This window comes from Myotis yumanensis, unplaced genomic scaffold (assembly GCF_028538775.1).
Source record: "Myotis yumanensis isolate MYYU_CA2020_CCGP unplaced genomic scaffold, mMyoYum1.0.hap1 SCAF_7, whole genome shotgun sequence".
NCBI lineage: Eukaryota > Metazoa > Chordata > Mammalia > Chiroptera > Vespertilionidae > Myotis > Myotis yumanensis.
The window spans coordinates 42376947-42665304 of record NW_027223758.1 but is presented as its reverse complement, the minus strand read 5'-3'; the positions used below and the strand labels follow the sequence as shown (position 1 = coordinate 42665304).

The following is a 288358-nucleotide window of genomic DNA, read 5'->3' as shown; positions in this document are numbered from 1 at the left end:
GGGCGGCTGGCCCCAGCCATAGGAAGAGGAAAAGCATCAAGTGAAAGGTGAGAAAGAGTTGCGCCAAGCCTCCCAGTGCCCTTCAGAATAGAGGCCCGGCCCATCAGGGGCTGCCTTCACACCTGCTGCCGCCTCTGTCCCACTTTCCTTCCTCCCTCTTCACTTGTCCTCTGGCTTGTCCTCTTGAGAACAGTGTCCGTGACTTCTCTGTGACCACAGGGCCAGCCGTGTCCAGAGTATGGTGGGTGCTTAATGCAGGGCTACAATGTAATCAGATGGGGGTGGGTTGCTAAGCAGGGTCTCAGCTGTGTTGAGGCAGCAGTATAAGAGCTGACTTTCCAGGTCTTTAGCCCTCCAACTGGGGATACAGGATCCATCTGAAGACCTTGGCTGATATTCTGGGGGATGGAGTGGGACATCCTGAGAAGCAGGGGACGCGGGATGGGAACCCTCACCCAAGCCAGTGTTTCTCTTTTCTCGGGTTATCTGCAAACATCTCCTGTTTCTGGGGAAATCGAAGCCTCAGATATGTAGGTGAATACGTTGTGGGAAGGGGGCGGGGCACGTATTTTTTGTTCTTCCTCTCCCTTTCCCCCAAATCCCAGCCTTACGCACACTTGCCCTGCTTGGCTCATATACTGGTGACTCTTTTCTCAGCTCCCCTGGAGATGCTCCTCCCCACCCTTTCTCCCTATAAAGTCTCTAAAGTCATATCTACCCTCCATTTCCCTTCATAAAATAACACTGAAGCCACCAGTTTGTCCAAAGTTCTTTCTAGATACTCCTCTAAGCTAGACCAATCCTCTCCAAGAATTGTTTGTTTCTGAGGATGCTAACTGTAGTGAAACCCTAACTGCACCCTTTCTTGTGATTTTGTCAAATCAAGAATGGATGTTTCATTGTTAAGAGACCAGACTTCACTCTGGCATGCACTTTCCATATGTAAAGGGAAAAAAAGACTTGAACTCATTGAACCCATCTTAGGGTAATGTCAGAACCAGCTCCATAAAGTAAAAGTAGATATAATGAACTAGTATAATCATCAAAAGCCATTTGTAAGTAATATCAAAAATTCTAAATGAGTATCAATTAAATAAAAATAAAAATCTTATCAAGGCAGCAACTCAAATATACTTAGGATAAAACTAACTCACACTTTTCTAATAGTTATCGTCACCAGTTGTTCGTGGAAATGGCTGTGCCTTAGCATGCAGTGGTGCCAGTTACAGTGCTTAGCCTTAGCGTATTTGGTTTATATACATGTTTATAACAACGACAAAAGGTAGGTAAAGCACAGAAAGCCGGGGTGGGGGTGGGGGGGGGTGGCTACTGAGAGCTGAACCACACAGGGAGGAAGCAGAGTCAAAACGCAGTGTCAGGAGCGGCTGCCAACCAGCAGGTCACAGAAATGGGTGAGATCTGGGTTCTAAAGCCCCACGGTCTGATTCCAGGGTTAACTTCACTTTTTTGGAAACAGATACAACCACAGCCATAGGTGAGATACACAGGGACAAGTGTGGGACAAGGAGACCCAGAGGAAAGAGAGGAGGAAGAAAGAGACGAAAGGAGAAGGAAGAGGACGGATAATGCGAGTGGGGGTGACGGGTGGGGGTGAAAGAAGTAGGTGCGAGATGGCCGCGCCCCAGTTTTACTTGGGTGGGGGGGGGGGGGTAGCTGGCTGGGCTACAGCTCCACGCCGCTGTGCCGCCTTCCGCAGGTGTGGTTCCAGAACCGACGGGCCAAGTGGCGACGGCAGGAGAAGCTGGAGGTGTCGTCCATGAAGCTGCAGGACTCGCCCCTCCTCTCCTTCAGCCGCTCCCCGCCCTCGGCGGCTCTGGCGCCCCTCGGGGCGGGCCCGGGCGGCGGCGGCGGCGGGCCGGCGGGGGGCGCCCTGCAGCTGGAGTCGTGGCTCGGGCCGCCGTTGCCGGGCGGGGGCGCCACGGCGCTGCAGAGCCTGCCGGGCTTCGGGCTGCCGGCGCAGAGCCTGCCCGCCAGCTACACGCCGCCGCCGCCGCCGCCGCCCTTCCTGAACTCGCCGCCGCTGGGCCCCGGCCCGCAGCCCCTCGCGCCGCCGCCGCCCGCCTACCCCTGCGCGCCCGGCTTCGGGGACAAGTTCCCGCTGGACGAGGCGGACCCGCGCAACAGCAGCATCGCGGCGCTGCGCCTGAAGGCCAAGGAGCACATCCAGGCCATCGGGAAGCCGTGGCCGGCCCTCTAGGGGCGCGGGGACCAAACCGGGCGCCTGACCACCCTCCGGGAGCCGACCACGCACCGCAGGCGGGCGCCCCTTCCCCCTGGGACCCCGACTCGGCCACGCCTTCCCGTGCAGCCCGAAGCTGCAGCCGGGGTCTCGGGTGCGCGTCGGTTCCGGACTCACCGGAGGACTGACCCTCAGCCCGGCCGAGGCCCCTTAGCCACCCCAAACCCCCGGAGACCCCCAACCTCGCTGCTCGAGGGGGAGAAGCGAGCGGCCCGGCCCTGTCCGAGGCACCCAAAGCGCCTGACCTCCGCGGTTCCGGGCGGCGTGGCAACCCCAGAAAACGACAACGGGCAGGAAGGAGGGGGGCGGGACGGGGAAATAGAGTTTGAAGAATTGTTTGTATACATAGTTTCAAAGTATTTGAGAGAAAAATTAAAGATTTACTTGTTTTGGGTGGACTCTAGTTAAACGCCCTCGGGACTGCGGTGGTGGGAGGAGGGTGTGGGTGTGAATGGCGTGGGAGAGAGACTGTGCTGTGGGCCGGGGGTGGGTCACGGAAAGTAGGAGGGTGCGCGGAATCCGGGCCCCTGTGCTACCCTCCGGGTGCAGTGTGCTTCCGCGGACGCTGTGTCCCCGCCCTGGACAGTGTCCCCATTCCCAGCGCCTCGGCGTCGGGCCCAAAGGTGCTCCTTCCGGCGCTGAAGGGCGCGTGCGAATGCGTGGCGTTCGGGGTGTTGGGAGCCTAAGGCTCCGCTGCCTATGGCTACCCCGACAGCCCGGTTGAGACTGCTACTTGGAAGGAAGGACCCCTCAATAGGAAGCGTCTGCACCACCTTCCCAGGGTGAGAACTGAGCCCCTCCAAGCCCCTCGCGCCGCCGCCGCCCGCCTCCCTCTTTCCAGCGCGCCGCGGCCAAGGCCCCCTCAGATCATGGTCCAGGTCACCGGCCGGTGCCAGCCCTGGTACCCAGGGTCCATGACATGAATCCTCCGAATTCCGGGAGCGACTTTCCCTTCCCTGAGCCCTGCGCCCCTCCCCCAACTTGCCCCACCCCTCCCCCGCACCCCCTGCAGCGGTTCCGGTGAATCCCTGCGGGGAATTTGTCCCGGAGCGCTCTGTGCCCGACGGGAAGGCACGTCCTTGCGGGGCACTGCGGGCAGCATCTGCAGTTCTCTGGCACCCGCTCTGGGGTGGAGAAGGAATCCGGAGGTCCCCGGGGCTTCAGAAGCCCCCCCCCCCCCCCCCGGGTTCTCGAGGTAAAGGAGGGCCCGGGGGTCCCAGGCTGAGCGGCTGTGGTATCCGAAATTGACCCTGGAAGCTGGGCGGCCGGTCCTCTAGCTACGCTTACACCCCGAAAGGTGCTGCCAGAGCCTGAGCATCAACCGCCTACTGTCTGTCGGGGTTCGTTAGCACGTTAGTAAGCCATCCAGTCCCCCCGCCCCTTCCTAGTCAAAATGCAGCCCACCTCTCTGGGGAGGAGGGAACGATGGAATGAGATCACCTGAGTCTTTTATATAAATTGTCAATGACCCAGCGTGAAGCCCTACGCATCGTGGGCGGTTTCTCTGATCCCGCAGCATCCCTGCGCTGCGCTTGGCTTCCTAAAACCTCCTTGGAAGGATGACTGCTCCAGGCTTGGGATAGAGGGTGTCATTGCAGAATTCAGGCCTTGCCACGCCCGGTTCGAGAGGCTGTGGCATACACAGGGCTGTGTATCCTTGCCCTTCCTCTGGTGTCTTGCACATAGTAGGTTGGTCGGTAAGCATTTATTTAATCGGTTATTCCCCCCAAGATATAAGAAGGAATACCTGCGCTCTCGCTCAAAAGATGTTCCTTGGGGAAGTGGATGAAGTGGCCCAAGGGATATCAGCTCTTAGCAAGAAACAACAGGTAAACGCGATGAATGCATAGGTAAATTTCTTTCAGGTCGGCCTGTCCCCTTTCATTCTTTAACACCTAGGAATAATTTATTCAGAGAACCCTCATTATTCCTATCATAGTCCTGGGCCCACCCCCACATCAGCATCTTCTTCACTTTTCTTAGATTATTTCCACAATTGTTCATTGTGTTTCCTCTCTGCCATTTTTCTTTCTATTCTTTTTTAAAATATATTTTTTCTCGATTTCAGAGAGTAAAGGAGAGGGAGAGAGAGATGGAAACATCAGTGATGAGAGAGAATCATTGATTGGCTGCTTCCTGCACACCCCCTATGGGGGATCCAGCCCGCAACTTGGGCATGTGTCCGACCTGAAATGAAGCCATGACCTCCTGGTTCATAGGTGTGGCTCAACCACTGAGCAACACTGGCTGGGCTCTATTTTTTTTTCACCCACATTTCCCCACTATCTCGTTCTCTTCCTTTACTATTTAGTTCAGTTTGAGAGTGGATATTCTGCTAAACCATCTCTTTAGGTATCAACAATTTAAGCCATTTCAACTGGATTTCAGGGACAAGTCCTTAGGAAATGATAATAAAATTGCTAAAGGTTAATGATCACTGAAAACTGTGCCAACAGGCTTCTAAGCGGTTTACATCTATCTGTTGACTCATCGAAGATACAATTAGCCCTGTTGTATAAAGGAGGAAACTGAGGCCCAGAGAGGTTGCCCCAGTTAACAGCCTTGTAATCTTTGGAGCTGTAATAACCACAAGCTGGGGCCGCTCACCATCATAGCGCCCGCCCAGGAAACATTTGCTGAATAAATGCTCCTTATTTCAGTTCCCAAGAACAGCTCGTTAGGCCACCTGGAAACTGAGGTCCTGAGAGGTGGGAGCGAGCTGTGAGTGCTTTCCTGGGCCTCCTGGGGAGGGCTGGACCACACCCCTGCCTCAGCACCCCACCCGCAACCCCAGGGGCTGCGTGGCAGGGCAATCTAAAGTCGGAGGTTCTTGCTGCCGGCTGCAGCCGAACTGGTGCAGGTGAGCCTGGAAGCCAGTACTTAACTCAGACTGGAGGTGAGAATGGCTCGGGACAAGGAGCTTCAGAGCCCCAGACAACCCTGAAACGCGTGGGGCCGATACTCAAGCTCAGGGCGACAGAAATCACTCTGCAGAGGCGCTGGCTTCCAAAACTAGTCTGTGCTGGCTCTGATTTGGGGCGGGCACTCGGGACTCCGGGGAAAGGCCTCCCCAGCAAGCCCGCACCACTTGGGAAATGGTTGTTGAGTCTTCGTAATGAGCCTGAGGGTCCCCGGAAGGGGAACGAGAACCAGTAGCGAGTGGCCTTACGGGGTTCCGAGAGGAAAGACACTGCTGCTCCGCGCGCAGCGACCCAGATGGAGGCGGGCCTTGATCCAGGCCGACCCGGGGTCCCGTCCATCTTAGAGGGAGGCTTGGTGACCCTTTCCCAGAAGATGACGTCTGCTCTGGCCGCGGGAGGCCAGCAGGTGAGTCGGAAGAGCAGCTATTTTGGGCTCCTGGGAATCCTGTTGGGCGGGCCCAGGGAGGGGCTAGGAACGAGGGGACGCGCGGGGAAGGACGCCTGGAATTGGACCGCTGGCGAGAGACAGGCGGAGTCAGGCGCAGCCCTGGTCCCGCACCCCGACAGTCCGCCGCGCTCGCCCGGGACCCTCCGCTGACCCTGTGGTCCCCTGCTTGCGCGGAGCCGGCCACCCGGCTCCCGGCCTCCATCAGTGGAGCTTCAGGTTCGCGATTTCCCCCAGGAGGAGTCTCTTCCTGGACACCAGGTGTCTTGTCCGTAGTGCGCACCTCTCTCCCGCTCGCTGGTCTCCAGAGCCGCGGGGTCCAGGGCGGCCCAGCCCTCGGAGCTCTCTTCACCGGGGTCCCGGGGCCCCGCGCTGGGCTCCAGGCCCGTCCAAGCTGTTTATCCATCAGGGGTTTCCCGCTCTCGGAATCCCGTCTGCCCCCTGCGGGTCCGCGCTCCCACCTCTGCCGCCCTGAGGATGATCAGAGCTATTGTGGGTGACGGGAGGACTCGGGGAGTCTTTGGGAGAGACAGGCTTCCCCAGAGGTCAGCAAGTGGACTGGGCAGCCCCGCTGGGTGCAAGTGGAAGAGTTATCAAACCGGGGAAGACAGCCCCTGCCCGCCCCACCCCGCCCTAGTGAACCTAGAATCCCGCGAGTGGAGGGGGGGAACCCCGATCCTGACCTCTCACCGCCAGATTCATCGGTTAATTGAAAGTCTTTGCGAAGACCTCGGAGAACCCGCGTGAGGGAAGCGGGGACAGTAGGACTCCGCTTCTGGGGAGCCGGGTCCCTCCTGCGGGCATGTACGGTAGGGATGTCAGGGTGTGGTCCCAGCTGCCCCCAGGACTTTAGCATTTGAGGTGCTGTCTATGCCGCCCCCCTACACACACACACACACACACACACGCACACGCACACCTCCAACACACACACACACACACACACAAACACACACACACACACACATACACACGCACACACACACCTCCAGCCCCAGCCCCCAGTCCCAGGGCCAGGAAGCTGGCAGGAAAAGACTTTTGGGGAAGATAATAAGAATGAGAATTTGGCATTTCCTCTGCTCCGGAAGCCAGAGTCCGCCCCGCCCCGCCCGGGAGCTCGGCCTGCGTCCTAAACTGCCTGGGAAAGGGGCGCAGGTCCCTTCAAGAGCCCCAGGGCGCACTTAGTGCCAATGTCGTCTCCTTAATTGGGAGCTGGCTCTAATAATCTGACCTCGGTTTGTTAACTGCACAATAGAGGGCAGAGTTAATGACTCATTAGTGATTAATTTCTTAACTGCCTTAACTGCTCACTGCAAAAGCCCTTTCGTAAAACTGGATTAAATCATCTAGATCCTTGGCCACGTCTCACAGCCTATATAATTTTATTAACCAATGTAACCCCAATACATTCAATTAAAAAATTCCTTTAGAATCCCATAAACCTCGTGACATGAAACTACTGGGCAGGACAATATCATGACAGGCAGCTACGCTACCTGACTGGGTTATGTTGCCAGGGGCAGCTGCTACAGGACAAGCGGCTACTATTGCCAGAACCTTCCATACAAAGCTTTATCAGGACAGGCATCCACTGTTTCCAGAGGTACCACTATCGTGACAGGCACCTGCTATCACAAGTTGAATACATTATGGCGAGAGACAGCCAGCATCTCCAGGGGCAGATACAGAGGCCAGACTTTGTCAGGACGGGCGTGATAGGTAATAATAATAAGGGGCGAAATATAATACGGTCTCGAATGGGAAAAAAGCAACTGGTGATGGCACAATAAGATATACTTCTTGCTTCCTTCAGAAGAATGGGGTGTAGCCATTGTTTGCTGCTGCCCTCATACACTGCTGGTGGAAAGGGGACCCGGTGTGGTTGCTTTGGAAAGCAAATCTGGCCCTAGTTGGTTTGGCTCAGTGGATAGAGCGTTGGCCTGCAGACTGAAGCGTCCCAGGTTCAATTCCAGTCAAGGGCACATGCTCGGGTTGCAGTATGGGCGTGCAGGAGGCAGCCAATTAATGGTTCCCTCTCCTCATTTATGTTTCTATCTCTCCCTTCCTATCTGAAATCAATAAAAGTATATTTTTAAAAAGGGAAAGCAAATCTGGCAATACTTCAAACTATTAAATATGTAGTTACTATCAATTCTGGCCAAGAGAAATGAAAAGATGTCCACACAGAAACTTGAATGTGAATGTTTATACCATCATTTTTCATAATAGCCAAAAAATGTAAATAATCCAAATGTCCACCAACAGTTGAAGTAATAAACAAAATGTGGTATGGACACGTGGTGGAATATTATCTATAATAATAAAAGCATAATATGCTAATTATACTGGACATCCTTCCGGACAACCTTCCATACAAAGCCGGGGCTGGAAGGGAAGCCTGGGTCCCAGGTGCCAGAGGGAAGCTGGTGCCGGCAGCTGGGGGAAGGAAAGCCTACTCTTGCGCAAATTTCATGCATCCGGCCTCTAGTTTGGCCATACAAGGGACAAAGTACTGCTACATGCTACAACATGGGTGAATCTTGAAAACACTATGTTAAGTGGAAGACCACATACCATATAAATGGGAATTTATATGAAAGTCCAGGTAGGAAACCCATAAAGATGGAAAGTAGATTCATGGTGGCTTTGTTCTGGAGGAGGGGCAAGGGATGGGGGACACAAGGGGTGATAGGTAAAGAACATGGTATTTCTTCTGGAATTAATGGAAATTTCCCAAAATTGCCTATGATGATGGATGGATGGATGGTTACACTTATCTTTGACCCAACTAAATAAGTGTACTTTCAATGAGTAAATAATATGATATGTGAATCACATCTTAATAAAGCTGTTTAAAAACAAGTCTTCCCACAAACTCTTGCTGCTTCCACCCATTTCAAGTACTCGCATTGGAATAATTTTTCTAAATGCCATTTTCAAGTGTTGCTCTCTTGCCAGGTGAAACTTTGCCAAGTCAATAAAGATGTCATCAATTCAGCTAACATACATTGCATGCCTACAATCTTAGGCGATGATAAATACATGCACACACTCTTTCTGCCATTTCAAATCTCAACTCCTCTTTCTGCTTTCAAGGCTCATCTGCATGACTCACTCATTTCCTTCCCCATTGACCGTCTCAGAAATAGAGACCCTCTGCTCTACACAAATGACCTTGACAGTGGCTTGCTCTCCCCAGTTCCTCCTCTATATTATTGCTCAAGGTGGACAGCAACTTTTTATCCAAAATAACAGACGAGCCTAACACACCAGCTCTCCTGGAAAAGAGGCAATGGCTTAAATTCACACTGGAACTTGTTCCTGAGATTTCACCTAGATGAATACTATATGCCCTCTGTCTAGGTCGCTTTTTCTTCTTTCCTTGAAGTTTTCTATCCCTAGTTCAAAGTACATCTCCTTCCAGAAGCTCTCGTGGGTTTACATGCCTAGTCTTTTCTTACTTTTCCCAGATCACTCTGTGATTCCCTTCTTAATCCCTCCCCCTTCTCTTGCTCTTTTATAGAGCAAACAAGCCCACAGTAAATGTGACCGCCTGGCAGTCGACCAAAAGTCTGCTCAAGACTCAAGGGTTAGCCTGCTAAACTTTGGACTCAAACTCAAACAGCAGCTCTCCTGTCTTTTCTATACTTTGTTTCATTTAGGGTAAGGAGCACTCCTTTCAGATTACTATCATAGAGCGATGATTGGGTTCCTTGTCAGGAGATCACAGGATCCTCAGTTCTGTCATGGACTAGACATGTGGTCTCAGGCAAAATGGTCTCACTGGGGCAGAAATTCTTTGCCTGTAAGACCTAAGGGCTGGACCAGAGGACTTGCAATATCCTCTCAGTGCACAATGCTGATGCTCATTCAGTAACTTAGCTGAGGGTGCCACCTGATGGCTACCTTGAGAACTTCACCTGCCGGTTGTGCACTGGAAGTTTTCTAATAAAATGCCTCCTCCCAGAATCGCCAGAAATGAATGAGAAAGGCCTTTCCTCAGCCTAGTAACGCCCTTCTCTCTGAGTCCTCCCAAGTGCAGGGGCTTGATGCTGCTCATTGAGTGGAAAGTCTCCCCTTTTCCTTTCAGAGTCCCCCCCGCCGCGCCCCCCCCCCCCCCCCCCCCCCCACACACACACACAAACCAGGTCAACCAGCCAGGGGAATTTTTATATCATTAACCACCTCAGAGAAACCAGGGGGCCCAAAAAGCTTCTGCTTTTATGTTCTCATGCCCTTCCATCATTAAAGTTAGGCAGGAATTGCTTCTAAATTATGTACATGAATCAAACGTGATTTACCTAACCCCTTAAACCTTTCATGAAAAAATACTTGCATTTTAATAGAATGAGCCCTAAAGGATGGCAATTCTTAATTCAAAGTCTATTAATTAAAATAATTATACTAAGCATAGAGTTTTATATGCCTGGGCAGTAAAAATATGGTATCCTCTTCCTGGTATCCTTCCAAACACAGCAACTAGGTAATAAGTTTAGGCCTATCATTAGACATTATATACTACTAGTGCCCCGGTGCATGGATTCATGCACATTGAAAGGAAATTAATTAGAATGTGGCTGGCAGGGCAGGACTGGGCGAGATGGGCTGGACATGCCCTGGAGCCAACCTTCCGTGGTCCCTCCTCCACCAGCTGCATCTGGGGTGCTGTCACAGCTCAAAGGTCATCTGTGGAGTGAGCAGGGTCCCTCCAGCAGATGGGGTCCCTCAGACTGGCCTGCAGTGATCAGGCCGAAATCGGCTCTCCAACATCCCCCATGGGGTCCCAGATTTCGAGAGGGCAATTCTCGGGTGCCGCACCCAGAATTGGGCTCCCTCCTCTCCGGTTCAGGGTGCATCACCTCAGAACCACTCCTGCCAAGTCACTGCAGCTTGGCAGCTCCTGTGTTGAGCATCTGCCCCCTGGTGGTCAGTGTGCATCATAGCTACTGGTTGGAAAGTTGGAGGGTTGCTTAGCCTTTTATATATATAGATAAGATTTCCACTCAGGTTAGTTTCTAATACCTGGTATTTAATACCAAGGTACAAATGACTTAAATATCCTAGCATACCAGTCATCTAGAAATATTTACAATTTAAAGGTGTATTTCTGGAGATATAATGACCAACCCAAAGAATAAATATTGAAGAGTAGAATTTAGGTGTGTAAAAATCAGGTAGGGAGATGCTTTGAGGTTTAATGACCTTTATGGCCACCCTCCAATTAGTACAAGTGACCAAGATGCTGGTGATACTTAAGGCTCATGGGCAGGAAAGGATATTAGGAACTGCTCTAAGTTCCTAGACATTCACTGTCCAGGAATGGGTATTTGTAGGAGACCATGTGATATAGTAAAGTAGAACTTGCCTTTGAATTAAAATAATGGGTCTTATTTCTGTTTTTCCCATTTAGAGACCAGATGCCCCTGATCTTGTTCTTAAATTATATAACTGAAGTTACTAATCTGTATAATAGTGTGCATAATATCTATCTTAAGGGTTGCTTTGAAATACTAAGGAAGATGATCTATTCCCAGTTGTGTCTTCTGCTCATGCTAAAGTGGTATCTGCTCCTTGTGTTATAGGGAAAATCAAAGGCACATCTTTCCATCCTCTTTTTTAAAGATACCCATGGGGTAGTTCAAGGCTAAACATAGTTTTCTGAGACTGCACTTTCTCATTTCCTATCTTCTCTTACCAGATATTATGCAAAAGAAACAAAACTCTCAACCACTGTCAGTGATACTAGAAGATAGTGTAATTTGAAGATGAACAGAAAATGTGTAAGTGTGGCCCAAAATTGCTGAGATTGTCATGGAAGCTGTGTGGAACAACAGGAGTTCGGGGACTACTCCAGGAGACTCAAGAAAAAAAAAATTGACTCCAGATGGACTTTCTTTCAGGAACAGAGATTGTAGACAAGTCACTCTGAACAAAGAAGAATTCAGGGAATAGTATTCCTTCTTACCAAATTATTAGAGGATGAATTTCAGCCAATCGAGAGATGACTAAGGACAGTTCAGCAAGAAAACTGTGGCTGAACGCCATCTACAGAACAGAAGGGAAGCAACTGTGGGACTTTGTGTGACAACACAAAGTAAACATTATCTGTACCAATGGTATAGAAATGATGCAACCAACCAAAAGAAAATGAGAGAATGAAGTAAAGAGATAAGGACTAGAATCAATTTGCTGATTGCCATCTATGTAATAGCTCAAAGTCAAATAACTTCACTGATGAGTAAAAGAAGTGTAAGTGTACTTAATATACTACAAAGCTAAATACCAAAAAAAAAAAAAAAAGTAAGTGTACTCACTGATATTGGAGGACGGGTGAAGCAAAGGAAGAAGAGGAAACAATATTATCATTGTTCAGAGTAGGAAATGAATAGAGACTGCCTGTAGAAATAGATGTCCAAAGATACTATGTAAAGGTATACTTTTTCAAGGTAAACACTGAAACAAAACCACAAATCTTCCTAAATATCTGAAAACTATATACACACTGTGGCGGGGGGGGGGGGGGGGGGGGGGGGGTGGCGGAGAGAGACAAATAAAAAATCGGGTCACACAATTATAGACTTTAAGGAGTAAATCTTTACAAACAAAAGCAAAATGAGGCCCTAGCTGGTTTGGCTCAGTGGCTAGAGCATGCCTGGTTTGCAGGCTCGATCCCCAGTGGGGGGCATGCAGGAGGCAGCCGATCAATGATTCTCTCTCATCATTGATGTTTCTATCTCTCTCTCCCTCTCCCTTCCTCTCTAAAATCAAAAAAATATATATATTAAAATTAATTAATTAATTAAAACACAAAATGAGGATCTATAATGCTAAAAAGAGAAATTCACACAAAAAATATATTTTAAAAAATCTTGGTTGAGTTCTACTAGAAACTAAATCCATGTCACCCCAGCAACCATGTCACTGCCATGGCTTTCTTTCCTTGATTATGTTCTGGAAACCTCGGGCCTGCCCAGCAGTGCCAGAAATGAGGCAGGCTTGGGGCTACTCTAGTGATGCGTCCCAGCCACAACGGGAGTCTTATTGTCACCTGACTTGCTCGGATGCCTATAACACATTTCCTTTACATTCAAAGTAGTAAATTGCTCCTTGTTTAAGTGGCAAGTGATTGGGATTGCGTATTTTGGTTTTGGCAAACCCCACGTAAAGAAAGTCAGCCCACGTGGTCCAGAGGAGAGGGAATAAATCAAACATGGAGCCCAGTCTCTCAGCAAAGAGGCAAGAGTTAGGAGGGATGGCGGGAGGCCCCTCGCCCTCCACTGCCTCATCAGGGTCAAGATTGGACACAGACATTTTTTGGTATCTTCAAATATGACAAAGAGATATCTATCTATTATCTATCTTATCTATCTATCTATCTATCTATCTATCTCTATATCATCTCTCTGTCTCTAACATTTCACCTAACAGAATTATATAGGATCTCTTGAAGTCTTCATGCAAGTTCTATCTCTCAATATCATTATCCAGAGAACTGTAAATGTCTACTTTGTGATGTTAAAGACTCCAGGCAATGATTGGTTGGTTCTATGAGAACTATGCCCTCAGTCATCTCAGAAACATAATCAGGTGGAGCAGAGCGGAGAGAGGTCAAACTGGGGCTTGACCACACAGGCCCCAGGAGCTCATCAAGATTCTAGTAGGGCCTGCTGCTTGGCTTGTTTCAAGAGACAGTGGTCACTTCAGCAAACGAGTATCTTGGGAACAGATGGTCTGATCCCACACTCTGCACTAGATTCTATTCTGGCTCTGTTCACATAGTAAGAACTGCTCACCAGCAGCATTTCAGAGTGAATGGCATTGCCTAGCAATTTCACCTCTTTTTCAACAGTCTTCCTTCCTTAATCCAATGACCAGCAGGGAAGGGGTGAATCTTCAAAGTTGGCCAGGGAAGCAAATATTATGTGGCAAACACCCTTTTAAAACACTGCACACGCACACACAGAGGATCACAAGTGTGAGCAGGAATCTATACTAATAAAAGGGTAATATGCTAATTAGACAAGACATCTTCCGGACGGCCTTCTGGATATCCTTCTGGACAAAGCCATGGTGGCAGGGCTGAGGCAGAAGTGGTTAGGGGTGATCAACCTGGCAGGGAGAGTAGTTGGGGTGATCAGGCCAGCAGGGGAGAGCAGTTAGGGGGAGCAGGCCAGCAGGGGAGAGTACTTAGGGGGATCAGGCTGGCAGAGGAGAGCAGTTAGGGGGATCAGGCTGGCAGGCAGGTGAGCGGTTAGGAGCCAGTGGTCCCAGATTGCAAGAGGGATCCCAGATTGGAGAGGGTGCAGGCCAGGCTGAGGGACTGCCCTCCCTGTGCAAGAATTTTGTGCACCAAGCCTCTAGTTTCAATATATTGTCGAACAAACCATGGAGTAGTTCCCTTATCCCCGGCATATGTCACAGTTAAATGAGGATCACCAACTCAATGCCTAGAGTGGGCAGGCAGGTCATATAAACAAATAAAGCAGGCAGGGGCATCACTAGGGTATGGTGGGGACTGTGGCAAAGTGGAGAATGTGGGCCAAATCTACAGGGCACTGTCAGACACTGGTTGTCTTCAGGGAAAGTAGACCCAAGAGCAGGTCTTCTAACTTTGCAAAAACTTGCAACCTGGATTTGCATGTGAAATCTCTTGTTTTTTTTAAATGTCTGTGGCTAGTTCTAATTTTTAAAAAACTGTCCAGGCAAGCAGCACCTCTACAGGCAATATCTGACCAGCAGGCAGCCAATTCCTGACTACTAAGTAAATGGTTTTTCATGTTACTCATTTTTCTTGTTTCCCACATCCTCGGAAGTTAAGTGGGAAGAAAGGACTACACTCAGGCTTTATTTTAAATTAAAGTTCATGTCGGTTGTCCATGTGGCTGTCTATAGCTGAGGCATCTTAGGAAGTTGTTGGGCAGAGGAGAGCACAATTTGAAGCTCTCTATTTCCTTTTCACTTCTGTTTATTTCAGCAGTAGAGTCAGAGGAACAATTATGTTGTTACAGTAACAGCCACTTGTCTTGAAAGACTAAGAAAGGAGTAACGGATGAAAGAGGCCCAGACCAGAGAGAGGAGCAGCCTGCCAAAGGAAATCACAGCATCAGTGCTTCGAGCAAGAGAAACAGATAACTGCTTGCTCTTAAGGACTCATGGTCTTACAGCTATCAAAAGGACTTTACACGAGCATCTGAGAATGGATAAAACCTCACATGTTCACACTTAATAGCAGTGACTAATTTTTGAAATTGCTATACTGGATGAGGTCACAAGAAATGACTTTCATGCTGGTTGCAGTCACAGTTGGACATCCATCCCAAATCAATTTCACGCTCCTGCCTTACTCAGAGAGCCTTGATTTTGTTTAGGTTTCTGTCCTTTCTCCCACATGACTCATTGGTAAATCCTAATTGGTGAGGTCAGTGGTCCAGTTCCCTTTTGTTAGTGATAGGTTTGGGGCAAGCCTGTGACTCAGCTGCTCATTCAGGTGTGAGGGATTTAGAGGTTTCTGGGAAAGGACTCAGAGCTATTAATAAGGCGAAGCCTAAAAAGTGATGACCTCTTTGATTTGTTGCATGTTGTCTCGTCTGGATGTGACACCTAGAGCTTCGGCAGCCTTCTTGCGACCATGAGAGAAATCAGCCTAAGGACACACCTGTACCATGGTGGCAGAGTGGCAAGATGGAAACCCATCGTGCTTGAAGAAATAGTGGAGTCACCGAATTAAATTGAATGAAACGACCCTGAATCCCACCTCCCTCAGGATTTCTTGTATATGAGAGAGAAGGTATTTTAAATCTTTTACACCAATTTTACTAACAGCTAAGGTATAGGGCACTGGTCAGCAAACTCATTAGTCAACAGAGCCAAATATCAGCAGTACAACGATTGAAATTTCTTTTGAGAGCCAAATTTTCTAAACTTAAACTATATAGGTAGGTACATTGTTATTAACTTAATTAGGGTACTCCTAAAGCTTAGGAAGAGCCACACTCAAGGGGCCAAAGAGCCGCATGTGGCTCGCGAGCAGCAGTTTGCCGACCACGGGTACAGGGAGAACTAAAATTCAACAAAGGAAAACAACCCACTTCAAAAATGGGCAAATGACTTCAAAAAACATTTTTCCTAAAAGATATACAAATGACCATAAGCTAAGCCAGGAAAACATGGAGCCCCAGGAGGGGACACTATGAGTATTTCCAGTGCATGCAATGACCTCCATCCTGCTCTGGGAATGGCAATCATTCATCCTTGTGAGTTGCCCCAGAAGCGCTGTTTCATTGTCTATAAAGCAGCCAGTGGCTGAGAAGATGAATAATGCCAGCCCCATGTTTTACTTCCATTACTTCCTGCACATTAGAGCTGGGTAAAAATGCTCTGGAAAGATCAAATAGCCCCAGTAGGACCTGAAAGGTGGGCATTGTGGGGCTGGCAATTATACCACACGGCTTGAAATGCCTGCTTGGCGTGTCACTGAACCTCTGATCGTAAGCAGAGACTGCCAGATTACCCTGTAGCACTTAAGAAAAAAAGACTGTGCTTTTAAAGGAACAGATTTGAAGACAATATTGCTTCCTTCCCTTTTGGATTCTCCCTCCTTACTCTCCTGCTTTGCTGCAAGGATTTCTAAGTATTGTCACCTCTTAAAAACAATGTTCTGCTGTTGCTGTGTGCACACACCTGGCCATGCTTTCCCAGAATCCCCAGCTGGGTATTAACTGTTCTCTAGAATAGCACTGGGCAGAAATCAACGAGGAAAGTCTTTTGAGGGGCAGAAGGGAAAAAAGACATCTGTTATGTGGCTGACCAATCTTTTAAACACTATCTCTTTTTGCTAGGGTCCCATAATTTTAGTCCAATTATACCAAAGTAGAATCTTAAAAACTACATTTCCCAGCTTTCCTCACAGCTAGATACAGGCATGTGACCCAGGTTCCACCAATCAGATATAGACATTGAAGGCTGATTTGGAAGTAAGCCAAGGCTTTAGGGGTATAATACTGTGGGCAGAGATTATGACAGAGGCCTTGAAAGACAGTGCCAACTCAGGCAGTTGTGCGGAATGCGTTAGGGGGAGCAGTGTATGCAATTGCCATCTCATTAACCCAACCAGAGGTCTGGCTTTGAGCACTGCACCTGCAAATTGAGACTTGAGAACGTTTCCCTGGTCTTCCCTGACTACTATCCTCTCATAAAGTCCTTTTCCTACTTAACCCAAGGTGATCGATTCTGTTATCTGCAGCTAAAAATGACCTGACCCAGCAGACACACACAGATATGTAACAAGACTTCACTTGCCAACAAGGGTTCAAGAAAGCTCTTCAACTAAGAGATTCTAATCATGACCTGGGCTTGGTACAGAGGAGCTCTGTAAGGTTGGAAGGTTTGGGTGAGCTATTCCCGTCTCTGGGTCAAAACTCATAGAGAAAAAATGATTTCAGCTAAAACATAGGATCACATCTACTTTTAGGAGACAACCAAATGAGTGGTCGTCTAGATGGGGCTGTTCTAGGGCACTGCCTTCCTCTCCCCGCCGGAAGTGCCAACCATGCATGTCCTTTGGAAGGAGAATCCTTCTGACAGGGCTTACCTCTCCATCATTACCCACATGGGGTAACACCGCTCAGGACTGAGTTCTTGGGAAAGAGACCCAGGTGAGTCCCAGAAGTGAAAGGTGGTAAGATGCCGAAGCACATTTCACATATTTCCCCAGGTCTGGCTCTGTTGTGAATGAGCATGATTTTAAAATAAATTAAAAAGAACACACTACATCTTATGTGGTTCTTTGACAATCAAAACAGAGCAAGATAAATATCTTTACTGTTTCAAATATGATTTCCCTAAATGAAAGAAATCTGAGCATATGGCAAGAAGCTTGAAAATCTGTTATCATGAGAATGTCATGATAAAAGTGGGACTGGTGAGCATTATGAGCTGCCAGTCCATGTTCTCTGAAAATGGAAGGGAATCTCCTTAATTCATTTTCTCCAAGACCAAAAATGAAATTTTGAAGAAATGGTGCTTCTTAAATATACTGAAAGGGTTAAAATGAGGTAGTGTAAAAATCATTAAATAGTGTAAAAAAAAATCTGGTGACTTTGGATATTTGAATCCCAGTTCCATCTATGATGTGACCTTGAACAAGTCACTTGATCTCTCTAACCCCCTGTTTCCTTATCTATTGGATGACAATGTTTATTCTTGGCTTATCAAACTGCTCTAAGGAGAATATCAATAACCTTGGCAAAGTATCTGGTCCTGGTTAGGGCTAAAGAAATGGTAACCATTAAGTGGTGAATTGGGCCAGCCTCACCTTCAACTTAGTCCATCTGATGGTAATAACAGAGGATGAGCTTCTAGCAGTAGCCTCTGGAACAGTGGTTCTCAACCTTGGCTGCACATTAGAATCACCTGGGAATCTTTTTAAAATCCTGATTTCTGGGCCTCATCCTCTGGAAATTCTGTTTCTTTGTTACTAATGTTGTGGCCCCACCCCATAACAAAGAAACAGAATTTCCGGAGGATGAGGCCCAGAAATCAGGATTTTAAAAAGATTCCCAGGTGATTCTAATGTGCAGCCAAGGTTGAGAACCACTGCTCTAGAAAGTCTGTAAGTCACTGCAAGGATTCAGTAAGTGGCCTTCAGAAGGGAGAACTCAAAATTCAGCCTTCATCAGTGAGCACACAAGTTCATTATCAAGTTTTTTATTAATCTCTGCCACACTATCCTCTCATTAGGAATTGAAATAAATCTACCTGCCCTTTGGATGGTGTGTTTAAGCTTTTATTGTGAATGGTAACAGGTCAGAGACTGGAATGTAATTGACACAGAGGCTAAATTCCAAGAGCATTACTTGGAAGACTCTTTATGGACAATAATTTCACAGAAGACAAATTCAAACCAGAAGATGCTGCTTGAAAACCACGAATTTAGTCAAGGTTGAAAGATACAAGAATAGTTAAGTATTTTGCACAAAGGAAATCTGGTAGATGAGCCGGTAGAATTGATGCCTGTGGAATGCGTTCTCAAGGGTTCTGTTTTGCTTCTTTGAGAGAGGCCGTCATTGTCGGTTCAGCTGGGGGTTCCTTCCTTCACATTGAGAACCTGGAGCAGAGAGATCAGCACCATAAAAAAAACATTAGAAAGAGTTAAGCAAATGTAGTTAGTTATACTTGACGTAACTCCATTCCCAACAAACCATCAGCATCACGTGGAACTAGTTAGCAAGGCAAACTCCTAGGACCTAGGTCACCTTGACCGACGGAATTGGAACCGGTGGGGGTGAGGCCCAGCAATCTGTGCTTTCATGAGTCTCAGGTGTTCTGAGTGAGCATGTTAATGCTCCAAAACCATAGCTGTCCCAAGAGAGAAACAAACTTCCTCTCTTTTGGGAGCCACTATATTTTGGGGGTCTTTTTGTGATATCAACTTAACTTTCACTCTCATATATTTTGATTAATGTTAACAATTAAATGTATTATCCCCAGGAATTGTGACTAAATAGCAGCTGGTTAGGGGCACTATTAGGGAATGTGGAATCTTAATTCTTACTTGGCTTCTTTTGGCAATACCTCATTACATGAATCAATTTGTGAATTACACAGTTATATATCATAAACCCATGAATATACGTGGTAGCAGTGTGAGCAACTTGGGAAGACAAGCCTATATGGGTTTCTGCCAGTTCTCCATTTATTGTGCTTTGCTTGTTGTGGCTTCAGTTCAAATTAACTAAGACTGAAGAAGAATGAAAAGCTGTCATTTAAAAAACCCTTCTTTGTTCCCCTATAGCAGCCTTTACGCACTGAGGTGAGAAAACACTTTTCATCCAGACTAGAGCTTATTATGCTTTTCAAGAGCATAATTCTGGAAATTCGGGTTCTCTGGCATCCAGATCAGCCATTTGTTCCTAATAACAAAACTGATTTCCTCAGACCAGAAATTACCTGCTCTATGGCTCAATGCTTGGCCAGGTGTTAATGAGGCCAGGGCCTGGGGTTCAACTCCCACCCAAGCCAATTAGCTTTGCTCTCCTCCATGAGCCCAGGATGCACTATTAAGGGTCGCCAACCTGCCTGAAGATGCTGCTACCCACCTGGCATTATGAGCCACAGGTCATAAAAGGGGCCAGCTGAGGATGTGGGAAATAATCCATAGAAGTCCTCCCATTGGCGGAAAATATTGAATTTGAGTGGTTTAGCTCAGGGAGAGGAAGTAAAGCTACAAGGAAAAGAATTGTGTACCCCAGGAAGATTGAGGACCTAGAGGCAGGAGGGGTGTGAGGAGGACAACATTCCTCTGTTCCTTCATGGAAACTGTCAGGGCGGTCAGAGGATTTTTAGTTCTTTTTAGTTGCATGTTGCTTTCCCTATATTTGGAGCTTCCTTTGGAGCAGTTCACATATTAATAAGTAAAACTTTTCTATTCTCTATACTGATTTGATGGAATAATGGGAGCAGTCTCTTAAAAGTGAGGGCAAACGTGCAACATTTCCTTCCTTTCTATTACAGCTTTGGCAACGCATTCCTCAAGTCCCTCTCCTGTCCACCAAATAAGAGAGAAAAAAACCGTAAGGCTACAAAGAACAATGAACTGGATCTAAATCACAAGAGGAACCCAAAGGCCAACTTCAACCTTTACTGAAACTCAGGACAATCCACAACCACACGCAGGATTAGGGATTAGGCCCTGGAGTTGGCCAACCTAAACACTGTTTTATATTACAGAAACCATAGCATCAAAGTTCCATTCATTTTTGTAAGAAGGATATAGTTAAAAGAAAATTAAGTTTAACCTTGAAATGATTGGCCATAATTTCTGATAAAGTTCTGGAGCTTGTTTGCCATGATATGGTATCTACCTAGTAGATTCAGTGCACATTTGCACCAATCTTTTCTGAATTAAGTCAATATCCTTGTCATCAAAACCGAGGAAGATGCTCAGCATTTCTAACTACAGCTCTAGGGAAAGTTGGCAATAGGACTTGATGTCTTTTTACTAAAGTGGGAGAGGAGAGCATATGTGGATACTTATTAATTTTAAGACAAGTCCTTCAGCCTCTGAGAACTCCTGCTGCTAATTCTGGTAATGCCTAGCTAAGTTACTAAACTTCCTTCTAACATGGAGAGATATATGGATTTCTAATAGAAACAATTCTCTTGGCATGCCCTCTTTGTGAACAAGACAATTATAAGATGTTCTCAATTTTTATGACAGCATACTTTCATTGAGGCGGAATTTCCAAAGCCAAGGGAGCTCTAAGCTATGTGATCTATGCACATAAAAAACTGTTGATTTCGTTTTTCATATTATCAGGAAATATATTCAAAAGAATGGTAGCAATGTTTACAATAGCTAATTATTCAACTCGATGTGGACTGAAACAGGATAGGTTTTCTAAACTTGTAACAAGAACAAGGCATAAACAGATATAGTAGAAAAATAAGACCTGATTATATCAAGTTGACTTTTCAGATCATGTTGAATACTGGTAAATATTGCCCCCTTGAAGCAGTCACTCTCTGTGATGGGCCACTCAACCCATCCCATGCTACTGCCACTCAGAGACCTTATTGGAGCTATTCTTTGGTAATTGCCTTCAAGCTTACAGAATATTCTTCTGACTATGATGGGAAAGTTTCCATCCTTGAGGAAGGAGTTGAATTTTCATAACAATCCAAAGTTATGTAGAGCCTGGTTTTGGGGGGAAAGCAACTCAAAGTGGATATTGCTGTTTAATTCAAAAGTGAGGCACTACAGATGAATGCCATGACTGTGTGTATTTTATGAATGAGCTATGAAAGTAAGTCCATGTCAGTGTTTGTGAAATTATTTTAGAGGGTTTTGTAGTGGTGATTGGTATTACTCTTCAGACAAAAGAGAAGGCACTGCTGTTGGCCATCCATCCATGGGATGACCCACAAAATACTTGTCCAAGAAAAAGTCTGTCCAGCCAGAAGCTAAGAAGTCAGTCACTAATTGCTAGAGTCCTTAGAGCCCTCAGAGCCCTGTGATACACACACACACACACACACACACACACACACACACACACACGGGAAGCTGGTATCATACAGGTGTGGGCAAGAGAATTACTCGAGGCTTTATATGGAGTTGTTACTTATTTCTGTATTGGTTGACTTAATCCAGATTTTCTTTCTGAATAAAGGCTTCCAGAGACATTCTCTCTAAGTAGTTAATGCAACAAATGCATTTTTGTTTTGAGTTGAGCCTAAAAAATCCACAGTGGACCAAAGGGCAGTGAAGCACAGAGCTCCCTCCGGAGAATAAACTGAGGGTTGGCAAAGCCAGCCCGAGCCTCTGGAGAGGGACCATCAATCAAAGAATTGGCCACCAAGAAAAAGTGAAGGAGCCAGCTCCCCAAACTCTGTGACTAAAAGTCAGTGTTGTTTCTTATCAAAAAAGGGAGGAGCATGGCACTACTGTATCCTGCATCCTTCCTATGTAATATCAACATGAACAGTGCCTCAGCAGATGTCTGTCCTGGCGGCACACTGTCCAGGCAGACAGCACAGGCTCCTGTCCTGGTTTTACCAGTGAACAGCTGTATGACCATCTCAGTTTCCTCACGGAGACTCTACAATGAAGAGAAGAATAGAATTTTCCTGAATCTTCCTCCTAAGATTGCTGTGGGTATTAACAGATCAAATGGAGATCAACTGCTTCTCCCAGTACTTAGAGTATAGTGAACACTCAATAAAATTAGCTATTATTAATATTTCTAGTATTCCAATTATTTTTGCCTTTTATCATAAATTTAATTGAAGCTTCTTAACAGTTAATGAGAATCACTTCATTTTCAGCTGCTTCATCTTCTTCCTACACATTTTCTTCTCTCTTTTAACTCATTGACTGTCCTTGTATCTAACCAATGCCAGTTTGGTAGAATTGTTGTTCTCTGTCCTCCATAAAATCATATACAGCGCAAATCAGTTGCCCTTAGGTATGTTCAACAAGTTTTGAAATATTAGGATGAACCCTGAACTCAGTAATCTTGGAACAAAAATGAAGAAGTGTCATTTTGCATAAAAGGTCACAAATAAGAATGCTCTCTTCTAAAAACATCTATGAAGAGGCCCTTTCCCGTGTCCATCAAAAATACACCCTATCTGTAGACCCACAGGGATTTACTCAAAGATGGCCTCACTAGCAAAATATTCTGGTTGGGCCTGGCAGATTAAAAACATCCCATCCATGCACAGCTGCTAATACATACAATTCCTAGTAAAACCCCTAAACTGGAGTTTTGAAACCACAGCATTTTGATGTGCCAAGAGGAAAAACAATCTATTATGTTGAAAAGAAAAGATGGTGCGGCAGTTGTCTACTAATTTCCTTAGCGTGTATTGGTATTGGCCTAATGCAGTGGCTGTGAAGGCTTGCATTGTAAACAATTTTATTCTCCGCTCAACCTTTCCTCCTAACTCTCCCCAAACACCTCCCGCCCCTCACACCCTCTCCCTACTTCCCCAGTAGGTTCCTTATACCTTTGAGTCTTGAATACATCTGAAAAGTTGCTGCTATCCTCGGAATCGGAATCGGAATCCGGAGTAGACTGGAGAATACCCAGGAGCGCCCTGTGGAGGTGACTGGTGGCTTCCGGTCCCCTTTCCTTCCATGAGGCCTAGCAGAGTCCTTACAGCTTCTTCCCACAGGATGTGCTGCCGCAGCTGGTACTTCGGGCTCCCTCCCTCGTAAACATATGGGGACTCTCCTGTGCTCTTTTTCCCCATTAGGTGCCCTGTAAAAGACAAAACAAAAACCTGGAGCAATGAATGAATGAGGAATTTAAAAGGACCCCAATTATGTTTGTGCTTCTTGCTCTTAAATGCAGAATAAATAGCATTTTATTATTAGAGTTAGTTCATAGATGATTGGTTTTGCTTTCTATTCAAAATGAGAAGTGAACTGGACAGAATTCAGACCTGCAGCTCTGGAACCCAGGGTACGGTCCCAGCCCCTCTGCTAACGAGCTAGGTGACCTCTGCCAAGTCATCTAGCCTCCCCAGTCTTCAATTCCTCAAATATAAAATGAACAGGTTGGACTAAATGAAATATAGGGAACCTTCCATATCTAAAATTCTACCACCAATTCTGTGTGCGCTGAGTTCCATTCCCAACTGAATGGTGGAATTGAAACATCCTCCCCCGCCGATTTGAAATTGCTACTGCGAAGAAAAGTCTCGACGCTTTTCTTTGTGTGATTTTTAAAAAGGGGCGGGGGTGTTGTTTATCTCTTATCTGTAATACAAATGTACCAAAGGAATTTTTCATTTAAACTTTCTCAGAACTTAGCTGAGATTGAATCTAGGAAGCGTCACCTAGAAATTACAGTTTGTAAAGCATGTAATGAAAAACTGGTTGAAAACAAGCTCTGACCAACACTTCCCAGCCACATAATGCAGGATTTTCTCTTGGATGTCTAACGTGGTCAGCGAACGTCTATCAAAGGCTCCAGGGATGTACACGCGCCATGTAAATTAACAAAAGTTGCGGTGCAGAAGGCCAAATCACTAAAACCATGGAAATTCATGAATGCAAGTGGGGACAGCCATGGGGTCAAAGGAGACAGGGAATTCAAGGTCTGCATTCTGAGCACTTTAGCCCACTGTTTAAATATTCTCACATTATCTTATTTACTTTCGTCATTCGATTTTTCCCATCTCTCTATGATCAGCTTATATAGTATTTTCAAATGTCTAATATTAATAAAACTATCGTGCTTTTGATTTAAAGGTCACAGGTAAGAGCTCTGTGTGGCTCCAATGCTGACTGACATTAGAAGTATTTAAAGCAAACATCATGGGAATAATGTTGGACAGACCTCAGTCATACAAAATAGAAAGAACCTCTTCCCAGCATCTCTCTTCACCAAGAGGAGCCCTCACTATGACATCATTGTGTATTGCAGTGTGCTGTTTACATGATGTCTAACTGCAGGTCATTTCATGTGATCCACCCTGTAGTAAGTCTGATGAAAAAGAGACTTGCCAGTGGTCACACAGGTAAGCAAAGATTCTAGGATTAAAATCAGCTCACAAAAGGAGACATATGTACTACTATTTGTAATACTTTAAACAATAAAAAAAAAATCAGCTCACAGTCCAGACTCTACTATACTATACTGCTTCAAAGTCTTTGAACTTCCTAAGAATATAAGGCAGTGAGAAATCATTCTAGGGTCTGTGATAAGAATGAAGTCAGCAAAAGGCTTTCTAATATTATCTTTAAAATAGGAATCATATAGCCATATATCATGATTGATATTGTGACTCAGAAAATTAATTCTGTGAGTATTGGGGAGCCTTCAACTGAGGTTTCACTGCCCAGCAGTGTGAGCACTTGTCAAGTCACTTAAGACACGTCACACAATTTCAGGCCTCCCTATTGAGGACCCTGTCCCCACTAAAGGAATCCTGAGTGATCGGCTCCTCACTTGTCTGCTTGGTCAACCTGGTGCCCAGAGAGCCACTAAATAACCTTGCATTTAGCCAGAACAGTGATTATGTTGCACAACTTCCCAGGAAGTAGCAAGGCATTTGGCTCTATGTACATGGAGAAAATTGAATCATGATGATGGAAAAGCAGGATTAGAATCTGATGCTCCCAGTAATGCCCTCAGTCCCTCTTGCCTTCCATCACATCCTATCATCCTGTTAGCGTGCTGGAAAGGAGAAAGGCATTATTGCCCGTGAGACAGAGTGGGGCTGGAGATGTTTCCACAAGAACTGCATTTTTGTCAGGCCTGAATTATTTTGTGGACTTTTCTAAAAACCATCCGTGATGGATTTCACACATAGGATGTCCCTCAAAAAATGTATACACATGCTTTAAATAATTATAAAGGCAGTGTTTATTAAAATACATTTTATTTTCAAAATTGAGCTCTCAGCTGTTAAAGTATGTATACATTTTTGGGAGACATCCTGTAGATCCTTGGGACCTTTTCTTGAGTTTTTAATGTTTGCATATTTGAAAGGTGGGTAGTGTTCCGTCTCCCACTCCCAGATCCACAGACTGGTCATGAAGAAGAGGGTACTGCCCTAACCAGTTTGGCTCAGTGGATAGAGCATCGGCCTGCAGACTGAAGGGTCCCAGGTTCGATTCCGGTCAAGGGCATGTACCTTGGTTGTGGGCACATCCCCAGTAGGGGATGTGCAGGAGGCAGCTGATCGATGTTTCTCTCTCATCGATGTTTCTCTCTATCCCTCTCCCTTCCTCTCTGTAAAAATAATCAATAAAATATATTTTTTAAAAAAATAAATAAAAAAGAAGAGGGTACCATCTATAACATCACAGGGAAACACACATTCCCTGGGTCCTATTTCACTGGTGAGCTGGCACCTGTCCACCAAATAATCATCTCTATGGCAACATGGATGCTATGCCCACTTCCACCTCTTCTCCCATCATCTTTTGTTATCTGTTCATATCATAATAGTGGAGATCTCAGCATAGCCAAAAGACAGGCACTTGAAAAAAATAAAACCATGGCCAGGGGGGAAAAAGGCCTTTGTCTCACTTAAAAATACCACTAAAATAGCAGGTTTGAAACATAACTTTCTTGAACTCAAAACTTGAAGATTACTCAAACTCAGGAAACAACCCATTAAGACAAAGTGCTAAGTACTTCTAGGAGCTAGTGTCTCTGGACAGATACTTAAACTTTATTTCAGTTTCTGGAATAGTGTGACAATGTCAAGCCATTCTGTAGCTGAGCACAGGCGTTCAGACTCCCTCCTCCCTGATTGAGACCACAGGCATTTACTTAGGAGACTGGCAAGCTACATTCAAAACCGAACATCATTCGTGCTCGTGAAAGCTCACATTCCCTCCGAGAGCATGTCTACCTAAAGGTAACTTTTGCTCAACCACAATGTCATTTTAGACCCAAATGTGAGTTTCTCCTTCTCCTTTCTCTTTCCTTTTTCTTCCTCAACTCTGCACAGCCAGCCAAGGGAGAAAAAGGAAAAAGAGTGTGTCTGAGAGCAGTAAGAAAATTTAAGGTTGCCACTGGTCTGTATGCTTTTGGGTGAGGAATGCCCAAGCACCACCACAAAGGGTGATTAATGCCAGGCACCCTAACTCCCTGGAGGCAGATACACTCTGGAACGATGGCAATCAGGGTTGGCTTGCACCAGAAATAACATGGTTCTAGCTGCTCAGCTAACTCTCTTGTCCTCCTTTTGGCCTGTAAGGGTTACCTAATAATAAAGCCTTTTTAGGACAAAAAATATGGATGAGCAAAAAGAGGCTGGAAGTCTGGAAGTTTCATTTCACCTTCCCAGGCCACCAGATGGTGGCTGGCCTGGACACTGGCCACTAGCTCTAAGGTCCCAGGAGCCTTTTTAAGCATCAGTCCTAGGTTTGGCTTCCTTAACACCCAAGTGTCCTTTCTTGGTTGTTTTTGGTTTTGCTTTTCATCTTCGCTAGTCCCAGCCTTTCCTCTCCACACCAGACTTCTGGGTTCCCATACCCCTCAGAGACCACAAATGCTTTCACCCAGGCGACCAGCCTTGGGCAATGACTCAGCGACAATGCGAACTACTCTGCTGCAACCAGGAGCTGTCCGATTCTCTCACAGAAGCGGCCACAACACGGAAATGCGGAGGAAGTGGCAGTTCCAGCCTGACTTCTTTCCATGAAGTCATCCTGTCTTCACACAGAGAACCTGAGAGTTGTCTGATGTATACGAATTAGCAAGTATCTTTCCAACACACCCTCCCCTTCTCTACACAGATAACTAAGGAAATAGAAACAAACATATAAAAACACCACCATCACCATCACCACCACCACCGTCACCATCAGCTCCACCATAATCACCACCACCATCACCACCATCACCACATCACCATTACCATCACCACCACCATCACCATCACCACCATCATCACTACCAGCACCACCAGCACCACCCCACCACCACCCTTAAATCTCATTAGTGATGACCAGCCCTCGCCCCCCCCCCACCCTCCGCAGGAAATGTTGGGGTTGCTGTAGTTGGCTTTATGGGGAGGTTTCTGAGGAAGTTGGGTGCTTTGCATTTGCCAGAGGCTGTTTGACATGCCGAGATCCCCAGGGTGGCATTGGGTGAGCGCAAGATTTCAGAACCGCTACCTGCCTCCCAGTTCCTAGTCGCTGGGAGGCCTGGGGCCAGGATGAGCGAACCTCCAAGCCCATGCCTAGAGCGGCAGAAGGAAAGGAAAAGGAGCAAGGGGAGAGGGTGAGGTCGTCTAGGTCCAGGAGGCGGAGGAAAGCAGGGCTCAGGGTCAGCGCGGAGAGCAGGCGCGATTACCGGAGCGCAGGCTTCTGGATGGAAGGCGGGAGGGCTGGGCAGAGGGGCAGAGAAAAAACAATCGCTGCAGAGGCAGGAGGACTGAGAAAATTCAGAAGAGCCACAAAGGCGAGATTCAAGCACTGCTCGCTGAACAGGTTTAAAGCCCCCCACTTGCGGCTTTGAAGGGCGCAACGGCGCAGCCTGGGTTCACGCCGGGCTGGACCAGGGGTCCGAGGCGCTCTCGGGGACCCGGCTTCCTAAAGGTGTTCGGGGAGAGACGGTGCCGGGGAGAGGGGGTGTTGGGTAGGTGTGGAGAGAAGGGCATCTTCGCGTGGCGTTGGGTGCTTGGAGAGCTGCGCGCGGGTGCCTGGGGAAGAGGGAAGACCCAGGGGCCAGCCCTTGGCTGACGGTTGGCCAGGACGGGGAAGGATGGGGAGTTTGGGGAGAAAGGTCGGAGCAAACCCAGTCCCCCAAAGCCGGGACACAGAAACGCCGAGAGGGGGAGACAGCCCCCAGCGCTGACGGGTCCTGCCCGGGGCGCGCGCGCCGACACTCACCCACCGCCCAGTGGTTGCCGCGCGGGTACATCTTGGCCAGCGCGGTCTCTCCGGCCGCCCGCACCGGCGCGGCGGGGGCCCGGGGCGCCTGGCAGAGGAGCAGCGCCAGCAGGACGAGCGGCAGCTCGCGGCAGCGCATGGTCCCGACGGGCAGCTCCCGGGTGCGCTTTCCAAACCGAGGAGCGACCGCAGGACGAGGACCTCGGGGAGCTCCGCCGTCGTCCGCGCCGCTGCTGCCGCCTTCGCCGAGCCCCGACTTTATATGGGAGCCCGGTCGGGGGGGTCGGGGGCTCCTCCACCGCGGACCCGAGAGCTCTGACGTCTCCCTATAGCGAGCCCGGGCGCCTAGACAACCGTCCGTGAACACCATCCATCTTCCCGCGGGTAATGAAAAGCATGAGTGTACACTGTCCCTCTCCCTTTCCCTCGTGGTCCCGGCCGCCTTCCCCACGTGGGATTAATTCTTCTCATCCCCGACGCCTTCCTCCAACACAATGCGGAGAACTCCCTCCCCGGCCTTACCTGGATGCCTCCCTCCTTAGCTGCCTTCCGATCCTGCCAGAGGGAGCGGCGGCCCGTGCGGGAAGAATGAGCAAACAGGAAATACTGCTTTAGGTTCAACTTTGCTGGAAGGGGATTGGAACCGGGATTGCAAGGACTTCTGATGCTCAGACCTTTCCCACTCCGTGGACCGCCTCCCTCCCCGCAGTCCCAGCCCACAGACCTCCAGACCCTTGTCTCGCCTCCCCCTGCACCCCTTCTCACCACTACCAGCAGCAACACCCTCACCCCAGCTGGGTGTTCAGGGCGCCCCTGAGATGGAGGATGGGGCAGGAAGAATCTGCTCTGGGAACAGAGCTAACAATAGTTGTTCTACACACGCGGCCCCTTTCACAAGCATCCAGCTTCCAAATGCTAGATGAAGCTTTCGTGTTAATTTCCCAGGCTGTGTCTCCCAGAAAGCTCAAGCTGTCCCTAAAGTGCCATCCACACGCCTCTCCAGAGCTGCCCAGCTTTCCTCTGTTCCTTCTGTTCCCGGATGTGGAGAATGGTCCCAGGCCCACTCCCTGGGTTCTGGATGGCATGGGTGCAGTGGGAATGGGAACCACAGCAATGCCACAGTTAACAGAAACTGGCAGGGCGCTGTGGCCGCCTTCCCGCTGCCAGAGCTGGGGGTGTATTTGTGTTCCTGCAGGCCTCTTCCTCACCAGTTCTGGTGCATTGTCTTGCTGGTGGGTCCCTGGTATTGCATGTCAGTACTGGTGCTGAGACCAATTAAACTGGAATCGTACAATTTTCTCAGAATACCTGGTGATTCAATGCATTCTTAGATGATTACATGTGCACCTTACATGAGTGAACAGTCTTGGCCTCATTTTTTAAAATATGCTTTTATTGATTTCAGAGAGAGGAAGGGAGAGAAACACCAGTGATGAGTGAGAATCATTGTTTTTGCTGCCTCCTGCACACCCACTACTGGGAATCGAGCCCAAAATCCCCAGCACATACCCTGACCAGGAATTGAACCTCAACCACTGAGCCACACCAGCTGGGTCCTTGGCCTCATTAATTTGACCCAGCCACACAGGTTAGAGATTTCTCAACAGTTTATAGTAAATCCAGACTGTCCCATTCCACAGGGCACTGGGCAGGGCAGTGTTTCCTTAACAGAAGTGGGCAGGTGGGCACCTGAATGTCTCATTCATGTACAATGGCCCTTCTCCCAGATCCTCAGGCACACATTGTTTTGTGACTGATATTCTATGATTTGTGCTGTGTCTTTTTTGCTCAGTGATTCCCAGACATTTCAGCATGAAGGGCATTTTTTATTTCTCCCATGGAGTTCAGGTTGGACTTTTTTAAATTGAATCTACTAGAGGCCCGATGCACAAAATTCATGTGGGTAGGGGAGGAAGGGGAGTCCCTCAGCCCAGCCTGCGCCCTCTCACAATCCAGGACCCCTTGCTCCTAACCGCCTGCCTGCTTGCTCCTTACTACTTGGCTTGCTGCTCCTTAGTGCTGCCAGGGAGGTGGGAGAGGCTCCCACCACCACCGCTGCGCTGGCCAGTTGTGAGCCCGGCTTCTGGCTGAGTGGCGCTCCAGCTGTGGGAGTGCACTGACCACCAGGGGGCAGCTCCTGCGTTGAGCATCTGCCCCCTGGTGGTCAGTGAACATCATAGTGACCAGTCGTTCTGGTCGTTCCTTTGTAAGGGTCACTGGGCTTTTAATATATAGACTAGGGGCCCAGTGCACAAATCTGTGCACTTTCAAAAGAACTGTAGGCTGCGAGGCTGTGGTGGGCACAGGAGCGGGTCTTGGCCTATCCCCTGCGCCCCCTCCCAGCCCCTCCCACTGTGGCCCCTGGTCCCCTGTCTGCCAACAGCCCTGCTCCCACTGCCACCGCTCCCACACACTGATGGCGCTGGCCCTGCTCACACTCGCTGAAGGTGTGGAGTGATTGGGCCAGCACCACCAGCAGGTGCAAGCAGGGCAGATGCCATCAGTGGGTATGAGCAGTGGCTGCTGCCCTAATTGCCCCTCAGGAGCAGGGGGAGGTGGAGAAGCCCTCATGGGCAATCAAAATCGGCGCCAGGTGGCAGCAGCAGGTGCGAGCAGGGTCATCCCTGGCAGAAGGTGTGAGAGGCAGCTGCCGGCCCGATTGCCCCTCAGGAGCAGGGGGAGGTAGAGAAGCCCTGAGGGGCAATCAGGGCCAACAGCCACCACTCATACCCGCTGATGGTACTGAGCAATCAGGGCCGGCGCTGGGCACTGGCAGCAGGTATGAGCGGGACTGGCACCGGCAGCAGGTGCAAGCGCCAGGCAGGACCATAGTGTGTGCGAGCAAAGAATTTTCAGTAACCACCAGAGGCTTGCCCTGATGACAGCGACTAGCACCCTGCCTTGGTCTGGCACCCCTGCTCACCTGCTCCACCAACCCGCCATGGCTGACGCCTGCCATGTTCCGAGTGCACCCCCGGTGGTCATCGCACATCAAAGCAACCGGTTGTTAGGTTGTTCGGTTGTTCCATTGTTCAGTCTATTTGCATATTAGGGTTTTATATATAGAGATTGGGGTGACATTGATTAGAGGATGGATTTTTTACTGTGAAGCAGGCCATACTGTTTAGATTTCCCATTTTTGTTCATCAAAGACATAAGAAAACATCCTTCAGTTTCTACTTAGGTTGAAATAACCAGTATTACCACAGAGAGTTGATTTACATAATTGCAGCTTAAATCCATGAAACATTGCATTTTAGTTCATTTTTTCAGGCTTCATCAAGAGTACATGTATGTTTTCAGGGTGGCTTTTTAACATGTGGAAAATAATTTGCACATCTCTATCATTGCCTGAAAGGGATCCCAGGTTGGGAGTCGTTTTTGCTGTAACTGGTCATTTATATGCTGGTGCCTGGGGAGCTTTGAGGGCAGGTCTTGCTGCAGTGAGAGGCCCCAGGTCCAGGCCAGGGCAAAGAAGCAGGCTGAGAAGGGCAATTGGGGTGGGGGGAGACGACAGGTAGGCAGTGGTGTCCTGCACATGTGTGGTTCTAATTCTGCTTCTGCCATGAGGAGCTACTCTGTGACCTCAGGCCAGCCACTCAGCATCTACGAGCTACTTTTTATTCCAATGAATAAGAATAGAGAGCTATAATGAAGGCAAGCTAATTTTTGTCTTAGATTGTGAGTTTGAAGACGGCATAATTTTATTGATCAGTGCCTACCCTAATGCCACATGCTTTTTGAGGATAATCATACAAATACTAGCTGCCACTTAGTGAGCATCTATTATGCACTAGGCATGGCACATGGTTGAACCCACATTTGCTCGTGTACTCCTCACAGCTTCCCTGTGAAGATGTAATTCGTCCCATTCTATAAAGAGAAAACTGGGGCTCCGAAAGGTTGGAAAGCTCACCCGATGCCCAGATAGGAATAGGCAGAGCCCAGAGATGCCCTCGGATCCATCTGATTCTTGGGCTCTGGGTGTGGCAAATCTGGAGAAAATGAAGTTCTTTGTAGTTCCAGGAACTTTCTAGGGGTTGGTGCATTTCATCAGCCAGAAGGCATGAAAAGTATATTTAAAAGAATCAGGGATAATTTTTAGAGGCCTTTGGGTGAGATCTCACTGCGGATTCCTCTGCATGTTTTCAACTATTCTCCTCCCACTCTTCACCCAACCCAGCCTCTAGATTTGTGCACTTGCTGCCAACTTCCATGTGGAAGTAGGTGGAAGTGGTGGGAACCCATATATTTGCTTTTTGGAGAATAACAGCCTCATAGTTTGGGCTATAGCAGGGATACCCAGAGTCTCAAAATATAGCTCACGATGCCTGAAACTGAAAAATATTTCTGAGATGTGTGCACTTGAATAGCCTACTGCACGATCCTCCTTGGAACCTGGATATTCCTGGCATTTCATCAATTACCTTCCGTGGTCTTTTCAATTACTGGACAGATTGAAGGGTGATTACCCAACTTCAGACTCACAGTTTACCTTCTCCAGGGTGTTTTAACCTCCTCACTGTTTATATTTGGAGGCTGGATAATTCTTTGGTGTGGGGTCTGTCCTGGGCCTTGCAAGATGTTTGGCAGCATCCCAGGCCTCTCCCCAATAGATGCTAATAGCCCCCCTCCCTCAGTTGTGACCACTCAGATGTCTGCAGACATTGCTAATATCCTCTTGGTGTGGGGGAATCACCCCATGTAGGAACCCCTGGTCTAATCTAACTGCTCGTCCTCCTTAGCTACTTCCTTGCCCAGTTTTCCTTGTGTCCACCTTGAATATCTCCAGTGCTGGGGAACTCACTCCTTCTCATCTTTAGAGAACACTCATGTTCTAAAATCTTCCTTACTTTGAACCTAAACATGTCTCTCTAGCTTCCCCCCAACGTGTGATCCTATTCTGCCCTGCCTGGTCCTTCTGATTCTCCCTCAAGTGTTTACAGACCATCATGCCACCCTGAATTTTCTCCATAGTTCCTCAAATGCAGTGATTGCTCCTTCCCTCCCCATGCTGACTGGTCTGAACATCCTCCACTGTAACTGTGTCCCCTTCAAAGTGGAGAAAGTGAGAGATGGGTGCTGAGTCTGACCACAAAGGAATCACTTCCTTGGATCACCCCCAGAGGGAGCTGAACTTCAGTCAAGGGATCTGGTGAGCAAGGGGCACTATTTTCTAGAACTTTCCACAGTTATATGCCTATGCCACTGTACCGGCAGCCACCTGCACCAGGTCAAACCTGCCTGGAAGGCCGGGAGGCTTCCGATGTTATCCCCACCCCTCAGGTAGCATCCAGGTGAGCACTGCGGCAGCAGGAGGGCCGGGCAGGGCAGATGATGGGGCTGCTGGGTTCTGGGCCTGAGCAACTCTGGTTCTTTCTTCTAAGGACCTGTCCACAGAGGCTGGCCTCCTTATCCTGCCTCTTTCCTGGGATATTTATAAGGACAAAAATGAAAAAAGACCATGGCCGAACCGGTTTGGCTCAGTGGATAGAGCGTCGGCCTGCGGACTCAGGGGTCCCAGGTTCGATTCCGGTCAAGGGCATGTAGCTTGGTTGCGGGCACATTCCCACTGGGGGGCGTGCAGGAGGCAGCTGATCGATGTTTCTCTCTCATCGATGTTTCTAACTCTCTATCCCTCTCCCTTCCTCTCTGTAAAAAAATCAATAAAATATATATATATATATATATAAAAAAGAAAAAGACCATGAATGTGAAACCACTGTATGGATTCTATGTGAAGAACTGACTGCACAAATGTAACCATGATTATCTCCGAATCATCACCCCCACCTCCATTCCCGCCAGTTGACGTCTCCTGGCAACGATCTCTCAACTCTAGCCAGGCCAAGCTGCAACCGACTTTAGTAGTGAGTTCCTAAGAAAAAAATTTATTCAAAAAAGAAATCTCTGAAATACCATTAGTTTAATCTGATTTGCCTTATCAAATCAAAATACTGTACATCTATCCATCTCTCTCATGGTCCTTCACGTTGGCGCCTAGCACTGTGGCACCCAGGTATTCAGACGGGTAGATTGCATTACAGCAGAAACGAGGGCGGCTGGTGGGTCAAGTACACACGCTGAGCCTCACAGCACAGCATCCTGGGAATGTTGGACTCCTCCATGGGTGTCGAGTCGTGCAGAGGGAGAGCTTCCCAGAAACTGTTCCTACAGATTTGTGATTTACCTCCCCGAGGAACAGTCAACTGAAAGTGAACAGGAGGAGGTTCACACTTTAGCCAGAGCACATCAGCTGTTCAGATCACGGCACTATAACAATCCAGGTGATTGGTTGCAGGGAAGAGAGAAGGCTGTTGTAGATACATTAGGCGCCTACCCAATACCCACTTCTCCTTGGAAGGTTGGCCTGATAACGTAGCATCTTGTGTTTTATGGAGATTTTGTAGCGGGAAGTGGTAAGGTACAGCTCATCTACCACCACCCCGATCTCTCCCAGTGCTATGGGATCACTGGGACGTCAAGTGTAATCAAACCCAACCACGTAATAGTTTCCTCTTTCTCATTAAATTTCATCTTATTTAGTTCTGACTAAGGTTCTAAAATGTCCAGGTCCTTTGGTAATTTCAACTTTAATTTATCTTCTGTATTTGCCATTTCTCACTCATTTTGCATTTTCTGCAAATTTAATCTAAGTTGAATTTACTTTCTCCTCCGGATTGTTAATGAGCACCATATATTAGATAATATGGTTTCCTGTACCGAGTCCTATGGGATCCTTCTTGATTCTCATTCCCATTCCAATCTAATTTAAGATGCCACTAATTATTACTTGTACTGACCATTTGGCAACAAAACCCAAAACTACATTACCGTCAAGTCTTCCAGACCCTACGTCTTTAATTGCTCTATGAATTGCTTGGGTCAGAGGTTTCACATCAAGTAAATGTTTAAATGAATTCTCCTGTGGGGTTTCAAGTCTGTAATTGTGTTCAAAAATGGCTGTGCCGGTATTAGAGAGAATAATTGAGGCCTTTGAATCTGCCTAGCTTGTTGCTCATTAGATTCTCTTTTGCCATATGCGGACAGATCAATTTTCTTATTGAATTTCTTGCATTCTTACCTGGAAGGACAGGCAGACCATGAGAACACTCATTTCCTGAGTCATCATGTTGACGAATGTTCTGTTGCTTCCGGAGTTTGGAACCATCCCAGCTCCCAAGATCGTGGGTCTCTCCATGGTGTATACAATGGCTTTGAGTACCCCGAAAGCCTGACATGTCCTCCACTTCTGCTTAAGCCCTGGGCTTTAATTTCTCCTTACCTAGTTAGTAGCCAGTCACTAGATTATCTTTTAATCCAGTGTTTCTCAACATTGGCCAATTTTTCCCCCACCTCTCACCTCCTCACCCCCAGCCCCAGCCCTGGGACATTTGGCGATGCCTAGAGACACTTTTTGGTTGCCAACATAGAGACAGGGAGTGGGGAGATGGGCGGAGGAGGGGGGTGTCAATGCTACAGACATCAAATGGGTAGAGGCCAAAATCTGGCTAATCATCTTACAATGCACAGGACTAGCGAACAAAGGATTTTCTGGTCCCAAATGTCAATAGTGCTGAGGTTGAGGAATCTTGTCAAATCTAAGCTATTCTCAAAGCTACCGCCTCCTTCCCATCAGCACCACCAAGAAGGAGGGAGTAGTTAACCTTGCTAAGGAGTGAAGAGACCTGCTCCCTTTCTTCCTGCCTCACTTCCTTCCTTCCTTCTTCCCTCCCTCCCTCCCTTCTTTCTTCTTTCAACAAATATTTACTGGGTGCCAACCAGTAAAGCACTTTTATAGACACTGTAGATACAGACATTAACAAGACGATGAAATCCCTACCCATAGGGAGCTGACGTTCTAGCCAGGGAGTGAGACCGTGCTCAAGAGAAGACGATTCAGAGATTGAGGAAAGAAGGCAGGGTTCTGTGATTTAACCATGACTACCCATTTCAGGGGCAGAAACCCAGTTTGGAAGGAATGAGGCTGAATGCTTCCCCCCAGAGATGTGTTGTTGTTATTATTTTAGTAAGTTTAGTAAGACTATTTTTTATTACATATATTAAGACCTAGCTGCTTTCCATGGAGAAGAAACTTTCTAGCATAAACAGCAAATTTAAGCTGTACTTTATTTGCACAGTGACCATCAAGACCATGCAAAAGCTTATGGCGAGAGAGACAGGGGAATTTGACACCTGGGCTTGCTACTTATGAGCTGTGTGAACTTGGGCAAATTTCTTCAGCTCTCTGAGGTTTAGATTCCAAGAAAATTATGATGCCTACTCATTAAACTGCTGTAAGGATTTAATGAGATGTTGTGTATTGAGAGTTTAGCATATTTTCTAGTACTTTGCATAGCTCTCAATAAAGGACTTATAATGTTCATGTGGGGTGGGGAGGGGGACATCTTGCATATTTCGGTTCTTTTGCATGATGAGCCACCACTACCTTCTTCTTCCTCTGGTGCTTACTGGGAGGCAGGGACTTAGCAACTACCATTAGGGTAAATGCCAAGGCCTCTCTACTCCATGGTCATGGCTATCACCTGGACCAAGTTTCCCCTCACCGGCAGTGCCAAAGAGAAACAGAGGCGGACAGCTGTTAAAGGCAAGACAGATCTTATTCAGACTACTGCAGTAAGGGAGAGAAATTTCAATATACAACAGAGCTCAATTCTACTAAAATAAAAGGCAGGAAACTTTTAAAACACTGGGTTGTGCTAAAGGAAAGTACTAAAGGACATAGAGGGTGGGGGTCACTGTGATTAGGCCATCTGTGCTTGCTAATTAGCACTTATGAAGGAGTAACAAACTTCTCATATTTTTATGATAGGAGGTAGTTTTGCAAATGGGAGCAAGGCAGCCACCAAGTTAGGCTCCTATCCTCCCACGAGGCTGGGAGATCCTTCGATGTTTGAATTTCATTGAGGAGACATTTCTGAGTGACAGAAGATTTACATCCCGAAGTGGCAGAGACAGTACTTACTATTGCAAGTTTTCTCTCTAAGGAAGGGGATGCCAGAAACCTTTAGTTACATTTTAGCTGAAACAAACAGTAAATTCTTTTGACAGTGTCAAGCCTTCTTAGATAGGCATTTTAACGGGGCTGAGTTCAGAGGGACATGGCCTTGGGCAGGTAGGAAACATCCTAGAGTTGGTCAGCCTCTTAGTGCGGAGGGCTGGACGGAGTCACCCTGAGACTTTCTGGTGGACCAAAGCCTCCCTGTCTGGGAGGAGAGCCTTGAGCATCTTGAGGGCCTAATTGAACTGATAATTCACTCTTCATTGACCCCTATCAACCAAGGGCTTGTAAAGTGTTGTCATCTGTTAATAAAGGGCTTCTAATTGAGAGAGAACACTGTTAAGATCTGTTTAAACATGCTTACACAAAATAGAAAATAGTCTGGAAGTAAATATAGCAATAATTAAAGTTCCCCTTTCCTCCAAGTCCAGCTCCCCAGAGTTGATCATTACTAATAATTTGTTTAACATTTTGTCTGAAAGCCTAGCATGTGCCTGTGAGGTAGTTGCTCTATTATTCCATTTTACAGATAAGTAAAACAAAGTCTCCTCACGTGTCCAAGGTGCCTAGCTGGTAAGTAGTAGAGCTGGGATGTGAACACAGGCAGTCTGTCTGCAGGGTGAATGCCCTTTTTCACAATGGCTTGTGTAAATGCTTTTATTTTTTTATGGCTATCACCTGGACCAAGTTTCTCCTCACTGGCAGTGCCAAAGAGACAGATTAAATAAGTGATAGCTTTACACAAACAGATAATATTCAGAAAAAATGCCAAACAAATTATTAGTAATGATCAACTCAGGGGAGCTGGACTTGGAGGAAACAGGACTTTAATTCGGCACTCTGCTCAGGAGCTTGCTTTATTCACTAGACAGTACACCAAGGATACTTTCCTGTCATTACTCAGAAATCTACCTTCTTCTAGAAAGAATATTACTTTTTTGTGTGAAGGTATGGCTTATTTAATCTGTTCCTGATTGGTGGGAACAGATTAAAAAGTACGTACATCATTGCCCACTTCTTCCTCTTGCGAGCCATGCTGTGATAAGTATCGTGGTGCATGACCTTTGTGCAGAGTCATGAGCATCTCCGTATGGATCAGTCCTAAGAATGGACTTTCCGTATCTGAATATGTGCACATTTGGAATTTTCTGGTCATTTCCAATGTGCTTAGAGAACAACTTTGAAATAGTACTGTGTCAATGGGACCCAGCAACACCTCTTTCACTTTTGCCTGATCTTTCATGAACGGACTTCTCAAGTAAAACACCTGGTTGCTGTCAGGGCATTAGTGTTGGGTCTGAGCGCCTGGGGAGCACCTGTTTATATTGATTTTGAATTAGCGTTAACTGTTCATCCTTATGAATGAAGTAGGGCCCACCTCCAGCTCCCACTCCCGGGGTGTGATTAAGTAATTAAGCTGAGGAGCCACTCGGATCGCCAGGTGCCCACCCTGGAGGTTTTCGCAGAACCAGCTGGGCCAGAGCCTCTGCTCCTCCCCAGGGATGAAGCTGGCAGCCTGGGCTCCTCGCAGGCCCCCCACGGCAAGCCCCCCGCCCCCCCCCCCCCCCTCCGCTTCCGCCAGGCCTCTGTGGCTTCCATGACAGGGGCACAGCGCCCTCCCTGCCTCACCTGAGCTCAATCCCTGATGGCCCTGACTCGGTTGCCCCATTTTGCTTCCATTAAAAATGTCTGTGTATTTCCAACCCTCAGCCACAGGCTTCCGCCAGCGGAGGCAGCCTGTGCCCTGGGCGAGGTCACCCCAAGGAGACCAGGGGCCTGTGGCTGCGACAAAGGTGGTTGTGAGCACAGGGGCTGAGGTTGGGGCCACACGAAGGCTCCGAGGGTCTTCACGGCCCTCCCCGAAGGGACCCCGCTCAGAGAAGAAGGACACCGGCCTGGCGGGGAGGGCCCCGGGTGCTGAGAAGGTGCCCCTAGGATTGCCCTGGCTGAGCCGGACTAGCTCACGCTGGCATCGACAAAGCCCCCTGGGCCACGGCATCAGACATCAAACAGGAGCAGATAAGCCGGCCTCAGCGGGTCTCCCTGTGCTGTGCGCCTCCTCCTCATCCAGAGGGAGCCACCCAGGCGGAGGGGAGGGGAGGGCAGTGCGTGATGTGGTCTCACTAGGCGCCTCCCAAAGCCGGTGCTGGGTGTTCGGGTGGATGTTGGACGAGAGGTCCTGCTCGTTCTTCCAAGAACACACAGTCCATTGGCTCTTCGTTCCCAACAACAGGAATGCAACTGAGACTAACAGACTCCATTACTCACCCCACAGATGAGCACACCGTCCGAAGGCCAGAGGCACTGGGCAGGACCTGGGAGCAGGTGCTGCACCTCCAGGTGGGTGTGGAAGCGGCAGCATCGGGGAGGGATCTGTCTTGTCCCCACAGGTAGGGAGACACAGGGACCTGGCCCGCAGCCCCAGGTCGGTAACTCGGTCACACCGGCCACCTGCACAGCGACCTACATATACCATGGCTCCCGGGGCAGAGCCCGCAGGGCAGAGGGTGGGAGGGCCTGGGTTATTGCGCCCGGGCTGCTGGGACACCAGGCAGCTCTGAGCGAGAGCGAGAGCAAGCTGCGTGCTGCTGTGAAGGTCTTCAGAGCATGAGGCCAAGTGAGAAGCAAAATACAGACCTGCAGGGGTGTGGGGAGAAATGTGTCAGCATGTGCTTTTATTTACATAAACAAACAAAAAATGATACAGCGGATGAGGGAACTGAGTGTGGCAGACATCTTCAAGATCATGCTGAGCTTTGAACTTCAAGCTATCACCCGGCCGGCTAGTGTGGGTCAGTGGATTGAGCATCGATCTGTGAACCAAGAGGTCCCGGGTTTGATTCCCAGTCAGAACACATGCCTGGGTTGTGGGCTCTATTCCCAGTAGGGGGCGTGCAGGAGGCAGCCGATCAACGAGTCTCTCTCATCATTGCTGTTTCTATCTCTCTCTCCCTCTCCCTTCCTCTCTGAAATCAATAACATATATATATATAAAGAAAATAATAAATAAAAATCAAACACACACACAAAAAATATGAATACCAAGGAATGCTCCCCTAGTTTGAAGGAAGTTGCTTTACTGTTTGGTTCTCTCTCTCTCTCTCTCTCTCTCTCTCTCTCTCTCTCTCCCTCTGGCAAAATGGTGTAGGAATGAGCTTGGGGACAGGAAGACATAAGTGGCTTTAATGCCAATAATCTCATTGCTTCACCATTAAAATGGTATGTATGGAAATGACAAAAACAGAAGGCTAAAACTGCGACATGTTTGTCATCATTCTAACTTACAAAATGGTAGCCACCATGACTTCTGAAGGAAAGGGCTGATAAGATCTGAATGTACTAGAATCAGACACTAAAGAACATGGTTTGATGCAACGGAGGGAAATAGCCAGAAAAGAACAAAGAAACATACCAGCTCAGTCTCTTTCTTTCTTTTTTTAACATGTGTGGACTTACTGTCTGATTTCCCAAACGCCTGTGGTCTTTATGGAGAGTTAGATGAAGTTATATCTTAATTAGCAGTAGAATGTGTTAGCCCTTTAAACAAAGAAGGAGCAAGAAAGAAGCCTCCCACTTCACCTGCCATTTCCCCTACTTTGTCTTCCCCAACTCAAGTGCCAACTTGCACATGGCAGAACTTGCCACATCCTGACCCACTCGCCCGGGTCCTGCTTGTCCAGGCATTTCTGGAGGCGGTTCCCTCGGCCTGGATGCCCCGCTTCCATCTGCCTGCTCTTCCATGCTGATTCCTTCCCTGCCCTTCAGGAAATCACCGTGTCTCTCGCCACCCCTGACTCTGAGCTGCATGCCGTCAGAACCTTCTCTAGGTATGGTCTCAGCTGGGACTGTGTCCCTAGTGCCCCTGGACCTGCACCTTGTCCCAAGGGAGCAGGTCTCCCGGCTGTGTTATGCAGGCTCCCATTTTATTCTTGCTGCTCTGCCAGCAGGAAGGCCCTTCCCATTGGTTCTGGTGGTACAGGCCCTGCTTTTCAAGGCTCAGCTCAAAGGGCCACGCCTGCAGCTAGGCTCTGGCTGGCCTGGCCCCAGCCCCTGCTTCCCCCAGTACACCTGTCACCATCTTCTTGTTGTTTTTTCTGGTTCTTAATCCCTCCACCCAGACAGTACATGGCTTGAGGGCAGAGACTAAGTCTCAACCTGGAATATATTTCAATAGCAATTGACCTGGAATGAGGTCCCATTACCCAAGTCAAATATCCAAGGAAATTATTAGAAATTGATCCACCTGCTTCAGTGACTGAGTGTGGCCCATGCCTTGAACCCACACATGGAAACAGAAATGCCTCTGGGCGAGTTAGGAACCCGTGTGTCCCTTTGTCCTTGGTGACCACCCTTGGTTGTCTGTGCTGCTTTCCCTTCCTTTCTCCCTCTTGCTCCTTCTCCCCCTCTAAGGCCCTCAGTGCCCTCTGAGTTCTCTTTGCTTCTTCTCTTATGTAAATAGAAAGCCTGTCACTCGTGTTGATGAATGAAACTTCTACACTCATTTGCATAGATGGACTCATAATAGCTGCTCTTTGTTGATGGTTTACCCACATTATTGTACAAAAATCCCACTGGCTCCTTAATCCCTATAAGGGTCCCGTAAGGAAGGTGTAAACTGAAGTCCCCAATCTACATACTAAGACGATGAGGCTCAGAGAGTGACGGAAATCACCCAGGAGCAAAAGGCAGAGTGGGATGGGTCCCAGGTCTCACCGAAATCCAGAGCCTGGGCTTCTACCCTCCTTGTGGGGTTGTCTCTCTCCGTGGGACTGGCTGAGTTTGGGCCTTACCTCAAACTGTGGGATAAAAGTATTTCTCTTTCCTACAGACATTTTTGTCATTGACCAAACCAGAAATCATTAATTTATGGGGAATGAGGGGGGACACAGGAGATCCCTGACATTGTTATTGGCTAAGTTTTCAGGGCTGCCTCCAAATCCCATGGGCTGCCAGACCCTCTTTACAGGCAGGCCCCTGCCCCACTAGGAAGCCTCTCTGTGGTTAATAACCCCTTGTCCTAAGGTTATGAGGGAACCTGCATCCTTTTTCATAGTCTCTCTCAGCACCTGGGACACCTGCCCAATGCCATCCCACACTCCCTACCCACTCCCTACCCACATGCAAAGTCTCCTGGCAGCTGGTTCAGAAATCAGGTCTCTATCTCTCTCATTACAAACCCAAACCTTCCTTCTACCTGCACCCAAGGCTCCTGGGTACCAAATGCATGTGTGCAGGTGTGCGTGTGTGCGTGTGTGTTCACGTGTGCGTGTGTGTGTGTGTGTGTGTGTCATTCACATTTAAAGATTATTTCTCTAGTTCCTCATATACAAACACACTACCCACCTCATTCCCTCTCTGCCTCCTATCTTATTTCTATCTTTGCCCAGATATTTCTCAGAGGGCAGGCTGCCCTACAGCACAATGGGCTCATCAGCTGAAAAACCTCGGGGTCTTGCCTGGTCCCCACAGCAATGCAAGGAGAGCAGAGCCCAGGAATCGAGCGGGAGTCAATAAGCACCGCCTAGCAGCAAGAATGAGCACCAGACCAGGGAAAAGCAGGTCTCTGTCTGCTCCTGTTTATAAGCATAAACCTTGCACACAGACAGCCCTGAAGTCCTCAGAGAAGCAGGAAAATGCCAGCAGGTAACACATATATTTATCTCAACCAGCTACAAGCACAATGAGTCGTCATTCTGCCCCCGGACACAGCCCAGGCTGGACTCGTGGGTCCCTGCTCTCAGGTATTTTAGAGGCCGCACCATGAACACCCTTCCTCTGACTGGCATCTCCAGAGGGTCAATTTCTAGGTATTGATTAGCAGCTGAATAACTTCCATTTCTTTCCTGTCTATAAACACCATCTGTTTGGGGAAAAACAGTAACAGGGAAAGGAAAGTGTGCTAAGCAACTAGTGAAAGACAAGCCAGGAGAGAGAGAGAGAGAGAGAGAGAGAGAGAGAGAGAGAGAGAGAGAGAGAGAGGGAGAGAAAGAAAGAGAAAGAAAGAAAAGAAAGGGGGTACACTTTGCTTAGGAACAAGCTCCAGAGAGAGGCAGATGGGATTAGATTTTCCCAAGCACCTTGAATTCCACCAATGAGGCCATGGTGGGGGAAAACAATGGCATTGAATAACGTCCAATGTGACCTTGAGCACTGCCTGTATTCAATTAAGAGAATGATTTTATGTCAGGAGAATGTGGGGGATCCAGACAGGTTAAGTAAAGTGCCAATGGCCAAAATAAGACTGCCATGAGAATTGGAATAAACTTAATCTTGGCAAAATTGTGACCTAGGCAAAAGTATTTTTTAGGATTCTTACCCCCAGTAGTTTAATTTACTTTTTTAAACATATAGAAAATTACTGAATAATATAATATATTCTGCATGTATATACCAGGATAATTGAACACATTTTAATTATATTCTTTTTATGACTTAGCTTCAAAGTCATGTAACGTTATTTCCATTGTACCCCATTGGCAGGGTAGTTCCATGTCCCCTGTAAATGCTAAACAAAGGGCAGAAGAGACTCTTATTTGTTCAAGTTCCATGAATGTGGTCTCTCTCTCTCTATCTCTTTCTCTCTTTCTCTCTCTCAAAATGTTGAATCATACTGTACTCACCCTTCTTCTTATTGTGATGATGTGAGATGATAAAATGCCCACGTGATGAGAATTAATGAGGGGAATGATGGAGGCGTTAGGCTACTATTGACCTTCTGATGACATGTCAGAAGGAGGATCCTCTGCTTCTGGTGATCCTGGATTATGGAACCATCATGATGTCAATGGTTGAGTATCAGGAGCAGATGATGTTGGTGATTGGGGAAAAGTAACCTTTTTAAACTGTGGTTGACCATGTGTAACTGAACTGGTACAAGCAAAACTGCAGGTAAGTGGGGACTACTATAGTAACATGTTAGGCATAAAATTATTCACAGTATTCGCTAGTAATTTTTAAAATCACTACTGATCCTATTTTCATTCCCTGCATTGTTTAGTTTTACCTTAACTTTATACTTTACTCTTTTTTCTGTCTTGACAGAGAATTGTTGTCCCCAAAGAATTATCTTCGATTTTGTTCACCTCTACTATTTCTTTGTTTCCTATTTCATTAGTTTTTTTCTCTTGATTTTTATTATTAAGTTTCTTCTGTGTTCTTTGGGTTTTCTCCACTGTCCTTTTGCTAGATGCTTGAATTTACAGTTTTAATTATTCTTTATCTTCTTTTTTTAATGTTTGTCCTTTTTTATTTGTTACTCTTATAAAAATCTCAGTTTTGACTGGACTCAGACTTGGAGGTAGAAGCTCTCAGAGGGGACCGCCTACGTCTCTCGGCAGTGTGTTCCTGGCGTTTTTCTTTGGCCTCCTTCATTCTCTTAGCCAAACGTTTGGCATATTCCGCGGTCTCTTCCTTATTTTTCTTAGCACGTTGTTTCCTCAGGGCAATACTCTGATGTTTGTGTTGCAGGACATGTGGAGTAACAAGACACTGAGTCTAGGGTGCTTTAGTCCTAGTTTCTTACCTTCTTTGTTTAGGGGCTTTCTCACAACATATTGGCGGACATCATCTTCTTTAGAGAGATTGAAAAGTTTGCGGATTCTGCTGGCTCTTTTGGGCGCCAGGCGATGAGGCACAGTGGCATCAGTGAGACCAGGATATCTTTCTCCCCTTTTTTGACAATGACCATGTTGAGAACACTGAGATTGGCATCCACAATGCAACCCCGAACACATTTGCATTTTCTCTCCCCAGTTCTCCTTGGTCTCTAACAGGAGTGCCCCATACTCAGCACCAGGCGGACGTGGCCATGGGTCAGACACCCTGCTTCATGTGGACACCGTGTTTGTCATACCCACTACTAATTCGAACCACATAACCTTTCCGTTCTTCACCCAGAGAGTCAGCAGCAACTGCTGTGGCCATAGCGCTTCTCATAAAAGGTACGAAGTTTGCGTTCATCGTCCACTTCAGTGAGTTTCTCGCAGCCAGTGTCTGGGAAAGAGATGTTCAGCTTCATCCTGAAGCAGCTGGCGGCCTCCAAGGCCCCGTGTCTTTATGTTCTTAATGTGAACATAAGGCTATAAACTCACCTCCAAACATCACAGTGTGTGGTTCCACTATTTACATCCAGTTCTAAGTATCTGGTCACTTTGACCGTGAAACGACCTTTAACCCAGGAGTCCTTTAGGAGCGCAGGCTTTCGTTTTCAAGTGTTAAACGTTTCATTTAATTTTTCACTTAATTGCTTTTAATAATAAAAACTGGTTTTAAAAGTATGTCCTAATATATGATCATTTTCTTAATGTTTTATATGTTCTTGAAAGGAGCACATATTGTCCATTTTAACTGGATGCAGGCCTCTATATCTATCTCTTATGCCAAATTTTTTATCACGTTGAACAAATACTTCATAGATTGTTCAACTAATTTACTTCATCTAGCAGTTTCTAATAGAGGTGTGTTAAAAACTTCCACCCTGGTTATGCTTTAGTTAATTTCTAATTGTTTTAGTCTTTCCTTTACACATTTTAAGGTTTTATGTTGTGTGCATACATGATTATGCTTGCTGTATCTTGTGGATTGTTTTGTAGTATGTTTCTTTAGTCTTAGTAATTCTTTTTTGATTAATTAAATTATATTTTACTTGTCAATACTGTACATGCTTCAGTAGATTAATACATGCCTTCAATATCACTCCCCAAACTTTTCTTTTTAACCTTTCACTGTTCCAGAACTTGCATGGATTTGGTTTGTTGTTGTTCATTTGTTTTCATCCAGTTTGATGGTTGCTGTCCTTTAATAGATAGACTGATTCAATTATATTTATTGTGATTACATTTTAAGTTGTTTCTACCATCTGGTTTCTCATTATTAGCTTTTTACTGATGTTGGGGGTACTACAGGGCCTGTCACAGAATCAGACAGCAGTTTAGCGCAGGTCCTACTTGAAAGGATGTGTCTACATCCTCCTACCTTCCTTCCGAGGCTTGCAGCGACGAAAAGCCAGAAACCTAGTCAACTGTTGCTGTTTATTTTTCCCAAGGGGAAGCCCCACCCCAGCGCTGCTCTGAGGCAGAGCCCCTAGTTCCATTTCCCCGCCATGTAGCACATTAATCCCCTGTGGTTCTCCAGGAACTCCGCCCCAGACCAGCACTGCCCACTTATGGCCAAGAGCCTAGCGGCCAGTGCCTGCTAGTGTTCAGTGCAGAGGTGGTGCTAAGGAGAGGCAAGTCTGCAGAGCGTGAAACAGTGTCACCAACGTCCAGTCACCTCCGCGCTTGGGCAGACCCTCCCCTGACACTCAGATGGTGTCACAGCAGCTCCAAACGGCACATCACACCAGGCCTTCCCTCCCCGCCTTGAAAACATCCCCTTCTTAGGTATCATTCTCTCGGAGTCCTGATCTCCTCTGTGTTTAAGCTAATTGGACTTCCCTAATCCTACCCTCACCGCAGCTGTGAGGAGTAATCACAAGGGAAGGAGTAATCACAAGGGAGACTTTATGTTAGTATGTGGCTCTGGGTTCCAAGATGCAGAAAACCATTCAGGGGAAAAGAGAGGGAGGAAGAGATAGAAACATTGATGAGAGAGAAACATCGATCGGCTACCTCCTGCACGCCCCCTATTGGGGATTGAGCCTGCAACCCCAACATGTGCACTGGTCAGGAATCAAACCAGCAACACTGGTTCGAATGGGACGACCCTCAAACAGCTGAGCCACACCAGCCAGGCTGAAGGAAACCATTCTTAGGACCAACTCCAATATCAATGAGACAGAGCTCTGATGTCATCATTGTAATAATACTCCACAAATATCTGAGTTGTCATTTTATTTTATTTCATTTCATTTATTTCATTTACCTGTTTTGTTTTTATCAGATACTTAAATATGTCATGGTTAACAACATTAGCCTTTTTCTATGACTGGAAAATTAAAGGACTCCATTCATTCATTAATGTCTTATTCAGACAGTTTGACAAGGATATTCATATGTCTCAAGCAAGAGGTCTGGCGTTTATTAAAGTCATTGCTACCCCTCAGCAAGTGAAAATATATTTAGATTGCCACATAGAGGCTTTGTTTGTACATATTGTAAGGACCAGTATCAGATTCCATTGAGTACTGACCTTTACTTAATTCACAAGGTCACACCATCTAAAGGTCCTTTGTACTTGATGATAAAAATAGGACATGGATGGACTTGTTTTTTAATTCAAAATAATGATACTTATCATTGTTATACTTGTTCTCAATCTTTAGCTGTAATGGAGTAACATCAAGTATGCATGTCACAGATGGCAGCAACCAAGGAGGGCACAGGAGGTCTGCATCCACCGTAGACCGCCCGGGAGCCTCCGGTTGGCAAGCATTAAACAGTAATTCTAATATTCTCTAGTATTCTTGGTATTCTTTGCCTGCCACATTTTTTCCCAGCAGGACTTTTAATAAGTAAACACTACATTGATTTGAATTTCATCTCCCTTCATTTTTCTTCTTTTCTTTTTTATTTTTAAAATGTTTTTATTGATTTGAGAGAGAGAGAGAGAGAGAGAAATATCTATGTGAGAGAGAAACACACACCCCTACTGGGGATGGAGCTCACAATCTGAGTACATGCCCTGACTAGGAATCGGACCAGCCACCTTTCGGTGCATGGGACAACACTCAGCCAGGACCATTTTTCCTCTTTTACTTACATCAGCCAGAAGCAGGCAGCAGGAGAATTCAAATTTGTGAGCCATTTACAGACTAAATGTGCTACTTATTTGTCTTTTTACAGAATTTAAAAATGGAGATGGAGCCAGTGTTTCTGAAGGACAATAAAACAAGGAAATTAGAAGTGTAATATGTTGACCTATCGTAATCAAAGGATTCTGATACAGCCAATTAAAATCAAACACACGTTTGCAAATTCCAAAGGACAAAGGCAATGACTTTCATGCAGGCTCTAAATACGGCTTTGCAATCTATCATTTACCGCTATGCTCTGGGCTATAATATTTTTTATTAATGTTCCAGTTTTCCCCTAGTCCAGGAGCTCCACTCCGTCATTCTTAATATCTCTGCTGTACTCGGGCTGTCAGTAGTCATTTCCTTGTGATGAGAGATGCAAATAGCCTCGCCTTCCTCCGAGGGTCGCCAAGGCCCTGCCTAATTCCTCTGCCGGGGAACAGGCTTAATGAAGAGACGCTGGGAAGATGAGCAGATTGAAAACTCGGCAGCTAGTGTTTGGGGAAGAGATGAGATCAAAGGAACCCTCCTCATAGTGGCTATCATGGCGATGTTTGCACCACGGGGCCCTGCTTAATATTTCCTGTTCAATGACACCGCTGAGTCCTGGTGCTGGTGGTTTGGAAATGGTGAGTGGAATATTCGAGGGAATTACTTTGTTCACATTCATCCACCAAATGTATTTGGAGCGCACACCCTCAGCTCGAGGCTTTTATGTACATTGCTTCCTACAATCTCTCCTGGAGCTCTAAGGAAACAGGCAGAGTCGGAACTGGCACGTGTGGGGAAGGACAGGTGGCAGCAGAGGATTCCAGTAGAATCGGGTCAGCGTGCGTACAGATGGCAGTACGCCACGGGCAGTCACGGAGGACGTGGGCAGCAGAGGGACCGTCCTTCTGTGTTGCCTTGAGGTCCAGGTCGATGTTCTGTGGAGAAGCCACAGCCCAGACAAGGACATACCTTCCCACTGGGCTCTAGTGTTAGTGTAGCATCGAGTCCGAAGCCTTATCTGAGCCAAAGCAGCATTCTGGCCACATCCTACCTCAACCAAGTCTCCAGGTCCCCCATTCCTGGTACCCTCACTTATGAAGCCACCTAATCCACTGGTCCAAATTGAACCCCCCAAAACTTCCGTAAACAGGGTAGAGAGAAGCAGCATCCTTGGGCCTTGCTATTCCAGGCGGGACCAGCAGCATCAGCACTTCCTGGGAAGTCACTAGACGTGCAGTTTCCCAGGCTCACCCACGCCTCCGGTATCAGAAGCTGCACTCACAGGACCCCCAGGTGAGTCCTATGCACAGTCAAGTTTTGAGAAGCACTGACTTGAGGGCACTTATAAGAGTGGGGAGCAAAGTGCTGACCTCTCTCCCCTCCCCAACTTCTTCATACCCTCCTCCCAAGTCCCTTCTCAGATAGTGAATTGCTGCTGGCAGAGAGGGGTTTGGTGAGACCACCCAAGGAGGTGGATGGAGAAGGGAAGGGCATCTCCCCAGGATGAAGGCCGGGTGCACAGGTCAGCTGAGAGGCCTGGGGCACGGGGACCTCTTGCCCTGGAAGTGTCCCCTGGGAGAGAGGAGAAGGCAGAATGGGCACTCTTCTCCTGTGCAGGGATGAGAAGGACGCTCGCATGTCAGGAGGCACAGACCTGGCTGCCCCTTAGCGTCACTGGGACTTTATAAACTCCCACGTCCAGTCCCACCTACAGCCTCTTTCCGATGGTGGGGATGGAGCCCAGGAACCCTGCTTGCTCACAGTGCCCAGGTGGCTCTAACGGGTGGCCAGGGCCGAAAACCACTGATGATGGGGAACTGAGATATTAAATATAGAAAATTACGTTAGAAAACCCAGGGCCTGCTCCACCTGTTCCCTTCCCACGGCTGGCCCTTTCCCTCGTGACTTCCCCTTGGCAAAGGCTGGAGGGAGGGGGAAATGTGGGCTTGAAGAGTGTAGGTCCCGGGGCAGACAGGTCTGTCACATCCGCCTGCGGCAAGCGCCTGCTGCAAGCCAGCCACGTTTCGGACGGCAAATCCATCTTAGTCCTCAGGGACTGTCGGGATCCACTGACACACAGTTTGTTACTTCTCTTTTTATCTTTGGCAATTTGTTTTTCAAATTTCCTCTTCAATCTCTATTTCCCTCTTACCTGTCTGAGTCCCCTCTAGGATTCTCACTTTGGGAGTTCCTGTCAGTTGCCTGAATGATACAAATTCATTACTTTGAATTTTTTTGGACTGAAATTTTAAACTAGGCAATCCATCCAAAACCACGTAAGTACATGTGTGTGTGTGTGTGTGTGTGTACACACACGTGTGTTTGTGTGTGTGCGTGTGTGTGTGTGTGTGTGTGTCAGAACCTATGTGTCTGTGTTTTCCTATGACTCTACTCTATGAATGTTGGTAGAGCCCTCCTCCCAACTACAGAAGCTGAAAATGTGAGAAATTTACTTCCCAGCCTCCCTTTCAGCAGGGAACACACTTGTGGCCCAGGCTCAGTCAAGTACATGAAATCCATCTGGATAGTTTGCCTCTGGAGAAGCAGAGACAGAAGGACGTGGCCAAGTCAGCCACACCCAGTGCCCAGAGACACCCTGGCTGCGCCCATTATCCAGGTTTCGGTTACAGGCGAGAGCATAGGGTCCCTGAGCCACTGTGGTGGACCCTGTAAATATAGGTCTGTTCTCTGGAAGACTTTTCAATTTTTTTTGAGGTTCTGGAAATTTAACCTCCCTTTGTTCCTCTACTTTCTGAGCCTGGCTGTCCTGCTTTCATAGGAATTTCATGAGCTACCAAGCAATCTCCCAGAGAATTGCTTTTCTGGTGGGAGGAGAATCAGGTTCTGTTATTTGCAACGTAGACTGGACAGATATGTCGTATAACATCTGACAAGTTAAAAAATATTGTGGCAATAAAACTAGGATTGAGAAAATAATATCCTCTTCTAGTCCAAATGGGACAAGATTTATCTTCCTGCTTTAAGCAACTAGAAAACTGGACAAAATAGAGGGAACGAGGATGTCACACACTGGCCAGCGGGCAGTGCGAGCCCGTGGGCCCGGAGAGAAGGGAGCCAGCTGCCGGCTTATGGACTGGACGCAGTTTCCAGGCCACAGAGGAGAACATTTTCCAGGAGAATGAACTTATTCCACGTAATTTTTCAATAGCCAAGGTGACTCATGATGACTTTGAACACCACAGCCACCTCGCTCCCTGTGGCAGGAGGGCACCTAACAAGCAAGCACTTTAAACACTGGAACTTTCTCTGTACATTAAGGAAGCTCTTTTATGGGGCTTTGCTCCATTTTAAAATGGTTCACAGCGGTGTAATCACTTAGCCATTAGAAAACAGAAAGCATAAAAAAGTTCAAGTGCAACAAGGTGAAAATGATCTTTCCATGCTGTTTTCCATTTCTGGGCCCCATGTTGATTTGGCGAGGCATCTGGCCTGTGTCCATGCATGAAGCAGGACCATGAGCCAAAGCATGGCGTTTGCAGAGATCAAACTGTCCCATCATAAGGATGATTTGTTAAACTTGAGAATCAGCAGGCCCCTTTGGGTCTTGAATTCACTGGCAAGATCCCGCTGACTGCTCTCTGTGCTCCCCGGTAGGGGTTCTAAATGAGAGCCTGATTCTGTTAGGATCCGATTTTTCCTAGTGAGAAGTCAAAGTCAATCTCTCTGCCTTTAAATCCACTGATCTAATCAAGAGCTCTTGAAATTGACAGCCAGGAGGACGGGGGACTGTATACCCAAGCACAACAGATAAACCGGATGCCGTGGAGGATATCAAGCATGTCAGTGCAAAACAGAAAAATAACAGAAGCAGCTCCCAGTGAAACTCAGGGGGTGCATGTGGGGGGCGGAGGTGACTCAGATGTTTCTATACCAATGCACAAATCAGAGGGACGCAGATGCAAATCACCTTGAGATTGTAAAGAAGGCAAGAATTCTTCCTCATAGGTGGGCTCAAGGAATAAAACTTAGAAAGGAATATGGCAATGGGAGATTGTATGTTTTTTTCCAAATATGAATATCTAGTAAAAATCCTGCAGTATGGATATTGACAAAATGATTCTAACTTTTATGTGGAGAGAAAAAAAGACTCAGAATAGCCAAGATAATATTGAAGGAGAACAAAGTTGAGGGCCGACTCTCCTGCCTTCAAGACTTGCTATAAAGCTACAGTAATCAAGGCCTGTGGTATTGGTGAAAGAACAAACAGATGGATCAATGGAACAGAATAGGGAGCCAAGAAATAGTCCCTCATACATACCAGTCAACTCACCTTTGCAAAAGGAGCAAAGGCAATATAATGGAACAAAAACAGTCTTTTCATAGCAAATGGTGTTAAAACAACTGAACAGCCACATGCAAAAACATAAATCTAGACATAGGCCTTTTACCCTCTATAAAAATGAACTCAAAATGGATGATAGACCTAAATGTAAAATGCAAAACTATGAAAGTTCTAGAAAATACCATAGGAGAAAAATCTAGATGACCTTGGATACAGCAATATCTTTTCAGATAAACACCAAAGGCATAATTCATGAAAGAAATAATTGATAAGCTAGATTTCATTAAAATTCAAAACTTCTGCTCAGTGGAAGACAAAGTCAAGAGAAATAGGCAAGCCACACTGGGAGAAAATATTTGCAAAAGATATATCTGATAAAGAACTATTGTTCAAAATATGCAAAGAACTCTTAAACTCAATAATAAAAACACAAACAACCTGATTTCTAAATGAGCCAAAGACCTTAATAGACCCTCACCAAAGTAGATATTCAGATGGCAAATAAGTTATGAAAAGGTGTTCCACACCATGTCATCAGGGAAATGCAAATTAAAATAACAACGAGCTACCACTACACCCCTAGTAGAATGGCCCAAATCTGGAACACTGACGACACCAAATGCTGGGAAGGATGTGGAGCAACAGGAACTCTCATTCACTGCTGGTGGGAACGCAAGTGGCACAGCGGCTTTGGAGGACAGTTTGGTGGTTTCCTACAAAGCTAAACATACTGCAACCACATGATCCTTAGGATTTACCCAAATAAATTGAAAACATGTCCATACAAAAACCTGTACATGGATGTCTATAAGCAGCTTTATTCATTATCAAAACTTGGAAGCAACCAACATAAACTTCAGAAAGTGAATGGATACACTATGATACCTCCATACAATGGAATATTATTCAGTGCTAAAAAGAAGTGAGCTATCAAGACATGAAAAGATATGGAGGGACCTTAAGTGCATTTTACTGAGTGAAAGAAGCCAATCTGAAAAGCTACATACTGTTTGATTCCCAAAATATGACATTCTAGAAAAGGCAAAACTGTGGAGGCAACAGTTGCCAGACGTGGGGGTGGGAGGGTGAATAGGCAGAGCAGAGGATTTTTAGGGCAATGAAACTACTCAGTGTGATACCACAACAGTGAATACATGTCATATTCATCAAAAACCATAGAATGTACAACATCAACAGTGAACCCAGATGTAAACCATGGACTTTGGGGTGATCATGGCTTTGTTTTATAATATATATATATTTTTATTTCAGAGAGGAATAGAGAGGGAGAGAGAGATAGAAACATCATTGATGAGAGAGAGTCATTAATCAGCTGCCTCCTGCATGCCCCACACTGGGGATCGAGCCCACAACCCGGGCTTGTGCCCTGACAGAGAATCCAACCGTGACTTCCTGGTTCATAAGTTGATGCTCAACCACTGAACCACGCCGAATGGGCTGATCATAACATTTTAATAAGGTTCAATTATTGTAACAAATATACTACTGTGCTGCCGGATGTTGATAGTGGGGATATCAATGTTGGTAGATGTATCTTTGTGGGGACAGGGAATATGTGGCAACTTCTAATACTTTATACTTGATTTTGCTGTACAGCCAAAATTGCTCTAAAAAATCATCTCTTAAAAATAATTCCTGCCATATGGCAAAAGCTAACCACCTGTGGGGAAGCCATGAACCTGACAAGAGGCACATGGTGGATAGTGTCGGGGTGGTGACTGAAAGGGACAGGAAATCCTGGACAGAAGGCTTCACCGCGGACGGCCCAGGCTGGCACAGCACCCAGGCAGATGCAAGGCCAAGGGTAAAGGGGGCTTTGCTCTCTGACATCATCCCGAAGCTCCATGTTGCCAAAAGCAGATGCTCCAGGGGAGAATGTCCCTGTCATAGAGCTGTCTGCAACAATGCAGGGAAGCAGATTAAACATTCAGAGGAAACATGCATGTAATTTCATGGCCGGAGATTATAGAGGAGAATGTTCAAGAGGATTGGGAAGTTGGAAAAATAAATAAGCTATAGGTATCCAAACTCAAGTGATCTTGAGGAAGAAAGGGTTAAACTCTATTTGATTCTAACTGAGCATCTAATTCGTGACCTGTCTTGACACTAATTCTGGAGATAAGGAAACTGAGTTGAGTTAGTGACAGACCACATATCTGGTGGATGGAGGCAGGGCTTAAACCTCAGGGCTTAAAACTCCAAAGTCCTGTTTCCACCGCACACCGCCCACTCCATGCCTCTCACAGGAAACCGAGGGAACCCGCTGAACCAAAACTGGGGGTGGATGGGTCCCCCACCGGAATGGCAGGAGGAGACTGAGCTGAGTGTCCCTGAGCGGGCCGAAGGCGACTTCATATGGTGAAGCAGGTGCTCCAGAAGAAACCAGACAACCATGAATAAGATGTCGCCATCAGTTTGGTGTGGGAAAGGCGGTGAAAGGGTGGCCCATAGATATGGCATGTTTTCTGATTCTTTCCTATCATACAACCTGAAAATGATTTCAGGGAAATGAGGAAGGAGCTATGAATAAGCAAGCACCCTAATCATGTTTATTCCCAACTAATTTAGATGCAGATGTTTCTCAGTGGTGGCTTGACCCTGGCTGCGTATGAGTCACCAAGGGAGTTTCTACAAAGTGCAGATGTCCAGCCTCTCTGGCCCTGATTGACAGGTACTCATACCTTGCTTATTTCAAACAGTCCTTCACTCACAATAGTGCTTTGTTTGCCTGCCTTGCTGGGGACAGTGGCTGGCCCAAATTTTTTATAGAGGAGCAGTTGGAGCCCATGATCTGGCAGTTGCAGTGTGTGTGTGTGTGTGTGTGTGTGTGTGTGCGCGCGCGCGCGCGCGCTCACCCACCCTCACACACATACTTGAAGTTGTTTGTCTAGTATTTGCATGAGACCCACACCCACACATTCATTGTCAAAGGGAAAGAGCAGGACTAAGGCGTGTGGGCTGGGAAATCTGAGGCTCCCCCACTAATGTTTTTCAGAAACTGAAGCTCATTTCCATAATAGAAACTTTCCAGTTTTTTATGGAAACCTAAACCGATCTTAATCACAGTCCAGCAACCACCACCGAACTCTTCGTAAGTGCCCTCTCATAACACTGTGAGGCCTCTGTGAGCTGAAGCGCGGGCTGTCTGACCCTACACCAGGTGGTGTCTTGAAACCCTTGCACCTGATCTTACACTGTCTTCTCCCTTCTCGTGGGTATCTCTTGTTCGGCCAGTGTCCTCCACACACCTTCTACATTGTATGCTTCCGTGCTGCTGTGAAGTGGGAAGGCTGTGGCCCAGGCACGCGAGAAAGGAGCACATGCGAGCTCCCAGCAGCGGTTCTCCCTGATGAATAATGCCAGCAACGTGGATGTTGCAGGGCCGATTCTGTCTGCGTGGGTACAGGCCTGATTTTTGTTGGTAAGGTCCAGACATGAGACTGCCACCGAGCCCCAGCTAAAAGAACTCGGACCCCACATTAACCCCCCATCACTTTTACTCTATAAGGACCAATAGGATCAAAGAGGCCCTGACAAGATGGAGCTTTCTAAGCAGCCACAATTGAATGGCACCAGCTGAGTGAAACATGTCAGGGCTCTTAGGTATCTTTGTAAAGATTGTTTCAGAATGATAGGCATATTCAAAGAATTACCAAAAAGTTTCTCCATCGTAAGCGCTTCTTGGTAGTTTATCTTAACCAACTGTAGAACACCAGGAAGAAGATAAATAAAGTTGTGACCCAACATTTTTAAATTCCATTTTAAGCTAAGGGAAGAAAAATCTGTTTTTCTTAAGAGTTTATTAAAGGGAACAAGAGAATAATGTTTTTAGAAAGTATCTTATCAATTTTTTTTCTTTCACTTTGCTGATCTCAACAGGATGAGGGCAGTATGGTTGCAATAGCCTATCTGAGTAGAGATAAAGGATGGCCTGGCAAGCCACCGCCCACAGATCATTCCTGCTGGCCTTTAACCCAATCAGGGGTTTCCTCAGAAGTCACTGCCCAGGTGCTCAAGGGGTGCGTGTCTACTGGGAAAATCAAAACACCCAACAGTGGGTAATGTTTATGGAGCGCATGCTAAGAGCATTCAATGGATGATCTGCTTACTACTCAGGACAACCCGGGAGGGAAGTGTCCTTCTATCCTCCACATAAGGCTGAGGGGAGTTAAGTAACTTGCTTCAGGCCCATAGGTGGGTAGTAAGTTGGGGGATTCTCAACTCTCAGATCAGGACTGGACAGACCTCAAAGAGCAAGGCAGATTTGTAAGTTCTGATGGAAAGCATGTCACCATCACACTGTGCAGTGAAGAGACCATTTTTGTACATCTGGAGAGTGTGTTTGAAAACATCGCTGGCCTCCTTTGTGTTTCTCTGACGCTTTGCTATGCACAGTGGTCCAGGCACCAGCAGCACCAGCATCCCCTGGGCATGTGCTGGGAGTGCAGAACCTCGGGCCTCACCCACCTCCTGAGTCAGACCTGCAGCAAACAGCAGCCGGGGCTCTGTGCTCACTAGAGCTGGAGAACATTCCCTTGTGGGGGCCTCACATTTGCTGCAACGCTCTTCCCCAACATTTACATGCCTCCTTCCCTCTCATTTCTCTTAACTCCGCTCAGTGCCCCTTCCTCAGAGGACTTCCCTGACCTCCTATGAAAAGCAATGTGGTCTTTCGCCCTCTACTTGCTTACCCCATTTTATCTTTCCTCATCGCAACTGTCACCCCTGAAATCGAGTGTTGATTTCTGTTCCTCCCACTTGCCTGCAAACTCCATCCAGGCTGGGACTTTGAATCCCCAACCCTGAAGACAGTGGCTGGGATATAAGTGCCTGATAATTATTTAATGAAGGACTATATACGATGCAATAAATTACATGTGGAAATGCCTGAGAATGTGAGGAACGGGAGAGGCCCCTTTTACACTTCTGTGCTTTTTGCAATTTGTCAAAGGAGTGTGCTCTGTGCCTATTAAACACTTTCAACCACCTCAAGATATATCAGACCACAAAAACAAAGCAGTTATGCCTTTCTTTCTAAAAACAGTTTCAGGCTTTACGAATGACCAGATTCCATTTTAATAAATATGAAGCCATCTGTTTTCAGGGGTCTGCTCATTTCCCCCTGAACGCAAAGACTTTCATTTTTGAAACTTGGACATGACGACTGTTACGTGGGCCATGCCCTGCCCCTTGCAGGCCCAGAAGTGGCCGCCTGATTCCTGGAGTGACGCAGCCCCCGCCCTCGGATCAGAACAACAGCCACAAGGGGCAGGTACATTGAGCAGATTCAAATCAGAGCCCACAGAAGAAAACAATCTTTACTGATGAATCATTTATTTGGACAAGACACAAACGCCTCCGCATTGTTTCCCTTGTATACAGAAAGTGGAACATTTCAAATATATTAGTTTTTCTCTTTTTCAATAGAATTCATTTCATTCTTCGTCCCAGGAACTGCTTCTCACTTTAGGATTCACGTTTTAGTAACACATATGCGCCCATTACAGCCAAAAGAGCATACTGTAAAGGAAAGAGAATGGAAAATTACTGCGAGGGCTACAGATACATTTGGGTTGCAAATGTGTTCAGATGAAGTCTGTTCAATACTGGACTGAGGACGGAATCAAAAGGTGACCTCTCTCCTCTTGTTCTCCACATTAGCTGTCAATGCCACACTGTGGTTAAAAACCCAAAAATCTATTGAAGGACTAAGGCTCAAACCCCAGCACACACAGCTAATGCACTGCTTATCCTACGTAGGTTTCCTATTGTTCTTCAAGTGGTTTTTTAAAAATATAGACACCATTTTCACTGACGCTGGGAAATTAGCATTACTGAGTTTATTCTACTACTTTCTTTAAATATTTCCATAATAAAAAGCAACAAACATATAGGTGCCATATTAGAACACATTATGAACATAAAAGATAAAAGTAGCTATTTTAAATCTACAATTGAAATGATTATGTTCCTTTGTAGTTAACACCAAATACTCTGTAGAAAACATAACTAGCAAAACGTTTTAAACAAACTGAATCTTTATAGCTGCACATGTAAAAAGCTCCAATTTTATTTTTTAAATACAGACACACATAGAAATTCCTACCTTGAATTTTGGATAGTCGTTCATTATTATGGTGACCATACCAACATATGGTAAAAACCTAAATTGTGAGATAAAAAGTCAGAGATAGGAAAATTGTTTGTAATATGAAAGTAACCTTTGAAAACACCATAAGCCAGCCTCAGGAAGCAAGTCCTGCTTGGGAATGGCATGATTGGGGCTGTCAGAGCAACGGTATCTCCTGTCCCAAAGGCTTTCTCAGTAAAAAGCGCCAGAACTGACAGCCAGGACAATTTTGAATCAGGCTCTGGATTTTGGCCGGAGATGCTACTCACCTCCACTAGCAGCATTCACCACAACATAATTAAAATAAATAGCCGAGCCACTTGTACAAATGGAACGGGCAACTTTCATCAGCCTAGTGTTCATCTTTTCTCACCGCAGTAAGATTCAGATCCCACTCTAAGAACTGCTGTTAGAGAAAGCGTTTAAAGTACATGGATAATTAGTTTCATCGAGAATCGTCATCGTTTTCATTTCACAGTGCTTTTCAGATGTAACAAACAAGTGTACTGGGCAGTGAATACAAATCTACATGAATCTCACAACTATGATCTATGGTCCCAGAGAGAGAAGGCGGGGAGCACAGGCTGGCGAACGATCACGCTGACAAAATTAATGCCATTAACGGGAAGCAAGGCAACGCACCCTTAGTCCCCTCCAGTCCCTTTCAATCGGTGGCTTGCAGCTCCCACTTATACAAAATCTATACCAGAGTTTCTAAAAATACAGGACTGACCAACTGGAAGTCTCATCTCCTGCAGACATTCGTGTGGAAATGCAATAGAGTAAAAATGGTTAAAAGGTGAGCAGAGAGAGAAAGGGGGTAGAAAGAGGCTCTAAACTATAATTTGATGAATAAAGCTGAATCTTAGAAAATGGGAACCAGTGGTCTCCAGCCTCACACAGCTGGTGGGATTTAGATAAGATTTTAAAAAGGCATTTCTAACAAGGGTTGACATAAAAGGGTCACCAAAAGACAGGAGGTTGTCCTTTTTTCTTTTTCTAATAAGAGGATACACTGTCTGGGGTCAATCAGAAGCAGAACTCATTGCTGAAACAATTATTCCAAGATGACTATTAAAAGATTTATCACATAACTGTTTTTAATAGTGAAAAACAGGAAATCACCTGAATATCCACCAAAAGAGGATTAGTTAAATAAGTGGCGATTCTGTAGCCATTTAAAAAGATGTAGATTTGACACTGAAAGCTAATTCCAACTTCCTGTTGGGTTAAAAATAAATTAAACTCTTCTATGTAAAATTATATATTACATATGCATGCACATCTGCATAGGGACAGGAAGTATCTAGAATATTCACCAAGTGTTAAACAGTGGTTATCTCTGAGCGGATCTCTTGTAACTGTTATTTAAGACCAACGAATAACTACTCTCTCGGTGAGGAATTATTTCAAAACAGAATCAAACCCATGACATAGATAACATACTTGCACTCAGCTTTGACGTTGGGTCCTGGGTCAGTCCTGAGTTTTACTTCGTTATCACCATACAAACCAGAACTCTGACAGCTCTCCACACATGTACTACTTACAATGAATGATCCTATTATCTCAGACAGTTAGCTTCTCTGGTTTCTGAATCTTCTATACAACTTAAAAGGTAATCCTCACCCTCTGGCTCTTCCCACCACATCCTTCTTTTCCAGCCAGTTCTGGCCTTCTTTGTACAAGCCTCTGTCATCAACTTCATTATTATCTCCTTTAGTCAGAAATTTGATGTCTCCATTATCTCTGGAAAGAAAAACAATGTCCTTTCAAAAATTATTTCCAGCACAGCAGCATTAGCAAAAATTAGTTTATCCAACACTGTACAGCCAGATATGGGCATTTAGAAAGCAGTCTAAGATAACCTGATCTTTCTTGTTCTAAGATGATTGCTTACAGATAACCATTCAACTAAAGCACAAATCTAATGACAATTTTATAGACTTAATTCTAAACACTCAGGTTACCTTGACAACTGCAAAGCACAAAAGCACGAGTAAGGCCGTGATGAGCTTCCAGCAACTGTTTTCACGTGGATTATATTCTTCACTCTAGACATTAACTTGATCTGAGTACGGATCTGAGCACAAACTAAGTCAAATGCAAGGGTTCCTTTCCCTCTACTTACTTTTTCTTGCCAAATGCATAATGTGTTAATGCATTAGTTCCTTCACCACTGAGCAGAGTGGTGTAAAATCCAGTTTGCAAAAAAACAGGAATCACAAATGGCATAAAACCAGCATTAAAGAGACACAAGGGATTCATTTAAAACATCTAAACTGGTGCTTACATTGCCTTGACACTCAAAACACAATATTACAGCATTGTAGAGCTATAAAGAGTCTTCTTTCAATGGACAAGTGAAAAAAATGCACTATTATAATTTGATAAAAGCTTAAAAGCCCACAAAGATTTGAAACCACACCAAAAGGAGCAAGCTGATTTGCAGCCATGGTCATAAAGGAAATCAAGAGGATAAAAATCCGGGCGGTCTCTCACAAGTCATGCAAATTATCGCAAGTCATCGTTATCTCCTCCACTTTGAACAGTTTCTCATCTTGTTTTAAATCTGATGAGAATACTGTCACGTTATGACTGAGCGTATTTCCTCATCAGTAGGTTAACAAGTAGACATCAAGTAACATTCGTGTATTAACACAGACTTGAAACAGGGTCATTCTAATGTTTAGAGTGAAATGGAGTGAATATTTTTAAGTATCAACATCTTTAGGGAACCTGGAAGCAGTGAATGGAATGGGCTTATAAATACCAGAAATGTACAAATAGTTATGGTGCATGCACATACACCCTGGATGAGTAACATGCCATCAAAAACACAAATACACAAACCTAAATTTAATCCCATAACTCATGCAGGTAAAAATGCCACACTAAGCCTACACAGGGTAAATGAATAAAGCATATAAAATGTAACATTTTCAAAAATCATGTGACAGTAGTACCTCATGGAAACTTAATGTATTTGAGCTAGAAGTCATTATTTTTGGTTCTCAAAGTGTCTTAATAAGTAATCACTGGCATTTAAAGGAAAGGAAAGGCCATTTGGGGGAATGGGGGGAGAATTAATGCAGGATATTCAAGGATGGAATCATGGGATAAGTTGGGGAAAGAAATTTTTATCCATCCTAGGCTAATATTACTGTTGAGAATGCCACTTGGTCCAAAGTGACATAAAATGGAAAACGGTAGCTTTCTGTATTTCAGAAACGAATTCTCATATCAAAATAATCCTCAATTACAATGGAATTTGATTTTCTTTGGGAGTCCTTCAAATAACTAATATTATGCCGCCATACATTCCATCTCACTACGTTCAGGTCTTTAATGAATGTCAGTTCTATAGTTCTCATAATCACCTTGGGAGTTACTGTGGGTAAAGTATATCATTCCCATCTTACAGACTGAGCTACGTAGCAGGTCCAAAGTCACCAACTAGTAAATGGCAAAACTAGGAACATAATTCAGTGCTTTTTTACTTTTTAATCCACCATGAACACAGTCTACCAAAAATTTACAAAACAACACCGAAAAGAAGAAAAGCCTCTTTACTTTTCGTGAACTTTGATTACTCTGTGAACTATTGGAATGTCTCGTCCTTCGACCTTAAAAACCACGATTTCACCAGCTCTAATAGGGTCTTCCCGGAAGTTTGTCAGGAACAGAAGGTCACCCCTGTGAAAGGCTGGCTCCATGCTGCCACTAGAAAGAAACACAAAAGCACATCCAAATTACCCTGAGGTCACAGGTGAACATTTCAATTCACAATAAATATAATGATAAGCATATGAGTTAGAGTTTCAACTTTTATCAATAGTCCAATAGGCCTATGAGCTATGAAACAAGCCATAGTGTTTCCTTCTGACTGTGCAAGGTGATAACATTAAGTGAAAAGGAGATGATTTCTTCTTAGACTTAAGTCTGAGAAGGGCCAATATTTAGCCTTTAAGAAACCCACATCTATAAACACATTACTATTTTCATTCAGAATTGCAGACTGCAAGCTGGTTAACACTCGAGGACAGTTCTTCCATTGCATGGTGTATCCCCAGCACCTAGGACACGACATACTTGTTCAAGGAATGAGAAACAAAGAATGCACTTAGGAGGATGAGCTGTCTGCCAGCCAAGCTGAGGGTTGGAACAAAATTCAAACCCGAGTCTTTTGACTCCTGCAATGCCATCCTTTTGACCATATTCTAGAGAAAGCCCAATTCTAACCAATGTTTTTGATGTGGAGGTCAATAAATAATCCCACATGATACCAGTTTAAACCCATGCCAAAAATCTTCACTGGATTCAAAGTCAATTGTAATCTAGTGGAAGCTGAAATTATCAAAATAGAATTCATTTTATATACGCTCATGCTTTGTTTAATGCACAAGAGAATAAATAAGACTTAGACATATGGCTATATAGGTGTCATACAAGCAATGCTGACTGAGGACTGGAAAGAGAATGAACCACATTCGTGAAGAAATAAGCTTTAAACGAAAACGTGGAGTCACAATGGAAGCAGCTTGAGAAGTTGGCTCCCATCCCTCCCAGCCCAGCACACCTTCAACTTGTCAGCACCCACAGAACACGGCAAGGAGAAGCGCCGTGGAGACTGGCCTGGCACTAAGTTCCTGCTGATGTGCTTATTTTTAAGTGAAACCAGTGATACTCAGTTTGGTAATAGATCCAGCACTCAAAAATAGGAGATCTGACAAAAAAGGTAGAAAGAGCTAGAAATGAGTTAAAACAAATTCAAGTGTTTTTTGTGTTGTTTTTTTAATCTCCCAACTTGGAAGTTTATTTTGTCGTCTTCTGAAAATAAAACAATTGGTTCAGGGCTTTGTCTCCTTTTAAAGAATGGTGACTAAAATGCTTAAGATAATTTCCTCATCTACTGCTTCATCTTTCCTCTTTCAGCAAAACTGCTGAAGACACACAATGGGAAGATGTTTTTAGAAAGCCACCTCGGTCTCCACTAGCAATTAGGAACTGCAGCTAGAAAGACAGCTCCTCGATGGGTCTCAGAGGCGGGCGAGTGCCCTGGAGTCTGGCATCCAGAGCCACTGTCGTGTCCCATGAGGAAACCAGTTCTTTGAAACGTCTTACTAATATCAACTTATACTTGCTTTCCCCATGGGTCAGGCATTCCCCCAAGGTCATGTTCCCCAAGGTCACACACCTCTCATGATGTCAATAGTTTATGTTGACAAACCAAATTGCTTTAGAATTGTAAAGGATTCTTTTTTAAAAGTCTCTACACACTGCAATTTCACAATTTCTGAATGCATGCGTGCGTGCGTGCGTGCGTGTGTGTGTGTGATTTAAGAAGAAGCAGAACATCTCAGATCTAGTCTTGGCTCTGCCAAAGTGACTATGAGATGCAAGTGCCCTGGCGTCGCTGGGCCTCAGGTTCCCTATCTGTTACATGAGAGGGTGCCGGAGGCCGGTCCATCCTTGCTGCTTGACGCAGTCGCTGCAGGAAAGAGGCATCTGCACAGCATGTGTTTCAGTGGACCTGGCGTATGTAGCATACTGTTTTTAATATGTTTGCTCCCTTTAGCGCCATGTGTTTTAACCAAGGTCACCTCTCCGAGAAAGGTTGTTTCCCCAGGTGGGGATCTTTCCCTGAGGTTAGGGAGGGGATACAACCCCTTAATTAAGTGCCAGGCGGGTAGTTAAGCTACATGGTCTTTACTCCCTGGAATGGAGATGAGAAACACCTTAACCCTTGTAATAGAAATTGACGGGATTGGAATCGGCTGGTATAAATACGGATGTAATAAGACAATAAACGTCAGATCCTCATCAGTTCCTGACCAGAACTCCAACCAGAACTTTGGCTGGAGATCCTGGCTATAGGTCCTGACTAGGCTGCTGACCAACTGAAGGCTGTCTTCGTGTCATTCCTTCTTCGCCGACTCGGTCCACACCTTTGGGGACCCCTGGACCTGCTGGGATTGGACCCCAGCAAGAGGGCCCATTAAATTTGAGGTTTTTAGTCAGAGAAAGACAAGCACCATATGATTTCACTTACATGTAGAATCTAATGAACAAAATAAACTAACAAGCAAAACAGAAACAGACTCATAGATACAGAGATCAGACTGACAGCTGTGAGTAGGAAGGCGGCTGGGGGCTGGATGAAAAAGATGAAGGGATTAAACAAGAAAAAACAACAACTCATAGACATAACAGTATGGTGATTACCAGAGGGAAGGGGGGTGGGGAGAGGTCAGAGAGGGTAAAGGGTCTGGCATTAAAGGGTACAGGGGGAATAAATGGTGATGGAAGAAGACTTGACTTGGGGTGGTGAACACACAATATAATATGATGTCGTATAGAATTATACTCCTAAAACCTATATAATTTTATTAACCAATGTCACCCCAATAAATTCAATAAAAAATAGAAATTAAAAAAATAAAAATAAATTAGAGGTTTTTAATTTCTTCTTTTTTTCAAAAGCCATTTAATCCATCCTTCCAATGAAATCTTCCTAGGAAGCCTAACATATGATACATGAAGTGAAACTGTCATAACTGAAGCAAGGCTGGGGGGTCTGAAATCTATGAGCTTGGGCCCCATTCCCTCCTAAGGGGCCTCATTCCCACCCACATAAGTAAGGCTTCATGATCTAAGGCACAAGTACAGAGAGCATCTTGAAGCATCTAAGGCAGTGGTTCTCAACCTTCTGGCCCTTTAAATACAGTTCCTCATGTTGTGACCCAACCATAAAATTATTTTCGTTGCTACTTCATAACTGTAATGTTGCTACTGTTATGAATCGTAATGTAAATATCTGATATGCAGGATGGTCTCAGGCGACCCCTGTGAAAGGGTCGTTCGACCACCAAAGGGGTCGCGACCCATAGGTTGAGAACCGCTGATCTAAGGGCTCCCAAACATGGCTATTCTATTTCAAACTGATTGCTAAGTTTTCCCCTTGGATGACTTTGTGGCTACATGACATTAACTAAAGTATCGACTCTTCTAAAATAAACAGGCTATGCTGTATGAGAGTAATAGTCTGATAAGAGAGTAGCTACCTACCCAATACTGCAGGGGAAGCTTAAAAACATACTCAAGCCCTAGCCAGTTTGGCTCAGTGGATAGAGCATCGGCATGTGGACCAAAGGGTCCTAGGTTCAATTCTGGTCAAGGGCACATACCTTGGTTGCAGGCTCCTCCCCAGCCCAGGCCCTAATCGGGGTATGTGCAGGAGGCAATCAATCAGTGTGTTTCTCTCACATCAATGTTTCTCTCTGTCTTTCCCTCTCTCTTCCACTCTCTCTAAAAGAGCAATGGAAACATATCCTCAGGTGAGGATTAACAACAAACAACCAACAAAACCATACTCGATACTCTGCTAGGCACTGGGATGCCTGTTTGCTACAATCAAGTAACAGTTTTAAATCACCTCTGTTTAAAAATCAATTTGTACATAAATAATGCATTAATACCATTTTGTTAAACTGTCCTTTTACGTGGGTTAAAACATTAAAATACAAACGTGAATATTTTGCACAGGAGCATCAGCATCAACATGTAAAAACTCTAACATCTCTGTTGAAAAAAATAAGATTTCCAACAAAAGCCAGAAAAAATAAAATGTTCTCAAACAGATATCAACAAAGAAGACTTCTGTCCAATTACAGTACTGAGTCTGGGTTGTCAGGCAGGCTTGCCTGCAAGGTGACCCCGCTCCTGGGTCCAGGCAGCAGTGTACGGTCCATGGGACCTACCTCAGCACCACCACGATGGGGCTCTCGCTGCCAGTGAGGACGATCAAGCCCTTCCAGATCATGAGTGCAGAAGACACGATCATGGCGAAGTTCAAGACCTGGTAATACAGCTGGAAGGAAAAAGGCCGACCGGGTGTTAAAACCAAAGGCGGAGTGTGCTAACCCTGAGCTGCATGTGTGCTTGTGTAAAACCCCACATCTGTCCAGGGAATGAGCCTGCCATATACGTCTCTCCTTCAATGAGAGAAAAGGGAGAGGGACGCCAGAGCATTCCATGGACCTGCTTTGTTAAAGCCTCACTAAGACTGCACTTCTCCGGGATTTCCCAGCGCCTTCCGCACACTGCTGGGCGGACCTCCGCTGTAGGGCAAGCGCACAGGCCTGACCTGAGCACCTGGCACCCGCAGCGCAGATCACCTAGAGCAGTGATGGCGAACCTATGACACGCGTATCAGAGGTGACACTCGAACTCATTTTTTTGGTTGATTTTTCTTTGTTAAATGGCATTTAAAAATATAAAATAAATATCAAAAATATAAGTCTTTGTTTTACTATGGTTGCCAACATCAAAAAATTCCTATATGTGACACGGCACCAGCGTTAAGTTAGGGTTTTTTCAAAATGCTGACACGCCGGGCTCAAAAGGTTCGCCATCACTGACATAGAGCCACCTACCTCTTAGTCCACGGGCCGAAGAGGCCCCAAATGAGGCTTCGGGGCCCTACAGCACTTAGCAATGACACTCTTCGCTATCTGAAAGGCATGTTAAAAGTCAACAAAAAGTTTAAACAGCTGGATGCTTAGATTTTCAATAAATGGAAAGTCACATGAGTTAAATATCATTCTGAACTGACCTCGCCCCACCTGAGACCACTGAGTTAAGACCCATAGGGCTTGTCTTTGTCCCTCCCTGTCCCTCACATGCTGAAGCACAAGGCTCCTCCTTGCTGACCAATGCCTGCCACACCACCAATCCCTGGGGACTGAGGGGAAACACAGCACCCGCCCACAGCACAAACCCCTGAGCAGCTGTGGCTGCACTGTTGGTCCAGATGCCCACCGTCCTCCAAGAGACTAAGGGGACAAAAGCCACCTGCCTAGTCTACTGGAAATGTAAGCCCTCGGGGCACCTGCCCTACTGTCCTCTGGATGGCTCCTTACTCAGGTACCTGCCTCAGTCTCCTTCACAATCCCTGTGGCTGCCCGGGGTGATCTGCGGAGCCCTGTGGCTGGCCCACCCAACACTCTAGTGCAGTGATGGCGAACCTATGACACGCGTGTCAGAAGTGACACGCGAACTCATTTTTTTGGTTGATTTTTCTTTGTTAAATGGCATTTAAATATATAAAATAAATATGTCTTTGTTTTACTATGGTTGCAACTATCAAAAAATTTCTATATGTGACATGGCACTAGAGTTCAGTTAGGGTTTTTCAAAATGCTGACACGCCGAGCTCAAAAGGTTCTCCATCACTGCTCTAGTGTCTCAATTCCTCCAAGTCTCCAACAACCTTCTCCCTCTACCTGAGCCATCCACTCTCAGCCACATACCTGGGACTGTAACTGCTTGATCTCCAAGTCTCTAACCCCCTCTACCTGGCCGCATGTGCCTGTCTCCTGGCCTATGTGCTCACCTACACGGTTCTTGTTCTTCCCCGACCTCCACCCTTAACGGTGTCTCCATCGTCAGCATGCAGTCCCTCAAAGCCCAGAAGGCACATCCTCCACTAGGCCTGGAAGCCTTACTCCAGGACCCTCCCAAGAATAAACTTCCAGACCCCCTCCCGGGAGAGGAAATCCTCTGAGGGCTGTGGCGGGGACAGCTGGGGATCTGGTTCTCAGCTCTTTCACCCCCACTTCCCCTTCACCCCCAGTTCCAGAGACACAGGAACGGCCAATTTGTGAGTCTGAGGATTCTGCAGCACAAACAGTGAAGTTTTCCCTCGGTTTCCCCCACTGCTGGCTTAGGATTTTGCCTTTTTCTACTGTCAGCACTCTTTCATCTGTTTTCTAGTTTTTATTTTTTGATTGATCTTGTTCCCTTTCCTGTCTTGGAGCAAAAAAAGAAGTAAAGGCTTAAAACTATTAATTTTCCAGAGAAGAATTGCAAGTAGTGAATAAACATTTAAAATGCTTAAACCAAATCCTGCCTTCACCCTCCTGGCCCCACTTTTTTTGCCTAGCAAATTGTAAGGTTTGGGGTTTTTAAAATACTAATAATCAGTTCTTGGCAAAGGCACATTTGGGATGCAAGGTGACATAATCATCCAGAAAGCTATTTAGTATCAAGAGGTTGTTACTCTTGGCCCAGTAATTCTACTTCTCAGAATCCAATCTAAGATAAAGGCAGATAAGGGGTTATGACCCAATATATTTATCACAGTCTTATTTCTAACAACAGAGAAAATGTAACAACAGCAATAATAGAGAAATGATTGCATAAATAATGGCAAGTTACTGCACTGTTTAAAACAATGCAAAAAATACATTCAGTGACATGAAAACACTTAAGATATATTAAGTGGCCCAGCTGGCATGGCTCAGTTATTGAGCGTCAACCCATGAACCAGGAAGTCACATGCCCGGGTTGAGGGCTGGATCCCCAGTCGGGGGTGTGCAGGAGGCAACTGATCAATGATTCTCATCATTGATGTTTCTATCTCTCTCCCTCTCCCTGCCTCTCTGAAATCAATAAAAGAATATATTTTTAAAAAGATATGTTAAGTACACAAGCCCAGAGAGTCCCAAACAAGGTGAACCCGAAAAGACCCACACCAAGACACATCATAATTACCATGGCAAACGTTCAGGATAAAGAGAGAATCTTACAGGCTGCAAGAGAGAGACGGAAAGTAACATACAAGGGATCTCCCATTAGATTATCAAATGATTTCTCAACAGAAACACATCAGGCCAGAAAAGAATGGACGGAAATCTACAAAGTGATGCAAAGCAAAGGACTGAATCCAAGAATACTCTATCCAGCAAGGCTATCATTCAAAATTGAAGGGGAAATAAGAAGCTTCACAGACAAAAAAGGGCTAAGGGAGTTTATCACCACCAAGCCAGCCATGCAAGAAATGCTAAAGGGACTGGTGTAAAAAGAAGAAATATCAAGCTCAGAAAGAAAACAGCCACACACACACACACAAAAAGAAATGGCTACAAACAAATACCTTTCAATAATAACTTTAAATGTAAATGGACTAAATGCTCCAACCAAAAGACATCGAGTGGCTGAATGGATAAAAAAACATGACCCATACATCTGCTGTCTACAAGAGACCCACCTCATTAGAAGGGACTCACACAGACTGAAAGTGAAGGGATGGAAAAATATCTTTCACGCAAATGGAAAGGAAAAGAAAGCTGGGGTAGCAATACTTATATCTGACAAAGTACATCTCAAAGTGAAGGCCATAACCAGAGATAAGGAAGGCCACTTCATAATACTAAAGGGATCAATACAACAAGAAGATATAACCCTGGTAAACATATATGCACCCAATGCACGAGCACCCACATACATAAGAAAACTTCTGGAAGATATCAGGGGAGAGATCGACAACAATACAATCATAGTAGGGGACTTTAATACACCACTGACATCACTGGATAAATCCGCTAGACAAAAACTCAGCAAAGAAACAGCAATCCTAAATGACTCACTAGATCAGATGGACTTAATTGACATCTTCAGAACACTTCACCCCACAGCTGCGGAATATACATTCCTCTCAGGTGCTCATGGGACATATTCAAAAATAGACCACATATTGGGTCACAAGCAAAGTCTCCACAAATTCAAGAAGATTGAAATCATAAAAAGCTTCTTCGCAGACCACGATGGCATAATGTTAGAAATAAACTACAATAAAAACAACCCAAAATACTCAAACACTTGGAAGCTGAATAGCATGTTATTAAATATTGATTGGGTTACCGATGACATCAAAGAAGAAATTAAAAACATCCTGGACACTAATGACAATGAAAACACAACAATCCAAAACCTCTGGGACACAATGAAAGCAGTCCTGAGAGGGAAGTTTATAGCTCTACAGGCCTATCTCAAAAAACAAGAAAAAATGGTAGTCAATCATCTAACTCTACAACTCAAAGAATTAGAAAGAGAGCAACAAGAAAACCCCAGAGTGAGCAGAAGGAAGGAGATAATAAAGATTAGAGCAGAAATCAATGAAATAGAGACCAAAAAAACAATACAGAAAATCAATGAAACCAAGAGCTGGTTCTTTGAAAGGATAAACAAGATTGACAAACCCCTAGCCAGGCTCACCAAGAAGCAAAGAGAGAGGTCCCAAATAAACCAAATCAGAAATGATAGAGGCGAAATAACAACAGACCCCACAGAAATACAAATGATTGTTAAACAATACTACGAGCAACTCTACTCCAACAAACTGGACAACCTGGAGGAAATGGACAAATTCCTAGAAAAATACAACATTCCAAAACTCAATCAGGAAGAATCTAAAAACCTCAATAGGCCAATAACTATGGAAGAAATTGAAGCAGTCATCAGAAAGCTTCCAGCAAACAAAAGCCCAGGGCCAGACGGCTTCACAGGGGAGTTCTACCAAACATTCAAGGAAGAACTAAAACCTACCCTCCTCAGACTACTACAAAAAATTCAAGAGGAAGGAACGCTTCCAAGCTCATTCTATGAAGCCAGCATCACCCTAATACCAAAACCAGGTAAAGACATCACAATGAAAGAGAATTACAGGCCAATATCCCTCATGAACATAGATGCCAAAATCCTCAACAAAATCTTAGCAAATCGGATCCAGCAGTACATCAGAAGGATCATACACCATGACCAAGTAGGATTCATCCCAGAGATGCAAGGATGGTACAACATCCGTAAATCAATAAATGTGATACATCACATAAACAAATTGAAAGAAAAAAACCACATGGTCATATCAATTGATGCAGAAAAAGCATTCGACAAAATCCAACACCCATTTTTGATAAAAACTCTCAGAAAGGTGGGAATAGAAGGATCATACCTCAACATAATAAAAGCCATATATGACAGGCCCACTGCCAACATCATACTCAATGGACAAAAACTAACACCATTTCCCCTAAGAACAGGAACAAGACAGGGATGCCCACTCTCACCACTCCTGTTCAACATAGTACTGGAAGTATTAGCCATTGCAATTAGGCAAGAAGAAGGAATAAAAGGCATCCAAATTGGAAAAGAGGAAGTAAAACTGTCCTTATTTGCAGATGACATGATATTATACATACAAAACCCTAGAGACTCCATCAAAAAGCTACTAGACTTAATACATGAATTTGGCAATGTAGCAGGATACAAAATTAACCCCAAGAAATCTGAGGCATTTCTATACACCAACAGTGAACTTTCAGAAAGGGAGATCAGAAAAACAATCCCATTTACCATCGCACCAAAAAAATTAAGATACCTAGGAATAAACTTAACTAGAGAGGTTAAAGACCTCTACTCAGAAAACTACAGGACGTTGAAAAAAGAGATAGAGGAAGACATAAACAGATGGAAGAACATACCATGTTCTTGGATTGGTAGAATCAACATCATTAAAATGTCCATACTACCCAAAGCAATCTATACATTCAACGCACTTCCCATTAAAATACCAATGGCCTTCTTCAAAGATCTAGAACGAACTCTCCAAAAATTCATCTGGAATAAAAAAAGACCCCGAATAGCTGCAACGATCCTGAGAAAGAACAAAGTAGGTGGGATCTCAATGCCAGATATCAAGCTGTATTACAAAGCCACTGTTCTCAAAACTGCCTGGTACTGGCACAAGAACAGACATATAGATCAGTGGAATAGAATAGAGAGTCCAGAAATTAGCCCGAACCAATATGCTCAATTAATTTTTGACAAAGGAGGCATGAACATACAATGGAGCCAAGATAGTCTCTTCAATAAATGGTGTTGGGAAAATTGGACAGACATATGCAAGAAAATGAAACTAGACCACCAACTTACACCATACACAAGAATAAACTCAAAATGGATAAAGGACTTAAATGTACGACAGGAAACCATAAAAATTCTAGAAGAATACAAAGGCAACAAAATCTCAGACATATGCCAAAACAATTTCTTCACTGATACAGCTCCTAGGGCAGTTGAAACTAAAGAGAAACTGAACAAATGGGACTACATCAAAATAAAAAGCTTCTGCACAGCAAAAGAAACCATCAACAAAACAACAAGAAAACCCACCTCGTGGGAAAACATATTTGCCAACGTCATATCGGATAAGGGCTTAATCTCCAAAATTTATAGGGAACTCATAAAACTTAACAAAAAGAAGATAAACAATCCAATCAAAAAATGGGCAAAGGATCTAAATAGACACCTTTCAAAAGAGGACATTCAGAAAGCCAAGAGACATATGAAAACATGCTCAAAGTCACTAATCATCCGAGAGATGCAAATCAAAACAACAATGAGGTACCATCTCACACCTGTCAGAATGGCCATCATCAACAAATCAACAAACGACAAGTGCTGGAGAGGATGTGGAGAAAAAGGAACACTTGTGCACTGCTGGTGGGAATGCAGACTGGTGCAGCCACTATGGAAGGCAGTATGGAGGTTCCTCAAAAAATTGGAAATGGAACTCCCATTTGACCCTGTGATCCCACTACTAGGAATATATCCCAAGAAACCAGAAACACCTATCAGAAAGGATATATGCACCCAGATGTTCATAGCAGCACAATTCACCATAGCTAAGATCTGGAAACAGCCTAAGTGCCCATCAGTAGATGAATGGATTAGAAAACTGTGGTACATCTACACGATGGAATACTATGCTGCTGTTAAAAAGAAGGAACTCCTACCATTTGCAACATCATGGATGGAACTGGAGAGCATTATGCTAAGTGAAACAAGCCAGTCAATGAAGGAAAAATACCACATGATCTCACTCATTCATGGATAATAAAGACCATTACAAACTTTTGAACAATAATAGATACAGAGGCAGAGCTGCCTCAAACTGATTGTCAAACTGCAGTGGGAAGGCCAGAGAGAGTTGGGGGGCAGGAGGGAGGGGAGTAAGAGATCAACCGAAGGACTTGTATGCATGCATATAAGCATAACTAATGGACATAAGACACTGGGGGGTAAGGGTGGGTAGTGGTTTGTCAAGGGCGGGGGGGGGGGAAAAAAGGATACTTATGTAATACCCTTTGTAATACTTTAAGAGGAAAATAAAAAAAATAAAAAAAAAATAAAAAAAAATAAAAAAAAAAAAAAAAAAAAAAGATATGTTAAGTGAAAAATGTAGGCTGCAGTAGGATCCCCACAAACTATAAAACAGTTTAGAAAATACACACAGGGAGATGCCCCCAAGATACTAACAGAGGCTACCTTAGCACAGTGGAATGATGAAGGACTCCATTTTCTCCTTCCAACTATTCTCTATGCTTTAAAATTCCTATGACGGGCATGGATTAATTCCAAAATGGGGCGGGGGGGGGGGGGGGCGAAGGAAGTGCAACGGACAGGATAGTAACTGCTATTAAAATAATCATTTTAAAGAGTGTGACAAACAGGAAAACATATTCTGATGTGATACAGAGCTCAAACCTGTCTCTTGCTAATATTACACCTATGAGGACTTATGTAATTCAAGGTAATTAGGAAGGATATGGCTGAAAATGGGGACATGAAAAGTGAATTAAAATAACTGAATATATTTTGATGTAATAAATAAAAGCAGGAAAATAAACGTAACTCAAAATTAAAGTCACACACCATTTTTTTTAACTCTTTGGCTATTGTGTCAATATCACATTATGAAATGATCCTTAAATTCCCAGGAGAGCAGAAGAGGAACCTGGAGTGCTAAGTGGAGACTGCTGAAGTATTGGGCAAAGTGTTGCTTCCCAAGTGAAACTGGTCTCCTCGCATCCATCTAAAGCAGAAGTTCCTCCCTGCAGTTCACCAAAAGCTTCTCCACCTGCTCCGTTGGAATTGAAGGATTTGATAAACAAACTTTGTTTCATGATGAATTACAGATCTGATTAGGAAAGCCCCAAGTCAGGGTTTTAAACAGAGATTGTCATTTTCAGAGAGGTTTTCAAACCACCAGGCTTCACCTTGAAGAAAGCACACTATAAAACCTTGTGATTTACCTAACAAAGGCTGGGCACTAAGAATATATTTTCCAGTATGATTTCCTGTGCTTGAAATATTCATCAAGGGGAAGTGAAATCAATTATTCAAAAAACTTCCTTTGAGCAAGATATCTATTTGCTAAAGAAAGGTGCAGTTATATAAAAACTTAATCAAGCTAATTGCAAAAGCACAAATCCCACTTCCAACACCCTGTCTTTAAGGAACCTACTAATCTGAGTCCAGGATTGAAATCCTGGAATCCAAAAACATAATTTTGATTGAACGATGACAAGCTGACTTGAACAAGGTGCCCTTGTTCATCTCTGCCTACCAACTTTGTATGCTTGGCACCTAATAACCCAGCAGAGTTTAGAAGCAAGCCCACACTCAGTCTTTTTCAACCAATGATAAAACAGCCAATGTCTGAGGGTTCTTGACAAACATTTGAGACTAGAAATTCTGGCTGGCAGAGCAGCAGAAATGCCAGTAGCTGTATTTCTTCCTCTCTTCCTCACTGCAGAAACAAAGAGTCCTTTTTTTTTTTTTTTTTTTTTTTTTTTTTTTTTTTTTTTTTTTTTGCATGTGGCTCTTGCCTTAATTAAGCATAAGCAGGGGCAGCAGAGAAAGGAGGTCCCACTGCCAGGACTGGTGGAGCATGCATGCCTGACAAGGTGTCACAGCTTGCTATTTTGGAGGGAAAAAGAAAGAAGTAGAAGGACAAAGCTTAAAAAAAAATACCAGAGGATTTGAGCTTCTTAATGTTAATTAAAAGATTAGCAAACATAGGCAATGCAACAGCTACTAATAGTTCTTATCACTGAGCATGGGAATATACCGATCCTTCAAAATGGCTTAGGGATTGATACGTTCAAGGCCTTCTCTGATAGTCTGCCATGATAATCATCTGTAATCATACCATTTTAGAGACATTTAAAAAACCTAGCCAATTAAGTCTAGATTTTTAAATAAAGCTCTATTTCCTGGAGGATTTTCTTGAGGACAGTATCAATGCTCAGGACAGTAGCTGTTGGTTTTTCAAGCTTGTGATAATCACTGCCACAATTCATCTTAATCACATACACTCCCAGGAGCTCATCAGCTATGCACACCTAGAAACAACCAGACTCTTAAACACAGTTCATGAAACTCAAGTCACCAAACTCCCACATGACGGCACTAGTCTGAAATTCCACTTGGGGGTGGGGTGGGGTGGGGAGGGAATTAACCACATGCCCAAAGGAATAAGTTGTACCCTGCCATGGGCACCACCTCACACCTCGATATAATAGGACAAATGAAACAGGATGTCATCAAAATCATGAGAATGAATACCATTTTCAAAGATAATCACAACTTCCCAGTAGGAAGGTTCCATTTTTCTTAGCATGCTTTATTATTAGTATCAATAGAATTAATTCATATCCATCATGGTATTAATATCCAGCAGTGGTTCTCAACCTTCTGGCCCTTTAAATACAGTTCCTCATGTTGTGACCCAACCATAAAATTATTTTCGTTGCTACTTCATAACTGTAATGTTGCTACTGTTATGAATCGTAATGTAAATATCTAATATGCAGGATGGTCTTAGGCGACCCCTGTGAAAGGGTCGTTCGACCGCCAAAGGGGTCACGACCCACAGGTTGAGAACCACTGCATCATGGTATTTGTGCCCTACAGATCCCAAATTCTCTAGAAGTTTAAGCAATCTCATTTTTCCTGGAGGAGAGAGCCTCATTTCCAGTCCCTGCTCCTCTTGGTTTATATGGAAGAGAAAGACCCAAAGACAGTGATCTAAGCCAAGAGCTAACGAAGGACAGAGCAAGAAGGAAGTTTTCCTCTGAGGGCACAGAAGAGAGAAATCAACCCCAGCTGCCCAAAGACCACACGCTAACTGCCTCCTATATTCAAGGTGCAGCCAGACCAGAGAATCTGAGAAAGAAGTTAAAGAAGCCTGGTACTACCATAATTTTGTAAGTTAATTATACTTCAATTAAAAAAACAAACAGAAAGAAGGAAGTTGGAGACTTCTGGAATCCCTTCCGAACACCGATTCAGTCCACAATGACTGAGCACCATCACTGAGCTCTCTGGGCACAAGGAGCTGTACTTAGTCCCGGTGCACGGCTGGGAAAACACTTCCCAGAATGGGAGGCACTCCTGCACAGTTCCCGCTGTCACAAAGTGATTTCCTTCCGCCTGCCTTTCTGCCCTGTCCAACGGCGGGCAGCATTCCTCTGGGCGTCAGGCCTCCGGAGACCCACAGAGAATCCGTTCCCCCTCCCATCGGGTGGCCCTTTAAATACCTGCAGACAGCTGTCACTCACAGCCAAGTCAACCCTCCCTGCTTTCTCAACCACATCTGACATCCATAAGACTAGATTTACACTTTCTTACCCTTCCTGACCACTCTCCCCCAATTGGGCTCTTGTCAGTGCAAGAAAGCACACACACGTGCCCACAGGTGGGTCGGTGCGGATTTGAACCCGGGGCCTAAGAGAGCTCGGCGCGGGAGTTGCAGCGCTGTCCTTGCTGTAGCCATACCCTGGATGCCCTGACTCCCGGGCGCGCCCCCCACGCGGGCCTCTTACCTGGCGCTTGTTCATCTTTCTCAAGTCCCCGAAGATGTCCAAGCCGGACGTGGGGAGCTGTGTCCCCACGACGCCCGCGCGCACCATGCTGGGGTCTCCGGGCCAAGGGGGGGCCCCGCGGGCTTGTGGAGTCCCTGACAGCTGTGGAGCACCCGCCGGGCCCCCGCCCACCAGCCCCGCGTCCTTGCAGGCCACGTGACCAGCATTCGCTCAGGAGTCTGGGAATCGTAGTCGCGCGAGTCTTGGCCTCCAGTGTACCAGGAAGGAACCGCGGGAAGAAAACTACCACTCCCAGAATTCTGCGGGGCGAGAGCTTCGTCCAGTGAAGACCCAGGGCTCGTAGGTAGGGCAGCGACGGGGCTTAGGAGCCTTGTCCGACCCTTCTGAGGGAACCTGGGGGAACGGGTGATCCTGCATTTCGTAGGGGTAACTCGGGGAAGTGACTACTCAAGATGAAACGGAATTCCCCAAGACTCTGGTCAGGCGCCAAGAGGACACCTAAAACTCCCTCCATTAACCTAGCCGTGTATCTTGGCCATTGGATGACTGCACGAGGAAGGCGGGGCTTCTACACTTACCGCGGGCTGTGATGACTCGGGGAGGAGCCTAAAGATGGGCCTGGTGGATGGGCGGGGCTTGGAAAAGGCGGGACTTTTGAAGCCTCTGAGTTTCACGCTCTGCAAGAGCAGTAAGATTTGAATATAAGGGAGCAGGAGGATACAAAGATGTAGCCTCTTAATCATAGCTGTGTCGCAACGGATGTTAATTGAATCAATAAACAACCAATTAATTTAATACACGAGGAAACAGAGGCCAAGGTTAAGTGGCAGAGTCTGGAATAAAATTCAAATTTTCAAATTTGTAAATCCTGAATTACTACAGTCCTGACCCTAGATTCTGTTTAATTCATTCTCTCACTCCTTTATGCATTATTTATTTCATTCATTTATGCACAAATATTTTTGGAGCACCTATTTGCACCTGACCCTATTTTAGACACCTGAGAAGCATCAGTGAACAAAACAAGCAAAGATCCTTGCCCTCATTAAGCTTGCGTTCTAGTAGGGGAAGACATAAGTAAATTATACAGTACCTAGAGCAGTGGTTCTCAACCTTGACTGCACATTAGAATCACCTGGGAATCTTTTTAAAATCCTGATTTCTGGGCCTCATCCTCCGGAAATTCTGTTTCTTTGTTACTAATGTTGTGGCCCCACCCCATAACAAAGAAACAGAATTTCCGGAGGATGAGGCCCAGAAATCAGGATTTTAAAAAGATTCCCAGGTGATTCTAATGTGCAGCCAAGGTTGAGAACCACTGACCTAGAGGAAATAAGAAAAAGCAAGTAGGAGGAATAAGAAGCTCTGGGGGATGAAGGCAGGTTGCAATTTAAAATATTCCAGAAGCTGACTTACCATGAAGCTAATGAAACATGAGCTTTGAGACACTTCACTTGCAAAGGCTCATTCCAAAGCCTTGAAGAAAAATGGTCCTATGGTTTTGTACAACTTTCAAAGCAAGATATTTGAATTGGTTGAGTCCTGTTTCTTTGCTTTCCAACTTCCCCTCCATCATACTTTCCCTCGTGTTGGAGGAACAAAGAACATTTTGAGTCAGAGATACATTTAGTTTGTGTCTACTGGGTAGATGTATGTGGTTCATGGTCATTTCCTGATACCCTAGTGTAGGAATGGCTTCTAAGAATACTGCCACCCACTGTGCCAACTCACCTGATACCTTGGCAGGAAGTTGCACTAGACAGGTGGTTTCCTGATACCAGGGTACCTTACAGCACTTGGCCTTGGAAATATGTGGATAATAAAGGAGAAACAAGGTTTTAAATGTATGGATCCAGAAGCTAATCTGTGTAAAATTCTTTCAAACATCACATGTATAAAATCAAAAGTGGGGCAGCCTGGCCAGTGCTACTCAGTGGTTGAGTGTCGAACAAAGAGGTCACTGTTTGATTCCTGGTTGGGGCACATGCCCGGGTTTTGGGCTTGATCCCCAGTAGGAGGCGTGCAGGAGACAGCCAATCAGTGATTCTCTCTCATCATTGATGTTTCTGTATCTCTTTTCCTCTTCCTTCCTCTCTGAAATCAATAAAAATATTTTTTAATTAGAAGATTCAGTTCTCTTCAGTCCATCAGAATAATACAGCCATAGTTAAAGTTAACACAAACAGTTGCTTGAATTATTATAGGTGGTCCTGAAGATGTTTAGATGTGTTCAGATTCTGGATATATTTTGAAGATAGAGTCTTCAGGATTTTTGAAAGATGGATATAGGCTATGAGAGAAAAGAAAGTTAGTTAAAGCTGACTCCAGGGTTTTTAGCCTGACAACTAGAAGGATAAAGTCCTCCTCAGCTGAGACACAGAAAGCTATAGGTGGAGTAGGTTTGTGGGAGAAAGTAAGAGTTCACATCACTGTGACTAAAAATCCAGGGCCCTAGGTTTTACCAGCACAGTGTCCTCAGGCCACATCTTTTGGGCTGCCTACACGCTCCTGCGTAGGCTGAGCACTGCGTGAGGAGTGATGCAGAAAGACATAGGATGGAAATCCCCGAGTGCTGTCCAGTCTGGGATAGTTAATTAACTTCCATGAACCCTTTTCCTCATCCATAAACTAAAAACTATTTTGGTGATAGCCATTTTGGAAGGCAATTTGGCAGTTTCTTATAAAACTACGCATACTCTTGCCATACAATCCAGCAGTCATGCTCCTTGGTATTTCCCAGAGTTTGTGGAAAACTTATGTCCACAAACCTGCACACAATGTTAATATAAGTTCTCTTCATAACTGTCAAAACTTTGAAGCAACTATTCCTTGAGTAGGCAAATGAATAAATTATGGAATATTCCATTGTCAACAAGACCATGGAAAATTATTCAGTGCTAAAAAGAAATGAGCCATCAAGACATGAAAAAATATGAAGGAACCTTAAAAGTATATTATTACATGAAAGAAGCTGATTTTAAAGGCTACATACTGTATGATTCCAGCTACATGACATTCTGGAAGAGGCAAAACTATGGAGACCTTAAAAATGTCAGTGGTTGCCTGGGGTTAGTGGAAGGGATGAGTAGGCAGGGCCCAGAGGATTTTTAGGCCAGTGAAACTACTCTGGGTGGCGCTGTAATGGTGGAAACATGGCATTATACATTTGTCAAACCTATAGAATCTACAACACCAAGGGTGGGCCTAATGTACACTCTGGGTTATAATAATGTGTTAATGTAGGTCCATCAACTATAACAAATGTAGCACTCTGGTGGGGGATATTGAGAATAAGAAGGCTGGTGGTTTATGGGAAATCACTTTCCACTCAATTTTTCTGTGAGCCTAAAACTGCTCTAAAAAAAAAAGATTATTTTAAATTAAAAATTAAAAACAATATTGGTAATATCTGGCCTGTTTATTATAACAACCACAGATAGACTGGTCCCACAAGTCAAAGTAGGAGCTAATAGTGGTCAGGCAGTAGATGAAGTCTTAGCTTATGCCTGACTCTCAGAGGCCAGTTGGTTCAAGGACCCACCTGTGGTTCTTTCCTGAGGTCTTGGATATCTATATTATAAAAGGCCAGTGGCCGTAACTCCGTAATGCTGTAACAACCAAACAACTGGTCACCAGGAGATGCATTGATAGGTCTCGAGGCACCATGGGTCTCAGTCTCACAGCACAGTGGGTCTGGGGTCCCCCGGTACAATGGGGGTCTGGGTCTCACGCGATTTCGCGCACTAGGCCTCTGTTACTAGTATATTTGGAATAGATATACTTGTCACTCTCAGAATCCCCACATTCTCTCTCTCTTCCATAAGTGAGCACCATTATGGTAGGAAGAGCTAACTAGAAGCCCATACAGTGCCCCCTCCCTACCAAGATAGGAAACCAGAAGCTATAACCCATCCCTTTTGCTGGGGGGAGGGGGGGGGCGGTGGCGGCGGGGATGACCGAGAAATGACTTCTCAATGTTACACAATTAGCTGAAGTGGAAAAAAAAAAACCCACAAAAAAGACCAAACTTAAATTGTTGGACTAGGCTTTAAGGAAAATTACATTTAAAATAATGGTCAGATATTTAAATCGTGTCAACCCAAAGTAAAGTAGAGAATTTGTCCCATGTTTCAAACAAAATAATCTGTGTTTCAGTCGTGGGTGATGTGAGAGCCTGAATCACCCGGCTATTGGCCAATTTCTCTATTTAGAAGCATAAGATATAACACTTCAAAGGGATCCAGAATCCATCTGGGTCAAATTTCTACCCGTGGCTGGCATCTCCTCTGAAAGATTGTATGAACATAAAGCCTCTGTTGAAACATTATTGAACAGCTCCTACATTCTCTAGCAAAAATAGAGCAGGGGACAACCACTTACCAAAAATTATGCTCACACTGTTTAACATTAGTCCCTTAAAAACCAGAAAAGGAGCTCATTTTATGAAGAAAAAAAGCAGAAGCCGTGACTAGCAGCCAGCCATCCTTCCAACCTCATGCCTCTGGCCCCAGGGCAGGGTCCTCCCTGAGCACCCACACATTCCCTCCGCATGATTGGCTGTGATCTTGGAGATTTCCTGTGGATCAATTATTGATGCTCCTGGGCCCCCAGTTTTGTCTGTTTGAGTTGCTCTTGCAAAAGAAGTCATTACAGTCAAGTCTTAAAGGACCACCAAGCACCCCAAGAGTCTCCAGGCCCATCCTTGACAGGGGCTCAGCCTTTCTGTCTCTGTTCTCAGCTCCTCATTTCTTCTTCCCAAGTAGAGCTGTGACATCAAACACAGAGCCTTAGCTCCCATTGGCCTGTTTCCTCCAAAGACCTAGAAACAGAAACATTAATTGCCTAATGATTAATATTGGCTCTATTGCTGACATCTGGGGAGATCCAGCTAGTACCAGAAATCAAGCATTCCTAGGTCTTTATCATTACACAGCTGTCTTAAACCAAAACATAGTATTGCTTATTTCTCTTTCTCCATGGAGAAATAAGCATATTAATTTTCCATATGAAATCCCCTAAACACAGGTTGGCACCATGCACTCTCTCTTTATAATTCCCAGACACCCTTGAGGCCCTTGAGTGAGATAATCAGGAATAGATCTTTAAGAAATCTCCCATAGGACAATTGATCCTCTTATTTACTAACTAAATTGCTCGGTTGAGCACTAGGAATCCAGAGGTGCATAAGACGCAGCTCTTAGATCCAGTTGAAGCTGTGAACATGAAGACATGATGACCATACAGTGTAACAGGTGAACTGGGTCGGCGATGATGAAAAGGATGCACTCTGGTCTAGAAACCCCTTATCACATCTGGGTAGCTTTTATGAGTAGGGTGAGGAATTGCTCAGAGGCAATACCAGCTAACATGTTTTTAAATATGTTTTCTTTAATTGATTTTTAGAAAGTGAAGAATAGAGAAGGAGAAGAGAGAGAGAGATTGGTTACATCCTGCACAAACCCCTACCGGGGATGGAGCCTGCAACCTGGGTATGTGCCCTGACCAGGAATTGAACTGTCGACCTTTTGGTGCACAGAATGACCTCAACCCACTGAGCCTCCACACTGGCCAGGGCACCAGCAAACATTTTGCATGCTTATTTTGTATTAGTTAAGTGCTCTTTTAGCTTTTTTATCAATTTCAATCTTACAAAGTATCTATTTTATAGACAATAAAAAAATAAGTCTCAGAGATGATGAGTCACTTGTCCAACGTCACAGAGCGAAGAGATGACAGAGTCAGAAGTTGAATCCAGCTCGCGAAACCCAATATCACACTCTCATTTGCTACACCACAGTCGCTCCTCGGTTCTTTTCTGCCCTTTGAAACCCCCTGGACTGTGTGAGCAGACACCGGTTCAGGTGGGACTTTCAACTTCTGGTTTCTAAGTTCAAGTTGTTGCCTGCAGAATGATGATGTTGGAAGACAACATCAGCCCAAATATGGACCCTGCAGAGTCCCGGGGATCCCGGTGCACTTGTGCCTGATGGAGAGAGGTGGGACTCATTCTTAAACGAAGCACAATCAGGATTGGTGACATGGGATTTGGTTGGTCCTGGTAAGAACATGCGGACCTGACTGGCTGGGTAGGAATAAGTTGTGTCGTCTCAGATCTGAGTCAGCAGCACCTGGCTAATGGTGCCAGACACCAGCTTTCTGAGTCACTCTGCCAGGGTGGAAATTAGGGCTGCCTCTCCCTCCTCCTGAATCTGTCTCCCAGTCTGCTGCCTAAGTGCTCTTGTCAAAATAAGCCATTTCTCCAACTATCACCCTCTTCTATCTCAGCTGACTCTTACCTCCCTTTGCCTTGCAGTTGCTACAAGTACAAGCAGCCACAAGGAGTTTTATGCTAAGAAAAGTGTCAAGAATAGGAGTGGAGAGGGAGGTGGGGGCAAGGGGGAGGAGAGAAAGAGAAAGAAAGGAGGAGGAGGAGGGAGGGATGGGGACGGAGAGGAAAAGGGAAGGGAAGGGGAGGAGAAGGAAGGGGAGGGGAGGGGAAAGGATGACATTCATTAATCAAAGATGCTCTTGTTGATGTATGTCCCATGCTATGTGACTGTTATGAGACAGTCAATAGCTTTTAAACTTTAGCTTCGAAGTTTAACTAAATGTTCTATTTAAAAAAAAAAAAAAAAGCTGGGGAGACATTTTTTTACATTGGCTACACGGTGTGACTCAATACTTTCTTCAAGAGTCTGACAGACCCAGGAAGGAGCCCCCTGTGGTGCTGGGTTTCCTGGAACCAGACTCAGGAGATCTGGGCTGTCCTCCTGGCTGTGCCCGCACATAGCTGTGTCACCATCTTTTTCCTTGGGCCTCAGCTTCCTCATTTGTCGGAAAGGAAGTAGTGACCTGGAATGTTCTGGGGCAAGTATAAATTTTACAATCATGGCAAACATGTTACAATGTTTCTCTCTGACTTAGAAAAGTCACATTAAAGCCCCTTTCTGCCTGCTTTGCAGCAACTGAATATAGTCAATTCGCTTGAAAACTGGGTCAACTTGAGATTATTTAAGAACTCTCTTCCCCCTCCCTCCCCTCTCCAGATGGCCACTGAGTTCAGGGAGGCCTATCCTGACCTTCACAGGCCATGTTTGCATCTGCTTCTCCCTCTTGATCTGTCTCACTCACTCAGGTTCCAGCATCCTTGGAGAGGGAGCCTCTCTCACCTGGTCCTTAGAGGTGTCCTCTCCCTCTGCTCCGTCATGGGCTCCATCACCATCCTCACTGTGGTGCCTGAGTCCTGTCACGGCCTCTGGACTGCATATCGCCTGCATCGCTTGTAGTCTAACCTCAATCCCAGGCTTCTGTGGGCCTACCCAGAAGTGGTCCTTTCTCGGCTAACTTCCTGAGTGTATCTGATGCCTGGTGAGTTTTGATCCTGTCACTCCGTATTGTTTGGCCTTAAAACCCTCCACTCAGGGGACACTGGCAAGGCGCTCAGGTCCAGTTGATGCACTTCTGCTCTGGAATGGTCACTCTTAGAGAGAGCGTGCATTTTTATACCTGGCTCCGCCCTCGGGACTCAGCTGGAAGGGTGGAGGGATGCAAGGCAACCCTTATAACCTCTTCTGAGTCCCTCTATCTGAACTCTCCACACCCTGGCTTAGTTTTGAAGGCGGGGGGGGGGGGGGGGGGGGGGGGGGGGGGGGGGGGGAGGGGGGGGGTGTCAAAGAAAAATTGCTTATGCTAGATAGTGTCCTCCTTTACATCTTTTTAAAAAATAATGTGCAACAACACTCATGAGAAATCTTTTAAAATATTTCTAATTGATTTTAGAGAGAGAGGAAGGGAGAGGGAGAAATAGAAACATGGATGAGAGAGAAACATCCATTGGCTGCCTCCTGCAAACTCCCTACTGGGAATTGAGCCCACAATACAGGCATGTGCTCTGACCAGGAATCAAACCTCTGGTGCCAGAGACCAACTGAGCTACACCGGCCGGGCCCCTTTCATATCTTTTTGGTTGTACATCTGAATAGTACCTTTGATCTTAGAAATCAAGAATTCACCGCCTTAGTCTTACACTCTGAAGTGACCTCTTGCCCCCCAAAGTGGGTAACTCATGTTTGGGTGTCTATGCTGGTGCAAGAACAGAATCTTGGAGTACAAAGGGAGAGATTTAAATGTAAGACATGGAGAGGCAGAACAAAGCTATTAATATACATAAGACCATTCTAGGGCTGAATGAGTTGACCCTGCTAAATGTGAATCTAAGATTAAAATCAAAGCTCTGCTGTTCTTAAAGAAACTCATTAAAATGCATATATTCATTGAATTCTTACTACTTGCATTGTCCTAGCACCTGGGAATTCAACAGTGCACAAAACAGATAGGGCTCTTGTTTGCATGACATTTTATTCTAGTGGGAAGAGAGACAATAAGCAAATAAACAAATAAATAATTAGGATAAGTTTAGAAATTATTAATGTTATTTATAAAGATGAGGAGCCATCTGTACCACCTAAATCTTGGGAAGACTTAGAATCTGAATCCATGTCTACTCTCTGAGGCAGGGCAGCTGTGGGTCCTGAGACTCCACAGTGGGTCCTGGGAGACAGGACAGGACAGCATAGACCGAGTCTGGAGCCCTGATGGTGGAGAACAGAGCTGTGGAACCGGCAAGCTCTCAGCTTTGGGGCCGACATGTAGGACAGGGTATGGAGACAGAAAGAGCCCCAGGGGAGAGTGGGGAGCAGCCCCCATGTCCCAACAGGATGCTGATCGCAGTCACAGGTCCCAGCAGAGATGCCCAAGCACGCTGGGCCGACCCAGTGCCGTCCCCATGACCTCGATGGTCCAGTCCAGGGGTGGGCACCTGACGCAGCTTGCCCAGAGAGCCTTTCCCTCAGTGCCTGCGGCTGCCTGCAGTCACGCATCCTCCAGGTGCCAGAGGAGAAGGGACAGTGTATTTGCGGAAAGAGGGAGAGGTGGGCCTGTCAGGATACACAGAGCAGACAGAGAGGAGGACGGGAGGAGCCCTGACCTCGCTGTCCCATGTTCCAGAGGTTCTAGGTGTGACCCCATTTCTGTCCTGAAGGCCATCAGACCCCTGGTGTCTTATAATAAAGTCCCCTTCTGGTTTAAGCTGAGAAAACTAGGTTTCTGTCACTGGCTACCAAAATAGTCTCCGCAGGTTCAGAACACTCTTACAGTGTAAAGGTAGGCTCGAACAGAAACGGTGGGAATGACAGGGATGTTGGCTTCAGAAACAGAGGAAATTCATGGGCTGTACACCTTCGGCTCCTCCCTCCCTGGCCCTCCTCCCCACAGAGGCGGCTGCAGCCAGGGACAAGCGGAGCCTAGCTGCTGCCTGAGTAGGACATGCTCAAGTGCCAGTTCACTGAGCTGGTACACTGGCCGCAGACAGATGCTACACGAATATCCCTTCACTTCATTAGCAATTTTGCATTTGCCAAAATATGTCTTTGCCAGAAGTGCCAGCCCATCAGGCTTTTGTGTTTGTTAAAATGGAACAAGGCCCCAGGGCGTCCGGCAGAGGGTCACGGGCCACCTGGCAGATGGCTGCTTCAATCCCCACGGCAGGCAGGAAACACAGTGAGCCCACAAAGCTGGGGCTGCGGGGCCTCCGAGCCCCTCCCTGTGGGCACTGGGCTGGGTCTGCCACAGTGATAGCTCTTTATTGGTGAGTGCCAGCCCCGAGGGCTCGGGAGTCTCCCTAACACCCTGGGTGGGTGCTACTCACTCCCCCGCTCCAGGCCCCCCCTTCTCCTCCCTACCCCCGCCCCCCCTTCCTCCCGCCCTCTAGGCCTGGGACGACCTAGAGGTGCAGATGATGGGAAAGCACAGGCATTTTCCTTGCCCAGCGAGGCCCTGGTCAGCAAAATATAATGAGCATCTAACTACTTAGAAAGTCAATTGGAAGGACTTCCATTGTAATTACTATGGCAAACTATATATATATATATATATAGAGAGAGAGAGAGAGAGAGAGAGAGAGAGAGAGAGAGGAAGAGAGAGAGAGAGAGGGAGAGAGAGAGAGAGAGAGATCTTTCAATACAGCATTACAGCATGCTGGACTTCTTTTTTTCTTTTTAATTTAAAGCACAGTTGAACTGTCAGGAAAGTAAAAGAATTCCTCAGAGACCAGAAATGACAATAAAGCTTGAACTCAGAGGACAGGCAAGACTATTGGTCATAGTTTTTTATGCCAAGTATACTTTTCCAGGGTGCAGGCTGGGCTGAGGGACCCCCCAAGTGCACAAATTTTGTTTAAAAAAACACAATCTCATTCAAATACATAGTGAGCACATGTCAGAATTTTATGTAACTCATTAATGAGAGAACCAGCGGAATGACAAAGGCAGTTTAAGGAAAGATACCAGAAATTCTATTAGATAGATAGATAGATAGATAGATAGAAAAATTGTTTGATTATGAATTTTCTGAAATTTCTGAATTTTTCTGAATTTCATTTTTAAAATGGCTTAATGTTCTACAGGGTGAAAAAAAGTCATAGCTTTTGGAACTGTCTCCTCATTTGCATTTCATCAGCAATTAGCTTCTACAAACTACTATCTAACTTTCTATAATGTAAGGTTTCTAGTCACTAACCAATAGGAAACAAAGTCACATGACCTTGAGGAAGTTTGTTTGAGAGTCCCCCCAAATGACAATGAAGTTAGGCCTTTTTACTGGTGGGCTTGTCATATCATACAAAATGACATTGATTCTCTAACATATCTTAAACTGCATGTCCTGCCGTTAACAAGGAATGGGGTAGAAGCCACTAGAAAATCCTCTCCTATTCTAATGTAGTAACCTCCCCCTGAGACCCTGCCCTGCATCTACTGACGGCCTTGGAGCATCTTCCTCTGAATAACGGAAGATGACCTGTACTTGAAGCAAGGATCTAGACCCACCCATGCTCACATACAGATGGCCAATCCTGAATAGTAAAAGGCTAATATGCAAATCAACCGAACGGCGGAACAACCGATCACTATGACATGCACTGACCACCAGGGGGCAAACTCTCGGTGCAGGGGCTGTCCCCTGGTGATCAGTCTGCTCCTACAGGGGGAGCGCCGCTCAGCCAGAAGCCAGGCTCATGGCTGGTGAGCACAGCAGCAGTGACAGGAGCCTCTCCTGCCTCCATGACAGCACTAAGTATGCCTGACTGCCGTCATTTGAACATCCCCCGAGGGCTCCCAGCTGTGAGAGGGTGCAGGCTGGGCTGAGGGACCCTCCCCGCCAAGTGCACAAATTTTGTGCACCAGTCCTCTAGTAGATATTTAAAAAGATGCTCAATATCACTAATCATCGGAGAGATGCAAATTAAAACAACAATGAGATATAACCTCACATCTGTCAGAATGGCTATCATCAATAATCAATAAGTAACAAGTGCTGGCAAGGATATGGAGAAAAGGGAACCCTAGTATACTGCCGATAGGAATGCAGACTGGTGCAGCCACTATGGAAAACAGTATGGAGTTTCCTCATAAAACTAAAAATGGAACTGCCTTTTGACCCAGTGACCCCATTTCTGGGAATATATCCTAAGAATCCCAAAACACTAATTTGAAAAACAATATGCACTCCTATGTTCATTGTAGTGTTATTTACAATAGCCAAGATCTGGAAACAGCCCAAGTTCCCATTGGTAGATGAGTAGATAAAAAAGCTGTGGTATGCCCTAGCTGACTTGGCTCAGTGGATAGAGCATCAGCCTGAGGACTGAAGGGTCCCAGGTTCGATTCCGGCCAAGTGCACATGTCTGGGTTTCGGGCTCAATCCCCAGGGGGGGGTCATGCAGGAGGCAGCCGATCAATGATTCTCTCTCATCGTTGATGTTTCCATCTCTCTTTCCTTCTCCCTTCCTCTCTGAAATCAACAAAGATATATATATTTTTTAAAAAGCTGTGGTACATTTACACAACGAAATACTACACAGCCATAATAAAGGAAGGAAATCTTACTTTTTGAGACAGCATGGATGGACCTGGAGAGTATTATGCTAAGTGAAATAAGCCAGTTGGAGAAAGACAAGTACCATATGATCTCACTTATATGTGGAATCTAATAAACAAAATAAACTGATGAACAAAATAGAAACAGACACATAGATACATGAAACAGACTGATAGTTGTCAGAGGGGAGAGGAAGAGGGGACTGGATGAAAGAAGGGGAAGGGATTAGCCAAAAAACATATGTATATAACACATAGATACAGACAGCAGTGTGGTGATAGCCTGAGGGGAACGGGTGTGGGGGCTGGGCAGAGGTGGGTAAGGGGTGGTGAATGGGGACAGAAAGAGACTTTGCTTGAGGTGATGGGTGCACGATGTCGCATGCAGATGATGTTTTCTTGCAAACCAATGTCATGCGAATAAATTCAATTCAAAAAATAAGTAAAATAAACCCACCCATGCTCTCAGCAAGTGATGAGCAGGTCTTCCCGGGGGCCTCTGATCAGCAGAACTTCATTTTCAGGGGGAAAGAATGCATTTCCCATCACTTTATTTGCCCTGCTGGTTAGAGGCCTTTGTGCTGAAACAGTCTTCTAGCTATTTATCTAGCAAATAAAGCAATTCTGTCCCAGGTCTGTCTGTCTTCATGAGCCTGCTGAAGTGCTGTTAGCAGACACGTGTTCCTGAATTGAAGCGTGGAGGTTAATCGGGACCAACGTTTGCAAACAGCTGAGTCCAGCGGTGAAAAGCAGGAATGAAACCATATTTGCAATTACCTGTTCATCCAGAACCCCCGTGGGTGTCTCTGGAGAGCACTTGTTTAGAAGACGCTCCCCAGGCACCGGCTGCACTTCTTGGCATCTGCCCCCAAACTTGGCAGCCACTGAGTATCTTTTCCCTGCCTCTCCTCGCCTCCTCTGCTGGGAAAACAGAAGGTGCGGAAAACAAAGCCTTGAAGGTCAATGAGCTCAGCGCTCCTCTCCCCATTCCCAGGGGTTCCTCTGAAACACTCAGTCACATTTTTGATGTGCTGTTTAGGACTGTCTTCCCTGCCCAGCAGGCTGATGGCTCGCCTTGTCCTCAGAGTGGGAGGCAGGGACATTGGAGTGGGCCTGGGTTTGCTGCCTGGCTCTACCGATAGGAGGTGTACTGCTCTGCTAAGGCAACCCTACCCAGGCTCCATGAACTGGGGGCTTACCCAACAGACATTTATTGTCTCAAGTTCTGGAGGCTAGAAGTCCGAGATCAAAGCGTTGGCAGCGTTGGCTCCTTCTGAGGGCTGTGAGGAGAATCTGGGCCTTCCCCCTGAATCCCGGCGGTGTGCTGGCCATCTTTGCTGTCCGTTCCTTGCCTCCTGCTGTGTCACCCTGAGCTCCGCCTTCTTCTCCTGGTGTTCTCCCTGAGTGTCTCTGTCCAAATGTCCCCTTTTTATAAGGAAACCAATCTTATTGGATTTGGGGATCACTCAAGTTCAGTATGACTTCATCTTAACTAATTACATATCTGATGTCCAAATAGTCACATTCTGAAGTCCTGGGTTTAGGGCTTCAACACATGAAATTTGGGGGACACGACTTAGCCCATAACAGCAGGTGAGTAACTCCAACAAGTCTCTCAACCTCTTAGATCCTCGACTTTTTGTCTCTAAAATCAGGAGAATATGCTTACCTTGCACGGAATTAGCACAGTACCTGGCACACAAAAGATGTCAGAGATTTATTTGAATAATCTCAGGACTCCAATGTCTTACATGATTGCAACGAGGTCAGTTTGGCCTTTAATGGTTTTATCTATTGGGTTCCGTTTCTGTTTAGAGAAAAATATCTGCTTTAAAACACAAAAACCCACTGATGTAAGCCAAGCAGCACACAATACGGTGAAGAGTCCTCACAAAGATCAGAAGCACCTGGTCCAACTCCACATGGGCAGGAACTAACCAGCAGGGAGCCCTGAGCTCCAGTGCGCTCAGATGAGAAATGGGAAAACCACCCGCAAGCAAAATGACTTACACAAAAGCCCTCGATGAGACATACGCTGTGAGGAAGAATGAAGCGTGCTGTCTGGCCACATTCTACCGTGAGAAATAGGAGAGGGATTCAGTTTATGTTCACACCAGTTCTCTCCTATTTGTCAACTCCGCGTGTTATTGATCCCAACACTCACCACCTCCATTGTTTCATGCTGATGTACAGGGGAGGGATCGACCTGAGGTGCCTGTCGCACTCATTATACCTCATGTTACCTAGAAATCAATAGAAATGTTTCAGGAAAGATCACAAGTCTTCAGAGTCTGCCCCACACCAATAAACCATGCCGAGTTCTGGGGCCCACTGTTCAATTCGGCCTTAAGTATCAGGAAAAGTGAGAGCAGGGGACTGAGCCAGAGAGGGATCGATGCCAAGAGAAGTCAGGAACCCAAACACAAGGCTTTGCCCCTTATTGTTCATCCATGGGTTCCGGGGGCTGTTAGATCCATGACCCCCCAGTGATTCAAACTTCTTCCTGCCCAGAGCATCCATGTAACCCAACGACCCTCCAGGGAGCCGGGGAGAAGAATTCCAAGGCTAACACTATTTAACTAAATTATTTCGCTCTGCCAACCCAGTTATGTAAATCAGATGTCTTCTTCAATGATGCCCGAGGTGAGGCAGGACCTACAAGAGGTTTGGGAAGGAGCCGAGGTAGATCCAGTCTTCCCGGGCCCATTGAGCAGTCAGCTGTCAGAGGCACATGCTTGCAGGAGAGATCAGCCAGGTTTCAAATACCACCTTGGGCCTTCAGCATCAACACAACTTCAGCAAGTGTCTCTACCCATTTTACTCACCTTCAGTCCATGGGGTTTCTTATTTACATGCACACCAGCCCAGCTGGCTCTTGCCCTGGGTTTTTCTCAGATTTGGGGTCTTGCCATTTCTTTGCTCAGATTTCACCACTGACTGCTGACACGTCCATCCTGACCAAAGCCCTTCCCCACCTGGTTTACTCTCCTGCGACCTGTCTGCCATGTGTGGCCTCAGCACTGGTGCCTGGCCCTGGCATCAATATTCTGGTCAGTGTGCGGATTCTAGACCAACTCCTTCCTGAGCAACGGGGTGACCCAAAGCCTGTTAATAACCAGGACTCCCCGGGAAGGAGGGGAGACCAAGGCACAAGGTTGAGACAGAACCCAGCGAAGAACACGGACTTTGGACAGGAGGGCAGGGCAGTAGGGGGTTGAAACGCAATAGGAATCGTGGGTAAGGGGAAGGCCAGCCAGGCTGCCCTGAGGATGCGGGACAAGCAGGCGAGGAAACCAGGGAGGAGCTGCCCACACTCCACAGGGTATCATGAGCACTGCTGTTGACCAAATGACCCCGGAAGTGAAAAACAAGAAGACCTTGACCCTCAGGCAAATGTCTAGCCCATCAGAGGAACATTCCAGAGCTCTTTCTCAGGGAAGGGTCAAGACAGTGGGGATCGGAGGCGCGTAACTGCACTCGCTGGGACGTGAAGACAGGGCGAAGGTGGGGATGAAGGAGGTGTGAACAGCAGCCTTCACTTTGGTTCCCCCCCACCCCCCCCATTCTTTAGCGCTCAGCCAGGCCACATGGGTGTGTTGGTAGCAGCCTCATGCATGAAGTGAGCCCTCAGCCATCTCGGGGTCCCAGCCACTCCCACATCATCTTTGGCCCCCACAGCTCTTAGGTTGGCTATATAGAAGGGGACATTGCCAGGAAGTGCCAGCGGTGAGAACTGTGCAAAGAGCCCCTGAGACAGGAGGGCAGGACAAGCCAAGGGAAATATCATTACCCCTGAGAAACAGGACACTATCCACCCTCCCATCTGAAAACACCAGCCAGACACAGCGTTCCCAGGACAGCGTGCCCTTACTCATCACGCTGCCTTCCCCGCAGAGTCCCCTTGGCCTTCGCAGTTGGGCTTGTCCATACCGGCTGCCCCACAGGGACCTCTGCTCTTCCACCCCCGAGGCCTCACCGGCCGTTGGGCTGCAGCCACCCTACAGTTTAGAGGACCACCCAACAATAGGTCAGAAATCTGCCTATGACACAGCAGAGGCTGTGGGCCCCATAAGAGCTTCCTCTGCAGGGCCCTGCTGCCACCTGCCCCTGGGTAGCTCAGGCCTGGCTGGGCCCTGACCCGCAGGGCGAGGAGCGCAGCGCCCTCCTTCCGTGTCTGAACAGACAGTGGAGCGGGAGGGAGCGTGGGAAAGCAAATCCACACGCGGCAGCTGTTTCCGCCTCCTGTTTCCAATTGCACTGCACAAAGAACAGACGTGGTGGATGCAATGTGCTCGGTTCCCGGGCCAAGGCTGGCGGCGGCTGGCGGAGTGAAGGGGACGGTGTTCTGTTGGGCAACTTTGCATTTTCATCTCTTACATGGAAGCTCTCTCTCTTGGACGGTGGTTTCACCTTTTTTAAAAAAGAGGTTTCTTACGTGCACCACCTCTTTCACCATCTCAGGGAGCCTCTGGAAATGCCTTGTTAGAAACATCGAGGCTGAAGGGTGTTACACATGGAACGGTGGCCCTTCCCCCACACAATGCCTATGTTCAGGTTCTTACCCCAGGACCTCCGAGTGTGGACTCATTTGGAAAAGGCTCCTCACAAAAATAACTAATTAAGGGGAAGTCACAGTGGAGTTGGGTGGGCCCCTAACCCTATAGGACTGGTGTCATCAAAAGGAGACACTTGCACGCAGAGCCGCACACAGGAAGAACATGTGGAGATGAAGGCAGAGATCAGGGGTGCAGCAGACGCCCAGGGACGCCAGAGATGGCCGGCCAGCCAACCTCGAGAACCCAGGGGATGTGAGCCGGCTGGACGGCCAGGGAAACGCTGGGTCAGGGTCTCTCACGGCCTCAGAAGGAAGAGTCTCCCAACACCTGGTCTAGGACTTCCAGCCTCCAGAACCGTAAGAGAACAAGTGCCTGTGGTTTAAAGCCCCCAACCCCCATTTTGTGGTGGTTTGTCACAGCAGCCACACAAAGTTAATATGAATGGCATTGACTAATGTAGGGAAGTTAAAGGTCTAGTTGAAGGAAACTGTCCAGCACCACTGAGGAGGGGCAAAGAGCATGCAATTCAGGGAGGAGAAATATTCCTGACATGTATTCTCTCACCAGAGAAACAAGATAGGCATTCAGGGCTCAAAGCATGGGGCTGTAATCAAATTCCAACTCCTGGTCCTTCTTCAAAAATAGCATCATTAACACAGTGAGCGCAGCTCTCACGGTTCTGGTTCCCAGCTCCTTCCTGCATGTGGGCTAATCCCCTGGCCCGAGGACCAATGGTCGGATGTCCCAGAGCAGCCCTCTGGGGCCAGGGAGCGTCCCCGGGCCTGCTGGGTGGCAGGCTTTCCTCATTCCCACTCTCTTTTGAGACATTTGAAGGGAAGAGAGAGTTTAAGTGCATTTAGCATGTCCACCGGTTGGACAAGCCCCAGGGGTCTGGTCACCCACTGGTCACTGGCACTGAACCCTCTAGAGCTCACTGCAGGAGGAGGTAAGTGAGAGTGATGTTCCTGAAGCAAAGGGGCAGGTGTCAAGTGGAATGGAGCTGCCCCATAGGCCACAGCCTCTGTTCTCCATTGCAACGCTCCCTGGAGCATCTTTCTCTCAGAGCCTCTAATTCACTGCCCAGAGGACTGCCTTCCGTTCTTTGTTTGAGTCCTGATGAAGGCCCAGGAACAGCTGGACTTGGCTCAAACCCTTCCCTGTCAGCTACTAGCTGTGTGACCTTGGCCAAGTTACTTAACCTCTCTGAGTGTTGCTTTCCTCAACTACATTATGACAATAATAGTAGTGACTTTGGGTTGGGTTGTGTAAAATAATCCATCTAAAGTATTGGCCCATCCTCAGGTACATGGTAGGTCCTCAATCCATGTTACTTTCTTAAAAGGCTCACTTCCATACCTGATAAACATACTACCCTGTTTCCCTCCCCTCTGGGAAGCAGCTTCCACTTTGCTTAACCAAACCCACCCTCCCCGTTCTCAGCAGCAAGCAAAACTGCGCTTGTCATGATGGACCAGAGCAGACCACATTAGATATCGATGACACCCATTTCTACTGGTGGGATGGAATTAAATCGTGCTTTCCTCTCCCACCTCTAAGGTACAGTGCAGGTCCCCACAGATCTGCAGATGAGGGAATTGGGTAGCTTATTCCCCTGCATGTGCAGAGAGCATTTTCAAATGTTAACAAGACATGGCAGAGAAGTACTGTGAGCAAGCTGCATGGCTGGAGAAACACTGGGAAATTGTATTCTTCCACGGCTAGTTTGCATCTGAATTTGGGAGGACCAGAGTAACAGAACAGATGAAATCAGTGTTACTGAATTCATAAGCAGTCCAAGTACCTCTGCCCACACAGCCAGCTGTCAGGCCCACTCTGCCTATCTCACATTGTTGAATCAGAAAATATTAAGTACTGATGGGTGGGACAAAAGTAAGCTTATCGTTGTTCATATGGAAAATAATACAATAATTGATAAATAAGAATACAAGAATAAACCCTGTTTTTCACATACTCACATCTGTAAACCTACTTTGCCCACCTTGTATATTGGCTCATAATTTACATAAATAGATGTGCATAACCCATGGACACAGGTGAAGGCCTGGGCAGGGGCAGGAGCAGGGTGGAGGGGGGTCAGTGGGGGAAAAGGGAGACATCTGTAATACTTCCAACAATAAAAATAAATTTTAAAAAAATTTTTTAAATAAATAAATAGATGTGGATTTCTTGTCCACTATATTAAAGGACTTTTTTAGATGTCAACTTTAATTGAATTTTCTTATATGCATGCCATTAATGAGGGATTTCTTTCTTTTTTATGTGAACTGATGGGTATATTTTTCATCTACCAAAGGAAACATTTTTTTCTACCATATGCTTTCACAATTATCTTTTTTTTTTCTAATGTCAAAGTCAACAACTGAAGCATGGATATATTAAGACATGAAGTGATAAAATTACTCCGGATGCCAATTTAAACAGACAAGTGAATGTGTACAGATAAAAAAATCTTGGAAGTACACACACCCACATGTTAATAGTCATCTTTCCCCTTTTGGGTAGTAGAATGGTGAGTGATTTTATTTTCTTTGATTCATTCTTTTCCTTTAGCTCCCATTAGTCTCTCCAAGTTTTCTGAATTTAGGATGTGTTGCTTTTTTTTAAGGACTTTTGTGAGCAGCTTTCGGTTCATGGCATTAGTGAGCAGAGATAGAGAGACTTCCCATATTCCCTCTGCCCCCACACATGCATAGCCTCCCCCATTATCAGCACCCCACACCAGAGAGGTACATGTGTTCCTTAGTAACTCACATCTACACGTCATTATCATTCAAAGTCCATAGTTTACATTAGGTTCGCTCTTGGTGTTGTGCATTCTGTGGGTTTGGACAAATTTATAATGAACAGATCCATCATTATAGCATCATACAGGATAGTTTCCCTGGTCAAAAGAAATCCTCTGCATTGGTATTGTGTTTCTAATTTCAAATTCTACTTGTTCACTGCTGCTAGATGGGGGAACAATGGATTTTTGTATATTAACCTTGCAACCTGCTGCAATCGCTCATTAGTTCCGGTGTTTCTTTTATAACTAGAAAAGAATAATTTTTCACAGTTGCTTGAGGCTGCTCTTCTGAGATGGAGCAAATAGACTCACAGTCTCCTGCCTTTCTGTTAATTAAGGTAAAGAGGGCCCCAGTGTTCCTGTGACTGCTAGGGCATCCCAAGTAGAGCTGGTTCTAGAACCTGCAGGTGGAGGGAAGGCGGAGATGGGACAGGAAGAAAGAGCGTGAGGCTGCAGCTAGAGGACGAGGCGAGGGATGGCTATATTCAAGGGGCTGTGCGAAGCTGCTGGAGCAGAGCCTGGGAAATGGAGTGCTTACCAGACAGCGAAGTTGCTCTCACTCACAGGTGACTGGTTGCAGGACGGCTCCCTTCTGCCTCTGCAATGAGGATGGGTCCTGCCACGTCCCATCCCAGGTTGGGAAGAAGGAAGAGCATCCAGGTGGGGCACACAGCACCTTTGCTCACTGTCTATTGGTGGAAGTGTAGTCACATGGCTATACCTGCAAGGGAAGATGGGAAATGGTGTCCAGCTGAGTGACCATGTGCTTCGCTATTAAGTGTCTGCTGTTAGGAATGAAAGAGACAATGGATGATGTTGGTGGACAAATAGCAGTCTCTCTCACAAAGAGGGAAACGGTGACAAGATGGGGGGCAGGGGGACTAGAGAGCGAGAGAGAAATGAGAATGGAGGAGAGAGAATTATAAGTGGAAGGAAAACCTCCATTTGCGGAGGGAGAGCCGGGTTGGATTCGGGGCAGTGCCTGCAGCATGGGAGCCCGTTGCTGGGTGTCACTGTGGGATTCGGGGAGGGGGTGTCTGTGACCGTGGTGGGGAGGAGCCCCATTGGATTGCCCTGGCCCGACCAGCCTGCACTTCAGGTTCACCTGGGCTTCTGTTTGTGAGTTTGTGCTTCAGACTCTTAAAATCATTTTCCTTTTGTTCCCTCTTGTTTGGCCTCTGTGGTTAAATCACTTTGACCAGACAACTTGAGCAGAAACAGTAACTGGACAGGCATGGTGGAGAGTGGGGTCTCCTGCTGGCTTGAAAAAGATAGCACTCCCTTCGCTTTACATGGTGGCGTAACCTTTTCTAAAGGTTCTTCCAGATGTTGTCACGTTCTTCTCGGATGGCACTGCAAGGCAGGGAGAGCCACATGGAGCATGAGCAGTGGAGGGGACACAGCCACTGGGGTCATAGGCCTGACTGGGAGCCCAGCTCTGCCGTGACTGGCTGGTGGTCTGGAGGACTCACACCACTCCTCGGAGTTTCCTTTCCCTCAACTGTACCATGGGGTGTTACCAGTATTGACTTCCAGAGGTCGTTTCGTTCCTATTTCAAAGGGTTCCGATTCGGCTCCAGCTCAAGGTATAGATTTTGGAGGCTCTACCAAGCAGAGAAGATTCTGAGACAGTACAGACTATGTGGGTTGGAGAAGGAAATTCCAGGAGTGGAGATAGTTGTAACACCAAAAATTCAGGAGGGTAGTGAGAGAAAAAGAATAGAGACAGACAGAAGGGCTGTCGGATGTTCTAAGGCCCTGAAGTTCTCCTTTTCCAGATAAGGAAACTGAGGCATCAGGAAGTCACTTGAGACTCTAGCAGGTGGAGCTGCAGGAATCAGGAAGGACTCGCTGTGATGGAGAGCGTCCTCGGTGCGGGGAGAGGTGCTGACTAGACACCTGCACCTGCTCCAGTCCCCCCCTTCTCCCCCCTACCCCCCCCCCCCCACTCAGCTCCCAGTGGCAGTTTTGGGAAGAACTCGGGGATCTTGCCTCCACTGCCCACGACTGCAGTAGGATGGCACTCCTCTCCTCTGTTTTACTTCAATCCCTCTAGGAACAGGGGACAGATAACCTTTCAAAAATCTGAAATCCAATAAAAAGAATCTCTCCAAAGAGTACACAGAGTTTGGGAAGGCTTTAGTATTTATAGACTTTAAGGATTTTCATCCGCCCTCCGGTCTCTCTCTGTGCTTTGGAGGCAGTGAGGGGAGTAACAGGAGCTAAATAAAAGGTCACTGCCACAGGAGTTGTCTTAGCCGGATGAACTTGACCTCGCAGGGGCCGAAAGCTCTAGATCAGCGATTTTCAACCTTTTTCATTTCATGGCAAACTTACCCTAATTACTAAAGTTCTGAAGCACGCCAAAAAATACATTTTTGCCGATCTGACAAAAAATAGCTGAAATGTTGATTCATTTACAGTGGGCAACTATTGTTGTGTTGGCTGTTGCCATTTTTTTTAATTTGACAATCTAAGGGAAGAGGTCAGTGCCCCTGACTAAATAGTCAGGTATTGTATGTTTGTTTGTTTTGTTGGAGTTTGTTGTTGTTGTTAATCCTCACATGAGGATAATTTTTCCATTGATTAAAAGAGAGTGGAAGGAAGGGGGAGAGACAGAGAGAGAGAAACATCGATGTGAGAGAGACATGAATGGGTTACCTCCTGCACGCACCCCCACAGGAGCTGTGGATCGAGCCTGCAACCAAGGTATGAGGTATGTGCCCTTGACTGACATCAATCCCAACACCCTTCGATCTACGGGCCAATGCTCTACCCACTGAGCCACAGCAGGTTTTAAAAATCTTGGGCACACCCGTTGAAAATCACTGGTATTAAGTTGCTGATAATGCCCATGGTTTTCTCACACACAAGGTAGGGAAGGGGAAGCTCTTTCACTCTATGCTTGCTCGGAAAATGTTCTTTCTCTGTTTTTACTTCTTCTACAGTCTTACTCTCATTTCCTCTATAATTCACTTCAAGCGTCAGCTGGCTTTGCAACCACGCGATGATGCTTCTCACACTTGAGCCTGCACCAGAACTCCCTGAGGGCTTCTGAAACAGGCTGGGCCCCTCCCCCAGTTCCTGCTGCTGGAGGTCTGGGCTGGAAACTGAGAATTTGCATTTCTAACAAATTCCTGCTGCTGCTGCTCCTGCTGCTGCTGCTGCTGCTGCTGCTGCTGGTGCTGCTCCTGGTCAGGGCACTGGCTTAGATAAACTCCGAGGCTCTGCCCTAGCCAGTGCCATCCAATCACCCTGCACTGCTGTCTCCCTGTGGTTCTGAGGAGGGCTCCTCTCAAGGCTGTGGCTCTCCGTTCAACAGCCAAGGAGGCACAAGGGAGCTTCCTGCAGAGACTGTGGAAGTCAGCCTGCTAGCAGCGCTGTGCAGAGGGCACCGAGTCTCGGGCATCTAGTCCCAAAGTGGTCCCAGGAGGCACTCGACCCTTCCTCATTCCCAAAGCGTGTGCGGGTTCCACATCTGTCCTTGGGTTTGTGCTATGTCTGCACTCCCCGCAGTGGGCCTTGATCAGAAGTCCTGGGACCCCCAGAGCAGCCTGTTGCTGAGCAGTCCTCCCAGCCGACCTCTGTGATCCAGGAAGCCAGCTCCCTCCAAAGAGACCTCAGTCACAGCTTGGGTGGGGGTGGCATTTATCTGATGCAAGAACCTTGAGGTCAAGTCGGACAGGCAGTCCTCATCTTAACAACTGAAAAATAAGTGGAACATAAGGTTCATTTCAAGTTCCTCAGAAGGAAGGTTGTGGAAATCACTGCAAAGATGTAAGTTGGTTTCCATTGAAAAGAACATATATTAGATTAGAAATCATAGTTATATTTCCCAAAGGATTAAGTGGAAACCTATTCTGGTCCTCATGACATTTGAAATTTCCCAGTAGTCTGGCCATTTAAGAGGAAACCATGAAATACTCTTTGGCTCTTGTAATTCACAGTTCAACGGGTCCACAGTTTTCCAAGCTTCGGGTGAGTTTCAACAGGGCAGCGGGGCCCTGCACTGATCTCTAAGTGCTGCCCTCTTGTGGTCGCCTGAACACATGCCGCTCGTGTTCTGGAGTCTGCACATCTACTTCTTCAAATCAAAGGGAACAGAGCCCAGGAACTGACTGCTCCCACCAAAGGGGGAAAGGTGCTGCAGGTTTGCCACACTTAGATGTTTCCAAAGGATTACAACCATTGCTTTTTAAATATATATTTTTTTTTATTGATTTCAGAGAGGAAGGGAGAGGGAGAGAGAGATAGAAACATCAATGACGAGAGAATCGTTGATTGGCTGCCTCTGCACACCCCCTACTGGGGATGGAGCCCACAATCTGGGCATGTGCCTTGACTTGGAATTGAACCCTGACCTCTGGTTCATAGGTCGATGCTCAACCATTGAACCAAGCTGGCTGGGCACAACCATTGCTTTAATGGCTGTTGCTTTATCAATGTTCTGTGCACAGAAGAGGTAAGAGAGAGTGACGACCTCTGCGTTCGCTCCTCCTGCCTCTCGCCCGGCCTGCATGCCGCCCGCCACCACAACACCGCCAAACCCGTCCCTCCTGTGCCAGGCACTGATTGGCACCATGCCCTACCAATACCCAGCGCTGACCCCAGAGCAAAAGAAGGAGCTATGTGACATTGCTCACCGCATCGTGGCTCCGGGCAAGGGCATCCTGACTGCAGATGAGTCCACTGGGAGCATTGCCAAGCGGCTGCAGTCCATTGGCACTGAGAACACAGAGGAGAACCAGCGCTTCTACCGCCAGTTGCAGCTGACTGCCGATGACGGAGTGAGTCCCTGCATCGGGGGTGTCATCCTCTTCCATGAGACACTCTATCAGAAGACAAATGATGGGCGTCCCTTCCCTCAAGTTATCAAATCCAAGGGTGGTGTTGTGAGCATCAAGGTAGACAAGGGCGTGGTACCCCTGGCAGGAACAAATGGCGAGACTACTACCCAAGGGCTGGATGGGCTATCGGAACGCTGTGCCCAGTACAAGAAAGACGGAGCTGACTTTGCCAAGTGGCGCTGTGTGCTGAAGATTGGGGAACACACCCCTCAGCCCTTGCCATCATGGAAAATGCCAACGTTCTGGCCCGTTATGCCAGCATCTGCCAGCAGAATGGCATCGTGCCCACTGTGGAGCCTGAGATCCTCCCCGATGGGCACCATGACTGAAAAGGTGCTGGCTGCTGTCTACAAGGCTCTGAGTGACCACCACATCTACCTGGAAGGCACCTTGCTGAAGCCCAATATGGTCACCCCAGGCCATGCCTGTACCCAGAAATTTTCTAACGAGGAGATTGCCACGGCAACTGTCACTGCGCTGTGCCGCACAGTGCCCCCTGCTGTCCCTGGGATCACCTTCCTATCTGGAGGTCAGAGTGAGGAGGAGGCATTCGTCAACCTCAATGCAATCAACAAGTGCCCCCTGCTAAAGCCATGGGCCTTGACCTTCTCCTACGGTCGAGCCCTGCAGGCCTCTGCTCTGAAGGCCTGGGGTGGAAAGAAGGAGAACCTGAAGGCTTCCCAGGAGGAATATGTCAAGCGACCGCTGGCCAACAGCCTCGCCTGCCAAGGAAAGTACACCCTAAGCGGCCAGGCTGGGGTGCAGCGGGCCAGTCCCTCTTCATCTCTAACCATACCTACTAAGCAGAGGTGATCTAAGGCTGCCCCATGAACACTCCAGACCCCGCCCCTTTCCACATTCACTCTTGAAGAGGCCTCACCCTGGGCTCCAGGCTGCTCTTGCCCAGCACTCTTGCCTCCCTTGTGACATTGGTTGCGTGGTGTTGTCTGTGTATGCCAACTCCAATGCCCTTTCCAGCCCACTGCCAATAAACAACCATTTAAGGGGGGGGGGGGGGGAGAAGAAGAGGTAAGAGAAATGATCAAGATAAGTAATATTGATTTTCCTAGACTTCGTTAAAGAGAAAATTTGAGAAGTAAGAAAGAGAACGGGTTTATGTATATGAATATGTATTTATGCATGAATGTATATACGCATACATATACCTGTACACATATGTGTGTAGTACGTGTGTTTTATTTTGCGCCTCCATCCTGCCCGTATAGATGAGCAGGAAGAACAGGTCTGGTCCAGGCTCCATGATGGCTGGTGTGTGAACTTGGGTAGATAACGACCTTTCAGAGCCTCAGCTGCCTCGCTGTAAAATGATGTCATTGAAACAAATACAAAATGATATTGAATGCAAAATGTAATTTAAAAATAACATTTTAAAAATCAGCAAAATACCACCAAAAACAATGTCATTGAATAGATTGCCTTAAAGTCCCTGCCTGTTCCAATTCTGATTCTGATAAAAACATAATACATAGAAGAGAAACCTTTTTCCATCCCTCATCTAACGTGCCACACCTTCCCTTTCTTCCTCCCTGCTCCTCTTTGCGTATTTTCTAACAAAGAACTCTACATTTGGGTTCTTTACATGCTACCCTCTCTCTGCACTCATTGGGATGTTCATTTTATATAAGAAAGTTTTGTTTTTCTTTTTCACTCTCAGTCAAGGGCCACCCTCCATCTCTTAGTGAATCCGAGAAAGACAGGCCAATGTTAGATGGCAAACCTGCCAGAGTAGTTTCTGTAAGACCATTGACGAGCACCCCGAGCCTGAATGAGAAGGCACCGGTGGCATAAGTGTGGCCAGAGGGACCTCTCCGCTGTGGCATTTGTGGAGACCATTTGTGCTCTGAGTGGACACGGTGGCCAGAGCACCAAGCCAGCCCCGCCCACATCCTGCCTGGAGAAGTCACGGGAGAAGGCGGTGTGCTTGGGAGGGTGGCGTGGTGACGTTGGCGCGGGCAGGAGACACTGCCCCTGCCAGCAGCGCTCAGCAGCCCTGATGGCAGAGCAGGTGTCGGGGAGGAGAGCCGGCTCCACAGGAAAGGAAATGGCAGGGCCCAGGTCCACAAGGCAAGCGAGACATCCCTGGACTCTCCAGAACCACCGGGAGGAATTGAAGGAGGCGGAGCGCCTTCCCCTCTGTGCTGGAGGGATCCCGTGCTGTTGATGTGACCTATGTGTACCCACAGGCTGGTATGTGGAGATGGAACGTGGATTTCTGGATTTAGGAAGAATTAGAGGAGGTGCCCATCAATGGATGCTTTACTCTATGCTGGTCCTGCTGCCTTTAGAAATGTGTGTGACTTTATTATTAGACAAACTTCAAGCACATACAAAAATGGAGGAAATAGTATAATGAGGTCCCACTAGCAAATTATAGCTACATCACCAATCTTGTTTCTTCTGTCCCACTTCCTGCCAATGTTATTTTGATGGAAATACCAGATTTCTATGTCATTTTGTCCATAAATACTTCAGTATGCATCTAACAGATAAGGACTTTTCTTTGAAAAAACAACCACAATACCATTAGCACATTAAAAAATGAATGTCTTTAATATCATCAAACACCAGGCAGTGTTGAAATGTCCATCAGCCTCATAAATGTTACATGCTTTTTTAGTTTGTTTTAGAATCCAAGTTAGTAAGGTCCACGCAGGCTGTAAATCCTCAACTTCTGTGTTGAATAATGTTTTGAAACAAAATCTAGAACAAAATTGAACTTCTCTATCCCAACTCTGTTTCATGAAATTGCAATCGTGAGGAGGGTATTTTTTTCCCTTATAAAAAAGAACTCCCGAAAGCTATGTTAGTAATTGCAAAGCTATTTCCAAAGGCCCCGGGTTTCTAGCCTCATAACTGGAAGCACTTGGCAGTTTGAGTGCCCAGCAAGGTTGGCAGGCGAGTCATTTCCCGCTGGGGACCTTCTGGATTGCCGTGTTCCTCCGGCAAATGCCTCACTATCTCCTCTGAGGTCTAAGTCAGAGTGTTCATGTGTCGAATCAGCCACCAGGGGGCTCCCGAGGAACTCGATGAACTTCAGAGTTTCCCCAAAACCCACCTTTGTGCGTTTTATTTGCTTTTTATTACAGACTGAACTCGCCAGGGTGCGGCTTGTCTCCTCCTTCAGGTCCAATTCTGCCCGCAGAAGAGACCGGGCCTCAGGGAGATGTGGCTTGTTCCCCGAGGCTGGCTGGGAAAGGACATGGTGAGTTGTCCATCGCTCTGTCCAAGGATTTGAGGTTTGCAACCCTTCGCCCCTCAATGGTCCTCCCTGAATAGCCACTTGATGGCAGAGAACATACATGGGGGGTTAGGGGGAGGGAGGCAATATGAGTTAATAAGCTCCCTGTAGCCTCATGATTTTTATTAAATTTTTCGATTATTAGGGACACAGAGAGTGTTGCTATAAGCATCGTTAGACATGTAGGTAGGGTGGTTAACATGAAATTACACACTCAGGAGGAAACCTGGGCCTCCAGGTTCTCCATCTGGCCTCACCAGTCTCTCCCCGTCTCTAGGTCTCAGTGCTGGAAACTGAGGGGGTGGGGGCAAAAGCAGCTTGCTAGGGGCCCCCCCTCTGTGTTGGGAGTTTTTGTTGGAGGAAGATATCAGTTTGCTAGAAGTCATTTAAAATGACAGAAAGGTATGGCCTCACTATTCTGGAAGGCTAGAAGTCCTAAGCCAGGGGGTCGCAGGCCCATGCTGTCCTGGGGGGCTCTGGGGAGAAGCCTTCCTTGCGTCATCTAGCTTGTTTGGTGGCCATCCTTGGGGTTCCTTGGCTTGTAGATGGCCATCTTCTCCCTGTACCCCATCTTCCCTCTGCGCGTTTCTATCTCTGGGGCCAGATGTCCCTTTTCAGAAGCACACAAGTCATATTGGATTAGGGCCAGCCCCACCCATGGCCTCATTTAATGGGATCACTGCTGTAAAGACCCTATCTCCAAATAAGGCCATATCCTAATATACTAGGGGGATTAGAATTTCACATCATTTTGGGGGGAGATACAAGTTAACCCATCACAGAGACCACGTTGTAGAAAAGATAATGTTTGGAAGATTTGTAACAACATACCCATGAATTGTGCTCACCAGTGAGCCACACCATCCTGAGGATCCAAAAAAAGTTATGAGTCTACAAAGGTAGGAGAATAACACAGAAACTACTATGATGAGGAAAACTACAGTGTAATTTTAATAAGGAAAGTTAGCATTTTAACCCAAATTACATCCTATTCACTGTATTTTATGTTTTTCTGTGATCACTAATATAGAAAATAAATACAGGATGAGACCATAAATATCCAGAATGTTTTTCGCTAAAAAACACATCAAAGGGTAATTATTATGCTACTAAACAGATTATCATAGAACTCTTTTATATACTAAATACTTAGAACTCTTTTATAGATTAAATACAGGAAACTTCATACTATAAACTTCCACAAAATCAGCTTCACACCCCTTTTCAGAAACTCACCCATTTGTTACATAAACGAGGCCACCCCTGCTTTTGTCTTTCGCCACCAAAAAAGGGCCCTCAGTCTTTGGGGTTTTACTAGGCCGCTCCTGGCCCTTCAGGTATCGGTCCCAGAAGGCACCGCTTCAGTTCCTGACATGGTTTCTCAACGAAGAGCGTCAGGGCCAGCCCAGCGACGAAGGTCAGCAGACAGTGTCCCGAGAAAAGATAGAACTGGAGAGAAAGAGGGGCACAGTGGGCACACTCTTACTATAGGAGCCTCTTGTGTTTGGATCTTACAGTGTACCATCCTGGCTGTGTGAGACGGATCTGAGACAAACAGCCCTGAACATTAACAAATAAAATAAATAAAGCAAAGATATTATCCTGTGCAGAAGCCCTCCCTCAAACAAGACAAAGAACAATAGGCTCCCGGCCACAACAACAGGCTCCTCACAAAGCAAATAGTGTTGCTTTGTTGCCCCGGAGAGAACAGCTGGGAGGCTGCAGAGCTGGGAGGGGAGACTCACCATATTGGTGTCCGTGTAGTGAATGAGCGTCTCCTGGAGGCCGTTGTAGAGGATGATGATGATAGGATGCACCAAGTAGCAGGCGTAACTGATGCTGGCCAGGAAGCTCCACATACCACAAGCAAGCAGCTGGTTTACCAGACCTGCAGGGAACAGGCCTCGAGAGTCATCGCCGCTCCCTCGGGGTGCTGCACCTAAGTCTGCGGACTCCTTCTAAGAAGGTCTTCATTCATTATCATTTTTAAGAGAACGCACCCCCCCCCCAAAAAAAAACCACCCAACTTCCCATTGTAGGAAGATGAAAATGTAAGAAATGCTAATATTGAGTTTACAGGCAGTTTACTTCCTTCCTGTGGACTTGACCCCTGAGCACAGAACATCCACATGTATATCAAGGGGCGGAGTCCTCTCACTAGCCTGGGCCCGGTTCCAGGTGCAGCCACACGAACTGCATGGCCTTGGGACCAGGCAGTGGACATGCCAGCCTCAGATTCTTCGTCCATTATTGAGCAGCTTGCATTTGATCAACTTCTAGGTCCCTTTCAGGACAAATATTCCATAACTTGGGTCCCGAAGAATTCTTATTCCTTTAGAATGGGTCCATCTACCATTCAAGATTGAGGGAGGGCCACTGCTGTTGGCGACAGGGCACCACTGGAAGGTTTTAACTGAAGGCGTAACATGGGCCACTCAACAGAATCAGACCTTGAACAGAGCAAGACCCACACGGTCAGCTTTGGCAATGACTGAAGACGATAGAAAAGGTGGTTCGGGCCATCAAGATCCCTTCTTGTCCTGAGCGTCTGAATTAAACTCTTCTTCAAACATTCTTTTCCAGATATACTTTTCTGAAGGTCATCATGTGGACACACATTTTCTAAATATTTATCTAACTCTTCCCCCGCCCCCCACATTAACCTACTAGTCTTGTCATTTGCTGACACGTCAGCACCCAGTTCCCACTGTGTGCCAAGTAGAGAGAAAGGGAAGGACCATCAGTGCACAGACACTTTTAATCTGAACAAATCCCTTTCTTTCCACTTAGGCCCCCTTTTTGCTTGATTTCCTGCGAGGTGACGCCTGGCTCAGCAGGAGCAGTCTCCAGGGTCATCAAAGGGCTGGGACCTCGGTGGCTGTTCCATCTCTTCTCCCAGATGAGCACACCGAGGCCTGGGTGGGTGCCCCCAGAACTCGTGTGCCCTGCACTGGGGTTGCTTTCCTCATGACCCTGCCTGCTCTCTTCCAACTCCTAAACCAGCTTCATTGGAGAGGCTGCACATTTTCCTCCCAGAACCTGCATTTGTTCATAAGCTGGTGTAAAATCTCAAACAGAACATGTGGGGTTTCCCCCAAGGATACAGACAAGTGGAGGTTTCAGATTCATTCACCAGCAAACCAAAGCCCCTCTGTGCACACGGTTTTCACATTTGTCACCTTTAACGGGCCAGTGTGAGCACACGAACATCATACCTCCATAGCCTTCGTGACAGGCGAACACGACCCAGCCCACGGCCGCCGCCCACAGGCTCCGGTGCACAGCCTGGTAGACAGCAGCGGCCACTGAGGGGGTGGCAGAGGTGTCGTCCACTGCGTACGCCACAGCGACCACGGCGAACAGGCTGGACAGGGAGCAAATCCACCCGAGCAGAGCCTGCACCTACAGGGCAGGGAACGATGCCGCTCACAGCCCATTGGGCCACCGCGAGTTTCCTTCTCTACACGAACTTCCTCTTTTTGTACTATTACTGTCACCTTAGGTGTCTATTTATAAACCTCAGTCAGTACCCACATTTGACTAAATGGAAGGTTCAGATTAGTGGTTGTGAGGGTTAGGGTTGGGGCGGGGCAGGGGAGGGGGTCGCCCTGGAGAGGAGGCACAAGGCAGGCTTTGTGGTGACAGAGGAGTCCTGTGCCTTGACTGTGGTGGTTGGTGGTCACACAAACTCACACACGTGCTACAACTGCACAGCCCTGTCACCCATACATAAGTGAGTGCCCAGGACGCCAGGGATCGAAGGCCCGTGGATGTACCCATGTCAGTTTCTTGGTTGTGATGATGGGCTATAGTGGGGGAACTTGGGTCAAGGGGACACAGGACCTGTGCTGTTTTTGTCACTCGCGGCGGCTCTCAGATCATGTTTAAAGGAAAATTAACTGAGAAAAGGAGGCTCACCTTGGTTTTGAGAATGTTTGCCTGGTGGTTTTGGTGCATGAAAAGGCTCAGAAAGACGCCCACAAGGAATGGCCCGAATCGGCAATAGGGCTTAGTGTAGTACTCCGAAAAATACAGCACAGTCGCATTTTCACTGAATAACACAAGAAAATAAGACAAAAGGCTAAGTTTGATCTGGATTTGATCTGGACCTGAAAAGGGGAGTCTCTCAGATGCCCATTGAGTCCATCAGCCGACCCAAAGTGAAATTTGGGGTACCTTTGTTCATTCCCTAAGTAACAGCCCACACAGGGACCCCATGATCCTGCTGTGGGCCACAGCTGCCTTGCTAAGATTCCAAATTGTGGGCCCCTCCTCCCTGGATCCCAAGGAAATATGACAGTGGTCTTCATTTTCAATAGTTGTTTTTGGTGGCTGGTATGTCAGGATGACTCAGAAAACATGGTTCTCAGAAGTGAACCTCTTCTGAAAGAAGTGAATCCCTTCCTGGGAGTCGTACAGAATTCGTTTGCCTGGGCCACACCCCAGTGATTGCATTGGTCTGAGATGGACCTTTCTGGGAGCATCAGTGGGAATTAAAAGGCCCCAGGGGACTCTCATGTCTCCCATATGCATTCAGAGCTGAGAACCACTGGGGGAGAGGGGCAGCCTCCTCTCGGTCACCTGGCCACACCCGCAGAGGACAGTGACATGATGGAAGGGCATGATGCTCCCCTGATTAAAAGGCCTAGGGTGTTCTGGCCAGTGTGGCTCAGCAGTTGAGTGTTGACCCAGGAACCAAGGGGTTACTGTTCAATTCCTGGTCAGGGCACATGCCCAAGTTGCGCGCTCATTCCCCAGTAGGGGTTGTGCAGGAGGCAGCCTATCGATGATGTTTCTGTCTCATAGATGTTTCTATCTTTCTATCCTTCTCCCTTCCACTCTCTCTAAAAATCAATAAAGGGAAAAAAATTTAAAGGCCTACGGGGTAGTCATTCATCCCACTCACAAATTCATATTGAGCACTTATGTGCCAGGGATGGTCCTGGGCTATTTGACACCAGGTGGCCAGCGAACGCTGCTCTGAGAAGGTGACATGTACGCAAACACCTGCAGGAAGTGACGGAGCAAGCCCTGCCAAGATCTAGATTCTAAAGGAAAAGCATTCCAGTGTCAGGGAACAGCGAGTGCAGAGGCCCTGAGGGGAGCATGGTTGGTGTGTGGATGTAAGGAGGTCAGTGTGGCTGGTTCAGCATCGGCACGTAGGGGAGTGAGGGGTGAGGTCAGACAGGGATTCTGCTTTGAGAGAATGGATGGTGACTGGGGGAACTTGAGTAGATGGCTGACAGGATCTGATTTTCATTTGCATCACTGACTGCTGCACCGAGACTAGATCAACAGGTAATGGCACCAGTTTATCCTGTGTAATACACAGGGTGGTCATAAAGACATACTTCATTAGGGAAGCAATATAGCCTCGTGTGTAGGGTCCCAGGTTCAGCTCACACCTATGCCCCGCACTAGCCGTGTGACCTTGAAGGGGTAACCCCAACTTCCTCAAGTTTCAGACCCTCCAACAACAGAACCCCCCAGCAGCAGTTGGCCACTGGAGGAGAAACACAAAACAGCCACGTGGGGGCGCTCCTTTCCTCCGAGAAGCACTTCAGCGGCCAGAGGACCCTGGGCAAGTTGAAAGGTTCAGAAGATTGGAAACAAAAGTGCCATCAACTTTCCCATCCGGGCTGAACATGCCCCGCCCGGTTTTTCCACACGCTGCTGTGCACAGGGCAAACAGCCTGGCATTCGTCCCCCAGTCCTCCCTGGGAGGTCCTGGCTTGCCCAGGCGCAGAGCCGGGCTGGCTGGGAACAGTTACCTTGCTTCTGACGGAGCTGCCACGGGGAGGTCATGAGCCAGTGTGAGCAAAGCAGTGGCAGTGAAAGATGCCAAGAACAGCGCGGCCCCGAGGAGGACAAGGACGTGTTTACTTCTGCACAGAAGAGGGGACATTGACAAGAGGGCTCTTCAGTTTCCTTCACCGCAGAATCTGTGGACAGGAAAGATTTGCAACCCTGGCAAAGGCGAGGCCTGCCTTTGAGAGAGGCTGGCCTGGGGCAGCTGAGGCTGAGGGGGGCTGAGGGGGGCTGGGGGGGTGAGAGGTCTATTTACTTAAAAAATAAAATAATCTAGGGAAACACTTGTGTCATAAAACCATTAAAAGGAAGATACTAAAGTGTATGTGCAGAATCCTTTCATGCATAAAAAGCTGTGCAGAAAAAGATCGTAAGGATAAACACCAAAATATGGACAGCGAATTCACATCTCCTTGAGGGAGGAATCGGGCCCAGGGCAATTGTGTTCCCCTCTCTTCATCCTAATGTTTTCTCCAATGTCCTTAATTTTTTTTTTTTTAATCTTCACCCAAGGTTATTTTTCCCATTGATTTTTAGAGAGAGAGGAAGGGAGGGGAAGAGAGAAAGAAACACCAGTCTATCCTGTGTAATACACAGGGTGGTTATAAGGGAGAATTGTTAGACATGCTTCAATAGGGAGGCAAAATTGCATAGTGTGTAAGGTCCTAGGTTCAGCTCACACCCATGCCACTTACTAGCCATGTGACCTTGAAGGGTTAACCCAAATGTGTCTCTCAAATCAATGTGTTAGAGAGAGACATCGATTGGTTGCCTCCTGCATGTCCCCGACCAGGGTTGGGAGCCTTCAACCCAGGTACATGCCCTTTACTGGAATCAAACCCAGGACGCTTCAGTCTGCAGGCTGACACTCTATCCATTGAGCTAAACCAGCTAGGGCCCAATGTCCTTAAATTTAACAAAAGAGAAGAATACATCTTTTAAAATGTGGCATGGATAATGCACACACCATCAGTTTCTCCGTGAATGACTGAAGCCCTAGTTTAGAGCTTTTCTAAAACTAACAAAAATTCAGGTGATAAATCACCCACGTGGAGAAGCAGGCACACGGATGGATTGCTTGGGGCGCTGTAAATTCCTTCACTCTTCCCGGAGAGCCATCTCCTGGTATGTCACAAAATTGTTCCTACCCTTTGACATAGTAATCCCACTCGCATATACGTCCCCAAGGAATAACTAAGGGAAAGAGTAGTGTGTCCAAGGCACTCGTTGTCATCCATAGTCATGAAGAATTGGAAACGATCTGGATGCCCTAACCTGCAAACTGGCATTTCATCCTAACGCTGACAAGTATGCAGGTCATGCCAACCTGTGGAAATGTTTATATGAACAGTTACATGGAAAACGCTGAGCACGAGATGTTGCACACACATGGACCATAGCTCTGCACAAACACGGACTGCTGTGCGTAGGACAGCGACTGGGGCAGAAGGTAAACAGTGCAGATTTCATGCTGCAAACTCATCTGAGAAGTTCTTATCCCACATTTTAAAAGCCGCCCTCCCCAGACCTGGAGCACTCTCCTGGAATTTTGTGGGAAAGGGCACAGAGGGAGGAAACATGTCCCAGTGACTCACTTTCCATGGACGAAGATGATGACCGGCGTTGTGAGGTGGAAATGGAAGTCATTGGCAAGGTACCACGTCCAGCCGTTGCACTGGAAAGAGAGCAAAGGTTACTTCTCTCGGCCATTTACCAGGTCTGCCTCCCACCATCCGCCTTCCTGGACCAGGAGAGGAGTTCAGTAGGCAGGTGGGGATTTCCATGGGAGAGAGAGGAATAGTGCGTTACAGGCACCTCACATACCTCATCTCATCTCATCTTTGTAATAAGCCTGTATGGTGGGTTCCAGTTTACAAAATGGAAATTGAGTTTTCTCTATTGTTTACAAAAGAAAACAATAATATCGACTCTCTTAGGACAGTGGTGGGAACGAAACTGTATCGTGTTATACAGATGCAAGGAATAATTATCGTTATGGTGCGGCTGGAGTCAGGCTCGCTGCTGTTCTCTCTTCTGTGCCTCGCCCCCTTCCCTCCCCCACTCTAGGAGGAGAGAATGTGTCCTTTTAGAACAGAGTCCTGGCTCCAGACGAGTTATGTGGGAAACCCAGGGTTCCCACGCATGACTGACATGAGATCGTCTGGCCAAAGCCACATCTTTCATCACTTACCTGTCTGTGTGAAATGAGGCTGCTACCTGTACTTCTTCTTCAATGTCAGGACATTCCTGGGGGCATCCTCTCCAGCGCTTCAGCGATTAAGGGCACCTTGGTCTCCCTCCCACCCCCTCCGTCCAAGGGAGACCAGATTCACCCAACAGAAGTGACAGCTTTCCTGTCCCGCCTGGAGACAAGTTCCCTGGTGGGGAATTTGCAAGGCCCTCACACCTCTGCTTCCAAGACCTAGGGCGGGTTTCACCTTTGAGAGGCGACTGGCTGATGTCTTTGTCACTGATTCCCACACATGGCCCAAGCCAGTCTGCAGCTAGGAAAACAGCCCAGGCACTCTGCCCTCCATGGGGCCTGGCACAGACCTGGGCCCACCTGCAGGCAGTTGGGTGGTGATACGTGCCTGTCGAAGCTGCTGGGCACTTGCATATGGAGGGCAGCTTCTAATTGGAAAGTCTTTATGTGCGTGATTAGCCCCACGCTAGGGATTCTCTCTTCAGCTGCACTTCCAAGGCACATGCCACGTCAGTGGCACGATTTCATCACAGCCACCTCACTTGCATTTGCTCCCAGGTCATCGTGGGTGAATTAGGGCTTTAAGGGAGCCAAAAGCAATGCATACAAATGTTGTTGCTCGGTCAGACCTGGCTTGAAATGGAATGGAATGCATGATGGTGAGGGCGCAGTGCAATGTCCCACCCGTTACAGGCTCTCCGTGTGGAGGTGAAGAAACTGTCCTTCCCCCCCGGGGCTGCATGGGTGGACAGGAACCGGGATGGGGCAGGGTCACCTGCGTTTCGGACATGCACCTGGATGGCTGGCCCCTCGGTGCCCACGACCCTGCTTCCTCCCCCTGCTTCTCCCAGCGACTGCCCTGCCAAGGCCCGTGCAGTCACCACCCTCCACCACAGGAGACTGGCCTCCCTGCCCACAGCCCACCTCCCTACAGCATCACCAGTACTCACTCCCGAGAATAGGCCAGGAAAAAGGGGACCAGACTCCTCAAGGTGGCCCTCGGGAAGACACCGCCTTTGTGCCCATCCGCCCTTTGCAGCCAACACGCGGGACTCACCGCCTTCCGGACCAACAGGAAGTCATTGAGCAGCAGCAAGTTCGTCCACCACGCTTGCCGGCAGTTGTCCAGGTGGAGCTTAGGCACCTCCCAGACAGGTCCCCAGGGAACCAGGGAGAACAATCCAACCAACAAGCACACGGAATACAGGTGAAGAGGCTGCAACCTGGCGGGAAAGAGCCAGGAGAGAGAAAGTGACTCCACCGTGCTCCCGCTCAGGAAAGGCGGGACTCATAGGCATGGGGATAGGAGCCTCTAAGACAGTTCGTACTGGGTGGGTCACCACCTCCCACCCACACCTCAAACATCCATGGATTCAAAATCGTTTCTTGAGCACCTATTATGTGCTGGCACTGGTGCTGCTGATGCAAAACACTATCCTTCATTGAGCAAGTCGTACAGGTCAGCCACCGAGCTAGGAACTTTGTAGGTATTTCTAAACCTCAAAACTCCTATCGGGTAACTGTTACCTCTGTTTTTCAGATGAAGTGGTAGCTCAGAGAAGTTCACCTGGCATCAGCCCCTCTGGATGAAAAGACCTTCCTCCACCCCTCTTCTCCTCTCTCCCTTCCTGGATTTATTTCTTCCGTCCTTCCCTCATACCCTTCCTCCTTCCAAGCGAATCTGAAGCAGCCACACAGATGATGGATACGGCACCCAGTGTCTAGACCAGCACGTTCAATAGAAATAGAATTCCAGCCACATCTGCCCCCGAGGTTCTAGTAGCCACATTTTTAAAAGTCAAAAGAAACAGGAACAACTCATTTTAATAATATACTTTATTTAGCCCAATAAATCCACATTCTTCTCATTTGAACAGGTAACCAATATAGGAAATTATTGGGTTACTTCACATCCTCTTTTCTTTTGCCAAGTCTTTAGATTCCGGTGTGTGTTTTACACTGGCAGCGTGTCTCAAGGCGCCAGGTGTCTGGTGGCCCCTACGGGACACGCAGTCTAGAGTTCCCACGGGAGGCTGTGCAGAGGGGCACGCGCAGTTCTGGGTGGGCTGCGGTCAGAGACGTCCTTCTAAAAAACGCATTGAAAAGTTCTGGGTAATGCAAGGAGGGCAGAGCACATGGCCTTGCAGCACCTCCATCGCCTCGGTGGGACGTCAGGGCTGGGTGGGTGTGACAGATGGGAAGGGCAGGGCTGCTGGAGGTGCACCTGTGGGCCTCCTGTCCTCCCCACAGTGATAAAATCCCTCATAGGGAGTGTCCGGGAGGGCGGTGGGCATGCGGGGAGCAGGGCTGGAATTGCTGATCAAAGTCAAAGAGAAAGAGCACCGGCCTATGCCAAGGGGCAGCACCCAGGGCAGCTCAGACGGCAGCCACGAAGCCCTCCCTGGGTGCTGGGCCCTGCCAGGGTCAGCCATCAGACCCGCTGCCCAGCAGCTGCTCCCACGGGCCTCCCTTCCAGCCATCTGTCTCCTCCCTGCCCCTGGGAGAGTAAGTTAGCCCCCTGCTCCCCTCAGAGGCAGAGCTCGGGTCAGATGTCCACAGGAGGGAGGGTGGGACCAACTGTGTCCCCGCCCATTACACAGCCCTCCCTGGGGTGCTGGGGCAAACACAGCCTCTGGTTTGTCTACATTTTTCTCACTGAGAAAATCACATCACTTCTCTCTTTCCTCTTCTACGGAAAACACAGGTGATGATTCCTTCAACACTTTGAAAGAGGAGGAGGATTTCTGCCTCCTAAGACTTTTCTGAGAATTAAATAAGATCAGTAAGAAAATTGTTTGAAACGTTGAAAGCGTCATATAAATGTACACAGGCTTTGTTTTTTCCAAACTTCCAGAGGATTGCAAGTCAGAGTAGGTTTTCAAAGCCTAAGCTGCAATACTAGCCATGGGTGTGGAGGGCTGAGGAGCAGGGGGTCCCAGACCTGGTGGGTGGGAAGGTGAACTGGAAAACGTCCACCAAGATGTTAGCTGCACCAAAACAGCAATTGCACTAATAGGAATTCATCTGAAAACATCCTATATAATAAAAGGCCAGCGACCATAAGTGTAACGACCGGAATGACTACTTGACCTGTTGCCATGAGGTGCATTGACCACCTCTCAGTCCCTTCCCCCACCCCCCTTCCCCTAACCCTCCCACCCCTACAGGCTCCAATTGCAGCATGGCGAACAGGGAAGCATGGGCGAACCGATGTGAGTGGCTGTGGGGTGGGACTGGCAAGCTGGTGAAAGGCAGACCTCTTGGTCCCTCCCCCCAGCCCTCAGGCTTGGGGGGGTGGGAGGGGGGAGCAGAGCCATGCTGCAATCAGAGAACAACAGCAAACGGGGGCGGGGGCGGGGGGCAGAGAGAGACTGGGGACTGGCGAGCGGGCAGAAGATGGCCCTGATCGCAGGCCAGGCCTAGGGACCCTACTCGCACACGATTTTGTGTGCTGGGCCTCTAGTGTTCATATAATTGCACACATATGCACATGCATTGTATCATTGTTTGAAATAGCAAAAAACTTGGAAATGACCTCCAGTGATGGGGACAGGTCATGTGCATGATGGTCTACCCACACAGTGCCATCCCAGGCCACCTTTAAAATCAGTGAGGCGGGTCCTTGCATGCAAATAGAGGTGTGTGCCAATGTTAATCATGAAGTGGAAAGAGCTACATGGGAAAGAGTGTATAAAATATAGTATATAGTTTAATCCTATTCATAAAAAAACAGTGCATATAAATATATGGAAAGTCTCTGCAAGAATTCACAAGAAACTGTTAACAAAGGTGTCCTGTGGGAAGTGAGACTGGAAGGAGGCCCCGTAATTTTAGTGTGTAACCATCTGTTATAGTTAGACATTTTTATCACAACCTATTTTTTAAAAACCCAATTATTTTTAATGTGGCTTCTCTTTGGAATAATCACAGTTTTAAGGGTCTGGAGCACCCACTCTCCTTATTTCCATGAGATAAGCTCTGTGCTGATTTACCCCTGGAAGTTGGGGTTTTGCAGTTTCTTATAACTTGCAGTAGCTCCCGGCTAGTCCCCTGTCTCCTGCCTCTGCCCAGTGACAGTCTATTCTCTGCCCTGCGGCCAAAGTGATGCTTGTGAAACGTACATCTGACCAGCCACTGCCTCCTGGAGTCCTCCAAAGCCTCTCTGTCTCAGAATAAAATGGAAAGTCCTGCAGGTGGCCACAGACGCTGCAGGACCTGGGCCCACCTCTCTGACCTCATTCCCTCTGTTCTCCTCTCCAGCACCTCCGGCTCTTTGAGGTTCTTCAAACACACCAAGCATGCTCCCTCCTCGGGGCCTTTGCACCTGAACCCCTGAACGAACCGGACCCTTCTTCCCTACAGCATTTTCTTTGCTTAGAACATTCCTTTACTTCCTTCAAGGTTCTTGACAAATGTCACCTTCCCTGGCCACCCTTACAGAGGAAGACCCTGTCTTACTTCCTTCTCCAAACTATCATCACCCACCTGTTATAAATGTTTGCATATTGCAGCTGAATGTTGTCTATTGATTTGTTTATTGTCTTCTCCACACTCACATGTAAGCCCCATGTTAGCAGGCACCGTATGGTTTATTAACTGATAAATGCTCAGGGCTTAGCACAGCGCTTAGCACATAGGGGATCCTTGATAAACAGAGAGAGGGTGTGAACAAATGATCTTACTTCCACTCCCCTTGAAGGGAGGGAGGCAAGCAGTAAACCATTGAGCAGTAACAGAGAGCTGGCCAGCGTGAATGAGAACAGCAAGGAGCATGGCTGCTTTCTCACTGGGTTTACCTGGAAGAGGATGAGTTCAAACTATGGGTTGGTGATGGGCCCCTCCCTTTTACAACAGTGCTGTCCCAGGTTGGGCTCACTCTCTTCCTGGGCCAACCTGGCACTCTTCCAGACCTCCCTACCTTACGAATGTGTCCTTGACTTGCCTTCTCTGCGTTCCCTCTGCTCATCACCACTCTGACTCCTGCTCTCCTGTTAGTGCAGTAATTTACTCACTGGGGTCCTTGCCTCCATCATGCCCCGTAATGCCTCACCACCCCTCGCCCCCCACCTTCAGCTCTCCCTGCCCCTCACCATGACTTTATCTGCCTCCTTGATCCCCAGCTCCAGGGTCTTTCCTCTGAAGCAAGTTTACCAGGCGGAACACACCATGCCATTGACTCGATCACTGCAAACCCTAATCTCCCATCTTATCACTGAGCCCTTGGCCTGCATCCAGTCCCTCTCCTCCACAAGACCTCAGGGCAAGGCAGGCTACTTGACCCAGTGCCACACACCCAAGTGATATTGACAGAAGCAGCATTCTGTCCTCCCCAGGATGAGGGCCAGACTTAATAGAGCTTGGAAGAAACCAGACATCCATAGTGGAAAGGAATCACTAAAGGTCTACTCCTTAGCTTGTACTCATTCTTAGCCTATTTACAGGCAAAGTTAAAAGGTATAAATAGCCCTAACCGGTTTGGCTCAGTGGATAGAGCGTCAGCCTGTGGACTGAAGGGTCCTAGGTTCGATTCCAGTCAGGGGCATGTACCTTGGTTGCGGGCACATCCCCAGTGGGAGGTGTGCAGGAGGTAGCTGATCGATGTTTCTCTCCCATCGATGTTTCTTAACTCTCTATCCTTCTCCCTTCCTCTCTGTGAAAAATCAATAAAATATATATTTTTTAAAAAAGGTATAAATAACAATAACAACAGTAACAATGATAACTTACTTTTCTAAGTTCTTTACATACATTATCTATTTTAATCCTCACGAGAGGCCAGTGAAGTGATGCCATTACTCTCCCCACTTTTGAGATAAGAAAAGTCAAGCACAGAGAGGTTGTAACACTTGCACAAAGCCACACAGCTGGCAAGTGATGGAGCCAGAATACAAGCCTGGCAAACAAACTAGAGAATCAGATCTTACCACTCGATTTTATTAGCCCAGAAGACTGTTTCAACACTCCCCTTCCTATTTCATGAGAGTGTAGTGTGACAAGAAGGGCATGGGTCATGAGTAATGAGAGCGGGGGCTCTAGTTCAGCACCTAAGTGATTTAGAAAATATATAAAGGAAGGGATTGGGGTCCATGAGTTGAAGGTCCTTTTCCACCTAAACGTAGACAGTCTCATTACACACCGGCCACTCCACCACACTGGTTTCGTATTTTGTCCCAATAGTGTCATCCTTCTGCTCCAACCAACTACACATTCACAAGGATCACCAGCTGGCTTCCTTCTCAGCAGAACGACTATTGTCCCAAGGACCAACCAGCCCCTCTCCTGGTTGTATCTTATTTTATCTTTATCATTACCATTAGCACTCTTACTCACAGGATCCAATTACTACCAATTTACAGGAGCCATACAAATGCTCCTGTTGAATGTAGAGTCCATGAAAATCTGATGGTACGTTGATTGAAATCTGATGCCCATCAACTAAGGAATAAGGATGTTTTTGCTGGTTTCATATACCTCAAATTTTATTAGGACCAATGCCATGAAAACTGGAATCTTCCACTGGCAAAAGCCATTAAACCAGCAAAAAACAACTGTATTTAAGGAAGAAAACGATTTCTCTCCATTTGTTTTTCTTTAAACATTATTTCAAAAAAGGGTTGAAGAATAAAAAAATCCTAAATTGTTACACAGCAATACTAAATTGAGAAATTATATAAATAAACCTACCTTATAAGGCGACTAAAGTAGTATCTGAGTATAACTTTAGCAGTTATTCCTTTTTCTGAAGACTGCTGCATCTTTAAAAATGACCTCGCGCTTAACCAGCCACTGAGAGAAAGAGAAGAATAGGCACAGGAACTGTTTATCGGTGATAAAGCTCATTGGTTGATTAATCTGGTCTCCAAGTCAAAACAACAATCTTTGTTTTTTCTTGCTTATGCTGCAAGCCCATGGCCATCCACTTTGGGGTCAGCCACTTCCTCACTGTGGACCCAGGCTGATGGGGCAGCCACTATCTCCACGTTCACCAGTGATCATGCAGAGGACAGGAGCATTCTGGAGGGCCTCATGCAATTACATGTCCTCACCCAGAAAGGGCATGTTTAAAGCTCTCAGCATGATGGCAATACCAGGTACCACCGGTCAGACCTAAAGATGTGGCCCACCAACCACAATGGCGCCAGGAAGTGGTATGTTGCCAACTGAGGGTGAAGAGCCAGGAATATTCAGTGAACACTAGTGACTATTGTCCCAAGCATCAGCCAGTGGTCTTTTGCTGCAACACCACTAGGGTTGCTTTTGCTTTTGTTTCTGGAGCCATACCAAACCACTTTGCAATGGTTTTTGAGTGAATAATCAAATAGGTGAATAAACAGCCCAATTAGATAAAAGGGAAAATATTACCAACCCTGCTTACTTAATATGGAAATGAAGACTCAAAGACTGTTATGTGGGTTGCCCAAGATCCCAGTGAGAATCCTCAGCCAACATATCCTGATGACAAACTCATCACTCAGAACATTCCACTAAGGAACAAATGGATTTCCACTAAGGAACTAATGGATTCCCTAAGGAACAAATGGATTTCCTGTTCAAAAGGCCTTGTGTGTTGGGTGGGACTTGGAAGGGATAAGGGAGGGTTGGAGAATGTCTTTATTCTCTGCCAGATAGATTTTTCTTTCAAAATGCAGCAAACAGTAGCCACTATAACAGGAACAGAATTTAAAGAGACAACTAAAAAAGAACGCCAAGATGGGGAATTAGGGCGGTGGATTCTGATTCTGGCCTCCTCTGAATTTCAGGAAAGAATCAGGGGCCTGAGCTAGTCTTTCCTTTCAGTAACTGGCGCCCCCTCCACCAGCGTGGTTACTAAGCAAGGCCTGGGTCTCACTCTGTGTGCGGCCATGCACTGTCCGGCCTTCAAGGTCATGAAGACAGGACAAAGGGACGGGCCGGCAGGAAGACAGGCTCCGAGCAAGACAGTAGCTCCAGGAGCCTGAGAAGAGCCAGAGACCTAAACAGGCTGGGAAAGAGTCAAGGAGGAGGGGTCAGTGAGGGGGGGAGGGGGACATCTGTAATACTTTCAAAAATAAAGAAAAATGCTTCTAAATCCTGCTGTAGAGATGTGGCAAGTCACCCTGAGAGGTAGAAAAGGATTCTAAATGGTCACTGGCTAATCATTCATGTCCTTGGTTTTCCTATGTAAACCCATCAGTGACATCGTAGTTAAGACACAGTTTCACCATGAAACAAACATTACATTCGACTTCTGATGCTAATGTGCCTACCTGGGGGACTTGGGTAAGTGACTTCATTTCTGAACATCAACTTTCTCATCTGTAAAAATGGGCATGATATTGGTTCCGGCTTTATAGGTTTATTGTGAGAATCGTATGGGGTGGAAGATTTTAAACTCTTAGCATAATGACCATACTAGGTATCACTGTTAGTAATGTTTCCATTGTTCAAACAAAAAGTTTACTTAAAAGAATATATGCACTTTATAAAGTAATAAAGTGAAAATTGGGAGGAAAAAAATAGTTACTGAGTCTAGCAATGAAAAATAAAAGCAAATTGAGATAAAGAAAAAAAATGTCCAGCTTTGTCTCCCAGACAGTACTGGGATCTACGTGGCTTCACCGTCCGCCATCACGTCTCTCACTGGGGCTCCATCCGTGGTTCTCAGACCTTTACGGTGGCAGCAGCTGGAGGGCTTGCACCAGCCCAGGTATCTGATGCAGTGGGTCTGGGTGGGGCCTGGAAATATGCATTTCTAATGGGCTTCCAGACGGTGCTGGTGCCACTGTGCAGGGACCAGACTCTCAGAACCACCGATGACAGGCACAGCCCTCTCCAGGCCGCAGACCAAGCCAGATGAGAGGGGGCACAGGTTTGTCATTTACTTGGACATCTGCAAATTCAGAAACCTGGGTCTGTGCTTTGGTTATCTCAGGGCTGACCTGACGGCTTCTCTGCTGTCCTGTTTCCCCTGATGGCCCAGGATGACCTGTGGCCTCTCGCGCCCTTCATTCTTCCCTCCTAGAGGCAATTCTGCAGCTTGAGTGTTGGCTTAGGTTCCATCCACCCCGATCTGTCCTTGGCAGCTGCCCTCCCAGGGCTTGGAGCTCTGCCCATCAGTGCCTGCAGCATATGGTGTGGGGGGTTGCAGGGAACAGAGCTCTGGGCTGTGGGCAGACTTCCCTTCCCTCGGGGCTGCCTTGGTCTCCTGCAGCTGGACTTCACCTGGTTAGACTCAGCTATGCCCTGTTGGAAAGTCTGGTGCCCATGGTTCTGTATCTCTGCTGGGTTTGCTGCGATAGTGGATTCTGACCCTTGCCTGTCTGGGCTACTCTGTCGTCACCTTGGCCACCACCTAGCACAGTGGTTCTCAACCTTCTGGCCCTTTAAATACAGTTCCTCATGTTGTGACCCAACCATAAAATTATTTTCGTTGCTACTTCATAACTGTAATGTTGCTACTGTTATGAATGGTAATGTAAATATCTGATATGCAGGATGGTCTTAGGCGACCCCTGTGAAAGCGTCATTCGACCGCCAAAGGGGTCACGACCCACAGGTTGAGAACCGCTGGCATGAGCTGTTGCCCAAGTGGACAGGTTTCAGCTTATTCTGCACCTACTTTTTCTGCATTGCCCTGAGAAACTATCATACCAGAGTCCTGAGATGAAACAATTAAGAAATCGTTTCAACAGCTATTTACCGAGCAGTACTATGTGCCTGGCACTGCTTTTGGCACTGGGGGTAGCAGCACAGAAAACAAAATATCCTGCCTTACATTCCAGTGGAGACAGATAAGAAAGGAAGGGGAATGTTGGGGGTGTGGGGGGGTGGCAGAGATGCAGCTAAAATAGTTAGATAAAGAGAAAATGAAGTAGAGAGTGCCGAGTGGCTCCATTTTTAATAAGGGGATAAGAAAGGCCTTTCTGGGCAGATGCCATTTGAGTGAAAACCTGGCAGAGAGGAGGGAGCACGTCACCAGGATATTGGGGAAGTGTTGCAGAAAATGAATGGTCATTAGCAATCTCTTACTATTGCTCATCAGGCTCCTTTTTGGGCCCCTCCTATTATTTCCAGCTTCCAAAGGTGGGGACACCAGTTGTCCTAGGATGCAGCCCTGATCTGTCATTCATGCCCCTCGCAGCATGATCTGATTCAGTCCTGTGGCTTTAAAAACCGCCTGTATCCCATCCACTCCAAGATTTCCGTCTCCAGCCTTGACATTGCCAGTGAGCTCCGGACACACAGAGCCAGCTGCTTACTTAACACCTCCACATGGGTGTCTAAAAGGTCCCTTCATCTTAACTTGTCCAAAACAGAAAGCTTGACTTTCCTCCCCAAACCCGGCTTCTCCTCTGATCTTCCCCACGTCAGCTACTAACATCGCCATCTGCTCAGTTATCAAAGCCAAAACCTAGAAGCTGTCCTCAACTTCTCTTTTCTTCACATTTCACATCCAATCCATCAACAAGTTCTAACAACTCCACCTCTGAACTGTATCTTAAGCATGACCTTCTCTCGATCCCAGCCACCACCTCCCAGACCAAGCCTTATCACTTCTCCTAAATGCAACCGAGGTCACCTGATTGATCTCCCTGCTTCCGCCTCTGCCCTTCTTAGATCTATTATTACCACGGGAGCCAGAGTAATCCGGTTTAAAAAGTCAGATCATATCACTTGCCGCATTAAAGCAATCCAGCGACTTTCCCTTTCACAAGACTCCCATCCAACTCCTTCGCTTTGCTACCAGGTCCTCGGTGGCGGGCGCATCCCCCTCTCCCGCCTTCGTCTCTCCCTGCTCCCTCGACCCACACTATGCTCGGCCTTCTTTCTGCTGTCTGTTTCCCACGGATGCCTCAGGATGCCCCCGGGGCCTCTCAGGCCCTTTAACAAGGCTCACTCTCTCCGGCCTTAGTCCTTTGACACTAGTTGCTGCCTCTGCCTGAAACATTCTCGTCCTGGGCGTTCTGGGAGCTGGCTGCTTCTTACCACTCAGGTCTCAGATGGAACAGCCCCTCACCAGACAAACCTCCTCCAACCTCATGAAACAAATACCCATGCTATCTCCTTCTTGGCTATTTCTTTCCTGACATTTATTACTATCAGATTGCTTCTTGTTTATTTGTGTCTATTGCTGGTTTCCCATGCATGTATGCAAGGACTAGAGGTCCTTGTTTGTTTTATCCACTGAAGTAGCTCAGGACCTAGAACAATGCCTGGCAATTAGGCATTCACTAGATCAGCAGTTCTCAACCTGAGGGTAGCGACCCCTTTGGGGGTCGAACGACCCTTTCACAGGGGTTGCCTAAGACCATCGGAAAACACATATATAATTACATACTGTTTTTGTGATTAATCACTATGCTTTCATTATGTTCAATTTGTAACAATGAAAATACATCCTGCATATCAGATATTTACATTATGATTCATAACAGTAGCAAAATTACAGTTATGAAGTAGCAACGAAAATAATTTTATTGTTGGGGGTCACCACAACATGAGGAACTGTATTAAAGGGTCGTGGCATTAGGAAGGTTGAGAACCACTGCACTAGATCCTGGCTGGATGGATGAATGATTAGCACCTGATAAAAAGAGCTGCTATCTGTCATCACCATCTCCCTGTGAAGGACGGGATGCTTAAGTCAGAAGAGCTGGAGACAGGCTAGCACAGTGGCTAAGACGTAAACTCCGGAGCCAGACTGCTTGGGTTTAAATCATGGGTCCACCAGGACTATCCCCCTCAATCTTAAGTCCTTTCTCTTCAAAGTGGAGACTTTGTGCTTTCTCCATACAATGGAATATTACTCAGCCATTAAAAAAAAATGAAGTACTGACACCTGCTACAACATAGATGAACCTCAAAAACATCATGCTAAATGGCCAGAGCCAGGCACAAAAGGCCACATATTATACAATGTGTTTATATGTAATAGCCAAAACAGGTAAATCCATAGGTACAGGAAGCAGATTTCCAGAAATGAGGGGGAGGGAGTGCTGGGCAGTAACTTCTCAATGGGCATGAGGTTTCCTTTGGGGATGATGAAAATGTTTGGAACTAGATAGAAACGGTGGTTGCACCACATTGTGAATGTGCTAAATGCCACTAAATTGTTTACTCTAAGTGCTCAATTTTAGGTGATGTGAATTTTACCTCAACTAAAAAAATGGGGATTTTAACAACGGTCCCTTCTGCACAGGGACGTCTTGAGGATTAAAAGAGGTGATGCTGCAAAGTACGTCATGAGGTACCTGACATTTACCAAACAATTAAGAAATTTTACCACTCGGTAGTTATTTTAAATAGACATAGCTTTGTGAAACATCATATCATTTTCTTTTCTTGTTTCACATTTTACTATGGTAAAGTTTAACTGGAAACTTTATCATGGATTTGCCTCAGCCCACGAACCAGAATTTGAGAACCACTGAAATAAACATTTTGAGAAACAGAATCACCTTTTGTGAACGGCCCATTTTTAGAACCATCCTCACGCATTTAGTAAACTGAACATACAAAGCAGGGGAGCGTGTGGCAGCAGTGCTGTGCCGCGATGGACGGAGCCCAGGGCAGGTGGGTAAATGTGAGCCATTCAGCTTTTCTCACTAAAGTGAGAACGGCAACGCATACACACATCCCCAAACAAGCAGCAACAGGCATGACAGCAGGAAAAGCACTGTATTACCTGATCAGGAAGAATGTGTCAACCCCAAGATAGAATGGGCCACTCCGGGAGTAAAGGTAGAGCGGGTTTTTAAGCACTCTGGCTTTCCATTCAAGCACATTATCTGTAACAAACATAAAAAAACAGTGTTTATTCATTCAATAGAAAAAAAATCATGTGATTTATCTTTTCAGAAAAACCAGGAGAAACACATTCAACTTTCAGTTGTATCGGGAGGGTGTCATGTATCCCTGTAATTCACTTACGAGGGGATCTTGGAGCAAAAAGAAAAGGGAGGAGACGGAGGTACCTAGTCGTAGCTAAGGCTTTGCGCGCCTCTGTGCTCTCAGTGGCCTCAGCCCGCTTAGGACTACAGCAGCATCACCTGCTCATGGACCCGTGCAGGTCTCTGGGAGGTTCTTCACCCCCCCCTCAGCTGCCCCCAACTCTGATGCATGCCTCTGGCCTCCGGGGAGACAGTGCCACTGGGAGTACTTGATGGGAGTGCTTCGGGAGTGTAGCAACGGGGAAAGGTCGAGAAACATTGACTTAACTAATGCACAGTACTTATCTATGCTTGCCTGTTTTTCCAGGAGAAAAAAAATAATGTCAGTTTCCGGCATCATTAATCATGATGAGAGGGAGCCCAGCTGTTTGGACAATGAGAATACAATCTCAGGTGTCACTATTCACTTGGAAGCCAGGTGCCTGATTTGTACCTCGGAGGAGGCAAAGCAGCCACTGGACACTGGCCTGGAAAACTCATTTATGGGAGGTTCCGGCCACGTCTCTAAACCAGAGGGAAGCTGTGGCCTCCCATCCTATGGTGCAACGTGATCCGCTACACAAACATGCTCTCCTCCTTGACTGCTCTTAGAGGCCCCTCGGCTCTCCGCACCCAGAGACAGCCATGCGGTCATCTGACTGGTGTGCCCCGACATGATCCACAGGAGACTCAAGACCCGGATGCCATTCAGGGCAGAGCACGTGCTTCCTGGCGTCGTGGTGGTCCAGATGGCTGGCACATTCTTCTGCCAAGAAAAGCATCTCAGAGCCCCGTCCACGGCTCCTAGGCATCCTAGGCGAGAGCAGAGGTGTCACTGTCCCCCTGAAAGCCAGACCAACCCACCTGCCGCCCCACTAACAAAAACCAAAACACACACCAGTGATCTTGGCTGTCCCCAATGATCCCTCACTGTGGTCCTGGACCGCCCACCTCAGTTCTCCACCGTCCCCTATGGATCTGTATGTGGTCCCCTGGACTTAGTCTCTTTCCCCAATGAACCCTGACTTCGCCTAACAGACATGACTTAAGGTTGGCACCCACACTGCCTTGCACAGAATACACTGCCCAGGTTCAGGCCCCAGGATGCCAATGCCTGACCACAGTCTGGTGTTCGAAAGGTTTGGGGGGAGGGAAACTTAGACATTATTAAGAAAGCACACGAGGGCAGCATTTTGCTAGAAATGGCATCCCTGGTCCTCTCCCAAGAATGAATCACTTACAAAGAACACCGCTACCTGTCAAGGTACAGGCATGAAAACAGAGGGGCAGGCGGCCCAGAGGGTGCAGGCCTTATATGAGGTATTCCTGGCTCTGAGTCTGGCTATCACTTACTAGCTCTGTGACTTCTGGCAAGTGAATTAACTTCTCTGTGCCTATGTTTCCACATCTGCAAAAGGGGAATCAAAGTAGATCTTCAATCATAGGATTATTGTGAAGAACAAATGAGATAATATCGTAGCTACTAGGCTCACTATTTTAAGCCCTGTTGCTTTAAGAATAGTTCATCCCTTCTACTTAATTTATTCCCTGCATTTTTCCATTTCAATTTGACTCATCATGAGAGCCAATCAAGTAGCTAGAATTGTGGAACAGGAGCCTGAGAAGCTCAAGCTGCCTCCAAGAGACTCAGATTTTCTCCCAGATGTAGCTTGGCACCTTAAACACTGTGGGCTATAGAAATCCCTGCAGAATTCAAACTTACTCACAAGGGACAGCTGGCTTATAACCAACCTCTGGAAATCCAAAGCAAGTTCTTAAATGGAAGCATGTAATTGCCTAACATTTTGAGGTCCCAGCCATAACTATGCTTTTTTCCACTGGAGTCGCTCTCAAATGTGCACGCAGCTCAGCCTCTCATTAGGAGGGCTTTTCACTCCCCAGCAATTGGCAGAGCCCCAGCACAGTAAGCCACCCTACACCAGGGCCCCGTGGCTCCCCTCAGCGCCCCAAGGAGCCACAGCCTGGAGGGCGAGATGCAGGATCTGGGCTCAGCTGACTTCCACCAAGTTTCTTAGCCTCCCTGGGCCTGTTCCCTCACTTTTAAATTAAGCACACTTTTTGGCAGGGTTCTTGCGAAGATTCGAGAACGTTTGTCAAACATCTGGCCCAGCGCCTAACTTGGCAAGCAAATCCTGAATACATTTTGCTATCATTATTTTTTTTTCCATCTACTTGTGGGTCACACTTAACTAGCAGCAGCTTATACAATCTTCTGAAAATAACTGCTCACTAGGGAAGACAGCCTTTCTGAGTGCCATTCTACTAGCGTGGAAGTGGAGAGTATTATCAAGCATAGGAGTACGGGGGGGGGGGGGGTGCGGGGGGGGGAGCTGATGACATGATGCGTGTGGTCTAAGTGGGGGGTCCCCAGACCATCACCTGAGATCTAGTTAGAAATGCAGTCTCGGGTCCAAGGCCAGACCTGCCGAGTCAGAATCTTTGGGGGTGACAAGCCCTCCAGGAGATTCCAATGCTCACCAAAGTCCAAGAACCGCTGGCCGTGTTAGGGCTTTAAAAACTGCGGCAGCCCCTCAAGTCTCTCGGATATTACTGGGGGCCCACTGTAAGCCAGGAACACACAGCAGGAGCCCTGACCGCCGGGGGCAGCGGCCACAGCTCTTTACTTCACGAAAACATCCTCGAACACTCGCTCATTTTTTCTCATCTAAATGGTAAAGGACGGCTCCTGTAACAGGAAACCACACTGAGCAAATGCAGGGATTACTCAGAGGATAAAGAAGCAGGAATCTGAAATGCCCCATCTGGCTCCAAACCTCCAGAAGACGAGGGTCTTATGTTGATTTGACCCGCTGGTGAGTGTGAAAGTGGAGAGAAGAAAATGCTGGACCCTAGGGGTCTCTCCATCTCAAGTTCTATTTTCAAACATTCAGGAATGTGATACTTTGCTCCAATAAAATGAAATGAAAAAAAAAATTTCTATAGCAACAGAACACAGAAACCCCCCAGTTTGAAGACACAGTTAAATGTAGCTGTTAAAAAGCTAACAAACCTCCCTAGCCGGTTTGGCTCAGTGGATGGAGGGTCGGCCTGTGGACTGAAGGGTCCCAGGTTCAATTCTGGCCAAGGGCACATGCCTGGGTTGCGGGCTTGATCCCTAGTGGGGGGCATGCAGGAGGCGGCCGATCAATGATTCTCTCTCATCATTGATGTTTCTATCTCTCTATCCCTCTCTCTTCCTCTCTGAAATCAATAAAAATATATTTAAAAAAAAAAAAAAGCTAACAAACCTTTGGTTTCCCCACCATAGAAAGTGTCATTTTGGGTGAAGAAGCTAAAGTTTTAGTAGCCAGTTCCTGACACCATCCAGGAGCATCTGCCCTAAATCCTGTGATCTGGCCTCTTGGATAGCCTCCTACCGATGATCAGCAATGGTGGGTTGTGATAACTGTAGGCTCCTACTCAGTGACAGAAGCATGCAGCTGGTCCCTGGAACCAGGTAGACCGCAGCGGGGTCAGTGTTGCCAAGACCCCTTCCCACTCCCCCACCCCCACCCTGGGACTTAACTGAAAAGATGAGGAAAAGAACAATAAATTAGGAGGAGGTAAGTACATCATCTCATTTAAGTCCTTCAACAAATCCCATTCTATGCCCCCATTTTACACATGTGGAAACCGAGGTTCCTAGAGGTCAAACAACCTGACCAAGGGCAGAGTTAGAAACCAGGCAAGTGTGAATGGGGACTAAGCTTGAGCTCTCTTTGCCACACCCACTGTGGAACTTTCTACACGGCAGCTGAGCAGCTGGTCATGTAAGGAACAACTGAGGGGTTCTGAGCCTTGGGGGAGGTCATCATAACTGTCCCCAAAATCTGATGGGGCTGTAATTGAAACAAGAGAGCGAGTAGATTTATTTTTGGAGGCCCCAGGGGGCCAAACCAGGGCCCAGGGGTAGAAAATACAAGACAGCAGGGACTGACTCCACAGAAGCCTAGCACCCAACACTTCCCATCACGGTGTCATGATGGGGTCACAGGGAGCCCCCGGACTGGTAGCCGGCTTCTGATCTGAGGACTACAAAACATGTTTCTTTGTTGTTTTTCTTGTTGTTGGGGTTTTTTGTTGATGTTGCTACTGTTGTTGTTTTTGCCTGGAGAGCCAAACAGAATCTGATAAAATCATGACTACAGCTTCCGCATGGGACGAATTCCCTGACGCCACTTTCTCACATATTCATATTCTTCTGGTCCATTCATTGAAATTTTGTTTTACTTTTATCCCCCTAGTTGGAGTAAAGGAGGGACAATTGTGTAGACGTACAGGGGCCTTGCCAAAAATTATATCACGTGTTCTAGAGGTATTTGCATGACAAGGCTGTTCTTGTTTCAGGGTGTGTGTGTGTGTGTGTGTGTGTGTGTGTGTGTGTTCTCCTCTCCTCGCCATAGGGGCAGGTGGAAATGAAGGCATTGCTCCTGACTTTTTAACTTAAGCACAACAGTGTGACTCATTGTGATCCGCCCTCACTGATGCCGGGTTATCCACGTCTGGCTCAGATACACTCCGCCCGTTTTAATCAGCTGTGCTGCGTGCTCACTCCCCTGGCTTCGTGCACACGTACACCACGTACCTTGGCCGTGCCAGGAAGGTTCTGAGTCATCTGTGAACTGTGACACTGGGAACAGACATGGTGATCATGGGACTATTCCTTAGAGGATCACTGCAGAGGAACCCAAGCTCTGTGCTGACCTAGTCTTTGAGTAGCACAGAAACACTGGGTAACTGTGCCCAGGAAACAAAGCAGCATTTTTAGTGACCTCGCCGTGGCACCCTGCTGGGGCACAAAGCCTGAATGGTGAGCAGCAGAGACCCGCCCTCCACGCTGGCACTCAGGCTGCTGGCTTTGCTACACTTAGCACGGCGGGAATTCTTTCCCAGTTCTGTACTCATCTAAGTCCCCTCTCATGAGTGGTAGTTTATTCAAATGCCCACTTTTTCCTCTGCTCGGGGTTCCTGCAAGATGGGCCAGGCCGACCGGCCATTCGATTCTGCTCCTTGGTTCACTCCTCTCTGTCTCTCTCAAAGGCAGGCTCCCGTAAGTGGCTGCATGTGCCCCGAGTGTGGAGGACGCCCCACGGTCTGACCCCCACCCCCTGGCTGCCACATACGCAGTTCCAGCCAGAGGAAGGGCGAGGCCGAGCAGGGTGAAGAACCTGTAGGGAGAAGAAATCCATGTGTGGCCAAGCCTTCCCTCACCCCAACACCACAACACCAAGACACCACGGTGAGGTGCAGAAAAAATAGCCCAGAAAACACAAAACCACTCCAGCTCTTGCTGGAAGGTAGGTTAATCTTTAACATTTGTAAGGATTAGAAGTAGTTTTCTAAGAATAAATAACTGAAAGAAATGACAAAGTAAAAGATCAATGGATTTCACTAAAGTTCTTATTATAATTGTAAAGAAATAATAAACAAACAGCAGTGAAAACATCAGAAGATACTTGCAGCTGATACCACAAAGGATTCATATTCTTTGTCTATAAATCAACCTTAAAAATCCATAAGCATCCAAATAACACACACATAGAAAAGGGAGAGGAGACTATAAATAGCAGATAAATAAACTTTTGTGTGTGTGTTGGGGGGGGGGGGGGTCGTTACCAATTTTTTAAAAATATAAATTAAACCAACTGATTTATCTATCAAATTGGCACAGTTTTTATAAAGGTGAGGCTCAGTTGGTTTAGCATTGTCCTATGCACCCAGAGGTCACTAGTTCGATTCCTGGTCAGGGCACATGCTGGGGTTTCAGGCTCAATCCCCAGTAGGGGGCGTGCAGAGGCAGCCGATCCATGTTTCTCTTTCTCCCTCTCCCTTCCTCTCTAAAATCAATTTTTAAAAAAATGTTTTTTTAAGTAGCTTTGGATGCTACTTAAAAAGGGTGACAGGGTGATGAAACAGACACAGACATCTCCTAGCAGGGGGCAGCTTAGGGGAAGTTTTCAGGAAAGCACCTTATCAAATGATTTGAGCTGCGAGCCAGCAATTCCATTAGTTTCTCCTAAGGTGCAAAGCAGGATGCAAACAGGAAGTAGCAGGCAAGATTGCGGAGGTGCTTGTGAAAGCAGCCAGGCCTCAAATAAGAGACATTCACTTTCAGTGGTCACGTGATAGGACCAGGGGGATTTGGGGACCGAATACCTCTCTCCGGGGTCCTTAAACCCAGTCACTTTTGGGTGTGGCTATCCTTCCTCTTGAACTCCTGCATTTTCTTGTTTAAGGTAAATGGTGACCTCCCTGCACACGGAGCCAGGGCCAGACAACACTCAATGACAGAATCCAAGGCTACATATAGCTGGTGAGTGGAAGTTGGTAAAACAGCCCCAACATACACATCCCAACCAGGTCCCGCAGATGCCGTACTCACAGGCACATGGCAGCAAACACGTCGAGGGGGAACATTCCGGCAGCACATCTGGCCACACCCCCATCAGGCAAGGAGGACGCATTCATTGTAAAGAGAGAGAGAGAAGGAGCCAAAAATGAAGCATTTCTGAATCTTAAAATACCTGCCAAGACCAAAAAAAAAAAAAAAAGGATTGTATTAATAAGACTTTAGTTGCCAATAAATACTTTATACTTTTCCAAGGGTTTTCATATCTCTTATTTCAAAACAAAATTTTGACATCCAAAAGGGCAGCTGGCTTTTAATATATCTGATTTACAGATGGATGGTTCACAGATGGATGGGGAGAATAGAACACAACAATGTGGAAACCCGTAAGAACTAGGAACGCTGAGCCCAGCTGGGGGTGGACCATGGCTCTCCTGACTTCTCTGCCCAGACTCCCTCATCCTTCCTAGCACACAGCGCTGGGAATGAGCGTCCTGAAGAGGAGACATTGCCAAGCTCAAACCTATTTGTGAACAGGTCCCCACAAGAGCAGTAACTGCACTATGAGATGGAATGACATGACGGAAGTTCACAATGTGATGGGGAAGGGTACTGTCTGAGATTGAAGCTAAGACACACCAATTTAGGACACAGCTAATTAGTCACCATAACAGAGTCTATAAAGGTATCAGTGGTAAGATCGGCGGGCTCAGACCTTACTGTGCCTCAGCATTCCCTGCGGAGCCTGGTGAGTGGATCCTCCCTGCAAGGGTCTGACCCAGTAGTTCCGGGCTGGGGCCTGAGAACCTGCCCTTCTCACTAGGTCCCAGGTGCTCATGCTGCTAATCGGGGTGCACACTTTGAGAACCACAGGACCAGGGGACTTCCAAAACCTCCACAAAGGAGGGGGACACAGCACAGTTTAACAAAGCGGCAACACTGATTGTAACAACAGTGCTGCTTTTCAGTAAGTGCCCATTAGAAATGAGACACATTCTGGTCATGATTTCTAATCCGTCAACAACCCTACAAGGAGCTCTCTCTCACTCACCGTATGTTACAGACAAGGACAATTCTCATCAGATAAGCTCGTGAACTTGAGCATAACGGTTAAGAATACAGGTTCTACACTTCAGGAGCCTACACCCACCCCTTACTATATACCATGGGCAAGTTAGTTCATCACTCTGTGCCTCAGTTTCCCTCTTGATAAATGGAGATAATAAAACCTAACTTGTAGGGTTGTTGTGAGAACTAAATGTAGCAATGACGATAAAGCAATTAGAAGGAACTTGGCCTGTAGTAAGAGCTCAACTAATTTTATTGTCTTTATTATTATTGCCGCTAAGTGGCAGGGCCAGAACTCAGCCCAGGGCTGTATGAACTTGAAGAATGTGGTTTTTTATTCCCTCATGTTACCTTACCTCACCACACTACATTGCCTAGACTTGCATTCAGGAGGCTTGGGTCTGAGCCAGCTTGCTGTGTGACCCTGGGCAAGTCACTTCACCTCTCTGGGCTTCATTTCCTTATCGCATAAAGAGGAAGGGTGGGTTGGACACAATGTATTCTAGTGCCCCTTCCACTCCAACACCCACTGTTCCATGAGTCTGGCCAAAGGTTTTCTAAAATGTCTAAACACTTGCTCTGAATTTATGTGTCCCCAGCTACTTCCTGGTAGTATTTGAATTTCCCAAATAAACTCTCCCACTGAAAAAGAAGTGTATTGACCATCGCCATGTCTGTTCCCGCTGGAAGTTCTATTTCTAATTTTAAAGGAGTCCACTGGCCTTTGTCAATCAACCACTCATTCACGAGCCTCTGGGCCGTGGGAACCGGGCCCCAGCCTGATGACCCTGTGTGAACTGAGAAAACCAGCTTCCTGGCCTCCTCCATTCCCGTGGTGACGGTCTGCAGACACCCTGCAAAACCACAGCAGCCAGAACCTTCCTTTGTCACCTCTAACTGCACAGCCCGTGTTGGAGGCCACAGCGAAATCCAAAATCAAGCTGTAAAAGCTTTGTAGTTTATCTACACTGTTGAAGAAATTGTTATTTTTTACCCGAGGCCCTACAGAAAGTAGAAGACAACAGAACTAGGAATAAAAAGATAAAGTAAGTCTCTGGACTTCCAGATCAAATTTCCTTCCCCTTCCATTGTTTTTAAACGTGTACTGTTTTTTACACCTGAATCTTCCCTTCAGCACGGGCTTAACAGCAGCTGAAAAGTGAACCCCCATTGTCTCCAATGGTCTTTCTGCAGCTAAATCCTAGAGGAGTTGCCTCACAGGCCCCAGAGCCAAGAAAAGCAAGTTGCAGCCGACCTCACCTGCATTGCCCCAGGAGTCCTTCCTGCACAGCCAGCAATTTGCTGAAGGCTGAAACTTGAAGCCTTGAGCAATGCTGTCCTGAGCCAGAGGACACAGGAGCCCCGGGTCCTCGCTCAGCGGGCAAACCTGGACTCGGAGAACGCCTCTGGGTCACAGGTTGACACTGCCCACTACCCCACAGATGGTCCAGGCTGGATACTCACAAAATGATGTTCCTGGCTCTGCCCAGATCCATCACCATACCCACTTTGGAGAGTGGCAGCAACTTTTAAACCTCTAAGTAGCCAAGAAGCCAGAACAATGCTGGAAGGGATGTGTGTGTGTGTGTGTGTGTGTGTGTGTGTGTGTGTGTGTGTGGCAGGGTGGGGGGTGCGGTTAACTTGGTTACACTGAAGGCATCATCACCTTTGGCCTTCAGACACTCGAATCCTTTACATTTCCACCAGGGACAGGGGTGCTAAGGGGTTCCACAGGATCTCACCCCCAAACTCCCACTGCTCTGTGCCAAGCACCGTACAGGTAAGAGTGTGGACAATCTAAGCTCCACCCCTTAACTCCACTCCACTGCAGTCACTCCCTAGAGGGGGCTGGGAGCCATCTGGGCAGGGTACTCTGGGGTCCTAGACACTGAGAGTGCGAACTGGAAGGGCAGGCGCAGGCTCCAGGTTAGCACCTCTCCTTGGCCCTACAGACATCTCATCCAATAAGGAGGACAGCCAGAGGAAGGCCAGTAGAGGGGTCCCTAACGTATGGAGCTCAGGACAGCATCCTGGTTGCCTAGATCTGAGGGCTGCTGCAGACACCATTCCTCCAAAGCACCCACCCTCCTCTCATGTTAATCACAGGACTCTGGGATCCTAAGGGTCAGCGGGGGAAGAGACTGAGTAGAACAGAATTGAGCGGTAGAGTTCCCAAAATCAAGTTCAAAGGGACTCTGAAAAGAGACTGTTATGGGTTGAATTGTGTCCCCCCAAATTTCATATGTTGAAGCTCTAACCAGTGGCTCCCCCGGGTCCTCAGAATGTGACTAGTTCTGGAGGTAGGGCCTTTAAAAGGTGATTAAGTTACAACAGGCCACTGAAGTGTGCCCTAATCCAACCCAACTGGCATCCTTATATGATGACATTTGGACAGACGTCAACACACAGAGGAAGGACCACATGAAGACAGCAAGAAGGTGCCATTGGCAAGCCAAGGGTAGAGGCCTCAGGAGAGACCACCCTGCCCACACCTTGATCTTGGGCTTCCAGAAATGTGGGAAAGAAATTTGTTGTTTGAGCCCCCAGGCTGCGGTGTTTTGTTAAGGCAGCCCTTTGCAACTAGCATAGGCACTCACCAAAGTGCTGTGCTCAATGGGGCCGTACTCAGACAGGAAACCAGGCCCAGACTCTCATAATGAGGCTGCTCGGGTGGGCCTGGTTGGCTGGGCTTATCCAACCCCACCCAAAGACCCAAGTCAATGTCCCCAGGTCCCAGCAGCACTGAGAAGAAGCACCCACACCCGACTCTGAATCCTGCCACGGTCAATAAAACCAATTGGCAGCCTGTGCACATTCAGTCGACCTTAAATCTGTGCTAGACTCTAGGTCTACACAGGGGAATAGGAAACCTTTATTCAAGCTGTTTCCTACCGACATCTCATCATGCCCATCTTCCCAAATCTTCCCTAACTCAGGCCAGCTTAAGACCTCGCTATAAACATTCCCTTTTCTCCTCCCCAGTGTGATTCCCTTCCCCTTCGCCCCAAAGCTCCTCTCCAGGCCAGCCTGTCCCCACCACTCAATGTGACATGGACTGTTTATTTTCCAACAGTTTCCCAGCAGCCTTGGGCACACATTCTTTTCTTACTATCTGAACTATAGGTTTCCGAAAATGAATAACTCCCAATTTCTTTTGATGGTCCCCCAGCACACCTGTGATGTCACACACAAGAGCCAAATAGAAGAATGCTTGGTAAATATTTTCTGAATTAAACTGAGAACAGGAAATGGTATTCTATGAAATGTTTTGGATTTCTTTTAAGTTCTTAGTCAGAGAGGCACTTTTGTGGGTAATTCAAGGAGTTCTTATCAGAATCACTCCATTTTCTCAATCAGCACTCAATCAGGGATAGTAGTGGGGAAAGATGTATCCCTTGTAGTTCTAGCACCGTTGTTCTACTATGGAGGCCTCATAATTCTGATTATAATCAGCAAAGCAAGATGATACCAGCCTAACAGAGCATAGGAAAGAAGACAGTTTACAGCTATTGTAAGGGACTGTTGAACATGGATTGTAAGTAGCTCCGTACTCGTTGCTTTGGGCCACTGCAAATGGTGTCAGTGAAATCACCATGTGATGTTCTAAAATTTCCATCAGGGCAGGAGACAGAGAAAGTTGAGTCTGGATAAAGTTTGCTAACTCAGTGTTAAGAGACCCTTAAACCAAGCCCCTTCTTTTCAGCTCTGTATTGTCCCTGTGACCAGGTAAGGTCATTGGCCTCATAATTAAACTTCAGCCAGATTCGTCTAATGTTTATCAAGCATGTTCTAAGTGTAGATATGGGCTGAGTCATCACCCTCCCAACTCCCTGTTGTGTTTAAGGGACCTCAGATAATCCAGCCAAACTAGGAAACTAGGTATTAGGTAGTTTTCTTGGTTGAATTGTATTTACCACCCCCTACCCCCGCCCCAAAAAGGTTCAAGCCCTAGCCCCTGGGAACTGTGAATGTGATTTTATTTGGAAATAGGGTATTTGCAGATATAATCAACTTAAGATGAGGTCATACTAGGTTAGGTTGGACCTTACATTCAGTATGACTGATGGCCTTATACAAAGAGGGAAGTTTGGACACAGAGAGACACACAGAACAGAACTCCAAGTGACGACAAGAGGTAAAGGTTGGAGTGATGCATCTTAAACTGCCCAGGTAATGGCATTGTGTTATAGGATCTCACAGGGGAGTAGAATTTGCCACCACAAAATGCCTAAAAGAATTTAGATAAGAGGCCTGGCTCAGAGGGAAAGCTACTATCAGAGATAACTTTGATCTGAATATCCCATCTGTATTGCAAGGCAAACATCTAATCACCAAACATCTGTTCTTCTTGTCCTATGAATTACTCTCCTGTCCTTTGAAGCCCTACACCCCTATCCCACTCCTTAGCCCAAGATGGCTTATAAGCCTCAACTGCCCAACTTGCCTTTGGGCCTTGTATTTTTATGGGAAGTATTTTTCAATATTCCCCATACATATGGAATTAAAATGTTTTCTCCTGTTAAACTATCTTATGTCACTTTAATTATTAGACCAGTCAAAGAACTTAGAAGGGTAGAAGAAAAAGTTTTTCCTCCCCAACAATCCCTAGGAAATGGAACACAATGAGTGACACTGAAATATGCGGATATGAATTGTTCGGGCCTGTAACTGGGTTTGTAATCATCACATCCACATTTTATCTGGAATCTCAACACTCTGGTGTTACATATTTTCATTCTCAGGAACCACACAAAGTCTGTTGGTTTAAATTTTATAACATCCTACGGCAACCACACTGTGCAGTTTTCTGCAATATGTTCTGCTCTGCCCAGAGTCTTTGTCCCTCTCTGTGCAATGCTGGCTCATTTCTTTTTGGCTTATCTGCTATGGTCTCCATGTGTGAACTCACCGCCCTCCTGCTCCAGATGAGTAAAGTCTGCACAAACAGCTTCCTCCTGTGATTGCTGAGCTGGTTACCCCCACACTGTGGGGGAAATATTGGCAACCCCATCAAAAGCTGTAAGGAATAGCTGACAAATCCTTTCCAGATGGGAAGCTTTTCCCCTGGGCAAAGGCCCTCCCATTTCTATCTACTACCTCTGTGCAGAGCTGGAGAAATGCCTTGGCAGTGAGGACTGAATTATATCCAAGTCAGCTCTGCTCACCCTAATCCTTTCTCCAGTTCCTCAGAAAATCATTAAAATATCTTTGCAAAACAGAACAAATTGGTAGTCACCAGATTGGAGGGTGTTGGGAGGCTGAGTAAAAAGGGTGAAAGGGATTAAGAAGTACAAATTGCCAGTTATTAAAATAGTCATGGGGACGTCAAGTACAGCACAGGGAATACAATCGATAACATTGTAATAACTGTGTATGATGTCAGAGGTGCTAGACTTCTGGGGGTGATGACTTCATAAATTATATAAATGTCTAATCACTATGTTGTACACCTGAAACTAATATAATATTGTATATCAACTGTAATTGAAAAACAAATAAAATATCTTTGTATTATAATAGTTTCTACTTTCCCCTTTTATTCTAATTTTATTTTCCCATTCAATTCTGACTAATAAGCTTAGCATTTAAAAAACTAGGCTAATTGATAAATCTCTTAAATCATGTGAACATTAACTCAGATTTAGGGAGTCATTTATTCACTTGAAATGCTAATTTAATAAAACTCTGCAAATTTATCTTTGTTGCTAGGCTATTTATGACTTATTCAACAAGAATTAAAATTAAAATTTGATTTATTACAATCGGTTTTCTTTTTAAAAGCACATAAAATATTTGGCTAGATAAATAATGTATCTGGAGCTCTAGGGATAATCATAAATTCAGAGGAAAATTAAGGTTGTTGAAGACTAGCTGCAATATAAACACTTAAAAGAGGACTTTTAATAATGTGTGTGATATTGTGACATAATAAATACATATTAGATCTTCATCCCCAGTTCCTGGTACAGAGCTCCTAAAGCCCTTGGAATTTCCTGAGTGTTAGCGGTGAGAGGAACACCTGCTGTTATTCATAATACAGTAAACTCCTTTCAACCATACTTGAGGTTATGCTAATGAGGGGACCCTAGGGTGAGGGGGGGGGAGGGGGGGGAGGCGGGGGGTGCCGAAAGAACCAACCTTGTGATTAGAGGGTTGGAACTTTCAGCCCCCTCCCTGACCTCTAGAGGGGGTGGGAATTGAGTCAATCACCAGTGGCCAATGATCTAATCAATTGTGCCTAATATAACTCCACGAGAGCCCTAAAGGAAGGGGTTCAGAGAGCTTCCATGTTGATGAAGACACTGAGGTGCTGGGGGCGGGGGGGGGGGGGCGGGTGCACCCTGAGAGGGCACGGATTCTTCCACTTGGCTCTTTCTGAGTTTTGTCCTTTGTAATAAGCCAGGAATAGTAAGTAAAGTGTTTCCCTGAGTTCTGTGAGCCATTAGACTTAGAGCAAATGATCAAATCCAAGGAGGGTGTCATGGATCACCTAATTTGCAGCCAGGTCAGAAGTGGGTAATCTGGGGACCCACTACTTCCAACTGGCATCTGAAGTAAGGGGACTGTGCCTTTAACATGTGGGGTCAGCACTACCTACCGTTAATTAGTGTTAGAAATACACAATGTGAGGGGGAAACCCACACCTTTGGTGTTAGAAGCGTTCTGTGAATAGAGAAACAGTGTTTTCTTTTTTTTAAATATTTTAAAATTGATATTTGAGAGAGAGGAAGGAAGATGGAGAGAGAGAGAAGGAAACATCAATGTGAAAGGGAATCTGAATGGCTGCCTCCTGCTCGCCTCCTACTGGGGATTGAGCCTGCAACCCGGCATGTGCCCTGACCGGGAATTGAACCTGCAACCTTTCAGTGTACAGGATGACGATCAACCAACTGAGCCACACTAGCCAGGGCTGTCATGTTAGTTCTTATTTTGGTAACCAGAATAAACACAAGAGTCAACAATTTTAGGCTTTAAAGCTCTTCCTTTGAAAATTTTGAACGAGTTGAGGAAATCAAACCAGTTTTCATGCGGACTAAACTGTATACATTCTGCAGGTTAAGATCCAAAGTGTTTGGAAGGCCACTGAGAGTTGGATCCACACTGACTGCCTGTCCAGCCTCTCTATAGAGAGAAAGAGGAGACGTATGGGGAGATTAAGTGATTTGCCCAGGATCACACAGCTGGGAGGTGACGACCAGGACCAAAGCTGGGCGCTTACCACTAATCCATTACCACACATGGGCCTCAGACAATCCTAGTTCATTCTGGATGTGGCAGCTGACAGACTTCCACACATGGGCCCCAGCACAGGACACTCGCAATATAGAAACCAGACACCTCGCCCTAGCTGGTTTGGCTCAGCGGATAGAGGACCAGCCTGTGGATTGAAGGGCCCAGGGTTCAATTCCAGTCAAGGGCACATGCCCGGATTGCCGGGGGGGGGGGGGGGGGGGGGGGGGGTTCGAGCCCCAGCACGGGGAGTGCAGGAAGCAGCTGATCGATCAATGATTCTCTCTCATCGTTGATGTTTCTATCTCTCTCTCCCTCTCCCTTCCTCTCTGAAATCAATGAAAATATATTACCAAAAGAAAAGAAACCGGACATCACCTACCTCCTTTCTTCAAGCCCAACGAGGAGCTTACTGTGAGGGAAGGTTGTTTCACTTGAAAATTTTATTGTATAAAAATGCAACTCCTACCTTCTTTATTCTTTCTCCTCCTTCCTGCCTTCTCCCTTCCTATGCCACCACCATCACTCCCAAACCCCGCCCCCCCCCAAAAAAAACTCCATTAGTCTCGGCTTATTGCATTTATCGGAATGAAAGTTTCATTTGATCCTGAAAGAATGGCCTTCCTTGGCTCTGAGTTGTTGGGGTTTTTCAAACTTTATGCTGAGACAATAGTTTCACTAGGTATTCTATTTTGTTATTGTTAATCCTCACCCAGTGATATTTTTTCCATTGATTTTTAGAGAGAATGGAAGGGAGGGAAGGGGCGAGGAGAAAGAGGGGGAAAAAAACATAGATGTGAGAGAGACACATTGATTGGCTGCCTCCTGCATGTGCCCCAACCAGGGCTGGGGACGGGACCTGCAACCCAGGCACATGCCCTTGGAAGGGAATCGAACCTGTGACCCTTCCGTGCAGGAGCCAACGCTCTAAGCACTGAGAACACTGGCTAGGGCTCCCTGGGGATTCTTTTGCACCTACCCAGCTGAGCCAACGCAGTCACATCCTCTTCCGCACAAGAATCAGGGACACACACGCCCACACTGTAGTCAGCTACATCCTGGGAAACAGAAGGCCACAGCATTCCTTAATGCTAACGTTCATGGAATACATACATAATGGTTTCCAAGTCAGTAAGGCTGTGGCTGCACTACGCATGAATTAAGCACACTGGGAAAGGGAAGAGAAAGGTATTAAAAGAGGGAAAGTTGGCTGACTTCTTTGGGGATGGCTTTTCCATAACAGAGTAGTTCCGGTGAATTTACAGAACGTCGGATGCACCCATATTTAAATAAAAATATGCTCCGAGGCTTAATGTAGCTGATTATTTGGAAAGCAGCCCCAGGGTGGGCGCGTGCCCCAGAGTATCCCTCTCCCGTATTAAAAGTTAACACTCCTACAATTTTTAATAAGACTGCCAGCCTGTCATTTCATCCTAGCAGGACACCATATATCAAGTAAAGATTTTACAAACAAATCAAGCCAATAATTAGAATGCCTGTCCCAATAAAACAAATATCAATTATAAATAAAGGTTTCTGGGATGCTTCTGAACATATAACTTGCATGATTGTGTAGGCCTGACCTTTTGCTCTGATAGCAAAACCATTCATCCGCTTTGAAAACAGGATGCGACATTTGTACACACTGGTTAAATCCTGAAGCGACCATCATAACTCTCAGGGGACAAATGGAGCTGGGTGATAATCTCCCTATGTCCAATGGTTGACATTGTAAGACCATTTTATAGTATTAACAGCCGAGACCTTGGATTGCTTGCTACTAGCCAATCAGTAATGTATTTTTTTTTTTTAGCGTTGCGACATGCATAAAGTCTATTTTTGTATTTAATAGGAAGCCGTGCGTTTACTAGTCCCTCCCCAGCCCAGCAGTAAAAAAATAACATGCTTTGAAGATAGTGAGCCATGTGACTTCAGTCAACGGATTTAGTGATAAGGTCATAGAAGTCCCAGCCTATCTGCTAGGATGACCTCAAATTCCTGTGTTATACTCTGCTTCTGGGACAGGATTAAGGGTAATGGGAAGTCCACCCTCCCTCATGTTCCAAACACTGATGGTAAGTCAGGAGTTAATGCCCTCGAGTATTGGCTGGGACTTGACCTTGGATTTCCCATGAAGGTCCTCCAGAGGTCTTGCCCCATATAATACGGTAGGAGGAATATCTGAAGGCCTCTGTGGTCTGTGAACAACTGCCTCTTATAATGTCCCACACTCAGAGCATGCAAGCAACTTTCTGCCACTGTTTAAAATTTAGTTTTAATGTTTTGAAAAACATCTTAATAGGTGCTTTGTTTTTTTTAATTAAGAAGACTAATCAGCGAAGTTGTAATGGGTTCCATACTGTGAGGTTCATTTGTCCTTCAAGAGCATGCACGCAGTCCCCACGCTCACCTGCAGGATCTGAAGCTTGCAGTACTGCCCCTGGAAGCTCCCCGAGGGGGCGTGGGTGGAGAGGCACTCACTGTAAGATCCCAGTCTATCCACGTTCCCATTGAGAATATTGCTCCCAAGTTTCCCGATGGAGTCATACACTGAATTTCAAAGCAAAAGAAGTGGGCAAAGTTAGCTTCCTTGTGTCACTTTCAAATGAATTTATTGGCACTCAGTTCCACCATTTAAATCTATCGAAGTTAAATGACCAAAACAAGAGACAGGTATGTTCAGATGTCACTCCCTGAGCCTGCATTTTGCATCCGAGGTCCTTCTCATTGTTGAGGGAGAATAATGGTGCATGCTCTCATGTTGTCTGATGTATACCCTCTCATTTGTAGGTGTTCTTGCTCTGGGTAAGTGTATTTTTAATTTCTAGAGATGACTTTGTGCCTCAGATTTCCTGCTTCTACATCTGTCACTCAGTGCTACATGGTACCAAACCCTATGTATAGCACTATGATAAAGTTAAATTAGAAACAGCAAGAAATTAAGAACAATAACTCATAATAAAATAGAACAGTTATAACAATATACTGCAATAAAAGCTAAGTGAATGTGGTTTCTCTCTCAAAACATCTTATTGTATACTGTACTCACCTTTCCACTTGAAGGAGGCACTCTACAGCTTCTCTTTGGCAAATCCGAATTGCCAGCACCACTACTCTTGCGCTGTGAGTCCATTATGAAGTAAAATAAGGGTGACTTGAGCTCAAGCACTGAGATCCCACAGCAGCCTATCTGATAACCTGGTGAACCTACTACTACCAAGTGACTAACAGGCGGGAGTGTCTACAGCGTGGAGATGCTGAACAAAGGGATGCATCACGGTCGGTGGGATGCAGCAGGACCACTCAAGATTTCATCACATTACTCAGAATGGCCCCGAATGGGAAAATCTATGAGTTATTTATTTCTGGAGTTTTCCATTTAATATTTTCTAACCAAGGTTGAGCACAGGTAACTGAGACCATAACAGCAAGACTGAGGCTAAGGAGAGACTACCGCCATAAACAACAAGCCATTGGAGGACAGCCATCTCCCTCCTTGACACAGGGCCAGTGCTGCTTTCACAATCCAGGCATGACTCAGCGATGCTGCAAGCTGGTTCTCAGTCGCCGCAATAAAACGAGTATCACAATAAAGCAAGTCGTAATCTTTTTGCTGGTGGAAGGTCTTGACCGCAATTTGTAAAAATCACAACATCTGTGAAGCACAATAAAGCTAAGTGCAATAAAACCAGGTAGGCCTGTATGGGACTGAGTAGTTTCAACAGAGGTTGTACGGCCCACAAAATCGAAAGTATTTACTATCTGGTCCTTTGAGGAAAACTTTGCAGACCTCTTGTCTAGAGCTGTGATTCTCTATCCTGGGCAGACATTAGGATCATCTGGGGCATATTTTAAAACTTCTAATGCCCAGGCCCCACCTTAACAAAGGGTGACTTAATTGGCCAGGGTGGGGCTCGGGCATGAATTGTTTTTTCAGAATTTCCCAGGTGATTCCCGGTGCAGCCAGGCTTGGTCACTGTAATCTTTAGGATTAATTCCAGGCTCCTGAGCATGGTTTCGAAGGCCCTTCGTGACCAGACTTGTTTCTCCAGTCTCATCCTCCCACCCCCGTTTCCTCTGCTGTTGTACAGGATGCACCAGGCCTGCGCTTGCCTCTCCTTCTGCCTGGAATGTCCCTTCTTCCCACCGCCTGGAAAATGCTGAGTCATCCTTTGAGGGCTGGCTGAAGGGTGCTCCCTCTCCCCCCACCCCAGGAAAGATTCCAGACTCTTGCTTAGTGTATCATACTGAAAGGCACATTACTATTTACCTGTCTGTCTGTCTCTCATGTGAGTGAGAGGCCGGGTCTTCATTAAAGGAAACAGAAGAGGAGCTCAATAAACATTTGCTGAATTGAAATAAACTTTGAAAAAATTTAGTTCAATACCCCAAATCCAAGTCCACCAATGTATTTTGAGGTCCTCCCCATGTCAAGAAAAACAACAATTTTGAAATGGATGTCGTTATTATAAATAGACTAAATAATTTCCCAATTCCCTTCTCCATCACTATCTGAGTATCCCGAATTCTGTAGCCTGCAATTCACGGCTCTGGAATTATAGGAGTTGAAGGAGACAGAAACAAGAGAGGTGCCAATACTGAGCTTGTCTTTACCATTAGGTAGACCCCTGAAGGATGAAGACGAATACAGAGGGATAGTCCATTCTTCACTTTGGAAGATTAAAGTCTAGTTTTCTTTCCAATTGGTGTTTTGCTCTGTGAACTGGTTCTCTTGGATTGGATTTAAATGATTTTCCAGCTGAGGTTATTTTGTATGCTATGCAACTTTTCAATTGCATTAGCTTCCTTTCTGGTTATAAATGCAAATGGACAGGTTGCCCTTTCCCTGCCTTACCCTTAATTAGTTTCTGTCTAGGATCTGAGATGCCTGGCCATGGGCACCATCCAAATCAAAATCCACTGTGATCGTCGCAGGAGGGAGGGACAGAATAAAATAATGATCAATCCCACCTGCTACTTCACATCAGATGGCCGTTGGTCCAAGTTTTCATTACGAAAAGATTAAAAAGAACTCATTTCAATTCTGCTGGGCTAATTGGCAGAAAAATTTTCTTTCTCACATGATGGCAACGATATATGGGTATTAAAATGCAGAGTTGATTAATTTCTGGGTTTAAGTGGAGGAGAGCAAAACCTCAACCAATGGTCTTAAAATATGGATGCACTGCTACCATGATGTTGAAGGTGGAAGAAGCTTCTAGAATGTTAAGCCACAAACAGAACCTGAAAGTGATGATTATCTTCAGCATTAACAGCAAATATGTATTAAGCACCTATCAGATCACTGTGTTATACTGGAGAATTTTAAAAATGAGAACTGAATAGTCCTTGCCCTGTAGCTGACGATATAGGGTATATGCAAAAAAAATGCTAACCATCTGTTGCCAGAGATCTCCTTGTTGGTAAGAAAACAATCTGAATGTGCTAGCAATTTGATTTCCAACTTCCTGAAGCAGGCTCTTTGCAAAAAAACCTCCTGGAAGTCCCCCTTGTGTCTGGTCAACTATTAATCTTAGACTTGCACAACAAGTATAGCGTGTGTATCGGTTTTCTGTGACTGCTGTAACAAATTTCCACAAACTGGGCAGCTTTAAACCACAGAAATGTATTTTTTCATGAGTTTAGAGGCTGGAAGTCCAAAATCATCATCACTGGGTTGAAATCAAGGTGTCCCCAGGGCTGCACTCCTGCAGGCTCCAGGGGAGAATCTGTTCTTTGCCTCTTCTAGCTTCTGGTAGCCGCCGGCATCTTGGCTCACGGCCACATCACCTTGTCCTGTATGTGTGTGTGTCAAATCTCCCTCTGCCTCCCTCTTCCAAGGATCTATGTGATTGCACTTAAGGGCCCACCTGAATAATCTGAGACAATCTCCCCATCTCAAATTCTTTAGCTTAAGTACATCTGTGAAGCTTCTGTTTCCATATAAGGCAACATTCACAGGTCCCAGGAGTTAGAATGTGGTTATCTTGGGAGGGCCATGTTTCATAATCCAGTTAGCCCAGAAATTTCAGTGGAGCTGCTGTGTCTCCCTTTCTCTAGGATGGGATTCATTTGGTGCCAGCCACTTTTCTGTGCCCGGCTCCAGCACCCGCGAGGAGGCTGGCCTGAGTGAGGCGCCCTCTAGACTGACAGCTGGACAGGAAAAGAGGCAACTTCCGAGAATGCACATCAAGTAGACGGTCCTCCACTGATGACCGGAGGAGAACAAAGGCCAGCCCAGTGAGTGACTCCCTGTGACTGCCTCTTCTCACAAGGGCATACACCACAGGCCCGGGCTTCCGGGACAGAAGACGAGACACACAGGAGGCAGGAAATAATCATTCCAGAAGACAAACGAGGAAGCCCAGGGGAGCAAGTGATCAGAGTAGGAAGCTCAGCAGCCCAGCCTCCAGAGGGACCTGAGGGACCTGGTACGGGACCAGGGAGAAGGGACCTAACGGGTTAAGAAAGTTTTACAGCAAAAGTAGCTGCTTGGGGAAGATTTCAAGGATGTTAGGAGATGAGAGAAAACAGGAAATGAAGAACCCTGCTCCAGGCTGCTGGGAACCAGAGGTCTCCTCCTCCCCCCTCATTCCATCCCTGAGGAATAAAGGGCAGGAAAATGCAGAAATCATGTGAAACCACAGGGGCCTCAGTATGATGAACACAGTTTTCATTCCACATAAACAGCCGCCCATGCGAGGCCCCTGCTGCAGACAGCTCTCCTAGTGGGTCTGGTGAGAGATGGCCAGGGGTGGACCTGGTACATCTTAGGAAAAATGAGTTCCAGGACCTGAGAGTGATTTGCTTTTGTTTTCATCTCAGATCACAAATGCATGCTGTTTATTCCAGCGGGTGTGTCCGAGAGGCCATAGTTCTCTGAGTTTGTTTCCTAGGGCTGTCTTAACAAATTTTCACAAACTGGTGGCTGAAAACAACAGAAATCTGTTGTCCCACAGCCCTGGAGACCAGAAGTCTGAAATCAGGATTGGTTCCTTCTGGAGGCTTGCAGGGAGAATCTTCCATGCCTTTCTCCTAACTTCCGGTGGTGGCTGGCAATTCTTGGCTTTCCCTGACTTATAGACACATCACTCCAATCTCTGCCTCTGTCATAGAGGGCATCCTGGTGTGTCTCTATTGCCCTCTTATAAGAATATGAGTGGCCCAGTGCATGAAATCAGTGCACATTAAAAGGGAATTAATTAGAGGAAATATTTTAATATTGCTATTTGCCCTTTCTCTATAATAGAAGTGTCAGAGATGAAAGAAAATTAGTAAAATGTATATGAAAATCTCCCACCTGTCAGAGTCTGGGGCATGCCACAGGACCCAGAGTCAAGTCCCTGCCCACCCGCTTGCACCTCGAAATCACGCAAGACCCAGACCCAGCTAGCCCCACCCCCATCAAGCCCTGCAGGGTGGGGAGCACAGCCTCAGGTCCCCCATCAAGCCCCACGGGAGGGGGTGCAAGGGCATGAAGGCATGATGACCATTTGCATATTAGCTCTTTATTGTATAGGATCAGCCATTGGATTAGGGCACTCCTTAATCCAGTAGGAACGTCCCTTAATTTGACTATGTCTACAAAGACCCTATTTCCAAAAAAGGTCACATCCGAATGTCCTCTGTGTGTGCGTCAAATCTCTCTCTGCCTCCCTCTTCCAAGGATCTATGTGATTGCACTGAGGGCCCACCTGGATAATCCAGGGGTTAGGGTTTCACCGTGTCGATCTAGAGGACAACCTACCACCCTCTCCAAGTGGCTATTCTAAATGCTACTAGTTAGCTTGTGAGGCATGGCTGGAGAGGCTCTGGGCCATGGCGAGTAGCTGTGAGCTCGGGGAAGGTGTGACAAGTCTCTGGAGAGATGGGATCCCTGGATGGCCGAAGTCAGAGAACATCAGCTCGAGTCCTCTCTGCCTGAATTCCATCCACCCTCTCTCTGCACCTTACTCCTCAGAGCCCCGCCCACTATCAGAGATCCCGCTGCTTATCACCTCTATGCTTTGCTTTGGGATGGAGTTTTAAAACATTATGCAAATTTAACATATTAAAAAGGCATAAGAAAAAAAAAATAATGCAACACCTATGTTCCCATCGCCCAGCTTAAAAAATAACACTTGACCCATCATTTGAAATCTGATGAGTCCCCTGTGGCCTCCCCACCCTAAGCGCCCTCCACTCCGAGGCAGCCTCTAGCTGAATGTGGAGATTCCATCTCAGGCATTCCTTCCCATCAGCACCGTATGGGCGTCTCCCTGAGCCATAGAGCAGCATCATTTCCATTTTTTAAAAACTTATATATTGTACATATTCTTCTACAACGTTTTCTTTGGTGTTATTTCTGTGTATTCCCTCCTTACTGATACATGTTGCTCTGCCTCATTCCTTTTGCTGCTGGTTTTTTTTCCTCCTTGTTTCTCTTGTTACTTATTTTAGGCAGAGATGGAAAGTACAGGCTTGGGAACAGAGGAGCTGAACTCAAATCCTCTCTCTGCCATTTACTTCAAGCAAAATACATCTCTGTGGCTCCATTTTCTCATCTATAACATGTGAATGATAAAAACTCCCTCCCCATAGTGGGGGTGGGGTGCTAAATGAGACAACTCCTGTCCAGGGAGCAGTGCCTGCCATGAAAAAGTACTCTCTAAGTACCGACTCCTTATTTTTCCTCAGTGTAAAGAAAACCACACTGAGAACGAAGACCAGAACAACTTGCTGGGCTCAGCCGTCTCAGGCAAAATGTCCAGTGTTTTCTGGTATGTTAGAATGAAAATCAGTTAAAACAACCGGAGTTAGTAGTATTTGTCATGTATTAAATTAAGCGATTGTCATCTGCCCCATTTATGTAAGTCATTCAATTCTGCCTTGGACCATTCATCTTGGGGAAGTTTTCTTAACTAAAAAAATAAAGACTTTTAATTTTCAGGCTCCTACAGCTGGAATATCGTTGGTGCATGGCTAGAGGGACTTTTAGGGCAAATAAAGCGTTAACAAATAAAACTGGGACTAATAATGGCAAGATGTGCCTCCACCTCATCACCGGGAATCCGAGGCGGTGATTGTACCTTCTGGATTTGCTGACTAGCTTATTAGGCCTAGGTTCGTCAGAATCTTCCCTGTCAATATCACCGAGTGTCGCAGCAAAACATCAGTTCCAGCATGGGACTTGAAAATAGCTATGGGATTAGGAGGATTTATCTTTTCCCACCACCTCATTAAACATCAACTGTTGAATGGCATTTGCTTCAAACCATGTGCTATTTTGAATTACCCAATATTAAGCCCAAACTTTGTTTATCTGTATGATGTGTATTATGCCACTGAATGTTCTCCAATACAAAATCAATGTGGTCGAAATGGAAATGGAAATCGCGATGATCGGTTTTCTGGCTTTGGAAAGAGTGAATTTCTACATTTTTCCTTGTTAGTGGTTTTCATCAGCATCAACAATTAATCATTCCCTCCACAGAAGTTACCGCACTGAAAGCGAATCTGATTTCCTGCCGCCTTCTGGTGGGAAGGTTACGTGTCCCTTTAGTTAGGAGAATAATTTTGGGAAAACTACAAAAATAAATAAATACGGCAGCCTGACATCCATCCATATCCCATGCAAAAAGGTCTGGCAACAGCCGAACATTTTCCAGCCTGAGCCAGTCCACTCACTAACACACGCCTCAGAACTGACTATCGAACATATAACAGGCAAGACTGGTTCCCTGAATCATGAAGCAATTCATTCTCCAAAGTGGATGAAACGTCTAGAAAAAGGAACAACGCAAGCTATCTTACACGCCAGTGAAACGTTACCAACTTCAATAACAAACAGCATCATACAATATACACACCATTTCCATCTTAGTCAGAGGTTGGTGTCCATGAGACTCCTTCTGGCTAGAATTGATACCACTATCCCAATGGCCTTCTGCAAGAAAAATTCCGCCTCCCGCCTCCATGTCTAGTGCAATTTGTAAACTGAGGCTCGTCTTGTCTTTCCCACTGGGTTCTGTGCTTTAAATTCTCAGGAGTTTTTCTAGGATGCCCAGCACTAATCTGAGACTGCCCTGTGTTCACCTACCCAACGGGCCAGGGAAACCCACTTACTTCTCAGAGCGTATTCTTTGGGCTCCACTGAATTCAGATCAGAAAGGAATTCATCAGTGTCTCGCATGCACTTGAGAGAAATGTTTCTTGCAGGAAAAACAAAGGGTAATTGAAACTGAAAAGAAAACAGAAAAAATAGTAAAGTTGGGGCCATCATGGTCCCTTAACCTGTCAGGATAAAGCTCCCCTCTTAGACAAAGAGCCTTATATTTATGAATCACTGGTCTATAACATGTTGGGGCGGGGGGAGGAATGTGACATCAGTCGGTCCTTAACACGCAGCGACAAGCTGTGTCTCCTCAGCCACCTGCAAAGCGGCCGAGATGAACACACCATGGAAACCGATTTATACACAACTGGTTATTGTCGAGGAAAATGGTGCTGCGGCTGTGGGGGCCGCTGGCCACCTGGCTCCTTTAGTTATGCAGATTAACGTGGATGAGGCTAGATTTTCTCTAGTTGGCCCTTCTTGCGTATACCTCTGGGTTTAAAAAATATATCGAGGATGTTAAGTGGCAATATTTGGTTTTCTCTGGAAATGATGATGAATCCAACCTATAAAACATTCGGGTAAGTGACCAGCAAAGAAGGGCTTCTCCGTGATCATCTGGGTTTTTCATGCATCTGTTAATGTGTTTGCGGACTTGAGAGCCTCATGGTGTAGGAGGGATGAACTCCCCCACGGAAAGAACCGCATTGCAGTGGGACCAATAAGCAGGCGCGTCATCTCCTGGGGCTTAGGACGCACATCCCTGGAAGGAAATGAGGCTGACAGAGGTCCACAGGGATGGTGTTCATTTACTTTAAGAAAACATAGCACGTGTGGGTCTGGATTTCTCAGGGTGTAAATATTGTCTTTCCAGAAAGGCTTTCTTTAAATAGCAACCTCCCTAACTACAGTAAAAATATGACACAAGCCTTGATTACACCATGGGAACAAGTTCGCACCTGTGGGTGGCTGGGACTCCTGGACTTCCTGCGGCCACTGGCTTCCCAGGGGCCAGAGCATCCCAGACCCCGGCCCTTTGTTTGAGTCACTGAAGCTGCTGAGCAGAATCCCACAGACCAGATACCTGATAAACAACAGGCATTTATTTTGGGCACTTCTGGAGCCTGAAAGTCCAAGATCAAGGTGCCGTCATGTTCTGGTGAGGGCCCTGGGTGATCAAACAGAAAAACCTGTAAAACCTGGATTAATTTCCAAGCCAGCTGTTGATATAGTGAAGTTATTGAAAATATGAAATTGCTTTTAGCATTCAGTGTTAACTATCCCATCTTTTGTTACCTGGGGAAGGGGACGATATACAATGAGCAGAACACAAAGCCACATTTTAATCTTTAGTAATAAAAACTAAATGGTTTTAAAATACCACCTAAATAAAAAGAAAAAAGATAATCTTACTTTTGGAGAACTAAATAGCCCAACTCCTAAAAATAAAATTATGATTAATCAAGGTTTAAGGAGACTCATTTGTTTTATGAAGACATTTTAAGCACCCGTATCATGTAAGGAAATTCATTGGGCATAAAAATAAGATAGGGAAGATGGCGGTATAGGTAAACACGGGAGTTTGCTGCCTCGAACAACCACTTCAAAAATACAACTAAAAGACAAAACGGACATCATCCAGAACCACAGGAAGGCTGGCTGAGTGGAAATTCTACAACTAGGAGGAAAGAGAAAAGCATACTGAGGCCCAGAGGAGGCGCAGTGCTGAAGTAAAATACTAAGGTGCGGAGGTGCATGCAGAGCGGGCTGGTGGCTGAGGGCGCAGTTGTCATTTTCAATCGGGAGGGAGTCTCAGGCTCTGAGCTCCAGTTCTGGGCGAGTCTCTAAGGACCCAGACTCATACAGGAGAAGCGGGACTGTCTGGCATCGCTCAGAACCCTAGGGCAGCTTTCTCTCTGTGGGGCTTGCAGCGATTACTGGGACACTGAGAAGCAGAGCCTCTGAGGGCAAGACTGAGAGCAGCCATAATTGCTAACCCCGCCCTGTTGATCCCGTGGGACCCACCCCGCCCAAGCCCTGCAGGGAGGCTTTTGCTGGATAGCCTCAGGCAAAGGCTAGATTAGCACCTCCCTAGAGATCCAGGAGCCAGGAAGCCCAGAGGTCAGAGTGGGACCATCCAGTTTGCAGCTCCATGGAACCATAAAAGACACACTCAGGGGGCAGACTCAGTGAGCACCAAAGCCCCATTGAAGCAAGTCTAGCCCCAGAGGGGTGTCTCCAGCACAGAAGTTCTCCCACCACAGACACAGCTGATTCTCACAGCCATTTGGCCTGGAGGTCAATTCCTCACAGTGATAACTACAACAACAAAGGCTTAACTACAACAAGACTGTGCACAAAGCCCACAAGGGGGTGCACCAAGAGTGTCTACCTCAGGTAATTGGGACACTTAGCACAGAAAGGCACTCTATTGACACAGCGAAGCATAAAAAAATGCCGAGACAAAGAAACAGGACACAAACGACAGAATTGGAGGAAAGCAAACTGTTGGATATAGAGTTCAAAACCACACTTTTAAGGTCTTTAAAGAACTGTTTAGAAGCCGCCGATAAATTGAGTAAGGCCCTCGAAAAGACTGGTGAGACCACCGATAAATGTAGTGAGATCCTCGAAAAGACTGGTGAGACCGCCAATAAATGTAGTGAGATCCTCAAGAAATCTAATGAGACCCTCGATGTTGTGATAAAGGACCAACTAGAAATTAAGCATACACTGACTGAAATAAAGAATATTATACAGACTCCCAACAGCAGACCAGAGGGTCGCAAGGATCAAGTCAAAGATTTGAAATACGAAGAAGCAAAAAACACCCAACCGGAAAAGCAAAATGAAAAAAGAATCCAAAAATAGGAAGATAATGTAAGGAGCCTCTGGGATAGCTTCAAGTGTACCAACATCCGAATTATAGGGGTGCCAGAAGATGAGAGAGAGCAAGATATTGAAAACCTATTTGAAGAAATAATGACAGAAAACTTCCCCTACCTGGTGAAAGGAATAGACTTCCAAGTCCAGGAAGCACAGAGAACCCCAAACAAAAGGAATCCAAAGAGGACCACACCAAGACACATCATAATTAAAATGCCAAGAGCAGCCAAAACCGGTTTGGCTCAGTGGATAGAGCGTCGGCCTGCGGACTGAAAGGTCCCGGGTTCGATTCCGGTCAAGGGCACGTACGTTGGTTGCGGACACATCCCCAGTAGGAGATGTGCAGGAGGCAGCTGGTCGATGTTTCTCTCTCATCGATGTTTCTAACTCTCTATCCCTCTCCCTTCTTCTCTGTAAAAAATCAATAAAAAATATTTAAAAAAAAAAAAAAAAAAAAAAAATAAAATGCCAAGAGCAAAAGACAAAGAGAGAATCCTAAAAGCAGCAAGAGAAAGAAAATCAGTTACCTACAAGGGAGTACCCATACGACTGTCAGCTGATTTCTCAACAGAAACTTTGCAGGCCAGAAGGGAGTGGCAAGAAATATTCAAAGTGGTGAATACCAAGAACCTACAACCAAGACTACTTTATCCAACAAAGCTATCATTCAGAAGTGAAGGCCAGATAAAGAGCTTCACAGATAAGAAAAAGCTAAAGGAGTTCATCACCACCAAACCAGTATTATATGAAATGCTGAAAGGTATCCTTTAAGAAGAGGAAGAAGAAGAAAAAGGTAAAGATACAAATTATGAACAACAAATACACATCTATCAACAAGTGAATCTAAAAATCAAGTGAATAAATAATCTGATGAACTGGTGATTGTAATAGAATCAGGGACATAGAAAGGGAATGGACTAACTATTCTTTGGGGGGGGGAGAAAGGGGTGTGGGGGTGAGTGAAGAGATTAGACAATAATTGTGCACCTATGGATGAGGACAGTGGGTGGGGAGTGAGGGCAGAGGGTGGGGTTGGAACTGGGTGGAGGGGAGTTATGGTGGGAAAAAAGAGTAACTAATGTAATAATCTGAACAATAAAGATTTAATTTAAAAAAATAATAAATAAAAAATAGGATAGGAAGCCCAGGCGGCATGGCTCAGTGGTTGAGCGTCGACTCTGTATGAACCAGGAGGTCATGGTTTGATTCCTGATCAGGGCACATGCCCAGGTTGCGGGCTCGATCCCCAGTGCAGGGTGTGCAGGAGGCAGACAATCAATGATTCTCTCTCATCATTGATGTTTCTCTCTCTCTCTCCCTCTCCCTTTCTCTTTCTCTCTGAAATCAATAAAATATATATATTTTTAAATAGGACAGGGGGAAAAAGCCTCCCTCATATCATTTCCTGTGGCGGCAGCAAGCAGCTCCCGATGCTGTTAGTAATGCCACAGTCATGTGAGTCAAGTCACTAGCTCCGTAGAAAAGGAAAAGGCATTAGGCATCTATGGTTTGGCAATTAATTTGTGAAAGCAAGGATTTGTTTTGTCTGAGAAGAACAAGGACCAACCCACCTGCTGGGGAAATGGCAGCTCATGGCTGCAGAATGAAAAACGCCTCTTGCGATGAGAGGAAAGGGCAACCTCGGATTAGAAAGCAGGCGGAGTCCGTGGACCGGCTCAGGATCTTTATCCAGAGGAGGGCAGACCATTCGCAAAGGAGCATATGTCAGGAGTGAGAAGTGCCAGGAAGGAAAATCATGCGGCATAAGGAGATGGAGGGTGGCGAGCTGGGTGTGTGCTGTTGGTGGGGCGGGTACATTTCAGCAAGGGGACCAGAAAGGCTGTCTCTGAGCAGGTGACTTTTGAGCCAACCGGAAATTAGTGAAAAACGTCCATGTGAGAATAACAATGTAGGGAAGAGCATTCCAGGCAGAGGGAACAGCCAGGTCCAGGTCCTGGGAAGGGAATGTGCAGAGTGAATGAAAGGAACAATCAGGAAGAAGTGGGAGAAGGTGAGGTAGGCGAGGTGACAGGATGCGGGGGATGGAAGGTCTGCTGGGGTCTCGTGGTTATTGCTAGCACACACTTCCGTGTCTCCTGGTAAGTCTCTCCTACAGGAACTGACATTGCCACGCTGCTGGGACAGAGTCTCAGAGGAAAGGAGGCGTCTCAGCTCTGACTGTCCCACCATGAGGCTGCAGTCCTGGGTCCAAGAAGGTTCAGCGGTTCCTTGAAAGCAGGCAGTGGGCAGAGGCTGAGAGAGGCCCACATTCCTTCCTCCCACATCTTGGTCCTGTCCTTTTACTTACCAGCAAGTACACTTCACAAGGTAACTCTCCGTCACCACTATGCCCATTGCCACCTGCCACCAGAATGGACACATTGAAACTGCCTGCCTCTTCGCATCGCCTGCTGGAGAGTGCAAGCAGGAGCATCGTTCCGGCCATGTCTTGGCCATCCCAGGTCTGAGGTTAGGCTGCCAGGGGTCAGCGAGAGTGACCTCTGGCTTCTGGAGCAGAAGATAAGGTCCATTTCTTTATATTAAGCCTCACTCAAGGATATGTTTCATACTGATTTTTTTGAGAGAAACGGAAAGGAAGAGAAAAAGAAAAACATCAATGTGAGAGAGAAACATCGATGGGTCGCCTCCCATATGCTCCCCAACTGAGAATGGACTCACAAGCTTGGTACATGCCCTGACTGGGTATCGAACCCACAACCTTTCAGTGTCCGGGACAATCCTCCAACTGACTGAGCCACCCGGACAGAGTAAGGTCCATTTCTTGCCGAGAGTCATACAATGGCAGCATCTCCAACACTGGAAGGGGATCAGATACTGAACTGACAAAATCAAGAAAATGTCCATTACCCCTGCTACTTAGAGACAACTACGCTTCCCAAGAGAAGGCGGTTCCCTTTGACACATATAGCTCTGCTTCTTACTCTTGTCAACATCACACAATCCTCTCCAATCGGCTGACCTATGCCTTCCTTGTTCTTTTTCATCAAACAAATGACGTGTATTCTCCAGAAATAACCAATCCAATTAAACTTGACTGGACCTGAAGGTCAGAAAATTACCCGTGGGATAAATTCACCCCTTCTGGAGCCGAGTTGGAGGTGTGACACAGTGGATTCTGATCCTGGAGCTCCCCTAGATAAAAATACAGTCCCACAAAGTACTGTGCCGGGAGTAGACTTGCCACGATGGCAAAACTCACCACTGTCACTAGCAGGAAAGCTCCAGGACAGCAGCATGCAATAAAACAGCCCAGCAAATCGAATAGTCAGTTCCTTTATTGCTACAAAACACTGTAAACAGTGCTGTTTGGAGTCAGAACTAACCTCACAGATTGAATTTAGAAACTAGCAAAGAATGTGCTCTTCTGTTTCCTTACATAAAATATAGCCACTAGGGAAAGGGTATAATTCCAGGGTAAACCTGCTGGGGTAACTAGAAAGAAAAGATAAAAATGCAACTGAGAGTCCCTGTTCCAGCTCACAGCCTGCCTATAGTGGGTAAAATGTATGTTGACAAGAAGACAGGCGTAGTGCAGACACTTCTGAAAGCATGTGCTAGGCCTCTCTGGTCACTGCGATGACTCCCACCGGTACCCAGATCCATCATGCATCCCGCTGTGTCCTGCTTGCTGACATTGCAGACTAGCCAGTGGGAGGTGCAGGCAGGAAATCTTTGCGTGCAATGGGACAGCTACCCTGTGATTTCCCTCACACACCCTCCCTGCTTCACTGGGGCTCTGGCTTATGAAGAGGCCCGGGTCCACGACACCAACTCTGACCTTTAGGTTGGCAATGGCTCCCACCATGGCTAGTCCACCATGGCTAGTCCCTGGGGGCGTCAGCATCTTTTGGTCCCGACCATGGCTCTGTATATAGGCCCCTCCTGAATTTCTTTAAAATTAAACCTTTGCTAGGGTGTTGTGTCTTGCTAAGACCCTGATTCATACAGGATCTAACAGTGGGCATCCCCAGATCTACCTTACCAACAAAGGCAGTGAGTGAGCAAACTCCCAGAAAAACACAGGCTAAGATGATGAAAGCTCCATCACCCAATCAATTGAGCCTTTACTAAGATGTTCACCAAAATCTACTGGGACAGTAGAGAGGGGAAGTAGATGTGCAAAGGGAATGTTGACTCCAATTCAGCCTCACACCCTAACCATGTGGACTGAGGCTGGGCTCTTCAGAATAAGTTTGGGGTAATGGAGACTAGAGCAACATGTGGCTAGTGCAGAGCTGTGGTAGCTGGAAGAGAGGCTCTTTGCAGAAACATGAGTTTGTGTTGTCATATCTCAAACCTTTATGATGACCTCTGTTGGGTGTGAGATTTATAATTTCAAAAAGAAACCTGAAGTAAACAAGAAGGTGCAAGTGTCCATTTAAGCAAAGAATGAATCATGCATGAGCAGGAGCCCAGTTCTTAAAGTCACTAAATCTAATTCTAAGGTGTAGGCTTACAATTAGGAGCTACAATCCGGTACACTGACAGCATCTGATGGGGGAGTGTGTAAATAAGAGGCGCAGATAGCATTCCACATTTGACGCACCCCTCTATTCTCAAACCATTTTTGGGATAGATGAATGGTTCTTTTAAGTCATACTTTATTTTCACACACCTTTCCCTCTTCTCCCCTTTTAAAAAGAGATCACAGCATGATGAATATATTAATGGGAAATAATAATATCTTAGTCTTGGCCAGTTTTCAACAGGAAATTTCTCTGTTGGTCAATGATCTTGGGCTGCAACTCACTAGCCCACTGACCCGGAGAGAAGCGCCAGCCAGAGCTTCGGGTGGGACTGACTCTTTAGACTGGAGTAGGAGTGAGGAATTTGCAGAACACGTTTCTGGGAGGAAGTGGTCCATGCCATGTAGCCTAGGTCTACAGTTTCCTGTTTCTCATCAGAAGTCTTTATCACTTTGCTGGCCTTCTTTACTGCAGCACCATTACTTAATGATTGATAGAATCATACAACTACACATTCAAACAAAAAACATATCTTGTATGTATATCTAAAGTGCAAGCTTCAACATACCTAGCTCTAACTTTGACTTTCACATATCTAAGTAGTAATGTAAACCTTTTAAAAGTCTATTTAAGAAATCACCTGGGCCCTGGCCAGAGTGGCTCAGTTGGTGGAGCATCCTCTTATGCACAGAAAGGTTGCCAGTTTGATTCCCTGGTCAAGGCACATACCTGGGGCTGCTGGCTCAATCCCTGGGCAGGGCATGCACTGAAGACAACGGATAGATGTTTCTCTCTCTCTCCCTCCTTCTCTTTTAAGCATGTACTTGACTGAGGATTTTTAAAAAATACCTAGTTTTGGACTTCCAGGCTTATCCTCTTTGTTTCTGTCTCCCACAGCATGAAACTCTCTTGATGCTACTTCTGAAATGCTACCTACAACTGCAGCCTCTTCCCAAGGCTACTCCCACCCCTAGGTTAAGCCTTTATGCCACATGTGTTAGCATCACTGCTACATTGGTTTCAATTTTATTCCTGTCGTGGTCATTGATGCTGTCCAAATATTTCCAGCTTTCTGTCTTTTGGGCACCTGGTAGGACTGCACTTCCTGTCTTCCTTGTGATTTTGTGGGACCGTATGACTGGTTTGGGCCAATGAGTTGTGAAAGTGACACGTGCCACTTTGGGGTCAAAGCATTTAGTTGTCCTTTCCCTCTGTGACAGTGGGATAAGGGAAAAAGCAGATTTGAGACAATGTTTCCAATCAGTCCACACTGGACATGGAATGTGAGCAAGAAATACATCTTGTTAAGATTTAGGGTTGTGCCCTGGCCAGTTTTGCTCAGTGGATAGAGCGTCAGCCCAAGGACTGAAGGGTCCTCGGTTCGATTCTGGTCAAGAGCGTGTACCTTGGTTGCGGGTCAATGCCCAGTGCGGAAGGCAACCAATCAGTGTGTCTCTCTCACATCAATGTTTCTCTCTTTCTCTGTCTCTCTTCCCCTCCCTTAAACTCTAGAAATCAATGGAAAAATATCCTCAAGTGAAGATTAACAAAAAAAATTTAAGATTGCACCCGTAGCATAACCTAACTTATCCTGATACACTCTCTCCCACCACTCTTCCTAAACACCGTTTCTGGTTAATCTGGTTATGTCGCTCTCCTATCCAAAGAACTCATCTGTATTGGAGTAAACTCCTTAGTCCATCGTTGAAGGCTTTTTGCAACCTGACTTGAGCTACTCTGTCAGCCTCAGCAACCACAGCCCCACCAGAGGAAATGGGCTTCCTAAGGATTCATGAAGCAAGCCCAGGTTTCTGCCTTTGGTCCGACTAAATTCTGTTTCTCAAATGCCCACACCTACAACCACACCCAGCATCTACAATTAGTGAAGAACAGGTAGAATTCACAAGTTCCAATGTGGCTTACTGCTCAGTGTTCACCACCTTAAATGAAGAATTCATGTCTTTCGTTGGAGCTAAGAATTTTCCACAATGTCCCTTCCCAATTCTGTTTCCCCACTCTGGAACACTTATTAAACTTGTTAGATCTTCTCCTTAGGTCATTCTTGACTTCTAATCTTTTTCATATATTTCATCTCATCTCTGTGCTGTATTCTTGGTAATGTCTTCATGACCTATCTTCCAGTTCACCAGTTCTCTCTTCAGCTGAACCATCCAAATCTCCTAGGGAGGCAGCATCCTGTGTTCTTTTTCTACTCTGGGTTTCATTTCTTCATTTTGGACCTCAGCACATTTTTAAAAACTTTCTTGGAGGGTCAACTAGGCATTTAGTAGATGCTAATTTCATATTACCAAGCATTCTTAGGTATTTAAGAGTAGATCAACTTCCAGGTTATCTTATAAAAGTCATAGTGCCACAAACAAAAATTCTAGTAGCATGTTTTGCACATACTTTTTATTTGTTGAATAAATGAATATTTGCCAATATGTACATAAACACAGAGCGAGACTAGATTTAGAGCAAGAATATGGGTTCTAATACGCAAAGCCACTTACCAGCTATGAGGGCTTAGGCAAAGAATTTAATCGGAGCTCAGCTTCCTCAACTGTGAAATTAGGCTAGTCAGACCTGTGCAGCCCACCACACAGGTTTATTGCAAAGTTCCAATGCAGAAACATATGAAAGTGCTATGAATACAACTCAGAGCAATACAAGTATAAATATAACAACAGCAATTGAATGTCAAGTTGAGGAATACTTAATCATGCCCTGGGGTTACATCGATGACCTGATGGCATCAACAAGAAGTGACAAACAGATGATTGCTAATGAGAATGAATATGCCATTCTTCTGCAATATCCTGTAGCCTGTCCCTGAAATTAATCACTTCCTAAGCTTCAGGAAGATGTCACAGTCCCACCATCAATAACTCTCTCACAGAAGCACAAGGGCCAAATGTCCCACGTTTATTTACAGATGAAATGTGTTGAATACAGTTCTGATGGATGTAGTGCATAACACTGGACAGCAGCAAGACCTTTTTGAGGAACCGAACATTGACTACAATATATCATGCAAGTATCTATATGTACACAAAAGAACTCCTTTTCTTAAAAAAAAAAAAAGTACAAAACATGTTTAGGGATAAATACAAGATATAAAATGCCAAAGAAAACATAAACAAACAAACAAAAAAATAGAACTCTCCCAGAGAACTGTGAATGGAAGGGACAGAAGAGGACTCTACTGCGCTCCCAGCGAGCAGAGCCACCCCAGTAAGTGTACTTATTGAAATGAGGGACTAAACCCGGGGCTCAGCGCTGATCTCGCGCGGCCAGTGGCCACGCGCAGGCTGCTGCACTGGAAAGACGGTGGTTGGAGTTGTGCATCCCAACTCTAAGTACCAGAATGTTTGGCAGTAGCACCCAGAACAAAAACGCCAACTCTTTAGACAGCCAAGGGTTAGTCAACTAGGAATTTTGTCTTCCTGTCAAGAGCCAGAGAAATAGTTGATATCTTTAGTTGTGTCTTTATAATAGTTAATAAATTACATGACAAAAACTTGACTATAGAAATCTATTGGTCTAACGACGTATTTGTAACTTTTACAGTAGTCCAGCCCTTTCGTAACTTTATCTCCTTGTGCTCTTGAAGCCAGCCTTGTGAATCTGACCCGGAAATCACCAGCCCCCACTCTGACCTTGAGGATAGATACCTTTTCCCCGTAAGATGGAATTAAGGAAATCCTCCTTCGTTTGGGTTTCTGGCCTAAGTTTTTATTCACCTGCAAGGCTGCTGCTTTAAACAGGTTGGCATGGCCGGAAGATGCCACGCGCCACCGGAGTGCGCTCGGTCTGCAGTGTGCACTCGCAGACTAGAGCAGGCACGTTGAGGATGGTGCTAAGACACTTAAAAGTCCCTAGGTGTTTGGAGACCAACGATCACCTACAATGTATGTAGTGAATTCTAAAAATTAAAAACACTAAAAAAGGCCTTATCTTAGCCTGTAATTAGTTAACCCTTTTAAATCCATAACATACAAAATGGTTTATTTGAATTCAGGAACTGCCCCTGTTACTAAGAACTCTGTTTTAAAGGAACAATACAAAAAGAAAAATGCTAACCGCCCCCCAAAAAAACCCAAACTCAAACATTTTCTACTAAATACTGATACAAACATGTAACAAAGAGTATAAAAAGTTTTCCATTTAAATATATACAAACTCTTTTAAACTCAAATACTGCTTTAATACTTATCGAGGATATACAGGACAAGGTGAAGAGGGGATGTTGAAAGAGAATATATTGCAACGGCCTAGACAGTACTGTTAACTATTATACTGCAAACTTTTTGTAACAAAAATGTCTTTTGTATTCCAATGTGGACAGAGATCCCCCTTCTGGAAGGTCTGTGGTTATTTCTCAGCCGAATTCACTCTTTTGGATTTAATGAAGGCCATGCCGTGTGTCCGCATGTGAGCGTTTAAGGCAGCTTCCGTTTCAAATGTTTTTGCACACACTTTGCACTTCCTGTCAGACACGGCGCCGTCGGCTGCCTCGTGCTCGGGGCTGGGCTGGCTCTGCTGGTTCTCCTCCCCGGCCCCGTTCTGCTGGGACACAGGCTGCGGCTCCTTCAGCTTGTGCACGATGAACAGGTGCCTGGACAGGGACACATGGGACGTGTAGCAGAGGCCGCACTCCCGGCACTGGTAGGAGGAGCCGTCGGACTTGTGCTGCGGGATGTGTTCGTGGAACTGGAGCAGGTTTTCGGTGGTGAAGCCGCACACGGCACACTTGTGAACCTTAAACACATTTATCTTGAGCTTTTTCAGTGGTTGAGTAATCGCTCCCCTGGGAGGCCTGAATTCTAAAACTGGTTCTTCCAACTTCCGCTTGGGGCTGGGAACCTTTGGGAAAAAAAGACACAACTGAAAGCCGTTCTGCTGGGTGGGTGACAAAGGACCAGCTCCCTTGGGCTCCGAGCTGCCGGGAAACGTGAACTGTGAGCTCCAGGATCAGGGTTTTGTCACGGCCATGCCTGCCACCCCACTCGAGGCTCGGGCCTTCCCACCCCTGCTCCACAAATCCGAGTTCCCGTGTCGCCAGGCAGCGCTCCAGCCCAGGGCCCAGCAGGGGACAAACCAGGCCCCGCCTTCATGGAAGGTGGGCTCCAACGGAGTGTGACAAGCAGCAACCAAGGAGTCCATCTACAGTGTCACACCCAGGAAAACAAAGCAGAGTGTGGAGGGTTGGGGGGAGAGAGGGGTTAGGTTACACATGGTGTGACAGTGACATCTGGACAGAGGCCTGTTGCAGGAGGACGTGAGCCATGGGCCACATGGGGTAAAGGGTCAGACACGGGAGCTGTGCAGAGCAAAGGCCAGAGGCAGGGCCTGTGCCTGAGTGACAGCAGGAAGGCTTGTGGGGCTGGAGCAGGGTGACCGGGTGAGAGCAGAGATGAGGCCAGGGAGGCGCAGGGGCTGGGGGACGGAAGAACCCTTGTGGCAGAGAAAAGGCCAGGTATCTTGCCTTTTCTGTGACCAAGATGGAGAGTCACTGGAAGCCCCAGTGGTCTAGTATCTGCTCTTTCCTGCCCCTTCCCCAATAGGTCATACCTTTCTCCTCCCTTTCCAGCTTTCTAGATCTGACCCACATCAAATCCCTCATTTTGCGATCTCCAAAAATCCAAACCAAAGGGACTCTCCCTCCTCCCAGCTGCATGGCCTGACTTTTCTGCCTTGTTCATCTCTGATACACCTTGATCTGCCACTCTACCTCCATTCTTTAAAAAGGCAAAAGATGTATACTCTGAAGAGAAACACTCTTTAATTCCCCTTCCCTCTCCCCTCTGGACATCTCTTGAGAAAAAGGATTACAATCTAATGCGACATTATTCTGGCCTCAACCCAATGATTAACTCCTTGAAGACACACACAGGCTTTACCCAGGTACGTTCCAGACGCGGCACAGTGCCAAAGACAGCAGGATCCCTTAACCACCAGCTGAACTCTTGGTTACCCTAAGAGCTCTTGGCACCCACATGCCATGTACACAGGTTATTATAGATAGTGCTGTCTAATCCAAGTTCACTATCCACTGATGTAAGAATAAGGCACGAAGTCACCATTCTGTCTTCTTTCATTACAAAGAGAAGAGAAAAGGAACCATAACTTTTATTAGGACCCTATCACAACCACTATGTTTCCAGCTTTATACCTCCCTTCTGGCTAAGAGGCAATTTCTGAGTCAACATCAAATTTTAAAATCTATTTATGTAAGTAGATCCCTAAAGTTATTTCTGGAAGGACACAGACAAAACTTAACAAAAATTACCTTTTAGGAGCAAGAGGAAAGGTCAGTGTGGGTGTAGAGGAAGACTGCCTAGTATTTCATACTTTCATACATAGTCAGAACTTTTTTAATTGTGTAACTTTAGGAAGTTTTAAATGAAAAGAATGAATGAAAAAAGCAAGTCAACACAATTCTGCCGTAAAGAGAACATCTGCCATGTCTGACCTTGGTATCTTCTTTTATTTCTATTTCCTCCTCGTTGGTGGCTTCTGTCATTTCTTTCAAGTCGGGATCCTTAATCCCGTGCATGAGCTGGATGTGCTTCTCCAGCATCAGCCGCTTGGTGAAGGTCCGCCTGGAGTCTGGGCAGTGCCTGTGGAGCCGAAGACAAGGGGGTGACCTGCTTGCTGAAAGGGAACTCACGGTGAGGGTCGCCGTCGCGGCTGAAAGACCTTCACCACCAACAGTACACACAGGGGTCAAGGTGATCTGTGTGAACACCACAATGCTCCAAAGTGAAGTAGGAACTTTGGTATAAATCGTAGTTTCCAATTTGTGCAAAAAAAATTTGGCAGCTTTTGTAAAAAGTTTTCTGACCATTTTTGTGTCCATATAAGATCAGTGTGATTTGGTTCAGACGGAGTATGTCTTTTCTAGATTTGGATTATGCCCTACCATACTTCCTTTTCATCTTCTTCCCAGTCCAGGCCTTCCTTCTAAATTCTGATTCTTTCAACACAATCTCAACAGCTTCTTTTTACAGAGGTTCTCATCTCTCCAAAATCACTCCCAGCTTTAATGTCACTGAAGGAGCGTCTACGTCCCCGTTTTCCTACCCAAGAAACGTTCCCTAATAACCAAGCCCACTGGCCCCACAGCTACCCTTCACGGTGTCCAGAGCCACATGGTGCACACGAGCTACAGATGGGCTGTACAGCTTCTATGTGGTTTAGTTCTCTCTCTCTTTTATGAAAAGTGCCTTAAAGTAACCTTTCATAGCAACTCACTTTAGGCATGCTCTGTTTGAGTGTGGGATGAAGCTTTTTCACTAATAATAACCAGTTCAGATCAGCACATACTAAGTAGCTCATGACCATCTTGAGTGGTGTGACTATCCAGTGTGTTGGCCACTCAGTCCCATGCTTTTGGTGTCTTGGCCAACAGTGTACCGAGACAGAGCTGCCCTGCATGGGCAAGCGGAACTGACTCCAGGACCATGACCCAGCCCATCAGGGCCTCTCTGAACCGCTGAGTGGATCAAACTGACTCCACCGTACAACTGTGACTCAATCACTTCTCCAAAATCCTCACTGATAAAACAGACACCTGTGGGTTAACAGCCAAGAACACAGGAACCCACACAGGCTCCTTTCTAGTTTAACATTTTAACTGCTACAGTCCAATCAAGAAACTGCATGTCGCCCTAGCCCAGTGATGGCGAACCTTTTGAGCTCGGCGTGTCAGCATTTTGAAAACCCTAACTTAACTCTGGTGCCGTGTCACATATAGAAATTTTTTGATATTTGCAACCATAGTAAAACAAAGATTTATATTTTTGATATTTATTTTATATATTTAAATGCCATTTAACAAAGAAAAATCAACCAAAAAAATGAGTTCGCGTGTCAGCTCTGACACGTGTGTCATAGGTTCGCCATCACTGCCCTAGCCTGTTTGGCTCCGTGGATAGAGCGTTGGCCTGTGGACCAAAGGGTCCTGGGTTTGATTCTAGTCAAGTGCCCGTACCTTGGTTGCAGGTTCCTCCCTGGCCCGGCAACCAGGGCCCGTGCAGGAGGCAACCAATCGATGTGCTTCTCTCACATCGATGTTTCTCTCTGTCTTTCTCTCTCTTTTCCACTCTCCCTAAAAAAAAAAAAAAATCACTGGAAAAATAACCTGGGGTGAGGATTAAAAAAGAAGAAGAAACTGCATGTCAAAACAATAGAATACAATTAAGAAATGAAATCTATAAACTGTGGAACAGAGAGGATGGGAATGGAAAACGAATGGTAACATATGAAAAACCTCAGTGAGATCCGCTCAGCCCCCCTGTGCTCCCACATGAGAAACCAGAACTTACGAGCAGGTGTAAACTTTCCTGATGCCTTTGTGCTTGATGCGGTTGTGCCGGCACAGGCTGTGTGAGGAGCTGAAGGACTTGTCACACTGGCGGCACGGGTGCTTCTTCATTTGCTGTGTTAGGGACAAGAGAGAGACAGCCACTCAGAGGACAGAAACAGAAAACACTTTAACATTAGGAACAGCTCCTTCCTGAGAGTGTAACTTACATACTCATACCTGTTAGCAACATGGGCTGGGGTAGCCATGAAGAGGCTAACTTCTACAGAATGAAGCAATCTTCATCACGAGAGTAAAAAATTATAAATATATTTCCCCAAAACACTTGTTTTTGATTGAGCACTCTCACTTATTTAAGAGAAAACATTACATAAATGTTATTTGCAAAAGAGATATAATAAATGTTATTTTTTAAAGCAACTTAATTCTCCAGTAAATGCCAAATCAAGTCATTATGTAATTCATTATCTCCAGAGAGAATATGTCACCTTATCCAATGTGTCATTTTAAATTAAATTTTTGGCTAATGTTAAACCTCTTAACTTTCTCCCACTTCATGATTAAGGAATCATCCCTTATACTATAAGGAAAGAGTTTTCCAGGAGGCCTTTTGTTTTAAATAACACCATTTGGTTCTATCAAGAACACAAATGTTCGAAACCACTTTATGGAGATTTGCCTGTTGGTATATGGAGAGAGAGAGGTGGAGAAAGACGGGGAGAGAATTGGGGGGGAAACTGGACAGCACAAGAGAAAGCTATCAAGAGTTATATAAAAATTTCAAAGTTAAAAGTTTCCCACTTCGGCTAACACATAATTATGTTACCTCAACATATTCCCACATGAAACATATTAAGTAAAATTAGCGGCTTAACTGTACAACAAATTCTTTGGGTGTGATAAGCATTGCTGTCTGCAATGACACCAGGTATCACGAGTCAATCAGATCAAGAAAGAACTGCCAGCCTAGGAAATGGAACAAAATTTGGCTCAATCCTCATTAAAAATAAGGCTGAAGTTATTCCTAAACCTCTCATGGGAGTATGTTCTCTCAAATAACATTACTATTTTGGGCAATAAAAAGAGATAAGCAAGCAAGCAGCTGATAAGTGGTAACGAAATGATAAATATATCTTTAATAGTGCTTTTACATCCCCGGACAAACCTGTCCTAGTGAAACCATAAACAAAGCTAAGTGGCTGAGAATTTTCAGCATCTACTCCCCCTGGAAGTAGCGGTCACACCAGTGATCACACTGCTGAGGGGGTGGGGAAGCGGAGGTAAAGTAAAGGTTAACACAGAGCTTGGGACACAGAAATCCTCAATAAATGCTCTCTTATTAATAAAAGTAAAGTTACACATCCACGTTACATCTTAAAGGAGTGGAAAAAATTGTCTTTAAATAAAGCAAGTCAGCCTGGCAGGTGTTCAAAAGGGTCCTGACCCAGACAAAGGCAAAGGAGGACGTTTCTCCTGCTGCAGCTGAAAGCCGGCCCACTGCCTTTCTTGTTTTCCTAAGCGTGTAATCTCTGGGAAAAGGAGGACAAAGCCAATAGCAGCTGGTGCCTCTGAGGCACGCTGTCCCTTCTCCCAAAGGTGTTCCTGCATAAAACACTGTGGTCACACAAAGCAAGCCATCCGCAAACCCTGGTCTCTGAGATTTAGGTGGGCTGAGAACGAATACGACGTTGCATTTAGAATACAGCCGTAAGGGAAGAACCGTCATTCATGAACTGTGCTTCAATAGTTTTAAATATCTACTAATACATCTAATTCCCTTTGCACTTTGTACATAAGATGGGCAATATCACGATTACCTGGAAGAATCCAACACAAGACATATTTCTAAAAGCAAAGAAGCCTAAAGGATGAAGGCTCTGTAATGTATGTTTCTAACCATACAAGGGGCAAGAGGCCTCAGAGGGTCGAACATTTCATTTTCTTTTTAGATGAAGAGCTTAGATTCCACTTTTCATTATGGTGTAGTTACATTTATAGCAAACCAAAATTTTAATAGAGCAATTTCAATAAAGAAATCCTCAGTAGGTAATAAATTATATGAAGAGCAGTTTAGCTGAATCGGTAATTACTATTTTCAAAGAGATGACAAAATGTGAGATATTGTTCTTTTTCATCATCTTTATTTAAAAAATGCAGAAGTGAACTGTGCCAGCCCCAAAACAATGGAGCAAGGTTTCAAAATCACTGGTGACAAGAAAATTACAAGTTTAAATGCCAGTTTCCAGATCAAATCTGTCGTGTTCACAGTACCTAACTAAACAAATGACTTTCTTCTTTGCTAAATTTTAAATGCTAATTTATTTAAAGGTGCTTTAACCTAACTTATTTTCATAACAACATCTTCAATATTATAACAGTTCACATTGTTACTTTATACACAGAAAGCAATTTTTTATCAATCAAACAAAAATGGGGGAAAAAACAGTATTAAGAAAGTGTAAAGTTTATCATGGTTCTATTTTCAAAACTTTTAAGGTCATTTACTTCCTTCTGGCTCCAATGTAGGGTAAGCTGATATTAAGGGAACCATGGCCTTTTTATAGTTAACTAAAATCAGAAAATAGTCATGTTTTCCCATTCAATGATTGTTTTGTTTTTACTTGGAACTCTCTGAAGAAATATTGAATAAATATAATAAGCTGGCAGGGACTGAACATTTTTGTAAAACCTTACAGTAAGATATGAAACACTTGGGTCCACTTCCTCCCTGTTTTCCAGTTGTTGACTCTTATCGTCACATTTTGGGAAAGATAGCATTTGTCCCTCTTAGCAAATTCCTTTGCTCTGAATGCTCTGGCCTGGGCCTCATGGTCTGAACTCCGGGATTTAAAAGGCCCAGAAACCCACTGTTTTCTATGGCACTTGGTGGAAGTGTCTAGGGTTGCCTTTGGCTCTGTCACAGTCAGTCATTCTCTGGGCTGAGAACTAGTCCCTCCTTGTCTCCTGGCTTGAAGGCCTCTCTGTGTGCAAGAAGTTAGGGGAGAAAAGTCCCACCTTCACAAATGCAATTGGCTAGCCATCCTCTTCCCCTCTTCCTGAGATTCCTGCCTCCTGAGGCTCTGCCTTGCCCCAACATGCAAAAAGCCTCCTTACTGACCCTCGTGCATCCAGAAACACCCACAAATTCAAGATTATGGGGAACAATTATTCCCAAACCATGTTGACACTCGTCAGCTCTACCCTCTTCTATGAAAAAGGAAAAATCAACTACATAATTTAAATGTATCACAGCAGCAATCCCTCAAAATATAACTCCTAACTGGGCCCTTCCACCACCTGGAAATCTATTCTGCTGATAGACCCACACATGGTACAATCAGTTCTGCTATGATGCTGCAATGTACATATAACACATTATAAATCACTGCACTATGCAACATCAGTCATTAAAAACTACATGGCTTCCAGCCAAAATTAAGCTAGGGGCATAATACTGAAAACCTCCGTCAGTGGCATATTAATAAAACAGTAGCATGGTTTTATACATGTCAAATGATTGAGAAATATATAGATACTGCAACATCAAAACGACACTTTACCTTGTAAAAGACTTGCAGTTTGCTTGTGGAAGTGGGGTCTGAGGGCTGTGGCTTTTGAGTTTTGTGAAGTGGTGGAAGAAGGGTTATCTGAAATCGGAGGGTCGGAGGGAAGTTGTAACACCAGGTGTGGACCAGTGTGACTCAACACAGGGAGATGGGGTCGCAGGTGGAAGCCTGAGGTGGGGTGTGTTTGTTTATTCCTACACAACTCCAATCCAGTTTTCCATACTCACCTACTGTTTCTCAGGGATGAAGTCACGTGTGAGCAAACTCAGACTTCAGGTTATGCTACAACTGTCCCCTGATGTATCAATTGCATTGGAACAGATTTGTGTTTCCAGTACAAGAGTTATAACAGCACTGCCTACATATGCACAGTCATTCACTGCAGCACTGTGCACAAAGGAGAACAAATCTGGGTCCGTCAAAGGAGACTTGGTCAAATATAGTCTATACCCTCACACAACAACATTTGTGCCATGTGGTGACAGAAAAGAATGGAAGATCTAAATGCAATGGTATGAAAGAACTGTAACATATCATATTGAGAAAAGACTGGAAATTTATGTTCACAAGCTGGGTTCTGTTAGAAATCGTACAAATGAGAACATCTATCTATCTATCTATCTATCTATCTATATATAAAAGCCTAACTGACTGCCCGACCCTTTCACCAGCAGCTATGACGCACACTGACCACCAGGGGGCAGACACAACGCACAGGCATGGAAACATGGAACAAACTGATGAATCTCAGAGGGAAGGGCGGTGGGAGGAGGGCAGAAAGAGATTAACCAAAGATCTTATGGGCATACTAGAAGCCTGGTGCATGGATTCGTGCACCGGTGGGGTCCCTCGGCCTGGCCTGCGGGGATCGGGCCGAAACCGGCAGTCCGACATCCCCCAAGGGGTCCTGGATTGAGAGAGGGTGCAGGCCAGGCCAAGGGACCATGCACCGGGCCTCTAGTATGCATATATGATGATACTTACATATAGAGAAACTTCAAGATGCATGAGAAACCTGGTGATTTTAGGTAGCAAGGGTAGGGATGAGGCTTTTCACTCTATCCCTTCACATTGTTTGGATTTATAAAACACGTGAATACAGCACATATCAAAAAAATTTGGTTGCCTCAAAAATAATGTTAAGTCAGATTTACTGCAGTATAATCCACAAAATGTAAAATACACTCTTTTTAATGTAGAGTTCTAGTTTTGATGATACACTTGAGTAACTGCTGCCACTATCAAGATATACAATTCCATCACCCCCAAATCCCCACGTGCCCTTTTATAGTCAACCCCTCTTCTTACACCCAGCTCTTGGTAACTACTGATCTGTTTCTATCCTACATGTTTGCTTTTCCTCTCAAGTGGAACCATACAGCACAGCAGGTAGGTTTTTGAGTCTGGCTCGTTCCCTGGGCACAATACATCTGTAATTCCTCCACGCTGCTGAGTGTGTCAGCTGCCCGCTTCTTCTCACTGTGAAGCAGTCCCCCATCATATGGACACTCCCCAGTTTGTTTACCCATTTACGAGGTGAAGGACGTCGAGGCTGTTTCCAGTTTGGGGAAATTATGGATTGAAACCACTGCGAATATTCATGTACAGGTTCTGGTGTGAACTCATGATTTTATTTCTCTTGGGTAGACACTGAGGAATGGGATTACTGAGTCATGTGGTAAATTAAATAAGGAACTCTCACACTGTTTTCCAGACTGGCTGTGCTTTGCCTTTCCACCAGCAATGGATAAGGATGCCAACTGCTCCGCAACCTTTCCAACAGTTGGTGCTGCCATTTTATTTTCTTGTAGCCATCATAGAGGGTGGTCAACAGTATTTCATTGTGCTTTTAATGTGTATTTCTCTAATGACTAATAGTACTAAGGTAAAAAAAAAAAAATCAATTAACAGATGAAACACCTACTATTATAGCTCTTCCTCCAAAGAAAAACCTTAAACTCTACAAGTTTGGGGGAGGGGGGGGAGGGGTTATTTTTATATCAGGGTGAATTTCACTGCCCTGTAATCTCATTGAAAACAGAAGCTGTGGCCCTGGCCGGTTTGGCTCAGTGGATAGAGCATCGGCCTGCAGACTCAAGGGTCCCAGGTTCCATTCTGGTCAAGGGCATATACCTTGGTTGCAGGTACATCCCCAGTGGGGAGTGTGCAGGAGGCGGCTGATCGATGTTTTTCTCTCATCGATGTTTCTAACTCTCTATCCCTCTCCCTTCCTCTCTGTAAAAAATAAATAAAATATATTTTTAAAAAAAGAAAAGAAAAGAAAACAGAAGCTGTGAGCCATCATCTCTGCATCCCTGGCCTTCAGCACACAGAAAATACTTGTGTGAATGAATGAATACAGAAAAGAATAATTGACCACACAATTATCTACTGGAATACTATGAGCAGATTCTACAAAGTAATCAGAGAGTAACAAATTTAGGATAAAGTGCTGGACACAGAGCAAGCAAGCACTGCTTAGATTTTGGAAAATGGGTGAGCCATGAGCATGTTCAAATACTGATAAGAAAAGCATATATATATATATAAAACAGCCAACATGAAGATATAGAGGACAAAGGTAAAAGATGAGTCAATGAGCGGGGAGGAATCCAGACAGAAGGAAGAACCAATCTTCCTGTGGCCGGAGATAAGGTGCTATCCACAGACAGGTGCAATGCTTATTATGGTCAGTGGTGGGCGGGTGAGGAAGGGACCAGGAAATTGAAGGAATTCCTGCCAGGCAGCCTCCGTTTTCCAAGTGAAGAAAAAATGGTGCATCTAGACAATGCAGCCTGTTTCCTTTCTCTTATCTCTTCCAATTATAAATAACAAATGCTTATTGCAAAATAAGAGTAAAGACTGCTTCTAATCTCACCAACTGAAGTCAATTTCTAGCTATAGATCCTCCCCACTTACTTCTTTTCCGAACATGTTTATGTGTATTTACAATAAGTCTGTATTATACATATTGATTTGTATCCTGATTCTTTTCACTTGTAAAACACACAGCTACACATTTTGATGTTTCTACGTTCTTCTCAATGCATGCATAGTACTCTCTTGTACAAATGAGTCATAACTTAGATATTTTCTATTAATGATTTAAGTTGTTTCAGCTTTCCAGTAATTACAAATAAAAACCTTAGTAGTCAACAACTGTTTCCTTTGTACAAATTTCTAAAAGTAGACTTTCTAGTTTAGAAATTATAAACACGTGAAGGCTCTTTGAAGCTTCTTGCAAAACTGTCCTTAAAAAGGACACCACCAACGTAAGTCGGAGCTTGTTCACCAAGAGTCTGCGACATCAGATCACCATTCATCGACTTGCCAAAGTAATGGGTACAATATTACAGTGCACTCTGTCTTTCTCTCAATGCCTAGTGATATGACATGTCTGCACATCCCTGAGCCACTTGTATTTCTCCAGTGAACTGCCCAATCATATCCTCTCTGCAGTTTTCTGTGGAATGACGGTGGGGAGAATGGCAGGTGAGGAAATCAGACAGCAGACTGTACGACCTTGTAAACCAAGGCGAGGGCTTTGGATCATCCACGGTGTGATGGGAGGACACTATAGGGTTGAGCAGAATACTATGACCAATATACTTTCAATGGTCACTCCGGCTGCCAAGTGTGAGAGCAGAGACCCAGTGCAGAGACTGTCTGCAACAATGTGGGGCAGACGTGCCGTGTGCTGGGCTTGGAAAGTAAAGGTGACCTAAGTGGTTGGATTTCATATCTATAGCAAATGCAGAGCTAATAGCATTTGTGGAAGGGCTGGATGTGGGTGACAAATGAGAAAAAAGAGGGAGTCAAGTGTCACTCCAAATTCTCTGGCATGGGCACCTGGTACTAAGTAGGAAAGTAGGGGAGAAGCAGGTTTAGGGAAGGAGAGAAATCAAAGGTTATGTCTGAGAGAGGCCCACTGGAGAGCTTCTAAGTAGAGATGCTAAATGGGTGGTTAAATTCTAGTCTGAACTCAGGGGAGAGGTCCAGGCCAGAGAAATAAATCTGTGAGTCACTAGGAGATGAGTACTAGTAGATGGATGGCTTTTACAATCATGGGCCTGGATGAGAACTTTCTGAGAGTAAATGGACACATCAACATTCATAAGGCTAGAAAGATGAGCAAGACTGAGAAGTGCGGTCAATGAGGCAGGATAAGAACTAAGAGAAAAGTGTCCGGGAACCTAGCAAAGAAGACAACTGCTTCAGACAGGTCAGACACGACGCTGAGAGAGCCAAGACCCCTGGGCTTGGTGACACGGAGTCACTGGGGAGCCCGACAAGAGGAGGCTGTTGTGTGTGTTTTTAATCCTTACCTGAGGATATATTTATTAATTGTGAGAAAGGGGAAGGCAGCAGGGGAGAGAGACAGAGAGAGATTGATGTGAGAGAGAAACCTCAATGTGAAAGAAACATCAATCAGATGCCTCCCGTACCCATCACGACTGGAGATTAAACCCACAACCTACTCATGTGCCAACTGGGAATCGAACCCACAACCTTTTTGGTGCATGGGATGACATTCCAACCGAGCCACCTGGGACTGAACAAGAGTGATTTTGGTGGAGTGATAAGAAATTCATAAAATGGAGAAGACCTGGGAAGTCCCAGCAGGAAAGCGATTTCAGGGGGGTAGTATCTCTTCAGTGAAGTCTTCCCTGAACCTCCTAAACCAGGGGTGGGCAAACTTTTTGACTCGAGGGCCACAATGGGTTCTTAAACTGGACCGGAGGGCCAGAACAAAAGCATGAATGGAGTGTTTGTGTGAACTAATATAAATTCAAAGTAAACATCATTACATAAAAGGGTACAGTCTTTTTTTTTTTTAGTTTTATTCATTTCAAACGGGCCGGATCCGGCCCCGCAGGCCGTAGTTTGCCCACGGCTGTCCTAAACCCTGCCACCTCCCACGAAACAGGGATGCTCAAATCTCAGCAACCTAGTACCCTCGGCCTACATCCAATTCTTCTTTTCCACGTATCACACATAATTTTCATTTTTAACTTCACTCTATCCTCCTCCAGCCTCTTTCCAGGCTGAACTATATTCTGTTTCTCACTATTTACAGGACCTCTGCAAGAAACGAGCTGAAATCTGAACTGAAGGCACCTTTTCCTTAGTATTCAATTATACACATCTTACGATGCCTCCGAGACGCTGGCTTTACACCCAAACTCCTACTAGTTTTAGTTTTTAAATTTTTTATGCTTTTTTTCTACCCATTTGTAAGCACTTACAAGGCAAGAATTATATTTTATATTTTATTTGTACTCCACAGCAAATTGATAAATATTTATAGGATAAAAGAAAGGTACATACAAAAGAACAAACATGGTTAAAAGTTAAATCTTCCCAAAGTATGAATGAATGGATTGTTCTAAAGAGTATCATAATTGCACATTATTCCTGTAATATTCAAGTACCTGACAGATGAAAGAAAGTAAAGACTGATAACATGAACATGTTTAAAAAGCAATAGTCTGTCTCAGTTTTCCTACAGGAGAAAAATGAGCTGAGTGCCTATAAATTATAACTCAATAAAGTTAATTTTTTAAAAAGAAATTCACTGAAGAAATAGGCAACATCATTAGCATAGCTATTCAATAGATAAAAGGTATAATTTTCATTCTGAGAATTCGTGAAACTCTCACCAGGATAAATTTAAAAAGAAATGTTTCACAGGTATTTCAGTTTCTTTGTCTGTTCTTATGTTAGATCGAGAATAGTCAATATGTGCCCTCAAAACTGGGAAGCTTGCACTGGCCCATTTGGCTCAGTGGATAAGAGTGTTGCCCTGTGGACTCAAGGGTCCCAGGTTCGATTTTGGCCATGGGCACATGCCCAGGTTGCGGGCTCGATCCCCAGTAGGAGGTGCGCAGGAGGCAGCCTATCAATGATACCCATCATTGATGTTTCTATCTCTCTCTTCCTCTCTAAAATCAATAAAAATATTTTTTTTAAAAAAACCTGGAAAGCTTCCACTCCCTTTATGTAAATATTCCCTACAGTGATAGATGGTAAATCTTAAGAAACAGAGCTGCTCACCTAAACCACCATGCTCTCTTAGAAAATGGTATTTTGCACAGGCAGATAGCCTTCCCCTGAAGTCTGGAATACTGTGTACATTAATGTGGAAGTTCTTACTGAGAGAATTTAATACCTAGGACACTAGTGAGATTTTTCCAGTTCCTGTCTCACGACATCCAGGAATATATAAATAAATGGGTATTTAGACGAGCACAGAATAGGAAACTCAACTTACACACGTGTGAAAGCACCAAGAAAAATAATTTCTGAATACTAAATGATCCAAGTTCCTACAAATTAGAACTGAGTGTTTTGGGGAAATATTTAAACACAGAGAATAAATTTAGTCCAGTGGTTGGCAGACTTTTTTCTGTAAAGGGCCAGATTGTAAATATTTTAGGCTTTGCAGACCATAAAGTCTCTGCTGCAACTACTCCCTCCACCTTATAGTTCAAAAGCAGCCGAAGACAAGGATGTGTAAACGAATGGGCATGGCCTTGTTTCAACAAATTATTTACAAAAACATTAATGACTAAGCTGGGCTGTCAACTATAGTTCAAACCATTCTCTCACATTCTGTAGAAAACAGGCAAGTTTCCATCCTTCAGAACCAAATCTATTTAACAAAGGAGGTAATCAAGTTAGGTAAAAACAAGTCCTAACTCTAAACAGGAAGAATGGTTTCCTTCTCATAGGACTTGCTCAAAACATGCCCTGAGGACCACCTGTTGCTGTCCGTGCTATTTGGTGAGACATAGAACTGTAATCAATGTACCATAATGAAAGGCCAAACCGGGGCAGAAGGGGGTCCTCCTCGGTCGGCCGTTGTGCCCCGACAACGGGAAAAAGGCAAGTGCAGAAAAAAAGCTGGCTTCCTAATGAAGTGGCCAGGATCCTGGCAGTGACTCTCAGAAATGCCTGCCAGGGAGGGTGTCAAGGAGGGACCCCTGGAAGGAACACATAGAATGTTTTTTCTTCTCATGTGATTTTTAATATGACCCTTGTGCCCTTTTTAATTAAAAAGCAATCTAAAGAAAACAAAGTCATTGGGATTTTTTCCTACAATCACTATTTTATAAAGTGGCAAATATTGCTACAGAATAAAAAATTAAAATATACTGTCTGAAGACCTAAGTAGACTCTTTGTAGTATAGTTCCACAAGTCAAGACAAAAGAACTGGTCGGTCCTTTTAAAGATAATCACAGTTTGATCAGATGATCTAAAAGAATCTGTTAATAACTTTAAAAATAAGCAAGCACAAATATAAAAAAGCTAAGCTTAAAACTGACTGATGACAGTCCTGCGTGACGTACTGATTTCCCAGCTGTCTAAATAAACCGTGTTAATTAATGACCTGAAGGTGTGAAGCACGTGATACCACCGGGAGAGAATCCGTCAGACGACTATGGCAGGGCTCCTCTTGTCTTGGTGTTGATCGCAGTTTTGCAATTGCTTGGCTTCAAGTGGATATGAAGGAAAGAGCCTCTTTCTTCCCTGACAACCTTCCAACTCCTTATCTGCAGCACCAGTGCAGGACCCAGTGGGCATTCACGTGGCCCTGCTGCGTTAGTGACTTCGAATCTTCTGCCTTGCTCCAGGCTCAACCCAGGCTCTGCTCCTCCCCTGCCAAACAGGAGTTTGTTCCCACTCATAACTTGGGGTGACTGCTGGAGAACCCACACCCGACCCTAAGACAGAGGGGAGGCCTCTGGGTTCTGAGACAGCCTTTGGCGCAGGATTCAATTCTGAAAAAGGCCTGCAGTCCTTCTGGGTCTGAGGTTTTCCCACCTGTGAGCTGAGCGGGAACTTGTGACCTTCCAGTGTTGTTGATGTTACAATTCCTTATGAAGTCAGCTTCGGCCAGAATGGCTGTAATCCTTTCACATCCCCACTTGTGGCATGTAAAATTATTGTCTGGTTTTGGGGGGCTTTGAGGTAATACTAACTTACAGACACAATCATGTGCTAAATTCTTAAAATCTAAAAACCTGATCTGTGCCAGTTGGATTTAGAACATATTTTCCTAAAGAAATTATAAATTAATGTTGCATTCTTGGGCAAGTATATAAAAGCCTACCCATGTAACAACAGAACCACGAAATTAGACAGATATTCTACAACCTGACAAGATTTCAGCACCCAGTGAATGAAGAAACCTAATCCCACAGCAAAACTGGGTTCTTTGAGTCATGAAAGAAGCAACTTTCCTCCCTCCCCGCTCTGCCTCAGTGGATCTACACTCCACCTGCCAGGGAGGCCACACCAGGAGGGAACCTGGGCACATCCAGGGACTGAGGCTTGACAGGTAACAAGGGGAGGGCCTTAGGGGGCATCGGTCTGGTTCTGGGGCAGGGAACAGGGAGAGGCCAAGACTTTGCCAGAAGGCAAGCTTCTGGTTCTAAGTGGCATGAAGAGACAGCAAAATGCCACCTCCAACAAAAAGGGGGAGGAGTAGCTAGACCCACGGCAGCCACGGGACAGTGAAGCAGAGAGGAGGAAAACCATGACGGTGACAGCAAAGGAAGTCAGTCGCTGGCAGTAGGCGATGTTTTTAATAAGAATATTCTTAAGCCAGCAAGTCCGGGTACATTCACCCGAAGCAGACAGAGACGGCGGCCAAGTCTCCTACTTCTCCTGTCTGGCTATGGCACCAGACCAGCATCAGGGAAGTCTCTACCTCCTGAGGCCGAGGTCCATGTGCGAGATAAACAGGAAGGGCCCAGAGGAAAGTGTCTTTGGTGGTCTCCAAACTACCAGCAGCCCTGGCGGGCGACGCACTCACAGCAAAAGCCTGCATGTCTGTAAACACGTTCCTCACTGCCTCCGGCTCTAGCCAGTTACTGCTCACTCACCTGGTGAGGCCTGACTGCAGAGCCACAGGAGCAAACTCCAAGCGGAACACACAACCTGGCATCTGTAGCGCCAGCACGTTAACTGATCTTCTAATACCTGTTTAACCATCTGTGCTGACCCAGTCCCTTTGGGCGGTCATTCAGGCCAAAGGCTCCCGTCTGCCAGCAGCAAGGTAAAAGTGAGCTGCGATCTTTGTTTACAAAAAGGGGTGAGCCTAACTGGCCACACTGCCCATCCGAAAAAGCCTGGCTCACCAGCACTTTAGTGAACTCACTCCGAAGTACTGACTGAGAACACCTGGAGTCAGGCGGGAGCCTCGCTCTCGAGTGTTTCCCCAGAATTCTCTGAAAGTCCTACAGGAAGAGCCTCTGTGTCCCAGGGAGCCCACTCCAGCGACAGCCAGCCCCAAACACACCCCAGGCAGCAGCTAAGACGCCTGAGCCTCTCCAAAGCACCCACGACTTGCAGGAAGATTGACGCAGTAAATTAGCAACAGCAAGGCGCTATTAACTACAACTGCAACTCTCCAGTGAGGCGGCAGGTCCCAAGTGAAGAATATAAGGCTGTTACACTCAACATCCTTCCAAAACTACAAACACACATTTGTTTATTTGATGACAGCATAAACTAGCGGTTCTCAACCTGTGGGTCGCGACCCTTTTGGCGGTCGGACGACCCTTTCACAGGGGGGTCGCCTAAGACCATCCTGCATATCAGATATTTACATTACGATTCATAACAGTAGCATCATTACAGTTATGAAGTAGCAATGAAAATGATTTTATGGTTGGGTCACAACATGAGGAACTGTATTAAAGGGCCAGAAGGTTGAGAACCACTGGAACAATTTTAACCAAGACTGACCATAACCTTAATCAATCAAAGTGACGATGGATGGAAAGTGCTATTTGCTAACTGTTCTAAATCCATACTGACAGATTCAATGAGACTAAAATTAAGCAATTTTTTGAAATGCCAAGCTTTTCTGCTCTGCAAAGAGCAGACTATTCAGCAGAGCGTTTGAGGAGTCTGGACTGAATCCATGTCTGCCGCTTACAAGCTGCAGAACCTGGGGTAATATATTACTGAACCTTCCCTAAACTTCCTTTCCCTGTCTGTAAAATGGGATTAGGCACAGCATGTACCTCATGAGCCTGTGTGATGCATAGATGAGATAATAAACAGTGCATGCCACGTGGTAAGCCCTCAATCAGTGTTAACCAAACTATTGTCATCATCACCTTCCGATTTAGCACAAGGCACCAAAACCATCCATCGGTATACCATCACAGTTCATTGGCTCGGAACATTTACATGCTGTCCTAACAGTGACGTTTCCCTGGGTGACCCAGTAAAACCAGATCTTTCCAACAACTTCCAGCCTGGTGAAGCAAACAACTGGGCTCTCCTGAGCATTGAGCCAAATACACTTCAAATCCCTTACTGTGTGTAGCATGTTTCATACTTCTCGCTCATCTCAAACCCAGAAGGACTGGCTGGAAGCTGCTTATCACCTCACACGCAGTTCCCTAGATCTTGTACCTACAGCACAGGACACTGTGGTCACTAACGCATGTATGACTCCTTTAAAAAGAAGAGGAAATCACGCTGGATGTCTTCCCAACCAGCACCCATGCTTGATCCACTAATTCAAGAGATATGTATTGGCTTACTCTGTGCTAGGGAGAAGCTCCTAGAGACTTGATGGTGCGAACTGAAGAGAGGAAGAGAGCCTCAAGCGTCGAATGGGAGAGGCCCCCTGCATAGAGCTGCAAGCACGTATTAGGCGGCACACGCTGCCATGGAAAATGCATGAAGAGGCCTCGACTCAGTCTGAGGGAACCAAGAAAGGCTTTCTTGATGTTGAGGCTGAGACCTGAAGGGTTAAGAGAAGTTAGCCTCCTGAGAGGTGAAGAGATATAACTAGAGAAAGAGTAGATCAGAAGGCAGCCAGGAAGCCACTGGACCACTCTGCGGGCAACAGGGACATCACATTTTACACAATCAGAATTGCTCTTTAAAAACCTCTTTCTGGATACAGTGAGGACAATAATCCAGGCAAGAACACAGATAAATGAGTGGGCTAAAGGAGAGTAAGTGAATGGACGGGGAGAGGGCTGGATACCAAGCTCTGACTGCAGAAGCTTGGGGGTGGGGGGGTGTAGGTTCCTTGCTGGGCAGGCCTCAGGCTCCTGTGAATGATCCAAGAAGCTGAAACACTTGATAAGCGGTCAGATTCCAGAGACTGGAATGCAGGTAAGAAATCACAGCTGGAGACAGAGACTTGGAAGTTATCTGCACATTTATATGAGAAGTGAAGTTATGAGAGTAACTGAAATTCCTCAGAGAGAGACAGTTAAATGTTTCCAGGAGAGAAACCATGAAAAACCCAGGAGAGTGTAGTGTTCAACATTTAGGGTAGAAAATGCTTTTAGGAAGAACTGTAAGTTGTGTGAAATAGTGCAGTGGAGTCAGTAGAGGTCAAGTCCAAAATATGTCCACTGGAGTGAACAGTGAGGTCATAGGTGAAGTGAGTTTGTTGACAAAGGTGAAGCTGAAACCCAAAGGTGGTCAGATCAGGAGAAAGTGGGAGTGGAAAAGTGCTTGCTTGGCTGTCTGAGAGGAGGAGGAAAGACAAAGTGCAGAAGATTTGAAGTTTGGGGTTTAAATGCAGGAGAGGTGACATAAGCATTCTGATAGGAGGGAAGAAGAATGGGAAGAGATACAAGTATGTCTGCAGGCAGGGTGTGTGGAAGTGGAGGTTCCAGTCTGGCTCAGCGTGGCAGAACTCACAGGCTAGCTTCTAACTCATGTTTAACCAACCTTCTTTTCAGTTCACCAGCTTATAAAGACACTGCCTTCTCTCCCCTACCTCCCTTTAGTTCTTTCAGGAGGCTATGTGAAACTGTAATCTAATCTGATGTGCCTTATTCCAAAAGGCAGGGTCCCAACTTCTTCAAAGCTAATCCTAAAATCCTACTAAGCCAAACATTTCCTCTGCGATGAATGGCCGCACAGCATGCTGGCGCACACGTCCGGGTCAGGGCAAGCTCCATGCTGCCATCCAAAGCCAATTGTTTAAGTAAGTGTTACATTTCATCTTATAGTCTAGATCCAGTTATTGTCATATGTGTAAGATAAAGACAGTTTGGGAGAAAAAATAAAGAAACAAAGAATTCTGAAAAGTCTAAAACGGTTACAGAAGTCTCAAATGTACAAGAGATGCAAGGACTGGACTGCTGGCTAATTAGATCTGCTTCTGTTGTAACATTTGTGAAATCGGTTTGGGTGCAAAGGAAAGACTTCTAGAATCATTAACACATTCGGCTGTAAAATAACTACTGGTATTTACATAGATGGCTTATCACGTATTGACCCTCAAAAACTACCTAATACTTACAACCCATGTTGTGAGAGGCTCTGGCCTATTTAGAGAGCCTGACGTTGAGATGATGAAATGAGCAATGGGCTACTAATGCCATATATATTCCGTAAGCAACACATTTTTATATGAAGAGATACTGAATTAAGTATAGTTAGACCAAATGCAATAAAAACATTTTTATGCTATTTGTGATCACTGTGACTGATGTAGTAAAACGGTAGCTTCGTAAGTAGTTCTAATAAATGATTTCAACAAATGAGATTACAAAGCAATGCTTAAAGCGCTTCATGTAACAGGGATCTAGTATATACCAATTACAAACCAATTCCTAGGCACTCTTTACACAGGTTCCCCAAGGTCAACTATGTGGTTTAATTGGTTTAAGTTAAAGTAGTAAAATGGTTTCTTTCTTTACAGTGTAATGTCTCTGGAGCCACTACTCAATTTTAGAATCACCAGTGGGACAAGCTGGTACTACGTACCTCTGGGTGCAATACATAAACAATACAGCGCCTGTGATGTATTCCTATCTAAAAATTCAACCTGAATCTAATTAAATTTCTAGAAACTATGGGATAAAGAGAAACAAGTTAAATAGTATCAAAAGGAAGCCATTACCCAAATCCAGAAACTTGGGCGACATATATCCAATTTTTGGAACAACTCAACGGCACATTAAAAAATAAAATAAGGGGGGATGAGGTCACATATGTAATACCTTAATCAATAAAGAAATTAAAGATTGAAAAATAAAATAAAATAAAATTGCTATAGAATAAGAGACAAGTCAGTTACACAACAACTAATGCAAAGCAGACTCTCTCTGGATCCTGACCAGAACAAACCAACTTTGAGAAGGTCATAATAATATTAAAAAATAATCTTGTTAGTTCAAGTCTAACAATGAGCATTTTTTTTAAAAAATTTTATTACTTGGAAATGTGTACTTATTATCTTAAAGAGAGAAAGAATATACATATTGCAACTCAGATTTATCAGTGATTTTGAGTTCCAGAGCTTCTCCTAGATACTTTACGGATGAGATCCCTCTTCCCACTACCAAACTCAGGAAATAATCACCTAAGTCATAAAATGCTACTAGCAGTTTTCAAAACATCCACTTTCCTTCTCTCCTGTTTTCTTTCATATTTATCATGGGGCTAAGAGGTAAATTCACACATTTTCTAACTTTGGTTCACCTTTGTTCTGTTTCCTCACGAATGTGGTAGATAGCTCACTGCCAGCCTTGGTCGGTATAAGTAATGGAAATTATTAGCAAAATCACAGAACAGGATTGGAAGGGCTCGGATATGTCCCTTTTATAGATAAAGAAACTGAGGCTGAGAGACACTGAGTGATTTTTGAGGTCACCCTGCTACTTACTGACAGACGCAAGCCAAGAACCCAAGTCCTGGAGGTCTGTTGGGTGCGCTTCCTTACACCCAGGGGGCTGGGGCGGGGGTGGGGCTTTCACGCGTACCTTCCCGTGCTCCTTCCTCACGTGGGAAATGTAAAGATCTCTTTGCGTGAATAGGCGGTCACACTCCCAACACGTCCACCCGAGGCTGGCCACTTTCTTGGGTTCCAGTGATTTCTTCACAGGAGACGAGGATTTCTTTTCCAATATCTCTTTCCCGTTCATGGATCTGACGTCCTCCTTGATTTGATTTGCTGAATTTTGAGTTGCGGGCTTAATGCTCAAAGGCAAGTTTATACCCAAGTTTGGAGGCCCTTCAATACTTTTCAACGATCCATGCATAGACTATGTCATAAAAAGAGAAGAAATATCTATCACAAATCACACCACTAAAAGCGAGCGCATGTGGGTTATCTCAATGCATAGGACGTTCACATGTGACTTACATTCACTCAGAAATAAATATTCATATATCAAGAAGAAAACCTAAGCAGAATATGTGCTTTAAAAAGATAAAGAAGTAGTATTTGTATGTCAACTAAATATGCATTTCTAATTCAAAACTATTTTTGAAAAGTTATTTGCTTATGCCGTTCTGAAACTGTTTAAAGAAGGACTTCGGTACTGAGTCCAGATTATTCCTGACACTCCCAGTCAGCACAGGGGTCTTCCTACAACAGAGCACCTCTGGGAAAGAACATTTCACTTTCACATACTGGTAGGTGTTCGAGGTCCTCAGTTAACCAGCTTTAATAAATACCTAAGACCCATATACTAACAGCAAACCCTTCTCCTCCCTTTCATATTTTTGGAACACTTGTAACAGTTGAGGGGTTTGCTGGAGTTTGGGGGGTCATTTTAATCTCCGTGCACCCTGTCTAAATCCATCCTTTCTTACTGATAGCACCCAGACTTGTGAACTAACTATACACAGTAGGTACTCAGAAAGCCTTTTTTGAGTAGATACTCAAAAAGCCTTACCTATTTATCCTCATTATCCTCAATAGCTACCTTCAGTTAAATGCTCAGATTTAAAGTTCGAGTGTGTTTTATTCTAAAGAAGGCTCACATTGCTTTTTGTTTTGTTTGTGTTCTAGAAGCACGGAGTAAAAACAGACAAAGGAAGCGAATCAGCCCATGCCTCCCTGTGGTTTCTCTTTGCCTTGAGCCTCTCCTTAGAGCAGTGTCCAGGCTGTGGCCAGCCTCCAAGTTCTCAGCCGACAGAAAGACATGACGGGGCGCGTCCTCTGAGGCCCCTTAGTGCAGGCAGGTCTCCCAGGTGCTGGCTCTGGCTCACGTTCTCAGGCCGGGTCTTCCCTAAACAGAGCCGAGAAGTAGCCAGCCTTCCTCAGTTCTGCTCACCCCAGAAGGGAAAGGGGTTCGATAACTTTCTCCTGAGCAGAGGTTACAGGTCCACCCTGTCACAGGGGCCTGAGCTGCATGTCCCACGTTCCTTGGCAAAGAGAAATCTGGGGTGAGACGGGATGTCTGGGCTCCCTAATACTGTGCTTTGCCTCCAGCTTCTGGCTTTTTATAAAACAGAAGCCCTGTTTTAACAGTTAACCATTTAACCCCCAAAAAACTAAATCCAAGACCTAATAAACTTTCCCTACATTTCTAGGCAAATGCATTTTTATTGAGAAGTTGAAGAAAGTATTAAAGTATTCTTTTATAAAATAACCTTATGGTGCTAGAGAAATCACAGAAAAGCAGCAAAAACTTCTGCAGTAACAACAAGAGAGCAATGGAATGTGCGCTAGAGAATTTCTAACTTACACATCCTATTTTCACATGGTAAGTGAAAATAAGATTATTTAGTTAAAACAAATTTTTTAATAACAGAAATTCAAGTTAATTCTTTCAGAGTTGATATTTCCTTAGCTCCAGTCACAATAAATAACTTGAAAGTTTACTTTGAATGTAAATGCCAACATGGAATAAACCTGCATTTCACTGGAACTAAGAAGTGACGTGAATTGGGTTAGACTGGGCAGCTAGAGACCTGCCTTTAATGCATGTGGGGAAACTCTGCTCCTGTGCTACTCCTCCCAATTCCTTCCTCACGACGAACTGACCAGCACGGGCATTAAGGAATGAAAATAAATTCACAAGAGCTATGTATATATCTTAAAAATAACAAAAACAGGCTGCCCCTAAAACTTGATTTTCATTCTCACCCATCCCAAACACACCAAGGCGGGGTAGTATTTAAAATATATAGAACATACTTGAAATGAGACCATTAAGTGAGTGGTCACTCCCACTATTTTCGTATCATGTCCTATAAAGGTTCGGATGCATAAAACCAATGCTTTCCTCCTGTAGCCACAGATTCTACCCCTCCTCTTCAGCCTCTATTTCTCGGGACCTTGTATTCCTCCAAGTTCACTATTCACACAGGGGAGACCTTAGCCACCAAGTCGATGATGACCCACTTCCAGAAGTAAAGGTGAGTTCCAGAAAGCAAACACCTTAAAAGCCTTGTAAGGAGTAACTTTCCTTTGCGTCCCCGCCCCCATATAATATATTAAAATATTTGGGTCTAATCCCAATTACCCTACATTTTTTTAACAGTTTTCAGTTTTTCCTGATCATTCATTATGCACTGTCAAGACAGTTTTATAATTTTAGCAAAACCTTTAAATACCCTAAGAGGATTGCACTGTACTTCAAGTGAGAATGATGAAACACACCACCCGGCCCATGCGCTTTATTGGCCCTAAGAATGTCACACCACCACTACCTTCGCCTGGCCTCTACTGCGCAGACTCATGAAGACATGAAGTCCTGTGCAATAGGCACTATGCCCATGAGCTCACATACGCACAACACAGGAAATTTCAAGGCTTCATTGTCCATTCATTTAACAAAGATGAGACTAATCTAATTCAGACTTGATTTGCTCTTTCAATAAATGGGCCTTTTTGTGTAATGTATTAAAACAGAGAAAAACTAAGGAGAAAGAGATTGAATTCATGATAATATTGAATCTGTTGTTTCTCTTTATTTTAAAAAAGTTAAAGTCACTTTAATCTCTGAGAGCTAATGGATATTCTCTCCCAATCACATAGGAATAAACTTGTTTTACCTACCACAGTGGACAGCTAAGAGGCTAGGACTAAGCTCAGTTCTTCGTGAGCTTAAAAGGCTGTAAAAAGATTAAAATGTCCCCTTTGAGGGTTAGAGTTAGTAGTCCAAGTTGGACATTTATTCATTTCATTAACTGAACACCACCAGGTGCTAGGCACTGTGCTGTATCCTGGACATTTCATAGTCAATTTACATACAACCTTGATAGAAGGGGGGGGAAAGGACTAAAGATGCAGGAGCATCAATTATAATGCAAACTTAGTCACTTAATTTCAAGGGAAAACCTTCATTTTTCCAAATACACCAATATTTATACATATCAGACAATTTGTCAGAGTCCCTTTCTATTTCTAAATCCTATACACCAAGTTTCCAAAAAAGTGAACTCACAGTCATCATTTTCACCTGCAGAAAAAGAGAACCCTATCACTTTATTATGATTTTAAAATCAGTGCATGCATTTGTTACTTTGTGTTGATCTTTCATGGTATGCAGATGAGGACTTGGGAATAAAAGCACCCTTCAGTGGAGTGAACATGTACATTGCTCATTACCATCAACCAGCATCCATCCCTTCCCTCGACAGCCCACATGCCTTATGGTAATCTGCTGCTCACCCTTGATTTATGACCAATGGATGGATCTGGGATTCATTTAAAAGACATGAGAGAGACGCACACACCTTGATATGGTCCATCATGAGTTGCTTCTGTGCATATAAAAGAGAACAGTCTGGACACTTGAAAACAGACACCTTCTGGTTTTCGATGTGTTGGTCAAAGTGGCGATACAACAGGGTTTGCAGGGTAAATACGGTGTCGCACATGGAACACTTATATATTATTCTAAAACAGAGAAGTGCATGGACACGTCAGTCAGCCCCCACCGCTCAAACCAAAGGAACTTTCATCTCATCTCAAGACTTCCGGAGGCAGCGGCAATGAGAACACATAAACACGGTAAGAACAAAACAGTTTAGCGTTGAAATAAACTTTTGAAGGCAACTGACATCACTCAAGTGCAGATCAATCTTAATATTTTGGGCAAGGACTTAGGCACATTTGCTTAGAAGTCTAAATGAATGACCATTTACGACTTACAGATCTACAATGGACAGGTTTTCATAAGGTCTCACTTGGCAGTAGTAAACACTGAGCAAAATGACCACTCATGCTTTTTTTTTTTTTTTTAAGATCAGACAAGGAATGCGGCTCAATGGTGGTGCTCTAACCTGAAAAAGATTTTGAGGAATGCACTAAGTAGGCCCACTCCCATAACAGCCCCATAACAGCTCAAGCTGTCACTTGTGCCAAGTTTTCACTTGGACTTAGTAGCAATTTTACACTTGAATGTCAACATTCTGTTCTTAACAAAGAAAGCCCACAGAAAGGAAACTCCAAACTGCAACACCTGAGTGTGCACTGGGCTTTCACCGGCTTAAAACACTCACGTCCACTGCAAACGATTTCTGTACCTCATGTTACTACCAAGCAGCCTCCTTAAGTTAGTTTTAAGCTAACCTTAAACCTCCTTAAGCACCTTTAACCTTCAGGACATAATACATTCTATCCAATGACACCTCCCACAGAGGCTCAGGCAAGAGCTGTCCAGAGCAGTAAATGTTCCTTGACTCCCGGCCACAGCACCTTCGCCTCCAGTGAATGTGACGGGTCACCTGTGAACACCCCTGCCCACAGTAGGTTGCCCACTGTTCCAGGTCACCCTGGTCCTTGGGGAGGTCCTGGAAGACCTCTGTCTCCTTTGAAGAATGATGAGAATAGGTGCAAAGTTCTAGGGAGCAGCTTAGAAAAATGGCAGAGAAATAGTGACTGAAGGTGAAAGAGATAAAAAGGGAACGCTGAGGTTTCACCTGGTATTTCAGCAGCAAAGCTAAAGAAAGGAATGCCTCTTGTATCCACTTGTCTTTCCTCTCAGGGCCTTTTCAACAGAACACTTCTCATGTACCCTCCACCCTCACTGTGCATGTATTTGTCCAAAAATGACAGATTTAACTCCCCGTCCCCCCCCCCATAAAATTTATAAATTTAATTGGAGTGAGTGACATGTTTTTATAAGGTCTTGACATGTTTGTTTGGCACAGAGCACAAGCACCCTTGATTGGGACGGGGGCAGTGTTTAAGATCAGACACAACTTCACCAGACTGCTCCAAGGTGGTACACTAACATGCCATCATTAACTTCACCAGACATGGCAAAAATGATCATTTCCTCACTGCCTGAAACAGCTTGGATTTTTAAACAGTCCAGTAAATAAGAGCAACTGTGTAAAAATGTTGAAATTATGTTGCAGACATATACCAATGACATGGAAAGATTTTCATGAAAATTAAAATAACAGGTAACAAGACAGTATGTATGATGTGGTTACACTTTTTAAGGGGGTGTAGAAAAAGAACAGAAGGCATATATCTACCATCATCTCTGCTGGATGGCAATACACGTATTCCTTTCATTGTTCTGCTTATCTGTATTTCCTGATGTTTCTGTAATTAGCATACAGCAATAAGGGAAAAAACAGCCTGAAGAAAAGAAGTAAGATTACTAGGTAGGCTACGAATTTTCTCAGGATTCTATTCTTACTTTTAGAAATAACGACTTCATGACAAATGGCATAGCTCATTTTATACATGCTCCATTCCTTTGGAGTAGGGGTTTGTTTGGTTTCATTTGTTGCCTTCTACTTAATAGCAAGGAAAGTATAAAACAGCAGAGAATCATTTACTTCGGCTTTTTTCAGGGGAACAGGTTGTTAACATATTATCAGAATTCTGCCCCACAAACTGCTCTAAACACAAAGGGGAAATGGTGACACCAACTGCACTAGATGATGCGGTAATGACATCAGCATGACAAGGACAGGCGGGCACAGCAGGTGCCCAGTGTGACGCAGGGAAGATTCCAGCCCAGGGTGCACTTCCTGAGTGCATGAGCAGCTGTTCCAGATGGAAGAATGCTGATGAGACAGGACGATTAAATGCAACATGGGGTCCTGGATAAAAGATAATGTCTCAACCATTGGAGAAATTTTCATGGGCTCTGTGAATTGGTTGGGAACGTAATTGATACTGACTCCTGACTGAGAGGCAGAGGCAGAAAACACTCCCATCTTTATGTCATGATGCCCAAGATTCCGACACAGGAGAAAGACAGACACAGAGAAGGAACGAAATGAATGAAATGGAGATGCTGACAACTGGGGAATCTGGGGGACGGGGTGCAGGGGTTCTCCAGAGTGTTCTTCCAGCTTTTTCCTGTAGGACAGAAACTATTACACAGTAAAAAACTGATGCTAATGAACCGCATGGGAACCTCAGACACACAGGGACAGAATATGAAGATGGAGCCAACACAGTGGAACCACCACAGGAGCCTGCCCGGCAGTGGAGGGAAGGCAGTCACAATGGGAGACCTGTGCTCACAGACCGTCTAAACGGGTGCAGCATGGTGAGGAGACCATGAGGAATGCAGGGTGTGGGTTCTCAGGGGTGTGGGAATGGCAAACCGGAAAGTGTGCTTAGTCCTGGACGTCATAAGGCTCAATGAATGGCAGAGGAACTAGACTATAACCAAGGAGGGGAGAAACTGGAAGAGATGGGGAGAGAGGAAGGAAAGAAGAAATAGAAAGTTAAAACCAAATACCCACACCCAGGTCCACTGGTAGCAACCAAAGCTCTCCAGAAAAGAGTGCTGCCCTTGAAATGGGTGTGAAAACAAATGAATAAAGGTTCTAAGCTCTGATATCCCTGCCACAAGCCTCCTCCATCACAGACTGAACCCAACCAGGTGCACTGCACTCTCCTGAGCACCACACGCTGCCCTGGGAACTCACGCTGCAGCCGCTTCACAGGACACGGAGGCTCAGCTAGAGCAGTGGTCGGCAAACTGCGGCTCGCAAGCCACATGCGGCTCTTTGGCCCCTTGAGTGTGGCTCTTCCTAAGCCTTAGGAGTACCCTAATTAAGTTAATAACAATGTACCTACCTATATAGTTTAAGTTTAAAAAATTTGGCTCTCAAAAGAAATTTCAATCGTTGTACTGTTGATATTTGGCTCTGGTGACTAATGAGTTTGCCGACCACTGACATCTGCTTGATGCCCCCTGAATCCCAGGGCCATGGTTCAAATTCCACTTCGGCCCACTCCAAAGTCTTCTACCCTGCAGCTACGGTGGTTCTGCATGATTTCTTCATTAGGAACTTGTTCAAAAACTCTTTGTTCTTATACAATTCTAAACTCTGAAGTTCTCATTTACCCACTTACATACATTTGAAGCTGGCAAATAAAAGGTCGGCCCAAAGCAGCAAAAGAAACTGCTGTCTATCAGATGTCAAGGAAAACACAAAAGCAAACAGACACAAACTGGATCACCATAAAATCCAGTATGGACACTGAAAATGATCTCAAATTACCCAGAAAAGATGAAACAGTGTTCAAAGTTTCCTGGTATACAGCAAGGAAGCATGCCTGATCTTACACTGAGAAGCAAGGAACAGAGCACTGGACAGCACCTAGCACATAGTAACACCACATAAACGCATATTATAAACCTGGTAATATGCCTGTCCAGGTGGCTTGGTTGGTTGAACATCGTCCTGTGCACCAGGTTTCGGGTTCAATTCCCAGTCAAGGCACATGCCTAGGTTGTGGGGTCGATCCCAATTAGGGCTCAGCTGATTGATATTTCTCTCACATCTCTTTCCTCCCACCCCCACCCTCGGGTGAAATCTACAGCTATGTAGATTTCATATACATTTCAGCAATGAATTTGTTTTATTTGAATAAAAAACCCAATCTAAAACTTTATTCACTGGAGGGAATGACTACATTACTGTCCAGAAATCAGAAATCTTGCTACCATGAACACTGAAAACTAAAAAAATTCACTAATGTCCGTCTTCAGAATCGACACACCAAGTTGTATATGGATCCCCTGACTTACAACCTGTCTCATTTTGAGGATCTACAAAGATTAGAGTGGAAAAAAAAAAAAAAAAAGATTAGAGTGAAGGTCTTTTTAGAATAAAATTCTGTATTATCATAGTTTTTAGTAAACATAGTCACTTCTGTAGTTTTAGTCAATAACATTTCCCCAAAACTAAAATTACAATAAAAGCCAAATATATATAACATGGCATAGCGACATACTCTCTCCCTAAATTTTCCTTGATTATGGAGTTATGGGCAAATACATAACAACAGATGTGAGGCTGCCAATCTAGTCTCACATAATCATCAAATTCCACACTGCCACAAATAATACAGGGGCAGGGAACCGTGGGCAGGAACTAATGCTACAGAGCCCCCCACACTCCATATGTGGGGGCTGTGTGCTAGGTAGGCATTTTGAACCTAACCTCATTTTATCCTCCCTCAAATGCTGGGACATAAGCATTCCCCTCCCTTAGCAGGGGAAAAACGGAGTTTGAGATGAGGGTAAATGATGGTCCAAGTTCACACAGCTGGTGGGTGGGGGTGGGATTCTGACTCCGGTGCCCATACTCCCTCTTCTTTCCAAAGCCACTTCTATTGCGGGCAGGCAGCCCACAATTGTCTGCTGAAGCACCACTTCATCACGAAAGACACACAAAAAGCAAAAATTGATAACACTAAAAGCGAGATTAAGGCAAAAATGAAATTTACTAATCAAGGACATACACTGGCAATGAAATTAAATTCCATAACCACTGTCTTAAGTTGACTTCGTCTTATTAATGTTCCTATGAAAAGTGTATACTGTAAGAAAGAAACTATGAAAACATCGAAGGATGACAGTTTTTCATAGTTTTCCTAGAACGTGTTAAAATTATCTAAGGAAAAAGACAGAAGTGATAAATATAATAAGGGACATTTTGGACAAAGATGTCACCTGAAAAGAACTGAAAGATTTAGGGAGCTTTGAGCATCAGAATCTGCCTGGTGGCATTGTTTTTCTTATCTTAAGTTGTATTCCATGGAACTCCTACCTCCTCTAAAGCACTAATAAATCAGTGGAGTACAAGTCAAAAGGCAGTGTGACTTACTTTGGCTCTCCTATCTTGATGCCAGGATGTTGTGTGTAGGCATGGGAATGTGTGCTGGGGGCAGACTTAAACGCCATTGGACAAATAGAACACTTGTAGAAGACTTCACAGTGAGAACCTTGGATGTGAGACTTCAGTGCGGCCACATCAGAGTACACAACATTGCAATGTACACATCTGTTAGAAAAATAAACACAGAGTCATTAGCACGAGACCATTACACCGGTGTAACTTAACTGGGTAAAAACTGAGTAAAATGAACACATTTTAAGCTTCCAATAGCTTTCTGGAAGTAGGTTTTGTTTTTTTCTAATGATAGAACATCAAATTATTTTTATGTACGGAAGAAGGAAGATCATGAAGAAGAAAAATAAAACTCAAAAGGTCTATTTTTTTTAACATTTTTAAAGTTTCTAGAATTGGATGTCCAGACTCCAGACTGTGGTGAGACCAATGGATCATGGGGCCATGATCAAGGCCAGGAACACAGCAAGCCTGTCTTGACTTCTGGCTTTGGAGGAGGCTCCTACATGCTGGATTATGTAGGAGGGCCCTGAGGTTCCTCCCCACTCCCTTTACCCAATCGCATATCCAGCGGAAGAAATCTCCCTATCTAATCCTATGTGTCATCGTGGAGGGACACAGAGGAACACATGAGCGCTGGGTCCGAGGCCAAGGGCACTGATCCTGGTCCAGACTGCTGTGGTTAATGTATCCAGAGGTTATGGGTGCCCATTAGGTAGTGAAGGTCAACCACCTAGTTTGTCTCCTAAAAAATAAATTTAAGTCCACTCCAATTTAAGAAAAGACATGAACGATAAACTTCCGAAAAACCAACATCTTTAAATCGTCTCTAGCTAACCTCTTTTTCTTGAATTTCTAATAATTCAATTAACTTGTTTCTCGTTCCAATCTACTCCTACAGAAACACACTGTAAAATGTAGAGATACATTTCTCCCCAACCTCATCTTTAACACTCAAGGACTCCTAGCAACACTGAGTGTGTGTGACCATTTGATGACCTGGTTGTCCTTCTCTGTTGACATCAACCATGTGAATGGGAAAGCTGACCTGAGGAATGAAGACTGCAGACAGGGCCTGCCTTCTAGGAGGCAGAGCTTAGTGACGGCTCTATTAATCTAAGGTACTTCTATTCTTAGATCCCCCTTTTGAATTCCTGGAGATACTCCCAAAGCCTCAGGGGAATGGCATGCTCTGAATGACTAGTGTTCTATAAAGCGTGCCATGTTAAGCTTTGCAAGCATTTTATAAAAACCATTATTAATGCATTAGCATTTTAAATGGCTTAAAGCATATTGTTTAGCAGCAAATACAGTAGCAACACTAAATAACAACAGGAGAATAATTAAGGAAAGCTCCCCCATCTTGTCTACTTTTATTTTAGGCAATAAAGCCACCCAAGCATACTGAAATTATTCTGGGTTAACCTGAACTTGTGTTGTCTTGAACAGGTTATTATTGATCCTCTCTGGGCTGGTTTCTCATTTGTAAAATGAGATTTTTTTTTTAGTCCTTCCCAACCCCAGAAGTCTGTGAACCCCATGAAAGAAAAAGGTGACATAACACAAAACCAGATGGGTTACTAATGAAACAGAAGCATCCTCTACACCGTGAGTCATACACAGAAGATTTTCCCCATAAGGGGTAGAAGGGTGGTATTCAAAGGGCAAAAAAACAAGGAAGGGCCTAAAGGAACAAAGAGCTCATTCTCTGAAATTGCCTGGAGTGAAAGAGTAAATCCTCAAGAAAATCAACAGGATATTAAAGAATCTACAGCTGATAAAGGAGGTGGCTAAGGCTTGGTCCAAACAGCATCATGGAGGCCAAAGGAAAACCCTCTGCAATGGAAGGAAAGAAAGAAGAGAGTTGCAAAATAACTGCCAAGGCGTGGGAGAAAGGTTCAGGCTAACAAGAGGAATGTAAATAAGACAAACAGGAGTCAGAATTTGAAGGGGCCACACAGTATCCTAATGCTACTAAAAATCAGTCTGTTAATATTTAAATCCTTTGTGTTCTGGGTATCAATCAAGTTTCTCTTAATTTTTTATTTTAAAAATGTTTAAAGTATAGAATCCAATAAAATTCCTCTTTCTAAATTCAGATCCAATGGATCGAGAAGCAGGAAAGTTCAGAGAAATACTTGACTTTTACCAAATCAACCACAAGCTAGAAGCGACCCCCTCATTCTGTAGGAGACGCAATATGATCAAGAAAGAAAATGTGGCACACTGAACCTGAAAGAGACCAAAGAAGACCTGGAGCCGTGTTAGATTCCTCTGCCAAAAGAAAACAAAATAAAACAAAACAAAATAACCCTAGAAAGCCAAAGAGAAGAAAATATACAAGGCCAAGGGCCTGCTGAGCGAGCCCCAGTCCAACATTAGACTGGACCATTATTTAAAACAGCAGGAAAAAAAACTAAGATCAAGCCCAACCTGCGTGGCTTAGTAGTTGAGTGTTGACCCGTGGGCCAGGAGGTCACCGTTCGATTCCGGTCAGGGCATATGCCCAGGGTTGCGGGCTCAATCCCCAGTAAGGGGTGTGCAGGAAGCAGCCAATCAATGATTCTCCCATCACTGACCCCTCTCTCCCTCTCCCTTCCTCTCTCTGAAATCAATAAAAACATTTTTTAATTAAAAAATAGTAAGATCTGCCGAAACCGGTTTGGCTCAGTGGATAGAGCGTCGGCCTGCGGACTGAAGGGTCCCAGGTTCGATTCCGGTGAAGGGCATGTATCTGGGTTGCGGGCACATCCCCAGTAGGAGTTGTGCAGGAGGCAGCTGATCGATGTTTCTCTCTCATCGATGTTTCTAACTCCCTATCTCTCTCCCTTCCTCTCTGTAAAAAAATCAATAAAATATATTTTTTAAAAAAATCTTAAAAAAAAATAGTAAGATCAAATTATTTTCTATCATCTAAAGAGGCAAACATGAACTAAATTTCAGAATACACAAATATATAGTATTTTTACAACTACTATAAGCCTCATGTCCAGAAAAAAAAAATCTATACTAAACACAAAAAATTTTAGGTAAAATTCAAGACCCCAAATAGAAGCAACTCTGTGAATATGGCAAAAGGGGGGGGGGGGGGGGGGGGAGAAAAGGGAGCTTCAAAGTCTCTGTTTTAAGTAGGAAAGGTATCAGGAATAAGTAAAGTTATCGATGTCCCACTTTCTGTATTCATTCCAAACTAAGTTTACTTTCATTCTATTAGAAAAATAAACAAAGCATGTGAAGAAAGTTTGGCACCTGTTAAAAGAAGAGCACTCAGAACATGCTGTCCATCACTATCACACAAAGAATCCAGTACAGGGACTTTCTAACCGTGGGGAAAGAACCACGGCATCATTGTGTACAGATTCCGGGGAAGCAAGGGCACCTCCCATGTGTGACTTTCTTCCCAAGCACTTAGCATGCAGTTTGATTACCCTGTTTTACTCTAACATCCCAGTGGAGATGGAGGAAGCATCACACCAATTTTATAGACAGGGCACAAAGAACAGAGATAACACGAATTAACACATGACTAGCAGAACTGGTACCAAAAACTCTGGTTTCTTAACTTCGAAACCCAAGGTTTTCTACTAGGGTAAATCCCAACTCACTAAATATTGTGCATCACAGGTCTGGAGGCATGAGATTAAAACATGAAATAATGATGCCATAACCAAAATTTAACTGAAATAAGACTATCAAATACACCACTGGACTTCATTTTTATAGATCATAACTGTATTACAACTAAAAAGAAAAGTCACTGTATATTAACAGTCTAATTTTGAAGACACTAGGCAACCAAATACTTAAGTTTAAGACAAACACACAGTACAGTTATACCTCTATTAACAAAGACACTGTGTATCAGCGACTGGTTTTCTTGGTGGGCCTCCACTGGGTCAAAATATAAAAGGCACAGGCATGCATTTCAGAAGGTCACAAAGTGGAGAACAAAGTTCAAGTACCTCATCAATCGATAGTAACTAAATTAACATTAGATTCGTCAGATGTTGCAAAAGACACATCTGAGCATCGTACAGGGCAGTGAAAGGGGTTCTAGTCAAGATGTGTGAAGAGAGGGAGAAGCCTGGGCAGAGGTGATGGAGAAGAAAGACTCGAGAAGGTTACCTGGGGTGGAAGGCGCTTCCACAAAGAGCCATGTTAGGAAAGAACATACACCCAATCCATTATCATGACAAAATAAAAGTAAGGAACCATCACACCCTTTCTGATTGAGAGAGGAAAGATTAAGAAGTACAGACATGCATGGAATTGTTACAGGAGTTAAAATGCAAAGGAAGACATAAAAGTATGCTGGAAAGGGCACAGAAAGAAAAGGCTCGAACAGTCGATCAAAGCCAAACCCTGCCACATGCACACTTTTGCCCAGAAGGTTCCATTCACCCTTAGGTGTGTGTGGGCCAGAGGGCCACGTCCACAGTCAAGGATTCAAACAGATCAATTCTACCACAGACGAGCTCGGTTCCCAGAGGATCTGTTCATCGAGGTATCACTGCATGACCCTGGACACAATATGCACAGACCACTCCAAATGCTGTGCGGTTAGTAAGTGAACAAGCTTTACTTGCGCGTTAAGTCGACGAAATACTGACCGAAAACCAACTCTCCGTGTGTAGTGCAGACAGTTCTTGGTGACGTGGGTCTGGAAGTGCACCGACCTGCAGATGGCCCCGCACTCGGGGCAGGTGTAGGGAGATTTGTGCTGATGGATTCTCTGGTGGGATGCATAGCTGCACTGGTTGGGAAGCAGCATCTGGCAGATAGTGCAAGTCTTCTAAATAAACCAAAGGGGGAGACAGGGTTGGTCCTACGAAGTACTTTCTAGCACGCAAAGAAGCTTGGTTAGACCTCAAAATCTCTACACAGCGGTCATTTCAAATACGACGATAACTGATTCTAAGCCCAAGGAAAAAGCAAAACTGAAAGTCACATGTTCAATGAAAACTTCCTTACCCTGTAAAGTAAAAATAACATTTACTAAGTAGTCAGGCTCATCCCAAAGTATGAAGAGAATGTCAGCTTTAGGTAGAATTCCAATTTTGTTACCTTTGCATTTTAAGTGTAAAGAAGAGGTAGCAGAGAGGTGTTCTTGCAAATTATGTAAGCAAATCAACATGAATGTGTAAATACAAGTTTATGGGCATCTATCTTGACAGTAGTCACAGTTCTCACAACTCAAAAAACGGTCTTTAAAATAATAGAAATGAATTAGAGCCTAATCCAGATTAGATATGTGCATTTTAAGTCACCTCAGTTGTTTGCAATCTGAAAAACAGGAATGCAAAAGAATGCCACAGCAATTAGTTGTGCGTTGTTTCTTTTGTTTGTTTGTGGCACATGCACTGATCTCTAAATGGATGATGAACTGGACATTATATGGCTTATAAGTAAAACCAGTGAAGTCAAGTTCAGAAACATAAATTTAGATATTAAATTGAAACTTTAGATAGAGCTTAAAATCTAATCACATATGAAATGAAACGGAGACTGAAATCCTCTTTGGAAAGGCTCTGCATCATTAAGTAACCAGGGAAAACTGAAACACTATTTTTCATCCCTTAGAGGTAAGCACTAAACATGGCATATTTTTAAAACTTAAAGTAAATATAAACTGAGGGGTTACTACTTCCATTCCAAAAATAAACCTAACACAGCACAAGATAAAATGTGTTTGAACACTATTTGGATCTTCATGCAACGAGTGTCTACTATCTTCTAAAATGTACAATTTGCATTAAAGTCTGTTTTCTTAAAAAGCCTCACAATATAGGCTCTAGCTAAGGTTTAAAACCATCTTTTAACTGACAAAAGAATTACAACATTTTTTAAAGAATTTTTATTCTTTTAGCTTTTGAATCAAGCCCAAAAATTAATGTTTAAACTTCTGAGCAACTCAGACTAAGAAAAAAAATCAGAAACTCACTTGAAAATTCTTTCTTGTTTTTCTCCTGAAAGAACTAAAATACAAAGTTTATCCCACAAAATGTTTATTATAATCACAGAGTAAGAACATTACAGGCAGCTTTGACGAGGTTAGCATCATTAAAAAATACCATTCCTTTTCTAATAACAATATACCAAAGGTTAAAACAAGCCACGCCAAAGAAAACCAATCAACAGATTTGTTAATTATTAGATCCTGTTAACATCTACCTTATCACAGGTACTCATTTGTTTCTCTGAACTAAAATTTTCTACTTTCACCACAATCATTAATCTCAAGCAGTGAATTATAATGTCTGAATTTCCACAGCATCTTAGAATGTCTTGCACTTACTTAGGAATAAAATCAACATATTCTATACTAAAGTCAAATCATATTTCATTTATATATATAGATACTAACTCCATTCTACCGTAAGTCAAATGATGAACTACACACTTTAAATAAATACATTTAAATACAACATCTCATTTAGTTATCATAATAATCTATGAAGTAGACAATATGATGTCATTTTACAGATAAGGAAACGGGGTTTGGAGAAGTTAAACTGCCACGGCCCCACAGTTAGTAAGTAAGAACCAGGATGTGAACTAGACGCTGACTACTTCCAAGGCCTGTGACGGAGTGCTCGTGAGGGGGTGTCATGGGGGTTACAAGGAATGAACAAACACAAATACACAGGAGAAACACTATTAGCCAATACCCCTGAATACCAACGGTGACCATTATGTTAGCATTATAGGTGCTCCCCCTCCCTCCACAACTTCACTTTTATCAAATGCATTGTGCTTAAACTATTTTCATAATAGGGGAAAACAGCAATAAAAAGAAAAATCTACAAAGGAGACAAAGTATGTGTTCCGTAAAAACTGAGAAATCTTTCACATTGTCTCTCGTCAAGATATGTATATCCTTCACAATACACATAAAATTCACAATGAATTATTTAAATGCTCTTCCCTATTGGACATTTATACTAGTATGTTTATAAAACATATATAACTATATAAAAAGTTATGAATGTGTTGGTGGTGAAAAAGCTTTGTTTCTAACAAGTTAACAATAAAGTATCAAAATTATTCGATTCAAAACAGGTTTTGTAAGTTATTAAGTGCTCTTTACAATAGAAACCTGTGACTACAAACACTGAAAAATGTTTAGAGTTTTGGGGTCACCCAAACACCAACATATCAACCCCAACTTCTCTCACACCAGTTCTTCCTGTGACTGTGTACAGGGTGGTCCCCCCACCGCCTTGGGGCTCTGTGAGAGCTGGGTCCAGTTATTACTCCCAGCACCACCCCAGCCACTGACCAGCTACAGGAATGTGCATGATCCACATCCACCAGGCAAGGCTCCCCACCCTCTTTAGATGCAGAAGTACCAGGAGAAAGTGGAAGCCAGTGTGGACTACAGCCTCAAACCAAGATGCTTTCATATTCTGCCATGATTGAAAAGGGAGCACTGGCCACTGGGAACGGCGCTAAATGAGGACCTCAGGTTCAGTGTGCACATACACATGCGTATCCATCCGTGCACACACACTGTATTTTCTCCCACATCCCTGCTGCCACGCCTCACCTCCATTCCGCTCTGAGAAAAAGCATGCTGTTTGGGTTGTAGGCATTTCTCCTAAATGCTTGGTGCGACATCCATAGCTTTAAAGTCACGTAAGCACAGTTCACCAAACTATACGTCCTCGGATTTTAGTCACCGTGCCTGTTTAGATAATATTGTAACCCCGGCTCCTGAGAGAGTGGTGATGCAAAGGCATGTGTCCCATTAGCTTCTCTGGGATCCTTTGCACTCATGGCCTTGACCCCCTTCTCTGGATTTGGGGGACATATTAGGGCAGAGGAGCAGGCCAGGATTTCTGTGGTCTAAAAGAACATAATTTTCTTTTCATTTTTAATTTAAACAAAGAAACAACAATATATCTTAAAATTCTAACTCCCTATAAGTTGAGGCTATTTACAAGAGGACAAAGCAATTTAATGTGACAATACCTGCCTTTTGAATAGAAAAGAGTAAAAGTACTTAAAAGGTTTCAAGTGTCTTCTGACACTTTATTTACATCATCTAAAAATGGATGAACGTTTTCAGAATTTAAGCTAATTTCTATTCTGGGGCAGACTCATTTGCTCAGAAAACTGCTACTTTTTCAAGAAAGATAGTACTTTTCAAGTCAGGAAACATGAGAAGCTATAGGAAAACAAATCTGAAAAGTAACCACGATCTACACTTGACAACTACTCGCATTGTGCCTTCTCTGCCCACCCTGACACCGAAATCGATGGCTGCCTCTCTCCTGGGGGCTGTGGGGTCTGGTACCCTATGGTCCTCTTAAGGGTTCAGGGATGTCCAAGTAACAAGGAAACAATTCTATGTGTTTCCATTCATATTTTGTGGAGAAAAACAGGTACAAGGGGAAAAGTGATGAAGGCTAGAGATACGTGAGTTAGTACAGCATATTTATGCCTAAATCCCAGAGATCAAAGACCTGAGACAGCCGGAGACACTGCATCTAAAGGTCAAAACAGCCAGCTTTACAGCCAGCCCAGATGCGAAGTAAGCTGTTTCTGCCTCTTTAACAGCAGCTCTAAAATCTTCTGTCTACAGCATAATTACCAAAAAATAATAATAATGAAGCACACTTGTTTGTTTTCTGGCTTTCACATTCACACATCTTCACAATGAGAACGCAGAGAAAGCATTTCATTTCCAATCTCACTTCAACGGAAATAAGAATTACAGCAGAAATGACTATATGCCTTTGTTCCCAGAGCTCGTTTGGTTGTGATGTTTTTCCCCTCAAATTATTCTGCTGCAATAAAAATCCCTAGTAAGAGTTGACAGTAAAATGGGCAAATTTTCAGAAAACAATATGGTCAACGCACAGAATCCATTCAGATAATAATCAGTGGAGAACAGAGTTAAGTGAAAGGTTGATAACACTGAAATATATACTAAGATGGGCCTCACCTGACTAAAATTAAAATGAAGCATTTCAGAGAGCAGGGCCAAAAACCAAAAGTCCTGAGCCTTCAGTTAATGATGATGTTTGGGGCGGGCGAGGGAACCAAGGCGGCACCAGTTTCCAGAAGCTGCCTAAGCAGAGTATTTCTAGAAACGAGGGCTGGCTGGGCTGCTCAAGATAATTTAATGTACTTGGTATATTGTATTGACGATGCCCAGAAAGTTCCTGCACGAAACTGAATCCCTGAAAATGAGGACCAGGACAGGTAAGTCACCTTCACCTGCACTCTTGCCACTGGCCTGGATGTAACTCACGAGTCAATTCTCAAACGATTCCTATGGTCTCACACCGTAAAATGCTGTGTCTAAATCACCGTTATCAGCATGACCCAGGGAAGGAACAATGAATCAGAAGTCTTGCCTTGAGTCCCAACTATGCCACGCACTGGGTATTTGTATCTTCAATTGTAAAACACAAGGGCTGACCAAAGGACCTATAACATCCAATTCTATGGCTGATGGAGACTCTACAAGAAAACTGATTTTGCCAATTTTTTAGAGGTCACTGAGTGCGCTGCCAGTCTGTACTTGGCTAAATTTAGCCCTGGTTTCACGGAGAGGTGAAGCGATGACATTCTAATACATTTAAATATTAATTATTAAAATTAAAGTTGTCAGCTCTTCAATACTTCATGGAGAGCAGGAAAGCTTCTCTGGCCCCTTCACCCACTCCTCTATTCAATGTGTTCCAAAGCAGGGGTCATTAATCATAAAGGTTGGCATACAACTCCAACCGGGGCAGATCAACTGATGTCCAAAGTCCGGTCGGTGCCCGTGTGCTCCGTTTTTATTGCACTGCATGGTCTGGTGCGTCTGGGAAGGGAAGTGATCCCCCCATGATGTCCTGCCACCTCGTCCTCTCCTTCAGCTGCCTGCTCCTATGAGAGATAAACAGATGCAGGCAGGACAGCTAACCCAGACTTAAGCATGCTCGAAGTATTACCCCATATCATGTACCAGAGTGTGACAGAATTCCACGACTTGGACTCGAGCTCCAGCTAAACCATATATTCCAATCCTACTCTTAGCATAGACCTGCCCCTAAGGGCTTCTGAGCACAGGGCCAGGTAGTAACAGAGTGGCACTGACCCGCGAAGGCAATCATAGCTTTCACAGAACATCTGTAAGAGGAGGAGCTGCTGCTGGCAAGTCAGAATTCAGCACGTGCCATCATAGCCTTACTCTATCCCATTACATACTGGCAAAGTCCCACAAGGCTAACCACGCAGGTACGAAAGATGGTGAAGGAGATCTGGCATGTACAGACACAGCCGGGGCAACCAGAGAGATCCTTTGCTGGCTCAAACACGTACCCTTAGAAAACTCAGAAAAGGATCTGATCAAACCATAAACAGGAGTCCAGATATAAATGAGTAGAAAATGAAAGATACAAAGTGAAGGAAGATGGTGACTGCACTAAACCAAGAAAAGGTTGTTCTCTAGAGGAAGGTTGAGGTCTCCAAGGTTGGACCCCACAGATGTCAACGGGGTGGAAAAGAGCTTGACCTCAATCCTTTTACAGGTGGGGCTAAAGAAAAGGGATGTGCACTGAGCAGAGGAAATGTCTGAGAGTCAGAAGAGAGACTGGGGGAGTCAGATGGAATGCTGTCCTCCCCATGGTTTAGTTCCAAAAACAACTGAGCATCACTGGCTGAAGCCTCGGGCAGAGTCCAATGATGTAATTCCAATCTCTCCTTGAAAACAGCAGCTACTTTCAGGCATTTAAACAACAGAGTGGAACTTTCACTTCCAGGAAGAGATGGGAAGGCCCTTTCCTTATTCCTTCCACTAAGCACAACTAAAACTCCCAGGCATTGTGTATAAAGCAAACATAAGCCTCTGAAAGGCTGGGAGATGGGCAAGCTGGCCAGGGAACCAAGGAATGACACAGTGTAGAAGACTTATAATTACAAAACAATAAAAGAAATCAAAGAAGATCTAAGTAAATAAAGAAATATTCTATGTTCATGGATTGAAAGACTCAACGTAAGTAAAGATATCAATTCTCCCCAAAACTGATATACAGGTTTAATTTAATTCCTATCAAAACCCCAACAAGATTTTTTATACATATTGACAAGACTATCCTAAACTTTTTTTTATATAGAAAGGCAAATAAACTGGAATAGTTAAAATTTCTGAGAAAAAAGAATAAAGCTAGAGAAATCAGTCTATTGGATTTCAAGACATTTTACAGTTATAATTCATATGGTGATATTGGTGAATAGATGGACACATAAATCAGTGGTACAGAATAAATAACCCAGAAATACCTACACTAATATGTCCAACTGAAATCTGACAAAGGTGCAAAAGCAATTCAATGGAGGACAGGCAGCCTTCTGGACAAATGGTATTGGAGGAAGAGGACATGCATGGGCAAAAATAAATAAACAAACAAGCCTCAACCCAAGTCTCCTACCTTTTACAAAAATTAACCCCAAATAGATCACAGGCTTAAATGTAAAGCCTAAAACTACAAAACCTTTAGAAAAAAAAATAGGATAAAAATTTCAGGATCTAGAACAAAGAGCTCTTATAGTTGAACAAAAGCACAAGCTATGAAAAAAAATTGATAAACTGGACTTCATCAAAATGAAAAACTTGCTCTACCAAAGACCTTGTAAAAAAATTTTTTTAAAAGCAAGCCACAGACTGGGAGAAAAGACTTGCAACCACATATCCAACAAAAAAGACTAGTATCTAGAATATATCAAAGAATTCTTAAAACTCAACAGTGGGGGGAAATATCTAATCTTAAAAGGGCAAAAGACATTAAGAAACATGTCACCAAAAGGATATACAGATGGCAAACAAACGTACGAAAAGATGTTCAAAAGTATCAGCTATTGGGGAATCGCACACTAAAACCACAATGAACTATTACTACACACCTATCAGATGGAGAAAACAGAAAAACACCACCAAATGCTGACAAAGATGCAGATAAACCAGACCACTCAGAAACTGCTCGTGAAATATAAAATGGTGCAGCCACTCTGGAAAAGAGTTTTGCTTTTTTAATATAAATATGTAATTACCATATGACCCAACCATTGCACACCTGAGCATTTATCAAAGCGAAATGAAAACCTATGTCCACAAAAAGCCTGTACACAAATGTTTATAGCAGCTCTATTCATATTAGCACCAAACTGGAAAAAATGCAGCCATCATCCATCCTTCAATGACTGAATGGTTCAACACCCTGTGGTACATCATCAACACCCTGTGGTACAACCATATGATGGAATCCTATTCAGCAATAAAAAGGAATGAACCACTGATACATGCAACGACTGGAAGAATCTCCAGGGAATTATGCCAAGTGAAATTCAATTTCAAAAGGTTATAAATGGCCTGGCTCCATTTATTCAGCATTCCTGAAGTGAAAAAATAAGAAACGAAGAATAGATTAGTGGTTGCTATGGCTTAAAAAGGGGTGGGGTGGCTCTAAAAAGATGAGAGATCCTTGTGGTTATGGAAATACTCTATATTGACTGCATCAATGTCAACATCCTGGTTATGATATTACTAGAGGCCCGGTGGGGCTTCCCATCAGCCGGCCTGCACCCTCTCGCAGTCCGGGACCCCTCGCTCCTTACCACCCACCTGCTCGCTGCTCCTTAGCACTGCCAAGGAGCCGGAGAGGCTCCCACCACCACTGCTGTGCTCGCCAGCCATGAGCCCAGCTTCTAGCTGAGCAGTGCTCCCCCTCTGGGAGCACACTGACCACCAGGGGACAGCTCCTGCATTGAGCGTCTGCCCCCTGGTGGCCAGTGTGCATCATAGCAACCGGTCATTCTGGTCGTTCTGCCGTACTGGTCACTAAGGCTTTTATTATATAGATTCTGTATTTTGTTACCACTGGGGGGAAGTAGATAATAAAAGTATACAGGATCTCTCTGTATTATTTCTTACATGATTCCGAAATATTCAAAATAAAAGGTTTCATTTTAAAAATGGAATGATTTGAGAAGACCTGGAATATAAGCACAGGACACTTCAGCATTATCAGGTAAGATTTTGAAATCATCAGGGTAATTCTAAGTAGATGTTGGGCAGGAGGGAGGGAGAGGGGGATATCACCGCTGCCAGTCAAGTAACACACCCTTCTCTAGACCCAGTTAAGTCAAAAGGCAATGAGCAAGGGCTGGTGGACCTGCTGGTCTTGCTGAGGCCCCAAGGTCACAAACACTTGGTCACACACACTTGAACCTTCAGAATCAACAGAGGCAGCAGGGCCGGTTCAGGAATCTGTGTGGATGACTCTCAAACCAAATCCCCTGTGCAAACACCTAAGGAACCCTGCCCAGGAGAAACCTCGGGCAACTGCAGGCACAGTATCTAAGCTGCCCTGGGGTCCCGTTCAAGAAAGGACAGCAGGGGTGCGAGCCATGGAGGGCTGTTACAAATGCGAGGTACTCTACTCTTTCTCAGTTCACCTGTGAGCTACCGAGGGGCTGAAGGTCAAAGGAGAAACGGATGTAAGTTTAAATCCATGAATGTTAGGGACAACAGAAGAAAGAAGGCGCTCAGGAAAGACTGGTACCTGAGACGTCATTAGTTCAACCTCTAAATTTTTAAGAAGTCATAGCAACAGTTCGCTGCTGGATGGCGTTAGCACTTTTAAGTGCTATTCTCAAAGAAGAAACTGTTTATATAAGTGGATTTTTTCCCCATTTGAATTTAAGTTCACAAATTGTGAACTGGCCAATGGTCATGTGAATGGCAAACTACAGAAGATGAGATGAAGATTTTCTCTCTTCTTTCTCCTGTTCTTCCTGTCTTCAGCCCCACCTCCCACTGCCACACCAGAGGACATGGATGGGCGAGGACCACCGTAGCTTTGCTAACTTTGAGGCTAGTCCAGCAAGAGCCACAAGGATCCCACCAACCTCCTGGACTGTGGGAGAGACTTTAGGTGGGGAAAAGGCAACAGAACAAACAGAACTAAAGACGTGAGATTGTTTGTTTCCTGCTTCCTTTTAAGATGGAAAGAAATATTACCCTGTTGATGAAGTGGAGACAAGATAAGAGGGCGCTCATACAGAACCCACACATTCTCACTAGGACAAACTAAAGAGCAACATCAATTACCGTCTTCTTGAACTTGGTGGACACATGACTCTTTTGAGTGTTTTACTATCAGAGCCAATGAGACATTTAACATCCAATACTGTAAGAATGTTCTCAAAACTCTTTATCACTTCCATTTCCACTAAACTGAAAACCCAAGAGAAAAAATTATTGAGGTATGCTTGATCTTCTGTTCTCCTAATTCAAAATACTGCAAAGAACTCAATTTAGACATAGCCCTTGGGATACTATCATGGGGATATTGGAGGCAAATAAAAAGAAAAATTGGTTTGCCATTGTGACTTCATAAACAGAAGTTCGAGTCCCCCTTCCAATTCTAGTATGGACAATAAATCACATGACCACTCTATGCTCAAATATGTTTCATTCAACATGTCCAACTACTTCCAAATGATAGGTATCATGTATTTGTAAAACACATTTATCTAAGAGCCAAAAACTGTCCGTGGCGAGAAGCAACGATAGGGATAAGTTGGCTGATGTCCATTGTGAAATGTATTTCACCAACATCAACCTGTACTTCGCTAAAACAAAACAACAAAAAAGCTGCAAACAAATGCAAAGGTATCTATCCTATTTAATGGTGATAGGTTTCCCACTCGTAGCTTAAATTGGCTGTAGTAAAAAATATTACTGAATATACTTCAAGACCAATCAGGCAAACCATAAAATGGGTACCAATTAGGTATGTTTAACTACAAAAGACAGTAATTGTAAGTAACAACAGGAACTTTTAAAATACCAACACTGTCACTAATAATTAAGGAACATTGGTGATGCAGCCTGACTCGAACCCTTAATTCAATGGGATGATACTGTAATTAGCTAGATCTCAGATTCCCTACATATATTCCAATGATCTAACAATTAAGAACTCCGTTACTAACCCTAAATCTTAGGTGCCATAACTCAACTAGTATATAGAGTTTCTATCTGTTTAGGAGAATCAACTTCCCCGAAAACATTCATGTTTCACCATTGTTCTGTTCTATGAAAACAATGCTTCCTCTCTCGTCTACGTGCATACATACATCCACACGCATCCACACACCCCCTTCCATTTAACTGAGCTCCCACCCCCAAAATCAAGGGCATTGTATAGAACACTCATGTCTACAGATTCATCACGGAAACACCAAAATGTAAATGATACTCTACTTGTCCACTCGTATCTGCGGCCTGCTGGAAATGCGTAGCCAGCGATGTCTCGTCCTGGAACACTTCGTTGCACTCCAAACATTTCAGACTATGCCTGCAGAGCTTGGACGGGTCTTCGTCTAGAGGCATAGCTGGAATGATGGGCGTGCTTGAAGGAGCTGATATGACGGTCCCAGTTATACCAGACTGGATTTTGGTTACAGTGTGTGTGCCAGCCCCCACAGAGCTTGGCAGAGCGGAAGATGAAGCAGAAGTATTGCTTGTTGGAGAAACAATCATTTGATCTGCTGGGACGGGCTTTAGAATCAAGTGGGAGCACTGCATTACCACCCCCTTCTCCTTGTGCCCGCGGGCATGGGAGAGGAGGCTGCACTTGTTGTAGAAAACAAGGTTCTTTGTACAGTGGTTACACGTCACCTCGATGCGCACACTGCGTCTGTCGTAGTGCTGAGTCAGACTCTTTTCCAGAGCGAAGGAGTCGCCACACTCCAAGCACTTGTACCCGCGGGTCGGCAACGTGATGCCTGCGTTAGCAGGGGGACTGAGGTTGGGGATGTAAACTGGAACGGGGTTGACACTGCTCAGCACCTTGTTGAAAGCTTCCACCACAGAGCTCTGCAAGGAGGACACCACCTGGACTCGAGAAACCTTTTTGGGTGGTTGTGAGACAGCTGCATTGATTATTGCCTGCTTTATTTGCTGCTGAGGTTTGGTTAGCACTTGGCGGAGCTCAGAGGTGGCCTGGGCGCCCTGAGGCAGAAGGTTAAGGTTGGCGAGGTGCACAGTCTTTGGCACGAGTTTGGCATTGGCCAGGCTGGATGCCGGCACCACAACGGTTTGCTGCTGGATGGCGTTAGCAGCTTTAATGATGGCGCTGCTGGCGCTCTGAACAGAGGCAGCAGATATGACTGTGGCTTTGACCGTCGTGTTGTTAGCAAGCTTCAAATTAATGACTTGAGATCCCGCTGTCTTCACAGCAGACACTGGGAGGAAGGCAGTTGCCACGGGCTTAATAGTGACCTGCTTGGGGGTCAGCTCTGCAGGGGCAACTGCGTTGGTGATAAGAGCAGACTGCAGAGGCGCTCTGGGGGGAGAGGCAAGGACGGCAGCTGCAGCTGGGGATGACAGAAGCGACGTCACAGAAGCCATCACGGGCCCTGTATGCTCAGGCTTTTTTCCAGAGTCGAGATCAACTTCTGGCAATACCCTTGTCACTGTTCTCTTTATTTCCCCAGATGACGTCTTAATGGTTTTGATGCGGACTTTGGGAATTGCTGGTGTCGATCCTGCAGGGGACGACGGAGATCCCTTGCTACTGTTTTCACTTGAAATGCTCCTGGGGCTATCCGGCTGCTTCAGGGACACCTTCTTCGTCCCATCGATGAGACTCTGGGACTCAGGAGACTTTTCAATGGCTCTAGGACTATCATTGACTTCTTTTGGTAATGGAGAGGGTTCCCGTGAATTGGTCACTGGCTCTTTACTGGCGCCTGAAGCAGCCTTTTTAGCACTAAGAGCAGCGATGGCAGCTATGCAGGAAGAAAGCTTGGAGGATGGCTTTGACCTTGACGGAGCCACGCCGCCAAGGGTGGTGTCGTTCTTCTCGGTGCTCAGCTTCCCGTCATGGACCCTATTTTCAAGCACCTTTTCAGAGTTTTCCTTCAATTTATCCTCCACTTTTCTGACTTTAAAAGGTTCATAAACACTCAGATTTATAGAATTTGTTTCTGTTTCTCTTTTGACAACTTTGCTTTTGTCTACATTGCCTGAAGTAGAGATTCCAGTTTTGCTTAAGTTTTCCCCTCCAAGTGCCTTCAGTTTATCATAGTCCTGTTGGGAAACAGACCCCGTCAACACATTCGATCTAAAGCTCGAATGCAAGTCCTCTTTATCAGGGGGGTCATCCACCTCTATCTTCTCATCATCGTCAAACTCTTCAGCACTTGAGATAGGGCTAAACTGGCTGAAAGCAGAGTCTTTTAGAGTCACCTCTGAGGTAGGCACATCTCCTTTCAAGGACTTTGACCCATCTTTACTGTAGCTGTCCAGAGAGGACGCTGTGAGGAACCCATTGTGTAGGCCATTGCCCGTGGGGTGGCCATCTTTCTCTGAGCCCTCGGAGGAATCAATGTTCCGAACATTCTTAACAATAACACTGACACCCACGTCAGAAGAGGATGGCGTGTGGGAGTCATCCTCTCCATGAGCGTTCTGCTTGATGTGGCTCTCCTGGTCATCGTGTCCAGATTCAATAGCTGCTTTAGGATCAACCATATCTGGGATGTCAAATGCTGCCAGGAGGTCATCAAAGTCTGGGGTCTTCATATCCCCCATGGTCATGAATTTGATCAGATGTTCTGTTAAACAAACAGAGTAATTCCATCAGCAACTGGCATTTCGTAATGAGGAGAAAAATACCCTCTAGGATTTACATCAACACAGTGATGATTACCAAGAAGAGCAAGTCAGTAACTGCACAATTATTATAATTACAGAAAATTCTGAGTCAAAGTGAACACATTTTCAGAGGATATACGGTATATAAAACCTTGATAATTGTAGCTTCAAAGGAATTCCTCCAAAATGCCGCACACCACATGATCAGTGTGGCACCACTCTAACAAGAATAAAATTGATCAAAGCTCTTATCTTAAGAAAAGCAGGTTTTGGTGTAACAACCAGAAAATTTATCATTTACCACTGGATTCATTGCACACAAAAAGCTACTTCAAACATATTTTGATCTTGACAGCATTTACTTCCACTGGCAAAATCATCACTATTATAGTCATCATCGGATTTGGGCTATCAAATTAAAAGAAATGTATTACAATAAAAAACAATGACAGATAACCATTTACCCACAGGAGAAACAAACATCCCGGCCCACCACAGCACAGCTACTGCTAGTCAAGTTCCATCTAGGACTTTTAAAAAATCCCTCAGGTGCTGATTCCATCTGTTTTTATTTAATCCTTGTTTTCTCTACTCTGTTAGAAAAAAATACCATCCTGGCAGAAAAGCCCAGCATCCCTTCCTTGTCCCTCCCTAGATCATGGGTTTTAATGGTTGAGGTGACACATAACTGTTTCCTAATTACCACCCTTCGGACACAGTTGTGCAAGCAGCTGTGGCAGCTGAGAAATACCCCGCCGTGCAATGATGCTCAGTGCAGACCTGAGGACTGCAGAGCCGGGAGGGCAGGCCCTCTCTTTTACCCGGAGCTGGATATGGGTGCATAACATTCTACAGAGAAGTGTTCCCATTTGTGTCCACAAAGCCTTGGTGGTAGGACAATTTTAGAAAAATGGGCAGTCACAGCTGTTACTAAAAATGAAGGATATATAAATACATGAAGTGCGAAGGGTCTCTAAAGGGTGCCCTTTACCCACTGCAGAGAATGCGTGATCGTGGGGTTCAGATAAAACTTCTGCTGAAAGAGAGATCTTAATCCTCCCGAAGGCCCAGAGCACTGCACCTCATGCTCCTTTCTGGTATGTACTACAGTGTGTGCACTTGTCTCTTACCTATGGGCCTGTCAGCACCTGTCACACCGCAAATGCCAGATAACTAACCCGCCACAAGTCAGGGGCCAGAACACTAGATTTATAACAGAACAGGTCTGGAGCCAGCTCTGAGACCCTAAGAAGTGAGGGAATCTTTGGGCCAGTTCCTTCCCTCTACAGTGGTGGGAGGAAGGCAAGCATCTAGGAAGAGAAGGAAAGAAGGAAAGGGCAGAGGGGGGATGAAAAATAGGAAAGGCAAGAACAGGAGGCAACAATCAAGGTCAGAAGACAAGAGGGTTATAGCTGATTTTTGGCAACTTTCAATGGAAAAATTAGCCTAATTGATTCTTCAATTTTTCTGTTATTCCTCCTTTAAATCACTAAGAAGTGTTCTTCCGCATTTTATGGAAGAACTTAATAATTTACTTTCTTGGCCGAAACCGATTTGGCTCAGTGGATAGAGCGTCGGCCTGCGGACTGAAAGGTCCCAGGTTCGATTCCGGTCAAGGGCATGTGCCTGGGTTGGGGGCACATCCCCAGTGGGGGGTGTGCGGGAGGCAGCTGATCGATGTTTCTCTCTCATCGATGTTTCTAACTCTCTATCTCTCTCCCTTCCTCTCTGTAAAAAATCAATAAAATATATTTTAAAAATAATAATAATAATAATTTACTTTCTTGTACAATCTGTAAAAGATCCTTCATCCCTAAGAAAAGTGATGACACAAAGGTCAAGGTTGAATTTTCACTCAGGTGACAACATACATACCAATGAGAACTCCATAAACTCATCATCAGCTGCTAAGACACCCTCAGCATACTCACTCCCTCTGGGACACGTCCAAACACATCTAAGAATTTGGTTGGGAAAAACTACTGATGAAGATTTAATAAACACTCACGTAAGGAGCTGGAGAAAAAAATCACCTTCCACTCACATGTCTCAGTTAATGTAGACCTAAAGAAGCATCACATTGCAGTTTCTAAATGGAATACTCACAATAAAACCACTGTCATTAAAGCATCCCTGTGGTCTATCTTTCCCAATCACGGTGATCCAAGTTGTAGATCAGATTTCAGAGAACTCTGCTTTCATAGAATCATGACCCATGCCCAACCCCAGCACTTATCCACGGCTTGGACCAAGCTCTGGAAGTCACAGTTGTGGTTGGGTCCTCTAAGTGCCTCCATCCTTTCTTTACAGCTACCTTGGATGTATGTCATTTGCCCTCTCTTTATGCAAAAGACATCATCCAGTTTCACATCATTCATCCCAGAGGGCCATCAGTTCAGAAGCAAAAAGAACATAAGAGACAATTCAAATACTCATAGGTAGTAGGCCCAAGACACAACCATAAGAAATGATAAAAGGTCACCACATGAAACCTTGAATGATTGGCAGTTCGGATCAGCAGTGCAATACCTGGAAGATCAACGCATGATTCTCAGTATCTCCTTCTCCTGTTTACATGGTGGGGACCTGCCTGACCTATCTGTGCACAGGTGCCCCAGAGCAGGAAAAAACCTTTAATCAGTGGTAGGATGTTGCTCACCACGCTGCCTGTATCTTTTCCTATCTGCCCAAGTAAAGCAGAGTTAAGGTTTGGGAAGCCCCAGCCTGCAATCCCCCCAAGGGATTGAGAAGACATTCCTGATTCAGGAGCAACTCTGTTCTCTGTAGTAATCCAGCCACCCTGCTGTCTCGATCTCCGGTATCACCTTTTCCTTTCTCTTGAGGGAAAAGGGTGAACCCAAGGGTAGAGCAATGAGACACCCTTAGAGGTAAGAGGGAATTAGCTGTGGTTTAAAAAACTAAACCTCCTAGTTCACCTGATGGAATCCTGACTGACACATAAAAGTGCACAACGGGCATAAAATACTGAGTGCAGGGAGTGGGGGCATCGACATGCATCACACTGAAACCCAAGATCACACCGTGTGGGTGGAGTTGCCTCTCAGGGTTGTAAAATTAATGTAATAAATACCGCTCTCTGTAACTTCACACTTCTTTTTTGGTTTATAGAAATGTTTTTCATACCCACAATCACATCATCCTATTACCCATTACCTTCCCACATTTGGGAAGGCAAGAGCAAATTTTCCACTTGGGAGAAAAAATAATTTTAACTCCCACTTCATTTCTCACTTATGTGAAGTACAAAGAGAAATGTTTATGTTTGCAAATTCTCTTAATTTTTTCCCCAATTCCTAAGTAGTAATCTTTTAGAAATAGATTCCTTTACTTCAAAGCATTACAAAAATAAATCTTAGTCGTCTCTTAAAAAATAACATAAAAAGACCTCAAAATTTGAGCTTCTCTTGGCCTCAAGAGCTTGATTTTCAAACAGAATTAGCTTTAGTCACTATAACAATGTCTTTCATTTCATTTATATGCTGTAAAATATATCTTCCTTCAAAAGCACTTACAGTCTTCTAATGTAAGGCTAAACCCCATTTCAATAACCTGTAATTCACTAATAGATTTGTGTTCAATGTAGAATGTCCTGTTACCCAAAAACATTGAAATATCTGGGGGAAAAGGCTAGGCCTGTTTACAGAAAAGGAAATTGAAAGATCTCAAGTGTGTCATGTGATCTCTTTATTTCCTCCTATGACACAGACAAAATATTTCCTTTCCTACCAAAGCCTCTTAAAATTACAGAAAGCTGTTTCATCTTTGTTGGCAAAAGTCAAAAGTTATCAAGTCAAAAGAAAGCCTCAAGAAAAACCTATTCACCCCTTACTCATACTTATGCTTTGCAATAAAAAAGGGAGGAAGACTGTTCATAGAGCTGTTTCCCAATTCCAACTGAAGAATGACAGCGTGAAAGGCTCAAGCATTACTTAACCATGGACGCTAACTTCAATAATCCCAAAGAGACATGCCCAAACTCAACCAAGGTTCTGCCTCCAAAATGAATACACAAGGTCATTCTGAGCAGTGAAAACACATCAGCTTCCCCATTTAAATGCAGAAGCTAACATTTTCTTTACCAAAAGTCAATAAATTCTAAACCTAAAGAAAAACAAAGTCTATTGGCCATCATGACAACACTAGAGGCCTGGTGCACGGAATTTGTGTTCTGGTGGGGGGGGGGGGGGGGGGGGCGGGGTCCTCAGCCCAGCCTGCGTCCTTTCGCAGTCTGTGAGCCATCAGTTAGAAATCCTTTGTACTGCCGCAGAGAAGGTGGAAGAGGCTCCCGCTGCACTCACTAGCATTAAGCCCAACTCCAGGCTTCTGGCTGAGCAGCACTCCCCCTGTGGGAGTGCACTGACCACCAGGGGGCAGCTCCTTTGTTGAGCATCATAGCAACCAGTCATTCCACCATTCGGTCTATTTGCATATTAGCCTTTTATTATATAGAACTAGTAGCCCTGCGCACGTATCCGTGCACCAGTAGGTCGCTGCCACCCTCCTGTAGTTTCCCCCCGCTCCCTCCTCCCTCCCCCACCCCCATAGCTTGCTGCCCTACTCCCTCATGTGGCGCTCCGCAACCCACTTGTACCTCGCTGGCCCACCCTCCTGCTGATCCGTGATCTGGTTGTGATGAGCTTGGTCATTACGCCTTAGGGTGTAATGGCTAATTAGCACATTCCTCTCTTGTTATATAGGATTATACACACTTTCCATAAAATGACGGTAATAATACTATTATTCTTTTTGGGGTCTATATCACTTTTTTTTTGCGCAGTATCTAGACATTAAAGCCCTCAACAGATTAATGATCTAATTCATGTTTCTATCCTTATTATCTTTCCTTCACATATAACATGTTTTTATGACATGTTAATATTATGCTATGTGCCGAAACCGGTTTGGCTGAGTGGATAGAGCGTCGGCCTGCGGACTGAAGGGTCCCAGGTTCGATTCCGGTCAAGGGCACGTACCTGGGTTGCGGGCACATCCCCAGTGGGAGATGTGCAGGAGGCAGCTGATCGATGTTTCTCTCTCATCGATGTTTCTAACTCTCTATCTCTCTCCCTTCCTCTCTGTAAAAAAATCAATAAAATATATTTAAAAAAAAAAATCTTAAAAAAATAAAAATAAAAAAAATAAAAAAAAAATATTATGCTATGTTTACCATTTATTTTGTTCCTCACTGAAAATGAGTCCAGCACCCATTTTTAAATGTCTTCGAAGGACTGGTTTCTCTGGCCTTCCACATTCAAATTCTTGTTGTTCCCATTACACTAGTACACAGACCTTTGAGCTTCCTCCATCACCAATCTTTTTATCTTTTGCACTTTCAGGGCTCTCTATCATTACATTTCTTCAACCACAAAAAAGAAGGAACGGAAGGGAGGGGAGGAGAGGAATCACATCTCTTTTTCCCATTGACCTTTTGCTTCTACCCCACTTCAATCTGAACTGCTGATGAGTCCCTGCCATTGCATTCCAAATACCAAGCAGGTTCAGCAACACAGCCCTGCCTCATGCTTCTTCACTTTTCCTAAACCACCTGGGAATACACATCAGTTTTGAGATGTGTGTGTGTGTGTGTGTGTGTGTGTGTGTTTTAAAGAATCTGATCAGCTACTAAAGAAGGTGTTAAGAACCTCTGCCTTGCTTCTCTCTAGGAAAGTGGGTGGGGGGGAGGAGACTGGGTCCCAAAACTGATGGATACTTGGGTTTCAAAATCCTATCTAATAATAGAGAAAAATTGTAATTAGCCATACCTCCACTACCCTTCCCATTGGCTAATCAGGGCGATATGCAAATTAACTGCCAACCAAGATGGCGGCCGGCAGCCAGGCAGCTTGAAGCTTACAGGAGGCTTGCTTGCTTCAGTAACAGAGGAAGCCAACGTTCCCCACCTGCGGCTGCCGGCCTCTGAGGTTGCAGTTTGAAACATTGTTACAAATACAGAAGCTAAACAAAACCCCAGAAACCTGCTTTCAGCCAGCCGGGATCTCAGAGCTGGAGTTGAAACAGTGTTTCGATTATAGAACCCAAACAAACCAGATACCTGCTTTCAGCAGCCGAGGTCTCAGAGCTGGAGCTGAGCCTCAGAGCTAAAGCTGGCCCAGAATAAAAAAGAAAAAGAAAAAAAGGAGCGGTTGGGAGCTTTAGTCACCCGCCAGCCTGAAAACAGCCCTCAGCCCCTCACCCAGACTGGCCAGGCACCCCAGTGGGGACCCCCACCCTGAAGGGGGTGTGACCAGCTGCAAACAGCCATCATCCCCTCATCCAGGCTGGCCAGGCACCCCAGTGGGGACCCCCACTCTGATTCAGGACACCCTTCAGGGCAAACCAGCCGGCCCCCACCCGTGCACCAGGCCTCTATCCTATATAGTAAAAGGGTAATATGCCTCCCAGCACCGGGATCAGCACCAGGATCAGCGTGACAGGGGGCAGCGACCTAACCCCCTGATCGCCCTGCGTCTCTGTGTGTGACAGGGGGCGGGGCCACTACCTCCCTATCCGCCCTGCTCTGTTCGTGACAGGGGAAGGCGCCCCAACCCCCTGATCAGCCCTGCTCTGTGCCTAATAGAGGAGAGCTCCCCAACCCCCTGATCGCCCTGCGGCTCTGTGTGTGACAGGGTGCAGCGCCCTAACCCCCTGATCGGCCCTGCTCTGTGTGTGACAGGGTGTGGCGCCTCAACCCCCACCACGGGCACTGCTCTGTGTGTGACGGGGTACAGCCATAACCTCCCCATCGGCCCTGCCCTGAGTGTGACAGTGGTGGCACCCCAACCCCCTGATCGGCCCTGCTCTGTGGGTGACAGGGGGCGGTGCCCCAACTCCCCTATCAGCCCTACTCTGTGCATGACAGGGGTGAGCTCTTCAACCCCCTGATCGGCCCTGCTCTGTGCGTGACAGGGTGGAGCTCCCCAACCCCGATTGACCCTGCTCTGTGCGTGACAGGGTACGGAGCCTCAACCCCCCTGATGGGCCCTGCTCTGTGAGTGACAGGGGGCAGCGCCCCAAACCCCTGATCAGCCCTGCTCCGTGCGTGATAGGGGGTGGCGCCGCAACCTCCCCATCAACCTTGCCTTGAGTGTGACAGAGGGCGGTGCCCCAACCCCCCACCCAATTGGCTCTACCCTGAGCGTGACTGGGGGTGGCATTGCAACCTCTCAATCCGCCCTGCTCTGTGCATGACAGGGGGCGGCGCCCCAACTCCCCAATCGGCCCTGCTCTGAGCCCAACCAGGGGCTGCACCTAGGAATTGGGCCTGCCCTCTGCCACCCGGGAGCAGGCCTAAGCCAGCAGGTCGTTATCTCCCGAGGGGTCCCAGACTGTGAGAGGGCACAGGCCGGGCTGAGGGACCGCCCCCCCCCCCCCCCGAGTGCACAAATTTTTGTGCACCGGGCCTCTAGTAATAATAATAATAATAATACAAACACATACATATACATACATGAATGTCTAAGTGTGGATAGTTTTGAGGAATAATAAGCAATAATAAATGGAACTATGGACAGAATATAAGAATTACATGTCATTTGAAGGCCCCTACCAAGTGACAAATGGCAAAGAAAGTGCTCATTTTATCTTTTGTCCTCCACACCAATCAGACCTTGAGTGAATCTTGACAATCAGCGAACACTTTGTAGGTGTGCAAAGAACTGTGTGACACATCATATCATCTTCCAGCCCCGTGGGTGGGGACCTGATTACACTGCCCCCAAGGGCAGAAGAACATTTTCTAAACAGCATACGCATGGTAGCACACCATCTGTGAAGACAGCTCGTACATAGATGAAATGAACAGAATATGCATTTTGTTAATTCTGTATGCATTAACAAGAAATTAGTAAAGATGGCCTGGCAGCTCAGTTGTTTAGAGCATCGTTCCAATATGCCAGGGTTTCGGGTTCAAACCCCATTCAGGGCACATACATGAGTCAACCAATGAACGCATAAACAAGTGGAACAATAGATGGATGTTTCTCTCTCTCTAAAAAGCAATAATTAAAAATTAAAAAGAAAATAAATTAGTAAATACAATTGCTGTGAGCCAGAATAGACATCTACTTGTTTAGTAAATAGACATTACTAGATTCTGATGGCAGCACCTATCATATACAGATACCTCAGCAAGGTCAGGCGTGTTCTTCCTCAGCTAATACCTAATATTCCTGATTGGAATAGAACTGAGTGAAAGTTCAAGCTGCTTCTGGAAATATAAACTCAGAGTCATGGAAGCAGGGCACAACCTTGGGAAACACAAGAATAAAACCAGCCCAGCCCTTCCCTGTGGCTGTTCACTCTTACCTCAAAACCTCCCCTGCCCTCCTCTGTCCATCATTCTCCTGAGGGGACCAGGCCACCACAGCAAATGATCCCTACATACCCCTCAGCCTTATCAGCTCAACCTGCAATTCCTGGCTTACTTCTCACCCCCCCATCCCATCCCACCCCAGCTCCAATCATTCATAGGTCTAAACAAAAGCTCAGCCATAAAGAGAGCCTTTGCTTTGTCCCCTTGGGTTCTGCAGCTGCCAAGAAAACCTCCAGAGAAGGCTGTGCAAATCCCTGCTCCGTATTCCCTGGGAGTCCTCAGTGTCACTTAAGCTCCACAGTCCTCTTCTCCTCAGTATTAACTCCCACCCTGCCAGGAGACAGGGGCTGTTCCTAATCTTTTCCTCTTACCTCCTGCACGCCTTGGCCTTTTTCTTCCTGCAGTCAACCAAGACAACAGGCCTCAGGCAGGCCCTCTCTCCACACCCTTCCTTCCTACAGATCTTGTCGGGCCCTGCAGTTGGCCTGTCCAAGTTGATCCTCCTCCATGAGCTTGTCACCCTCCTCCTGTGCCTTTGGTCAGTCCTATCACCTCTACCTGCTGGCATAAAAAGACCTCCCTCACTCTTCACCTAGTGACTCTTCCTTGGTGCTGTCTCACCAACATACTGCCTTCGAAGTCAAGTTCTCAACCCCTGGGACAAATCCTGCCCCTCCCAGCTCCTTCCTGGCCCCCTGCAATCCACTCTCCAATCCAGGCTGTCAGGAGGAATTTGGGGGGAGTGATGGAATTGTTCTGTATCACAATTGTGGGGGTGGGTACACACTTGTTTGCATTTGTCAAAACCCAGAGAATTTACTGCATGTAAACTGGAGAGGAGGAAAAAGCAACCAAAAATGAGGGAAGGCCCAAAATGAAAGACCAACGGGAACAAAGAACCTAACTATATGACAGGTGAACAACATAACCATGCTTAAGAGAGTAGGGGAGAAAAGAACTAACCAAAGCTACTTTGGAGAACAAAATTCTGACTGTATATATACTGTAGAACAAATCAAGTTTGTAATCTAGTTAGCAGTATTATACCAATGATAATTTTTTTCAGTTGTGATGTGTTATAACTATGCCAGGCAGCTAGGGAAAACTGGGCAAAGAGAATATAGAAACTCTTCTATATTTGCAACTTTTCTAGGAGTAAAAATTATTTCAAAATAAAGTTAGATGCAATTTAATAATGTAAAGCTACTAAATGAAATACAGCAAGTATCAGGGCACTCCCCAAAGGGCCCATTCCCCTTCTTTGTTCCCTGCGCTTATGCTGTTACCTGTGGCCGTTCAGCCGCATTTCCTTCTCCAGCCGACCGACCATCCTTCCTCCCGTGCACTCATGTGCTCTGCAGCACTGCCACGAGCTGGCTTCTCCCTGACTCACTGGCTGTGCCCCTCTATGGGGGGTCCCTTCAAACCTTCATCTACCTTTGCTCCAAGGCAACCTCACAGCTCCTCTGGTCACGACAACCACATATAATCACGGAACTCAATAATTTCTACATTCAGCCCTAATGCTACCTTAAGAGCCACCTTCCCAGTTGCTGGCTCTATATTCTGCTTGGCTCTCCCAACCATCTGTCAAACTTTCACCAAAGCCCTTATGTTCCCTCCCAACCTGCTCCTCCTCTAGTCCCAGCTGTGTCACGTCAGCGACACAACCTTCTTTAGGAAAAAACTGGAAACCCTCAGGCAGTATTTCACACACTGCAAGGCAGAGACAGTGTTCTGAAGGACCCACTCGGCTTCCCACTAACACGAGACGAAAAGAGTAAATGCTGGATTGTTCTCCACTGAGCAGACTGCTCTCAGGTAGGCAGCCTGTACTGTGCAAACAAATATAAATCTCTGGAAAGAGGAAAGCAATAGTTCCCAAATTCTGAGCTAAGCACAGGTCATTTTTTTCTGATACATGAACAGAAATGCCAAAATGATTTCCTCAAAGGCACCACCAATTGTTGTTGCCACCATTATACATTAGTTACTTTAAATGCATCATGCTCCCCCTCCCCCCCATTTAAATATTTATTACCTGACATCTAAGGTGGCAAAATGACAGCTCATTATATACAAATTTCTGTTACTGATTACAAAGTTTAAACTGTCTTCCATATGGCTTGCTCACTAATTGTAAAAGAAATTCTTGTCCAGTAAATCACAAATGAATGCATGGAAGGAGATGATGAATTTCCTATTTATTTCTTTCCGCAGCTCTATGGAATAATCTACTGACCTACATTATTGTTACTTAACTAATAAGCAAGCACATACACAACCCATCCATACAGCACCCGAAAATGAATGAGTTTCTGTGGACAAACTCTGGTGGAGAGAATGGGCTTTTAATGTCCCAGCTACAGGAGCACTAACAATGGTGGAGGGCACAAGCCCTTCCCGTGCTGTTCCGGTCCAGCACTGACATCCCCTCCTCCCTCTGGCTTCTTTGTGTGGGAAAGTTTTCCCCCTGAAAAAAAGAGGATAACAGCATACACCGAACCCCAGAGACATAAGGAGGGAAGGCTGACACTTAGATATTTAGAGGGAGCCTTGTCATAATTCAATATGCCACACAAAAAGCACAGAAAGCGTAAAATTCAAACAAGGAGTGGCCAGTGGCAGAGAATTTCAATGAAGGTTCTCACTCTTTCCATCCCACAAGCAGCCAGGAGACCTAGCTGGCCAAGCAGGTGGCCGCATTCTGGAGAACAGTGTGTGATCATTAACCTTCCTCATCACAGAGCATCTGGATTTCAGCAAGAGAAGGAAAGAAGCTAAGGGGCAGCACTCTCAAGTGGGAGGAGGGTACTGAGGGGCCAAGGTGGGAAGCCAGGGCTTACCTTGTCCATCACAGAACTCATGGGCTGAGATGTGAGCCCTGGTCACAATCAAAATTAGAGGCTGAGACACAAACGACCCACCAGGTCAGAACCAGAGAGGCGGACAGAAGAGCTGCTCAGATCAGAGGCGCAATGGCACCATCCTCACCTGACCTCTGCCACCCAACAACAACAAAATTGAAAATTTACATGTAGACACAGCACTTCAGCGGGTGCTCCACTTCCCACAAAGAGCAGCAGCAGCCACCTTGGCTGAGTCACATCTGAAAGGACTCGGAGTCCCTGTGCCCTGCAGAAGGCGGAGCTGTCTCCGTCCTAGTCCTAGCCGGGCTGGAAGTCAGAGAAGGTGACCCCCGAGAGTCTTGCTTCCTCCAAATCCTCAGAACCCTTGCAAGTAAGTTTTCTCCAAGGGGGTCCCGAGAACCATTTCAAATTCTAAGTTCTGAGTCTTCAAGGTAATTTTTTTAAAAATCAATCAATAATTCATGTGATGTGAGGAACAAAAAAGAAAACATATGCCTCTATCTGTTTTGAGACATGGCGTAAAGAGGAGTATATTCATCTCAGCTTACAGTTTACTAACACTTAACAGCAAGAAAGTGGTTCTCAAATAGGGTTTCCCATAAAAGACAAATATGGGGGGAGCAAAGAGCAAAGGGGGTCAAATATGTGGTGATGAAAGACGTGATTTTGGGTATTAATATACAATGCAATATAACAGATGCTATATCAGAATTATATACTTGAAACCTATATCATTTTATTAAGCGATGTTGCCCCAATAAATTTAATTTTAAAAACAGATATGGAGGAGATAGTACATCTCGAAGATGTGAATTTTATATTGTCCCCGTTGCCCACACTTTACTTATCTCCTTCATGTAACCGCCTCATGGCTGTTGGCAGGCTCCCCGATCTCAGCTGGGCCGTAAACAAGGAAAGAGAAACTCAAATCTCTAGTTCCCTGTCCATGTTATTTTGCCTTGATGAAACCAAATGCTCAAAACTTAATAAGTTTTTAATTATCTCCCTACGGTTCATGAATATGTAAAATTCTTGGAAACTGTAATAAAAGATACAAGTCACAGACCAAAATATCATTGAACCAAATTCAATCTAAACTGATGCCCAGATTCCTATGTAGTGTCAACAATAGAACCCAAAACACATTAAAAAAAAAAAAAAAATCAGCCTCACTCCCCATCTAAGGAATAACTTTGTATTGATCTAGACTTCTAAAAATCTGACAGCTCGCCCTAGATGGTTTGGCTCAGTGGATGGAGCATCAGCCTGCAGACTGAAGGGTTCCAGGTTTGATTCCAGTCAAGGGCACATACCAGTTACAGCTTGATACCTGGTCAGGGTGCTTGTGGGAGGCAACCAATTAATGTGTCTCTCTACATTGATATTTCTCTCTGTCTCTCCCCCTCCTTTCCACTCTCTCTAAAAATAAATGGGAAAAAAAATATCATTGGGTGAGGATTAACAACAAAAATCTATAATAATAAAAGCATAATATGCAAATCGACTGAATGACCGAACGAACAGCAGAACGACCATCCAGACAACCATGCTATGACACGTACTGGCGCCTGGCCAGCCAAGACAGGTGCAATGTGATTGGCCGGGGGGCCCTACCATCACCCCACCGAGGGAGGCCCAGGCCAGCCAAGCGATTGCACCCCACACCTGTAGCCCACAGAGAGAGGCAACCGGTGGCTGGGGAGAGGGGGGCAGCAGTGGGGGCAGGGCCAGCAGCCGGTAGCCGGGGTAAGGAAAGCCCAGATAGGCCCTGATTGCCGGCCAGGCCTAGGGACCCTACCCGAGGGGTCCCGGATTGCAAGAGGGCACAGGCCAAGCTGAGGGACACACACACACCATGCACAAATTTCGTGCACCGGGCCTCTAGTATAACAATTAATTAATTTAATTTAATAAAAATCTGATAACTATAAAACCAAATCTGGGACATCTTGTGGAAAGAGCAGATAAGAAAAGAAAGTGAGTCACGTGAGGAGGTGAACCTGGCACCAGTGCCAAGACCAAAAATGGCAAAGACCACCTTAGTGGGTAGTTCAATCAGTTAAAGCATCATCCTGATACACCAAGATTGAGCATTCAATCCCTGGTCAGCACACATGCAAGAATCAACCAATGAATGCATAAATAAGTGGAACAACAAATCGATGTTTCTCTCTCTCTCTCTCTCAATTCAATAAAAGTTTTTTTAATGGCAAATACAAAAAAGTGAGGACTACCAAGCACCCAGTTCTTCATTTCTAGCACCATTCTCCACTAACAGGAATCAGGGGTCCTGGAGAAATGGCGATTCTAGGATTGGGCAGAAAATGCACAAAATGAGCCTGGAGCACCGGTGGCGCCAGAAAGCAAGCAAGAGCTCCAAAACAAATAAAACAAGTAACATTGCGAGGGGCAGGTGAAAGGGAAAGACAAAGAGGTCAACTGAAAGAGCTCCCAATGGCCAACACTGGTATAATTGAGCAACAAATGAAACAGTATTAGATTATAATCCAAAGTATAAAATAAATATGAGTCCATACTGATGGAAATGATTGAATGGGGAAAAGCAGACAATTCTGTGCAGGCGAATTCCAAATACTTATGTAAATGCCCCGCCCTTATGGAGGTGAGTTAATGCCCACTCCTTAGTGACTTTCTTCCAAAGAGGACAGTTAGAGAAAGGGGAGAGGTAAGAGTAACTTTACAGTGGAGACAAACACTACCTCAACGAGGTGACCAAGGTAAGCACCAACAGTGATAAGTCATACGAATGGAAGGTTCCCTTGACGTGATGTTAGGAAACATTATCCCAGCCTAACCACCAGAAAAACATCAGACAAATCCCAATGGAGGGACACTCCACAAAAATACCTGACCAGGTACCCTCATGAAAAACGAGGGAAGCCTGAGAAGCTGTCACAGCCAAGAGAAGCCTCAGGAGACATGAGGACTCGATGTCATGTGACGTCCTGGATGAGATTATGGGACAGAAAAAGGACATGAGGTGGAGACTGAGAAAATCTAAAAATATGTGGACTTTGGATCTTATAAAAAGTGAGTAAGACAGAAATGATGAATAGCTAAGAGGGTGGGGAGAATTAAAATGCGAAGAGCTGACAGGAGCAGAAGATAGGAACTGCAACCATTCTGCTTCCAAAGGACATTGGTGAAGGGCACTACCAACAAGAAATACTTCCTAAGTGTTTCAATAACAGCTCTGGCTATGTGGACATTGGGTTCCTGTTTCATCCTCTTACCAATGAGCTGCTTCAAGGTCAGCCACTGACTAATGCAAACAACTTAGCAACTTTTAAACCGAAGTTTATTAGAAACAGAATTTCCCGAAGTTTGCATTCTCCATGCTATCTGGACACAAAATGAGTCAAAGGATCTTCAGCAATGATAGCCAGACCCAGTCTGTGGCCAAACATGATAAATAATTATTTGGTTTCTCTTTCTGCCCGATGATGGGCAACATGACAACTCGATCACTGATAGTTTAATTTATAAAACAACAGCTTATAAAAACTAGGTCCTTCCTAAAGATTTGGTTGTATGGGCATGTGTAAGGAAATTAATCGTTTACCCCTCTTGCCATCCTTCAGGTATCGTATAACAAGGCCAGACTTTCCTTTCACAATAGCAATGTAACTGGGTTGTGCCATTCAAAACATGAGCAGTCATAAATGGAAACTACTGCTTTCTGGTATAATTTCCCAATCATATACTACAATTCACATATACCACAAAACCAATGTAACTAATGGCCCACACACAGGAAAACAGAACAAAGTACATTTTTTTTAATTTATTGATTTGAGAGAGAAACATCGATTTGTTGTTACTCTTACTTATGCATTCATCGGTTGATTTTTGTTTGTGCCCTGACCAGGGATCGAAACTGCAACCTTGGCATATCAGGACGATGTGCTAACAAACTGAGCTACCCAGCCGGGCCTGAGTAAAATATACATTTAATTTTTTTTTTATTGTAATAAAATACACATACCATAAAACCTGCCATCTTAACTATATACAATTAATTTTTAAAGTGTATTTTTATTGATTTCAGAGAGAGAAGAGAAAGAAACATCGATTTGAGAGAGAAACATCAATCAGCTGCCCCCTGCCAAGTGCCAGGACCAGGAATCGAGCTAGCGACCTTTGGGTACATGAGATGATGCTCAACCAACTGAGCCACACCAGCCGGGGCTATAATTAATTTTTATATGAAGAGCATACAAAATAATAACAGCAAAAATGCTACCTAATATTACTAATTGAAGACATGCTGAGGAATAAAAACAATTAGTTGAGCTGTCCAATTGTAGGCTGCAAATTTCTTTAAAAATCTCTAAAAGGCCATTTCTATATACACACGTTATTATCCAATATTAAGGCTTTAGAGTTCTGGTATTTATATTCACTAAACACCCACACTTCATATAACAATCACTTGCTTCAGAGACTCAAATCAAATTTTGTTTTTTCCTGAAATATTTATTTAAAGTGCCTGGGGGATATTTATTGCCAGATATCCTACAATCGTTTGAAACAGTGGTTCTCAACTTTCCTAATGCCACGACCCTTTAATACAGTTCCTCATGTTTGGTGACCCCCAATTTCATTGTTACAAATTGAACATAATTAAAGCTTAGTGATTAATCACTAAAACAATATGTAATTATATATGTGTTTTCCGATGGTCTTAGGCAACCCCTGTGAAAGGGTCATGACCCACAGGTTGAGAACCGCTGGTTTAAAACATCTGCAACTGAACTCACCATCTACTTCCCTCTTTCCAGACAGCTATTCCCAGTCACTTAAACTAACAATTTCACCTCCAACTCTTCCCTTTCAGCGAAGCCTGCCTATTTTCCTTGGCAATGTAGTTTGAATCCATCCTCTTTTAATCCCTACCCCTCCTCTAGTTTTGGACCATCTCATCCTACATCTAGATAAATATAACACCCTGGCTTTCTTCATCCTGTCAGCCAGATTTGCCAAATCAGTCTTTCTAAAGCTCTACTTTAATCACATCTATCGCTCCCTCTATTAAAAATCCTCAAATCACAGTAGCTGGTTTGGCTCAGTGGATAGAGCGTCAGCCTGCAGACTGAAGGGTCCTGGTTCGATTATGGTCAAGGGCACATGCCTCGGTTGCAGGCTCCTCCCTGGCCTGGGCCCTGGTCGGGAGCATGCAGGAGGCAACCAATCGATGTGTTTCTCTCATATTGATATCTCTGTCTTTCCCTCTCTCTTCCTCTCTTAAAAAAAATAAAAATCCTCAAATTACCTTTCAAATTAAGTTCAAACTCCTTGGCCTAATTTCAAGGACCCCACTCCGTCAGAGCCCAGCCAGCCATTATTTTGCATCAATCTCCCTTTTGTGGGTACACCTTTCCTTGTGGGCCACAATATTTCTTGGCCCAGGATGCTACACACACACACACACACACACACACACACACACACGCACACGCGCGCGCGCACACACGCACACGCACGCGCGCGCGCGCGCGCGCACACACACACACACACACCTGCGTCGGCCACGTATAAAGAATCCATTTCTCAGGTTTTTCTGAAGGAAGAGCCTCAATTTCCTCATCTTTAAAACAGGAACTAAAAAATAAAAGAAAACTAATAGAAAAATAAAAAAGAGAACTAATAATAATAGCCATATCATAGGGTGTTGTGCAAGTGAAAACAAATTATATGGAAAGCACCAAACATATAGGCATTCAAATATTTTCTTCCTCTGTTTATTTGTTAAAATAATAAAACAAAGTAGAAAAAAAAGGAAAATGGAATAAATGTTTCTGAAACAAGAAAGTGAAGTAGGTCAGCCTGGACAGGTAGCTCGGTTGTTTGGAGTGTCATCCGAATGGGCCAAGGTTGCAGGTTTGATCCCCGGTCAGGGCACATGCAGGAGTCAACCAATGAATGCATAAATAAATGGAACAAGTCAATATTTCTCTCTTTCTCTCTCTCCCTTCTTTTCCCTAGATAATCAATAAATTTAAAAAAAATTTTTTTAAGTGAAGTAGATCACCAGATTGGAGGGAGGCATGGAGGGATGGATGAAAAAGGTGAAGGTATTAAGAAGTACAAATTGCTTCTTATAAAGTCAACGGGAATATAAAGTGCAACAAAGAGAATAGTCAACTAGAGGCCTGGTGCACGAAATTCATGCACTCGGTGAGCAGGGGGGAGGGGAGTGTCCCTCAGCCTGGCCTGCACCCTCTTGCAGTCCGGGAGCCCTTTGGGGATGTCCGACTGACAGCTTAGGCCCGCTCCCCAGCAGTCAGACATCCTTAGCGCTGCTGTGGAGGCAGGAGAGGCTCCCGCCACTGCCGCTGCGCTTGCCAGCTGTGAGCCTGGCTTCTGGCTGAGCGGCACTCCCCCTGTGGGAGTGCACTGACCACCAGGGGACTGCTCCTGCATTGAGCATCTGCCCCCTGGTGGTCAGTGTGCATCGTAGCGACCGGTCATTCCGCCGTTCAATTTGCATATTAGCCTTTTATTATATAGAATAATATTGTAATAACTAAATATGGTGCTAGGTGGTGGGTACTAGGCCTACTGGATGATCACTTTGTAAGGTGTATAAATATCTAATCACATTGTACACCTGAAACTAATGTGATATTGTATGTCAACTGTAATTGAAAAATAAATTTTTAAAAATAACGTGAATTAACAACAATAAAAAGAAAGTGAAATAGTTTGAGGTGATGATGATGGTTTGACCAAAGGAAGAGGAGCATTCTTGGGTTCCGCCCAGAGCGATGGAACTGGTTTCTTATTACACTTCATTTCATTTCAAAATGAATGGCCTTTGTCCTAATGTGGATGTGCCCCCAGGCTCCTCTGGGGATCAGCCATTGGCAGGGTCACCTGGAGTTCACACATGGAAGAAATGCAATTTCCTCTTAAATGGCAGTAAAATGTAAACTCACAAAGCAAAATACTTCCAATGTCTTTTTGACTGTCCCATGACCCTTTTCTTAATTTCGAAACGGTCTTCCCAGTCAAGCATAACCAAGGCTGGCTGTGATCCCCACTGCTCCTTGCCTAACCCTGGCCCAGCCCCCACCTCTAGAGCATGCTCACCACTGACTGGCACCTGCCCAGACCAGGCTCCACAGATGGCTGACTGCAAGTCCTAAACCAACATTCTAGGAAAAGCTAAAGAAAAACAGCAATGGACAGACTGGGCTTGGAGAAAAGTCAAAGCAAAAGTGGGCTATGCAGTTCTTGTCTTGTTGTAGAGGTATCTTCCATCGCCAGCTAGTTCTCTGGTAAGTTGAATGGCTGCCCTTCCTGCTGGGACAAAGGGAGGCAGCCTTGGAGGTGAGAGAGGGAAAGACCACGGCCAGGCAGCTGTGAAAGCAGGAGCCACACAGGAATCCCAGAGGTCCAGAATGAAGGACAGGGCTCCCTGCAGCAGCCCCAAGAATGGTTAGCACTCATTCAGGACTATCCCAAAGACCTTGCTAATGTGTGACTCCATTCCCACGGTGTAATCATCATCATTTACAACAGGTGCTGATGTTTGGCTGTCTTCTCTCTCTAACTGGTTCAGTCAGACCCCAAAAATCCATTTTCTAAAACTGCCCATAGAAATGCCCGCCAAAGAGCATGAGAGCTATGTAAATAAATGCATGAGAGCTAGAGTTACGAAGTCACTGAAAGCAACAACTACTTTCACACAGCACCATAGCACGCAGCCTCCACTTCTTCAACTCCTGAGACACTTGGGGGCTGGATTCAAAGGCAGACCTTCCAGCTCCCAAGTCAACGACCAAATACTCTTCAAGCACTTGAAAATTGCTAGAAGCCAAGAGGACATGATGGCCAATGATCTGGGCTTGGCAATTCCCAGCTCCAAAACGTCAGAAGTTCAAGTCAGGCAGAGATATTAAACAAGGAAGAGGGAGACAAGGAGAGGAGGAGGGGACAGAAGAGGGAGGGAAGGAGCGAGGGGGGAGAGAGAAAGGGAGAGAGAGAGAGAAAACAGAGGAGGAAAATTCCCATGTCTGTCAGAGGGTCCTTCAGTCAGTCCTCAGAATGCATTAGTAGAGAACAGGCACAATGTTATTGGTATTTTACTCTTTTATACATGGCAAAATTTCCCCATGAAAGAACGTTGACTGAATTCATGAGCTTCTTTCCCTTCCCTTCTGGAATTCTATAAAGATGACATTAAAAGTATTTTTAAAAAGATAAAAATAGGCAAATATGTAAGACAGACTGGTGGTTACTCAGGGCTGGAGGGAGGGCGAACTGGGGAGTGATAGCTAAAAGGCACAGGGCTTCTTTTTGAGGTAATAACAAGGTCCTAAAATGGCCTGGAGATGGTTGCCCTCTGAATAGACTAAAACCACAGAATGTTAAGTTATAAAGGAGCAAGTATGTGACTGCATTCTCAATAAAGCTGTTGCCAAAAATTAACTCTATGCCCAAAGGGCAATGAGAAAAGAGTCAAGGAAGAGGACGGTGGAGTAGCCACTGAGCCAGCAGAGTCCAGGAGTGAGTTAGGCCCAGCCAGTGTGGTTCAGTGAGATCACATGAACCAGGAGATCACAAGATCACAATTCAATTCTTGGTCAGGGCTCCATGCCCATTGGTGGGGGGGGGGGGGGGGGGGGGGGCGGGGGGGCATACAGGAAGGCAGCCCATCAATGTTTCTCTCTCCCTCTCCCTTCCTCTCCCAAATCAATGAAAACATATATATTGGGGGGGGGGGGGGGTTAGGTCCCAAGGTTCTGCTTGAGGCGGCTATGGTGATAGAGGATGTTAGTCAGGCCTGGAAGGAGCCCTCGTTTGACCTCTGACCCTCTGCAACCTGGGTCAGTTAGGGACCAGCAGCAGTGAAATAAAAGACAGAAAGCCTGGCCTTCAGTTTCCTCCACCTCTAAGACCACAAGCCAAGCTTATTCCCCAGGCAAAATGGCCAAGTCTCCCACGAAAAGCTCCAGGGAAAACATTCCAGATGCTGACTTGTGGGGCCCTGCACTGAGAGTGCAGCTCCATGAATAATCGGAGAAGCCCCCCAAAAACCAGGTCTCACCTGTGAGGGCAGAGCTTCCAACCAGCTTTTCACAGCCTCATCCTCAAAGATCGCCAGACCTGTGTGAAAGCCTCCAGCAGGAAGAGACCAAAATAAACCACAATAAACAAACAGAAAGAGGACAGAGCTGCCACAGACAGGGAGAATATGCATATAATAGTATCCGCAGAGAAAAAAGGAAGTTATGATGAAGAAGAACCCAAAGAACAAGAGGGAAGTTAGAGAATAATATTAAAAACTAAAATAAAAAATAAAACAGGTTAAAAAAAATAGTAAGTCAAGGAAATCAGGATATACCTGGAAATTAGATATCCAGATAATAGGAGAGAAAAGGCATTAAGAATTACAAATTCAATCTAGTTGGTCCAACATCTGACTAATAAGAGTTTCAGGAAGAGAAAATGCAGAGAGGATATTATAAAGAAAAAAATACAGGACTATCTCCCAAGACAAGTAAAGGAGCCAAGTCTGGGATTGCAAGGGCCCTCACAGGACTGCCAGATAAAACACAGGACGTCCAGTTAAATTTGAATTTCAGATAAACAACAATTAATCTCCTAGTGTAAGTATGTTCCATTGTTTATCTGGGCATCTTGCATTTTTTGTTTGCTAAATCTGGCAACCCTCTACCTCTGACGGCCCTGCACAAGCAAATGAAGTCAGTCCATATCATAGCAGAGTTACAGAACACCAAAAAATTAAACATGAGTAAAAGTGCAGGGCTTGCCCAGACACTGCTGTGAGAGCTGTGCCGAGTTAACTTCTTAATCCTCACCACGGCCCAGGGGCACTAAGCACCTTTGCCTCCAGACAGAAGAGCCTCTGCCCTGAGCCTGCCGGGGCTTATAGACAACCCACTTATCTAACAGACCAAAACACAGACTTGTTTTTTCTTTCCACTCTCACAGAAGAGTTCTGTTTGTGTTATTTTGGAAAGAGGCTGCATGAATGGGGATTATGGGAAAGGGGAAGGAAAATAGATGGTGTGTGTGCATGTACAGATCGGACTCTGCCCCAGGTGCCAGGGCTCTCCGACCGCCCCCTGCACAGATGGTACAGGTTTGGGGAGGTGCTTACAATGTCAGAAAAGTCAGGTGTAGGGGAGTTCAAGATTATCCTGGATGAAGAAACCAGCCCTCTCTCCAGGCTCCCTCAGTCTGCAGTTGGGTCCACTGGATCCTGGCCCCGCTCCCACCTGGGCTGGACTCACTCAGCCACAGGGTGGGTCCAAGGATGAGGGTGTCTTCAGAGCCGGGGTATTGAGGGAGATGCCTGAGGAGTAAGCTTGGGTGGGGGTGGGGCCAGGCCATAGATACTGCCTGATTTAAACCTTTAAAATATTAAGGCATATGGTATATACCTTTTAAATATTTAAATGTATCTTTTAAATATTTCATTATGCCTTTTAAATATTTAGCCATCTGGTCTCCCTTTGTACTCTTGCCCCTGCAACATTAAGGGCAGGCCTGGGGCCATTACTGTTATTATTATTATTCCTGTTTTATATATTAGGCAGAGAAAATGTAAGTATGTTGCTCAAGGACATATGGCCAGGAAATGGCAGAGGATGGAACAGAACCCAGACCTTCTGCCTCCATAGATAGTCGGGAGGTAACAACTCAAATAAAGAAGTCCAAATTTAGCAGAGTAAGTATATTATTTAGAAATAAAAAAGTCAATTAACAGAAGAGTTCATTTCAAAGAGTTGAAATTAATTGCCTTCAGGAAAGAGGACTGGAAAATACTGTTTGCTTTTTTTAAAATCTATGTACATGTATTTGCCAAAAAGTTAGAATTGTTAAAAAGAGATAAGTAACCATCTTAAATACATATCTATTTCCTCGATGTAAACAACTCAAAAATCGCTCTGCTCCTCAAGTCTCATTTACCCAAAACCAAATAAAACATACTCATGGGGCCCTTCCGGTTTGGCTCAGTGGTTAGAGCATCGGCCTGCGGACTAAACGGTCCCAGGTTCAATTCCGGTCAAGGGTACATGCCCAGGTTGCAGGCTTCATCCCCAGTGGGGGGGCATGAAGGAGGCAGCCAATCAATGATTCTCTCTCATCATTGATGTTTCTAACTCTCCTTCTCCCTCCCTTCCTCTCTGAAATCAATAAAAATATATATATATCCTATCTAGTAGACAAACATGGTAATTAACCATACCTTCGCTACCATCGCCATTGGCTGATCAGCGCGATATGCAAATTAACCGCCAACAAAGATGGAGGTTAATTTGCATACTGCAGACAGGGTGGGACACAGGGAGCTGTCATCCAGGCCCCCGTGTGTGACCCCAGGAGCCGCCGGAAAGCCAGGCCACAGGCAAGGCGGCCCTCCGGGACCCAGGAGCAGCTTTGCCTGCGGCCCGTGATCGTGATCATGATCGTAAAGCCGGGCCGCAGGCAAAGCGGCCCCCTGGGACCCAGGGAGGGTGGGGGGCGGAAGAAGCTACAGGAGCAGCTCTGGCCAGAGACTGAAGACTCCGGCCGGAGCGAGGAGCAAAGACTGAAGGCTCTAGCCGCAGTGAAGACTGTGTCTAGAGCGAAGATGGGAGGCGGTGGCCAGAGTGAAGGTCTGGGTCCCAGGTGCCAGAGGAAAACTGGTGCTGGCAGCCAGGGGAAAGAAGGCCTATTGTACGAATCTTCGTGCAACGGGCCTCTAGTGTATATATATTTTTAGAAAAACAAACAAACAAACATACTCATGGGTTTTCCTAATGCAAATGCAAAACCGGCACAGTAAGAAAATGGTTCACTGAATGAAACCCTTAGGATGCTACTGCATTAGTGTGGTCCAAACCAGTGAAATACAGCAAATGCCTTTATTTGTCACAAAATGTCATATAATTGAAAACCCAGGAAGTCATTTTTAGTGAAAAATCAGGTTTCATGAATATGCAGGAAGAACTTTTAAATGTATTTTTCTTTTTTAAGGTCTCTCTTACCTAACCCCAATGCATTTAGAAGATCCTTACTCGATGAGAGTTAAAAGTAAAAGGAAGGGAAAACAGAGTGGAGAAGAAAACCTTTCAGCATTCAACTACTTTTACATTATCTATCTATATTAAGTACACAGCTTATAAAATTATTTAATTCAGAAACAGCTGAACTGTTTCATCAAACTTAGGAAATCTAAGAGCATATATAATGAAATATTAATAACAAGTCCCCCTTAGACGAGGCCCAATATCAAAGAGAAATCCCAACCCAGAATTTTTCATGTCTCTGTTCAAACCCTGGGGGGTAGAAACAGAAAGAAAAAGAAAAAGGCTTACAACCTCAGACGTGACCCCCAAACAAAGCCATGGCCTTTGAAGAACATAGTCTGTGCAGCCTTTTATGTCTCCAGCTAAGCAGGCTGCCCATTGTAAAAGGTAAGGTCACAGGCTGGGACCCTGTCTCCCAGCTTGTTCTTTTGCTGGTTGATCTTCATATGCTCAACTCCTCAGCCTAGTCTATCTTCCTATTCCCAGCTTCCTGAAGACAAGTCTCTACTTGATTAATCCCAACCGGCGTCAATCCGTCCAATGTATTGGTCTTTTTAACAGTTATGTACATCGTGTGTTGCTTTACTTATATAATGCCTCTAAAGAAGGACTTGAAGTAGCTCACAGTTAAGAGCTACATTCATACGGACCAAAATGTGTGCAGAGGGAAGGAAAATAAAGGTATCCACACACAGATGCTTATGGCTAAAAATGTTCCAAGTGTATGCTAACCCCACTTCTCCACCTTCCCATCCCAGACGGCAGACACGTCACATAAAAACTGCTGCACTTTCCACTTAATATGAGGGGCCTAGAATAGGCAAGTTCATTGAAAGTAGAAGAGAGATTACCAGGGACTAGGGAAGGGGGAAGGAAGAGTTATTGTTTAAATGGTTCAGAGTTTTTTGTTGGAGGTGTTGAAAACATTTTATTGAGGGTGATGTATTTATGACACTGTATCATATACTTATGAATGGTTGATATAGGTTGTGTATGTTTTACCACAATTTTTTAAAAATGCCATAATGAAGAAGGAAGACAAGTTACAACGAATTTAACAATGTGGATTTCAGCCCTGAACAGTTTTCTCAGGGGTTAGTGTCGGCCCACAGACTGAAGGGTCGTGGGTTCAATTCCCATCAAGGGCACCTAACTCAGTTGCAGGTTCCCCAGCCCCAGTAGGGGCTCATGCGGGAGGCAAACAATTGATATGTCATTCTCACGTCGATGTTTCTGTCTCTCTCTCTCTCTCTCTCTCTCTCCCACCCCACCGCCCCCCCCCCCAACCTCCCTCTACTCTCTAGAAATCAATAGGAAAAATATCCTCAGTGAGGATTAAAAAAAAAATGTGGATTTCAGAAGTGTATTCTAATGTCTGGTACCCTTTTGCAACATCTTTAGGGAACTGGGTTGATAAATATCAGCAGAATGTTACTAACCTTTAAGAACCAGAGTCTAAGAGGTGGGGAGCCTAGGTTTTAAGCACTTACTCATTTCTGTGATTTAAATACTCCCACCATGATACATTTCAAGCTACTAAAACAATGTCACTGATGGAGTTGAGAGGAGCATGCAATGAGCTGGTGAGTCGGTATGAGGCTGTTCCAACACTCTCTTCATCTCTGTACCCCAAAATATGCCCTGTTTGTAGAGATAAGGAGAGAAGGAAGATTCTAGGGACAATCAGTTAAAGTTTTAACTAGTTTCCTTACCAAAACACTTCCCCAATCTTTATCCCCACCCCTTTTGAGATCTTTAATATAATAATGTGCACTTTGAAACACAAAGGGTTGGAGTACCTAATATTTACCAAGTATCCTTGCCCTCTAGACCTTTTTTTCTCCTAAAAGCACCTCAGAGGTACTGTGTGCCTTCTGGGAAATATCACCTTCAGGAAATGAGTCTATTTCATTTGCAGCCAATAAGACACCACCACAGCAGCAGAGATGGTAGGGCATCGGAGACGCACACTCCCATGCAGAGACCACCATGCCAGCTGGTGTGCCTGGTTAGGCAATCCGACTGGGGCAATCCAATTTGGATTGAACTTCAGTGACAGTTAACACAGAAAGCCCAATTAGAGCCTCTGTTCTTTGGCCCATTGCCACAGGGATATGGGGGAAGAAGGGGAAAGTTCAGGCACAATTTCTTTGGGCCTTTCCTTTGGGATGGTAACTTTTCTCCAAGTCCCACAATGCATCTATTTGATTCCAATTGCCCCCAAAACCTTAATGTACACTAACTTCTAAAATATGGCAGGCAGGGCAGAATATGAGCCTAGGTAAAACAGCCAAAATACCTAAAAAAATTGATGTTACTTCTGTTCATAAAATGCCAAGGAATACCTAGACAGAGTGTCTCAGTGGTTGAGCACTGACCTATGAACCAGGAGGTCAGGGTTCGATCCTGGCCAAGGCACATGCCCAGGTTGTGGGCTTGATCCCCAGTGTGGTACGTGCAGGAGGCAGCCAATCAATGATTCTCTCTTATAATTGATTTTTTATTTCTCTCTCTCCCTTCCTCTCTGAAATAAACAACAACAAAATGCCAAGGAGTGCCTGACAATTGAGGAAGACTTCAAGTCTGACGGAAGTAAAATGGGTAAATGGAGGATCAAAACTGCAGAAAAGGCAAATGATTAATTCACTTCTTAGGGAAGAATAAGAAGGTCAATCATCTTTTCTTTTTTTTAAATATATTTTATTGATTTTTTTACAGAGAGGAAGGGAGAGGGATAGAGTCAGAAACATTGATGAGAGAGAAATATCGATCAGTTGCCTCCTGCACACCTCCCGCCAGGGATGTGCCCGCAACCAAGGTACATGCCCTTGACCGGAATCGAACCTGGGACCCTTCAGTCTGCAGGCTGACGCTCTACCCACTGAGCCAAACCAGTCAGGGCAAGAAGGTCAATCATCTTAAAGCCTTGCAAGTTAATGCCCAAACCAGCCATGGTTTGTTAGATTTGATAGTAAGAATATTGTTTCACTTGTCTTATTACTTAAACCCTTCCTAAAGAAGAAAGGCTTTCTATGATGAAAATCACATATTTATACTTCTTAGCAAAAGTGCTGAGAATGATCAGGCAAATGATGGACAGTAAGAATAAGAAAACAACAACAATCTACAAAGATACTGGCTCGACAAAGATGAGCTATGTAGTGTCTCTTCCTTCCTTAAGTGGTCAGAATCGGAATAAGAGGAAACAAATCTATCTCACTACCAAAGACAGTAACAGGACAAGGAAAAAGCCACAATCAACCCAGGGAACATTTTGGGGCCTTTCCAGAAGGATCAGGGTATTCTGGGACCAACTCGCTGATTGGCAGTTAGGTAAAAATGTGCCACCATCCTACCCCATTCAATCACTGCTTACACACAAGAGTGATAAGCCACACCCTTTAAAGATAAACAAAACGTTAAAAGCAACCATTCCACAGGTAAGCTAGGCCTCCAAGCAGTTCTACTATATGAAATAACAAAAATGTATACAGCTTCCCAATTACCTCATTTCTGAAAGCTAACAATAAACTTATTTCTCAGAAAAAATTCAGTACCTCACAGAACTTCTAATTATTCTTTTTCTTTTCTTTGAAGCACAAATCAGAAATTGCTGATTTGATAACCTGGAATAACCAACTTGCTCTCAGTTTATTGACAAGCATTTCTGAAGACTTTCTATGTGCTGAACACTGCAGAGATGGTAGGTCCCATCATTTCACCCACCAGTAGCGGAATCTTGAGTTTTTCTGTGAGTTCTGCTTCAGTAATGGCATCCAGCTTCCTCTATTTCATGCCCCCATTCTAGGACCTTCCAGCCAATATAACCAAAATCTCTACGTGAGCATTGCTAATCCATTAGAATCACTCTTAACTTGAATGCCCCAGTAGCATCTTTGAAAAGAGCTTTATTTAGCCAACGGGCTACCCATGTATTCAAAATACTTTCTAATAATGGGTTTTTAAAACATTTTTATTATGAGTAGTATATGCTTTTTTGCTAATACTCTAAACCCCAGAAGTATAAGATATAGAAAGTAAGTCTCCAGAAGACCCACTCATCAGAGATAAGCTCTGCAAACATTTGGAATACAGACTTCTAAATGAGTACGTAATCATAAATACATATATATAATTTTAACAATGTACCACAGACATCTTTTTATGTCTATGCATGTTTGCAACATGTTACGGACATATGTCCATGTTAATTCAACATATACATTTGTTCAAGTGTACCCTTTGAAATATAGATTTTTATATTTTCTAAAGAAATTTTGCCAAAGCAAGAAACCAGAGAACTTCCCTTCCTTTGAGAATTCTTATAAAAATAAGAACACTTCAAAAAATAACCTTTAAGGCATACAATGTTGTTTCACCCATTGCTTTAAAATTCTGAAGATATATTTTTAACTCATGTGATAAAATGAAGGATGAGGGAAACGGGGACATTAAAATCGTTTACTTGTGCTCTTAAATATAACCTTTATGTTTAACACGTCTCAAAGAATAACTTACCCGTATGTCTGATATTTCAGTACTCTTTTTCTTTCATTTCTACTAAGGCATCTTAGCCTTAAGGAAATCTTATTTAAACAATAAATTACTTTCCCCAACTCAAGGCAAGTGTGAACCCAAAAGTTCAAGAAGGCAGACTGATTTCAGCTGGCACTTAATATCATATCATGCTAAGATGAAAAAAGAAATAGATATGGTCAACAAGAAAAAAGGACTGGTCAGAAAGAATGAGGTAGCTAGTCAACTTTGTAAGGTGGCTTTAGTCAAACTTATTATAAACAAATTCTCATTTTAAGTAACAAGTCTTAAAACATGCAAAATCATAGACCAAAATCAAGTATGAGAAAACTTTTTAACCCCATTTATAAAGCATAATCTGTTTTAATCTGATTTTTAAATGTTCATAAGTTCAAGGGTCCCAGGTCCCTCTCTAAAGGAGCCCTGTATCTACCAGAAGGGACAGGTCACGGGAAAGAGGAGGAGAGAAGGAAGAGTAAACAGAGAGGAGAGGAAACAGAACATGCAAAGAGACATTCACATTTAAAACAGTCGGTGAGAATAGAGGTAGTACCTGACATGCCATTCACATCATACTTTCTATTACATTTAAAATTTTTCAAAAAAGAGAGGGAGAATGAATTCCTTTAACAGTGCCATTCAGAATCATGGGGATTTTAGCAAACAGATACTAGGTACAGTTAAAGGTCAAAAAAGTAACCAGAAGTCATTAAAGAGGTAATGGCCACCCTTTCCTGTAAAACAGCATGGAGGAAACTGGAGTCCAAGGCACAGCAACTGCCCTCTGGGTAGAAGGAAAGCAAATGCTTAGATAAGCCCAGGTCATAATATGTAAGTACTGATGACTTTATTTAGGATTTAGGATTCTTAAGCACCTTCTCCACGTCTGAAAAATGTCCTTCTAAGTAGAATGTACAAATTAATCTGAGTGCTGTTTTCTTAATAACTGGATTTTATTTAAAAATTAAAAGATATAGCCTGGCGGGTGTACCTCAATGGTTGTTTACCTATGAACCAGGAGATCACGGTTGGTTCCCAGTCAGGACACGTGCGCAGGTTGTGGACTCGATCCCCAGTAGGGGGAGTGCAGGAGGCAGCTGATCAATGATTCTCTCTCACCATTGATGTTTCTCTCTCCCTCTCCCTTCTTCTCTGAATAAAAACATTTTCTAAAAAAATTAAGATATATATGAAGAGGCATGTAAAAGTAACATGAAGAAAAAGGATATAACATCAATATATAGAACATGGCTCAAGAACGACAACCTGATGGAGTTAAGGTTCACCCTGAAGAAGTTGTCCTCTTTCTGGTGACAGCCACCTGGAAACAGGAAGCCCAGCAGTCTAGTCACCTCTACCTAGCTAACTTCAGGGCTTGTAACTCAGTGTTATGTAAATGGTGGGGAGGAATGAAACATCAATGAGAAAATATAGTCCACAATTGGCTGACAACGGGGAAAAGAGAAAGAAAAGTGTGAATCATATACACACTTTAAAAAAAATTTTTTTTTTTTTTTAATTTCAAAATGAAAATATTTTATTAGCAAACACATGATGTTGAGCCATGACAGGGGCCATTCGAAGTGGTTCTTTACATTCACATGGAGTGGACTAATTTAGTTTGACTTTCTTTTGTAGTTTGCTAAAATCACAAGCAAGTTCCAAAAATGCCCAATTTCCACTACCAACCAGGAGTTTTATCCTGAGTCTGCTTGTACAAAAGTAAACGTCCCATAAAGACTGTGTTTTATCATTCAAATGTCCCATAAAGACTGACTAAATTCCCTTAAAACATATTAGGTTTTCATAACTTAGGTAAGAGCATAATTCCAAAAGTTCTAGGGAAGACCTAAAGTTCTCTGGGTCGAGGTACTGATTTCTGGGAGTATGGGATAACCACAAAAGGCAACGAGAATAGAGAATAGAAGGGCAGTAAGAGCCCATTTTTGAAAGCAAAGCACTAAGCTAACAAAAAGCCCAGTTGTGGAAGACTACTTTACTCCCAAAGCCCTGCTCAAAGGAAAACCAATTTGCATGCAGTTTCTACTCCTCTGCCCTGTGGGACTCGGGTGAGGCAGCCTTCACAAAGCTGGCCGCCTCAGTCACTTCCTCAGGAAGTGGGACTGACCGCAGCTTCCCCGGGCTCAGTGTGGCTCCAGCATTGAAAGGGACTTGGATTTGGGAGAGGACGCTTTTGCTAGTCCCGAAGGACACAGATGCTCCTTCTGCTTGCTCCGGCTCGGGGGTTCTGCTTTGCTGTGTGATTTTCTGGACAAGCCCAGATGGAAGGTGACAGGTCCCTCACTGCTGCAGCAGACCAGTTTCTTTATCCTCTTCTCCCACCAGACCCCCTCACCCACCATGACACGCAGGGTGCTTGCTGGATCATCCTGTGACTAAACTTGCATCAAACATACCCAAATTAAGCACCTCCAGTCATTCCGCATGACCACTGTTTTCTTTTTCTTGCTCCAGAGGCAAAAATAGAACTGTGCTGACTACTTACCATGAGTGCTAAGGTTCTTGGAACAGTGGGATATCTACTTACTGAATATACAAAGCTTCCCAAAATACATGCCCCCTGTTTTTCTTTAGAAAGCAGAATGTAAACTTGAAGGGCAGGATTGCCCTCAGGTTAACATGTCAAAAGGTGGCTCTGCTAAAAAAATCAAGGACAGAAGTTAACTAAACACCAAACCATTGCACACAGACCTGACAGCTGGCGGGGTTCTTCCTGCCCAGTGCCTCCTCGGCCTCCTCGTGCCTGCACAACTGTATTATGGAATAAGGCCTCTGGCCCAGTTATCAGGCTGTGTTCTCCCCAGGAGTGTCCTTCATTTCACCTCCAGGAATGCCTTTGGGAAGCAGGCAATCTCCCTGGGCTGACCATCTCTGCAGATATCTGGTTTGGGACAGTAAAGAGCTGCTCCAGGCAGAGCTTGTCCAGGCCCCAACTGAGTTTGCGAGCCAATGAAACAAAAGCTTCAGCTAAGGAGATGACTGCAGAAGTCTGTCTCTCCAACAGCACCCCCACAACCAAAAAACTCTCCAAGTCCAGAAAGAAAAAACCTGCTCTTTCCTTAGTTACTCCAAAGAAAAAAAGGGCAAGGGTCCTATTTGCCATATCTTAGGGCACAGGGGCAGTATTTTCAAGCAAAAAAACAAAACCTTCCACAGTGAGGGGCATCTGTATAAAAATAACCCTGGAAAATACATAAATGTCCACCAACAGGGAAATTAATAGATCAATTATGCTACATTCCTTTTCTTAATTGTGGTAAAATACACATGATATAAAATTTACCATCTTAACCATTTGTAAGTATACAGTTCCACTGTGTTTAAATACACTTATTGTTTATGCTACATCTTTTTACGGAGTACTATGCAGTCATTAAAAGTAAGGTAAAACTATTATAGATACTTATGTTGAACAATCAAGATATACCATGGGGGGGGGGGGGGGGGATCAGGTCATAAATATATACACATTAAAATTTTTTAAATAAGCATATTGCATTTGTATATGTTTACATATAGATACATAAAATATATGTGTGAAATTCATGGAAAGGCTTAGGGTGCACATCATTTTGACAACGGAATGATGTTTTTCAAAGTTCATCCACCAAAGTGTAGGTGTGCGTTTTCAAAATCTGGGGGGACATAGTTGGAAGTTAAAATTTCCTCTGAACTTAGGGATAGTCAAAATCATCAATCTTGGCAAATTCCATAAAAGGTACTATTGTACGAGCTCTGTCTCCCAACAGATAGGCATTCTTTTAACTAAAAGACCCTTGTGCCGGAATTTACTAATTCGTCAATGAGAAATTCTGAAAGGGTCTGGTCTGAACCTGTCACCATTAATAAACTTCAGGAAAATTCATTACAGCCTCTGCTTGAACTGGGTTATTCAAATAGTTTCACGATGAGAAAGCAAGGGGAAAAAAGTCTAAATTCCTTCCCTGTTGGATATAAACTGCCTCTTTTTTTTTTTTTTTTAATGAAGCATGTTTGGTGAATTCCAGTATTTCAAAACTAAGAAATCACTCACTTATCCATTTAACTACTAAAAACAAAAGGATTCCTGGATTAGGAAGAAAACTCATAAAGGATTTAGAAGCATTCCTTTGGAATTTTATAAATGCCACATTTTTTAGTGGCATCTCTACAATTATAGATTGAAGCAAATATAAATTTTCTAAACTAGAAGTGATATTTTGAGTACAAAAAGGGGGGCTTCAAAGTAACTTTCCTTGGTCACCTGCTGAAGCCCTCTAAATTTTTACACATAAATCTAAATCCTGCACAGGGCTTTTGTCCCTGAAATGCTCTAATCAAACCAGCAGCTCTACTTTTGGCTATGTTCTTTCTGATTTTACCCGTAATTTTTCTTTGTTTTAAATACTAAATTTAAAATATTTGCAAACTTTTAAAAAATATATATTTTTATTGATTTCAGAGAGGAAGGGGGAGGGAGAGGGAGAATCATCGATCAGTTGCCTCCTGCACACCCCTACTGGGGATCAAGCCCGCAACCCAGGCACGTGCCCTGACTGGAAATCGAACCTGGGACCCTGCAGTTCACAGATCAGCACTCTATCCACTGAGCCAAACTGGCCAGGGCTGCAAACATTTTTGAGACTTCCAGGACTAGAAGCATGGAAGGGAAAATGAGTAGCAGAAGCTCTTCTTCACTTATCTGGGGTTTTACAGTTCAAAGACACTTGCTTCCCTGGGAAGTCTTACTTGTGGAATTTCACTCCCCAAAGTTTGGAAGTATTGTTCTTGCCCCAAGGCTTTAAGACCGTGGTTCTCAACTGGGGGGATTCTGCCCCTCCACCACACTAATAATTAGCAATGTCCAGAGACATGTTTGGTTATCACAACTTGGCAGGGGCAAGAGGTGCTACTAGCATCTGGTGAGTTGGTGAGTGGAGGCCAGGGATGCTGCTAAACCTCCTACAATACACAGGACATCCCACACCAAAGAATTATCCAGCCCCAAATGTCAGTGGTGCTCAGGTTGAAAACCCTGTTCTAAGGGAACAGACTTACCCCTTATCATCCTGCCTTCTTCCCACCAAGACCTAATCCTACTAAAATCACGATAAACCTGCTCCCCTCGTCATCCGCACCAGAGCCTTCTAGCATGGAGATGGTGGCAAGTCACTGGTGCAGCTCACCACCCCTACCCCTGCCCTCTCCCACCAACTGAGGTCGGTGTGGACAAATGGACTCCCCGCATAGTTATTATAACCCTTCTTATATTGCCAAATGAGGCCATCGCCTAATCGTTAAGCAATTCTTGTCAGATACCTATTTTACTTACAGGTGGAATTATGAAATGTGGTACTTTCATCTATCTGTTATGACTGAAAGCATCCCCCAAAGTCATCATCACAACATGCCTACTGACTGTTGACTTAAAATAAATTTATTTAAAAGTTCTCTTCCTAGAGTAGACAGAAAACAGAAAAAAAAAAAAGAAAAGAAAAACAGAAATAGAACTGATGACATCATTTTGTCAATCGCTATATTCTACTCAAAGGCCCTCTCTCGAGTTTCATTCATTTCACCTGAGACAACCATCAGTTTGGAACAATGTTCACCCAGGAATGCTCCTCCTGTTACTAAACTTCCTACCAAAAACAGGGCAGAAGGAATTGATTCTACAGTTCAGGAATTTGGGAAATGCTGGGTTAAATACATACATACACACACGCGCACACACACACACACATACACTCACAGCCTTCTTTTCTCCAGGCTTCTCTGAACTTCCAACAGGCATCTTCATTACGGGGATCCAGGCTGAGCACTACCCAAGCTTATTTGAGGCTGGAAGCTTTCGGAGTGAGACATCTTTGGGAGACACTTGAAACAGGTTTAAGAAAGTACTCTCCTTGAGAGATAGTATTAGGAAATACGAGTGCCTTCTGGGGTAGAGAGTGAGGGAGATGCTTCCTGCCCATGTTTCTGAACAATGCTAACTCCATGTTTCTCCTGGAAGTTCCTCTCCAGGGGCACCTCTGCATCAGCCCAAGGGAATACACCTCCAAATTTGGAGAAAGAGCAATAAACAGGTATTTCTAAAGGGGCCCTGCCTTCAATAAAACTGAGCACAAAAGCCCTGTTGGGCTGGTTCGGTGAGTACTGTGGAAAGGAAACTATCGGTGTTGTAAAATGCACACGCACACATACATATAGTGAAGGAAGGAAAATCGGGAAAGGGGACCAGGTAACAATGTTTACCTACTTTCAGTAGCCATGGCCACAGCAGTATCATGGAACAAGCAAGACATCCCTCCTGGATCACACCAACAGGGGGAATACTGGTTGACCCAGCAGCAGTGGTTATGAACCTCGACGACATTTGAGCCTCTGCCCATTAGCTGTAAAAATGATACCTGTAAAACCACAGTGCACTGCAGTGGCTAATGGCATGGGCTTTTGGAGTAAGACAAACTGAACCGAGTCCTGGCTCTTTCCTTTAAAAGTTACATGGTTCCAAGCAAATTACTTAACTTCTTTAAGCTGGCTTTCTCCAGTAAAAAAGAAAATCAAATCTACCTCCTGGAGTTATTGTGAGGATTAAATAAAACCTAGGTAGGTACTTACCAAAGTACCTGGAATACAGTAAGTATTTAGTAATATGAGTTATTATAGTATCCAAACAAGGTCAGCAATAGGGTCCTAGCATAGAGAGAGCCTAGAAGAAATCAAACCACAACACTGATGCTCCTAAATAGGCGACGATAACAAGACAGGTGCCATCAGGAATTCCCAGCAACCACATGGGGTATAATGATAATGTCCTTCACTGAAGTGCCTCTTGGAGAAAGGCAGCCCAGTGAGGTCTTCTAAGATGCCGAACAAATTTGTCCTAGCCTCTACGAATGTGAAATTAGAGCACCATGTAACCAGAGAACTTACAGCTAAATTTGAAACTCCAACAGAGGTCAACAATATCCTAATGCTCAAGATTAGAGGAACAGAGTTTTTTTTTAATTTTATGAGTCATCTACATCAAAACCACTAAAGCATAATTATTATTACTCAACTACTAAACTATGTGTTTAATCTTTCCCAAAATTAACATTGGCCAGACAAACCAGACTTGCATTTTTGCCAGAAGGATTATATACCTATTAAGAGCCTCAAACTACACCCCCCACACACACACATACACACACCCCACATACCCCTAACCTATGAAAGGCCTCAAATACACATCTACGTACCCATAAGACCCTGAATATTATGTATTAACTATTCCTCTGGCTGTTCTGCCAAATTTCCTACCTCCAGTGTCTCAGTCCAATGCATTACTCAATCAACATTTGCTATGCATTAATGGAAGAAATACTGAAAGCTACACATTGTTTTTGTGCTTTTGAGTAAATAGAAAAGAGAGAAAAGATCCAATTTCTACACTCAAAAGAGCTCATTCAGCCCTGGCCAGTGTGGCTCAGTTGGTTGGAGCATCATCTCCTACACTGGAGAGTCATGGATTTAATTCCGTCAGGGCCCTTAAACAAAGCAACTGATCAATGTTTCTCTCTCTCTCTCTCTCTCTCTCTCACCTCCCCCCTCTCTAAAATCAATAAAGACAAGTGAAGATTTTTTTTAAAGTAGACTTTTGTTTTTAAAGAGTTCATACACTTTGGCTACTATACTGAGGTATAGATTTCAGGGTCAGAAAGACCCAGGTTTGAATGCCAACCCCCACACTGACTGGCAACCTAACCTTGGCATATTTGTTCATTTCTCAGAGCCTCCAATTCCTCAGGCATAAAATGGGTTAAGACTTTCACTTGTCAGGTTCGCTGCAAGTCCTAACCATCCAGAAATCAAAAGTGGCTTAGCATAGACAGTTTCCTTAGCTGCACGTTCCAGGGTGGCCAAGTCACCCTTTAGCTAATCTTCCTTGAGACTCTTGTTTTTCAACATTTCCTGGCTCAAAATCTCTGTCCTAGCCAGAAAACTATGCTCAGTGTCTTCTGCACATTTTCTTCTTGTGCCAAGTGTTAAACTTCTCCATCACTTCCCTCTTTTTGTCAAGCTCCGTTCCGCTTCTTTTTCACAATTCTACCCGAAATTTATTTTTATCAAAATCTCTACTTGAGTCAATCTTTCCTTTTTTGTATTCTTCCCCCCACCTCTACCCTTAGAATCCAAGTAAGCATATTAGAAAACAGTATAAAAATTAAGGACACAGCCCTAACCGGTTTGGCTCGGTGGATAGAGCATCAGCCTGCGGACTGAAGGGTCCCGGGTTCGATTCCAATCAAGGGCATGTACTTTGGTTGCAGGCTCATCCCTAGTAGGGGGTGTGCAGGAGGCAGCTGATCTATGTTTCTCTCTCATCAATGTTTCTAATTCTCTATCCCTCTCCCTTCCTCTCTGTAAAAAATCAATAAAATATATCTTTAAAAAAAAATTAAGGACACAAATTCAATTCACTTATGGGCAAGTTATTTCTTGGCAAGAGTGAATTAAGGCAAAGCTACAGACCACACTCCTGAGACAGTGGTGTCTAGAAATTCTGCATTCTAGGCTATAAGCAGAAGAGATGAAAGACAGAACAAACCAAGGAAAATCCACTTACCACTGAAATAAACAACAGTGGTCAACAACGTCTTTTTCATACATGAACAAGAGCATGTTCCATTAAAAGGCAGACCCCTTTCATTGCCTCCAGCTTGTTAAACTTAGCTAATAAACACATATAAATCATTTCTCATTGCCTTTGCTCATTCACTCAATGGCTGTGAGGATGTCTGAACAAAGGCAGCTACCAGATTTTGCTCTTACAATGACATCCTCCAGAAAGCATCCCATTATAAAATGAGGAATGCCTTGACATCAGATAGCTAATTGCACTTGTCTGTATGACTCCTACTGTACTGACCCTCAGGGGGTGTCTCACAAGCCCACTGAAAACTGTCACCCACTTAGGGTTATCAGTAACCCTGCCCTCCCAAGCTCCAAGCTGAATTAGACCAGGATCAATGAGATTTTGGGTCCTGAATAATATTGTAATCACTATGTATAGTGCCAGCTGGGTACTGGAAATATCAGGGGGAATACTTTGTAAAGTATATGGTTGTCTAACCACTATGCTGTACACCTGAATCTAATACAAAATAATGTTGAATGCAAACTGTAATTTTTTAAAAATTTTTAAATAAAAATAAATACAATTTAATATGTATAAATAAATAGATGAGGACATGGCAATATACGGGCTATGGGACAGCCATATGCACAAGCAAGGGAACACAGTTCCCCCAAGGCAGAGACACAGACAACCTAGGACCTGGGGCCCTGGAAGGAGCACAGGTAAGCTGAGTGCAAGAGGACATCGGAGTTCCCAGCTTTCAGTCCTCGTGGCATTCCAGCATGCAATCAATCTAAAAAATCTATTAATGAGATTATTTCACATTGTTTTTGTGTAAGTCTTCAAAACCTGGTGTGTGTATCTCAATTAGGCCAAGCCACATGGCAAGCGCCCCATAGCCCTAAGAGGCTGGGGCCTATCATACTGGACGGAGCAGTTCTAAACACAAAATAATTCCTCCTGGATCCCTTGGACGCCTTCTGCACTCAATGTTCCATCACCACCAAACCCCAGAAAGTAGATATGAGTATCTGGTCACTGTCGAGCAAACATGGGAAGCAAAGTGCCAGGGGAAAGGGACAGATCAAAGGCCTTGGCAAACCTGCCATACCTTCACAATCAGGTTGCTTTTTAAAATTCTGACCAACAGAAATTACACCAACAGACAGACAATGTTGACTATAGCCACTCACTGGGCTGAATTTTTCAAAAAGCTAAGAACACTGAAGTACAAGATTTACAACTACAAAATTCATGCAAGATTCCCACCTACAAATGAAAATATAGTCAAGTAGGAACAAGTACATAACCTCCTGCCCATATTTCGCCGACTTTTAACCAGATACAGGGCAGTTGTAAATGAAGACCTACAGACAAGGCAAGAGACTCTCATTGTATGTGTTTCTTTGGTGCCAAAAAAATAAATAAATCCACTTATAAATGAGATCAAAGGAAGGCCAGAGGAAACAACACACTCCTAGACCAAAAAAAAAAGAATGTTGAGCAAAAGCCCTTTCCCAAAAACAGGAGACTGCAGAAGACAGAATAGCCAAGGTTTTAAACGGTTTACTACCTACCACACACTCTGTTTAACACTTTGTATGCATTTAATCCTAATAAAAAAAACCTCCAGAAAAGTATGGTTTATTTTAAGTAACTCGTTCTAGGTCCCATAGCTAGTCAGTGGGCAGAATTCAGATTTCTGTTTCATTGAGGGTTAGGCAGAGGCAACTGAAAATCTCCGTGGCCTTACCCCCCAGATTTAACCACACCACCAGGCATAATCAGTTCTCAAGCTACAAACTTCAAACTACCTCTGGCATTCTTGCTATGTTAAATCAACAAGTGTAATAGACCAGCTTATCAATGAGTGAGGCTTCATTTGAATAACTCATGGTTTCAGGTTTACATGATATAAGGATTATAAATGAGCTGATTTATATACCATCGAAATACATATAATAAATTTTGGAAGGCAGAGAGAAAGTAATGATGCAACAGCCTTAGACTAGAAGCCCAGAGTGCTGGGTTCTAGTTCCAAACCTGCTACCTGCTACTAAAAACAGATGACCCCTCCTCCCACCCCAATATGGGCTCAATCACTGCAAGTATTTGAATTTCCTAACCTAGTAAGTTTTTCAGCAATCTAATTTTTATCATTCAGATTCCTAGGAAGGATTTGTTCCTCATAGAAGAAAACTACCAAAATCAACACCCATTACTAGGCTCTTAAGTGAGCCTTTGGAAAGCAGGAGTTTATGTTCTAAAAGGAGAACATTTAAGACCTATCTTCAGGCTTCCATAAATCCTTCAAGATGTCTGGAATCTCTAATTATGTAAAGTTGTAATAATATTTGACTGAAAACAAAACAATACAAAGCCTGCATTTCGGACACGAAACACCACCGACTAGAGGCTACTTATGTGGGACAGTTAAAAAGACCAGAGTTTGCCTAAAAATTACTTATTTCAGTCTCCAGGTTTAGATTAAGCAGAATTTGCTCGCACACCTCATTCTTAAAACAGAATTTAGAACTTTCCATCTGTAGACGATGGTTCAAAGAACTCTCTAACCAGTGTTTGTTTATTGTTGGAACAAAAGATTTTTCTCAACACCACTTTCAATTTACTTTTTCTCATCCCTTTCAAAGACTAAACAAAACAAAAACACCTCTTTGTTTCTTCTCCCTTCCAACTTGTATCCTCACCCTAGTACCAGTAAAAATGTCTGTCTTTTCAACATGCTATTTCTAGCACCGTCTCTGGTGTAGACACAGATTCTCTCACCATGATGACTCAAGTCAGGGAAATCTGGCTAATTACAAGGGCCCTTACTGGGACTCAACCGTCTCCATTACACATTCTCACCTCTACCATCTGCCACTTCTAACCTGCACATCAGTGCTGCTGAGCACTTACCTGAGCCCTCTCTCCAACTCCCCCCTCTTATCTCCATACCCCTAAACAACTCTCATGATTTCCCCACGTCAAATTGTGCTCCCCCATGCAGAATAGCCTGGTAGTGAGGAGCAGGCTTCCAAATTCTGCCTCTACTACCATTTATAAGCTGACAGACCCTGGCCAGGATCTTTGTCTGTTTCCCCACCTGCACCATGGGGATAACAGTATGTAACTAATCTCATGGTTTCAGTATAAATGACGTAACATATAGAAAGGCCCACCATGGCGGACTGCAGTGTCTGCAGGTATTAACTACTAAAATTTTCTACCCGTCTGGCAATGTTTGGCCCTCCAACTTCCTGAAGCATGTATCTTAAGTTCTTCAGCCACTCTCCTACTTCACTTATGGTTTTACTATATAAACCATTAAACCCAACCCTTTTTCCACCTTTTAAGATTTATTTCTGGTCTATGCTAAATCCTCCCAATCTAGACCTCCAGCCCAAACAGATCTGGGAGATAAAAGTCACACCCACAGACAACCCAAACTTGAACTCACTGTATCAAGCCCCTCCACCTCCCACCTTCCAAATCTATTCTGCCTTCTAATTCAGGATCTCAGAGACATAAATAAACAACCAGTGGCAAGTAATCTCCGAGAGCCTTCATCCACCTCTTCTGCCACCCCCCATTCCCCCATATCTCATCGGGAACAACCATAGGCCTGCCTGCCTGCCCCCAAGGCAGTCACCACCTACCACTCCATCCCCACTGCAACACCCTGGATCACTCCCTGGGGCTTCTCTCTTGGATTCTGCTTGCATTGGTCCCATCATTTGACCTCCCTGCCTCCCGCCTGACCAGCCTCCATGCCATCCTCCCGGGGACTACCCCAGGACTCAAATGGACTGTACAGAATGACCTTCAGAAGTCTGGCCTTGACTGCCTAAGCTTCCTCTATTCTCCCACACCGCACTCCCCCAAACCACTGTCAACACCAAGTTCCCTCAGTGCCCTTGACACACTGTTCCACCAGACTCTCATTCTTCCCCCAAGTCTTTGCCTGCCTTACATATTCTTACTGGTCTTTCATGGTTCAGCTCAGAAGCTATCTCTTCAAGGGCTCCTCTCTGGACACATGACATTGGGTGGCCCATTCACATTCCTGTCATAGCATCTGTGGGCTACTTCCCACTAATTTTTCTCTGGATTCCTTTCCCTCCGGTACTCCCAGTGCCTAGCACAACATTCGGCACTTAGTAAACAGTAAGTATTTGTTAAGTAGATGAAATAATCCCCAATTTAACATCACTCCCCACTTCTCGGGGCTCTCCCTGCTCTACATCACCATAACTTGGTCTATTTGTTCTTCCCGATCCTGAACACTATTTTATCCTCTAAAAAAATAATCTGCCTCCAAAATCAACCTATTTCATTGCTTTGATATTGCTTAAGTATTTTTTACTTCCTTAAATGGCATAAAAGCTGAATAATAACTTCAAATGTTAAAAAAGCACCAAGCCCTAACCAGTTTGGCTCAGTGGATAGAGCACCGGCCTGCGGACTGAGGGTCCCCGGTTCGATTACGGTCAAAGGCATGTACCTTGGTTGCGGGCACATCCCCAGTAGGAAGTGTGCAGGAGGCAGGTGAATCGATGTTGCTCTCTCATCAATGTTTCTAACTCTCCCTTTTCTTTCCCTCTCCCTTCCTCTCTGTTAAAAATCAATAAAATATATTTTTTTAAAAAGCACCAATATTTTGGCAGTCAATAAGTCAGACAACTTATAATTAAGTTGTTTGCACAACTAAGATGTCAACAAAGATTTTCAGTACCACTTTCCAAAAATTTTATTCTATTATTGTTTGGTGTTTTACTGAACCTGAAGACAAATGCAAAAATTAAACTGCCAAATGTTTCTGAAGAGATTAAAAATAACTGCTGTAGGAAACAAAGAAGGTTTTACCACTTGCAGTTTTTTGTTTCCACTTTTGGCTAATTCCGATTAGTTCTGGGTTATAAAGCATGTCATCCTGTTAGTGAGTGGTCTATTATCTCGGTCATCTCTCATGTGTCTTCAGATAATGTTCGCTACAATCTCCTACTTGAGAAGTCTTAACTGCAGCTGACTGGATCTTTTTGTGTGTGTGAGCTGTGACGAGCTGAATTTATTTTCATTCAAACTTCTAATTCTCATGTACTTACCACATGACCCAGCCATCCACTCTGAAGTATTTACCAAAGAGACATAAAAACTAACCTTCAAACTAAAACCTGTATGCAAATGTTTACAACTTTATTCACAATCACCAAAAATTGGGAAAAACCCTGATGTCCTTCAACTGGTAAAAGGAGAAAAAGCTGAGGTACATCCATACAGTGGCCTACAACTTAGCAATAAAGAAGAACCAAGTATGGATACACACAGTAATATGGATGAATCTCAAATATTTGTATGACATTCTGGAAAAGATATAGACATAGGGACAGAACCAACCAGTAGCTGCCAGGGGATGAGTCTGACTGCAAAGGGACATCAGGAGGACAGTTTTGGGGCCAACAGAACTATTCCTTATTAACAGATAGTAGTGGCAGATACACAGTGCTATATGTTTGTCAAACCCAGAGAACTGTACACCACTAATAAATTATACTACATGTAAATTTAAAAATTAAAAATTTTTCATTATTTAGTCATGACTTGGTTAAAGATCCTCCCCTAACTCTAACACAAAGGTGTGGATTTCCTTAACCTTTACCGTGGCAGCTGTTATTATTTTATTACTGAATTGTATTGATTAGGAAGAGATACTGAGGGAATGAGGAGGGAGTAACCCCAGATCTTTTCCAGATACTTCCAGTTTCCCTTGTATTGGCAACGTCTGCTCCAGATGCACAGCCAGATGGAGTTCTACCAAGGACACAGGGAAGGTTATTCAAAACCAGCAGAAGACAGACTATACTCCACAGCAATACCCAAGAAAGCACTTCCAGGGGAAAAATAAAGAGGTTGGGAGAGGAGAAATCCTAAAATTCGAACCCATCCTGGTCAAAGGGCTAAGTAGAAAATCCCATTCCAGTGCTGGCTGCCTCCTTCCTAGACCCTCCTTTAAAAAGGAGTCAAGGCGGGTGGGGGCGGGGAACCTCTTTGTGACAAAAGAGGGAAAAAGGAGATAGCAGAGCCCTCCAGAACCAGGAGGCTGAGTTCTAAAAGCCCTGGATCCAATGTTCTTTCACATGGAAAAAATGATTCTAAGTAGGCAAATGACAAAAACAAGCAAAGGGTTCGACGGCCAGTGACACTTTCTTTCCAGTGTACCCTCTTCAGCCAAACCCACACATTCCTCCTGCAGAGGAGATGGCCGCCGTGGGGATGGCTGCAGGCAATCCCGACCAGGCTCGGGGCTGCGGGCTCCAGGTGTGGCTGCCTCCAAGGCGACAGGGACAGCAACACACAGGCCCAGCCGGTGTATGGGTGCCACCCCGTTCCCTCCTGGCTCTTCCAGGAAAGCGAATGCTAATGCTGTTGCTGTTCTCCACACTCACACTCACATTCACATTCCCAAGCCCAGAAAACTCTGATCCTCTCCCAAGGGGACCTGGGGCTGCCACATTGTTAGAGCTCAGCAGGAGACCGCCACCTGAGACAGACCTCCATCCAAGATGAGCTTCCCCGATTGCTGCCCTGGAGAACCAGCTCTCCAACCTCACACTGCATTTGCAGCTGGAAAGACCGGCCTAAATGCAAAACAAATGCTATTTTTCAGGAGCCTTCTGGGGGAGGGGGAGGAACAAAGCTAAAAACCACAGAGAGAGTAAACCAGAACATTCTGTGACATACAATGCTTTACAAAAAGGGCTTTTAAACATATTACCAAGAAAGACTCCTTACAAGGGGGGTTAGCTGTCAAAGTGACATAAAAATCACTGGCTTTCTCAAGACAGGAGTGAAGGAGTAAATTATAAAACAGTTTCTTGTAGCAAGCTAATTAAGGTTTATCATATTAGCCATCTGAGTTTTAGTTGGCACCAAAAAGGCAGGAGCAGCACATCGTGCAACATGGACCAGGATGTGCTTTGCAAGCAGATTTCTGCCCACATTCAGACACAGCACCTCTGGCAGTCCAAACCGTTGCAGAATTGAAAACCAATTTCAGCACAGTGATTTGTCAAGAATTTTGTTCCATCACGTAAGCTATTTACTGGTCTATCAGTCCGAGATTACATTTATCTCTATTAAATACTACACAAAGTACTCTGAGCTGACCATACACTCCCTTTTCCCTTTTGCCAGTTTTTTCACACACTGGATGCTCTGCAACCGCACGGAATATTTCTGAACAATAAAAACCCTTGCATACTTGTCACCCTCCAGGGCAGATATTCTGCCCACCAACTGCCAGCACACAGCCAATTCTAAGATCCTCAGCATTTCTGAAAAGACTCAGTTCTGCTGACCGCGAAGAGGAACAAAATACCCTCTTCAGAGTAGAGGAGAAATTTATTTTCCATCATGTCTTGTATGGGCTCCCCTTGACTGTACTGCTACCAAACCAGAAGACAGAACCAGCTCTATCTGTTGATGACATCATATTGGATGTGATTCTGGAGCTGCTGGTTTCCTGTTTGGGGAAGTGGAAGTTCTTTTCACAAGGAACCCCAAGGCAAAATGTTTAGTGTTCCCCTGTAAGCTCTCACTGCCTTTGTTCTTCCCTTGGCTACATTCATTCCTGCTGTCTTCTCTCTTCTGCAAAAACTGTGATTCTGGAGGGTTCACAAAAATGCCAGCTCAAATCTAACCTCCACCTCTTAAGGCATTAGACATTTTCTGCCATCCACTGCTGTAAAGCTTTGAGTTAACAGGCATCTTTTCACAGATGAAGCCAGACTACCCGCTTTCCTCCTGGTATAGCATCAGGATTCCACATTAAAATGTATGCCACAAATAATCCCATGGCAAACTCACTGTCAACAGCCCCCAAAATCAATAAAAGCCATTCCACCACTTGACTCTGAGTGAAAAACCTTTCAGGTTAACAGAGAGCAAGGTAAAAAGAAAGGTGATGAATGAACAAAAGGCAAATCTACCTTCAGACTTCTCAAATCCCAAAAAGGTGGCGAAGCTGCCTCCATTTGGCGAAGTCCTTCTTTTTTTGTAATCATCGGGAAACTACTACATGTGTGCTGCTTTAGTCTTAAAGCAAAACAGTGCATTCTCTACAAGGCCCTGCCGCCTACCATCCTCTAAACTTGCTTCTTTCCAGGCCTGAATCTTCTAAATGATTAGACACAGGCCATTTAATGAGGTCATTCTGATTTTGCCTGGATAGGAATACCATCATAAAGTCACTCTAATCCCATTAAAGGTGGATAACATTCAGAATAATTCTTCTCCACTTAGAGCCCAATATCATTTCCAGAGTACCCATCTACTGCCTGTGTCTGAATGGACCTTCAAATAAATACTTAAATTCATGCTCAAAATATCATCTCTCACCTTGTGAACCTTGACCTTTGGGAAAGACTTTGGACCAGTGTTCAGTTACTGTCACACAGTGGCATTCTCTGCAAAGATGAAAGGGTTAAAAGCAGCCACAGTCAACAGGCCTACAAGGGGGGGAAAAAAAAAAGACAGCATGTATGCCTTACAGCATCACTGGAAAGCATTTATGCTCATTTTCTAGAACAATACTGTTACCTTTTGGCCTTCATAATAGTCAGAAGTATCCCCAACACCCTTTAGTAGCTTCTAAAAGGAAAAGCACAAAACAGAACATACCCTGCAAGAGAAAAAAAAGCATGCAAAGTAGCAATCTCCAGCAACAAACAAACTGCCATTACAAATCCATCAGTTCATTCTGGTTTGGTTTTGTTAAAAACGAGAGAGAGAGAGAGAGAGAGAGAGAGAGATTGCATAAACCAAGTGTCCCCACCCTAGCAAGTCACATTTTTTTCTTTAATAAGGGTCATAAATCTCAGCTCCTTGTCCATCCCTTAAGCAAAAGAAAAAGGCAGGAAAAGCCCAAGTAATCTCAGACCTTGCAAACCTGCACATTTCCCCCATCTTCTCTACACAGGCTCTTTCAGGACTCCATTAGCCACATCCCAGTGCTGTGTGGTGTCTAAGTGTGCATTCACATACTGTGTTGGGATGGTACCTTCCTGCAAGCGCCTCTGCTTTTGGCTGCCATGGAGGGAGGAAGCTGCTATCCCACTGTAGGAGCTCAGTGACTGCATTGTGTTCAGGAGCTGATCTGCCTCAAACCAGTCTCAGCCGGTTCTGGTCACCCTACATAAAAAAGCTATGGCAACCCTCGCCGAGTTGCCAACAAGTCCCTGCAAACCGTCGGCACGGGGGGCTCTCGCAGGGGGCTGCTCTCCCCTCGGAGGTCTTCCCGAGGAGGGGCAGGTCATCGTGTGTCCCCCACCGCCACACCAGCACCCAGTCTTGGAAAAGGCCCACCTCGCGAGCACCCCAGAGCCCCTCAGGCTCCATCCCCCACCCCCTCCCCCCGAAAAGCCCACCGCAGACCCTGGGGCCCGCTCCTTCGCCTTCCCCCACTTACCTCCCACCACCTGGCTCAGATCTTTGTGTACCTGTGTGTCAGTGTGTGTTCCCTGTGTGGGTGGCTGACAAAGAGCCCCCGGGGAAGCCATCTATGTGTGTCTGCTCACACTGGACGCGTGGGCTGCGGGAGCCGGCCTCGGCCTCCTGGCTGAGTGGTGCTGGCTTGTTGACCAGGCTCCTCGCCGCCTGTCACCCCCACCCCACCCAGCCCCCTCCTCCGGGCCTCTCCCTCTCCCAGCCCTGTCACCACCGCCAGCAGCCCCCCCAGTCTCCTCCTCCTCCGACCTTCTCTCCTTTCAGGCACCTGGGGGGAGAAGTCCCCATCCCTGCACCTCGGGGCAGGAGACTGGAGATGCCTGGGGTGGGGGCAGGGGGCACGAAGGGGCAGCGGGGAGAGGGGCGCAGAGGCCTGGGGCAGCCCGGGGCGCTGGAGGGAGGAGGCGCGCGCCTGGCTCACGTGGCCCCCCTCTCTGGACCGGCGGGGCCTAGCCAAGCCGGCTGGTCCTCGGCCCCCCAAGAAAGCCGGCCGGGCGCGAAGGCCAGCGTCCCCGAGGCCGGGGTGGGCCAGGCCACGGCGGTCCAGCCCCAGGGCCTGGGCCTCACGCGCTCACCCCGAGCCGCGGGGCGCACGAGGGGCCGCGCCCCGCCTCGCCCCGGAGCCCACCCGCGCCCCTGCCTCCGCGGCCCTGCGCCCCTCGCTCGCCGGCCGCCGGGGCCCCCGCCCCCCGGGCGCACACCCACCCCTTCCCGGGTTGGCCTTCGCCGCGGTCAAGCCCGGGCGTCTGGGCCGCAGCTCGGATGACCTTTGTTCAGCGCGGCGCCGCCGGCGGCTGCTGCTGCTGGGGCTGCGGCTGCTGTCGTCGTCGCGGCGGCGGCGGCTCCATGTTACGGGCGTGTCATCTGCCTTCCCGCGGCCGGGGTCTGTGTGTGCGTGCGAGGTGGAGCGGCCTCGCGCCGCAGCCGCCGCCGCCGCCGCCTCCCGGCTCCGGCTCCCGGCCGCCCCGCCGCCGCCGCCGCCGCGGCCTCGCCGTGCGCCCGGCCCGGGCCCCGCGCCTCCCGGGCGCCGCGCTCTAGGCCGCGCGGTGGCGGCGGCGGGGCGGCCCGCCTGGCCGGGGCCTAGGGCTGGGGGTGCGGGCCCTGCGGCGGTGGCTCGGCCGGAGCGGCGAGCGAACAAAAGGGAGCGCGGGAGAGGGGGAGGGGGCGGCCGAGGGGGGAAGGGAGGGCTGGGGAGCCGGAGCCGGAGCGCGAAGCCCGGCGGCCGGCGGACGCCCGGGTGCCGCCGCCGATGCGAGAGGAGCCCCGCGGACCTGCCAAGTCTCGCCCATCTGGGGCTGCTGGATCGCAGCTTCGCCCCGGAGAGCGGGGTGGTGGTGGTGGTGAGGGGATGGAGGGAGGGCTGCTGCTGCTTTTTTTTTTTTTTTTTTTTTTCAAACGACATGTCAGGCTCACCCAGTCCTTGCCATGGCCCCAAGCCGCAACTTACTGGAGTGGAAGGAAGCAAGGCCTCGCCAGAGCTGGTTGAGAAGGACCGTGAGCCTCCACCCGGGATCTTGAAGCCAAGGTGGTGTTTGCGATCCTCGCAATGGTGGCAAATCAGTAAGAAGAGAGCACGCTATCTTCAGATAGAAGGCAGTGGGAGATGCTCCCTGCAAGTGGACGAAGGGGCTCTCTTCGCTGTAGTTCGTGGCTGGGAGCCCTTTTCGCCTTCAACTGAGCCACAAAGGAATGGAAGACACCCCCTGGGGTGGGGAGAAAGCCCTGGTGTAAAAAAGACACGTTTTTGCTTTCAGAGAAAAAGCCACTGGGGCCAAATTGAAACATGGCATGTTCGGTTCATGCAGGTTTTTTTGTTTTTTTTAAATGGGGGAATGATATTGAGTAAACAAGTAATAGCTAGGTCTTTAAATTCAAGAAGGGAGGTGGTGTACAAAGGTAACAAGCACATACTGTGCATACAGCAGGTGGCCATAGCCTTCAGAACACAAAAGGATACATATGTATAAATAAACCCCCTAAAGCCCACAGAGGTGCATAATCGTCAACACGTCCGACAGACACGATATATTACCACCTCATCGGGACGGCTATTTACCCAGCCCCGTTTCCTGGTTCCTACGTGGTGCACACACCTGCACGCAATGGGGTCTTTTAAAACGAGAAAACCTATGCCAAGCTCGTGCGTACCCTAGAAATCGTACAAAATAGAAGGATCTGAAAAAAATACCACCATAACCTCTTCAAAAGGCTCACTCCTGTCGCAGTGAAAACTCCCAGCACAGGAAGCGTTTTTTTTGTGTGTGTGCTTTATTTTAAATTGGGTTAATTGCTTAATATTTGCAAAGTGCTGGGAAGTTGGTTTTTTAAATCTCAGTGTGCCTCTCCTTTGCATTAACTGCCATTGAGGAAGCCATTGTTCGTTGTGGGGACACGGTGTGATGTAAATTGAAGTAGCATTTTTGCTATTTAAGGCTTTTCATGTAAATGAACCAGATGATTGTCTCACAGAAGAGTTGTTGGTCTTTCATTTCAAACAGCAGATTGTTTGGAGTTGCACATAAATTGGGGCACATATTTCCGCGTATTTAGAAAGACCTATGTAATCTGCAAATGTTGCCAGCCGCGGCCTCACATTTATCACTGTTACAAGATGATGAAATTGAATCTCATCTTCTTTTAGCCTGAAAACGGTGCCAGTACTCTGTGGGTTGAGTTTCAACTTTACCTGGGCTTGATTTCATTTGAAAGGAGGCCTTCTTTCTTCTCCTAAAAGTGGGCCCTTATTAATATGCATGTGAAGAAAACATTACATGCATTGAATAGTATCCAAAGACCTGCTTATCGGAAATCTTGATAACGCTACACATAGTACAATATATGGAATTTCATAATGTGCATACCAGAGTAAATCCTAGGTTTCCTAGATTTGAAATCTTTGTTTACTTCAAATGCAGCCTTGCCCCTCCCCCATTCCCTGCCCTTAAGGAGTTGAAAGCACAGCACTGCAGTGTTTGAATGGTCAGAATTGCACTAAAGTCTGAATTGCTTATCAGAAAGTGTCCTGGGTGTAGAACTGCCCCCTGGCTTCAAAATGCCAAATACTTTTGGAGCAGGGCTTTGTGCAAAGCCCAGTGTTTTGGTCCAGCCTCGGCTGGAGGAAATTAGTTTGAAAGCACAATTCATCATTTGCAAAAATGGCAATAGATAACATTACATCTGCTTTAAAAAATACATAAACAACCCAAGGTAAAAGATAATTTCTTGCAAATTATCTCGGTTCTATTTTTACAAAGAGGATTTCAGAGGAACCCCTCTGCCAGGTAGACCAATAGTTAAAAGCAAAGCACCCATCTTAGTCCATTTGATGAAATAAGTCCATGTCACAGGAAAAACAAATTTTAGTGTAAGGTGTGTTTTTTAAAAAATAACACTACCCCTCTTCCAAAAAAAAAAGCAGTACAAATGTTCCTCCTATTATTCTACATATGTAAGGCTGTCTTGGCCACCACTTCGCTCTGGGCAACAATAGAAGAAGTAATTTGACTGCAAAAATGAAATAAGCTATTATTTGAGTGCTGTAGATAAGAAAAGACAGAACAAAGAAATATTATTCTTACACCAAATAGAAACTAAAGGAATCCCAAACCCTTTTGGATTCAGTTGTTGCTATTTTTATTTCTAATGCTCAATGTCAGAGTTTTTTCTCCAATCAGTGTATTGCAAAATCACAGCTCTTTTTTTTTTTTAATCCTTGTGTGGTTTGAAGCCAGCTTTGCAGGCATATATAGATATCAGTCTACACATTCTCCCTCCCACCCCCCACCAAATTCCACTATGAAATTGGGAAATTCCTTTGTTAGGCTGAACACACAAAGGTGTGTTCCTTGAGGGAAAGGAGTAGAAAAACAAAAAGAAAAGCCTTTTATCTCACCATCAAAAGTCCTTGCAAACCCTCCTCACCCACCAGCCAGCCCTGTGACTGGAGCTACACATTTTTTAGCTGAAAACTAAGCTAGGCCTACGCATTTGTAGAGTTTAATATGTTCCATTTGTTGGCATGTTTTTAAAGGAATTATTATACTGTTCGACACTAGAATTATAATTTAAAGATCTCTAGCTGAATGGCCAGCAAAAAAAAAAAGGAAAGAAAATGGATCTTTTATATTTAACATCAAAATAAAAGTAGAAACAGTATTTTTTTGTGTATTTTCTAAAAACATACCCTTGAAAGAAATAATAACCAGATTTGAATGATTATTTGCCAAACAAATAAACTGAGGGGAGGTCTGGGAAAGGATTTCCCTTATCCTTTGTTAGTTGATTTCACCCAGATATTGGAAGGGGTGGGGGTGGGGGGGTGCGTTCTATTAAAAAAATTTAAGAGTTTATTTGAACAAAAATCTATGCTAATCGGGCGTGGCCAAGAAGTGGTTAGGAGTGCTCCACCTACAAGAAGCCAAGGAATGAATGACGTGGCGAAGGTGCAGAAACAAAGGAAAGACATTATTTGATTGGCTACAGTGGAAGCCTAGTTGGCTGTTTGTGATTGGTTGTCCTTAGTGGTTTTGATTTTGTAATCTTGAGGTATTTACAGACTTAGATTTGGGTTTGTTCGTGGAGGTCGCCACAGTATCAGAGCCAACTCAGTCTAATGACCTCCTTGTTTCATTAATTTAGCTCAGTGGTTCTCAACCTTCCTAATGCCGCGACCCTTTAATACAGTTCCTCATGTTGTGGTGACCCCCAACCATAAAATTATTTTCATTGCTACTTCATAACTGTAATTTTGCTACTGTTATGAATCGTAATGTAAATATCTGATATGCAGGATGTATTTTCATTGTTACAAATTGAACATAATTAAAGCATAGTGATTAATCACAAAAACAATATGTAATTATATATGTGTTTTCTGATGGTCTTAAGCGACCCCTGTGAAAGGGTCGTTCGACCCCCAAAGGGGTCTCGACTAGCAGGTTGAGAACCGCTGATTTAGCTCTTTAACGTTGGGCCTATCTCGATGACATCCTAAGTCCTGGCTATGGGATGGATCCACAATTCTTTGTCTCCTACTGTCTCTTTAAGCCTAAATGCTGGAAAGGCAGCCTTGCCCAATGAAGGAGAAGGGTAGGGACCGAGGGAAGTGTTGTTTTAGCCATGGCCAGGTAGTTCGGTTGGGTAGAGCAACGTCCGGATACACCAAGGTTTTGGGTTCAATCCCCAGTCAGGGCACATACAAGAAGCAACCAATGAATGCAAAAAATAAGTAGAACAACAAATCAATGCTTCTCTTTCCCTTCCTCTTTCTCTCTCTAAAATAAAAAATGTTTAAGAAAGCATTGTTTTATGAACTCTAGAAAGTCATACAAGAGCCAGAAAGCATGGGTCTTGGGGGATCGGCAAAGGATTCTTCAGGAACTGTGGTTCAAAGGCCAAGGTCTGTTGAGAAATTTGTAAGGTTCCTTAACCCTCTGTGACTTTTACATTGTCTCTGGGCTTCTTTGAAAGGAACTGGTATTGGGGCTTGTTTCCTACTCTTTCAGGGCCTAGAGAAGGGGAAGAGAAAGCTAGAAAGGTATCTGAGAAAAGGAAAGGCAATCGGGCTTAATCTTTCAAGGAGGAGAAGGAACACACAGGAAATGGGACTCAGTTCCACCTGAGAATGAATTTCCTTGGCCCCCTGCAGTACAGAGGAGACCTGGGCACTGAGTACATGAATCTACACCTTTGCATCCACCCCTAAAACCCACCATCTGCACCAGTTCGCACAATGCTTTGCACATCCCATAGTTGAAATTAACTAGTTATTTGTGAACTGAGGAATGGGTAATAAACCTACAGGCCCCTAAAATAAAGCGTGTCCTAAAGTAAACGGAAGATCTTTTGGCACTGCAGTAGATACTGTAGTGCTTTGTCTAGAACCCCTCTTCAGGGTGTACACCCCCAAGCCCTAGTTGCTGAGAATATTAGCACCTGATTGCTCACAGCCGAGCCCCTCCCTACAGATTGCCTTGGCTACCGTCTTGTGTCAGTTCCTGGGAACTGACTTATCCAAGTTTACACCCCTTCCCAGGGAGCAGACACAAATAATGTAGAGATACAAAGGCTAGGCACTTTTGCCTTAATTTCGGCCCATTCAGAATGGACACCCAAGCTCCAGAGTCCCTAGTAAATCAGCTGAGGTCTCAGTGTCCATAGGACTCTGAGTCAACTTTTCCTTCTGCCTAATTCTGCCTCTCTCACAGGTGGATTTCCAGAGTCTATACTCAGGAAACTCAGCCCCAGGCATCCACCAAGCAAAAACCATGTCCCATTGACACCACTGTCTAGTGCAGCGGTTCTCAACCTGTGGGTCGAGACCCCTTTGGGGGTCCAACGACCCTTTCACAGAGGTCGCCTAAGACCATCAGAAAACACATATATAATTACATATTGTTTTTGTGATTAATCATTATGCTTTAATTATGTTCAATTTGTAATAATGAAAATACATCCTGCATATCAGATATTTACATTATGATTCATAACAGTAGCAAAATTACAGTTATGAAGTAGCAATGAAAATAATTTTATGGTTGGGGGTCACCACAACATGAGGAACTGTATTAAAGGGTTGCAGCATTAGGAAGATTGAGAACCACTGGTCTAGAGGCATTTACTCCCTCACATCTACTCCATTGCCATGTCTGTAGGTTCTACCGCCCAAGAACCGGTTCAATCCCCAGTCAGGGCACATACAAGATTGGAATTCCTTCTCTCCATGTCCATCACCCTGACTCAACCTCTGGCCTATCACCTCAGTTTGGAACTGTTCACTAACTGATCTCCAGGCCAGCAACCTGGTCAACTTCTAATACATCCTCCACTGAAAACGCTAGGAAACTTTCTAAAGATATCCTCTTGTCAGCCCTCCGCTCAAACCTTTTCATATCTCTCTCTAGTTCTTAGAAAAAGTCCAGACTCAATAAAAGTAACTTAGAAGGCTCTCCATAATTCAGCCCATTTGCCTGTCCACATCTCTTGCTTCTCCCTGGGGAGCACTCGAGACGTGGTTGGAAAATTTGTAAGGAGGACATTCTGATAAAAGGGAAGTGTGTGGAAGGCCGCCAGGCCTGTTTATCAGAATTCCGACTTAGGGGAGATTTAGGGGAGTGTTGAAGGCTGCACCCCTAATTATTCCTTGACCTTTCCAAACAAGTCTGCATGTGCAGACCCCTGGGTGTTTACTGGAATCCTTATGCTTAATCCCTGGATGCCCTTGCCTAGAGGACAATGTAAACACATGTGTCCTCCCAAGATTGCTCACCCTGTTGATTGCATCTAAAGATAAAAATTTCAATAAAAGCCTAAGGAGGCAGGCCATTGAGGCTGCCTGGTCACTTTGGCCAGGCCGTCCCTTAGTCTCTCTTTCACAGCAACCGTTGTGTAGGAGTAATCCGTTCATCAGTTGCTCGGGGTCTGCTGGCCAGCCCCGGAGACATTCCAAGATCCAGTCTTGTTGAGTTTTTTGTTCTTTGAATGAGACCAGATTGCTCTCACTGTCAGGTCTTCACATTGCTGTTTCCTCTTTCTGGAAGACTCTCCCCACCCTTCTCCAATCCCCTTCATCTAACTCCCATTTATCGCTAGGTCTAATTTTATGTCACTCGCTTGGAGAAGTCTTCCCAGACCTTATACAAGCTGCCTATAGGTGCCCCGACATGCGTCCCTAAGTTGTTCTTTTCATGTGACATTTAAGGTTGATTTGGCTCACTCCCCATGAAACACAAAGCCTGTGACGTGTAGGACAATAAAGGACTTTGGCTCAATGAAGTCTCCCCAACGCCATCACACACAGACATACTTGAAAATTAGGTGTTCATGCCCTAGCCGGTTTGCCTCAGTGGACAGAGCGTCAGCCTGCGAACTGAGGGGTCGGTCCCAGGTTTGATTCTGGTCAAGGGCACATGCCCGGGTTTTGGGCTTAATCCCCAGTGGGGGACTTGCAGGTGGCAGCCGATCCACCATGATTCTCTCTCATCATGGATGTTTCTATCTCTCTCTGCCTCTTCCTTCCTCTCTGAAATCAATGGAAATGGTTTTTGTTTTTTTTAAGAAAATTAGGTGTTCAGAACATGAAAATTTATTAAATGCCTACATGTGTTTCTTTCGATTATGTTTAGAGATGAGATTATGAAATACTTTATAATTTTTGCTAAACTTAATGATATATTTAATGCCAAAAGACCAAAATCCACATAGCACTGGTTATTTCTAGAAAGGTAGAAAACACAAATAGAAGCAAACAAATGTTAAAATATGAAAATAACCAGAAATTATGACTGCAAAATAAAATACATTCATTTGTCAGCAAACAGTTGGAAGATGCTTAGAAAATATTGCCGTAGATTTGAAGAAACATGTATCAGAATAAATTACACAGTGTGGGAGGATTGCTCTACTGTTGAAAGAAAAGCATAGCTATTTCTAACATGCTGTTGCTTAGAGTATGTGCTTGATCCTGTTCCAATGATGACATACCTGAAAAAACTTATTTTTTATGAACCACTAAATAAAATGTTTAGCAGAGAAGTTATATATTCTTAACAGTAAATGGTTTTTTTAATCAAAATAATATAGATTTTAAAAATATATATTTTTATTGATTTCAGAGAGGAAGGGAGAGGGAGAGAGAGAGAGAAACATCCATGGTGAGAGAGAATCATGGATTGGGTGCCTCCTGCATGCCCCACACTGGGGATCAAGCCTGCAACCCAGGCATGTGCCCTGACCAAGAATTGAACTGTGACCTCCTGGTCAATAGGTCCATACTCAACCACTGAGCCAGGCAGGCCAGGCTAATATAGATTTTTTTAAAGTATTTTTTTTTATTGATTTTAGAAAGGAAGGGAGAGGGAGAAAGAGAGAGATGGAAACATCAATGATGAGAGAGAATCATTGATTGACTGCCTGCTGCACGCCCCCCACTGGAAATTAAGCCCACAACCTGGCCATGTGCCCTGATCAGGAATCAAACCTTGACCTCTTGATTCATAGGTGGATGCTCAACCACTGAGCCATGCTGGTTGGGCTAGATTTTTTTTTTAACTGTGTAATAATAACTAGAGAAACAGCTTTTATACAGGAATTTAAAATTCTGGGATTAAATAACAAAAATTCCAACACAAAAAAATAAATCCTCAATGAATCATTCACAAATAAGCCACTGCAGTCAAGAAACTGAAGCCAGAAGTTCATAGATTGCTACCAATCATCAGTGAGGTTCATTTTATTCTTAGGGGCAGGCGGTGTAAGAAGGACTTCACAAGAGTCCCTTTAAGAGAACTCTTGGCTGCACTTTGAAAGCTGAGGCATGACTATCACAATCTTTTGTGTCACACAGTGGTTTGCTGGCTATGTTAAGGCAAAGAACTTAACGTTATTCATTGCCCTTTTAAAAAGAGTAGTTTCAAACTTGCTGACCTTTTCTTTTGGCAAATGCTGTTTATAATATGCTATCTGGCAGATATTTTGTTAGAACAAAAATGTGTAGCATGTCTTTTTGAGGTAAAGATAATATTTAACCACACATACACACAAAGATTGCTTTTAGGAAGAAAGTCAGGTTATGGAGAGAGCATTTACAGATGTTGCGGGGGCAGGCTGGAGGGGATCAATGGGGGGCGGGGAAAGGGTGTATATGTAATACTTTCAACAATAAAGATTTTTTTTTAGAAAAAAAGAAACAGGTGTTGGGAAATCACTTATGATTTGGTGCTAAAAACTAAGTATGAATATTACTTTTGATAATTATCAGATATGTACGTTTAAAATATCATAAACAGGATTTTCTAAACTGTTACCAAAAAAATCCCATGTGAAGCTTTTTAGTGTATTTGAACCTATTTGTTTAACCTGTATAAATCCAATCTAATTTACATTGCAGGAACAATTGACTGACATTGATAAATTGAGATTCTTCACCCAAATATCAAGTAACCCTTTTGCATAGTTGGTAGGTGGGATTCGAATATGAGCATTATTCAGTAAGTAGTGAAAATAACCCACCTCTTCCAATGGTCCATAACTCTGGGAAGCATCTTTTCCCGTTATGTCAGCATTTAAAACAACCAAGATTGAAAAACTCAATTTAGAACAAGATCTTCAAATTACTTTATCACAATGTTATATCAAGATTTCCCTCCCAAAACATGCATGTTGAATATTAAGAATTTAAATGAGAGCATAATACTATATACTGCTAATAAAGAAAATTCAATTTCAATGACATTTCTTAATGTCATCATAATCTCAACCATCTTTGACATCTATTTTTGTATGTAATTTGTACTATACATGAGATCTTAGAAAACATAGATATTTATATATCTGCATTTAATTTACAAGTGAATATATAGATGTGATTGATCAAGAGTCCAAAAACGATTGAGTTTGAAAAATTTCCTTGAGTGGATGAATTCAACTTTGGTTGGACACAGTGGAAACCGATATTCCTTTGTTTCACTGCACGGATGGTCTATTTTGGGGGACATAAAATGAATAAACCCACTCCAAGTATCGAATCAAGAATCATCATCACACCCTTTTTGAGTTTCCGCCTCAGCCTCTCACCAAATGTAAACACTGACCAGACTGCATCATCTACAGTGAGCTGGAGCCCCTGGGTCCTCCCTTCCCAGCAGCACCTCTTCTCGGACCTTACTCCACCTTGTCCATCCCTGACCATCACATATAGGCTTAAGTCAACTCAACTGGAGCACACGGAAAATTCAGAACATAAATCACACCATGACCAGTTGAGCTACCTCAGGCACTAGGCACACTGCTCAGCAGCAATGCAAAGAGGGGCTCAAATAAGCCCCGCTAGGTGCTACCCACCTGTCTAGATTCTTTTACCTAGTCCATCCTATTCTTAGCTCTAAACACAAATTAACTCAAGAGAAATCAAGACCCTTTTTCTTGGGTATAAAATAAACCCTCTGCCCTAGCTGGTTTGGCTCCGTGGATAGAGCGTCGGCCTGCGGACTGAAGGGTCCCGGGTTCGATTCTGGTCAAGGGCAGATGCCTGGGTTGCGGGCTTGATCCCCAGTGGGGGGCATGCAGGAGGCAGCTGATCAATGATTCACTCTCATCTTTGATGTTTCTATCTCTCTCTCCCTTCCTCTCTGAAATCAATACAATATATATTAAAAAAATAATTTATTGGGAATTGGAAGCTTGGTTTCAGGTGAAATTGGCTAGAAGATGTAAGAGCCTAGGATTGGTGGACAAAGCAAGCTGAGGACATTGAGGTGAGGGATTTAAAGAATCCTAAAGCACTAACTATCATTTTTTTTAATTGAAGAGATGCTGGGTTATTGGAGAAGTTCCTTAACAACAAACAATCAAACAAATTTCTTGGGCAGGTAGTTCTGGAAGAATAAAAAGTGTTAATTAAGAAAATAAAATAGCCAAGTCATGTTAACATAGATTCTAAGGTGTAGTTTTGGTTTTCTATGCCCACTGTGGGAGGATGGTAGTCAGTTTGGGGTCTCAATTTTGCCCCTTCAAGGCCTTGCTCATTTTTTATTTTATTTTTTAAATATGTTTTTATTGATTTCAGTGAGAAGAAGGGAGAGGGAGAGAGAAATAGAAACATCAATGATGAGAGAGAATCATTGATTGGCTGCTTCCTGCACACCCCACTACTGGGAATCAAGCCTGAAACCCTGAACTGGGAATCGAACTGTGACCTCCTGGTTCATGGGTTGATGCTCAACCACTGAGCCACCCTGGCCGGGCAAGGCCTTACTCATTTGATTCCAGCCTCATCTTCCATCTCATCGATCCTGTCTAAGGTCATAGTGTCATGTGACTGGAGAGGAAAGAGAGGGCATACACAGAAGTAGCCCAAAGCCTTCCTCTCTGGAACACACTAAATAATAACGCATTTGGATAAATAAGAAAAATATCAATAAAAACGTCTGATCCCTTTATCCTTAGCAAATCCGTAGAAAGTCTTGCCATAAAAGAGGAGGGAATTATTGCCATTTGTAAAGCCAAGACCATTGCAGGACCACATGGTCACATGGGTAGGATCTGAGGGGCACACAGGGCAGATCTGGGAAAAGACCTGTTTTGATTTTTATTCTCTTAACTTGTTTATTTTGTGTTAAAACACTTCCATTGTTTCTGTGAGGAAGCTTGTCACAGAAGAAAAGTTTCCTTTTTTATTACTGGCTTAGCTAAGATGTGAATATGTAAGCACTTAGAATTAAATAGCAAAAGCCCATGAACAAATATAAAGCCAGGGAAGGCCTCCCTTGCCTTAGAGCTGAGGATCTCTAGGTCGCATTTGGGAAAACATTCTTATGGGGATCCAGGGCACTTTCTGACAATGGATGCCACGGCCATAAAGTGTACATGCATTCGTGGAAAATAATAGGGGCACTCACACATACCAAACTATTACGCTGGTAGGATGGGGTTTAAAGCAAGCCTTCCAACCTGCCTTTGGAGACCCCTGCTGTACTCTCTAGCACAGAGCAATGTACTAGCATAAGGCCCCAAAGGAGCCCTCATAGCTTCTGGTATAGACCTTGGCGGCTGAATTCCATTCTCATGTCGCATTCAACAATTCCCCATATTACTCTGCTTCCTTCCCATTCTTTGTTCTTTTTCACCCCTGACCACTTAGACTTTGATAAGCATATTGTAGAATTAGCATCTAATATGAGGGGGTATTAGAAATGTGGAATGACTCAGAGTTACACCAGCCCATTTCAGTGTTAAAGAATAAAAGAGAGACAACAGGCCAAACATGGAGTCACTTGTGCTAAGCCCCACATCAACAAACCATGACTGAAAATCTAACCTAACGGTAGTTTCAGCCTCTCCCAGGAATGTGACCTTAACCAGCGAACCTGGAATTACCTGATCAGCACTAGTGAAGTAATCTGCATGATAGACACCCCCAGCCCCACAGCCCCCACCCCACCTCCCACAAAGAAAGATGACCTTTCTTGAAACAATCCACTCTGTTGGAAACTTCCTTTTTCTGCCCCCTTTTGCCTATAAAAGCTTTCCATTTGTACAGCTCCTCGGAGCTTCTTTCTGTTTGCTAGATGAGCTACTGTGCATTTCATGAATCATTGAATAAAGCCAATTTGATCTTTAAATTTATTCAGTTGAATTTTGTTTTTCAATATCAGTTATTAAAAGCTTGCTGGTGCAGAGGCCAATTCTTGACACTGGAACTGGACCTCAGGGCCTCTGTATTGCTGTTCCTGCTCCCTTGGATGTCCTTTCCATAGTTACCTACCTGCCTGGTTCCCTCCCTCACTTCATTCATGTCTCTTCTCAGTTGTCACCTGTCAGAGCTTCCCTGACCAGCTTCACTAAATTTGCACCCATCCATCCCTATCTAGCCCTTTACTCTGCTTCATTTGTCCCACTACATTATTGTATATTTAAGATTGCCAAATTAATGCATGCCATCTTCAGAACCTACTTATACTAAAAAATTATTTATTGTTCATCAGAAACTCAAATTTATCTGAGTGTCTTGTATTTTTATTTGCTAAATCTGGCAGCTGTGATTATGTGGTAGGCAATTAGACATGAGCAGAGCAAGGACAATGGACCAGTTACAAAAGGTCACCACGGTGGAACATCCCAGACACCTAGCAATGAAAACGAACGGGTAGAGCAGATATTGGAGATATTCAAGACCTTGTCCCTAAGACCCCCTCTCCACCCTAGAATGCCTCTGGTCATGCAGGTCAGATTCTCCTGATCTTTTCTCCCCTGGCATGTGGTTAGTCATGTGGTAGGCCCCCACCCTTAGAGGAGAACAAGGGGGCCAGAGGAAAACCCCATCTAACTTCCATGCAAGGGCAGAAAGCAGGCCCTCATAGGTCATTTTGAAGAAGAAAGCAGTTAACTCCCCTCCCAGGGTTTAAAAGTAGCCCTAGTCCACTCCCCAGGGCAGCTCTTTGAGCCATGAGCTCTAAATTTCTCTTCCGGTGTACTTTCTCTTCGTTTGCCCAAATACATTTTCTCTACCAAGTTTGAGTCTTGACTTTGAATTCTTATCTTAGCAAGAACTCAAGTACCGAGGTTGCTGAACCCAGGTTTGGTCTGACCCCACCTACAACAATTATATTGCCTCTTCAATTCCTTTCCTTCCCATTGGAACAGAAGCTGCATGAGGCAAAGGTGTGGTCTGTTGGATTCACTGCTCTAAGTTCCCAACATCTAGTTTTCTGCATGCAGCATTGGAACGTAGTAGGCACTCATAAGTGTTCAGGAGTGAAGTAAGGAAGCACAAAGCCATACAGCACCAACCGAGGGCTTAGTGCTAACAGGGCAACACATGCCACATTCCCATCTGGCCTCTGCTGTTTCCTTGGAAAATTTTCAATTATAACGGGGATTCCATGGATGAAAACATTTGCTTTCTGGTCCAGATACTGGATTAAGAGCACCAGTACATACCAAACTGGCAAACCCCAGGCAAAGGACAGCTTATAAATCCTGATACAAATCGGAATTGAGCCATACATTGGGCAGTAAAAACAGAATCCCCCTTTTTTAAACACACCCCTGTCCATTCCTTGTCTTGTCCAGTATCCCCCATCTACAATCACCAGCTTTTCTTTCCCAAGTGCATTCACTCTGTTATTCCTCTACCAAGCTGTCGCTTCCATAAGCTAGAAAACAAAACTACACCCATCAAATATTGTCCTCAACAGCTAGTCTTTAAAATACTTGGATGACATGCCAAGAGTGATCGTTTGGGCAGCTTCATTTGATGTTCTGACAACTGAGAATTGTTAGTTTTGACTCGGTTACTTAGAGCAGACTTTGTAATTCTCCCCCAATCACTCATGTGTATTTACTCAGCTAAGTAACTCTTGTGACCCGTGGCATTCCTCTTATGGGTCTTTTCCAGAGGCAGGAAGCCAGAAAGGTGGTTGGAAGCTCAGAAAGCACAACTCTTTTACCCAGCAGCAGAAAATAAATGCTTCTTGTCATGGTGTGAATTTTGTTTTCACCCAGAAGGAAGCCAAATTTTCATAGTATTCTGCCTGTCCCTCATCCCACCTAGCTGGAAGAAATAAACAAAATAACTAGAAAACATCTGCCTTTACACAAATAAGTTACCATATGTTTTTTTCTTGCTAATTCCTTTTTTATTGAATTTATTGGAGTGACATTGTTTAATAAAATTATATAGGTTTCAGGTGTACAATTCTATAATAAATCATCTGTAGATTGTATTGTGTGTTCACCACTCCAAGTCAAGTCTCCTTCCATCACCATCTTGCTAATTTCTTTTTTATGTATCTTTTTAAAAGATTGACTTTAAAATGAAAGACTGAGGGAGGGAGAGAGAGAGAGAGAGAGAAAGATTCATTGATTTGTTGTTCTACTTATTTATGCATTCTTTGGTTGCTTCTTGTATGTGCTCTGACCAGGGATTGAACCTGCAACCTTGGCATGTCAGGATGATGCTCTAAGCAACTGAGCTACCCAGCTGGGGCAATCTTGCGGATTCCTTAAGCTTGGCTGTGCCTTAACCCTACTTCATAATTATAAGCAAGGTGTATCTCACTACTTCTTGAAGTAAATGACCAAATACTAATAATACAAGAAAGTGAGATTGCTACTGAAAACCTGCAAAGAAATTTTTAAAGATCCAAAAACAATCTCCAAAAGAAAAAAGCAAAGCAGGTGCAAGACCTAGACCAGTTAGAAGTGAGATGCCAAACACTGGGCTGTTGCGGGTCTCTTATGAGTCTACTAAGTTCTGTCCATCATAATGATATTTCTAAAGTTCATAAAACATTCTCTTTCCTTCATGGTTGAGAACCTTTATGCTCTTGATAGTTGACCTAGAACATAGTGACGCCTTTAGCATGCTTTGGGTGCACAGGACTCTTACTCTCTGTCCTTCTGTTGTTCTTGCATATGTTTCTCCCACTACTTCAATTTTCCTTGACATGCCAGGAGTTACATCTGCCTTTCCTAGGAATCCTGCTATCATCAGCTCCTCCTTTTCTAGTCAGTGATTGAAACCAAGTAACCAGATTTGTAAGAACCATGACTCAACTAAGAGAAGGAACTCCAAGCTGCTGGAGTTTCCATCCTCTGACAGTTGGTAAACTTCCCCTTCCCCCTACATCCCTCAGATGCACCTTGCATAGCTGGCTGCAGGATCCCATCTTAGACTCTTGTGTGAGTTGTAGTGGCAAGAATAATGCCCAACACTTAGGGAACACTTACTCTATGCCAGATAACATTCTAAGAATTTTGCTCTATATATACTATCTCATTTGACCCACACTTCCACACAAACCCAAGAGTTGAGTCCTGTGATTATCTCAGTTTACTAATGAGATTAGGGAGCTTTCTCAGACACGCAGCCTTTGGGGTGGAGTCAGCATTCAATTCCTGGCAGTCTGGCTCCATGTCCGTTGACCACTACTCCATGTGGACTCCAAGCTTGAAAGTCCTGGGTCACCGCAGCCCGCCCTTTAGCTTTTCCTCTAGGCTCTACTTTTTATCAAGCCTGTGGACCCGTCTCCTAAATCCCAAGGCTGTTAGGATAAAATCCAACTCCTTCTCGTGGTTTACTCAGCCCTCCAAAATCCAACCCTGGCTTACTTACCTCCTCAGCCTCTTCTCAGACCAAGTCCCCTGACGAGGCACACTCCCAGAGTCCTTCAGGGTCTCCTGTTGGAAGGAAGTCTTTCTTGCCTTGTGGGCTTTGCACCAAGGCGCCCAGATTCTCTGCCTCTGGCTGCTTAACTCTTAGTTATTGCTCATGTTGGAGTCTGGAGCCCACCTCTTCTGGGGAGCCTTGGATACCTGGTCACTCCAGCTAGGAGTTCCCAAAACACCCTGTATTTCCCCAATGGTTGCATTTATTTCACAGCCTGGGGAGCTGTGTGTGTGTGTGGGGGGGGGGGGGGGGGGGGGGGGGGGGGGGGGGGGGGGGGGGGGGGATGGGGCAGTGGGAGGGTGGTTACTTGTTTGTCTCCATACCTTGTAGACTGTAGGCCCCTATAAGGGCAGGGGCTCATGTGTGCTTCGCCATTATATTCCCAAAGAGCCTGTCACATGGCAAGAGTGACAATAATCATAGGTAATGTTTATTTATTTATTCACTCATTCAACAAGTTTATCGAGTACATACCATACCCAAGATTTTCTCACATAATCCTTCTTCAGGGATGACTTCATTTAATCTTCATAACAACTCACTGAACAACCCAGTCTATAGATGAGAAAAGTAGATGTAGTTCATTTTTTTTTCTTTTTTAAAATATATTTTTATGTATTTCAGAGAGTAAAGGAGAAGGAGAGAGAGATAGAAACATCAATGATGAGAAAGAATCATTGATTGGCTGCCTCCTGCACACTCACCACTAGGGTTCGAGTCCAAAACCTGGACATGTGCCCTGACTGGAAATGGAACCTTGACCACCTGGTTCATAGGTCAATGCTCAACCAATCGGGCAGGTCCTTTAAAAAAAAAAGTATCCAAGGTCCCACTCAAATATATCTTTGTTGAATTGACACATGGGTGGATAAATGAAACAACTCTGAAGTTAGGGTAAAAATGCCTCCTTAGAGACCAAGTGTGGCTAGATGCACTAGGGGACAGGAGAGCAGGAACAGAATAGAGAATGCCCCTAAAAGAAGTGGGGTGAATAAATGAAAATTAAATGTGCCAAGCTGGCAGTTTAGAAAAATTAATTCAGTCAAACTACTTGTAGTTAGGGGGCAGTACAATCCCCTAACTAGTAAAGATGAGTCCATGATTTGACTCATGTACATAAAACCAGTGGGGAATGAAGTATGGTAGCAATTATCTCAGGTAGAAACTATAGTTTACCTTTAACCCTGCTGTTTGGCTTATGTACCTATTTTCTTTGTTTAACAATAGACAGGTTATTTTGATTTTCTGAATTATATAAATCATCCCATTCTATTAAATATCCTATTGATTGTAATGTGAAATCCCATCTGTAGTGGTCATACTGGTCTTAGAAAGCACATTTTCCTTTACCTGGGAAGGACAGCACAGTTATCCCAAGGTCAGAGGGCTCTAAGCCCAAAACTGTAATTTAGATAACATGCTGTTTCTGCTTCTGTAAACTGCTTTTTGCAAACTAGGTTCCTCATTCCAGACCCGAGGGCTCTAGATAATGTGTTTGACCCAGAGACCCAAAACTATAATTAACATGCTTAATTCTGTTTCTGTAAACTGCTTTTTTTTCGAACCAGGTTCCTCATTCCAAACCCTGGGATGTAATCAATACCTTTGTGACTTTTTTGCCTATATAACCTTGGAGCTGCAACCATCTTGTTACTATGAGATTTGGGGAATGGCCCCTCATAGTCCCGGATTGCAATAAATGTGACTCTTTAATTCAGAAAAAAAAATCCTATATAATAAGAGAAACATGTAAATTGACCATCCCTTTGCTACACTCACCAGCCAATCAGGAGTGAATATGCAAATCAGCCCAACAAAGATGGTGGGTTAATTTGCATACACAGGTGCCAGGAGGAGAGCAGAAGTGGGAGAGCCAACAGCTTGGGGGGACATGACTTCCTTGGTTGCTCCCTCGGTCACTCCCTTGGGGGGCCATGGTTCCCTCAGTCGCTCCCAGCATGGGGAGCACCAGGAATTCTGGGAATAATAGTTCTGATGGCAACCCCAGGACCAGAAGTGGAGGCCCAGAGCGTGGGGAGCACCAGGAATGCTGGGAATCGTAGTTCTGGTGGCAGACGGATCTCCTAGACCAGTGGTCGGCAAACTCATTAGTCAACAGAGCCAAATATCAACGGTACTTCTTCAAAATAGACTCGCCTAGGCCAAAAACCGACTTCTGCACATGGGGCCACAAAGTTTCAATTGCACTGTACATGCACGCCCGCACGTAGTATTTTGTGGAAGAGCCACACTCAAGGGGCCAAAGAGCCGCATATGGCTTGTGAGCTGCAGTTTGCCGACCACTGTCCTAGACCAGTGGTTCTCAACCTTCTTAATGCCACAACCTTTTAATACAGTTCCTCATGTTGTGGTGACCCCCAACCTTAAAATTATTTTCATTGCTACTTCATAACTGTAATTTTGCTACTGTTATGAATTGTAATATAAATATCTGATATGCAGGATGTATTTTCATTGTTACAAATTGAATATAATTAAAGCATAGTGATTAGTCACAAAAACAATATGTAATTATATGTGTGTTTTCTGATGGTCTTAGGCGACCCCTGTGAAAGGGTCATTTGACCCCCAAAGGGGTCGCAACCCACAGGTTGAGAACCGCTGACGTAGACACTAGAACAAAGTGAGCCTGGAGCAAGTTACTGTTGCGGTGGGGGATGGAGGGAAAGCAAAGGTGAGAGACATAAGTAAAATCAGAGTGTCTAGGAAAAATTTAAGGGAAGATATCCTAAAACTTCCAGGAAATCTCCACCAATGGAGCAAAGAAAAAAAAAAGCCTCTATTATTCTGTGAGCAACAAACCAAACTGGGTTGGGGGTCTCAGATAATTCACTCATATGATTGCAAAGACAGACAGAAACTCCTGGATTGGAGAGGGCTCCCCTGAGGGCTCCCAGATTGGAGAGGGTGCAGGTCGGGCTGAGGGACCCCCTCCCCCCCACCCCTGTGCATGAATCTTCATGCACCAGGCCCCTAGTGTAATATAAAATATCTAAAATAGGCAACGGTCCCTTAAGAGACAAAGCAAGACTACACTGTAATCTAATTGGAGGTATTAGCATATCTAAAGAAAGAATATGTCAATCAAAGAGGGGAGGGGGTGGTTAGCTTAGAACCTTGGGAAAATAAACTCCAGTGGGAAGCCTGCTTTGCTAGCACCTAACCCAGAACATTCCCGGCAGGAGGTACCAGCTAATGTGGAAGGTGCAGCCCTGCCAGGAGAGGATGCCCAGCTTCATCATGCTTACCTCCCCCAAGGAGTTCCTGCCTAGCCAGCCACTGAATATGATTGGGCTTCTGCCTGGGAACCTAATAATAGCTCCTGTGGATGGCTACGCAGCCTGTGCCAGGCACCTTGGGTAGCTCCTTGTTGCATTTAGGCCTCACAGCCCAGCTTCCAGCCGAGCATCCTAGGTCTGGGAGAGCTAGAGGGCTTGCCAAAGGAGAAGAGCTGGTTTGAATCCCTGCAATATCACCTCTCCTCTCCCTTGCCTGTACCGCCCACAGGAGCATGCCTGGACCACGGAGCTCTGTTCTCTTTGTAGAAAATGACTGAGCTGGCATTCTGGTTTATGCCCTACCTAGTGCCGGGCTGCTTTCAGTTACATCTTCCCTGAGCAGTGAGTTCACATCAGTTTCTTGAGATTGAACCTTCCGCAGCACTCCTCCCCTGCCCCCGAAACAATTCACAAGAACACAAAGGCTCTCACCCTCTATGCCTCCCCTGCCTCCCACCACCTGCCAGCCTGTGATTGCTCTCTTCCAAACCACCACCACCATTTCGGGGAACCTGGCATCCTGCTAGGGACAGAAGGTAAAATAAATAAATGGGGTGCTTTCCTCAAACCATTTAATGTCCAACTGTTCATTTTCCTAATGAAAGGGACAATCTGTTAATAATAACGGCAGGATAGTGGGCATAACCCAGAAATGACCAGGCAAAGAAGACTTATGTCCTCCAAATGGATTTAAACACAATAGATCATGCCCCCCCCCCCCCCCCGCCCCCGCCCTGCTCCCTTTGAAGTGCAAGTTAGGTTTAGAAGAATCAGCAAACCATTTTAGCTCAAGCTCAGGCAGGCAGCGGTGCCTGATGAGACATTTCCCCAGATCTGTAATAGACAGGCCTTCAGGGGCGAGGGAGCGGTACAGTGAGAAAAACAGGCGCCGAAACCCTGTGACCTGTTCTGTTCATCCCCTTCTCTCTGCTCTCCCTAGCTCTTCAAACACCCATGCCTCATTAAAGACAGAAAACCGTCCCATTAGCCCAAATGCATGGAAACATATTCATGATTATTCAAATGATCCTCCATAATATAACCAGCACTGTCTTCATAAATATTCATATCCACTGTGCTAATCACTGTGTAATCTCCCAAGAGGGTGTGCCTCTGTAATCCTCTTCCCTTTTGCCCTCTCTTCTCTCCTCCCTTTGTCTTGATACTCTTTTCTCCTCTCCTAAGCCTCCTGAGGCCTTCCTAGGTCTTCAGGCTCTCACTCAGGGTGAAGATACTGCCGGTTCTGATCTAACGCACTCTTCATTTATCTCTATCTGAAGATTATTCTACCAGAAGCCTTTCGTTTTCTGTAAAGCAGGTCCAATGGAGGCTCAACAGCATCAGTGCTTCCCGATTCGCCCCATAGTGGATGAGAGAGCCGCTCTGCACATTGAAAATGGGCACCCGGGGGACCCCCGAGGACCATAACACCTTGGAGTCTGGTGCAGGATAAGGACAAAGGAAACAGCACTCTGTAATAACTGCGGAAGGAAATAGGCCCAATAGAAGTACTACAAGGCAAAAGCTAGCTCTTGGGAGCACCTGGGTGGGAGCAGGGGGAGCTCTCAGGGGGAGCCTGGAGAGAGGGGGCAGCTCAGGGCTGAGTGGTGTTCAGAGTCTCTACTCCAGCAATGTACCTGGACAGTTACACACAGGATCTTGTATCCTCATCTCCATGTTTGCCACCTTCCTAACTTGACCGTCTGTTAGTGATTGCAGCAACCATGTGCAAAGTTAGGAAATGAGCGTGAATTCCTAAGGCCGAGCCTGAGGGAGGTCCCTCTGATGACTCAGTGGAATTAATCCTCTAAATGAAGCTCCCCAGGAGTGTGTTTTCAGTCACTGGGACTTGGCACCGTGGCCAGGCAGAGCCCTAATTCACTCGAAGAAAGGCATACAGGTACATAAACTCAGAGAGCAGAGCACAGGCTCGGTCACATCAACGTCCTTTTCTAGTATTACCCGTAAGGTCTTGTGCATTTGATGGTCAGCAAGTGTCTAAGCCATTTGTATCCCTTGATGTTAAAAGACACAAGGGAAGAGGCACAGTTAAGGACTTTGGAAATTCTGGAATGAGAATAAAAATAATAAAATTAAAGGGAAAGCCCTGGCTGGTTTGGCTCAGTGGATAGAGCATCGGCCTGTGGACTAAAGGGTCCCAGGTTTGATTCCAGCCAAGGACACATGCCTGGGTTGCAGGCTCAGTCCCCCATCTCCCCACTCCCCACCCACCCCCTGCAAGTAGAGGGTGGGCAGGAGGCAGCCAATCAATGATTCTCTCTCATCATTGATGTTTCTATCTCTCTATCCCGCTTCCTTCCTCTCTGAAATCAATGAAAATATTTTTAAAAATTAAAGGGAACAATACGATAATAGCAGCTAACACAACTTCTAGACCCAGATAAAAAGTTTAAGTACTCTAGATTGTATGCTACTCTAAGATGCAGGGAAATCTCAGTCTTGTCTTTAATTTTACATCAGAATCATTTGACTCTTCAAGCTTTTTAGGAAATGAGGAAAACCCACTGTTGCTTACAGTTTGAATAAGAATCACTTTGCTCTTCAAATGAGAAGCAAATTGCTTCTAAGTAGCAAAAATGTATACAATAAAAATGAATTGAAAATAGTTTCTAGAGCAAGATTCAGAGTAATTTCATTTGTCTTCTCAAAGGCATGAAAATAAGACAGCTTGTCAAAGAAAGCCTTCTGGTTCTCTTTGGAAAGGGAAATACAGAGAATGCTACCACAAGAGAAAAAGGATGCTGGTGACAAAAACCATTATCAATTTTTCACGGTCGACTTGTTAGTGGTTTCAGAGAGGTAAAGAATATTATTTTCTAATCCAAAGAGCTCTCATACCTGAGATTTGCAACATTATTTCTAATATCAACATAGCTTTCTCTTCCTAGGAATTGTCCCACAACCGCGAGTCCCTGATTGATTTAATGAGATTTACACAAAGAGAGTTGTCAGTAACCACAGAAACAGGGCAGGGTTTTCATAATGATTGCGCTTGAATTGTGTTCCAGTCTGAAAAGAGCCTTTTTAATTACAGAGTTTGGGGGCTGGGGAAACCGGGTGTAAGCGAGCAGAAGGGGTGGCGGGCGTGGATGTAGTGTTTCACGGCTAGAGACTGAAAACTCTTTCATCTATTTAAAAAGATGGCAGGTGGGCTCCCTAACAAGTCTTAGCCTCAGGACATGGTTTAACCCTGGAGAAAACGTTTTTCTTTTTCAACCCTATGTATGTGCTGGTTCTTCACTTCTTTAAATTGCAAGCTCTTAAAATAGAGCTTAGCAGGCCGGGGGGAGTGGAGGAAGGTTCAGGTGAGGACAGTTCAGAGGGTTGAAATACCTCTGCAAGACAGAGGTGCTGGAGGTCTGAGCTTAGTCCGAGGAGGCCAGGCCCAGCATCAGCAGGCCCAGGCAATGTGGCCAGGCCCAGCATCAGCAGGCCCAGACAATGTGAAGCTGATGGTGAAGCCTTAGCCCCAGCCTCCTGGTTAACCAGCACAGGAGCTGGGATTTTTTGTTTTAATATATTTTTATTGATTTCAGAGAGGAAGGGAGAGGGAGAGAGATAGATACATCAATGATAAGAGAGAATCATTGATTGGCTGCCTACTGCAAGCCCCCCACCTGGGACCAAGCCCTCAATCTGAGGATGTGCCCCCTCCTGGAATCAAAGGTTGATTCCAGGGACCTCCTGGTTCATAGGTTGATGCTCAACCACTGAGCCACACTGGCTGGGCAAGAGCTGGGATGTTTTTAACAGTGTTAGGTAGTTTCAGCCCATCCGAATTTCTCTAGTTTAATCTCTCACCTCAAGCCTGAATTCAGCAGTGGAACTCATTTTAGCAAGAAGCACAGTTTAGTTGATATGACTGTCAAGTTTTATTTATTTTACTATTATTTTTGAAAAATATATTTTTATTGATTTCAGAGAGGAAGGAAGAGGGAGAGAGAGATAGAAACATCCATGATGAGAGAGAATCATGGATTGGCTGCCTCCTGCAAGTCCCCCACTGGGGATCAAGCCCGCAACTGGGGCATGTGCCCTTGACTAGAATTGAGCCTGAGACCTTTCAGTTCACAGGCCTATGCTCTATCCACTGAGCCAAACCCTCTAGAGCAGCAGTTCTCAACCTGTGGGTCGCGACCCCTTTGGGGGTCAACGACCCTTTCACAGGGGTCTCCTAAGACCATTGGAAAACACATATATAATTACATATTGTTTTTGTGATTAATCACTATGCTTTAATTATGTTCGATTTGTAACAATGAAAATACATCCTGCATATCAGATATTTACATTACGATTCATAACAGTAGCAAAATTACAGTTATGAAGTAGCAATGAAAATAATTTTAAGGTTGGGGGGTCACCACAACATGAGGAACTGTATTAAAGGGTCGCGGCATTAGGAAGGTTGAGAACCACTGCACTAGAGCAAAGACTGTCAAATTTTATGAAAGAGACCTTAACCTAGCCCTGAGTCAGGGGAGCCAAGTCAGGACAACCCTAGGTTGTCCCAAAGCCTTAGAGGAAGAATTATATTCACAACAGCACCTCCCCTTAACTTCTTCTTTATATAGTACCTCCCCCATCTTTGTCTGGGTAGAACCTCCACGTGGCTAACCATGGCTCATGTACAGGACTACAGTCCTTTTTTTGTCTCCAATAAATTCTTTTTGGTGACAGAAAACCTAACTGACTTTTGTCTGATGGTTGACCTGATTGTGCAGTCTAGGACTAAATCCCAACGCAAAAGGCCAGGACCCAGACGCCTCTCCATGTACGTACGAGCTTGCTTGAAGGTCCAGGGTCAGCTCAGCATTTCTTTGGGCCCCTGTCTTCTCAGGATCCACCCCTCCCACCATTCTTTTTACTTGGGGACCCTAGTGGTATCATGAGCCAAACAGGTGACAGTAGAATTTAACCTGGCAAGAAATTCAGTAAATTCCAAAAATGAGATGCCTTGGATTTTTTAAATTTTGAGATCACATTTATATAGCACATTAGAAAACAATCAGATCTAAACATGGAGTCTTTGTGTATGCAAATAATCAATCTGAAAACTCCAAGGGTACCATTCAGTTCCCTCAACACATCTGTGTGTATCACCTAATACAGACTGATAGGAATGACCTGGAGCCTGAGCTGCAGCAGCCACTCACAGGTCTGTTAGATCAGGATTAGCAGGTGTTTTATTAACTTAGAGTAATACTTACCTGGAGGCTTGACACTCCTCCTCATCCAGCATCACTAATCTGTGAGTTGACAAATTTCTTACGTTTTTAAATCCAAAGTAAAACACATACCTTATCTTATAACAAGACAAAATCTTATTCAACTTTTAACTATCACCAATGGGCATTAACAAAATCTTTTCTTACTGTTCTAAGAAAAGGAAATTACTACTTGGCCATCCCACTTGTAAGAAAGAAACTAATGATACTATAGAATATAAGATTGATATGAAAAGTCAATGAAATGACGTTGGAAAGCAGCATGGCACAGGGCCTGGTACAGGCATGATTAATAGATATTAGTCTCTTTCCTCTATTGCAACAGACATCACTGTTCTCACAATTTAAAATAAAAAAGAAATCAGTGTTGCTTATTGTTTTAAGATATAGTCTATTAGTAAAACATTCGAAGTGTAGTAAAACCAACAGATCAGGAAACAACTGCCATTCAAAAGATATCTTATAACAGTTCCCAAGAGGAGGGGGAACACCATGCCCATGATGGGGGAAGAACATGAAGAAGCCCAAGAGGCAGGGGTGGGGGTGGGGGTGACTGTGGGCAAGAGCCCTGATGGTGGTTTCTGTAGCAGGGAACAGGCAAGGCAGGGTCAGCAGGTTTAGGATTGGCTAGTTTGAATAATGTCAGCAGGTTTAGGAGTTGGTTGTCTAGTACTTGCCCCTCCCTCAGAACATGGATTTAAATTGATCCTATGTAATAAAAGTCACTGGAGGGGATGAGCCCTTGTGGAATTTCATAGAAGTTTTGTTTGTGGAGGCCCAGGCCACTATCCTCAGGCCCAGAGTGCCCTCATGGACAGCATGAAACACAGACACCTGTGCTGGGATGTGTCTCAAAAAAGAATGGTTTGTAGAAAAAAAAATGGGGCGGGGGCAGGGGAGCGGGGGGCGGGGGGGAGTCCCCATGGATTCTCTGAAGGGAGTGGCAAAGGACAAGAACACGTCCCCGTGTGTCTACCATTTTAACAGACTGATGGCTTGGCCAGCAGACCATTTACCGCAGTCTGCTTGACCATTTACGCTGTTACTGGACGTGAATACTTCGGCATTCTGGTCTATGAATGGGTCTCATGAAATTTGGCAGGGGGGAAACCTGGTCACCCTGGGAAACTTGATAAAATTCCTCAACTTGCAAAGTTACAGCTCAGAACTAGCTTTCTCTGTCTTTCCTGTCCTATACTGAATTTCTGGAGTTGCCAATGTTAGGATACGGCGATAGTTTGCATGGTGGGGGGATGGCAGGTTGAGGGAGAGGGAGGAGGCAAAGATAACACCTAGGTGTTAGGCTTGCAAGCTGGCAGGCTAGTGCTGCTGTGCACAGAGCTAGGGAATGGCAAAGGAGGATCCGTTCAGGGTAAAGACCATGAGTGTGCTGTATTCCTTGCAGAGCCCAGCACTGCACCTCTCTTGCATCATCAGATGTTTATTGCTTGGTTAAGCCATAGCCTGGACCGGTTACATAATCTGTGGGCCCAGGGCAAAAGGAAAATGCGGGACCCTTGTTCAAAAATGATTAAGGATTTTAAGATGGCGACCACAGAACATTAAACCAAACACAGGGCCCTCCTGAGTCGCAGGGTCCTGTGAAACTACCCAGGTGTCACAGCGCTGGCTATGGCTTTGGGAAGACAACAAGGAAAAGGATAAAGTCTGGTTTTCACAGAACTCCTAAACTGTGAGGGTCAGAGAGATGTAAACAGATAGTTACAAAAATTGTCCTTATCTTTAAGAGATACATGTGAAGACATTTGCAGATGATATGATATATGGGCTTTGCTTTAAAACAGTGGTTCTCAACCTTCTGGCCCTTTAAATACAGTTCCTCATGTTGTGACCCAACCATAAAATTATTTTCGTTGCTACTTCATAACTGTAATGTTGCTACTGTTATGAATCGTAATGTAAATATCTGATATGCAGGATGGTCTTAGGCGACCCCTGTGAAAGGGTCGTTCGACCACCAAAGGGGTCGTGACCCACAGGTTGAGAACTGCTGCTTTAAAATAATTCTGAGGGAAAGGGGAAGTGGGTGGAGGGTATATTTAAAACACCATTGCCAATGTCAACTACAAAAAGAGAAAATGCTTTGAAATGATAAAACACTATGAAAAGCAAGCCGTTATTATTATTAGCACCTTCTTGGCCATAGAATGCAATCTCAGCTAAACGATGTATGTAGTTATCAGTTTTATCACTAAATGCCACCTCCTTGAGTACTTCACTTATCATTGAATTAGTAATGATTCCGCTTGGCTGGGAGTGACAGAAAACCCCCAATAGCAGTGGCTTAACAACAGAGACAAATTGGACAAGTAAGCAGTCATCTTTAAGAACTATTCAGGGACCAGCTCTGATGGTCCAACATGGTTGCATTAACATTCCAAACATCAGGATGCAAGAAGGGATGAAGAGGAAGAGAGAAGAAAAGGGTTGTGAGCCACACAACCTTATCCATCTTTCCCATTGGCCAGAACTTAGTCATTGGCCACACCTGGCTGCAAAGGAGGTCAGCAAAGATAACCTATCTTGGGTGGCCATGTGCCCTGATAAAATTTGTATTACAAGGAAAGATGAGAAAAATCAGATATTGCAGGAAACTAGGAGACTCTGCCTTACAGTGGCCCCATTCCCCCCATTGACTTCTTCTAGCCCGCCCCCACCCTCTACTCCATCCTCCAATTCTCTGGACTTCAGCAGTTACATGAATCAATAAGATGCTCTTGAATAATCCAAGAAATATAGTAGGAAATACTTTGATGAGTGCAGTTTTATATTAAAAAACTGATTTTAATACCTTGCTTCATAGTAATGGGCTTCAAGGTGAGCTGAAACAGAAAAACTTGTGCATATAACTATGAAAATTTTAAAAAGGAGTTTTGAAAGGCTTTGATTCAGTTCTGTAGCATCTCCTAATTCAATTCCCCCCTGAATCAAGTCAGGGTGCCAATGTTTTAAAATTTGTGCCTGCAGAATTTTAATTTATAGAGGGGACTGAGTGACCATAGAGGCCAATGCCACTGAAAGAAGACTTTTATTATTTGCATTTCCTGAGAGAAGAGGGCATTCCATGCCACGCAGGGGCACAGGGAAACACCAGGTTTTGGTCAAATGGACGAAGAGGAAAGCTGAGGCCAGTGCCATTACTGTGTTTTCTGAAAATAAATAAATAAGGCAAGGCAGGACAGGATAAACTGTGTAGGATTTCTAGTTTGAATCATTCCAGCAGGCTCTGGGCTACAGGGGTGGTTTTTAGTTACCTGGTACCTGGCCCTGGGGTGATTTAGGGCAAGGAAAATATTGACTTGGTGTGTGAGAGTTAGATAAGGGAGTCACTGGGGCTATAGACTCAAGATTGGTTGGTTTGTATACGAAAGCTGTACTTTTAGGTAAATTGCTATTGTGTTTAGGAATTAGCTAGCCCTGGGAAGGGCAGTGTCTCCCTGAACCTGAAAGCCCCCCTCCTCCCAAGATGTCAAAACATCGTAAGAGCCCTAACGGGTTTGGCTCAGTGGATAGAGCATCGGCCTGCGGACTCAAGGGTCCCAGGTTTGATTCTGGTCAAGGGAATGTACCTTGGTTGCGGGCACATCCCCAGTAGGGGATGTGCAGGAGGCAGCTGATTGATGTTTCTCTCTCATCGATGTTTCTAACTCTCTATCCCTCTCCCTTCCTCTCTGTAAAAATTCAATTAAAAAATATTTTTAAAAAAACATCGTAAGATACAGAAAGCGAAAAACATAATTTATGCAGTTAGAGCTAGAACAAAGGAATTGCCATCACCAGGATTAGTGATTTTCCATCAACAATAGAGATCAGGGGCTGCTCTGTCTAGGACAGTGATTTCCAAACTGTCTTCTAGTCAGGGAGACAGCCTTGGACAACTTTAAGGAAACTGGTGTTGCAGTCTGGCCTGAGTTTAGTTCAGCTTGTAACCATGTGACTTGGAGAATAGGAAAAACTACCTCTGCCCTGGCTGGATAACTCAGTTGGTTAGAGCAACATCCCGATTCTCCAAGATTGTGGATTTGATCTCCCTTTTCCCTCTCTCTCTCAGATCAATAAAACTTAAAAAAAATTAATTATAAAAATCTACCTTTAAAGCTCAATTTCTTTATATACAGAACTAGAAGCCTGGTGCATGAATTTGTGCACTGGTGGGGTCCCTCAGCCTGGCCTGTGGGGATCAGGCCTAAACTGGCTCTCCAACATCCCCCAAGGGGTCCCGGATTGCAAGAGGGTGATTCTTGGGTGATGCACCCAAAATCAGGCTTCCTCCTCTCCAGTTTCTGGTGCGTCACCTGAGAACTGCAGCTGCCAAGTCACTGAAGCTCAGCAGTTCCTGCGTTGAGCGTCTGCCCCCTGGTGATCAGTGTGTGTCATAGCTATCGGTCAGAGTGTCTGCCCCCTGGTGGTCATTATGCATCATAGCCACTGGTCGGATGGTTGCTTAGGCTTTAAATATAGAGATGGGCAGAATATCTATACAGAATTGTTGTGAGAATTAAATGAGAGCATGTGTGTAAATGTAAAGTCTTAGCGTAGTATCTAGTTGTCTTTTTTTTTTTTTAAGAGAGAGAGAAAGGAAGGGAGAGGGAGAGATAAAGAAACAATGATGTGAAATGTGGGAGAGAAACATCAATTAGTTGCCTCCCACATGTACCTTGACTGGGTATCGACCCATAACCTGGGTACGTGCCCTACCTGGGAATCAAACCAGTGACCTTCTGGTGCACAGGATGACGCTTAACAAACTGAGCTACCTGGCCAGGGTGTTTTTTGTTGTTGTTGTTTTTGTTTCTTAAATTAAATTCACTGGGTGACACTAGTTAACAAAATTATGCAGGTTTCAGGTGCATAGTTCTACAACACATTATCTGTAGACTATATTGTATGTTCACCACCTCAAGTTATTAGTTGTCTTTAAAGATAAACTGAGGCATATTAAAAATTTTAAGAGTTTGAGAAAAAAATTGATTTGAATCAGACAATGCCAACCAGGGTGGTTAGGGGGGCTCCAGGAACAGGAGCTGGGGAAGACTCTTTTGTAGAGAAAAGGTGGAAGCAAAGCAAGGAACTTATTGATTGGCTCTAGTGTAAAGACTAGTTGGCTATGAGTGATGGTCCTTAGGTTTCAAATTTGTTACCTTGGGGCATTTATAGGCTTAGATTTCGATTTGCTTACAGAAGTCACCATGGTGTTAGAGCCACTTCAGTTGCATTGTCTTCTTGTTTAATTAATTGAACTGTTGTTATTATTGACACTGTTATTGGCAACAGTTTGATTACACAATGATCTAGAAGTACATCAACAATGGGTCATTTATTTACTCAGCACCTATTCTGTGATAGCCAGTTACCCTAGAAAGAGGTAACTGACCAAACAGACAGAGGTCCCTGCCGACCTGGAGTTCACGTTCTAGTGGGGGAACAGGTGATAAACACAGGGATGAGTAAATGCAAGCGGGATGCAGAATAGTCATGAATACAGCCCTGATTCTCTCACTGTGTGACAGTCATCTGTGAAGGGTTTTCATGCATCTTCCTATGTAATCCTCAAGATAACCCTCTGAGGCAGGTTATCATCATCCCCATTTTACAGGTAAGGAAACTGAGACTCAGAGAAATTACGGTGCTAGTAATGGCAGAAACCAGATTCTGTTCTTAGCGCCGATGTTATGCTGCCCTTTGTTTTCTGTTTTTTTTTTTTAAATACAGCCTTCAGGTAATAGGAGTAAAATTGTATTAATCAAGGAATCTTTAAAATGCAGCTCTTTGTAGTAATTTATTGTGCACATGCTCTTAAGAATATTCCTGAAAGTACACTTTACCTAAATTAAGCCTATTTCTGGGAAAACTACTTAATCAGCTTGTGTCCCTGAAGCCAGAAGCTCCGAGTCAGCCTGCTCTAATGAGTGACTTAATCGGAGGTCTATTTAGTTTATTTTTCTCCTGAACTGAGGTTCTTTGGCAGAGGGCTTGACCATTGGGAGTTTAGGGGAATACATGCAGAGACCTTCGTAATGCTACAAATGTACACACCTCCACTACAGCAAAGCATCCCCCCTAAAATGTAATTGTGCATTGGATGGAGCACTTCCTGAAATACTGTGGCCTAGACAATGTAGCGGAAAAGGCCATGTCACATCTAATCTGATCCTCCACTGAATTTTACTCCATAGCCTAGCCTAGCCCAATCTCCTCCCCCCACCCCAACTGAAGAATCATTACTTTATTGCCTGGCTGGCATGGCTCAGCGACTGAGCGTAGACCTATGAACCAGGAGGTCACGGTTCGATTACCAGTCAGGGCACATGCCTGGGTTGTGGGCTTGATCCCCAGTGGGGGGTGTGCAGTAGGCAGCCAATCAATGATTCTCTCTCATCATTGATGTTTCTCTCTCTCTCTCCCTTTCCCTCTCCCTTCCTCTCTGAAATCAATAATTAAAAAAAAAGAATCATACTTTCTTAAACATCCCCAATTTCTCTTCACTTCCAGGACAAGCACTTGGCTTTTTTTCAGAGCTGTGAGTGTAAGCTATGGCACATCCAATTACTAGTAGGGACCACCACAACTGAGATGTGGGTGCTGGGGGGCTCCTTCAAGGCCAGAGAAGGCAGGGCACCACCCCCAGTGAGCAAGGTTCAAAGTCATGGCTCAGTGAAGTTGGGAAGAACTCCATCCATATCATTTACATTGGAGTCACCGATGGGAATGTGAAACTATCAATGCCGCAGTGCCAGGAACGTAGTATATCAATTATCTATTGCTGCAGAAGACATTACTCCAAAACTTAGTAGCTTGAAACAAAACAAAACAAAACAAAAATACTCTTGGTTTCTGTGGGTTAGAAATTCAGACAGGGCACAGCAGGGATAATTGATCTTTGCTTCACAGAGTCTGGGCCTCAGCTGGAAAACTTGAAAAGCTATGGGAGCCAGGCCTTTGTGGCTCAGTGGTGGAGCGTGGACCCATGAACCAGAAGGTCATTGGTCGGAGGAAAGGGGTTGAGGGGGAAGAGATCAACCAAAGAACTTATATACATATTAGAGGCCCGGTGCACGAATTCCTGCCTGGGTGGGGTCAGGCTGGCCTTCCCCGATTGGGGCACATTGGGCCAGGCTAGCAGGGGGGAGGGGCTGTAAGTGGTTGGTGG

The 288358-nt window shown here is 45.0% G+C and overlaps 5 protein-coding genes and 2 pseudogenes across 13 annotated transcripts in view; 2 read left to right on the top strand and 5 right to left on the bottom strand.

Moving 5' to 3' along the window:
* Positions 1-2218, top strand: part of RAX (retina and anterior neural fold homeobox) — a 4135-nt gene extending 1917 nt beyond the window's left edge. Inside the window, exon 3 of the mRNA XM_070421531.1 lies at positions 1718-2218. Within this exon, the coding sequence (XP_070277632.1) occupies positions 1718-2218 (501 nt within the window). The remainder of the gene's footprint in view (positions 1-1717) is intronic.
* Positions 2219-18394: 16176 nt separating this feature from the next.
* On the bottom strand, positions 18395-28739 carry GRP (gastrin releasing peptide). The gene is made up of 3 exons (XM_070421530.1): positions 28485-28739; positions 23135-23388; positions 18395-18731 (listed from the first exon to the last, which is right to left on the bottom strand). The coding sequence occupies exons 1-2, from the start codon at positions 28621-28623 to the stop codon at positions 23168-23170; spliced, it is 360 nt and encodes a 119-aa protein (XP_070277631.1). The 5' UTR covers positions 28624-28739; the 3' UTR covers positions 18395-18731; positions 23135-23167.
* Positions 28740-44775: 16036 nt separating this feature from the next.
* On the bottom strand, positions 44776-45523 carry LOC139013479 (small ribosomal subunit protein eS6-like; annotated as a pseudogene).
* A 12347-nt stretch (positions 45524-57870) lies between these two features.
* Positions 57871-77365, bottom strand: SEC11C (SEC11 homolog C, signal peptidase complex subunit). The gene is made up of 6 exons (XM_070420387.1): positions 77193-77365; positions 66444-66553; positions 62257-62406; positions 60313-60432; positions 58660-58717; positions 57871-58073 (listed from the first exon to the last, which is right to left on the bottom strand). Exons 1-6 carry the CDS (start codon positions 77277-77279, stop codon positions 58020-58022), a joined length of 579 nt encoding a protein of 192 aa, XP_070276488.1. The 5' UTR covers positions 77280-77365; the 3' UTR covers positions 57871-58019.
* Positions 77366-101048: 23683 nt separating this feature from the next.
* On the top strand, positions 101049-102137 carry LOC139014568 (fructose-bisphosphate aldolase A pseudogene; annotated as a pseudogene).
* A 3473-nt stretch (positions 102138-105610) lies between these two features.
* On the bottom strand, positions 105611-155593 carry LOC139013478 (O-acyltransferase like protein-like). Its single transcript, XM_070419504.1, has 16 exons — positions 155468-155593; positions 150285-150399; positions 142591-142730; positions 141160-141238; positions 131916-132057; positions 130481-130701; positions 126146-126325; positions 125269-125371; positions 119289-119390; positions 113662-113827; positions 111997-112076; positions 110365-110478; positions 108512-108644; positions 107809-107995; positions 106339-106481; positions 105611-106042 (listed from the first exon to the last, which is right to left on the bottom strand). The coding sequence occupies exons 1-16, from the start codon at positions 155591-155593 to the stop codon at positions 105908-105910; spliced, it is 2166 nt and encodes a 721-aa protein (XP_070275605.1). The 3' UTR covers positions 105611-105907.
* Positions 155594-160544: 4951 nt separating this feature from the next.
* On the bottom strand, positions 160545-256921 carry ZNF532 (zinc finger protein 532). 9 transcript variants are annotated; one of them, XM_070420381.1, is made up of 11 exons: positions 256741-256921; positions 255068-255149; positions 254867-254934; positions 207647-210003; positions 196998-197179; positions 192364-192540; positions 187006-187168; positions 183297-183578; positions 165977-166089; positions 164122-164269; positions 160545-162512 (listed from the first exon to the last, which is right to left on the bottom strand). In XM_070420381.1, exons 2-11 carry the CDS (start codon positions 255079-255081, stop codon positions 162021-162023), a joined length of 3996 nt encoding a protein of 1331 aa, XP_070276482.1. In that variant the 5' UTR covers positions 255082-255149; positions 256741-256921; the 3' UTR covers positions 160545-162020. The 9 variants fall into 9 exon arrangements, with proteins under 9 accessions (XP_070276482.1, XP_070276480.1, XP_070276479.1 ...); XM_070420379.1 differs by having other exon boundaries at positions 256679-256741; XM_070420378.1 differs by lacking the exon at positions 256741-256921 and adding an exon at positions 255936-256154.
* Positions 256922-288358: the final 31437 nt, after the last annotated feature.

Excerpts from the sequence above, each read along its gene's own strand:
- GRP (XM_070421530.1), bottom strand. The coding sequence starts at position 28,623 with ATGCGCTGCCGCGAGCTGCCGCTCGTCCTGCTGGCGCTGCTCCTCTGC. Across the intron at positions 23,389-28,484 it reads CGGCAACCACTGGGCGGTGG|GGCACCTAATGGGGAAAAAG; the intron begins GTGAGTGTCGGC and ends TGTCTTTTACAG.
- SEC11C (XM_070420387.1), bottom strand. The coding sequence starts at position 77,279 with ATGGTGCGCGCGGGCGTCGTGGGGACACAGCTCCCCACGTCCGGCTTG. Across the intron at positions 66,554-77,192 it reads GAAAGATGAACAAGCGCCAG|CTGTATTACCAGGTCTTGAA; the intron begins GTAAGAGGCCCG and ends TTTTCCTTCCAG. Across the intron at positions 58,074-58,659 it reads ACGACTATCCAAAATTCAAG|TATGCTCTTTTGGCTGTAAT; the intron begins GTAGGAATTTCT and ends TTTCCTTTACAG.
- LOC139013478 (XM_070419504.1), bottom strand. The coding sequence starts at position 155,593 with ATGCTCCTGCTTGCACTCTCCAGCAGGCGATGCGAAGAGGCAGGCAGT. Across the intron at positions 142,731-150,284 it reads CAAAGAATACGCTCTGAGAA|TGTATGACTCCATCGGGAAA; the intron begins GTAAGTGGGTTT and ends TTTGAAATTCAG. Across the intron at positions 132,058-141,159 it reads GACTGCGTTGGCTCAGCTGG|GTATTTTAAGATTCAGAAAT; the intron begins GTAGGTGCAAAA and ends TGGTCTTGGCAG.
- ZNF532 (XM_070420381.1), bottom strand. Across the intron at positions 192,541-196,997 it reads ACACGGAGAGTTGGTTTTCG|ATGTGTACATTGCAATGTTG; the intron begins GTCAGTATTTCG and ends TTTTTCTAACAG. Across the intron at positions 162,513-164,121 it reads AAATAAAAGAAGATACCAAG|GTTCCCAGCCCCAAGCGGAA; the intron begins GTCAGACATGGC and ends TTTTTCCCAAAG.